This window comes from Phascolarctos cinereus, unplaced genomic scaffold (genome assembly GCF_003287225.1).
Source record: "Phascolarctos cinereus isolate Bilbo 61053 unplaced genomic scaffold, phaCin_HiC Scaffold_2;HRSCAF=192, whole genome shotgun sequence".
In the NCBI taxonomy this organism is placed as follows: domain Eukaryota; kingdom Metazoa; phylum Chordata; class Mammalia; order Diprotodontia; family Phascolarctidae; genus Phascolarctos; species Phascolarctos cinereus.
The window spans coordinates 412,619,227-412,846,096 of NW_027555625.1; the positions used below are offsets into that span (position 1 = coordinate 412,619,227).

The 226,870-nt window shown below is 42.0% G+C and overlaps 1 protein-coding gene across 1 annotated transcript; it reads right to left on the reverse strand.

The window, feature by feature from the left end:
• Positions 1-16,261: 16,261 nt before the first annotated feature.
• Positions 16,262-187,429, reverse strand: ABLIM3 (actin binding LIM protein family member 3). The gene is made up of 24 exons (XM_078150557.1): positions 186,827-187,429; positions 122,944-123,081; positions 108,052-108,235; positions 94,391-94,503; positions 89,376-89,502; positions 87,801-87,894; positions 70,503-70,590; positions 57,971-58,029; positions 52,099-52,170; positions 50,644-50,799; positions 45,486-45,515; positions 44,779-44,908; positions 42,118-42,123; positions 41,683-41,775; positions 40,065-40,115; positions 34,537-34,671; positions 29,498-29,562; positions 27,137-27,284; positions 24,600-24,629; positions 23,591-23,649; positions 22,309-22,369; positions 21,027-21,034; positions 20,084-20,164; positions 16,262-18,512 (listed from the first exon to the last, which is right to left on the reverse strand). The coding sequence occupies exons 1-24, from the start codon at positions 186,837-186,839 to the stop codon at positions 18,399-18,401; spliced, it is 2,055 nt and encodes a 684-aa protein (XP_078006683.1). The 5' UTR covers positions 186,840-187,429; the 3' UTR covers positions 16,262-18,398.
• Positions 187,430-226,870: the final 39,441 nt, after the last annotated feature.

Below are 226,870 nucleotides of genomic sequence, written 5' to 3' on the forward strand. Positions count from 1 at the left end.
GCAATTTTTTGAAGTGTGGAATGAGAGAGAATGAAGCATCAAAGATGACACTGAGCTGGAGAATTTGTCTGGAAGCACTGTGATATGCTGGACAGGAAATAGGGAAGTTGGTTTGCCCTGAGGAATGTCTCTCCCTTCTACAACCTTCAGGGGTTCTTCACCGCCTACAGAGTAAAATACAAACTTCTTAATCTGGCATTCAAGGCCCTCCATAATAGCTCACACAATGATAAATTGTCACGTCTACAGGAAATTATCAAGCAATTACCACGTGCCAGGCACTGTGCTAGTGCTAAGTACTTGGGACATAAAGAAGAGCAAAACACCAAGACACACAAACAGTCCGTGCCTTTAAGAAGCTCAAGATTGAACAGCGGGAGATAACATGCAAACAATTACATGTAAACAAGATACAGCCGGAATAAAAGGGAGATAATCAACAAAGGCGAGATAGTCACAGTGAGGAGGATTGGGAAAGGCTTGATGCAGAAGATGAGATTTTAGTTGAAACTGTAAGGAAGGAAAGCAGGAAAGCTAAGAGAGAGCAGTGAGAAGGTATAGAATTACAGATATGGGGGACAGCCAGAAAGAGATGCATGGAATTGGAAGGGGGAGTGTCATGTCTGAGGAACAGTTAGAAGGCCAGGGTGAATGGATGGAAGTATTTGGAGGGGAAGAAGGTGTAAGGATACTGGAAAGGTAGGAAGAGATCTCAGATTTATATAACACTTTTCTCCAATAAAGTACTTCTCTGGTGCTCTATTGTGGCAGGGAGCTGGGTTCTCATTAAGCCTGAAGAGCACAAGGTCTGGCAAACGCTGCTAAGCTGGGCAGGCTTCCAGTACAGACTGGTAATGGACTTTCTATCTGCTGGCCAAAGAATAGCTAGGATTTGAAAGCTGTCACGAGGTCTGGCCACAGAGGGGATGGCTTTTTCATCTAGAACAACCCTCAATGGCAGAGTTTGACCTGCGCCAGTGGAGCTGAAGTGATAAATCCTTCAGACATTGGAGTATATAGCAGAGGGTCTGGAAGGTACCTTACAACAGGTTGAGAGGGAGTTAGTGAAAGTTTTATTATCCTTCTTTTACAGATGGGGAAAGTGAGGATCAGAGAATTTGTGACTTACCTAGGGTCACAGAGTTTAGGACACACTCATGCTAGGACTTGAATACAAATAAATCTACTACCTCCAGGATCAAAGGTAGACTTGCTACTGTACTATTAGTGACCTCACAAGCTTCAGTTTGCTGATAGATTAGAACAATGATAATGATGATAATGATGCTACTAGCAATGATGATGATGATGACGATGATGATGACGATGATGATGATGATGACGATGATGATGATGTTGATGAGCCTGAGTACTGAGCTGCCCAAATAAGCAGAGGATAGCAACTTTAGGTAGATCCTCTTTAGAAGATTTACTGAAGTACCTGAACCAGAATTGACCATGATAGGAAGTAGAGGAAACGCTTTTGTTTGTTGCTGGTTGGTTATTTTTCAATCTGTCTGACTCTTCGTGATCCCATTTTGGGTGTTCTTGGCAAAGATACTGGAATAGCTTACCGTTTCCTTATCTATCTCATTTTACAGATGAGGAAACTGAGGCAAACAGGGTTAAGTGACTTGCCCAGGATCACACAGATAATAAGTGTCTGAGACCAGATTTGAACTCCGGAAGATGAGTCTTCTTGGTTCCAGGCCCAATGTGCTATCCACTGTGCCATCTAGCTGCCCTAGAGGAAACACCTACATTAATGTGATCATATCAATCTAAGTACTCAAGAATCCATTAATTCTAACATAGGGTTTTAGGGTTTACAAAAAAAAATCCTTTGCTATGACCCTGTCAAAGAGAGAGTGTAAGTTTTATTATTTACATTTTACAATGAAGAAAAGTTAGGTCCAGAGAGGAAAAATAACTTGCCCAGGGTCACATAGCTGGTAAGTGTCACAAATAGGACTCGACTTGCTTGGTGCTTCTAAACTGTTCTCTTAGTTGAGTGAATGAGATGATCGTTCCCTTGCTCAAAAACCCGTGAGAGTCCCCCATTGCCTATAGATATACAAACTCTTTGGTTGGACACTCAAAAGCCCTCCCTCCATGATCCAGATATACCCTGCTTCTCTAGTTATGTCTGTCACTGCTCCTTTTCATGTACTCCATGGTCATGAAGCTGGCCTGCACTCCAGTGCTGTGCTGGAACCAGGTGGAATAGGCTCACAAGAGGAGACTGTTAGATTCTCAGTGTGAACATTTACACCCTGGGAATCAGCAACTGCTGCAAATACGTTTATTACTTTGACGTGTGATTTTGTTGATTGTCTAGATTTCAAAAAGCAATGGAAAAAATGTCCGTCCAGATCAAACTTAACAGTGTGTTATGCCTACATTTTCTCCCCTGACATCTGGTTACTAAACATTTACTACCACAATCTTACCTACACCATCAATCTCATGCCCTATTGCAACTCCAAGTAGTTATGTAGGTCATCCCCCATGCCTAGAATTCATTCTTGCCACATTTCTATCTTGAAACTTTTCTCTTCCTTAAAACCCCAGCTTACCTGCCATCTCCTCCAGGAAGTCTTCCCTGATCCTCCTCAGGTGTCTCAGAGCACTTTGTCAATATATTGCTATAGTCACATTCTCCTGTATCTACTTCACTTGTATACATATCTTATCTCTCTATTAGATCTCCTTCAGATCAGGGTTTCAGGCAGCTAGGTGGTGAAATAGTTAGAGTTCCAGGCCTGGAGTCAGGAAGACTCATCTTCCTGAGGTCAAATCTAGTCTCAGATACTTTCTAGCTGTGTGACCCTGGGCAAGTCACTTAACCCTGTTTGCCTCAGTTTCCTCATCTGTAAAATGAGCTGGAGAAGGAAATGGCAGACCACTGCAGCATCTTTGCCAAGAAAACCCCAAATTGGGCCACAGAAGGCGTGAACAACAAAGATCAAGGTTATGCTGCTCTTCATCTTTATGTCTCGAGCTCCTTCAACATGAGCTGTTGCTGTTGCTCCTCCTTCATTCTCACAGAGGACCAGTGCAGTCAGGAGGTGATGCCGTGACATGTGGGCGGATTGGATTTAAGTTACTGAGCGCTGTGCAAAGTCAGGCAGCTTCCCGCTCTCCTCTGAAGCTGGGTCCAGAGGTGAGGTATAAATCAGGACAACTGGACATGGCACTGCATGCAGTGGGAGACCTTGGCCTTTTTAAGTTAAGGTCTTTAACCAGTCTCAGTTTGATTGAGGAGACACCTATTCTCTAATTAGGTAAGAAATAAGGCAGAGAATGGCTTCTTAACCCAGCCCCCCCCCCCAAGAAATAAATCTGGGAGAAGAAGACCCTCAGGGCTTCTGGCCAAAACAGAAACAATTGCTATTTACATTCCCTCTGAGCCAATCAGAGCCCAAACAATGACAAGTATGATAGCCTATGTGGACAGAGGAGAGAGACAGAGAGCGAGAGTGAGAGCGAGAGCGAGAGAGAGAGAGAGAGAGAGAGAGAGAGAGAGAGAGAGAGAGACAGAGAGAGAGAGCGAGAGAGAGAGAGAGTGCACGCACAAGTGAGCTTGTGTGTACAGTGTATTGCCCAACTGGCCAGTTCCAGTTGGGTTCCTTCAACATAATAAGTGTTTAATAAGGATTTGTTGAATTGATCCTGTTTTATTCATAGACACATTCTCTCACCTATCAGTCCTAGAATCACAGCCTCCTAGAGTTAGAATCAAGTCAAAGGTTGTCTATGGGAAACAGGAATCCCCTCCAGTACATTCCCATCAGGCAGTCATGCAGCCTTCACCTGATGACTTTGGACAATGGAGAAATCACTACCTCTCAAGGAACCCGTTCCATTTGCAGATCGCCTCACATCATGATGAAGAATCTCTTCATAGCAAGAGAAAGGTGGATAGTTTGCACATTGAGTAGTAGAGTATTGGGCTTGGAGTCAAGAAGACCTAAGTTCAAATTGAGCCTCAGATGCTTAATACTTGTGTGATCCTGGGCAAGTTACTCAAGTACTCTGTGCCTCAATTTCCCCATCTGTGGAAATTTTGCCCAATGTTATATGCCTACAATTCCCATGCCTACAATCAGCCCCCTCCCCACACACACTATACTTGGAAAGTGAAATAATGAATGTAAATCTTAAAGTATACATGTCAGCTTCTACTGCTGCTGTTGCTGTCAATGTCATTTCAACAGTCTTTCTTTTTTGTGCCTTATTACAGAATTCCTCAATCTCAGACCTGGACGGGAGCTCCGAGTCTATTTAGGCCAATGCACGCAGCAGCAGAAATCCTTTCTGCATCATCCAGGTTATACTCTAATGTTTGGGTCTCTAATCCAGCAGCTGACACAGTGCATAGAGCATACTCAGTGCTTAATACATGCTTACTGACTGATGGATTGATAAATCAGTTGAATGACTGGGAGTTTGGAGGTAGCCTGTGTTATTGTTTGAACAGCTTTCATTTTTTTCATCTGCCTTTTTTTCCCCGGCTAAATATTTCTAATTATTTTCATGATGTAGTTTCTCACCTTGGGATAGAAAAGTTGCTTTACCAACAGATGAAGCCTTGTTCTATCTTTTGTGCTCAGAGCCAGAGTTCCCATTTCTCATTGCTGCTATTTATTTTGTTTTGTTCTCATTGTACCACTCTGCTCTTGTCCTGAGTGACTTTTAGGATGTTTGGTTTTTGCCTCTTTGCAGTTGGTAAAGGTTAGTTTACATTAAAATGCAATTAACCTCAAAATTCAAGTTGTTGTATTCTCCCAAGTTCATTATTTGTAACTTTAAATAGCATTTTCCCATGGAAACAATGGTATGTGTATAATGGGGGTATTAGTACAATCCCTCAGGTGGAAGAGGCTGGGGAACCTGCCTCTGGAAAAGCATGATGGTGTGTGATGAAAGGACCATGGGGTGAGAGGGTACAATGTCTCTCCCCATCCAGAAGTCATCAACAGCTAGTCCTCCCTCTCCTGTACCAGCAAATCCAGAAAGAGCTCAAGCCAAGAGAATTGGCTCTGACTGATTATTTCCTTTTTGAATGCATCCCAATTTTGGCTCCATGGCCAAAGGGCTGAAAAGGCTTCTCTTCACCATGTGGTTGGCAGACCAGAACCAGTCACACAATGTCTTCACACATTTCATTATACATTGTCAGGCCTTTCTAGAAGCAAGTTTCCTAGCCTCTTCCATGTGGGGGACTGCATCAGTACCTCCATTCCATGAGATAGGCAAGTTCCCTTCACAGTATCTGGAAACCTCAAAACCCCCCACAATTAGCTTCCCAGCTATAGGATGGAAAAGATGTTGCTAGACTATTGCTCATGTTAAAGAAATTTAGAGGTCTTAGTGGACCACAGACCTAGAAGAGGTCAACATTAACTGCTCCTGAAACTAATGTGAGCTTAGTCTGCATTGAAAAAGGCATAGAGGGAGATGGTAGTCCCATTGCACTGTGGTCGGGCTCTCTCTGCAGTACTAGGTTCAATTCTGGGTACCGTATTTTAGGAAGAATGTTAACAAGCAGGAGGACTAAAGGTCACTAAAATAGTGATGGCACCGGAAACAATGCCATATTGTGGTAGTCCCAAAATATTTCTGTTTTTTCAGGCCTACTTTTCTTTTTTTATGTATTTATTTGTTTTTATATGTATTGATAATCTAGACTTTTCGTCACCCTCCCACTAAATTGTTCAGTAATAAAAAGCAGAAAACCCACATCATAAACATGCATAATCCAGCAAAACAAATCCCCACATTGGCCATGCCCAAAATGTGTGTCTCTCTGCATTGTGTTCTTCACCTTTCTGACTGGAAGTGAGTGGAGTGTTCCATCTTCATTCTTTTGGACTCCTGGTTTATCTTTTCAGTGATCAGAGTTCTCGAGTCTTTCAAAGTTGTTTTTCTTGACTGCATCGTCACTGCGTAGATTGTTCTTCTTTCTGCATCAGTTCATTGAGATCTTCTCAGTTTCCTCTGAAACTCCCCATTTCATCATTCTTATGGCACAGTAATATTCCATTCTATTGATGTACCATTATTTGTTTAGTCATTCCCAATGGGAACATAGCTCCTTAACTTCCCATTTTTGTCTACTACAAAAAGAATTGCTGTAAGTATTTTTGCACATGTGGTCCTTTTTTACTTTCTCAGTTTGGGAGTGGAGGGAGAGATGGACACAGTAGTGGTACAGCTGGATCAAAGGGCATGCACAATTTAGTAAAATTTTGGAAATCGTTTTCCAAAACAGCTGCACTAATTCACAGTGCCACCCACAGTACACCAGTGTATCTATTTCCCCACAGCTCCTCTGATATTTCTCATTCTCCTCTTTTGTTACCCCTGTCAGGCCTACTTTTTCTTGAGATAGGCTATCTCTACTCTAGACACTCCACCTTCTCTTCCCTGGAACCATTCCCCTTTTCTGACTTTGGCTGGGAGTCTTCTTTGATACAACTTTTTGACCTCAGTGTATTTCTATCTATGATATCCAAATGAGCCTGAATAAGCTCCCAGACTTTCCCCAAAATCCCTATCCTCTGTGGTTTAGCTATTGCTCCAGGAAATCAGCTGCCCAAGGCTGCCCTGGTATGTAGACTGTAGCTGTACAGGCACTGAGTGGGGCACCCGTTTTCCTGGACCCAATGTAGCAAGCTTAGTGTGCTTTTCTGGTGGAGGAGATTAAACCTCGGCTGTAACCCTCAGCAGTTAAGAGGAGTGATGGCCGCATTGAATCTAGGAGCACAAAGACCCAGAAACAACCTCTTTTTTGAACCATCAACAAACCATTCTGTCTCAAACCATACTGAAATCCCAGGTCTTTCTGTGTATCCTGGCCCCTTCTATATTCTGGTTGAATCCCTTCTCCCACTTCCTCAGGCCCTTGGCTGTCCTTTCTGAGTTAAATCTGGTTAAACAAAGAAGCCCTTGTCTTGCATTCCTGCCCCATCCATTCCTTCTTCTCCACCTAAAATGTAAGCCTGGAATTGAACACATTTATCTATGTGAGGCCTTTCCTCAGTGTGGGTACTCTCCATACTGATGTAGATTGTAACCCCTCTGTAACTTAGCGGATCAAAGTTTGGGCTTCACTAGGGGTCCCTGGATGGACTTTAGGGAGAGTGTGAACTAACTTGTTTTTTTTTTTGAGTAATTCATAGCCATATTTCAATATAATTGTTTTACTCTGCAAAGTGTAGTTTATGCACTTAAAAACATTACCCTATCCTAAGAAGGCATCCACTTCACCAGACCATCCAAGGAGTCCATGACATACAAAAATTTTTAAGAGCCCTTGCAGTAGATGGTCTTCAAGAGTTTCTTGTAGACTAAAAGCCAAAAATTTCATTACCCTGTGAACAACCTAATGACGATTCTCTACAAAATTAGCTATACCTGGATCCCACATGCAAGCCCACCCCAGGCCCATCTTAAGAGAACCTGGCAGAAATGGTACCCAGCTGGCATAGTCATCAACAGACTAGAGTCAATGCTAGGCCATGAGGAGACACCAGAAAAGGCATTCAGTAGTGATGCTTTTATAATTGCAGCCTAAGATCTCTGAGGTAACTTTCTTCAAAGAATCCTTTCATTTTCACTTCACCAGCCACCTCCTCTTCCTTGATTAAAATTTAGTCTACCTCCTTACTTCCTTTTGGACATCTTCCATGTTTTCAAAAGGCTAGCCAAGATGATCAGAGGTCAACCTGTTTCTCCTTCTGTTTTAATTGTTCATTCTGTTTTTTTCGCTAATGAAATCTTCTTCCTTCGAATGTCCATAGCACTTTATGCCTCTTATGGAGTTATTTCATATTCTAGCATGTAAGTCAATCAATCATAAACAAACATTTATTAAGTCTTTACCATGTGCAGAGTGTTGGGGGACATACAAAATATAGAAAATACAGGGTTCTTACCCCCAAGGAGTTCACTAGCAAGTACAGGGATAAAACATACAGAAATAATTATAATATACAATATCATTTGATAAGTATATTAGAAAGTTATAAAACAAAGTGCTATGTGATTTGTGGAATTAGAAAGGGGTTCCTGAAGGAATTATTGATGTTTATATCTTATCCTTTCCCACTAAACTATGAGCTCAAGACATTCTCTACACGTTTATTGAATGAACGAATAAATGATACCCAGTGAGGCAGATCCACCAGGTATGCTCAAATGGACAAGATAGATCTGAAATGAAAACCTATGCCAACATCTTCAATCACTCCAAAACCCCCTCTCATCTTTGGGAACAAACAAAGAAGGTTTGTATCAAATGTTAGTAAATATCAGTGCTACAGTAATGGCCAGGGCAGGGATTATAATGCCTAAATCTTACAGTTGGGGACACTGAGGTCAGAAAGAAATTACAAGGTAACACAGCTGGTAATTTTGGCAGATTTGGGGTTAGAGAGAGAAGTATAAACCTTAGGATCTCAGAGTTAAAAGGGAACTTAGAGGTTACCTGGTACAATTGTCATCCACTGTGGACTATAACTTCTGGATGGCAGCCTCTTTCTTTCTTTCTTTCTTTCTTTCTTTCTTTCTTTCTTTCTTTCTTTCTTTCTTTCTTTCTTTCTTTCTTTCTCTCTCTTTCTTCTTTTCCTTCCTTCCCCTCCCTCCCTTCCTTCCTTTCTTCCTCCCTCCCTCCCTCCCTCCTTCCTTCCTTCCTTCCTTCCTTCCTTCCTTCCTTCCTTCCTTTCTTCTTTTCTTCCTTTCTCTCTTTCTTTCTCATATACCCTGTGCCTAGAATAGTGCCTTGCACTTTCCAATGATAATAACTAACTTTTATATAGTATTTACTATGTGCCGAGCACTGTGCTAGGCACTTCATAATTATCTCATCTGATTTTCACAACAACCCTGGGAGGTAGGTGCTGTTATTATCCTCATTTTACAGATGAGGAAACTAAGGCAAACAGAGTTCAGTGAGTTGCCCAGGGTCACATAGCTAGTAAGTGTCTGAGGCCTGGCATGAATTTAGGTCTTCCTTCCTCAAGGCTCAGAGCTCAATCCACTGCCCCACCTATTTATAGGAGTAGGAGCTTAACTAGTGTTTCTTCAGTTGAGTTAAACCCGTACTTGAGCCTGAATCACCTCTACAAATCTGACAAAATGGGGATGAGAACAAGGTCTTGCCACCTTTAGGACTGTCTTCTTGAGTTCAGAAGAGCCTGAAGGTCGTGAGAAAGGGTGTCTCAAAGTATCTTATCCTTATAGTGTGAGACCCCAGGATGGTGTGAGAAACACTCTGGGCTGTGAATCAGGGGATCTGAGTTCTAGTCCTGGTTGTACCCCTGATTCACTGGGTGGCCTTAAGCAAGTCAGCTCCCTTCTCTGAACCCCAGTTGTCCTCTCTATAAAAGGAATAGGTTGTGAAGATGTGATCTCCAAGGATTCTTACTTTTCAACGTTCTTTGAGGTTGATTTCTGCTTGATATAGGTAAAAACCTCCTAAGATTCAGAGCTGTCCAAAAGCAGAAAGGGCTGCCTCACAAGGTGGTGAGTTCCCCCATCACAAAGGTGATCTTTGGTCGGGTGATCCTTGATAGGAGTTGATGCAGTGAAGATTCTAGCTTAGAGAGGCATTGGTCCAGATGTCCTCTGGAGGTTTTTTCTAGCTCCAAAGTTCTGGGATTCTACAACTTAATAACTAGTCCCAACTCCCATTTATCAGCTTTGGGCCTTTTGGGGGGAAAATTCACTTCTCTCTGACCTCAGTTTCCGTATCTGTAAAATGTGGATAATGACCTTGTCCTGGCTCACCTTACATTTACTGGAGCAAATGAGATAAAAGATGAACCTGGTAAAGTACACAAATAAAGGATGGCGATGGTGATGGTGATAGCTTCCATTTCTTTAAGGCTTTTAAGGTTAACAAAATGCTTTCCTTTGTGACCCAGAGATTCCATTATCCCCAGGAGGGCATTGGTAAAAAACAAGTCCCCATATATACCAAAATATTTATAGCAGCACTTTTTGAGATAGCAAAGAACTAGAAACAAAACAGATGCTCATCAGTTAGGGAATGGCTAAACAAAATGAGGTTCACTATATGAATTTAATGGAATATATCTGTGCTGGAAAAAATGATGAAGGCAATGAATACAGAGAAGCTTGGAAAGATCTACATGAACAGATGTAAAGTAAGCAGAGCTAAAAAACAATATACACAAGGACTATAACAATGCAAATGGGAAGAATAACTGCTCCAAAAAATCAAAAGGAAATGTTGCAAAATAATAAAAGATAAGCATGGCTGGAAAGAAGAGATGAGGATACTCTCACCCCATCCCTTTATAGAGGCTGGAAGTTCACAAATGTTCCACATTGCATATATTTTCAGACTTTTTCTATGTATTGATCATTTATGCTATTTTTTCCTTTTCCTTTCCTTTCTTTTTTTCTTCTTAAAAATATTTATGTGGGATGGCTTTCGGGGTTGGGGGGATGGAGAAGTTCCTGGGGGAAACTGGTGGTGTAAATAAATAAAACACATTAAAAACTTATTTAAGGAAAAAAACCCAACAAAGTACTTCCTTCAAAATTCTTGGAGTCACGTAGTACAAAGAGTATTGTCCCCACTTTATGCATAAGAAAACTTTGTAGCAAAAAGGGGGAAAGGGTTTTCTCGAGGTCCTTCAGCTAGTTAAATATCTGAATTTATGCTACAACTTCTACTGGGTTCTCATTGCTGCTAAGCAATCCTATACCTGCCTCATCAACTTACTATCCCACTCTCCACAGTGGTTCTTCCAAATCTTTTTATCCAAACCTCCTCAAATCTTCCATGACTACCCTTCCTCCTTAGCTGAGGGACCCTTGCCTAGTATTTTATGGAAAATATTGAAGTCATTCACTATGAGCTCTTTCTTTCCCCCTTCTTTATCTTATATCACTCAGAAGCCTTCTAGCACTAATTCCTCCTTCACACACACACACACACACACACACACACACACACACACACACACACACACACACTCTATCTCGTACGATGAAATGCTTTACTCTTTACTAAGGCTAAATCCTCTACCTGCTCAAGTGATCTTATCCCACTCCATCTCCTCCAACAGATTATCCCCTCTGTCATCCTCGTTTTATCTCTTATTTTCAATCTCTCCTTGTCTATTAGCTTTTTCCATATCACCTGCAAACATGTCTATATCTCACTTATTCTAAAAACAAAAACAAAAACAAAAAATCCTCACTTGATCCGTCCATCCCGGCTAACTATATTTTTGTATTTCTTCTGCTTTTTTGTGGCTAAATTCAAAATGGCCAAGTGCTTCCATTTTCCTCTCATTTTCTTTTTAACTGTTACAGTCTGGTTTCTGACTTTATCACTCCATTAAAACTGCTGTCTCCAAAGTTACTAGTGATCTTTTAGTTGCCAAATCCAATGACTTTTTCTCAATACTCATTCTCCTTGACCTCTGAAGCCTTTGACACAGTTGATAACTCTCTCCTCCTTCATACACTCTTCTCTTTAGGTTTTCAGGACATCACTCTCTCTTGGTTTTCCTTCTACGTATCTGACCAGTCCTTGTCTGTCTCCTTTGCTGGATCTTCGTCCAGATCACCATAGGTGTCCCTATATCAGGGCTCTGTCCTGAAACCTCTTCTTTTCTCTCTCTATACTACTTCACTTAGTGGTCTCCAGCTCCCATGGATTTAATTGTCATTTCTATTCTGATGATTCTCAAATCTACCCATCCTGCCCCAGCTTCTTTGCTGACTTCCAAGCTCACATCTCCATCTGTCTTTCCTCTCAAACAGGATTTTCAGTAGATATCTTAAACTCAACATGTCCAAAATGGAACTCATTATTTTCCCCCCTAAGACCTTCCCCACCCTTCTTCCCTAGTATTGTAGAGAGCAGTGCCATCATTCCAGTCCCTCAGCCATCCTCAACTCCTCAGTATCTTTCATCCCCCATTTCCAACCCATTGTCAAAGCCTGCCAGTTTCACCTTTGCAATGCATCTCAAATATGTCCCCTTTTCTCCTCTGACACTGGTTCCACTTTAGTACAGACTCTCAAAACCTGTTGGTGGGTCTTCCTGCTTCAAGTCTCTCCTTACTCCAATTTATCTTCCATTCGGTACCAAACTGATTTTCCTAAAGCACACCCATGTCACCTCCTCTCTTCCCCCTCTCCCCACTCAATAAACTCCAATGGTTCCCTATCACCTCCAGAATCAAATACAAAATCCTCTGCCTGGTGCTCAAAGTCCATCAAAAGTTAATATTTTCCTACTGTTTCACTCTTTTTACACCTTATTCTCCACCGTATACTCCTTGAGCCACTGTATACTCTTTACTGTTCTATGAACAAGACATTTCATCTTTAAACTCTAGGCATTTTCTCTGACTCTCCCCCATGCCTAGAATGCTCTCCCCACCTACTGACTTCCCTGACTTCCTTCAAGTTCCAACTAAAATCCCATGTGTTATAGGAAGCTTTTTCCAACTCTTAATTCTAGAGCCTTCTCTCTGCTTTGTATATGTCTGTTTGCATGTTATCTCCCTGTTAGATTGCAAGGTCCTTGAGGGCAGGGCCTGTCTTTTGCTTCTTTTTGTGTCTCTGATATTTACCACAGTGCCCAGAATATAGCAGGTGCTTAAGAAATGCTTATTGATTGATTGAGCTGGGATTGAACCCAAGTCTACTAGGTTAACCCTGAGGTTAGAACTCTTTCCACTACTCTCTCCTAAATAAGAGAAAGTAGTTTGTCATGAGGATTTTAGCTAAAGATCCCTGTGGACTTCTCAGCTTCCCCTCCAGCCTACACTTTGCTCTATGACTGGGGCCTGCCCAGTAGAGTGCTCCTTATTGGCCAGTTGCCCTGCCTCTTGACTCTTCTGTTCCTTTCAGAACTCAGCCCCCAAGCATCTTACCACTGTGCCAGCCTGATGTTGGCATCTGGATGAAAGCCTCCCTTGTTTGGCTCAGCACAATGTTGCTTCTGTCCCTGCTCTCTAGGGAAGTAACACACACACTCACTCTGCTTGGCTGAGGCCACAGAAAGCAGATCTCTGAGGGGCATCTACTAGGATTGAAAAAGGGGAGGAAGCTTCCCTTAGTCTTCCTTCAGAATTCTGCTCTGGGTTCCAAATGGTTCACAGCTCCTCCTCAACCAGAGCACAGTCTAAGTGCCCATTTGACATATCTGTGTTCTGAGCTCAGGTCTACCGAATTCCTTATCCTTGCTTTATTTTTTTCCCCATATCTCTGATCGGTGACTGTGGGAGTTCAGAAAAAGACTTGACTTCTCTATCCAACTGTCTTCTCTATATTTGTTCTATCCATCTATGCCCCAGCCACACCATCTCTTCCTGCCTGACATTATATCCCCCTCTAATTCCATTCCTTTCCTAGAACTCTCTATGTCTGGTATCTTCTCTGTTTAAAACCTTCCAAGCTAGAAATATTCAATTGTTTAGGTGATTGGCACTCCCTTGCCTGTGATCTCAGGCCAATCGGCCTCCCTTGAGTAAGATCCCTCCCTTCCCTATGAATCACCTGAGTTATCCTAAAGCATGATATGAAGACGGATAAAGGTTCCTCAAAGAAAGCTTATGATCATCTTTTCTTGGGACTACATACCTCTGATTCCTCCTGCCATGGCTTGAAGACCACTGCACTTTGTGGTGATGTCCCCGATTTTGTCTCTTCCCAGTTTCACTTGAGGTATGTCAGTCTTTTCCATAATGTTTCAGTGGCCACCACCGTTTGGGGGCATTGGTGCTGTCTTGGTGGCCCTTTCGGTGTCTTAAGTTAAACTACATGGCCATCCCTAGACCTATGCTTCTAACATTGATAGCCTCCTCCAAGTTTTCTGTGAAATCCCTTTAACCTTGGCAATGGACCTGATGAATGATCTCCTAGCATTCTTTCTCACAAAGCCCTGCTCGGGCCAAAAGTGCAAAGGAAGTTAATACCACATTAATATTAATAATATCTAACATTTATTATTTATTAGCAAATAGTGCTTACTATGAGCCAGGTACTGAGCTAAACATTTTACAATTATCTCATTTAATCCTCACTGCAACCCTGGGAAATAGGTGCTATTATTATCACCATTTTACAGATGAGGGAACTGAGGCAGAGGTTAAGTGATTTGGCCAGGGTCGCACAACTGGTAAGTATCTGAAGCTGAATTTGAACTCAAGTCTTCCTGACTCCAGGCCCAACACTCCATCCACTGGGCTACCTAGCTGCTCCATTAGGCTGCATTAATAAAAGCATAGTATCAAGAAACAGGGAGATGATGGTCTTGTTATACTCATCATTGTTCAGTCATTTCAGTTGTGTCTAATCTAGAGTTGAGGAAATTTGATTACCATCTTCAGATATTCTGTGGAACTCAAGGATTCTCTAACCCTTGAATCCTTTGTAGCTCAGGTTTTGACAAATGGAAGCCCTGGGTCATGCTCACCATCTGTCTTCACTGTTTCTACCTGAATGCTCCTGAAGAAGGAAGCTGCATACCATGCTACGTCTACTTCAAATTTGCCATTATCTAGGTAAACCTTTTGCTTCAAGTCTTCTCCCCCTCCTCAAGCCACCTACAACTACTTCCTGACCCAGTACTTCCCCACAGAGGACCTCACTTCATACTTAACAAGGGAAATAAACACTTTACTTCAATTCCACACCTCAAATGAATCTCTATTCTCTCTCTCTCTCTCTCTCTCTCTCTCTCTCTCTCTCTCTCTCTCTCTCTCTCTCTCTCTCTCTCTGTCTTTGTGTCTGTCTCTTTCTTTCTAGTCTGAGGAAAAAGCGGCCCATCTTGTTAAGGCCCACCCCTCTACCTGTACCCTTAATCTTATCCCCTCCAGCTTCCTCCTAGAGTTTGCCTCTTGACCCCTCTTCTGATCACATTTAAGCTTAAATCTTTCTCTATTCATTAGCTCCTACAAACATACCCAGATGGTCCCCATCCTTAAAATACCTTTATTTGACCCTGCTATCCCCTCAAGCTATTTACCTAATGTCTTCCCCCTTTTCACAACCAAACTCCTAAAAAGTCTACACTCTACATCTACATCTACACTCATTGCCTCCACTTCCTCACCTCCCAGTAAGTGCCAATGCCAAGATTCAAACCCAGGTTCTCCAGCTTTAAGTTCCAATTCTCTTTTGATTACATCATTCTAACATTCAGATGACTACCTAAATGGAAGGTGGAAGGAAAAAAACACAGATACCTCCAAAAATGAGTTGGCTGACCCCTTTCAGGTGGATTGGCGAACTGGAAGACTGAGTGAATTTTGCATGGACATACCTCCTGCTTCTCCTCCCTTTCCAGATTCCTCTTTGTTGGGGGGGAGCAGTGGATCAACCATTTTCCCTCATAAATGTCCTGAATTCCATTAAGAATGATGAACCTTTACATATTTGAGCAACTATTCCAAGAACTTATAAGTAAACTTGGTTAAACTAGACAGGTAACATAGTTCAACAGTTAAAGAACATTCTACATTAATATCCAGTCAGAAGGACCTTGGTTCAAATCCTGCCTCTTGCCTAACAAGTCACTCAACTTATCTGAGGCACAGTTTCCTTCTCTGTAAAATGGGGCTAATAATGCCAGTATTACCTACTTCAGAAGGTTGTGTGCAGCTCAAATGAGATTAATGTATGTAAAAGTGCTTTGCAAACTCTCAAGTGCCATAAAAATTCCCATTATCACTACCTCCATAGAGGTACCCATTTCATAGATCATCAGAGCTGGAAGGGGCCAGACAGCACAGAATGTCGAAAATGGAAGGAGATGGAGAGAGCCTCACATTTAATCCTTTCCATTATTCAGTTGAGAAATGGGCTCAGAGATGGGAAGATCACATGTTCAAGGTCACACAGAGTGTGCTAAGTAGGGAAAGGCTCCAGATCTCTTGATTCCCAGTTGACGTTTTATTTTTCAACGTGCCAAGCTGTGTGTTGTGATGAAGGTGACAGCCACACCCTAAGTATATTATGCCTAGGTTTAAAAGCAAGAACTAGTGGGTAGAAGGTAGATGAATGTCCCATTGTCTCATATCACTGGGAAGCCCACACCAGCCTACACTGCCTCCTACAGACCTATCCACTGTGCCCCGAGGAGCATAAATGGGAAGAGATTGACCAATGGAGGCCTAGGTTCTTTGGCTATGAGAAGTCTGTTCTGTATTTTCCCTGTTGATTCTAATTCCACCCAGACCAGAAAAAATACAGGAGGGCATAAGGCTTAGTTGAAAGTATGTGTTTTATGGAGAGGGAAAAAGCCAACGACAATAACCAAAATTTTTTAAAAAATCTTCCTAAATTATCAGAGATAAGTGATGAGATCTCAGCTCCCAAGGCAGCTTCTGGCCTGGACCATGCAAGCCAAGAAGGTCTCAAAAGGAAGTGAGGGTGTAATACAGGTTAGAATTTCAAATGATAGCATTGAATGTTAGTCTTTAGGTTTCTCGTCACAAGACTCTGCAGGGCACAGCCTCCTCCCCAGTTAACACAGGCTTTGACAAACTCTTATCAAATGGAAGAACCATCATCATTCCACCAACAGGCTCATCTTTCATCAGTCCTATGTGACCTATGGACATAGTTTATGCTCTGTGTCTCCTTGGAGGAGCCATCCACCATTGCAGGGCAGTTAAGGGAGAAAGCAAAGGCAAGGGGCTTCCAGGCATATAAGCCATGATATATCTCTGGCTCCTCAGGGCATCACTCTCTCAAGAAAGAAGGCAAATATGAGAGTGAGAGGCATCTGCTCTAAAGGGTAGAGGGACCAGTTAAATGAGAAAGCAGAAGCAGGGGGACTCCCAGGAATATTAACCATTATATTCCACTCAGCAGCTGCTTCTCCAGGGCCAGCCCAGTGAACCCCACCCATATTTAAGGAATGGAGCCAGAGGGCCCAAGAAAAGATAGTGCTTACTCAAGAGGAGCAGGTGTCAGGCTATAAATCTTCCTTGGAATGACACAGACTTTCTTAGAATCAAGAAGAGGAATGATAAGATCATCCCTCTGGTGTGTTTCAGACACGAGGCACATTGAATATAGAGTTTAGAATTCATAGGAGTTTAGGGAATCAGTCTGCCCTGCAGAGGGGAAAGGGTCAGGCAGTCTGGAGCAAGAGAGAAAGGTTAAGTGCTCCTTACCGTGGTTTCTAGGCAAAGGAAAGACCATGATTGAGGAAATAAATCTGGAGGGAAACAAGGTGAAGTCATTCCTTCTAGGGCATCACTACTCACTGATGTAACTAGTTGATGTGCAAAGGGATAGAATAAAAATTTCAGACCAGAGGAAGAGAATCCTAGAATCTTAAATCTGGAAGGGAGCTTAGAATCCAACTAGTTCCCCCTCCCCCCCACCTTACCCAGTGCAGAAATCCTGTCTCCACTCTTTCTGGAAGTTGTTCATCCAGTCTCTGCTTGAATACCTCCACTGATGGGGAACTCACTAACTCATGAGGCAATTTACTCCGTTGTTGGACAGCTCTAGTCATTAGGAAGATCTTCCTTAGAGAATAATAGAGTATCAGAGCTGAGAGGGACCCCATAGTTTATTTGGTTCAACCTGTGCCTGAGCAGGAATCCCCTCTACTCGTTCACTTCACTCGAAGATTTGCAGTGATGGGGGACTTAGTCTATAGAGTCTACTTAGGCCACCTCCCCTTTCCTTCCAAAATTTCCTAATTACTAACTAAACAGCGAAAAAGTCTTCTCTCTACTCAGTCAGCTCCCAGAGGGACTCACTGACGCTGGAGAGCCCTGTGGATCACTCCGTGGGAGTACCCAATCAGGGGTCTGAACCACAGCTAGAAGGCACCTCGGATATGATCTAGTCCAGCCCCTCATTTTGTGGAAGAGAAAACTGAGGCCCAGAAGAGTTAAAATGGTTTACCCAAGGTGACACATGTAGTAAGCAGCAGAGCCAGGATTTGAACCCAGGACCTCTGACTAGAAATCCAGTGCTCTTTCCACTTCACCATGTGAGGCACACAGTGGAAGCTTGGGAAAGAAACAGGGGATCAAACAGAGGAGAGATTCCCATAGCCTCTCTTGGTAGAGAGGATTGGGACTGTGGTGGGGGTTGGGGGAGCCCAAGTTACCACAAACTAGATGTTTCTGTATAAAAAAGGCCCTAGTGAAAGGGCTAGAGCTCCCTGAAAATCCTTCCCCGGATCTCAGTGCACTTAGAAAAGAGGAAATGAAGAAGTTAAAAACTTTTGAATAACTTAGAAATCGCCTGACAGTCCAGAAAAGTAAATATCCCTGCAGGCAGCATCTCCTTCTGTATGAGAGTGGGTTATACTGAGCTCCAATATAGAGACTTATACATATATCTTTATATAAATGTCTATTTATAGGTTTGTGATCTCAGAAAAGCCGAGCTTGTTTCTTCAGTTCGTTCCTCTTCCAGAGGGCCAGTCGGTCAAATTCAGTGATGGTCATGCCAAAGATCTGATAGAACTCTTCTTGGGACAGGTGACGCTGGAAATAGAGGGATAGAGAAAGGGAGAACAGCATGAGTGGGGGAGGGCAGCTTGGGGACTGGATGGGGAACCAGAGGCATGTACTCCCTGGAAAGAGCATTGCATTTGATGTCAGAAGACCTGAATTCAAATCCCAGTTGTTACTTACTATCCGTATGACCCTGGGTATATTACTTTTCATGTGGCCCTTTGTTTTTTCGTTTGTAAAATTAGAGTGTTGAATGAAACAAGGGAGTTGCATTAAATGATGTCTGAGGTCCTTTCCAGCTCCAAATCCTATGGTCTTGGGAATTTACATTTTAGCTGGCTTCTGTCTGCCTGGCAATGCCCGGTGGTCTTCTTATAACAGAATCAAAGGATCACAGAATATTAGAGCTAGAAAGGCCTTCAGATCATAGTGCATAGAATGTTAGAGTTGGAAGGGATCTTAGAAAAAAAGGACATAAATGACAGAGAAGACCACAGGTCACAGAATCTTAAAACCAAAATGGACCTTAGAGATAGAATGTTGGTCCTGAAAAGGAGCTTATAATATAGGATGTCAGTTCTGTAAATGCCTTTAGAACATAATAAGACGGAAGAGCCAGAAGGGCTTGCAGAATATAGAATATAAAATGTTAAAGATGCTAAAGACCTCAGGACATAGAACATAATATCTAGAGAGAATCCTAGAAATAGACTGTAAGCTGTAAAATTGGAAGGGATCGTAGACTATTCATTATCACTGCTGGTAAAGACCTCAGAGCATCATTTTCCACTTCTGCCTTTTATAGATAAGGAAACAGGGACCCAGAGAAGTGAAGTAACTTACTCATCATTACAAGGTTAGTGAGTAGTAGAGTTAGGATTTGAATTCAGGTTTCTGGTTCTAAGTTCAGTAGTCTTTACCCTCTCGTTATAACCTTCACCAAAGCTGCCCTTCATTGTGCTGAACCCCCTCACTTCCCTCTGCTCACCATTCTATTCCTTCACCGCACTGCTTGAAACTCTCCTCCTCCACCTCCCTCCAATCTACCCCTTCTCCTTCAGCAGTTTTGTAATTATTAATGTATTATTTTTTCCCTTTTTAGGTTGTAAGATCTTTTGTAGCCTCAGTGCCAACCATGGTATGCAGTAGGCACTTAACAAAGGTATATCGGAATGAATTGAATACATGACGATGAAAACCATCCACTTCTATAGCATGCTTTTTAACATTATCTTATTTGATATGTATAATGGGCATGTTAATGCACTACATACAAGGGTAGGATTGTTATGAGGAGATTTGTCATGGCCAACATTTGTAATACCCTTCGAGGTTTATAAAACGCTTTCCTCATAATAGCACGATGATGTAGGTAGTACAAGCATTGTTATCTCCAAACTGAGGGCCAAGGGTCCTGAGGAGCAGGGCTGGACCTCGAAATCCTGGTCTCCAGCTTCCTGCTTCAGTATTCTTTCCACTATACTACAAACTCTTTTAAATCTTGCACTCAATGTGTATCTCCGACACAGAACGGTTACTAGAAATAATAGGTTACTTTTGGAATTGACTTGGAATTAGGATTGAATCAACTCTCCACTCACTTCTAAACGTGTCCTGTCCACATCTTTGGGTAGTCGGTTTCTCCCCCTGGTGGTCACCAGAAGCAGTTCATACGGATAGATCTAACGAGCAAGGGAGGAGACAGATAGCTTATCATGGAGGATTAGGTGAGCTCTGTTGCAAGGGAGGAGGTATAAGGAATCTCCAGCTTCCTCAGCTGGTTAAGCAGCTAGAGCACCCCTCCAACCAAGCTCTGAGCTCAGGGGCTTACCTCTCTGCAGAAGGACCAGAGGTTCAACTCTTACCAATGGAACAAGGATGGCTTAGGAAACCTTGGGGGAACTGCTGTGAATTTGTAGTCCTACGAGCCCCGGTACTGGTCCTAGAACTAGGCTGCTCGTGGATCTGAATGGTGGCTATTAGAGTTCAGAGTCTCTGAATTCCAAGTTCAGAATGCTGATCCTGGAGTCAGAGCACCTGGGTTCTACCTCTGGCATTTATTATTTGTATAAGCTTGGGCAGATTACTTTGTCTCTCTGTGCCTCAGTTTCTTCATCTGTAAATGAGGGAAGGGGGTTAGATGAAAGATTCCTTACAACTTTAGGCCAACGATCCTATGATCTAATATTCTGTGGTCCCCTAGGGAGCCCTGAAGTATCAGAATCAGAACACCTAGTTCAACTTTCTAATTTTACTAAAGAGGGAACTGGGGCCCTTAGAGAGATGGTCACTTGCCAATGGTCACACAGCTGATGAGTGACAAGTTCAGGCTATGGAACATCTCCATGCTGTCTTTCCCATTTAATTTTCAAAGGCAGGATCCAGGGAACACATGGCGAGTTCTGAGGGTGGGGGATAGAGGTGAAAAGAAAGGCCATCTTTGGAAGGCCCCTAGGAATTCAGTATTGACACCACTGTGATGACTTGCTAGCCCAGCTATTCATTGGGTAGGAGAGAGCCCTGGCAATGTGGGGTGGTTCTTACCTTGTATTCTGCAGAGAGAAAAGAGAGAAACAAACAGATCAGTGTGCATTCCCCAACTCACTCTCACATCGGTGCCTCGCCCCTCCCTACCTTTGGCAGGCTTTGCACTGGGATGCTGTATCTGCTTTCTGAAAGACTTTCCCCCCTGTACCCCTCAGCCTCCATTCTCCACTCCTGAGAGGCATTTAGGAGGTAACTCTCAGTGCAAGGTACATCTTTACACCCTGACACACCTCATGGGAGCCTGAGGAAGAGGCTGGATGGTACTCTTGGCAGCTGACTCAGTCCACTGGGCTCCTGGCTTCAGAAGAAGGGAATACATATGGACCCGGTGCTTCTCCATGTAGGAGAGGTTGGCAGGCGTCTGCCGCCTGGGAACTCGCTGTGCCACATTTGCCTTCAGGCAGTAGTCAGACTCTTGTTTGTGGGTTGTCTGGAAATCATTCAAAGGGGAAGAGCTGCTGGTGAGGGGAAGACCTGAGGTTGGAGGGGTCTGGGACCAAGGGGCTGACCACCTGAGGGCAAATGAGACTCAGATGATTCAGAACTAGAGAGAATCCCAAGGACCATAGGAAACAAGTAATCTGAGGCCAGAAGGGCCCTTGGAGATTTCTTAGTTCAGTCTCCAGAGCCCAAAGATGTTCAATGACTTGCCTAAGGTTGCAGAGATAGTCACAATCCTCTTAGTTCACACATATGGAAACTAAGATGTTAAATGACTTGTCCAAGGTCACACAAATAACATTAAAGCATCCATTTTATAGATGATAAAATTGAGACCCAAGGACATCAAGGGACTTGCCCAAGGTCACAGAACAAGTAAAGTGACAGAGTCAGTACTCACAGCTAGTAAATGTCTGAGGCAATTTTTAATCTCAGATTTTCTCAACTCGAAGTGAAGAGATCTATTCACTAGGCCTCCTAGCTTCTGTGTATACTTTGTATTTACTTTTTTTGTGCGCAAAGTGTATTCCCAAAGTAAAAGATAAGCAACTTGAAGATAAGATTTGGCCTATTTTTGTCTTTGCATCCCCAGGGCCTGGCACTTAGTAGCATCTTAATCCATGTTTGTAGAACAGAATTAAATTGAATTATAAGAAAACAGGAGCTAGATGATTGGATGGGACAGGACTGTGGGGGCAGGCAATCTCTCAGACTATTAGCAGGGATGGAGGCTGAGTTTCTGCTACGGAAGTACTATCCTTAATGGAAGCAGTGATGAAGCTCAATGAATGGGTGATGAGGGCATCTCCCTCTCAGAATCCAGCTCCACTTGACTCACCTCGCATCCCCCAATTGACGGCATTCATGCTGTCATAGTGAAAGAGATCTGCACTGGGTGTCTGCAGAGAAGAGAAACCACAAGATTGGCTTCCTGCAATCGGTCACCAGCCTCTTCCTGTGGTATTCCATGCCTTCCTCATTGCATGTATGCACTCATGCGTGCACACGCACACACAACACACACACACACACACACAGACACACACACACAGACACACACACACACAGCCTAGTGGGAGTTTTGACCCAATTTTGGGAGGTTTCTCTGCACAGTGATGCATTACCAATCATAGTCCCTCAGCTGTCCCTGTGATGACTGAAAGGGGCCTTAGAGGGCACTCAATTCAACCTGGGCCTGAGGTTAGTTTGGCCCCTAGAGATTACTCTCTCTACGATGCCTCTGACACAGGATAGCCTTCTGGTTTCCCCTGGAAGACCTCCAGGGGCAGGGTGTCCATTGCCTCCTGAGGGAGCCCATTCCACTTTGGGACAGCTCGTCAAGCAGTCTTTGCTGACATCAAACCCGTATCTGGCTCACTGTAATATCCACCTGTTGCTCCCAGTTTTGCTCCCTGGGGCCAAGCAGAACGTTTCTCATCCATTTCCCACATAACAGCGCTTCAGATATTTAAAGATAACTCATATTCCCTCTCCCATGTCTTTTCTTCTCCAGGATAAATATCCCTCGTTCCTGTGAACAGTCCTCATATGGCATGAATATGCCTTCTTAAGGCCCAGGGAAATCATGATGAGGGACTCATCTGCTGACAGGCCTCAGTTCCAGGGGACTCATTCCCACATAGCCCAATCTCCCAGCCAGAGGGGATGGTTTCACCCTAGGTCTCTAATTCCTTTACCATCCTTGCTGTTCTGTGCATGGCACTAACTTGTTACTGTGCTTCCCCAAATGTGGTAACCAGAACTGGACACAGTGCACCAGATGGTCTAACCGGGGCAGAAGACAGCAGGATTCTCACATCCCTTGCTCTAGACAGTACGAATCCATGCAACCTAAGCTCCCATTAATTCTTATATCTGCCATGTCATATTATTATTCACTAAATATTATCCTCCTTATTTAATCCTTTTTTCCCCCTCTGGGATTCAAATGGTCTTAACTGTAATACCAAACAAACAGAAAACCTCTCAGGTAAGTCTTCCCTGCCCACTAGCATCCCCATAGCTTTGTCAACATTTTACCCATAAAAAACCTAAATAACAAATAAGATTTGTGAGTAATATCAGCCCCTGGGACAGATGTGACCACCTGGCCTCCTTACCCTGTGAAGCCCATTTCTCCGGTAGGCAGGGAGTGATGCTGACTTGGAGATGAGGGGATCTGAAAAGAAAACATCAGGGCTATCACTTGTATCTTCACCCCGAAGACCCCCACTCCAGTCTAGGGAACACAGTGAGGATATACACTCTATTAAAAATCTTCCCTATATCCTTGAGTGTAGAACTATAAATAAGGTAGGAAAAGGCCTCAAAAACTAGGCTCTTTCTTCATGTTCATAGCATCTAGAGGTGAAAGGGACATTAGTGAACATTTCTCTAACTCCCTCCCCTCAACCTCCACTTACAGATGAGGAGATGGAGGCTCAGAGAAGGGAGATAAGTTAGTCAATTTCATAAAACCCACTAGAGGCAGAGTTAAGGTTCAAACCTGGGACCTCTAAATAGGATCATAGGATTCAGAACTGGAAGGCAGAGATTATTTACATTAGAGATTATCTAGTAAACTCCCTCATTTTACAAATGAAGAAAATGAGGCCCAGGGAGCTCAAGTGGCTTGCTTTAAGGCTGCACAAATAAGTATAATATAAATATAATACATAAGTAGCAGAGTTGGGATTCAAACCCAGGTCCTTTGACTCCAAATCCAGAACTTGCTTCTACCCACCTTGGCAGGGGTAAGGCCAGTAGGAGACTCTAAGATTCATGACCTTCTCTGTTTTAAGGGGGTCTAAGGCCCAAGCTAAAGACCAGTCAGCAGTACCTCCACATGCAAGTTGGCATTCTTGCCCCACCTCATTTATCTTCCTGCTTTAGGAATAGGCTCCCCCTTCCCCACCTCCACCTATTAGCTGTGAATGAGAACAAACAGTAACAGTGAATGGTGTCTTTTTAAGGCCCAGGGAAATTATGATAAGGGACTCAATTGTTACCAGAACCCAGTTCTAACTGACTCACCCCATATAAGCTAATCTCCTACCCAAAGGGGCTGATAAACCCTAAGATAGGATGGGAAGGTCTCTTGGTAGACTACGGGGCAGAAACTCTACGTACCACTGTCAGCCAGGTAATGGGACCGGGGAGCTGCAATCAGAGAAAGGTCAGGTCAGCACAGGGTAGCCTGCAGGGCAAGATCTATCCCACTAATAGATTTACCCCTTGGAGTTACACTGTGTGGCTTCCCTGTGGTACCCATATTCCCAATGACCAATTTCCAGCCACTTTACTTATTGCACTATTGCCAACGCAAAGTGGGTTCCCAGGCCAGCAGCTACTGCTGAGTGGCCAACCAGTGATCAAACTATAGAAATAGTAGAGTCTTCTCTTAAGCTGATTCCCTTTTGTGTCTACTCTCAGAACTATACAATATTAGGACACAGATTCTCAGAGTGAGAAGAGACTTAACACAGAACATAGACTGTCAGTATTGGAATGTGCCTTAAAATACAGAATATCAGAGATAAAAGGGATTGCTAACACAGAGTGCCAAAGCTGAAAGGGACCTTACAGCATAGGATGTCAGAGCCCAGAGGAGGGCCCTTAGAATTTGGAATGTTAGAGTTGGGAGGGACTTCAAGACACAAAATGTCTGAGCTGGAGGAGTCCTGAGAATTTGGAATATTTGAGCTGCCATGGGCCTTAGAACACAGAATGCCAGAGTTTGGAGAGATCGTAGAGCTTAGCTAGCCTAATCCCTTAATGTTATGATGGAGGAAACTGAGATCCAGAGCAGGGAAGGGACTTGTTCAAGGTCAAAACTGGGTTGAATGGCAGAGCTTGAAATCCAATCCAGGTTTTTTGACCCTTAGCCCAGAGTACTTTCCACTGCAAGACTTTATTCCTAGGTTACATTCATTCTGCTTCAAAAATCCCATTTCTCTTGCTTTTTGAACCTTTTGCCTCTCCCACTTTCTCTTTTTGAGTGAATTGAGGCTGAAGGGTTTTTGCCCATTCTGCTAGGGTTGTCTTTTGCAATCCCAGCAGTTTCTCAGTGTTTACTCCCCCTCTCCAATGGGTAAGATAAGGACTCAGTTTCTCATATGGGATGGAAGAAAATTACCAAGCTCTCCCCCTACAACCTTGCCGACCAGATGCTTCTTAGTGGTGGTCTTCCTAGCTCCCTCTGGTGTGTTTCTAAGACTCACATGATGAATCGTGTGGAAAGAAGTCTATGCAAGGTTTCATTGTATTGCAAAGATCTGTGATTTCATCAGTGTAAATCTTCCTTTCACTAATGTAGTTCCCAAATCCTTCATACCACAGCAGATTATCATCATTAGTCACTGTGGCCAAAAATATTCATCGCAGTGTGGTCAGCCCTCTAGTTATGGGGCCTCACCAAAGATAGCTACTCTGATCTTCAGTTGACAGACACAGAGATCATTGCTGAGCTTCTAGCACTCCACTAAAGTCTTTTTTGAATGCTCTATTATGGCTTGGAGATGCTTTGGGTTCTCTAAGATTATGCCAGAAAAATACAAGCCCTGATAAACTGGAAAAGGCCCTGAAAATAGGCTCATCTATAATTTTGTATAATCCAGGTCACTGACATAATACCCACTCAGGGGATCATCAGATCATAGATTCTAGAATTAGAGCTAGAAGGTACCTTGGGGGTCATCTAATATAACCTCCTCATTTTACAGAAAGGGAAACTGAGACTCAGGGAGGTGAAGTGACTTGCCCAGAGTCACACAGGTGGTAAGTGGTAGAAATGGGATTCAAACCCAGGTACTTGGACTCCACATCCAGTAGTCTTTTCCCCCAAACCACACTGTCTCCTCTTAGAGTTAGGTGGTTCTAAAGGCTCTATTCTAATGCCTTCATTTTATAAATGAGGAAACCAAGACACTTATACAGCTAGGTGCTACCGAAGTGGATAGAGTGTTGGCCTTGGAGTTAGGAAGACCTAACTTCAAATCTGCCTCAGATCTTTACCAGCTGTGTGATGATGGCCAAGTCACTTAGCCTTTTTCAGCCTCAGTTTTGTCATCTGTAAAACAGGGATGATAATGACACCTACTTCACAGGGTTATTGTAAGATACCATACATAAAGAACTTCGCAAACCTTAAAGTGCTATGATGATGATGATGATGCAATTTGCCCATGGTTATCATATAGTTAGGGAGCCAAATTCAGGTCTCCTGACTCCACATCAGTGGGGGTGACTTTCCGGGCTGAGAGGCAAGGAGTAAGTAAGGTTATGCAAAATAAATGTGAGAAGCACATGGCTAGAGGGAGAAGTTAGAGAGCATCACTCAAAGCCAGAGGCTTATAAGATCACTAAGGGAACTTTGGACGGACTGAGGATGAACCTTGTATCAATGTTCAGAAAGAGGGAATGACATTCTTCACTAAGGAAGACACACTGGAGTCTTGGACTAGGTGCTCAAGATAGAAGAAAGTGGCAGACATAATACTGCACTCTTAGAGGTAATTTGCTAACTCAGGATGAAAGGTTCATGGTGTTACTGTATTTCTTTTCCTAGCTCCTAAGTCTCTCCTAACTTTTGAGTGGGCTTTGGGACATCCAACTGAGAGGGATTAAGAGAGCAGGAACCCCTTAACCACCACCCCTCTTTCCCTTACAGCCATTGAGGGAAGTCTCATAGCCAGCAGTGTGCAAGGCTTCTCTGCTGCTGGTTGAGCTCCGGGGAGGGGTCCAGGGATCTGCATAGGAGCTGGAGCGAGCCTTCATCTCCTCCTTCAGAATGAGCCTTCCAATCCCACTCTGGATCTGGGAGGGAGCAAGGGGATAAGAAGGAAGAGGGAGGAGGATAAGAGAAAGGTATGGGGGGGAGAGAGGTAGAAAAGAAACAAGAGGGAAAGAGAGAAGGGGAGAGAGTAGGGAAGGAAGAGAGAGAGAGAAGTAGGGAAGAGGGAGTAGGAAAGCAATAGAGAAAGAGTGAATTGGGAATCAGTAAAGAGAAAAGGGGAGAAGAGAAGAGAGAGTAGGGAAAGACAGGGAGAAGAGAAGAGGTAGTAGGGAAGCAAGAGAGACAGAGAAATGTTGAAAAGAGGGAGAGGAGGAAGAGGAAAGAGAAAAGGAAGAAAGAGGGAAAGAATAAAGGATAAGAGGGCATATATTTTACACTGGAATGGGGCATGGATGCCACTTCCTGCTTGGGAACTATTGCTGGCTATCTTTTCCATTAAGATATCCAAGAACTGCAGTCTGAAACTCACACTTCCAGACCAAAGGCCCAAATTAGAATTTACACTTTATTTTGTACAAATCTTCAGGTTGAGTTTCAAAATAAAGACAAATGAATCATAGAAACTGACTACAATAATGTCTTCCTTCCATTCCCAATCCACCTCTTTCTTTGAAGAATAGTTTTAAATCTAGAAAAACTCAAGTCCCACTATTCAGGAAGTCATTCCAAGTTACCAAAACTTGGTTCCCACAAGGGTATGCTCAGGAAGGAGGGAATGAACCCCAGGCCGGAATCCTTAACCAGTCAAGAGCCTTGTGAATAAAGTATTTTGGACAAAATAAAATGTAATTTCTTCTTATTAACACTTACAAATTAATAGTGAAAAATGATGGATTTTGAGTAAAATGACTAAGGTTTCATGGTTTTTATTTCTTACCTAATTGTGAGATCTAGGGCAAATCATTTTCCATCTCAAAGCTTCACTTTTCTCCTTTCTAAAATAGGGACAATGGGGGCAGGTGGCGTAGTGGATAGAGCACCGGCCTTGGATTCAGGAGGAGCTGAGTTCAAATCTGGCCTCAGACACATAACACTTACTAGCTGTGTGACCCTGGGCAAGTCACTTAACCCCATTGTCTAGCCAAAAAAAAAAATAGGGGCAATAACACTTCACATTATCCATCTTACAGGGATGGACCTGAACAACATTTGAAATGTAAAGTGCTCACTAATGACCACATAAAGGTCCTGTATACCAGATTCTCGGGAGTCTAAAAGAAATTCATGCCATCTATATCATACATAGAAACCTGAAGCCTAATGATTTAGCTGTGAATGAAGACTGTTAGCTTAAGATTCAAGATTTTGGACTGACCTGACACAAGATGATGAAAAATAGGCTTTAATTTAACCAGTGGTATTATGTGACATCTATATGGTAGAACTAATTACAGCCAATATTCTGGGTTACAAAAGGGGAAAATTAGCACAGAGAAAGAAAGAAGGCTTTCTCTTATGTGAGTGAAGGGCATCAATCAGTCTTACTTCCCAACTGAAGGTCCAAGGCTGCTTCTTCTCACTCTCAGAGAGACAAAAGCACCTGGCATACAGAATCTCTTGTTCAGGTTTGGGCTTTTTGAATCCAGAGTTTCTTTATAGAAGTGTTTTCCAGGTGGTAGAAGCCCTTGGTGGGTCATGGGGAGCTGGGGTCTTTTCATGGGGTCTCTCATGCCCTTGAGTCTTCCCCTCTTACCTGATGACTAGCCAAGCTGCCAAGCTCCCCCTTACCCCCCACTTGGAGACCTAAGGGAGGTAGGGGCCACAGCAGCTCAGAGGGTATCTAAGTTTGTCTAAGAGAACTGTCCCTCTTCGTGAGTGTTTGAAGCTCACAACCCTGTGGTCTAAACTTGAAGGAAGTTTGCGAAGTGATTTGCTCAAGGTCACACAGGTAGTTAAGTAGGAGACCAAGAATCTGAACACAAGTGCTCTGGTTCTAATTCCAGTACTGCTTCCACCACCCCATGCTGCTTCTCAGCTGATGAGGGGATACCAGCAAAGATTAAGAACTATAGAACCAAGGATATAATAGGATATCGATCAGACTGTCTCAGCTGATTGGAGGACAAGGAATGAGGTAAGGTCAGATGTCCAGCTCCATCCTTCCTCAGTTCTCCAGGGCTTGAGATTCTCTACCTAAGGGAAACATTGACCTATGGTCATGCAGGGCCAATGGAAGTTCTCCACAATGGTGTTACAGCGTGCTCATAGACAGACAAGGTAAAGTGCTGCTCACCTTATGTAGACCACGGTCAAAATCATCCTCTTCTCCTCCTGCTGAGAACCTCCGGGCTCGGGGCACTGGCAGGGGAAAGAGGCAAGGAAAGTGCCATGAGTGTCTCTACCAGGGGACACTCAGCCTTCCAGGGCCCATCTGAATAAGGTTGCCCAACCACAGCCATTTCCTATCTCCACATTGAAAAGGGCCAACATGGGTTCGAGAATTGAGAGGGATCATCTGGAATGCTTCAAGAGACAATTCCTCCTTCGAGGAGGGAGGGAAAAGGTGGCTCACGAGGCAAAGCATTCTGGCCAAGGCCTGTCTGAATGTCACTGGCTTTCCAATGGCTACTCTCTGTTGTACAAACTCTCTGTGTTGTCCTACTGCCACGTGGCTAGAATGACTTTCTTACCTTTCTTTACCTGGTGAATTTCTACCCATCTTTTAAAATCCAACTAACATGCCACCCTACACTGCTATCTTGGGCCCTGGTTAAGTACCATAAAATGCATGAGGTGTCAGGAGAAATAGAGAGCCCAGGACATGGAGGTCACTGCCAAGAAAGAGAGTTAGACAAAACTGGAGCTCACCTAGGATATAGCTGCAGGACAAGAGGAAGCAAATCATCAGGTAATTTCCTATTTAAACTTTTTTCTTGCTCTCTAAGTGCTAAGCTTAGGTGCTTCTACCTGTCGAAGGAGGGCAGCACTGTCAGCCCTCTAAATTTCAGCACCTCAGAGTGCTGCCTAGTACAAAGTACAAATCCATCTACCCTAGTTATGTCTCTGCTTCCCTATTCCCTTTCCAACCTGCCCCCAATCTCTCAACAACCTTTCTCTGCCTTAAGCCTCACCCTAGTATTTTGTCCAACTTCCCCAATACACATCCTATGAAGAAGTAGCCCTTCTCATCACCAATGCCAACCTCTCTCCATATGCCAGTAGATTCCATTCCAGTTCTTCTTCTCCTGCAGATTGTCCCCATAATCATCCCTACTCTTGCACTCTTCTCTAATCTCTTCCTATTTACTGGCTGTTTCTCTACTGCCTATAAACATATGGAGGAGAATGTCCTCTATCCTCAAAAAACTTTAACTTGGTTCGTCTGACAGCTATCATCCCATATTTCTTCTCTTTTGTGGCTAAATACCTTTTGAAGCTATCTACAATTGATGCTCCATTTCCTTTTCTTTTACTTTTTTCTTTCTATAATCTGGCTTCCAACCTCATCATTCAACTGAAACTGCTCTCTCCAAAGTGACTAATGATCTCTTAGTTGTCAGATACACCAGCTTTTTCTCATCTTCATCCCTCTTGAGTTCTCTGCAGCCATCAATGCTGTCAATCATACACTTCTCCTTGATACTCTTTGCTTTCTAAGTTTCTGTTTGATGTTCAAAGCTCTTCATAACCTACTCCTCCTCCCACACCCCACACCAATTTTTCCAGTCTTCTTACCCTATACACCCTTGCTCTGGCCCCCATATATTATGCAACCCAGTGACACTGGCTTTCTCGCTGTTCCTCAAGCAAGATACTCTATCTCCTGGCTCTGGATCTATCTTCTCTTTCACTTCTATGGCCTAAGAAGAATGTATAAGATTGCTCTATATAAATGGGCATTTTTACTGGTGGTCCCTCATACCTGGCATGCTCTCCTCCCTCATCTCTGCCTCCTGGCTCCTCTGGCTTCCTTCAAGTCTCAGTTAAAATTTCATCTTTTATAAAAAGCCTTTCCTGATCCCCCCTTATTTCTAATGCCTTCCTTCTTTTAATGATCTTTAATTTATCCTGTCTGTGTCTTGTTTGTACATAATTTGCATGTTGTTTCCCCCATTAGATTGTGAGCTCCTTGAGGGCAAGGAGCTTTTGTTTTTCTTTGTATTTCTAGTGTTTATCACAGTGCCTGGCACGTGGTAGCTTTATAAATCCTCATTTACTGGTTGACTGACTGACTAGAGTTATGGGAGAAATAGCTCCTCTTTGAGTTTGCGTGGTGGGTAGCGGCTTCCAAATACTTATAAACTATTTGCTACAATGCAGAAAACATGGAGGTAAAAACCTAGGTTCTATTATTATGTTCAAGCATAGGTTCAGGCCTCAGAGAAAACCTGAACCACTATGAGAATTCTGACAAGGCTTTTTAAAGAAAAATTGCAACAGAGTGACAGAGAAATAATTCATTTTTATATTGCAATCTTGTACACTCTTCTCAGTCCATAAAAGTTCAAGAGAAGATAGATCCATAATCCTATACTTTCTTCAATGTCATAAAAGATGAAAAAACTCAGTTAAACAGTCATGATTTCATACATCCCTTAAGAAAACAAAACTTGTCAAACAAACTGTATAAGTAAACTAAGTCAGATTACAGATTAAACTACATTTAGAGGATTCACAAATAGGCTGATCAAGGAAGAAGATTTCCATGTCACCAAGGAGTCAGGGATGGGTGAGATTCTTCCTCTGACTTCTTACATAAGGATGTTTAAGGCTGTAAGTAAATTTTCACATGCCATGGGATATGTTTTGGTGAGATGAGGTTAATATTAACCAAAAGTTGCAGGCGGAATAAAAGGAAGTAAAAAAATTCCCATTACACTAATGTTTTTGCATTATAGTTATCCGTGTTTTTGTTTTACCTCCCTCCTAAACCGTAAGCTTCCCAAGGACAAGGATCAAGCATTATTTAAATTTTCTATCTCCCCCAGTGTCCAGCCCAGTTATCTGAACATAGCAAACATTTAAGAGTATTTCTTATTGTTAGACTGCTCCCCCACCTGCCTTTAGGTGACTATGGAAAGTTTTGAGCTTTGATGGTGGTGCTTCTGTGTTACTGTTGAATTAATACTCCCCCCTTTGCCTTGGATGAGTCAGTGACCAGTTTCATGGAGACTGAGAAGTACGGAGCTACAGCCATAGCCAGCCATCATCCAGCTAAAATGAGGAGGGGGGTTGAAAAGAAGTGAAATGTCCATCCCTAAGCTCTCACTATAGGACTTAGAGGGTCTGTAGGACTGAGTGGAAGAAAAGGTAGGAGAAAGAAATGGACAGAGATAAGGTTGGGTCAATTATACATATATACAATGAACATTTATTAAGTACTTTGTGTTTAGAACATTGTGCTGGGCACTAGGAAAGGTACAAAGTTAAGATTAGACAGTCCCTACCTTCATAGGGTTTACCATCTGGTGGAAGACAGGGTGAGACATAAGTATAATGAAAAATGTATCTAAGCCCTGAACACTATCTTGCTTTTCGATTTTCATTTATTTGATGAGATTTTTGTTTATTTTCTCTACATCTGTCACTTCCTTCTCCACTCCCAAGAGTCCAAGTTTTCACCTCTTCCTGACTAGTTTGTTTTATTAGCATCCTAATTGGTATCCCTGCCTCCAACTTCTCCCTTCTCCAATCTGTCCCCTGTCTCACTATAAACTTCCTAATTCATAGCTCTGATAATGTCATCCCCCTGCTCAAGAACTTTCAGCGGTTCCCAGTTCCCTGCCTACTATTGCCTAAAGTCCAATAACCTTAGTTTGCAATCTAAGGACCTTCACAATCTTATTGTAACTTACATTTTCAGATTTATTAGAGCTGGAAAAATTTTAGCATTCATTTGGTCCACTCTCTTCATTTTACTTATATGGTTACTGAGGCCCATAGAAGGTCAGGAACTCATCTCAGCCCACACAGGTAAGAAGTAGCTGAGCTGGGCTTCCACTATTCACCTTCATACATTCTATGTTTCATAGGATAACTGACTGTTTCCTGAGCTTGTCTTGCCCTCTCTTGTATAGTGTGTATATTAGAATGCTTTGCTTCCCTTATTTCTCTCATGGCCCAGCTAAAATCCCATCTTTGCAAGAAGGTTTTTCTCATCTCCCTTACTGTTAGTGCCTTAATTATCTCCAGTATATACTGTCTATATCTGGTTTGTACCTAATTGTTTTCATGTTGTCTTCTCCATTAGACTGTGAGCTCCTCGAGGGCAGGGACAGTGGGTTTTTTGCTTTTCTTTGTATCCCCAGTGTCTGGCACATATTAAGCACTTAATAAATGCTCGTTGACTTCACTTAGAATGCACTCGCTCTTCATCTTCACCTTTCGAATTTTTAAAAAAATTTTTCTTTTTTTCCAGGGCCAGTTGAGGTGTCACTGTCTTCATGAAGACTTCACTGATCTCTGGAGGCTGAAAGTTATTTCTTCCTTCTCAAATTTCTTGTAGCCCTTTGCTGGATCTTTCTTGTTCTTATCCCCATTCTTCCTGGGATCATGCCTATTTATGTACAGGTCAGTGTCCCTTAGATTATTAACTGCTTGAGGGCAGGGATTGTCGTAGTTTTTCATTCATTTGTTTGAGTTTTTGCATTCCTGGCAAAGAATGCGCCCATAGGGCCCTAGCCCATAGTACTTGCTTAATAAATAGTTATCGAATTGAATTATCTGATTTCCCCCAAGAGGAAGGAACCTCTCCCTCACAGCACTTTGTACTCACTTTCTGCTTTGTATTGCTGGTGTATATGTTACCTCTTCTCTAAAATTGTCATCTCCCTAAGGATAGAGACTAAATTTTAGCTAAATTTTATGTTTGCTCAGTACAGAGAAATTGCCTAAGAAATGTTTGTTGAAACAGTTCCTGATCTGGAGGCTTCCCTGATGTCCAAGAGCAGACTGGAACAGTTCTTTTTTTCTTGGCTTGGGGGGAGCCTGCTGCGGGCAGCCTGGGGCCCTTGTCTCCCTTTTCCTCTCCTCCCACGTGTGCACTGGACCACCTAGCATAGAGCACCTGCATCAAAGAAGGCCTATGAGCAAAGCAGAATTTCAGTAGTTCTAAAGAAACGTGAGATTCTGCAAATTTAGAGACATCTCCTTCCCAAATGTTCATCCAGATGATTTGTGCCCCACCTGTGGCGCAACCTTCTGAGCTCATATTGTTCTGATCAGCCACAGTTAGACACATTGTGTTTGGACCCCAACATAGCAAGGCCATTTTGGTCTTCCTCAAGTTAGAACCAACCTCTCCTCCTCTCCCTTCCAGGCTGAGCCACCTACCTTTGGGGGAGCTGTGGTAGGTCCAGAATTCAGATTCTGAGCCATAGTAGAAGTCTGGGGAGTAGGCCGGAGCATACTTGGAGGACTGGGTGATGTCTTCACTGGTTTTGCTTTTTGTTGCTGCCAATGATTTGCCTGTAGAGGTGCCCACAGGATAGGAAGCTCAGGAGGGTTGTGGGGGAGGGGGTGGTTTGTCTTATCAAAGGCTAGAGGAAATCTTCTTGACATAAAACAAATGAAGGCCTCAAATAGTCTGTAGCTATTCAAGCATTGCCCCCTCAAAATCCCCCACCCCAGCCCCGTACAATGACACCAGGGCCACAGGGACAAGAGAAGAAGGAATATGGTGAGGGACAGTTACTCTGAGTTTGGCCTCTGACTAGGGCTAAAAATGATCTCCATGTGTCAGCTTGGTGACTGAGTCACGTTTTGTTTTTTCTCTAAAATATATTCACAGTTATGTTCCAGCTCTGACATCCTATGTTCTGGGTCTTTCTACCTTTGACATTCTATGATTTAGGTCCCTGCTAGCTCTGACACTCGATGCTATAAGGTCCTTTCCAACTCTGCCAATTCTACTTTCTAAAGTCCCTTCTAGCCCCATATTCTAAGGTCCCTCCTATTTCTATGATCCTAACTAGTTTCTAGATAAAGACTAAGATATGGATAAAACCATGGAATTGATGATGGGTGTAGTTACTTACAACATAAGTGGTGCAGTAGAGGTCGGAAGGGATGGTATCATACAACCCAGGGCAGATCAAAGCCAATGGAAAAACAAAACAAAGCAAAACAAATACAAAAGATATCATTACCATTACAGGACAGAGCATGCTATAGTCAAAGACATTGAGACTGCTTAGACCAGGAGCCACCAACGTGCTCACGCACTGATCTTTGCATGCTCTTCTCTCTTCCACCCCAGGGCTCCAGATAAACCTCCTGTCTCAGTTTCTAGCCCAAAATCTTCACCTTCATCATATTTTTCCTCTTCAGTCTTAAGGTCATTCTATCAACCTATTCTATGACCTTTAACTTTATTCTAAAGCTGGATTGAGTATCTTTTGTTTAACTGGTTCTGTTCCTCAGTGTGGGGGCTGATACAGTCTGGGTTCCTCTCTTCGGAGGATGGGTAGGGATGGTGGAGACGTGTAGACAGAAATAGCTAAAATGACTGATGAGTCATTAATTATAGCCAGAAGTATCTGACCTACTTCTGATTGGTATACTCAAAGGTGGTCTGGGTCTACTTAAATAGGCTTGGTGCATTTGTGAAATGCTCATTCTTTCTGTCTATCTCAATGAAAAACTTCACAGACGCTGCCTGCTCTGTACTACACAGAAGCAGCATGCATAATTCTGTGCAGGGCTGGTCGCCTGTGTTTACATGTATAGCTTCATTTCCTTGAACTAGAAACAACCTTGGGATCTGGGTGGTTGTGACTTGGTCAGAATCTATGTTTCTTCAATATTTTTTAACCACAAGATTGATTTGTATATTATCAAGAAACCCTATGAGACTACTATACAGATGGCTTTGTGAATTGCTGTGGCCAAAAAAAAAATCATCACCTAGAGTCTCTCTACACTTATCTGGGCTGGTACTCAAATAGCAGACACACAATCCATCACCTTACTTATGTATCCCTGCACTGTATTAGTAAGAATGTTATATTTATTATGCAGCATGTCCCAAGAGTCTTGCTGCACTATTAAGCTTTAACAATTTCAAGAGTCAAAATGCCAGAAACCTATGAAAATATAACTTGAAAGTTTATTTAAATTTCTTTAATACTAATTTAGTTTTGCAAATTTTGAATAATACATTTTTAATTTTAACCAGGTGGGCATGCTGTCCTTCTGCAGGGTGTATATTTTACTATGGGACACTTTTTGGATAACAGTTTCACAGACTGGTGTATCAGTAGATGAGGTCCCTTTGCCTGACCACTTCAGTCACCTGATTTATCTCCATTAGTCTTTTTATTGTAGGGTCATGTCAAAACTGTCATGTATACATCAAAACTTCATTCTTTGGATGATCTTAAGGCTAGGGTTACAAGTGCAATGCTTTCAGTCACTAAACAGTAGCTGATGAAAGTTTTTAGAAAGTCTGAAAACTGATTAAAGCACAATATGATGGTTATGCTGAATTTTTTGTTTGTTTGTTTTTTAGGCAATTGGGGTTAAGTGACCTGCCCACAGTCACATAGCTAGTAAGTATCAAGTGTTTGGTCTGAGGCCAGATTTGAACTCAGGTCCTCCTGACTTCAGGGCCGGTACTCTATCTGCTGTGCCACCTAGCTGTCCCTATGTTGAATTTTAATAAGAAATATTTCAATATTTAAAAAAGTAATTAACCTTTCAAGCACTGTGTTTTTCTAAGTTTGCAGCATTCATACTTTTGAAGTTATTAAAACTTAAAACTGTACTAAGGCTTTTGGGGTACCTCATATATTTAGAGATGATATTATTGTTGTTATTATTATTAATAACTCACATTCATATAGCACTTGACCCATACTTGATTCTTATGATAACTCAAAGCAGGTAAATACAAATACTTTAAATCCTCATTTTATGGGCTAGAAGACTGAGGCTCACTGAGAGAAGAGAGACTTACCTGAGGTCACACAGAATAACAGAATCTCAGAGCTGAAAGTGACCTCGGTGTCATCTAATTCAACCCTAACCTGAAGAGAATATCTTTTACAACCTCCCTGACAACTTGACAAAAAAAAAAGATGTTGATATTTGTATATATAGTGTTTTAGAGTTTACAAAGTGCTCCCTTCACAACAACTCTAGTGAATTAGTTCCTGAAAGCACAATTATTATTATTATAGCTTTATGGAATGGGACATTGAGGCACAGAGTAGTTGATTTGCACTACAGTGACAGGATTTGACTCAGTGTTTTGAATCCTGGAATGATGCTTTTCTTATTCTACCTGACTACTTCCTACAAGGTGCCTTTTAAAGAACTCTAGTGCCCAGGAGCCCATTATTTCTGATGACTTTAGACACCTTCTATCCATCATACAGGGACAGGCTGCAGTGCACATCGTCTCATGTTCCATCTTAAAAGTTTTCTGCCAACCATGCCCTGACATACGGCTATGCTGCCCAGCCTTCCTAAATGAAAGACTCTGGACAGGCCATGGCTCGCACAGAGGTGTGCCTTTTCACAGAGAAAGACAGAATTTTAGGCTTCAAACCAAAGCTGGTGACTTTAGAGGAATCTTCTTGGCTCTCCTGAAGTTACACACTATTTCCCCTATTGTTCCCAAATGTCATCTGAGAAATGGGCCACAAGGAAGAACCATATAGGGCTAAGTGGGACCTTAAAGATCATCTGGGCAAGGGGTTCTTAACCTTTTTTGCATGTGTCATGGACCCCTTTGGCTGTCTATTGAAGTCTGTGGGTCCTCAGAATAATATTTTTAAATAATTGAAAGAAATGACTTTGTTAGAGGTTAGTGCAAATAAAGGTGTAATTTTTTCCCCCCATATCCACGTTTACGGCCCCTTAAAATCTACCTGTGGATTCCAGGTAGCGAATACTTGATCTAGTCCAACCTGCTCATCTTACAGATGAGAAAACTGAGGCCCAGAAAAGCAAAGCGATTGACAGAAAAGTGATATCATATAGGCAATAATAGCAGAGCAGGGATTCCCGCCCCGCACTCCTGCTTCAGGGACTATCCCCTGAGCTGCCTTTGAGCTCATTCCCTTTCTTGGGCTGTAGCCATTCTAAGCATTCTGGCAGCTGCTTGAGCTCTACCAGATGTTCATCGCTCCCTGGTGCACACAAGAAGTCGAATAGAACACAAGCCTCCAGAAGCCAGGAACCTGCTTTGTCTTTGCCTTTCTGCCTATAGCACCCGGTGCCATGCCGGGCACATGAGAGGCACTTATCAACACTTGTTGATTGATTCCAGTCATGAAGTGTCAGAATTTGAACTCTAATCCAGACCTCCCGGCTCCAAGTCCAGTACTCATTTCACTAAAGCACATCAAACTAATTCACCAGTAACAACATTTGTAAATTATTAAATGTCTCAGAGCTTCCCTGGCTCTATGTACGTGACATATTCCAGTCCTCCATGACTATTTCTGTGGGTCGTTTCACCTGCCTCAGCTCCACTCACAAAGCCGCCACCCTAGTTTAGGCCTTCAGTGCAGCTCATCTGGATAAGCTGAATAGCCTCCTGATTGGTATCCCAGCTTCCAACCTCTCCCTTCTCTAAGCCATTCTCCACACACCTGCCAAATTTATATTCCTAAAACACAGGTCTATTGCTCTCTCTCCCCTATTGCAAAAAAGCTTCAGTGGCTTCCTACTGATAAAAACTGTTGTTTAGTCGTGTCTGACTCTTCATGACCCCATTTCTTTTTTTTGGCAAAGATACTGGAGTAGTTTGCCATTTCCTTCTTCAGTTCATTTTACAGATGAAGAAACTGAGGTAAATAGAGTTCAGTGACTAGTGCAGAGTCACACTGCTAGTAAGTGTCTGAGGCCAGATTTGAACTCAGGAAAATGAATCTTCCTGACTCCAGGCCCTGAGCTCTATCCACTGTACCACCTAGCTGCATCACTAATGAGAATCCGAACTCCTTAGCCTAGTATTTAAAATACTTCACAATCTGGTTCCCAACTAGCCTTTTCTGCCTTATTTCACAACTCCCCTTCATATTAGCTATTTTCCACTCAAACTGACCTGCCATCTCTCAGAAACCTTAGCTTCCTTCGAGATTAGCAATTAAATGGTACGATGGATAGGGCACTGACTGGACTTGAGTTCAAATACTGCTTCAGGTTCATACTAGCTATCCAAGTCACGTGATCTCTTGGCTTTATCTTCCTCATTTATAATATTGGGGATAATAACAGCAGCTACTTCAGAGAGTTGTTGTGAGAATCAAATGAGATGACATTTCCTTTGCAAACCTTAAAGTACTATAGAAATGCTTGTTAGTATTATTATGAAGGTTTAGTTCAAGGAATAACTCCTATAAGGCCTTTCCTTTCTCTCCCAGTGATTAGTGCTACCCCTTTATATATTTGTCAGTCTATCTATCCATCCATCCATCCATCTATCTATCTATCTATCTATCTATCTATCTATCTATCTATCTATCTATCTATCTATCTATCTGTCTGTCTGTCTGTCTGTCTATCTATCTATCTATCTATCTGTCTATCTAATGTTGTGTCCTCTCCTCCACCAATGTTAGCTGCCCTAGGGCAGGGACTCAGATTTGGTTTTGTTTTTTGGTTTCTATATACCCATTACTGTAACACTTCACCTTACACACAGTAAGCACTTAATGTGTTTGCATTGAATTGAATTTAAAGTATTTTATAAACCTTAAAGCAATCTATAAATATGCATGCTTTTTTATTTGGAGGGAGGGGCATTAGTGCAAATTTCTTTGCCCCATTTTCCCAAACCACAGCTTAATCCAGTATCCTTTAGCTGCCCCTCCAGAAACCTCTCTAGTCCACTGGCTTCCCAAAGACCGTACCATGCCTTTTGTAGATGGGGGGTTTCCGGTAGATGTTGCTTTCTCCAGCAGCTGCCCATTGATGGAAGTAGAGGTGATGAGAAAGAAGAAAAGGAGGAAAAGGACAAAGGAAGAAGCACAAGTCAATTTGTCTGAACAGAGAGATCTACTTGATCACCTGAACTAAGGGTCCACCATCTCCTCCTCTTGGGGAGACTTCTTCTAAAATCAAATTCCCAACCTTGTTTCAAGTAGCAATCAAATGAGGAGGAAGACCATGGGGGTGTAGGGCAGGGAGGGGAGAGGAGGAGTGATGGGTTCATTGCAGTATGTCAGATGGTGGTGGAACATACCTTAGGCCCTGGAGGGTGGAGATGGAGGCCCCAGGTGTGGAGTGAGCATGCATAGCATGAACCCCATGCAGAATGAATGCATCAATTAAGATACCCACTGCCCTTTCCCCACATCTACAGCTCATTCTGCTCTAGGACCCTGTATTCTGAGTTTATCACTAACATTTCATTCCTACTCCACCCCATGCTATCATCCACTGTTGGTTTTGGAGTAGTGGAGAGGTATGGATTTGGTGGGGTTAAGAAGGGTCCCAGGGAGAATACGGAGGGATAGGCCCAGTGGTGTGCTGGCATAGTTAACAATTGGCTCTGAAAATGTGACTCACTTTTAAGTTTGATCATCATTATTAACATATTGTCCATCCCTTTCTTAAGTCTGATCTCTAGCCAATCAACAGAACAGTGAGTCAAGCCCTGATGTAAAGTGTTTGCCAATTCCTGAGTGTTAAATGCTCACACTGAAAATTTAACAACAGGTTCTTGTGAGCTGGTAAAAGCTGGCTCTAGCACACCCCTAGATAGGCTCATCCCAAGTTCTGAGATGGAGAAGGGGAGGTGTGGTTAGTGAGTGAGGTTACTCGAGCTATTAGTGGAGCTGTCCAAGCTGAACTAAGAAGCTAATTCAAGGCGACTGGGTGCCAAGCTTCATGGAGATGTTGACCTGGAGAAGGATGGCGGCCAGTGGGAGGCCAAGCTTCTTAGAGCTAGAAAGGACTTCAGAGGGCTCCGAGTCCAACCTCTCTCCTAGGCATCTCTCTGTGGCATCCATGACAATGTGTCATCCACCCTCAGCTTAAGTTCTTCCTGTCTCAGGTTACTGCCTCCTAGTATATCTGTTCTATGATCCAACAGCTCTTCTTTCATATTGAGCTGAAAACTCCTGCCCTAAAAGTAATACCCATTGTTGCTCTCTCTGCCCTCTAGGACCCCACAGTATGCTTCTTTCATAGGACATCCCTTCAGATAGTCAGTGATCTCTGTCCTCTAAGTCTTCTCTTCTCTTGGCTAGACATTCCTGATTGCTTTAGCTATTCTTCTAGTGATATTGTTTGTAGTGCCCTTCCTGTCCTGATGAAGTTAGCTGGGCTAAGGGTGAACACTGAGACTGAGTATCTGTCACATATGAGTTTAAAGAGAAAGACTAGGGGAGGGTATGGGTAATCCTAAGCCTGATTAAGGGAAGGAGGGCTTCCTTGGCTTGGCAGGGCTACTGTCAGGTAAATACGGAATCTCATGAAGACCCCACAGAGCATGCACACAGGCCAGGGCTTCCACAGCCCGCCTACCTGGAACATGAAAGTGCTTGGGAGCTTGGTAAGAGGTTGGAGTGGAGGACCTCACGTCTAACTGGCTATGGTAGGGTGAGCTCCGCCCACTCTCTGCACCGGGAGGGCAGAGGCCCAGGAGAGCCACAGGGGTCACAGAAGAAAAGAGAGGCACAGAGAGAACGGAATAGGCATTAAGTCAGCAGGTGGTTAGATAAGCCGTGAACTGGTAGGGGGAGGTGTGGGCATGGTGACACAGAAATGGTGAGGACATTCCTTGGGGAACAAACGAAGGCATTTCTATTCCCCAAGTCCAGCTGCCGAGCAAAAAAGCATGATTTCTCTCCCATGCATGTTGTCCAGGGAAACAGGTCTGACTCTGTTTCCACGTACAGGCCGATGACCCTAGTCATGCTTACCATGGAACAGTCATCAACTGTGAGAGGTGGTTAAGACTTGGGGCTCCCTCCTTTTGATCCCCACCCCCGTCATCCCTAGGATCTTTCACACCAAGCGTATGTAGGTCTGTGACCAGGATGGCTTTGTAATTTATTGGAATAATAATAGTATTATAGATGACAAGCTGCATCAATCCCTGAATGAAGGACCCAGGCAATGAGGCAGTCAGGATCCCAAGAAACCTGAAAGTGGGGTGTGTACTCAAATAGATGAAACTGTACTGTAGACTCTAAAACAGATCAATAGATTAAGGCCCAGGAAGCAGGAGTCTGGATATAGTCAGAGGCTGTGAGGGATCTGGGAAAGTGAGTGAATAGGGATCAGGGAAAGAGAACAGGGGTCTTGAAAAAAAGAACAAGGGGAAAAAAAATTAAAAAATTAAAAAACAAAAATGAAACAAACAAGCAAATGAAAAAAGAACAGGGACCAGGTAAAGAGAACAGGGTCCAGGGAAAGAAAACTTGTCTTTCAAATCAAAAGGAATGTTGGTCTGAGGTTCTGGGCCCACGACCTCTGATCATGCCCCTAAAGTTCTGACCAGAGTCCCATGGCAAGTCTGGAGGGACTTTTAGCTTAGGTCTAGACAGATTTTTTATTTTATTTTTTTTGTGAACTGTCTTGTGAACCATTCAATTGATGCACTTGGCAGATTAATTTTTTGTAGCACTGAGTATGCTTATCCCCAGGTATACAGACTCTACTAAATAGGCTTGGCTTCCCCCTCAAATCCAGTTTGTATTAAACTTGAATATAGTCTATTAATCATTGAATCTCTTAATCAGAAAAGACCTCAGAAGATACTCAGTTGAGCCCCAAACTCAAGAGGGATCCCCTCCAACATGATTATCAAGGGGTCATCTAATTTTTACCTAAAGACCTTCAGGGAACTCATTACCTTGGGAGGCAGCCCATTCCACTGTGGGGAAATTTTGATTGTTAGGAGATTTTCCTAATGTTGACTCACAATATTCTTCCCTTTAAATTATCCCACAATTCTCCCAGTTTTTTGTCTTTTTGGATCTAATAGAAAAAAACAATTCCTCCTTACATGAAAGCCCTTCAGATATTTGAAGACAGTAATCATGTATTCGTTTATAGTTCTCTTCTTCAGGATAAAAGTTCTTTTTAGGGTGTACCTAAGCATTTTTTTCTTTCTCAATAGGTGTAATTTTATGCCTATATCCTATATATTGGGGGTGAGCTGCACTTCAAGACAAGTTTTGTAAAGATCTGTGATTTCATCCACACGGGCAAGGCAAGTTGGCAGCCCCCTCCACACTTAAGGAGATTTATTAGGAACGAATTCATCCCCAGGTGACCAAGCTTTTGATGATGAGACATTCTGCACTTAGCTAGGCTGGTTCTAGGCAAAGAGACAAACAGTCCATTGCCAGGCCCATCCTCGGAGCCTCTTCAGCTTAGTGAGATAGCCCAGAGCTTAGGATGCACTTCCCTGGCTTTTGAGAGCCTTGAGACTCCTCCATGACTTTGTGGAGAAGGACCTTAGTGGTGGACCCAGACCAAAACAGTGTAGAAAGTATAACAAGTCCACAGTTCATAACTCTAGAGATGAAAGAGACCTTCTTGGCAGGTCATTTAGTCTAACCTCTTCATTTTATAAATGAGGAAACTGAGGCCCAAAGAACTTAAGTGACTTGTCCAACATCACACAGTAGGTGGTGGAGCTAGCATTCAAACTCAGGTGCTATGATTCCAAGCTCAACATTCCAACCAAGTTCAGTGCTCTGTCCACTGTGCCCAACGCCTACCTACATTTTTTCCTTTTATTGATAAACCCTTTTGCAAAGCATGTTTAGGCCAGAAAATGTGTCTTGGAGGAAATGGCAAGGCCAAATGGCAGATACTAGCATCAGGATATCTGGTCATGGTGGCAGAGTTTTTGGGGGTCAGGGCCAATGAGCAGAATGTGAGGCTTCCAACTGCCTAGAGCTCAAGTGAGGAATGAAAGTATCAATCTGGGAGTGAGAATACAGTGAAAGAAAACATGTTTAGTGAAAAGAGCACTGGATTTATAATTGGAGCCCTTGCTACATACTAGCTGTGTGACCTTGGGCAATTCATTGCTTCTCTGGGTCTCAATTTCTACCTCTATAAAAAAAAAAGGGGTTGGATTAGATGAGTTGAAGGTTCCTTTAATTTCTATACTTCATGACCAAGAAATTCAAGCCAATTTTTTCATAATTTCCTAATTCCCAATGCCATCCAAGCCTTTCTAGGGATCTCAGTTTTCAACAGGTCCTCCTTGGGTTTAGGAAGACTCACAGGATTGACTCTGAATAATGGACCAAATCCATTGATCATTTAGCCCTACCACCTCATTTTACAGCTAGGAAAACTGAGAGCCAGAGAGTATTATTAACTTCCCCTAGGTCATCTAGCAAGTCTTATGTGATTCAAACCTACATGCTCTGACTTTCAGGGCAAAGATCTTTCCATTCAGTGAGGTTAGGTTTAAACTGCCAAGTTACTTTAAACATAGAGGCATCCTTCCTTCCAACTACCAAGAACTCAAAAGACAAAGCTGTGAAGGGGATTAGCAGAAGCCCAGGAAGAAATCAATTGTAGACAGCCTGTCTAGCCCTGTGTAGGCACATTCTGAAGCTCACCACTTCTGCCTTCGGGCCTTATGCATCTTACCTGAGCGGTAATAATGGTGGGGTGAGCGGGGAAAGGTAGGAGACATGCCCTGGCGGCCGTAAGTTGGAGAATCAATGTAGCCTGGGCTGGAGGCTCGCCGCTGCCGGAGGTCTAGACTCTCAAAGATGTCCTACAGAGAGGAGAAGAGTCATTACCTGGAAGTATGAATGAAAAAGGGAACACCAACACTCATGGAGAGTGGGTGCTTCGCCCAAGGATCTAACAGAGATGGGAAATACAGATGGACAGAAGAACTTCCCATATCCAAGCTCTTCTTGAGGATCCCAATCAGGAGGGAAGTTGCCCACAGTTTATTACCTGCAGGGTGATGGCACAAGGTCTTCTTGGCTCACTCATGGGCAGCTGTGAGGGTATGAAATGGGACCCTGGTGGCCTTCTTTCTAAAATAACTGCTGGTGTCTTTAGTCAGTGACCATAGAAAAATGGGATTATGCTAATGAGTCCCGAAGTTGAAGCAGCCTATATTCATCTGGTGAGAATGGGAATGTTAGGGAACCCATAAGTCATTGACCTTCTCCACCCTGCCCCCACCCCAGCTTGGGGGAGGTAGGGAAGAAGAGCAGAAGATCTTTGATGTAGGTAGGAGTCACAGCTCTATTTTTTGGCAGGGGAGGAATGATGGAGCTGTTCACCACTTAAGAGTTTTATGTAAAGGGTCAAGTCTTTCCTTTGGGTTATGGAATTACCTGGGAATATGGAGATAAAGTTCCCATTGACTTAGGAGAAGTGCAGTAATGTATATCCAGGCAGCAAAGAAAAGAGGAAAGAGAGACATAGAGAATGGGGTGCAATGTGATTATATGACTCAGAGAAGAAAGTGTCTTATTCTTTCCCCAGAGTTCATCTATCCTTCCTAGGCAGAAGCTTGGGAGGTTAGGTTCTAAGCCTCAGAGCAATCTCTTTTGCATGACATTCAAGGCCTTTTATAAACTGGCTTCCAGCCAAACCATCTAACTGTTATTTCACATGGCTTCCCTTCACATCCTACATTCCTGCCAAGATCGATTATTTTTTTTATTCTCCAGTATCTTTTTCTCTTCTGCCACTGTATACCTACCCAAACCCTTCCTCATGCCCAGAATGTACCTACCCTTTCTTCATACGCTACTGAAATCTTTCTCTTCCTTCAAGGCCCATCTTATGCATTACCTCTTCTATAAAGCCTTTCCTGATTCCCCCAACTGAAAGTATTCTCTCCTTCCTTAATTTTTTCAAGATTATTTTGTCTGGATCTTTCCTTTTCCCAGATATCACATTCTACTTTGAATTACACACATTTGTGTGCATGTGCTATTCTCTGTAGTAGACGGTATGCTCCTGAGGGCAGGCACTACTCTACATCACTTTTTCATCTTTGTAATCCCTTTGTAAATGAACAGAGAACTCTGTACATAATAGGTAATAACACATTTATTGGATTGGAGCAAGTCAAATCAGATTATATTTATTGTACACATGTGTCTCACCTCTTCAGATGGTAAGCTCTGTGAATGGCACAGAGGCTGTGCCAATGTTTTTCCCTTTGTATCTCCAGCTTAGCCTAGCACAAAACCTTGCACATACTTCAAACACATCAGCAGTGAGTTGGCCTGTCACACCACTGGTAATTAATATTTGGGGAACTGAATTGAAATGACTGAGGGGAACCTCTGTGAATGGCTCAGGAGTCTTATTAGGTTCTAACTAGTGCAGTATAGTCGATATGGTGCTGGACCTGGATTTAGAGATGACAGAGACCTTTGAGATCTGAAGTCAACCTGGTCATTTTACAGAGGAAGACAGGGAGGCCTGAAGAAGGTTAGCTGCCTGATATGCTTCAAGGGTGTGTTTGTTTGTCTTAGAGCCAGGATTTAAGCTCAGATCTTTTAATTTCAGACTCAGTTTTCTTGCCACTGTGTTATGCTGATTTGTTCCTTGGGTTTGTTAATTAAGTTAATGCTTCATTTGGGGAGACAAACATCAATCCTTTCCTGGATGTCCCTTCCGACTGACCATCACATCTCCCCTAGCCTGCACTTCAATCACAGACCACTCACAGGGTAGTTGGAAAGTTCCTGAGAGGACACATGGCCTCTTCTGTGACACACAGGCCTTTTCAGCATAGAGATGATACTCTGGGATTCCTTTACATGTAAAATTTCCCCGCATGTTCTAGGAGTCACTGTTCAGGGAATGGGACATCAAGTCTGGGTCCAAAAACAAACTGCCCCTAAGCTGCCAAGCCTGACCCTTTTGGTTTCGTAGTTATGGAAATGGAAATTAATCAGCCTTGGGTGGGTCATCTTGGGCTAGGTACTGCTTGCTTTAGCCAATCTGCTCTGGGTACTTTCTAAGACCTCAGACTGATGGCCTACCATCTCCCTTGATATACAGTGGCCCTATCTGTTCAAATAAAGAGTCTTAATAGGTTGGGGATCTTCGAATTTTTTTTCTATGTCATGCAGATCTGTTTTACATACTCTATATTTTTCGCAGGCCACCTGAAAACCTTTTGTGAACTACAAGTGGTGTGTGGGTCATAATTGGCCCGCAGGTCGAATACTGTGTAGGCCTGCTATGTGGGATCACTTTAGACTAATCAACCAAGCTCCCAACTCCAAGGGGTGCACAGACTCCTTACAGAGGCCACCCAGCTCAGGATGGAATGGTAATTACGGGATCATAGGATCTTCGGATGCAGAGCTGGAAGACATCTTAGAGATCATAAAGTCCTGCTCATTTTACAAATGAAGAAACTGAGGTCCAAGGTTAAGTGATTTGCCCACAATTCCACAGGTAGGAAGTAGAAGAACCAACAGGTATGTGTGTATGTATATAACAGACATATATACACATGTGCAATTATGTATATATGCATATATATATATATATATATGTATATATGCATATATACATTCTTTACCTCTAATACCAGTACTCATTTCATGGTATCTATGACAGGTGGCCATCTGGTCTTTACTTGAATACCTCCAGTGCCAGGGAACTCACTTCCATTTTTAGATAGCTTTAATTGATAAGAAGAGGCATCACAGCGTACTGAACAGAATGTTGGACTTGGCATCAGGAAGATCCAAGTTTGAGTTTTGCCTTAGACATTGCTATTGGAGTATCTCTAATCAGATCACTTAACCTCTTTGGGTCTTGGTTTCCTCATCTGTAAAATGAATGGAATGGATTTGACCTCTGAAGTCTTCCAGCTCTAAATCTATAATTCTATGACCCTTCTATTGGCTCCCTGAAAATTCCACCCAAGCTTACAAGTTTTGTGCTTTAGGGCCCAACAGAGTGCTAATCCTTCTACCTAACACCTCAAAGAGGGACCAAGAGTCTGACTTAACTTGGTTACCAGGTTATCTCTGTGGGAGGGATAATTGATCCACTTTCTCATCCTTCGAGGCCTAAGGATCATCTCTGCCAAGGAGGGACATTGTGTATCCTGCCATCACAGGCATTCTAGCCATGTCTGTAGTGAGAGAGAGCCTCTAGTCTGAGAAATCCTTGCCTCTTTTCCCTTTCTCTCTTTCTCATCCTGATTTCACTCCACCTAATCCCTCCACTTAGTTGCCTTTGCTTACATGAAGTAAAATTTGCTCATAGCAAAAGTCCTGTTACATCACTGGCTGGTTTGCTTCTTCTGGGGAAACCTCCAGGTCCCCCCAAAGCAGCTGCAATGTACTGAGACAGGAAGAAATGTGAAAAGTCTAGGAAGGCAGCCTGGAGCCATATTGTAAAAGGGCTTTAAATGCCAAGCTGAGAAATGTGTATTGTACCTAAGCTACTTGTGATCTCTTAATTGCCATATCTAATGCTTCTTCCCCCCCCACACCCTAATACTGATCCTTCTTGACCTCTTTGCAGCATTTGACACCGTTGACCTCTTTCTCCTCTGGAGAGGTTTTATTTTCAATTTTGTGACCTTTCAGGTCTTTCAGACACTTTTTTCCCCTCCTTATCTTAGATCTTTCTCAGTTGCCCTGGCTGACTGTTTATCTATCTTACCTGAACCAAAGGTGGATATCCTGCAAAGCTCCATCTTGGGTTCTGTCTTCTCTTTTTGCTCTATGCTAAGTTACTTGGTGATCTCATCAGCTCTGATGGATTAAATTATCATCTTGATGCAGATGATTCCAAGATCTATTTATACAGTCCTAATTTCTCTGCTCAGTTACAGTCATGACATCCTGAATGGGATATCACAGAGACATCTCAGACTCAAAAGTCCAAAAGAGAACTTATCCTTTTCCTCAAACTCTCCTCGCTTGTGCATTTTCATAACATTGTTAAGGGTGCCCCCAGTGTTCTCCTCAACTCGTCACTTTCATCCTATATATGGAATCAGTTAGCAAGCATCGTGTTTCTACCGTCATAACACCTTGTACATACATCCCCTTCTCTCTCCTTACATAGCCACACTAGTTCAGGCCAGGCCCTTACCACCTCCTGCTGGAACATTGCAATAGCCTTCTAATTGGTCCCCCTTTCTCTCTGCCCACTCCAGTCCATTCTCATTCAGCTGCCAAGGTGATTTTTCTAGTGCATAGCTCTGACCATGTCACCTTCACCCCTGCTCCCATGATAACCAGTGGCTTCCTATGACCTTCAAGGTCAAACACAAACTTCTCTGTTCAGCATTTAAAATTCTTCATAATCTAGCCCCTTCTTATGTTTTCAATCTTCATCCACTTTGCTTTCTTCCATGCACTCAGAGCCAGCTACACTGGCCTATTTACAGTTCCTCTAACATGATCTTTCATCTCTCATCTCCGTGCCTTTGCCCTGGCTGTGCATGAAATATTCTCCCTGCTTACCTCCACCTCTTAGTTTCCCTGACTTCCTTCAAGACTTAGCTCAAGGACCACCTTCTGCAGGAGGCTTTACCTGGTTCCCACAGTACTAGTTCACCTCAAAGATCCCCAAAAGAATATTTTCTCTTATTTATTAAATTATTTTTATTTATTTTTACAAATTATGGCTATATTATAAAATAATATACATTCATTCATTCATTTATGAGGCACCAGTCTTACTACATCACTTCCCTGTTAAAAAAAAATCTCCATTGGTTCCCCATTGCCTCTAGAGTGAAATATAAATTTAGCCTGACATTTAAACTTCTCCTCAATCAGGCTCTTACTATTTTATTTTCCATCCTGACATTACCCTTCATGAATTCTATGATCCAGACAAACTGGGCTACTAGCTATTTCCTAAATTCACTATTCATTCTGTTCTCTGTGTGTGGTCTGTCTCGTAGGCTGTCTCATGCTGTCTCTCATGTCGGAGGGCATCCGTTGCTCATCTCTGCTTCTCACAACCCTCGTCTTCCTTCTAGGCTCAGTTCAGGTGGGTGTAATATTCTATGAAAAGTTGTTTCTGATCCCCCCCAGTCATTAATGCTTTCTCCCTCCTAAAATTATCTTTTATTTATTTGTCCATTTACCTATTGTGTGTCTCCCCACCCCACTTAGGAGAACGTAAACTCACTGAGAGTAGAAATTATTTTGCAATTGTTACTGTCACTGTGCTTAGCAGATGACTGATAATATTAGTTGAGTTATTATTTTTGAATTAAAATGACTTGTCCAAGGTCACACTCACATAGACTGTGGGAGAAGGAGAACTCAAACCTAGGTTTCCTGGTTCCCTGCCTCTTATACTTTCTGGTGTGCATTGCTGTCCCACTTCAGATCATAGAAGCATAAGAGTTAACATTATAAGGTATTGTACAGTAGCAGAGTTGGGATTTGAGCCTACACCCTTGGTCTCCACATCCAATGTGCTTTACTACACCAGCAGATCTTAATGATCCCTCCCCACCCCCTTAGAATAGGTGAGATATAGTACCTCCCCATAGCTATATCTCTCCAGCATCTCATCGGAGGTGTATCTGTGATAGGGTTCATAGGAAATGAGGTCTGGGCGCTGGACCTCATAGATAGCCTTAATCTTGGGAAGAGCTGCCAGATCTTTGTAATTAAGGATCTCATTATCCACTTTGGCCTGGAGAGAGGGAGAGACAGAGACAGGCAAAGAGAAGGAAGGTAAAAGGAAAGGCAAATGCTTACAACAGAGAGGAGGTGAGGGCTGGGGCTCACGCTGAAGTCCTAAAAGAGAAAGGCAGGGCATATTTCCAACCACACACTCCTCAGAGGTAGAAGAGGAGGCTTGAGCAGAATCTCAGAATTACAAAGCTAGACATGTAGACATGACTTTAGGACACGGAACGTCAGAGCTGGAAGGGACTTTGGGACAGAGAACAAGGAATGGCAAATGAGGAAACTAAGTCTTAACACTGAAGATGAAGTACACTTCCCTCCTCTTAGCAGAGAGGTGGTGGACCCTCTAGATGCAAAATGAGGCACACATTTTCAGATATGTCTGAAGTGTTGATTTGTTTGTATTGTTCACATTTATCATAGGGGAGGCTTCTTTGCTGGGAAGAAGGGGATGGGTCATTGGAAAGTGACAGTGATATTAAAAAAAAGTTATAAATAAAAATTTTAAAAAAGAATCTAAGGCTTAAGAGGGTAATTGTACATAAAGTGCCCCTGGGAAAGGGAGCAGGCAAATATATATTTGGATATAGAGGGATGCTCATATTCTAGAAATGTAGAAAAATTGAAACTCAGACATTCCCTTAGGGCCTCTTAGAGTTTATTACTCTACTGGAGTATTTATTGGCTTGGTCCCTTTCTCCTATCTGTCATAAGTTTGGACTTTGATAGCCCAAAGAATAAAAGATGACAGATACATCTGCTTGGGATGACTTTGTAGTGATACCTTTACTCTACCTTGTGTCATCTTATTCCCTGCCTTGGCCCCCACATCTGTAGCCTACCCCAAAACTTCATTTTTTCTTCTCCCAAATGTTCTTAACCAAAGAATCACGGTTTAGAGCTAAAATGGACTTTAAGGATTACATAGCCCAACTCCTCATTTTACAGGTCAAAACACTGAGGCCCAGAGATGGGATGTGATTTACCCAACATCAGACTTACAAGCTTCTTGAAAGTAGGAGCTCTGTATTTGGATGCCCAGGGCAGAGCACACAGCAAGCACTTAATAAATGCCTTTTGGTCAGTGCATTTGTTGACAGTAAGTTTATCTCTTCCTGGTCTTTGTGGGGTGTATGAGTTTGTCTGCCCTCTTGCCAATGATACCGTTATTGTCCTCAGCCCACCCCCAGCTGGCATCTTTGCAGTCCTTTTTATCTCCATTCCCTTTCTTTTAAGCACTTAGAAAAAAGCCCTGGGGGACACAGAGGGGTTGGTGGAAGTCACATCTAGAAGGGATACATACGCAGATGATTCTGTTGGGGGACCCAATGCTGGAGCCAGGTGGGGAAATGGAAGTCTCAGATGTCCTCCTGTGCTGTGTAGAGAAGAGAGAAAGGTGAGGACTTTTGAATTCATGGCACAGACATGCTAGATCAATGGTCTTCAACGTGGGACACCATGATATGATCCCAAGAGGGGCATGATCAATCAGCTGGAGGGTGGGAAGACGGGTTGGACCCCACTGCACAGCCACATTCCTGCGGTCTTCCAGGAGTGTGCTGGTCACTGTTTAACAAATGACTCTCTGAAAACAGGATACGCTTTTGGGTTTCCTCTGCACTATTAACATTCCTCCATCACCTTCTTGACTCTGGACGGTCAAGAAGACAATAAATCAAGCCCTCATTTGTAGCATTTGCCAATGTCCAAGGTGTGAATGTTCACGTGGAAATTTTAAAAGCTGGCTCTCACTAGCCAATGCGAGCCTTGCTCTCCCCCTCACAGTGCAAGCTTGCATCCTTTCCCTTTCTGCCTTTGTGGGTCCCTCAGGACAGTGACATCCCAACCTACACCCAGGCACCTGCAATAGCATCTGCACTGCTGGGAAAATCATCTCTTGCCTCCCACCCCTCAAGCAACACACATATCCTTTCCCCCAGATCATCTCAGCAGCTGCAGCAGGCGTCCCCTGGCTCTCTCTGTACTTTGGGGCAGAGGCTGGTGAGCAAGAGCCTCTTCTCCACCCCTTTTCATATTTTGTGGGACAGAGCTGCCTATGCATCACAGATCTCACTACATTATCTCTGCCCTCAAACCCGTGTCTCTCGTTAACTTCCCTATCACTATTCAGGGCACCACTATCTTTCCAGTCACCCAGGTTCAAAATCTCAGTGTCACTATGGAGACCTCACTCTCACTCACTCTGCATATCTAATCATTTGCCAAATTGTATTGTTTCTTTTAAAGTTTGTTGCTCAGTAGTATCTGACTTTTCATGACCCCATTTGTGTTTTGTTTTGGCAAAGATACTGGAGCAGTTTGTCATTTCCTTCTCCAGCCCATTTTACAGGTGAGGAAACTGAAGCAAACAGGGTTAAATGCCTTGTCCAAGGTCACACAGCTAGTAAGTGTCTGAGTCTGAATTTGAACTCAGATATTCCCCACTCTAGGCCTGGTGCTCTATCCACTATGCCACCTACATCCACAAAATTTCTGCCATCTTTCCTCTTCTGTCTACTCACAAAGTAACCACTTGAGCTCAAATCTTGCATCACCTCTAACCTGAACTATTGCAATAGCCTCTAAATTGGTCTCTTTGACTCATCTTTTCCCACTGCAATCATTCTCCACACAGTGGTGGAAATGACTTTTCTAAAGCCTAGATATTTTCATATCACTTACTCAATAAACTTCAGTGGCTCCCATTGACTCTAGGTTCAAATATTATTTAATCTCTATTGAATTCTTTTTAGATATCTGTTTTTGTGTTTTATAATGTATATAATTATTAGTATAGTAATATATCCATATAACTTATAAATAAATAAATTTACATAATTAGGAGTATACTCAAGACTACTTGGAGACTATTACTCTAGATTCCTAGCCACCTGAAGGTCCTGGCTTGTCCAGGCTGAAATCCTTCAAAAAATCTGAGATATTACTAAAAATCCTATGGAGCCAGTTTTATATTTTTCTTGCATTTTCCAACCAATTAACAACTAGTTATCAATATCTGATCCCTATCCTTATCAATATCTGAATATGAATGAGTCAAAATGAAAGGATCTAAATTCTGTTGAGCAGAATTTAGATTTGTTTATGTTCTTAATCTATCACTGGACCCTTAATGAGGCCTTCCTTATGTTAATAAAAATGTCAAATGACTTGCTCATTGGGAGTTAACCTTCTGATCTCTGATCAATTAATGGTACATTAATTCTGCCCAGCAGCAGAAAGAGCTCAAGACTGGTAACCTTGAAATCTGGTTTTGGATCCTAGATCTGCAATGTATTCATTGTAGAATCTTGGCCAAGTCCCTTCCCCTCCTTGAGTTTCAATTTACTCATTTCTGAAACGCGGATAATAACACTAGCCTTACCTACCTCACAAGGTTGATTGGAGAATAAAAGGAGAGAATGAACAGTGCTTTGTAAATTCTAAAACACCAGCAAGAGTCTTCATTTTCATCATCATCATCATCACCACCACCACCACCACCACCATTCGCACCACCACCTTTACTAATTAGTTAACATTTATTTCCCAGATGCAATACAATGAACATATATAATTTGATTAAATCTGATGGTAATTCTACACTTTACTCATTCCTCATGATATATTTAATATTTTTAAAAGCCTGGAATCAGTAAGGGTGCTCTCTATAGATCATAATCCCTTCACACATTAGTGAATGACTTCAAAAGGTACTGTGAGCCTAAGAATTTACCCTTAGGTTGCCAACCCTTTGGTGGTGAGCCAGGTAGCAGAATTAGCTAGCCTCTACCTCAGATAAGACACATGGTTCATGGCTAGAACATTGGTAGAACCTCCCAGAGTCTGAGTGCTGTTGGCACAGATACTTCAAGAGCTTAGGAGGGTTACCTCCATATCATGATGGGACATTGGAAGAGTTTTGCTTTGTTTTTTTAAATTTTTTGTTTTTTAGTGGAGATCTTTTTTTGAAAATACTTCAATGCTTCTAGGATTTGTGGTTTTACCAATATGGGTATCCCCTCCATTGATATGAACAGCAGCCTTCCCTATGCCTTAATGAGTGCCTTGATGAGTTTTTGTGGCTCAAAGACTTCATTTCCTGTTGGATTAGCTCCAGATGATGGGCTTCTCTGGGTCTAGATAGTCTGGTCATTGAATAAAAGACACATGGTTGTCACTGGGTCTCTGCAGCTTGGAATCAGCTACATACTAGAATTTATTCTCTACTTGTTAAGCCTTCATGACCCTAGTTCTATATCATGATGAGGCACCAGAAGGTAACTAGTGGATATCTGACTGAGAGTCAGGAAAACTCAGGTTTGAATACTGCCCCCATCACTTACTAGCTGCATAAATCTGGATACGTCACTTGACCACTCAGCCTCAGTTTCTCCTTAAAGAAAATGGGCATAATTTTACTATCTATCACATGGAATTGTTGTAAAGGGCACATAAGAATATGTGGAAAGAGCTTTGCAAATCTTAAAGCATTATGTAATATTAGCTGTTATTATTACTGTGTGACCCTGGACAAATCTCTTAACAACTTGGCTTCAGTTTCCCTATCTATAAAATGTGGATAATAATATGACTTAGCCCACAGGGTAAGTAGTGAGGAGCAAATGGGATAATATGTGTGTGCGTATGTAAGTATATATGTATGTATATATGCATATATAATACATATGTGTGTGTTATAAAGTATTTTGCAAAACTCGGAACATTACATAAATATTAATTATTATTAAATACTAGCCATGTTGACCTATAAAAATCAATTGACCTTTCAGTCTGAGTTTCCTCATCTATAAAATGAGGATAATAATAGCATCTAACTCACAGAGTTGTTGGGGAATCAAATGGGTTACTGTCTATAAAATGCTTTGCAAACTTTAAAGTGCTATATAATCATTATATAATTGTGTATAACATATGCCATCATATATAAAATCATTTTTATTTAGTGAGGGACTTTATAATATAAAAATCCAAAGATCTCCTTGGGTTATGTCATCTATGTAACGACATATAATATCATTACCATTTAGTGGACGATTTTATGATATAAAACCTTGAAACATCTGCTTGGAAACAACTGTAAGTATGGCTCATGAGCTGGCAATAGTTTGACAGTTTCCAAGGAACACTGTGGATCTGGCAGCTGCTCCTCCAAGCAGAGAAATTGAGAGGGAAGGATGGGCTCTGACTGGGTAGGCACTGGGTAGATAGTGGCACAAGTGGTCCCCCAACAGGACAGCATAGCGAGTGGCAGTAGGGACTTCCACTGCTGTGGCTCTTCCATAAAGAAGAGGAACTCAGAGGAGCTTGCCTGGGGAGCTCAGAGAATGCATGCCATAGGATTACAGGATTTGAGGCTTGCAGGGACCTTTGGAATCATCTAGGTCCATCCCCTCATTTTAGAAGAGGAAAAAGATCCAAAGAGGAGAAACATCATAAGGGAAGCAGAACTAGGGATCAAAGAAAAGTCCCCTATCTCTGGATTCAGTTGTCTTCCTTGTCTCAAATTGTAAACCTCCTCTGATTTGCAGAACTGTGGTTGATTCTGAGATTAGCTACCCCTAACCCCATTCCGCAAGCTAAGTAGTATAGTGGGTGGGAGACTGCATAAACCAGCAATGTTGGGCCAATGCTGATGATTCTCAGTGGTTTTTCTGGGGAGTTGCTGAGGAGGGGGTACTCTGTGTATGTATAGAGTAAAAGAACTTAAATGATACTTGGAACCCTGAGAAAGTCTGCTACCATGGTACTTAATGGCGGTCCCAACGCTCTCCTTACCCATGAATGAGTATGCTGGGGGTCAGTACCTCAGGCCTCAGCCTCAAGCAGATGAATCTTATTTTCTGTATTCCTGGGACAGCCAGGATCCCTAGTAGCCAATTTCTTTTGGTTAATGTGTGTCGAGGGAGGCACGTTGATGGGGGTGGCAGTAGGGAATCAGGGGCTGTTCTAGGTTGCTTAAGGGCCGCAAACGAGAAACTGCCCGAAGTCAGTCTGGCTAGATTTATTTTGAGGACATGACATGCAGATGTCCTTTAGGGAGTGCTAATTCCCTCAAACACACTGGAAACTGCACTGGAGCCTAGCTCCAGCACAAAACAAAGAAACAAACAAACAAACCAAACATAACCCTTTGAACTGCTTTACAAGGCTATGGTGAGGATCAAATGAAACACTGAGTAAGATGAAACTTCTTAAGCTAGAAAGTGTTCTGCACAGGCAATAGATTGCTATTGTCAGATTCCCCTGTGCTGAGGAAGGGATAGGTCAATGGCTCAGCTGGGCTACTAAATAATAGAGAGACAGGAAGGGTAGGAAAGCTTATATCTACTTCAGCTCTCCTGTATCCAGAAGGGTTTAATAAGATTTAAATTTGGAAGAGATCTTAAAGAGTTTACTTTCAGATGAGAATAATGATAATAATAATAATTGCTAAGATTTATAGAATGCCTTAAGGTTTGCAAAGCACTTTATATGTTTTATTTCTTTTAATCTTCACAATAACTCTGGAGGTAAGGTCTATTTAATCCCCATTTTGCAGATAAGAAAACTGAGGCTGGCAACAATTAAGAGACTTGCTCAGGATCACATAGCTACTAAGTATCTGAAGTAGGATTTGAACTCAGGTTCTCCAAATCCATAAAAATCTCTAAATCAAATCAAATGATCTCATAAAATCTGTCCATATCTCTAATCCACTATGTTACCTGTGTAAGTAAACAGATCCAGAATGGGGAAGTGACTTGACATTGGTAATGAAGTAACAGAACCAGGATACAATTACTGATACTTTGACTCCCATGTTGTTTCCACTAAATCATATGTACTGCGCAAAATGGAGGTGAGTACTAAATTCAGAATCCTAATCCAAGGATGTAAGGCTCCTTTGGGTACACACAGTCATAGTTTTAGCCTTGAAACGGACTTAGGCTTCCCAGTCCATTTCCTTTACTTTACAGATGAGAGAACAGAAAATAGAGAGAGGCAAAATACTTTGTCGCAGCTCACAGATTTAATAAGTAGAATTGGGTTTCTGTCTCCTCACCTGTGTCAGGTACCAAGCAGGCTGTATCCATTCACATGGATTCAGACAGTGGTTGGGTGAACCAGGAATACATCTAGGTCCCCATCACTTGTCATTACCTATATTTGCTTACCTTTAATTTCTTCTCTGCTCGGGCTGCCTGTTTACAGATAGGGTGCCATACCTCAGAACCTAGCAACCCAGGAGAACAACACACATTTAGAGATGTCCAAATTCATCCTTATTCTGTGCTGCATCCCAATTCATTCATCATTGATTCACTCACTCATTTATTCATTCAACAAACTAATTGAGCTCATGTGATCTGAGGCTGAAGGAATTGAAGCCTAGCTCCACTGTGGAGGTAGAGGGGTGGTGACACTCCTGTTGTTCTCTCCCCTAGTGAGACCACAGTTGGACTGTTGTGAGCAATTCAGAGTGCCCAAACAGAAGAAATACATTAATGAGGCAGAGCTTGTTCAGAGAAAGGTGACCAGGATGCTAGGGGTCCTAGAAACCATACCGTACCAGGGTTAGGTGACCAGGATGCTAGGGGTCCTAGAAACCATGCCGTACCAGGGTTGACTAAAGGAAAAGGGGGATGTTTAGCTTTAAAAAAAAGTCTACTGGGGAAATGTGATCAATGTCTTAAGATTTTGAAAGGTTGTCATATGGAAGAGGGATTAGGCTTGTTTTGTTTGACACTACAGGGCAGAACTAGGGGAGCAGTGTCTGTGTGAGGGGTGCTGGTGGGAGTGCCATAGAGAGACAAATCTTTGCCCAGTAGGAGGAAACATTTTACAATTAGGGCTGATCCAAGTGCAATGGCCTGCCTCAGGAGGTAGTGAGCTCCCTGTGACTAGAGGTCTTGAATGAGCACTGGATATTGCAGAAGGAATTTCTGCTCAGATACAAGTTGGGTAACATGACTTCTGGGGTTCTTCCCTCCTCTGATATTCTTTGAGTCATAGGCTCATAGCATCAGATTTAGAGGCAGAAGAGACTGTGAAGATAATTAGCTCAAGACAGGATCCACTATATGTAGCCAGCCCCAGGCCCCAGACTGTGTTTCACGTATCACTGATCATCCTCCTTGGCTATCTTCTTGCTACCTTCCCTACTGCTGCACATATGCTGTGCTCCCTCCTGATTTTCCCTGCTTCTTTATGGAAAGTCATTATATAATACTACCATTGCTTCTGGAAAGGATATGGCCATTGAATCTGCTATGGTTCCACTCACCCCCAAGTCTTGTGATTTCTCAAACCAAACACTGTTCATTCCCTAATTTTCTGGCCACTACTTTCATATGTGCATTGTTTTCCCTAACTAAAATGTAATCTCCTTGAGGGCTGGGAATTTTTTGCTTTTTGTATATGTATCCCCAGTGCTGACACACACCAAGTGCTTAATTATGATTTCTTAAAATTTTTTGTTTTTTGGTGAGGTGATAGGGGTTAAGTGACTTGCCCAGGGTCACACAGCTAGTAAGTATTAAGTGTCTGAGGCTGGATTTGAACTCAGGTCCTCCTGACTCCAAGGCCAGATCTCTATTCACTGTGCCACCTAGCTGCCCCCCTTTAATTATGATTTTTTCCATTCATTAATGAGGAAACTGAAGTCCAGGTCAGGGAAGTGATTTTCCCAAGGTCACAGTGCAATAAATAATAGAGCTAAGATTTGAGTCCAAGTCCACTGATTATAACCCCAGGCTTCAAACCAGGATAAAAAGGTAAATTAGATGTGGTCTTGGCTCTCAGAGTTCTCACTTCCAAAGGGAAAATAAAATAAAGGTTCATATGTCTAAAATAAAAGCCAGCACATATATAGATACAAACAAGATAACTACGTAGCAATGTGAAGGTTCATATGAAAGAGCAGTCACATCTAATTGGGAAGATCAAAGAAGGCTTCACATAGGAAGTGGCATCTGAGAGGGCTTAGAAGGAAAGAAGGATTTTGCAAAGAAAAAAAGTTGTGTTAGGAGTGGGGAGAAGAACATTTAAGGGAGATGGAACAGTTTGAGCAAAGACATAGATGCTGGAAATATAAGGTGTTTTTAGGAATAGTTAGTAGCCAGTTTGGCTGCAGATTAATGTTAAGGAAAAGAGGTGGACTTGGGTACTGAAGTCCTGATTTCAAATATCAGTTCTATTACTTTCTAGCTGTGTGACCCTTGACACATGACTTTAGCTCTTTGGGTCTCAGTAAACTTATCATAAATGGTCATAATAGTACTTACACTACCTACCCCCATACAATTGTGGGAAAACAGTGATTTGTATGTCTTATGTTCCCAAAGAAATGTAAGTCATTAATATTGTTGTTATTGTTTTAATTACTGATGTTCTAGGAATAGTTATTTGAAAGATCTATAGTTTTATCAGCATGAGTAGGCAGTCTCTCCATACTCTAGCAATCCTTTTCATTAAAACCCTGGGGAGGAATTGGCAGTTACTACAGACAGAATCTCCCACTCTCTCCATAGAAACAACCAGAAATCCCTCTGACAATAGTCTGGTATTAGCCATCACTCTCTATATATCCCTCTTCCTTCAGGCCTTAATGTCTCTGGGATTTTTTTTTTCCAGGGTAGGATTCTATGCTTTTGTATTGTCCTTTCAGATGATACTAGGGAATTCTATGTCAGAGCTGGGAGGGCACTTAGAACATAGAATGTCATTGCTGGAAGGGAGCTTAGAACATAAACCATAGCGCGTCATAGAGTGGAAGGGACCTTCAAACATAAAGTGTTAGAATATAGAAAGCATACTATGAAAGCTATAAAAGACCTTTGAACATGAAACACTTAATTTTAGAGCTGAAAGTTATCTTAGAATTCAATTTAAGACTTTCTTTGATTTGTTTGCTTCAGTGATCTTTTAAGCAGCTATGTGGTATATTTGAAAGAGCCCTGATCTGGGTATCAGTAGACCTTACAATTAAGTCCCTAATATGCCAGTAATCTTCTGTATTGCATTGGGCAAATTATTTCCTCTCACTAGGCCTCAGTTTCCTTATCTACAAAATGAAGAGGTTGGGCTCTAAGGTCCCAGAACTACGGCTCCATTCTTCTAGGAGCAGGGACTTCTTAAATGAACAATAATCGCTGCTTTGAACTCTTCCCATGACTTGTTTTCCTTGTCCATAAATGGGGGAAATGAATACTGATGACCTCTTAGGGAGGTCATGTGGGTGACAAGCAGGAAAAAAAAAGGAACTTTGGCTACACCAGAAATAAAAGCCAAGGACCCCGCCTGTCTCTTCTCTTCCTGGCATCTTCCCCCTTCTGAAGGCATAACAAAGTAGAGACTGTTCCAGCCTGGTTCTGAAGGAGCTTGTCCCCTTCCTGGCCCTTTTACAATAGACTCTGGGGTTGGGAGTGGTGTGGCTAGTGAGGAAGTCACTCTCCATTACCCAGGGACAGCAGGCATATGCAGAATATCCTGGAATCTTCTGGATTTAGAATCAGACTTGGATTATAGAATGTCTGAGTTTCAAGGGACTGTGCAGATGATGGAATGTTAGGGCTGAAAAAGACCTAATTTCAGAGGCCAAAGGAAAGGCTCAAAGCAGCTCAGTTAGATGTATTAAAAAGCCCTCTACTGACATTCTCCCTCCTGAATAATGGGCTCCTTCAAAGTCATTTGCAAAAGATGTAGGCCTACCTTGCAAGCCATGATGAGAGAGTGACTACCACCCCACCCCGTTCTCCTTCCAAATGCACAGAGCTTACCTAGTGGTAGTCTAAGTAATTAATTGTTAAGAAAAACTATGATTTCCATACTTGTAAACCTATATAGGAGAGACACTGGGGTGTAGTGAATAGATATCCAACCTCTGAATCAAGAAGACCTGGGTTTGACCCCTACCTCTGACACATACTGGCTTTGTGACCCTGGGCAAATCATTCAACCCCTCAATGCCCTGGGAAACATTATAAGATTACAAATTACAGACTAGATGTCATTTACATTGACAGCAGAGCTTTCTCGGCAGGTGTTTCCTATGACAAAGAAACCATAGGTCTGGTACTCCCCCCCTGTAAAAAAAATCATATAAAGCAGGGGTTTCTTAACCTTTTTGGTGTCATAGACTTCTCTGGGAATCTGAGGGAGCCTATGGACCCATTCTCAGAATCATGGTTTTAAATGCATAAAAATAAAATAATAGCTAGTTCACATTTATATATAGCTCTTGGAAGTTTATTTTTTACATAAATTACCTCACTGGATCCTCACAACAAGTCCCCAAAGTAGGGACTATTACTATTATCCCCCTTTTATGGATGAGAAAACTGAAGCCAAAAGAGGTTAAGTGATTTGCATAAGGTCACACAGCTAGTAAGTATCTAAGTGTCTGAGGCAGGATTTGAATTCAGATCTTTCTGACTGTAATGTCAACACTATTTATCATGCCACCTACATAGGATTACCAAGGAAATCAATTATATATATTGAAATACTGTTATCAAAATTTTTTTTAATTTTTAATTTTTTTGTTTTGGCAAGGCAATTGGGGTTAAGTGACTTGCTTAGGGTCACACAGCTAGCACATGTCAAGTGTCTGGTCTGAGGCCAGATTTGAACTCAGGTCCTCCTGACTCCAGAGCCAGTGCTCTATCCACTGCACCACCTAGCTGCCCCATCACAATATCTTTTTTAAAAGTTCATGGACCCCAGATCACATGTCCTTGACAGGCAAAAATAAAGCTTCCACCTGCTAGCTGCGGGATTTCTTGAAGTGATGCATGTGATGCAAGTGATATCTTGCAGCACGAAGTGAAAAGAGTCCTAGATTAGGACTTCTAGGTCCTGCGACTACCTCTGCCACTCACTGGCTGTAAGACCTCAGACAAGTCATTTCATCTCCATGGGCCTCAGATTATTCAACTGCAAAATGATGTACTAAATGAATGACATGGAGGAGTGGATAGATGGTTGGATTTGGATTCAAGAAGATCTGAGTTCAAATCTTGTCTCAGATGCTCACTAGCTATGTATCCCTTGTCAAGTAATTTCTTTGTGATCTAATTTTCACATCTGTAAAATGGGCATCATAATATCAGATAATAACAGCACCTATCTCCCAGGATTATTGTGAGGATCCAAGGAGATAATGTAAGTAAAGTACTTGCCAACCTTCAATATGAGTTATTTTAATTATCATTATGGTGCTCTCTGCGGTGTCTTCCAACTCTTTACAGTCTACGGTTCAGTGTGCCTTCTACTTCCAGACTACCTGCTATACAAATCGATAAATATATTTCTCTGATTGTATTTATGGTTATTGACGATACATACAGTTGGGTCCTAAATGAAGTAATGTGTGTGGTTAAATGTCAGCTTTAAACAGAACAACAAAAAGAGAATGTTGAGTATTAAAGTTGAGAAAGACCTCAGAGATCAGGCTGTAACCTCATTTTCCAGATGAAGAAACTAAGGTCGTGAGAGGCTAAGCAATTTTTCACAGGTGCCATTGTGAGTTATTGGCAGAAATGGGGATCAAACCTTGTCTCCTCGGTTCTTTCCCCCATTGCCTTGGATGGCATAATTTTCTTTCCATTGTTGGGAGTTGCTGTGTGGGCCCCAGTGCACTGGCAGTGAGAGGTGCCAGTGATAGTCACATGTACTGCTGCTGGCAAGGACGATCCTCCCTGCCACCCACACAGCACCCGGAGTTGGCATGGTACTGACAGATAGCCAGGCGAACAGAGCCCCCATCCTCTGGGAGTCACTCTAATTCCCCTCAGGCAGAGAGAGCCTGCGACAGATGAACTCTCTACGTGTGGGGGAGGGATAGAGCCCTGTAATTATAGCCCCTCTCCCAAAAGTGAGAATGGCTGGGCTCCTTAGGTGACAAACCCTTTGTAAATGCAGGGAAGAAAATACTTCCCACCCCCCGAAGCTGCTCTGGGTTAGGTTTGACACTGGAATCTTGCACCCTGTTATAAAGCCAGTCAGCTATATTGCATAGCTTAACTCTTTCAGCATCTGACGCCATCAGGAGTCAGCATCGTGCCATGTTTCTTTGGCACCGAGGACTCAGAAAGTAACAGGATGAAGAAGACTAGGAAAGCTTGGGATCTGGAATCAAACTCCAGCGTCATGCCCAGGCTAGATGCAAGAATATGACAAAAAAAAAAAGGCCAAAAGTCAGTTGGAGGGACAGGAATTAGGGGGTGTGAACTAAAGAGAAATTAAAACCTAGGACTTGATTTATTTGGGAAAAGACAGGAATTAGCCCTAAAGATGGGGAGTGATTATATTACAGGGTCTAGAACTGGAAGAGTGCTTCTAAATTGTCTAATCTAATGCCCAATTTTATGGATAAGGAAACTGAGGCCCAGAATGGGGATGCTTGTCCAAAGTCATGAATGTAATATATAGTAGAACTGAGATACAAACCCAAGATCTCTGGTGCCTCCCCTCCCCCAATCTAGCGCTCTTTCCATTATAAATTATATGCTGCCTCTAAGGCCGGGTACATTTAAAAGTTTGCTGGAAAATAGCAAGTAAACCAAATCTTCCAGCTCGAGTGACCTTAGCCAGATTTGTGTCCTGGACTGACTGACTTTCCCTTCTCTCCTGAATTTTGCCCAGGTTTCCCCTACAAGTAATAACAGCTAACATTTATATTGCATTTTAAGGTTTGCAAAGGATCCTTCTAACAACTCTGTGAAAGGGGCTAATATTCCCATTTTACAGATGAGGAAACTGTGACTGAGAGAGGTTAAATGACCTTCCCAGGGCACACAGCTAGGAAGAATGCCAGAGACAATATTCAAACTCAGGTCTTCCTGACTCCAACCAAGTCCGGCCCTCTGTCTCTAGCTACTGTACCAATAACTCGTTAAATAATTTGGTTTCATCCTCCTCAGCGCCTTTGTACCAACTTCCTCATCCTCAGTGACTCTAGACTGACCTCCATGGCAGAGCAAGGCTTGGAGCTCAACCACATCACTGCTCCAGTAGCGTCCAAAGTTCAGTCATTTATGTGACGGGCCATGAAGTTCAGGGACCGAGGGAAAAACAGTCATGATGTTAACACATTCAGGGAGACGTGAAAGTTAAATGTAAGAGTAAGAAGGCAGCACTTCGTCAGTTGCTGCCAATGGTCCCAACATGGGCATCCATCTCTCCTGTGCTAAGGCTTCCTATAGAGACTTTGTAAAAGCAGGAAAAACCTAGACCTAGTATGCTCTAAAATGTCTCTTTATTGGCAGAACTGAATGTTTTATTTTTCGTTTGGTTCTGGTTTTTTTTTTTTTTCGGCAATTGGGGTTAAGTGACTTGCCCAGGGTCACACAGCCAGTGTTATGTGTCTGAGGCCGGATTTGAACTCAGGTCCTCCAGACTCCAGGGCCAATGCTCTATCCACTGCGGCAGAACTGAATGTTTTGATAGGAGGTAGAGTGAGAGAACTCGGTGAGGCCTCCTGGTGGCAGAGCGCGCTATTCTAGTTCCTCAGGCGGCTTTCATTGGGTGGTTGCCTGATGTTACCCCTTGCTCTATAAAGCTGGGAAAGTCTTGTGCATTTTGTACTGAGAACTGCCTGAGGCCTTAGGTGTGTTGTAGACACAATGACTAGTTGACAATGATTTTTTTTTAGGCAACTGGGTTTAAGTGACTTGCCCAGGGTCACACAGCTAGTAAGTGTCTGAGGCCACATTAGAACTCAGGTCCTCCTGACTCCAGGGCTGGTGCTCTATTCACTGTGCCACCTAGCTGCTCTGATGATGATGACTCTTTGACCCAAGGTCAGTGACACCTATATCCTTGCAGAATATTCTCTTGTCAGAGAGGATAGAGTGCTGGACTTCAACTCAGGAAGACCAAAGTTCAAATCACACCTCAGTTACAGTAAGCAATTTCTCTCAGCCTTGATTCCTACGGGAATAATAATACCACCTACCTTTCAGGGTTATTGTGAGGATCAAATGAAGTTATATTTCATATCTATCTATTTATCTAATTATCTATCTATCTATTTCTCTGTCTGTCCATCTATCCACACGTACACATTTATAAAGGGCTTTATGAACCATAAAACAATATAAACGTGGGTTATTATTATTATTATTATTTGGACACAAGTTAGAAGTGACAGGAACTCAGCACTCAGTGGCTGAGATATATTAACATAAGGTAGGACCACCCCAGCACAAGGTAGAGCAGCCATCATCTTCTGCCTCTTGGAATCCCTCTCTCCCTTCAAGATAGCTGAAGACATACCTTCTTCAGGAAGCTTTTCTTAATCCTCCCAGTAGCTAATGCCTTCCCTCCCACACTCCTTTGCATTATTTATAATTTATTCTGTATATATTTACATATATCCGTGTCATCTCCCTTGTTAGAAAATAAAGTCCTTCAGAGGAGGGACAGTCTTTTTCTTTCTCTTCGTATCCCTAGATACTCGTACAATGGCTGGCACAGAGCAGACTCTTGGTAAATGCTTACTGACTGATTGAGACAGATTCAATTGACTCTTCGAGAGACATGTATTCAAAAGACTCTCTCAGGAAAGAGGGGTTCAGCACATTCTGCTTGGTGCCGGAGATGATACCTAAGACAAAGAAGCTTGCCAACCAATTGGATGCATATATGTTGGAAGGAAAGACCGCTTGTATGCAGAGCTGGGTGCAGACATGGCTCCCACAGTGATCGGAACTGCTCCTCCTCTTACAGACTATTTGTTCTGGAAGTTCATAACATTTGTGTAGAGCCAGGGTGGAGAATCTGCGGCCTCAAGGCCACATGTGGCCCTCTAGGTCCTCAGGTGAGGCCCTTTGACTGAATCCAAATTTCACAGAATAAATCCCCTTAAAAGGATTTGTTCTGTAAATCTTGGACTCAGTCAAAAGGCTGTACCCAAGGACCTAGAAGGACATGTGTGGCCTCGAGGCCACAGGCTCCCCACCCCTGGTATAAACCCTCAGCTAAGAGATGAGAAGACCTGATTGATGCAAGGCTGAACCTTTGGTCAGGGAGATCTAAGTTAGAATCCAGCCTTAGACAGTGACAAGCTATGTGACCCTGGGCAAGTCATTTAACCTCTCTGTGCCTTAGTTTCTTCATCTGTAAAATGGAGATCCTAATATCACCTACCTCACAAGGATGCTGTGAGAGTTAAATGAGACAATATTTGTAAAGTGCTATGTAAATGCTTTTATTATGATTACACTGAAGGAACCTAACATATAGGTCATGTACTTTATTAGAGTACCAGCTTATGCATTTGGTATGTTCATTTTATTTTTTGATACTGTGATATATGAAACTTTTTTTTGCTTTTGAATTGGCTTTATAGTGGAAGGAGTGGAAGTAGCAGTGAGATAGATTTTTATTCCATGTAAAGAAAGCAATTAGAACTCTTCAATGGTAGTGAAGTTGTGTCAGTAGGTAGTGAAGCTTTTTTTTTTCCTTTTTGGTGAGGCAATTGGGGTTAAGTGACTTGCCCAGGGTCACACAGCTAGGAGGTTCATATTTTCAAGGAGAGGCTGAATGAGTACTTGTCAGGCCTGTTGTAATGGGGATTCTTCTTCAGGCAGAAGACAGTCTAGAACATTGCTGTATTGACTTAGAAAACCACAAATTAACATTATCTAAGTTCTATTGTGTTTTTACTTATTTTGTTAGATATTTCTCAATCACATTTTAATCTGGTTTGGGTTGCAGTATGGAGTGTTCCGGGTCGTTGGTCTAGATGACTTCTGAGGTCCTTTCTGGGGCTGAGAGGTTCTGATTCCTAGATTATTCAGTCTCATCTCCCATGTAGTACAATTTAAAAAAAAGGCAGCTAGGTGACACATTGGATAGAGCCACCAGCCCTGGAGTCAGGAGGACCCGAGTTCAAATCCAGCCTCAGGTACTTACTAGATAAGTTACTTAATCCCAATTGCCTAGAAAAAAAAAAAAGAAGAAAAGAAAAAGCAAACCAAAGCTGAGGAAGATGAAGTGACTTGCCTGTCAGCACTGGGACTTGAATCAGAACACCAGAGCTAAAATAGATCTTACAGACTATCTAATTCAACCCCCTCATTTTATAGAGACCTCTCTGGCTAGTGGTATGCTGGTAGATGTTTAACAACTGGCTCCCCAGGGAAAAAAGTGCTCATAACACTCATAAGTTTCACACTAAAAATTTAATAATCAGCTCCATCAACCTAGTTTGAGCTGGCTGTAGCACACTTCTGTCTCTTGGTCTCTGTTTTGTTAAAGTGATTTGTCCAACATCACGCAGCAAGACTTTGAGTGATTCCAGTGTTTGGAAGCTTCTGAGACTCTAATCATTAAAATTCTTATGTCCACCGCCAATCTGTCTGTCACAGAATGATGCAATGTCAGTGTCTGAACAAACCTCAACAGTCGGCTAGTCCAACCCCTAAACAGGAGTCCCCTCTGTGACACACCTGACCAAGTGTTCATCCATCCTTTCTCTGGATACCTCTTCCTAAGGCAGACTATCCTACTTTGGGATAGCTTCATTGTTAGAAGAAAGACACTGTGGTGCAGTAGATAGAGGGCCAGCCTTGGCATCAGGAAGAGCTAAATGCAAATCCTACCTCTTGCTCATACTGTGTGGCTCTATGACCCTCTAATCTCTGGGTGCCTGAGACAACTCTCTAAGGCTACGAATTAGAGCTGAGTTGCCAGTATGTATTGGTAGAGAGAGTTTCTAGACCAAGAATTCTTTTTTTTTTCTTTTTAGGCAATTGAGGTTAAGTGACTTGCCCAGGGTCACACAGCTAGTAAGTGTCAAGGGTTTGGTCTGAGGTCAGATTTGAACTCAGGTTCTCCTGACTTCAGGGCCGGTGCTCTATCCACTGTGCCACCTAGCTGTCCCTAGACCAGGAATTCTTTACACAGATGAAATTCCAGATTGGATTCCTTCCTTTACTACCCCCCTCCCACCCCCTCCCTAACTCCCCCCCACACACACAAACCAATGGTATGAAATTTTTCTTCTATTAAGCTAAATCTACCTTTTTGTAACATTTGCTTATTGCTTCCAGTTCTGCCTTTTAGGGCAAAATGGAAAAAAAAGTCTAATCCTTCATCATCCATGTGACAGTCCTTCAAATATTTGGAGAAAGCTATCATTGTCCATCGAGCAAGCAACAGGCATGTATGAAGGGCCTACTAAGCACTGGGCACTGAGATAAAGAGGTAACAATTAAACAGTCCCTGCCCTCAAGTAGCTTACCTTCTCTTAGGGGATATGACATTGACATATATAAGTATTGTGATAGGGAAAAGGACTGGACCGAGGATATTCTATGGTACAGGAAACTTCAAGGTAAGGGAACTCCTTTTACCAGTACATATCTGTACCTTTTCTTCCAAATAGATCCATATATATGATACTCCCTACCTCCATTTTCCTATGTTCTTTGCTTTTAATAAAGTATATCTTTCCAGTGCCAGATTATAGTCCCAGGTCTTATCTCACTAAGACTCAGTGAGCCCTTTGAACCTCAGTTTGCTCCTGTATATTAAGCTCTTGCTGTCTACCTGCTTGTTAACTTCAACAGAGAGAAGTCTAATTCTTCTTTTTCCATGATGGCCTTTCAGACATTTGGAGATAAGGATAGTGATCCTCCTCAGAGATGTACTAGGCACTAGACGAAATACAAAGAGGAGCAAGACTCAGTCCCTGCCCTCAGAGAGCTCACCGTATAGTAAGGAGGAGGAGACATAGGCACAAATAACTCATACAAGGCAGAATATGATTGGAACCAAGAGAGGTTCCTCCCATGTAGGTCCACAGGAGGAAGTGGTGGCCATCACAATAGCCAGCTGAGAAATGATTGCATTTTGGAGGCAAAGACAAGGACAGGGACAAATAGGGCATCTGGGAGATAGATTCTCCCTATCAGCTGGCCATTTCGCTTACTGCTGCCCATTGCTGCTCCATCCTCTAGAGACCATGCTTGGGAAGAGCTAAGCCACTTGGAACTGTCTTAGGCCATGCAACCACCTCTCCTCCAGAGCATTTTCTGCCCAGTGGCGCTGCAAGAGCTCCCTCCCTTCTTAGATTTCTTGCTCTGATAATTTTATTAAATCACTAATTTACCTCTGGGGTAAAAATGTGTCAGTGGACTATTACATCATTCTACTCACCGTCTTTCTGACTTCCCTTACTATAATTACCTTCTCTCACCACCAGTCCAGATATCTGTCAATCTAGCTATCCTTCAACACAAATAGTTTCATATTGAAAATTGACTATGGTTGGTTTCTCATTTCTAGAATTTTTCAGTGAGGACACTGTATAAAACCCCATGACATATTACCTAGTTAATAAGGACACATGTTTTTCTTAATTAAAAAAATATCATATCTAATAGAAAATTACTGAATTTGGCTCTTTACCTGGGTCTTTCTCTTATAAGTTATCTATCCATCTATTTATCTATCTATCTATCTATCTATCTATCTATCTATCCATCCATCAACGTTGCTTCCCTCATTAGAATATAAGCTCCCTGAGGGCAGGGACTTTTCTGCTATTATATTTGTATCTCAGAGCTTAGTACAGGTCTTGGCACAGAGTGAACACTTAATAAATGCTTTTCTTTCATTCATTCAGACACACACACACACACACACACACACAGAGCTTCTGTGTCCCCTCCCTTCTTCTGCCCCCCCAGATGTACATACCTGTAAGGTACATCTCCTCTCCTTCTGTGAACATCTGCTGGCAGCGAACACATCTGGCACAGGCTGGGTGGTAATGTTTTCCTCCTGCCTATGGATATAGGAAGATAAAAGTAGGCTTCAGAATGGTGCAGGGTAGCTGATGAAAAGGGCAGCTGGACCCTCTTGTGTGACCTTCATATGTGAGCTGCTAAATATCTCAAGCCTTCTTGGTCCTGTCTTTAAATAAACAGGAGCTATCCAGGATTACCTCACTAGCCTATGGACCTGCAACAAACCCAGGGCTGTTCTCCACAGCGGGCTCTTGTGTTAGACTCATCTCCTTTACGCCAGCCCTGGCAGAAGAGCTCAATTCAGAGGAACAATGGCTAGAGAATTCTGAGCTGGGTTGGACCTTCAATCATCTAGTCTGACCACCTCATTATACAAAGGAAGAAACTAAAGTCCATTTAAAGGAAGTGACTGGTTAAAGGTCACAAAGCTAGTCTACTACAGAACTGGGACCAGAACCCAGGCGTCCAAATGCCTAGCTCAATATCCTTCTGCTGTACTGTTTTGGAGGCACTCCCACACCCACCTTGCCACACCTCTTTACTACACACACACACACACACACACACACACACACACACAGAGTTCATCCTAATTCTTACCATCCTTCCATCCCCAACACTATTTTAGAGAAGAAGATGAAGATCCCCAAGATAAGAGTAAGCCCCCATTATACTTCTTGAAGTTCCTGGTAGGGCAATTTCTCAGATGGTCAGGATTGCCCAGGGAGTAAAAAGCCCCAGAGAAAAACCAAGGAGCTCAACAGGAACACCTAGTACTATTAAATCATTTCCCTTTTCCCATGGGACACAAGCTATAAGTCTGCTTTAATTGACTATCACATCCATCGTCATGAATTTAGAGCAGTTGTTCTTAAAGTTTTTGGTCTTAGGAAACCTTTACACTATTAAAAATTATTGGAGACTCCCCTACCCCCTAAAGAACTTTTGTTTATGTGGATTATTTTACTATGTTATAAATGAAAATGTCTTAATATCATGAAAATAGTTTTGATGTCACAGACCCACTGAAATGGTCTCACAGACCCCCCTAAGAGTTCCTGGACCACACCCATTGAGAACCACTGCTCTAGAGAATCCTATAGCCAGGCATCATTCCCCTGCAGTAAGACTACATTAAAGCAGTTGAAACGGAATATGCTTCTAAATATCTCCATTCAGTTTGGAACTGAATATGCCTACTAACAACTGTACACAATCATTGCCCCCCCCCCGACATTAGCCACAGGGATTCAATTCATGAGGTCATAGATCTGGAGCCAGAAGAGACCTTAGAAGTAACTTAGTCAAATTCTCTCATTTTAGTGATGAGCAAACTGAGGCCCAGTGAGGTTAGGTCACTTGCCCAGGTCACAAAGGTATTGAGTGCTACAGCTAACAGAGCACATGAACCCATGCACTCTAGTCCCAAATCCAGTATTCTTTTCATGCTGTTGTGATTTTATACACACACACACACATATACACATACACACTCAGAGTTGCAACTTACAACTTTTGAGAGTGCCCTATCTGTATGTACTTGACTGTGCAACAAATTACTTTGAAGATTGTTTTTAAAGAATTTCACCACGTCTTGAAATAACTGAAGCCATTCTGGTTAGGAACGTCCCATTGTGGAGCACAGCCAATCCTTGGTTTATTTTCATCTGCCCAGAAGAAACTTTTCTAAAATGAATTATCTTTTAGGAGCTCTGGTTCAGTTATTGTTATTCAGTCGTTTTCAGTCATGTCTGACTCTTTGTGAATCCATTAGGAGTTTTCTAGGCAAAGATATTGGAGTGGTTTGTCATTTCCTTCCCCAGTTCATTTTACAGATAAGGAAACTGAGGCAAACAGGGTTAAGTGACTTGCCCAGGGTCACAGCTAGTAAGTATCTGAGACCAGATTTGAGCTCAGGAAGATGAGTCTTCTTGACTCTAGGTCTGGCACTTTAACCACTGTACCACCTCGCTGCCCTAGGAGCTCTGGTATCTGGTGTCAAATCCCATTTGTGTCAGTCACTAGCTTCAAAACTACAACCACATTTTAAAAGAATGTTTTGTGGAAATATCATAAAAGCCCACCAGATGGAAATGCTACTTTGAGGGCCCTTTTCATTGTGGGTAAATCATGAAGCAAAAATGAGCACAGTATTGATGGCTCAGCCAGATGGAGAATATGGATGATGCTTTTCTAATGAAAATCACAAAACTTGACAGGAAATTCTAAACCTGAAATTCCAGCTACATGTCATATGTTAAAGCTCTCATCTCATGTTTCAGTTGTGATGCGAATGTGACTGTGAGTTCTAAGAGGTTATGCTAGTAAAGTAGAATTTGCAGCAGGCCCTACCAAGTGGAAAAGTTTTGAGTATAGGTCTAGTGATGGACTGCAGTCATTCATGGAGCAGACAATAAATGCAGAAAGGTTCGTAACTAGATGTATGGTGATCTGGTGATGATATTTTTTTTAAACCTCATTAGAGCTCAGTTTTTAAAGAACTTATTAAACCAGAGGTTCTTAAACTTTTTTTTTTTTGTATCACATACCCTTATATCAGTCTGGTGAAACCTTGGAGCCCTTCTCAGAATAATGTTTTTAAATAATGGAAGGAAATACTATATTTTAATTAGAAGTTAGTGGGGGGGAAAAAGATGTAAATTTTTTTCCATTCCACTTCACAGACCCTTCCTAAAATCTGTCTTTGGACCCTGACTCTAGATTAAGAACCCCAAAATTAAATAATCTATTAAAGTGGGAAGGCATTGTGATTTGTGTCAGTAAAAGAAATGCTTGTATCATGGAAATTATGAATCCTTGAAGTCTAATTTTCTTCTGCTACTTACTATCTGTGTGATCTGGACAAGTTAGTTAGATTCTATAATCTAAAGTCTCCTCATCAGTACAATGAGGGGGCTGGGTTAAATGACCACTAAGCTCCCTTCCATCCATCCATCCATCCATCATCTATCTATTCATCCACAATATATTTATAAGCTTCAAATGCATATAAATGCATATGCTACAGTGCATTAAAGCTACAAATACAATGTATACATTATACTTGCATATGCTATGTATATATGTATATGCATGTATATATACTATATACAGTGTATATATAATATATAATATATACATTTTGTATTTGTAACTAATACACTGCAGCATATACACATATATATTTGTAGCTTATATATACTATATATCTTATACAAAGTATATATATATAGCATATATAAATAGTATATATACATTATATTTGTAGCTTTAATACACTGTAGCATATACACATATACATTTATAGCTTATATATACTATATATTATATACATAATGTATATATAGTATACATATAGTATATATATGCTGTTTTTGTTAGCTTTATATCGACATAAAACTTCATATATATTACCTCATTATATATACAATCACAGAAAACACAGAGATCATAGATTTAGAGCGGGAAGGAACCTTAGAGGTCTAACCCCCTCATTTTACAGATGAGGAAACTGAAGACTAGAGAGGTTAGATGACTTGTCTAAGGTCAATAACCCTTTTAATCTTGTTATCCTTGTCAGTGCCTTACTCCCTTCATCCTGGATGACTCTCCCCTTCTGTCTGTCTTTCCTGGTCCTGGCTATCTCCTATTCCCTTAATCAGTTGTAATGTGGAACAAATAATTAAAAAAATATGCCACTTGCATTTTTGAGTAAAGCCTCGTGTTTTCCATTCTTAATTTAAAAAGTAGGTGAGCCAAACCTTTCATATTTCTCTCCATCTGTAGATACTCTAGCATTCACAACAACCTCAAAACTAATTGGCTGATACTTGTGCTTTGAGTCTTGTCATAAAAGAGCTGTGTGATCTTGGACCAGACAGTCTCTTGACTCTGAGCTACTTTACTCTCATCCTTAAAATGGGTGTAATATTCATGACCTGAAACAACACAGGAGTGTTGTGAAGACTAAACAGATAACAAATGTGAATGCTATATAAAGGTGAGTTACATTATCAGGGTTATGCAGGGACCTGATTAAGTGCATAGATGGATCAGTGGCCCATAGGATAAAGGCTCTTCTCTCTCCTCTCACCTTCCCTTCCCCTGCCTGTAACTGACACGTCTACTGTATCTTAAAGGTTCAGAAAATGCTTTCCTCATAAAGAAGCAGAGGAAGTAGGAAGGGCAGGGATTATTATCTCCATTTTAAAGACAAGGAACAAGACGGTGGGAAAAATTAAGTGGCTTGGCCAGGGTATTTTTGTTGATTAATGGCAGGGCTAAAATTTGAAAGCAGATCTCCAGTGTGCTATCTACGACATGTATACCCAGTGAGTTGGAGGAATAATGGCTACACAAGGAGGTCAGAAAAGACGGAGAGACAGAATTTTCTTATCTAGCAAGGACTCAGGGAGACCAAATGGGCAGAACTACAGAGATGAGACAGTGCAAGGCCTATCTGGGGAACTGTGAGACCATCTGGGCTAGAAGGGAAGGTTCATATAGTGCTTAGGTAGGGCAACAGGGTGAGGAGGCAAGCCTGACAATGTAGTTCACAATCATACTTGAGGACTCTGAATGACAGGGTCAGGAAGGAGTTTAGTATAGTAGGGAAAGCAGCATGGTATAACAGAAACAACAACAACCACAACAAAGTGGTGGGGGGTGTTACCAAATAGCATTAGCATAGACTTTGAAGTTGGAAGAATTGGATTGAAATGCAGGTACCTCTTATCTGTATGAATGGAACGGAGCACGCATTTATGAAGCACCTACTATGTGCCAAGGGCCGTGTTAGGCATTTTACTAATATCTTATGACCTTAGACAGGTCATTGCCTCTGTTTCTTCATCAATAAGAGAGGGATTCAGATTAGATGAGTTCTAAAATTCCTTCCATTTCTAAGTCCTATGAGACTTATAGCTTTGAGCTATAGGCATGATATATAAACTGGTTTCAGAAGGCTAATGTGGCAATGGGCTTTATTTTGTTAGGATACCCTTACAAGGGATGCTGAGCACATCAACCAGAGTATATTAATTTTACTACATTGAAAAACTCCCAAATTTTAAATCCTAACCCAGTTCTCTATCCTATTGAATAAAGCTGGTTTTTGAGAAATTGACAATGAAGCAATCAACAGGCATTTATTGATGGGAAGCCAGGTAGCCAAGTCGGGATCAGATGGTGAAGGGCAGGAAGGTGTGGGAGGGTGGCGGGGTCTGAATTCTGTTCTGTTACGGCATAATGTGAACCCCAGATCTCTGGCATCAATCTTACTTCTCAACATGAGTCTAGGAAGTGCAAATTTACATGCACCCAGTCATACTGTGGGAGAAAATAGAAGCTGTTTGTGCTAGCATTATACATTTATTAATTATTGCAGCATTTCAAATGATCTTTGATTTCATCAGAGTGGAATTACCCAGCCCCCAGCCTCTCCATAACTTAGCAGATAATATTAATTGCAACTGACATTTATCGATAGCTTTCAGGTTTGTAGAATACATTCTGCACATTATTGCATTCTGTCCTCATCACAGTAGCCCTGTCAGGTTAAGTGCTCCAATTGCTATTAGCCCTCCTTTATAGGGGAAGGAAGGGAGGTGAAGAGAACTTAAATGACCTGCCTGGGACCACACAGCTGGTAAACATCCAGGCTTGTAGGGCCAGCAGTCTATGGGCCACACCACGCTACTTCTCTAAATAGTTCTTTGTGAATTGTTGCGTCCAAAAATGTCACCAGCTGGAGGCCAGTCCTTAGGTGATGAGCCTGTTTATCCTGCCAAGGCCCGAGGGTCCAGAGAGCACAGCTCACCTGTCGCTCAGGCACCATGAGCTGAGCCAGCAGGAGGGGAGAGATATCCTTCCTCTGCTCTCCCTCTTACTGCCTTGGCTCTGACGTTTCTTTTGGCCTGGGGGAGTTTGTTTCTGCTCTGGGTCATCTGTCCTTCTAGGTTTCACAAACAAGAGGTAATCCCCACCATACTGCGAATCCAGTCCATGACAACCTTGGAGCTAAGAGTCCAGGCAGGATGTCACAGCTAACCAGCCCATCAGGGAGGCCCGGAGAAGCCAAGGTGCTTGGGACTGGAGTCTGAGGGGGTGTTTTGGACTTGAAGCTTGGGACTGTTCTCCACAAGAAGCAAGCTAAACTGTGAATTAATCCCCTTCCCCTCTCCACAGCTGAGGTGGTGAAAGGGGGAAGGAGTAAGCTCCACATATTAGAGCAGTAATCTGGTATATTTGTGAAGACACTTTTTGAAGTAAATATTCCTTTTTAAAAGCAAATAGCTGGTGCAGTGTAGAGAGCACTGACCCTGAAGGTAGCAATGCTTGAACTCAAATCCTATCTCAGATGCCTACACATTGTGTGACCCAGGGCAAGTTAACCTCAGTGTTTTCAACTGTAAAATGGAGCTAATAATCGTGCCTGCTTCCCAGAGGTTAGATCTGTCAATCATTTAGCACAGCACTAGCATGAAGTATTTGTTGTCGCTCAGTTGTTTTCAGTTGTATCCAGCTCTTTGTGACCCCACTGGGGGTCTTCTTGGCAGAGATACTGGAGGGGTCTGACATTTCCTTCTCCAGCTCATTTTACAGATGAGGAAACTGAGGCAAACAGGGTAAAGTGATTTGCCCAGGGTCACACAGCTACTAAGAGTCTGAGGATAGAGTTGAACCTAGGAAGAAGAGCCTTCCTGACTCCAGGTCCAGTACTGCATCTATAAAGCACTGGGCCTGGGGAGAGGAAGACCTGAGTTCAAATCCCTGCCTCAGATGCTCACAAGCTATGTGACCCTGGGCAAGTTAACCTCAGTTTCCTAAACAATGGGGATAATAAAAGTATCTACCTCCCAAGGGTGTTGTGAGGATCCAGTGAGATGCGAGTTGCAAATCACTTACTGTGGCTCCTGGCACATAGTAAGTGATTAATAGATGCTTATTCCCTTCCCTTTCCTTAGTCTTATTGGACCACAGACACAAAATACCTAACTGTGAAAAGCCTGGTAGGCCCTTTTGGTGCTTTAGCTTTGGAGGCATTCCATTTAGGGACTCAGGTTGCTGGCACATCACAGTGAGGCCCAGGCCCCAGCAATCAATTGATCAAAAAGCATTTATTAAGCACTGACTATGTAGCTGGCACTATACTGTTTGTTGGGGAGACCCAAAATGAAAGAGTTACTGACCTCACAGGGGGAGAAAACATGTAGACATCCAAACATATAAAAGTATATGCAAAATGAACACTGGATTATTTAGGGGAGAGGGAAGCATTTATTTACATCAGTGATCCTATGAATCCTAGTCTGGGAATCAGGAGCCATGTGTTCCAATACCAGATCCACCACTGGGCCACCTTCAACAAATCAGGTCCACTTTCCAAGCCTTAATTTTCTCCTCTGTAAAATCAAGGGCCTGGACTAGATAGCAGCTAATGTTTCTGCTAGCTCCGATACTCCGGGGTCCCTGAGAGATCAATTATATGATTCCTCTGTTCTTTTACAAGTGACAGAATATCTTAATCTGGTATATTTTTAGGACCTTATGCTTCCATATGTGATCTTATTTGATCTGCCTATCAGCCCCATTTTACAGTGGAAAACACTGAGGCTCAGAGAAGTTATGCGGCTTGTTCAAGGTCACAAAGCAAGTAATCTGCCCCTCAGTCAGCTCTTCCCTGGGATGGAAGTTTTTTATTTTATTTTTTTATTAGAATTTTTTTTTTTTTAGCAAATACTGAAACTGAATCTGGAACAGGGCGATAAGAAAATCTTTTGAGAAGGTGCTGCTCAATTAGAGGTTCATTTCTGAGGAGGCATTTGGGGCTGGCTTACCATGTGGGGCTGCATGAGCCAGATGCTAAAATGTTTTATTTTGCTGAGTTTTAAAAAGCTTGTTAAAAATGCAGAGCCTTCCAAAAGGATAATGTGGATTATTACAAAATGACGAGAATGTAGATTCAGAGACTCTCAAAATTAAAGGAGGTCTCAGAAGTCTCTAGACCAACTCATTCCTAATTGGGAATCTCCCTCTACAATGCCCCTGACAAGTACTCCACCTTAAGACCTCCAGGGAGGGGAAATCCACTTCTCCCCAAGCCAGCCTATTCCACTTTTGGACAACTTCTTTGTATGAAACCGAAAATCTGCCTCCTCAGAGCAGCCATTCATTGGTCCCAGGAACTGCCCTCTGGGCTTGAGAGTCTATTTCCCCATGAGAGCCCTTCAGATATTTGAAAGTAGGGGTCATGCCCCGAGTGAGTCATCTTTTCTCCTGCTTAAACAACTCCCTTTGTTTTGAACTAGGATCTCAGAGGTTCTGGATTTTTTTAAGCACTACTTGTTTCTAGGGTTCTGTGCCCCCATCCCTGAGAAATCCCACTCATCATCAAGGAAGGCAATGGAGCCCAAGCCTTGGAGGTGGCATGCTGTTTTCCTAAACTGGGACCCTGCAGGCTGGATATTCCATCCCCCTGACAGAAATAATCAGTCTAATTGGTACCTTGTTCCCACGTTGTGTCTTCCCATCATCTCAATTACAGGCTCTAGGACAGTCGCAGCCGATGACAAAATGGAAACCTGGTCCCTTCCTGAGTCTCATCCCTCCCCCCACCCCCAACCACCAAATGTTTCCTCCTCCTTCCCCAAGAAAAGGGTCCCTGGAGGAGGAAAAGGCTGAAATGCATTTAGAGCAGCTGAGATTCAAAGAGGAAATCTTATACATCAGGAAATAAGGAGAAATGTTTTAGGAAGTCAAGGTCAACTGATCAATAAAAAATCAGAAAAATAGGTCCAGATGGAGACCCATAGGTGGAGTTAAGGGATTGAAGACCCATTTTAAGGGATTCAGTATAGGGCCTTTGCTGTGGACCTTTTTGGTGAGAACATGGTAGGGGAAGGGAGGAAGGACTGTTATAATCAGTACGATCTCCTAGCAGCAACAAGTAAGATCACTTATGTTGGCAGTGGGGGCAGAAAAGAAGAAGGGCTTCAGGGACAACTAAAAGTCATGGGATGGAGAGGTGGAAGAAAAAGAATCCACAGCAATGTGAGAGTGAACATGAGTAATAGGTGGTCCTATGGTATGGTAGAAACAGAAACAGAGTGGGACCCGGAAGACCTCTGTTGTAGCTCTGGCCCTACCACTCACTTTGCTGGGTGACCTTGGCATAGTTACTCCACCTCCTTAGTCTTCCATAAAATAAGGACTTGAGTGCCTCAGTTTCTTTATTTTTTAAATGGGGGTGGGCAGGTGGGATGGACTCAATGATCTCTAAACTTCATAGAAACCGTATGATCCCTCCTACCTTGCAGGGTCAGACTGAGGTAGCATGGTGTAGTGGAAAGAATATAGGAATATTTAGAATAGTTAAAAGACCTGGGTTCGAGTCCCAGCAGCTCTGCCTCTTGCTAACTGTATTATCTTGGACAAATTACCTGACCTCTCTGGAATTAAGTTTCTTGGTTGATGAAGTTAAGGGATCAGATTGAATAATCTCTGTGTTCTCTTACAGCTTGAACATTCTTTGGAATAAAATGATAAAGTGTATATAATATGTTCTATAGCCATGAGGCATAGCACCTCAGATTTCAAAGGGACCTTAAAGGTCATCTAGTCCAATTGGCTGCTGATGGATAAATCCCTTTTACAATATCCCTGACTAATGATCTTCTAGCCTCTGCTTGAACATTTTCAGTAATTCTAAGAGCCTACAATTATATAATGCTTTAAGATTTACGAAGGGTAGCTAGATGGCTCAGTGGATAGAATGCTAGGCCTAAAGTCAGGAAGACCTGAGTTAAAATTTGGCCTCAGACACTTACTAGTTGTGTGATCCCGGGCAAGTCACTTAACTCTGTTTTCCTCACCTGTAAAAATGAGCGGGAGAAGGAAATGGCAAACTACTCCAGTTTCTTTGCCAAAGAAACTCCAAATGAGGCTATGAAGTCCCAGAATTAAATATCTAAAAAATGTTAAGATTTAGAAAGCACTTTACCTACATGATTTCATTTGAGCCTCGCAACAATCTCATGAGAAAGGTCCAACAGGTATTATTATTGTTATTATTCCCATTTGACAGATGAGTAAGTTATAGTTCAGAGAATAAAGTGTCTATGGTCACAGAGTTAGTGTCAGATGCAGGATTGAAACCTAGATCTCTTTTGGCCCCAAGTATGCCATTCTCCCTATTATGCCCCATGATCCCATGACATGGATTAAAATTCTCTCCACCTCCTGATTGTTCTCCTCTGAAATGTTTCAACTTGCTAATATCATTTCTAAAATGCATTGTCCAGAATAGAACAAAATACTCCCAGTGTGATCTGACCAGGGAAAAAGGCCACAGCACCATCACTCCCCTTATTCACTGTCTATTGATTAATATGCTCTAAGATCACACTTGCCTTTTTGGTCACCACATCAAATTAGTGACACATTTGGAGCTTGCATATCACTTAGACAGCTAAATCTTTTTTACACGTCCTCTTGTTTACCTAGGTGATCACCATCCTGAATCTTTGTCTATGGTTACCCTCTGCCCTAGCCTGAATCATCAAATATTACTTTTATCCCATCATTCTCCTGTTCAGAAGTTTACAGGAATTCTCTCAGATTCAGTGTACCAAATCTGAGCCAGTGAACCTTGGAGTCATGAGCTGGCATCCACTACTTCCCTGTTGATCTGTATTCAGTCCTCATAACAACCCTATTATTATTATTATCATTATCCTAATTTTATAGAAGAGGAAACTGAGGCCAAGAGAAGGCAAATGACTTGCTCAGGGTCACACAGCTAATAAGTATCCTAAACAAGATGTGAACTCGGATCTTTCTGACTCAAGGTTCCATTCTCCATCTACTGCCCCACCTAGTTGCCTCTCTTTCATTGACCTTCTCTAGTCAGATAAATGCCACTCAAAGACTCAGCATTGTGCCTGGCACACAGCAGGTGCTCAATAAATGCTTCTTGATTAATTGATTGGACTCATGTATGTGGTTTGCCTTATCCTGACTGGATACCACTGCATGAACTACACTGTACTCTCAGAAGGCCCTTTCTTCATTGCCTAGCCACATCTCTTAGAGGTAATGTTAGAGTTATGTATTTGGAATAAGAAGACCTACATTCAAATCTTGTCTATACTACTTACTACCTGGGTGATACTAGATAAGTCAATCAACTTCTCTGGGACTCAGTTTACCATAAAATAAGGGGATTTGACTAAATAGCCATTCAAGTCCCTTTCAGTTCTAATCTCTGATTTTCTGATCCTGTGTTCTCCAACTACCTCAAAGCTTAGCTCAAGATTCACATCAAGTGGACATCTTGTCATAGTTGACATCACTTTATTGACCCTCCACTCCTTTACTGGGCACCTTCCCAGAACTGAGGGGTTCCCTTTGTGCCAAATGAATATGGACTTGATAAATTAATTGGGAAAAGTGTTCCTTTATTCTCTGCATATGTGTGCATTTCTCTTAATTCCCTAACTAGAATAATAGAATCTTAGAGTTAGAAGAGACATTAGAGGCAGCACTATTAGTTTGTTGGACAGATAGAGATAGAGATAGTAATAAAGATAGAGACGACCAAAATAATGGTAGAGATAGAGATAGAAGTAAAGGTCAAGATAGAGATAGAGGTAGAGATGATAGAAATAGTGGTAAAAGTAGACATAGGTATGTATGGATATCAATGGAGGTGTGGATATAGACAGAGACAAAGACAGACAGAGAGAGAGAGATAAGAGACGTAGATACAGATGATGTAGATATACCTATCTATAAATCTAGATAGATATTTATGTCTATATAATATCTATTTACTTATATATAAAATAAAAATAAATACATATTTTATAGATAGATAGATAGATAGATAGATGTCTATATCTGTCTGTCTATCTAGCTAGTTATATTGAATTCCCTGGACTTAGTTTTGTTCCCTGGGGCCAAGTGGAACAAATCCAATCCCTCTTCCTCACTACAAGTAGTGATTATATCTTTCTCCTCCAAGTCTTATCTATATTAAATTTCCAATTCCTCCCATTGTTTCATTTACATTGTGTTCTTGTCCCTCCAAAGAGCCTTTATGCTATCTTCTCGACATGTTCCAACTTATCAATGTTCTTTCTCAAATGTTGTAGATCTGGTCTGATGAGGTTAAAAGATGGTAGGACCATTACTTCCCTTTTCCTGGATATTACATACCAGGCCAAGACCACTGTTTTATATTATTATTATTATTATTATTATTATTATTATTATTATTATTATTATTATTATTATTATTTTGTCTGAGCCCAAGGTTCTATCAGTGTAAAGAGCTACCTGGTAAGGAGATTCCATTTATCAATGAAGAGTATCAGCTATTCTACAATTTATAGTCTTAGAGAATTAAAAAAGAATTATAGTCTTAGGGAAAAAAGAGAATAGCTTGGGCAACTGAGAAATTAAATGATTTTCCTAAGAGTTACAGAGCCAGTATGCATCAGATGGAGGGCTTGGACCCAGGTCATTCTGACCCTGAAGTAGGCTCTCTAACCACTAAGACAAGCTATTTCTCCATCGTTATCATCATTATAGTTAATTATTGATGTTGACATTAAAAATGCATGCACATTTTGATTTATTATTTTCTCCTTTATGTGTGTTAGTTATCTCCCTAGCTAGACTGTAATAACTCACACTTAATAGCTTTTTATGCTTACAAAGTGCTTGCTATATTACTGATAATAGTTCAAATTCACATAGTGCTATCCTTGCAACCTTATGAGATAGTACAAGTGAGAAATTCCCCCTTTTACAAATGATGAAACTGAGGTTCAGAGATGGAAGTGACTTGCTGAAGGTCATTCAAGTGGTTAAGCCAGGACTTACTCAGTCCTGGACTCTAGTCCATTATTCTTTCCATAGTACATCAGGTCGGTTGCTTACCTTTTTGTGGTACCAACATAAGTGCTGAACAGTCAGTCAGCAACAAACACTTATTTAAGTACTCACTAAATAAGTAATTGTGCTAAGTGCTGGGGGCACAAAGAAGGTAAAAACAAATCCTGTGCTCAAGGACCTTAATTTCTAATGAGAGAGATAACTTATTAATAAATAGGTACATCAAAGGTACATACAGGAAGGTAATCTTAGAAGGGAAGCCTCTAGCAGCTGAGGGGATAGGGAAAGGCCTCCTGTAGAAAGTAGAATTTGAGCTGATTCCTGAAGGAAGCTAGGGATTCTAAGAGGTAGAAGTAAGGAGGAAGAATATTCTAGGCATGGGGGCACAACTGTACAAGAGTAGAGTAGTACAGAGAGAAGATGGAGCGAGGTGTTACAGGACACAGCAAGAAGGCCAATGAGCTAGCTCATAGAGTATGGAGAAGAGGAAAGTAAAGGATGACCGCAAAGGTGGGAAGAGGCCAGGCTGTGAAGAGCTTCATATGCCAAGTGGAGAACTTAACATCCGGGCCTGGAAGTAACAGGGAGCCACTGGAGTTTTAAAAATGGGGGTGTGTGTGACATGGTCAGACTGGCACTTTAAGAAAATTACTTTAGCAGCTGAATAGAGGATGGATTGGAGCAGGGAGAGGCTTGAGGCAGGACGACCAGTCAGAAGACAAACGGAGATCAGTGAGACGGCTAACATTGAGGAAGAAGTAGTACAGCTGCTCCTCACATAGGATTTGGGAGAGTTGTATGAACAAAGGAATAAGGGAAGAAATGAATCTGTATTGTATGGGAACAGGAAGGCCTTCCTGGTGCAAAAAGGAAATGAATGTTGTACATCTGAGGATGGTGGGACTGGAGAGCAAATAGCGTTAGAAACCTGTAATTTAGAATTCAAGAACTGGAAGGGGGAGCTTAGGGATCACTAAATCCAATGCCTTCCTTTTAAAAGGAGAGGGATTGAGGTGTAGAGAGCTTAAGTATACGACCAATACTTGATGCAGACACTTAGGAGGTCATCTCTTCTTACTTTCTTGTTCTATAGAAGAGGAAACTGAGGACCAGAAGAACACACTTGTCCAATGTCTCATGGTGAGTCACGTAGTGACAATCAAGACTTGAACCTGGCACCCCTGATTTCTAGAGGAGGGCTCTTTCAATTGCATTAAAGTCATGGGCTATTATAGAGATTGCTATTATAGTAATTTTAATAATTAAAATTGTTAAAAATAACAATAGTGATTATCATAGAAATAATATATAAATTACTATAATAATAATAGCTACCATTCATATGCCACTGTAACATTTGCAAAGCACTTTACCGAAATTGAATGTTTACAGAAACAATGACTTTTTGAGGTAAGTACTATTATTATCCCCATTTTACAAATTAGGAAACAGGTTGAGAGTGGTCGGAGTGACTTGTCTAGGGTCCCACCACTAGTAAATAGCATCTCAGCATGAATTTGAACTCATTTCTTCCTGACTACAAATCCAGCACCCAATCTGCTATATCTTCAAGGATGTGTGAAGGCCTAAAAAGCTGGTGAGGCAAGTTAGGCCTTACAAAAGATTTGGCAAACTCAATGCTGTAGACAGCAGCTGGCTATGGCTGCTGCCCCTGCGGAGAAACCTAAAAAGAAAATGCAGCGGAGTCATTGCCATGGTGACGGACCAGCACAGAAATGGGTAAGGGTCAAGTGTGTAGAGAAGCCCATTTTGGAATAAGTACATTATATCAGTGCCTAAAAAAAAGAACTTACACTTCGCCTTTAATGCTCAGGTCCTGCTGCACTTGCATCTGGGAGAAGGAATGTCAATTTCCCCTTGAACCTACTCTGGCTGGCACTAGCTAGAGGTGGGCAGGGTGACTGTGGTCGTGAGTGTGTGGGGGGGTGGTGGCCATGATAATCTATGGAGAGAGAAGGAGGAAGATTTCAAGAATCAAGTAGAAAGAGGATCATATCTGGAGTCAAATAACCTGGGTCCAAATTCTGCTGCTCACTAGCTACGGAACTTTAAGCGTGTCCCTTCATGGCGCTGGGTCATCATTTTTTCCAATGCAAAACAAGGGGGTTAGAGTATCTGATCTCCAAGAATCCTGTAATATATCCTACCTGCTGCCAAGAAAGTCCTGATTACAGAATTTCAGAGCTGGAAGGGACCTCAGCAATCATACCCAAATCTTGGCTAATTCCAGCTCCATTTGTTACCTCTGTGACCTTAGGCAAGCCAATTACCCTCTGAGCTTCCAGTAGCCTCATCTGTAAAATGGAGGGTTTGGATTAGAATCTACTCACTAGATGATTTTGAAGGCCCCTTCCAACTGTAAATCTGTGGACCTATGATATTCCATATATTATTCCTGCAAGCAAATAGACATCTAACATCTAAGTGAAGACCTAAAGATACGTGCAACTCTCGAGCTCCCAAGAACAGCCCTGTGGCTCTAATGCTTTCCCTCATATTGTGTCCAAGTCTGTCAGCTGCAGCTATTTATTACTCCTAGCTTTGTCTTCAGAGGCCGAGCCGAACAAGTCAATTCCTTTTCCACACGATAATTCTCCTGGTATGCAGGTCGGTGGCTCTCATGTCTTCCCCCTAATGCATACCTCTTCCAGGCCTCACATTCCACATTCCATCCAGCCATCCTCAAACAACATGGTTTTGAGGGTCCTCCTGTAGCTGCTGTTGTCATTCAGTCATTTTAACAGTGTCTGACTCTTCATGGCCCCATGTGGGGTTTTCTTGGCAAAGATACTGGAGTGGTTTGCCATTTCCTTCTCTGGCTCATTTTACAGATGAGAAACTGAGGCAAACAGGGTTAAGTGACTTGCCCAGGGTCACACAGCTACTAAGTGTCCAAGGTCATATTTGAGTTCAGGACTTCCTGACTCTAGGCCCAGCTTTCTATCCATTGCACCATACTCTTTAGCTTATCACTGACCTTCCTAAAATATGGCACCCAGAACTGGGCATATATTCCAGATGTTGCTGACCATGGCAGAGAACAGCGGGAACACCACCTCCCTTATTTATTAGAGATAACAATAGGATGGCCTTTCCTGTGAAGTAGAGTAAGATCCTTCTCGCTAAATGCATGCAAGTAAAGGCTGGAATTTTAGAACTGGTATTACATTTTAGGAAGGACAGAGACTGTTTCATTTCTGTCTTTGTATATCTAGTGGTTAGTGCCGCCACTAGTATGTAGAAAAGACTTAATGAGTGCTCATCGATCAACTAATTAATTAAAAGGTCCAAAAGACCATTCCAGGATGGGAAAGGAATGATGGCATGTGAGAATTCATTGATAGAAATGGGGCTGTTCTCTCTGGAAAAGAAAATACATGATCTTGTTCTTCAGACATTTACACAGATGTCATATGGAAGGGGGATTTGGCTTGCTCTCCTTTGTCCTAGAGGGCAGAACTAAGACCAACATGTGAAAGTAGCCATGACAAGTATCTTGGCTCTAAGACAGAACTGACTAACCCTTGGAGTGATCCAAAAGGAGACAAGACTACCCCGGTGGACAGCAAGTTCCCCATCACTCGAGATAGTCAAGCAGAGCCTGGTTGGGGGAAACAGGGCATTTCTGCTCAGGCACAGATTAGATTAAATATACTTAGGGTATCTTCTAGCTCTAGGACTCTGGAATTCCATGGCTGACCACTTTGGGGAGAATCTGCTGGGCAATGTTTCCCAGAAATTTTCAAGTATAAAGTAGCGAGGCAAAAGGCATTTATTAATCTCTTACTATGTGTCAGGCACTGTGCTAAATATAAGGACCTCTATGAAACAACAAAAATTGTCACGAATCCCCCACATGACAGCAGTAGCGCCATCAGTATTCATTGATTGAGAAAATCTTTGACACCAACATGATGCTTGGTGCACAAATGATTTTATGGATCCCTTGCAATAACTCTGTAAATGCTCAATGGACTGAGCCTCAAAAATTGGGTATCCCTGATATAGAAATGCTCCCTGCACAAGTGAGGGGTGGGACTAGATAATTCTAAGGTCTCTTCTAGTTCTGAGATTCTGTGATTATAATTATCACCCAAAGCGACCTAGTTCAACCTTCTACCCGGTGCAGGGACTGCCTATATATGCCTCCTGATGGGAGGCAATCCATCCTCAGATGAACTCCTTTTATTCTGGACAATGTGATGAACAGTCACTGGCATCTAGGGGCACTGAGTCCCAGCCTTTTGGGTCTATTCCACTTTGGCAGGAATAGAGTGGGTATAAAAAGAGAATTCTTTCCTGTTCCTCTGGACCGCTGGTGCCAACTTACCTCTAAGACCCTGCCACTGATATACCGGTCACACGTCTCACACTTAATGCCGAACTGGGAATGGTAATCAGTTTCACAGTAGGGGACTCCATCCCTGTTGGAAGAATTCATGTGAGAAGAGAGAATGAGAGGAAAAATCAAAAGAAAACAACATACATGGAGTAGTAGCTTTGGTCTTTGTTTCAATTTCAGTCCTTCCTTCTACCCCAATGTGTTTACAGATGCCCACCTGTCCCTTTGTAGGCTTTTCATTGCCTATAAGATTTTCAATTAACCAGGAGTTCTTTTAATGTCCTTTAAGGAGAAGCAGCTAGCTGAAGGCCCCAGAAACAAGGGCTGAAGGGGGAGAGAGATATTCGCTTTCTCCTTATAATTTCCAAATTTTTTCCCATTCTTTGGTCCTTTATTCCCTCACCCTGTCCTCAGGCATTCTTCCACTTCCAGGCTTGGTCTGTCCTAATTTTTCCTACTGCCTGAACAGAGGCCAAGGCCAAGAGAGCTGGTGGTCACCCTGGAGGCTTCTTGTTAAATAACATAGACTGGAGGAGAAGAAGGCAGAGACACTGGCAAGTGACGGCCCAGGGAGATCCAGTGGGGACAGAGTAGCTCCCCTATGCTGCGGTTCTACATCTAATCCCGATTTCTTGGTTTTCATAGTTGGCATAGCTTCTTATTTGGAGATAAGCTGGCACCAGCAGTCAAGAAGAACAGGATTTAACTTAACCGGATTCTGGACTTAGGTTATTTCAAAATGGGCACTGTTGTTAGATCCTTTTTAATATGGTTCTGGCTAATATTGTAGTATATAAGGATGGTTTAATTGGGAGATTAGGATAATGAAAAGGAGTCTGAATTAGGGAATCAGGAGACCTGGGCTGGAGACCCGACTCTACCACCAGCCTTCTCTGAGATGCTAGGTGAGCCCTTTCCCCTTCTCTGGGCTTCGGTTTCCTCCTTCATAAAGTGAGAGTTATGTTGGGTGATCTCAGATGATCCTTCCAGGTCTAATGCTCCATGGATTAGTTATTCTTGTTCCTGGATCCACCTATGGGTTTGAGAGGGGCTGCAAAGAGTAGTTCCATGCATCTCTTTTAGGTGCCTTGTAGCGACTGAGCACCTCAGTGGAGCCTGGAGCTTGGCCTGAGCATTGGACTGGACCAGACCCCTGGAGTGGATTCTCCCTCCACTGCCAAGTACCTTAGGGTAGAGTCCACAGAAGGTCAGAGCTAGAAGGGACTTGGCAACGTTAGACTGTCTGAACCAGGAGGGATTTGAGAGCACAGAATATCTTAGAACATAGACTGTTAGAGCTGGAAGATCTTTAGAGACCATTTAATCCAACACCTTCACTTTACAGAGGAGGAAACTGAGATTCAGAGGGTGAAAGTTCACAGCAAGTTAGTAACATAGCTAAGGCTCCAACCCAGGGCTTTAGGGAGTGCTACCTCCTTCACTACTAATCCCCAGCATCTTTCTAACCACCCAGATCAGCCTCTTAGCTCTGGAAAGACCCATCGACCTTGAGGGCCCCTTGGGATAGGCAGGTCACTTGGGGTGGGGCAGTCAGACACCCACTTGCTAATATACTCCCCAGTGAGGACAGCCCCGCAGGTTTGGCATTTGAAGCAGCTGACATGCCATTGCTTCTCCAGGGCCAAGAGAGACTGGCCATGTTTGATCTCCTCCTTGCAGCCAGCACAGTCTGGAAAGATAAGGAGACACCACTGAAAGAAACATTCGGGGTCCCTGCCTTCTTTTTTCCCATCAGATTACTACTGCATTGGTAATAATAAGAACATCTCATATCACATGCTGTTTACAGTGTTCAGCTCATTATGACGGGGACGGAGAAGAAGCATTTCTACAGCGCTATGTGCCAGGTGCTGTACTAAGCACATTACAAATATTATTTTATTTGATCCTTGCAAGAGCCGTGTGAGGTAAGTGTTATCATCCCCATTCTACAGTTGAGGAAACTAAGGCAAACAGAGATTAAATGACTTGCCCAGGGCTGCACAGGTGGTAAGTGCATGTCTGAGGCTAGTTTTGAACTTGATTTTCCTGACTCCAGGCCCAGGATTCTATCCACTGTTCCAGCTGACTGCCTCTGATAGAAGAACAATTCCTTGATTAGGAATCAGAAGCCTTGGCTTTCAATTCAACAAATATTTAAGCACATGTCAAAATCATAGAACTTGCCCAAGCTCAGAAAGGTGGTAGTAGGTGGCAAAGATCAAACTTAATCCCAGGTCCTCTGCCTTCAATCAGGGCTCTCTCTAGGGCACCATCTCTCTCTTAGCTTTGGCAGCTACCTGGTACAGTGGATAGAGTTCTGGGCCTCGAATCAGGAGGACCTGTGTTCAAATATGGCCTCAGACACTTATTTGCTGGTGAGAAAATCACTTAACATCTGCTGGCCTCAGTTTCCTTATCTGTAAAATTAGGGATAATAATAGCATCTAGCTCTCAGGGTTGTTGTGGAAATAAAAAGAGATAATATTATAAAGTGCTTTGCAAACCTTAAAGAACCTTATGATTATGATTAATTATTATTTTCCAAAACTGTGGGACTTACAGGTATAGAGGTGATCAGGATGTCACCCAGAGCCAGCTGTGTAGGGAAAGACCCCTGATTTTAGAGTCACATGATCTGGTTCAGGTTCTGGCTCTGATGCTTATTAGCTGGGTGGCCTTAGGGAAGTTAAATCGCCTTTCTGGGCCCCAGTTTCCTCATCTACAAAACTGAGGTTAGAACAGTTGTACTCCTTGCCTCAAAGGGTCATAGTGAGGATCAAATAAGATAATTTGCTGTTATAGTCTGTTATAGAGAAAAGGGCATTGGCTTTGGAGTCAGGGGCCAGAGCTCAAGCACTGGTCGTCATTCATTATTTCTGTGCCACCCCAAGAAAGTCATTTCTTTTACACCCTTAGTTTCATTATCTGTAAAATGAGGGGACTGGGCCAGAGATTCTCTAAGGTCATTTCCAACTTCGACAGCTATGACTCTAAGTACTGGTGACATTTGAGCCATTATTCTATCATGGTGAAGATGATGACAAAGTTTTTCATCAGTTCCTTAGCCAGTCACGTATGTGACTTTAGATTCTCAAAGGTTGTTCCAAGAGAGCCTCACCAAGCTAGACAGGGTTTGGATAAAGGTCTGGCTATGGATCGTGAATCTATTGCCCAAAATCCAACTCGACTCAGTGCAGAGAGGCCCCTCACTAGACAGTGATTGGTGATGAATTATTTTTTCCTCCACAGAGATTCCTGAGGACTTCTACTGAGTTATCCTTATCGGAATCCCTTCCTTCAGCTTCTATTCACTCTAACCCATCTTCCACAAAGCTGTCAAACTGATGTTTGTAAAGCCCAGGATAGAATAGGTCATTCCCTGCTCAAGAGGGGGCAGGGGCTCCCTTCTGCTTCTAGGAGGAAGTATAAACCCCTCAGCTTGGCATTGAAAGTCATTTACTCTTTGGGTGTGCTCTACTATTTTTCAAGGTTTACTGCATATTACTCCACTTCATGCATTTTACATTCCAGGCAAACTAGCCTCTGTTTGGTGCACCCCTCTGGTACAAACCATCCTACCCTTCTATCTCCTCATGCCTTTGAACAGGCTGTCCCTCATGTCTGCCCTCGCTCCTCATCTCCACTTTTCAGGATTCCTCGCTTCCTTCGAAGCTCAGCTCCTGCTGCACTCACTTCCTATGAGTGGCCATTTTGGACCTCTCCATTGTTAGTACCCACCCAACGTATTGCTTTGTATTTACTTTGCTGAGATTCTATGTTTACAGAATCTGTGAATGGGCTGTTCCCTGCCTCCAACAGAATGTAAGCTCATTGAAGGGAAGGACAGTTTTGTTTTTGTGCTCACATTCTCAGTGCCTAGCACAGTGCCTGGTTTAATAAATGTTTGTTGAATGAATGAATGAGTAAGTGAGTGAGTGAATGAATGAATAAGTGAAAGGTTTGGTATCTATATCAGAAAAAAAAGTGTCTCCTGGATGAAAGAATGGATTCTTGAAGTTTTAAAGAATATGATGCAGAGGAATGGAGATATGTCCAGCAAAAGATCAGGAAAAAAAGCAGTCAAACTAGCCACGTAGCCACTCAGCACATTCACTTCCAAAGCCTGGGCACGATAATATAGAAATCCCATTCCCAAAGGAGATGGCTCTCAAATCCATAAAGCCAGTCCTTCTCTTCTGAATACCAGCCTTATATGTCCTCCACCTGTCTAATGGTAATTTCTATTTGGATGACGCATCAGCATCTTAGTCTCAGCACATTCAAAATGTAACTCACTTCTCCCTTAGACCTACCTCTCCTAAATACCTTCTTTCTGTTGAGGGTTCTAGTGTGTCAGTCAGTCAGCCAACAAGCACTCTTTAAGTGTCTACCATGCAGACCAGGCACCATGCTAAGTGGTGAGGGCGCCAACAAGAGCAAAAGACAGCTTCTGCTCTCAAGGTGCGTTGAATTGGTTCAGTCATGCCTGACTCTCTGTGACTCCTTTTGGGGGTTTCTTGGTAGAGATATTGATGAGGTTTGCCATTTCTTTCTCCAGCTCACTTTACAGATGAGAAAACTGAGGCAAACAGAGTCAAGTGCCCAAGGTCACACAATTAATAAGGGTCTGAGGCAGGATTTGAACTCATCTTCACCTTCGTGCATTCGCGCATACCCTGAATAGACTTCCTCCTCATCTCTGAATCTTTGGCTTTAAGAATCATCTCCACTAGTTCTTAGGGATCTATCCTTCCTCCAATTATCATATTTCCTTATCAGTTTACATGTGGTAACCCCCAGTAGATTGTAAGCTCTTTGAAGGTGGGAACTATTTCATTTTTATCTCTAAAATTTGTTGTATGGTGCCTTTCAAGTAGTGTGTACTTAATAAATATTTGCTTGATTTTCATTTAAAAGTAGAATGGGGAGTGCCTCGAGAAGCAATGATCTCCTCATCCGCGGAATGCAAGTGAAGGTTGGCTCATTAGAGGGGACTCCAGAGTTGACTTAGATGACACCCCTAAGGTTCCTTCTATCTCTGAGATTCTACGATGCTAACACATTATAGTTCTGTAAGGACTCTCAGAATGATGGAGCTGGAAGAGACCATTGAGACCATCAGCCCTTCATCTGACCAGTTTAGAAATTGAGGCCCAGAGTCAGAAAGTGATGGGTGGTAAGTACGATCATCAAGCCAGCCAGCAGCAGACCCAGGTTTAGAACAAAGGTCCCCCAATTCTCAGGGAGGTAGAGAAGCATCCACGTCTTCTTAAACCAAAACTCTTTACTTTGTTTCACACACAAAACACACTCCCAGTTGTCCTACTTTGGCTGTTCTTCAGTTTGTCGAAATCCTTCCTAAAAGGTGTCAGTACAATTGGACAGATGTGACCTGACCAGGGCATAAGGGAGCTAGCAGGGCTGCCATTTCTCTTATTTCGCATGATGTGCTTCTCTTAATACAGCTTAAGACCACCTTGTTTTTTTCAGGTTGTTGGGTCCCAATGTGTATGCCTATTGAGATTGCTGTTGCTTTGTTCTATACTTGCACCTGTCATTTCTTGAGCCCACGTGCAGGACTTCATTCTTATTCTATTTCACCATGTTAGATTTGGGCCATTGTTCTAGTCCGCTGAAATCTTTTTGATTTAGATTCTTTCATTTGATGTGCTAGCTCTCCCTCACCGTTGTGTCATTAACAAATTTGTTAATTATGCCATTTAATCTGTAAAATGATATCAAATAAAATGAGCTTTAATAATACTGAATAGAACATGACTGAACAAGAGCCCTTTGATTGCCATTAAAAGCTTCCTTCAAAGGTGGCACCACGGGTCCCCCTCATTCTAGGGTCTTTCTTCTGCGGATTTTCTCCAATTTTATCCTGTATGTAGCTTGTTTGTACATACTTGTTTACATGCTGGTTCTCTCATTAGACTGTACTGTATTCTCAGCACTTAGTACAGTGGTACATAGTAGGCACTTACTGCGTGTTTATTGATTGACTGATCGATCACTTACTATTATCATTATTATTTTGTTTAAAAATAATGGTTTAAAATGGGTAAGGATTTTACAGGTTGAGGAGTTTTGATTAGTATCAAAGTACCCACATAATTTAGTCATGGATTCATCAACATATCATGGTCTTTATTTATTCAGTAATCAGTAGTTATTGTGCCTGAGGTGGGGTTTGGAGAGCACGCACATGGTCCATATACTCTAATTAAGCACATTAACCACACAAACATCAGGCCGCATTGAGAGAAATCCTTTGATTTTCAGGTTTCTAAGGGGCTGTTCCAGCTTTACCTGTTACTGGTTGACAAGAAAATTAGCCTCATTTTACAATTGTCCTGACTGAGTTACAAAGGAAGGTAACTGTTTGTATGATCTAATTCTGAGAAGAGCAGGGAAAATTCTGAGTTTTCCCCTACAAGTCCCTGATAACACATTTAAATGACATGCCCACTCTCTAGTGGGACCACACAGCAGTCAAGCACCCCACAAATGGGCAGTGTCCAGAGACAACAAAGTCTGGGCATGAGAGGGAACAGAAGTAGGCCCACACTTACGGCTTGGTCCATGAACCTTGATGGGCTTGGCACTGATCATAGAGTTCGAGCATGTCTGGCAAACACATTCTTTGCCACTGAATGTCACTTTGTCACCGATGGGGAAAGGTTTCCTGTAAATGGGAAGAATAAGAAATTTAGCACATCTTCTAATTATTCTCTGTCTAGCTGTCATGGAACTGAAATAACAACAACAATAACAGTAATAATAATAATGAATCACAGACAGAGCTGAAAGGAAACTTGGAACTCATTGAGTCTAATCCCTTCATTTTTATAGAAGAGAGTTAAAGTGACTTGCTCTAAAACACACGGACAATAAATGGCAAAGCTAGGATTCAATACCAGGACCTCTGGATTCTGAGATTTTTCTTCATGCTACATTTCCTAATGAGAACACATTTATATAGTGCTTTAAAGTGATCAGTTTACAGTATCTCATCTTAATCTTGCAAAATCTTATAAGGAAAGTGAGGCAAGCATCACTACCCCTATTTTGTAGATGAAGAAACTGAGGCCTAGAGACAGGAAATGGTTTGTTATGAAGCTAATCGAGGGAAGAGGAGAATTGAAACTTTGGTGTCCTTCTTCCCAGGCTGATGCTTTTACAATCACAGGATCTACAATTTGAAAGAGAGCTCAGAGGTGACAGAGTCCAATTCCCAACCATGTTCAGGAATCTCTTCTATAATAATCTTGATAAGTCATTATCTCTCTCTGCTTTAACAGCTTTAATTCAAGGGAAATTTGGAGAGTGAAAATGACTTGCCTAAATTTATACAGATGGTAAGTATATCACTCCCAAGTCATAAAGTCCATTGCTCTCCCCACTGTACCATACTGCCTCTTTAGAGCATTAGCATACACAAACCATATCAGGCATATTCTGAGTCCCGTTGACCAGGAATATTACAATATTCATACTAACAATGATCCTGAGAAAGGGGGTAGGGTTTGGGGAAGTATTTAAAGTATAGAAATATTGAGAATATTTTTGGCTAAGAGATTGGGAGGAAGTGGTAATCACGGCCTAATGAATAATCTGGAATTGGTTCTATTACCCATTAGGTGTGGGACTTTGGGCAAATTCACTTATTGTTTCTATGCCTCAGTTTCTCCACCTATAAAGTGAAAGGGTTGGACTAAGTTACAGAAATCTATAATCTCAGGTCTGAGAAAGACTAGAACCTTAAAACACAGAATTTAAGAGCTAGAAAGACTTTGGAGACAATCTTTTCCAACTCTACAAGGTAAATGTAGTTTCTATGGAGTGAAGCTTTTAACTTCACTTCTTTTAAGACAGAGATTTTGGCTCACCATAAGAGAATTTATTAACAATTATAGCTGTCCAGAAATGGAATGGATTGTCTCTAGAGGCAATGACCTCCCTCCCTGTCTCTCAAGGTCATCATGTTGATACTGGGTAACCAACCAGTTGCTGGTTGTGTTCTAGTGTGAGGGAACTCCTGCTTAATGACGAGGTCTCTATTATTCCTGATGTTCTAAGATTCAAGGCATTGAGACTTTTGAGAATATGTGGGAGCGAGATATCACAAAAGAAACTAGCTCCTCAATAACTCTATCAAAAATAGAAATGGAAATGTCATCAAGGGAAAAAAAACTACTAGAAATCTTCAAAATAAAGTTGGGTTTTAGAAAAAAGTACTGAAAGAAATAAACAAACAAGCGTTCTAATACAATGAAAAATATAACGGCTTAAAAGAAACAGAGAAAAACATGCCAGAAGAAAAAAATAAATTCAGATGATACCAAAACAAACACTAAAAGCAAAACTAAATTTTCTTAAGGCATTCATTAAAGGGATTAAAGAAGAATTAGTATAAATAAGGAATTTCTGGATAATTTGAAGCTGAAATGTAACATTTGAGAAACATCAGTGAAAATGTAAGCAAAGTCTATTTAATAGACAATAAAAACAAAATTATTTTACTAGAGAATAGAATGGTAGAAATGCCAGAAAAGCAGAAGTATACCATAAGACTATAGAACTAGAAAAAAATGTAGAATCTATGCAGATGAAAATGATGCATCAAGAGGATAGAATAAAAAGGAGAAAAATGATCTGGTTTTGGTTTCCTGAAAGAAAAGAGTTTGACTCCTTTGCTAAATTGTACCAAAAAAGTAGGAGAAATATTGAAAAAAAAAAGGAGACTATAAAAACCACAAATTACCAGTCATTGATGAAAACCAAAGGTAAACAAATTATTATCAAACTATAATGATAAGGAGATGATTTTACAAGCAGCCAAGAAGAAAGTTATCACAAACTTTAAAACCTGCTTAGATTATTCAAGATTTTTCTATAACATGAAAATAACTGAAGAACCTAGAATATCATACACAAAAAACAGAGCTTCCATTCAAAAGGCAAGCATTCTTTCTGAAGACAAAAGAGAGTCACTTAAGAATTCACAAGAGTTTGAACAATTTGTGGAGGGCAGAGCCAACCTTAAGGCTGGTTTTAATATGTACAACTAAAAAAATAAAATAAAAAAAGCATAGAGCCAGAGATAAGTAGGAAAATCCGTGGGCTCTTTACAGTTGTGATTAACTTGTCAAATTACCATCAGGGGATGAATAGAATAATAGAATAATAACAAGAATAATAACATGGCTTTGATCGGGGTGGGGAACGTGGGGCCTCAAGGCCACACGTGGCTTTCTAGGTCTTCAAGTGTGGCCCTTTGACTGAATCAGCCTCAAGAGTTACATGTGGCCTAGAGGCTGCAGGTTCCCCACTCCTGGATTTGATTGACAGACAAGTGAATTGCACAAATTTGTGAAAGGACAAAGGAGGAGAGGAAAAGAAAGGAAAAACATACTGACTTTGGGTGCTACAGATAAAGACTGAAAGAAGGAAAAGAGAACAAAATGAGTGATACTGGGCAGCTAGGTGGCACAGTGGCTAAAGGACCCAGCCTGGAGTCAGGAGATCTGTGTTCAAACTTGACCTCAGACACTTACTAGCTGTGTGACCCTGGACAACTCAGTTAACCCTGTTTGCCTCAGTTTCCTCATCTGTAAAATGAACTGCAGAAGGAAATGGCGAACCACTCCAGTACCTTTGCCAAGAAAACCCCAGATGTGTCACAAAGAGTCAGATACAACTGAAAAGGACTGAACAACAACAACAACAAAGAAAATGGAGAAAGAAATTCCGGAATGGTTTCCCATTTCAAACAAGGGAGTAGGTGAGGAAATAGAAGTTTTGCACAATTGTTGAGTTAACAGTATAAGACATAGAAATTATCTGTAGTGTAATGCATGATAGAAGTTGAGATAGGATCGAAATTATTGATGTAAGCAAGATTATAGCATTACTATATATAAAATTATTTTGTTTCACAAAACAAATAGTTTAATAAAGTAAAGTAAGATTATAGAATGCTATGTCTATCACAGTTATGAAGAGATGGGAAATGTTTGGCTATTCAACAAGTAAAAGAAATTATAGGAGACAAAATAAATGTATTTGATTATATCTAAATGGAGAGTTTGTGCAAAACAAAAAGCAAAACGTAGAATAAAAAAGAAAAAAATAGATCGAGAAAAAAATCTTATCTATAAACATTAGTGATAAAAGTCAAATAAAATTGACACGAATGTATAAGAATAACTCCTTAATGTGAGTTGCTTAAAGGATATAATTCTAGAAAAAAAAACAAATTGCTTAATACGTGAAAAAATGTTGAGAAATGAAAGGCTACCTTGCATCTGTTAAATTGTGAAGTACGGTTTAAAATGATAAGACGATGTTGGCTGGACTACTTAAAAATAGCCTCACCCATTTGTTATTGATTAAACTGAATTGGTGCAATATTAAAAAAAGAAGAAACATAACAGTATATTATAAGAATTTTTAAAACTTCTTATCTTTTGTTCTAATGATCCTTTCTCTTAGAATTATTCACCAAGGCTATTGGCAAGAAAAAAAAATACCTCTCAAAATACAAAAATATTCCTGGCAATATCACTCATAATAGCAAAATGCTAGAAAAAATCAATATACCAAAGGATGAGGAATAGCTGAAAAAATGATGGTAGACAAAGGTAATGGAATATCATCATGCCTTAAGAAACAAAAACTATTGAACTGTTTACATTCCTACATGGAAAGATGATATTTGTAACTCATGAGACCTTTCTCAGTATCAGGTAGTTGGAGGGAATACATACATACATACATACATATATACAGACAGAGGGCACAGGGTGAGTTGAATATAAAAGGATGATATCTAAAAAATAAAATTAAGGGGGTGAGAGGATTGCACTGGGAGAAGGAGAAAGGGAGAGGTAGAATGGGGTAAATTTTCTCACATAAAAGAGGCAAGAAAAAGCTTTTATCATGGAGCAGAAGTGGGGGCAGGTGAGAGGGAAGGAGAAAGTCTTACACTCATCAGATTTGGCTTAAGGAGGGAATACCATACATACTCAATTGGGTATGGAAATCTATTTTACCCCACAGGAAAATAGGGGGGAAGGGAATAAGAGGGGGAATGATTGAAGCAAGGGCATATTGGGGAAGGGGGCAATCAGAAGCAAGCACTTTTGAGGAGGCACAGGCTCAAAGGAGAGAACAGAATAAAAGGAGGGTGGGATAGGATGAAGGGAAATATAGTTAGTTTTTCACAACATGCTGTTACGGAGGTGTTTTGCATGACTACACATGTATAACCTGTATTGAGTTGCTTGCCTTCTCAGTGAGGGTGGGTGGGCAGGGAGGAAGTGAGAAAATTTGGAACCCAAAGTTTTAAAAACACATGTTTTAAAAAAATGTTTTCACATGCAACTGGGAAATGAGAAATACAGGAAATATAGTTAGTTTTTCACATGACTACTATGGAAGTCTTTTGCATTACTACTTATGTATAACCTGTATCAAGTTGCTTGCTTTTTCAATGAGGGTGGATGGGGAGGGAGGAAGGGAGAAAATTTGGAACCCAAATTTTAAAAGCAAATGTTTAAAATTGTTTTTACATGCAACTGGGAAATAAGATATATAGGCAATGGGGTATAGAAATTTATCCTGCCCTACAGGAAAATAGAAGGGGGAGGGGATAGAAGAGAGGGCAGATCAGAAGGGATATTCAGAATGCACATGATCTTGGGGTGGTGGGAGGGGAGAAGTGGGGAGAAAATTTGTAACTCAAAATCTGGTGGAAGTGAATGCTGAAAACTAAAAATAAATTAATTAAATTATTAAAAAAAAGAAGCGAGAACTATGAAAAATACAGTTAAACACAGGAAGTCACATCTAGTGATTCAGAATGTAGAAATCAGGACTAAAATAACTATATTTACTGTCTACAATTATATAACAGCAACACAGTCTGGAAAAAATATGCAAAAGAAAAAAATTCAGTAAGCAAACAAATGGGATGACTTGTTTCTTGTTAACATTAATATGCACTTTAATTTTTCTAAACAAACTACAAATGGGAAGTTTAGATTCATTTGTCTGCTCCTTTTTTGCCCCTATTGTGTACTTGAATTTTGCTTGTTTGTGTTAGTAGGTGGCTACCATCCTGTGGTGAGATCTAGTTCACAAATGACTGGTTGGTATTCAGTTTATGCCTGGGGCTGTGTGGCTTCAGTGGATGCACCGACGCCGGGTCTGAAGTCAAGAGGCAAAGGTTTCTAACCTGCTTCGGACACTTCCTGGCTGTGCGGCCCTGGGCACGCCATTTAACCCCTCAGTCAACTCTTCAGGACTTATTGATTGATTCATGGGTGGGTTGCTCCTTGTGCTGCTCTTCAGTCGCTTTAATTGTGTCTGAAGCTTTGTGATCCCATTTGGGATTCTCTTTGTGCAGATACTGAAGTTTGCCATTTCCTTCTCCAGCTCATTTTACAGGTGAGGAAACTGAGGCAAAGAGGGCCAAGTGACTTGCCCAGGGTCCTTGTTGTTCAGTTGTGTCTGACTCTTTGGAGTTTTCTTGGCAGAGATACAGAAGTGGTTTGCCACTTCCTTCTCCAGCTCATGTTTTAGATGTGGAAACCGAGGCAAACAGGGTTAAGTGACTTGCTCAGGGTCACACAGCTAGTAAGTGTCTGAGGTCAAGTTTGAACTCAGGAAGATGAATTTTTCTAAGTCCACACCCAGCACTCTGTCCACTGTGCCACCTGGTTGCTCTGTCATTTGTTTATTAGGTTTGTAATAAATTTTATTTTTCAAAACTCCTAGATTTCTAAGTTACACAGAAAATTAGGGGGCGGAGCTACAAGGCAGAGCCAGGTTTCCAAATGCCCAGGCCAGTGACATTTCCACTTGATCAAGCTGCATTGGTGGCTCACCTTTAAGGGAGTCTCTAAGCCCATTTGTGCCGGAGCCAGTCCGAGTCAGCTTTCTTCAAAGATAGCCGACTGTTCAATTTTCAGCTTAAGCATCCATACCTCAGAAATGGCTGATGCTATCAATAGGGCTTGATTGATTGTATCCCTGATTGGTAGACTTCAGAAAATGGCGGAGAAAATGTAAATGATGCAGAATAGACATAAAAGTGTGTCCTACTGTACAATCTCTTCAGAGGCTGTTAAACATTCACCAACACAACCATGTTTCCAGGCTTCTATTCTGTCTTCTAAGTTCTCTCTCAGCTCTGACAATTTATGTTTTAAGATTCCTCCTAATTTTTTTCTTCTAGCTCTGATATTCTCTGGTTTTTGTCCTAAGATTACTTCCAGCTCAAATACTCAATGTTAGATGTTCTAAGGCCCATTGCCCCTGTGATATTCTGTGATTCTCTTTCTGGGGGATGCCCAGTCTTGTGAGGTTACCTTGCTATAAATTGAATTAGAAGATAGACTGGCCATGATCTGACCAAGTATAGCCATCTTGTTACACTCTGTCTGTAAGGAGTGGCGGAAAGAAGAAGAGTTAGGACGGCTAAGTGGTACAGTGGATAGAACATCAGCCTTGGAGTCAGGAGGACCTGAGTTCAAATGTGGCCTCACATACTTATCAGCTGTGCGGCCCCTGGAAAGTCACTTAACCTTGATTGCCTTCTCTCCACCACCACCGGCCAAAATAAAAAGAGCAAGAGTCAAGACTCCTAGATTCAAGTTCTGCCTCAGACAAGTTCTAGCTATGTGATTCACTAGCTCAAGGCCTCAGTTTTCTCATCTGTAAAATGGGGGAGTTAATCAATCCTTGCACTGTCTGCCACCTCACAGGACTGTTGAGAATTTAATGTTTTACAAATACTAGAGTGCTCTATTAATGACAGTTATTTTCTCCCTGATCCCATAATCCAACCCACCCCTCCTTCAACCTTTCTAGATGCTGCCAGATTAGATGGCACAATAGATAGAACTCTAGACCTGGAGTTATGAAGACCAGAGTTCAAATACAGACTCAGATCCTTAATAGCCGTGTGACCCTAGGCCAGTCACAACCTCTGTCTGCCTCAGTGAAGTCCTAATGAGTCCTCAAGTCCCAACTCACCTCTTCTACGAGGCCTTCTCTCGTGACCCTGCTTTGTAGCAATAAAAATAATAGTGGATATTGATGTAGCACTTTAAGGCCTGTGGTGCACATTAGACTCAGTAAGGCTTCATAACAATCCCCTGAGGTACTTTGTAAAGAGTTCATCATCCCCATTTTATGAATGTAGGAATGTGGACTTGAGGAAGGACACAGACTGACTGGGCCATGGCTACGCGGCTATAAGTGGCACAGCTGGGCTCGAAACCCAGGACTGCTGAGACCATGTGGGTCTTTCCACCACACCTGGCCACCTACAATTCCGAAAGCAACGGCTCCTTCTCCAAACTCCCTCTTCTCAACAAATCCCTGATGCTCCGAGCCACACGCTTGCAATCAATCACATCCTGCTCTGTGACAGCTCTCCTAATGCGGCTGTGAACCGTGATTTATGTCTTTGACTGTTATTTCACTTTTCCCTTGTGTATGTCCCCTCTCTCCTATTAGATTCTCCCCTTGTGACAATTAGGAACAGTCACCGACACAATGATTAATGGGCTCACAAAGGATTATGACATCCAATAACACCCTCTGCCAATGCCTGTTGGTGTGGAAGTGACCCTGCATTCCCCCATGCCAGCCTACTGCAAGCTCAAGGAAGTCCCACCACGGGGGAGGAACTGAGAAGATGGCCCCGGGGGGGGGGGAGGACCGTTTGCCTGTTTTCTGAGGCGCCTTCTCCCCACTCAGTTTTTTCTCAGGTCATTGCCTCTGTCGTGCTATGACTTTGTCCCTTCTCAATCTTGACTCTGTGTCAACTCCATACTAAAATCTACTGTCAAAGCATGAGGCAGCCAGGTAGATAGAGCTCTGGCCCTGGAGTCAGGAAGACCCAAGTTCAAATCTAGCCTCAAATACTTACTAGCTGTGTGACCCTCAGCAAGTGACTTCACTTCTCTGACCTCAGTAAAATGGGGATAATAATACCACTTACCTCCTAGGGTTGTTGTGGGGATAAAATAAGATAATATGTATAAAATGTCTTCCAGACCTTTATGTACTTATACAAATGTTATTATTAGTATATTATTATTATTATTATTATTATTACTAATTATTACTTGCCTCCTTGTCTTATCACCACTCATGACTTGGCCAGACTTTTACCTTGAACGCATCTTGAACCTCTCACCATCTGCCTCCTGTGCTCCTGCTCATGTATTACTGAACAAAATTGGAGGAAGTCACTCACCAAAGTGTCTGAGTCTATCTCCCCACCTCCAACCCCTCAATATGTTACCTCTCCTCAAGTCGGCTCTCATTTCAACAAGGCAATCCTTTTGCTTCTCTCTAATTGGCTCTCTAACCCACTCCCCAACGAGAGTGTTCCAGATCTTTTCTTCTCAAATCTCCTAAATCTCTCCTTGGCCACCTTCTCAATTGGTAACCTCACCTTCATTGTACTTTACTGTGATGAAAACAAGCATTTATTAAGTGCTACTCTGTGCCAGGTACTGGGCTTAATGCTTTATATTATTTCCTTTGATCCTTACAACTACACGAAATAGGTGCTATTATTATTCCATTTTATAGTTGAGGAAATTGAGACAGAAGATAAAGTGACTTGCCCAAGGTCACATAGCTAGCAAGTATCTGAGGTTTTCCTGACTTCAGGCTCAGTGGTGTATCTCCTGCACCACTTACATGCCTATTTTACTAGTAGAGGCCATGCACTGTGAGTTCTCTCTTCTCTTCTTCTCTTCATCTCAAAATTCCTTAACATCATCTCTTCCTCCTTCCTCCTTTCCTCTAGTCTCTGAAGAAGAGATAGCCCTTCTTCTCACTAAGGTCAAGCCCTCTACAAGAGCCCTCATTCCCAGTTCCTCCTGTCTTCCTTAGCAGGTCATGTCAAAGTCTCCCATGTTCTTGAAAAAACCTTCGCTACACCTTCCTATCTCTTTAGGCTATGGTCCAATTTCTCTCCTCCTCTTCTCAAATTCGAGAGGCTATCCATTCTCGTTGCCTCCACTTATTCTCTTTCCACCATACCTTAGACCAAAATAATAATAATCACAGGCTATCCCTGTTCCTGAAATGTACTTCTTCCTCACCTCAATGAAGTTCTAATTTCCTTCAACACTCAGCAAAAATATCACCTCCTTCATAAGAGCTATCTTGACTCTCCTCCCAGTTGCTAGGGCTTTCTCTTCCCCCACTACCTTGTATTTATTTTTAAATACCTATGTGTGTATATATAGTCTCCCCAGTTGGAATGGAAGTCCCTTAAGGGCAAGGGACCATTTCAGTTATGGTCTTTGCATTCCTAACACTTAGCAAAGTGCTTGGCAAACAGCAGGTGCTTAAAAAATGCTTAATGATGGAAAATGATAATGGTAGCAGTAAGAACAGCTCATACAATGCTTCTGATGATGATGAGTGACATTTTCATAATGATATTTTATATCAATTTGTTTGCCAAGCATTTTACATAGATTATCTCATTTGAACCTCACAACCACCTTAGGAAGTAGGTGGATACTTCGTGTGAGTGTAATGAGGCTTATCACCAAGCCAGTAAGGAGTGACTCAGATCATTTCCAGAGCCCTTCCCTTTCCCTAAAGGCTCATTTGTGTCAGAGGCTGCTGGATGCTTGCAGTCCCACTGCCTGTGTCCCAGGGCTCTGGTTATCACAAGGTCTGGAAGGAGGAGCACCAGGAGCAGGTAGACAGCCATTATCTGAAGAGCATAGGTCAGGCTGGAGCCATCTAAGCATCAATCACCTAGTTTTGTAATCAAAGATACAGCTAAAGGCCAGGCTGAGTTGCTCTGGAAATATTAGCTTTTGTCTATTCAGGGCAGGCCCCCATAGATCTCCTGTCTCCTTTTTGTCAGGTTGAATTTCTGACTTTACAGAATGAGGAAAGGACAAAAACCCAGGTTCATAGGAAGAGGCTAATGTGGGATTTCCCTATAATCATCACTATCTTCGCCACTGCTCCCTGAGCAGAGTTGAATGAGGAAGAGCTATAGTTACTGTAGACACTCTCTCCTACCAGGGTTTTCATGATATCTCATTACAATAGTTCTCTTCCAAACTGTGCAACCAATCTTTCTTCATCTCCTTTGCAGGTCCAGAATCTATATTCTGTTCCCCATGCATGGGCTTACTCTCGGGCTCTGCTCTGGGGCCCTTACTTCTTTCCCTACCCCCCTATACTCTATCATCTCTTGAAAAGCTCTTCTGCTCTCATGACAGATGACTTCCAGATCTTCATACCCGACCTTCATTTCTCTCCTGAGCTACAGTCTTGCATCCCCAAATGCCTGCCATAAGATCTTTACCTGGATATCTCATAGGCTCCTCTAACTTAACTGTCCAAAAGAACTCTCTCATTTCCCCAACTCCTCCCCTTCACTTCCCTAATTCTACAAAGGACATTACTGTTCTGCAGTCACTCAGGTTCATGGTCTAAGATCTGTCCTCACCTCTTCACTCTCACTCACATACTCCCTCTGATCAGCTGCCAGATCTTATCAGTGTTACCGTCTTTATTTTTCCTGAATCTTTCCTTTTTTCTCTACTCTAGTCCAGAGCCTCTTCACTGGTTTTCCGAATTTTTTCTGTATCCAGTCCTTCCTCTCTCCCATTTGCACTCTACCAGCTGCCAAACTGATCTTCCTCAAACACAGTCTGACCATACCACCGAATTTCCGGAAACTTCAGTGGCTCCCCATTGACTTCACATCAAAATGCACACTGCTCTCGTGGCGAAAGCTTTGCACGCTCTGGTTCCAACCGATCTTTCCAGACTGATTATTGGTTATTCCTCTCCTGCGCTCCTTGGCCAAACTAGCCTTGCTTATTATTCCTTGTACAGAATTTCTGTGCACGTGACTTTGGCTTCTATCTCTCGCCTCCAGACTTTATCATGGGCTAGTCTTTAGGCTTGTAGTGGTCTCCCCTCTTCACCTCCCCCTCCTGGAACTCCAGTTCCCTTGAAAGCTGAGTCTCACTGCCACCTCCTGATTCCACCAGGTGTTAGCACTCCTCCCTCAATATTTTTTATAGATAGTCCATATTTATTTATCCATGAAGACACTGTCTCCCCTTTGTAGCATAGAAGTGCCTTGATGACAGACTGTCTCATTTTTGTATTTTTATCCCCAGCACCTAGTATGGTATATATGGGACGGGATAGGTGCTTTCTAAATGTTTGCTGATTGGCTGATTGTGGCCAACAGTCTTCCACCATAAAAAAATGCCCTCTTGGGAGGGAGGTGACATGAGACAAATCTTCACCCTGCTGATGCCACCTTTCCCCTGTGTTTTTGTGTGTTCCCCCCCCCCTTCATGCTGCTCTCCCTGAACCTCTGAGCTCTTTCCCCTCCTCCTGGCTGGCCCCTTTGATTTGGCTGCTCTGGGAGCTCTGGATTCTCCCAGTCCAGACTCCTCTTTACAGACTCACTGAATGGTAGACTTGGAAGGGGCTGTAGCGATTATCCAGTTCAACTTGCTCATTTTACTGAAAATTGGGGCCAAGAGAGGTCAAGGCTTGAATGCCTGGCAAAATTCAATAAGATAGAATTTAACAGGGCTAACCATGACATTTGGCTTCAAAAAAGCTACTGCACAAGCATAGCTTTAGGGGAGGCATGGGTAGAAAACAGCGAGGAAAATGAGCTAGAGGTTTTAGCGACCTGGAAGCTCAACATGAGTCAACAGGGTTATGGCAGCAACAACAAAAGACATTGGTTATCATGTGTCTTATACCAAACTAATAGAGGACTGTGGCAGTCCGGCTGCCTTGGCCAGACTCTCTTTGGAGTATTGTGTTCATTTCCCTGCGCCACATTTTAGGAAAGATAATGAGTGGGTCTAAAGGATGGCGATAGGGATGGTAAAGGGCCTGTGGTCAGTGCCTTACAGGGATCAGCTGAAGGAACTGTGACTTACAGCCTGGACAAGAGAGGACTTCAAGGGGACGTGATAGCTGTTTTCAAGTGTTTGAAGGATGGCAGACAGAAGAGTTCACACGCACTGCAATCAAGAGACGCTGGCTTTCTTTCTGCTCTCTGTGCATCACATTCTGTCTCCCGAGTTTGTTCACTGGCCGTCTCCCATTCCTGGAGACTCTCCTCCTCCCTCCCCTTTTGGATTCTCTGGTTTTAAGACTCAGCTCCAATCTCACCTTCTGTGAGAAGCCTTTCTGGCTTCCCTATCCAGCACCCTCCTGCCTCCAGCACCTTCCTTCTGGGATTACCTCCTATTCATACCATCTTCCCTCATTAGTATGTGGGCTTCTTGAACACAGGAGACCTCGTTTTTACTTTCCTTGTATCCTTAGTGCTTAGCACAGTCCCTAGCACATAGTAAGTGCTTAGTAATTGCTTATTGATCAATTGAGTTAGACTTGCTCTGAACTTGGGCCCAGAGGGCTGGAGAGAATTAGAATTAAGTTCAACATGTTGGAGAAATTGCCAATAACTAGAATAATTCAAAACTGGAATGGGCCACCTTAGAAGGCAGCAAGTTCTCCAGGCAGAGGATATATGACCATTAACTGGGGTTGTTATAGAGAAGGCTTCTGTGTAGGTCTAAATGGGACTAGATGACCTCTGAGGAACCTCCAGATTCTTGTCTGTGACTTGTCTGAAGTCACACAGCTAGTCTGTGACCAAGATCTCCAGGTCTGGCTCAAAACTCAGGCTTTCTAATTCCAAGATCAACATAATTTCTGTTGTACCATATTGTTCTCTAAGATTACGACTCAGATCTGACCTTCCGTCACCAGAAAAATTCATTCTCTCGGATTGTGTGAATTGCTCCTAATTTTCTACCTCAAGCACATCACTGCCTCAAATGAGGGCTAGTGATATAGCACGGGTTCAGAAAACTGAACTAGGCCCAAAGCAGGGGAATTTCCAAAACAAGAAACTAGCCCAATATGAGGATGAACTTCCTAACAATTAGATGTCCAACAGTGGAGTAGATTCCTTTCCACTGGAAGTCTCTGGACCAAAGCTGGATGATCTCTGTAACTGAGTGGGGGCTCTTGCACCTAGAGGGAAATTGGACTAGATGCCCTCTAAGATCTTTTCCAGCTCTGAGATGCTGAATGGGATGAAACCAATAAAGGATAAGATGGAAATAGCTTCTTTCCTTGATGGCCACCATAGGGCTTGCTCCCATCCCTCCCCACCCTGCTTACTCACCTACACAAGCTGCACACGAAACACTTGGGGTGATAGGTCCTGCCCAGGGCGGAGATGACCTCGCCTGTGATGAAGTCCCGGCAGCTGTGGCAGCGGGTGCCATAGAGCTGCTGGTAGTCTTGGGTGCAGATATACTCACGGTTCTTGAAGAAGAAGCCAGATTGGGCCAGGTCACAGCCACACACTTGGGGGGGGATGGAAGGAGGAGGTGAGGAAGGGAGACAGAAAACACAGGGTTGGGGAAAAGACAGGGTTAGCCCAGCAACAGATCCTCCTGATTCCTCACAGGGATACTTCAGAGTCAGTGCCTAGATCTGCCACTCACACATCAGAGTCATAGGGATCACGGGAGTGATGGAAAGGTCCTTTAAAATCAACGAGGCAGCCGTGTAGAGGAAAGGAGCGGTGTGCCTGGGTCAGGAGGCATAGCTTTGGGTCCCGGCTCTGGCACTTAGCTGTGTGACTCTGGACAATCACTGAACTTCTCTGAATTTCATTTTCTCTTTAAAGTGAGTCTAGTCATACGTGGACTGCCTTCTGTGTTTTCCCTTCTTCTCCTCTCCTTTGTCCTTTTCCCCCAGGGCTACCTTTCCCTTCAGTGCTGTAGCAAGGTGGGTGTAATTGTTGGGAAACTGAGCTCTTTTGTTGTTGTTCAGTCATCTCTGACTCTTTGTGACCACATTTGGAGTTTCCTTGGCAAAGAGTGGTTGGCCATTTCCTTCTCCAGCCCATTTGACAGTTGGGGAAACTGAGGCAAACAGGGTTAAGTGACTTGCCCAGGGTCACACAGATAGTAAGAGTTTGAGGCTGGAGTTGAACTCAGGTCTTTCTAACTCCAGGCCTAGCACTCCATCCACTGAACCACCTAGCTGCCCTCTAGGCTGAAGTCTAGAGAAGGGAAATTACTTGTCTAAGATTGTGCAAGGTTATTGACAGAACTCCAGGATTAGAACAATCATAGAGTCAGAAGGGCCTTGAGAGGTTATCTATGTCCAACCTTTTTTACAGAGGAAGAAATTGTGACCTAGAGAGGAAAGGGATTTGCCAAAAGTCACTTTTTAAGTCAGTAGCATCTTTAACTTAAAATTAGAATCATTCATTCAGCAAATAATTAAATATTTTCTTGCTGAAGGAAATACAGATATATGTATAATAGGACCCTTGCCCCTAGGGAGTACCCAGTCTTGTAGAAGAGATAAGTAACATAGATACAGATTGTGGAAAGAGGTCAAATGTCAGAAAATCTAGATTCTGCTGCCAGCTCTCATACTTAATAGCTATGTTACTGTGGGCAAGTCAGATTGTAAATAAATTTTTGCACTACCTACCTCACAGGACAGTCGTGAAGAAAGCATTTTATGTACCTTGAGGTACAACATAAATGTGAACTATTAATATTATAACACAAGGAGATGAGATAAGAGTCATAAGGAAAGTATCTACAAAGTACTATGGGGGTTCAGAGTAAGAAAGAACTTATCTGCTGGAGGCCTGGTGAAAGCTTCATGGAGGAAGTATTGAAAGTCAGTGATGACATTCCATATTCTACAGTCTATGGTCTGTCCCAGTTCTAGCATTCTCTACTTTCCATTTAGAGGTCTCTTCTGGCTATGAACATTTTATGTTCTACATTCAAATGATTGGTCTAACTCTGACATTCTTTGGTCTAAGGTTCCTACCAGCTCTGGCATTTTATGTTTTTATGTTCTAAGTCTCTATCTATTTCTAACATTCTTATAGTCCAAGGCCCTTTCTAGCTCGGAGATCCTATGCTCTAAGGTTGCTCCAGTTCAGACATTCTGCAAGTCTATGAGAGGAGAAAGAGGAGAGGCTGGCTTCAAGCCTCCCCACATTTGTATACAATTTTATCCAAGTGTGAGTGAGACTTGGATGTCTTAAACGCCCACTCCACAGAGAGTCAGTGGGTGTGGGGGGTGGGTAGTGCTATGTACGTATGTGTGTGAGGGAGTGTGGTGGTTGTGTCAGAGGGAGCTCTTTCTTTGATCAGACACTGTGAACGTGCACTAAGACCTAATAGTCCCTGGTCTTAGAGGAAGGCTGAAGTACAAAGTGTTCTTGTGTGGGCAGATGTCATATCAGTTGACATCATGATTATGGAATTCATTAGGTCATGGCCTCCAACCCTGTTGGAAGCCACTTCTGTTTTTTCCCTTCTTCTTCTCTCCTTTGTCCTTTTCCCCCAGGGCTACCTTTCCCTTCAGGGAAAATCAGGAAGCCAACAAGAAAGCTTGGAACGGTGTCCTTTCCTCAAGGGAATGGAAGTAGAGAGCTTTGGGTGGAAAGGATGAGGGGGCAGAACTGGTAAGCCTGAGGTCTAGTGGGGGTGTGAGGCAAACATTTCAATAGGGTCTGGGAAAGCCAAGGCCTCAGTCCTGATTAATGATGTGAAGAGGGTGATATGGGGGATGGAGGCTGAAGGAGAGTGGAAAGGTTCCCACTATAAAGCTAACAAATTGCTATGTTCCTTGCATAAACAATATTAGGAACATTCTAGCTAGGCAATCCAGAAACCAGTAGTCCCAGCTCGGCCACTGACCTGGTGTCTGACTTTGGAAAAGGTATTTTCCCTATCCTGGCCTCAGTCGCCTCCTCTGTAAAGAGAAGGGAGTTGATTATAGTGATTTAAGATTTACCAAGCACTCCCTCCACAGCAGAAGTGGGTAGCGGTCACTATGATTATGTCTGTTTTACAGAGAAGGAAACGGGTTCATTGTGTGGAAGTGATTTGCCCATGGTAACACAACTTGTAAGTGTCAGAGGCAGGATATGAATCCAAGTCCCCTGATGACAAGTCTCAGGCTTTTCCCATCGTAGCACATTCTCCTTCAAAATGACAGCTGATACAGAATCTTGCAGTTTAGAAAACACTTAACACATGTTATCTCATTTGATTCTAACAACCCTCTGAGGTAGATGGTATAAGAATTCATTATTCACTTTTTTCAGATGAAGAAATCATGGCTTCAGTAAGTTAAGTGACCTGCTCAAAATCATGCAATTAATAAGTAGAAAATCCAGGACTCAAACCCAGGGCTTTTGCTTCTGTATCTAGCATTCTTTTCACTATCCCATGTTGCTTCTATCTAGACAGGTAGCCATGTTATGATGTACAAACAGTGTTGGATTGGGAGTCAGGAAAATTGGGTTTAAATCTTGGCTCTAATACTAACTTACCACATAACTGTTAGCAGGTGGATTCCCCCTTCTGAAATTCGATTTCCTCATCTGCAAAGTGTACTAGTTGGCTTCTGAGGCCCCCTCCCACTCTAGGTCCATGATCTTGTGGTCTCTGAGGTCCCTACCAACCCTAGGATTCTACTCTTCTGAAAAAGGCATCCAAAAATATCTTTCTAATTCTAAATGAATTCTCAGAATGGTGGGGGAATTTTGTAGAATAATAGTCATCTAGTTAGAAGGAACTTTGCCTCTGGGAAACATTATATGAAAACTCCCATAAAAATAGGTTTCTACCCCTTTCACCACGTTAGGGTGAGACACTCTTCTTCTCATTGCAATTATTACTGTTTCTTATAATATCATCTCTACAAGATAAAACACTGTAGCCTTTTTCAGAAAACCTTCTTTCTACTAATTTCCTGGACTGGCAAGCTCCTTGAGAGTATCTGAATACCTAGACTTCTAGAGGGCCTCCTCAATGATACCTGTGATCACTCATAGGAAATTCAATACAGGACATTTGAATGGGTGACAGATTCCGATGTGCAGTTGGACAGACAGTCCGTGGAGTTGTATATCAGTATGTATGTCTTGTACCAGGCTCTGCAGAGGAACAAAAAACTTGTCCTGCAATTCAGTAGGAAGAGATTGGGATAGATTTCATTTGGGGCAATAGGAAGCTTCTTGCAAAGCTCATCTTTTTAATATCAGTATTCTCTCAGTGAAGCTTTATGGCTAAAGTCGTGGGATGGCACAATCACAGAAGAATCAGATTTTGGGGTGACTCAAAGAGAAACAGACTACAGAATGTTATCCACCACTCCCCCCCCTTGGAAAAGGAATCACAAATGTCGTCATCCAGGATGTGTTAAGATCAGAAAGGGAGATGGGCAAGTCATGCAGCAAAAAATGAGTGAAAACCAAGAGCCCCAAGGGTGTTGCTGGTAACCCCCAAATATTAAGAGACTTAGAGTAGGGCCTTAAATACATTGAGTAGATCTTCTATGGATGATTTATGGAAGGATAGGGACAAGAATCACTCAAGATGAGAGGGCATGGATAGGTTTTGATCTGTATGGGTCTCCAGGCTCCATGTCTGACTCTCCACACTTCCTCTGTCATGCCCCCTTCTTTGTACTTCTGCCTATTCCATACCTCACCCCATTTGTCAGTTTCCTTTAATAGATTATATTCACTCATTAGACTGTAAGCTCCTTGAGGACAGGGGTTGTCTTTCTTTTTACTTGTATTTGTATTTCTAGTGCTTGGCACAGTGACCGGTACGTAGCAATAGTTTCATAAATGCTTTCTGACTTAACAACTGGAGTACCACATTGTTGAGATGATAGACCTGCTTACTCCAGGGCCAAACACAGGGCCTTGCACACAGTAGACATACAATATATTTATTGGATGAATAAGTGAATGACAACTCTTACCCTTAGGAAAGTGCTCACATTGTGGTTTTTTTTCCCCCTCTCTTCTTGTCTACAGTGGACCACCTCACCATCACCTATATACTATTGCCTCCCAGAGAAGTCAACTTGAATACACATAGAATAATTTTGCTTTACAGGATCACAGAGGTAGAAGGGAGCTGAAGGAGCTGACTAACTGGGAGGGAGACTAGAGTGTTCAAAGTGGGCAGGATTTAGGGGGGAGAAGCCTAAGAAGAGGGAGAGTTCCCTGAGGGCCACGTGGGGATGTAGACAGAATGGAGAAGAGGAGAGATGGACAATGGGAGAAGGAACATCTGAAAGTGGTAGTGGGGAGCAAGGATCATAGACAGGGTCAATTGAATGATAGAACTAGAGTGGCATCTCTAGGAAGGAAAGAATGCTGACTCTGAAGCTGGAGGACCTGGGTTCAAATATTATCTCTGATACTTACTGATATGTGACCTTGGGAAATTCACTTAACCTTCCTAGTTTATTTGTAAAATGAAGGTTGAGATGAACCAGATGGTCTTTAAAGTCCCTTCCAACTCTAGATCATAGTTAGCTTATGGTTCTAAGGCACATCACAGACCACTAAAAACAACCCCGTTTTACAAGTGAGTGACTTGCCGAAGGTCACAAAAGTAGCAAAACTAAGAGATGGTATTTAAACGCGTCCAACTGCCTGCTGGCTCTGTGTATTTGGGAGTCTGAGATAAGGAGCAGCCAAGCCCATGCGGTACCAAGACAAGTGGTGTCTTCAGGAGGAAGCTATGTTCCCATGAGCACCAAAAGATGGTAGGGATGTGTGATGAAAAAAAAAGTAGGGTGAAGGGGAGTGTGTTAACAGGAGAGAAGGGGTCACAGGAGCAGGGGAGAGCAGAGGAGGCTGGGCACTAGGGAGGACTAAGGCAGAGCTGGATTCGGGATGAGAAGTAACCAAGGAAAGGCTCATGCCAGGGATTCATTGCCATCCCAGTGTCGCCTCTCAGCATCCTTCTCCTTCTTTGAGGTTCAGCTCAAGTATGATCTCCTATGTGAAGCCTTTTCCAATTTCTTCACTCATTAGTATTTCCTCCCTCCTCAAACTCCTTTACCCTTAACTTTTTTTCACCTGTATGATTCAATTCAGAGGCAACTGGTAGCATAGTGTTGGGCCTGGAGTCAGCAAAACCTGAGTTCAAATACAGCTGTGTGACACCAAGTAAGTTACTTCACCTGCATCTGCCTCACTTTCCTCACCTGTAAAATGAGGAAAATAATAATACCTTACTTCCTGGGGTTGTTGTGAGGTTGTGCGGATAAAATAAGATAACATTTGTAAAAGCGTTTTGCAAAGCTTAAAGTGTTATATAAAGCTAGCTAGCTATTATTAGGTATTAGTATTATTAAGCACTCACTATGTGTTGGGGATATAAAGAAAGGCAAAAGTCATCCCTGCCCTCAAGGAGCTTACATTCTATTGGAGGAGGGGGCTGTTTTGTTTTTCTCTATATGGGCAATCCCTGGCATAGCTCCTTGCACACAGCAAATAATCAAAGGCCTTTTTTTGTGTACTTGTGCTTCAACGTGTGTGCAAAAATCATGGAAGAATTATTGTCCATTTGCCTGACTTCCCTAACGAGAAGCTAGTTAGAAAATCTTAACATAAAATTGGAGGATATAAAACTAAATAAATGTAGTTTCCTTGGCTCAAAACCTTCAGAATTCTTAAGGCTCTCTTTACGCCCTCTTCCATTTGTCCACATTTTCTTCTCCTTGCAAGGCCCCTGAAGGGCACTGCAGTCCAATCAATGCTCACCACAGAGGAAGCAATACTTACTGAGGTTTATAGGCCTTGGTCCTACTGATGCAGGCTGGACCACGTTTTATTTTGCTTTTCAAACCTGATCACCGCTTTGATGAGCGATCCTCACCATTTTCAGAGTCTTGCTTTATTTGCTTGATTTATCTTATCTCACATTTGCCTTGATTGAACTTTATTTTGCCCTCTTTATATGTAAGCAATTACCTTAGGGCAAATAGGGATCATTTTTAAGAGAAAGAAGAAGAAAGTCTGTCAGGAATCTAAGACTATTAAAATTTCCAAGGGCTTTGGAACCCAGAAGCCAGAATGTCAGCACTGGAAGGAACCTTAGAACTTGGAACATGGCATGACAAATCAATTTCATTCAACAGACATTTATTTAGTAACTGTACTTGGTGCTGGGGACACAGTGATAAACATGGCATAGCTCCCATTCGCAAAGAGATTGCATTCTACCAGGTAGGATATGACACACACATTGACAAATATAATACAAAGTAGTAGTCATTGGGGCAAAAGAGAGATGCAGACAAGATGTTCTAGGAACTATGAGGAGAGAGAGAGAACACTTTTAGCTGGAGTCTGTTAGGGGGTAAAGAGAGCGTCAGGAAAGACTACACAGTGGTACCTGAGCTCAACTTTGAAGAGAGATATATATTCTGAAAGCAGAGAAGAAAAGAGGATGTATTCCGGTGCTGTCTCTGTGTGTGTGTGTGTGTGTGTGTGTGTGTGTGTGTGTGTGTGTGTGTGTGTGTGTGTGTGTGTCTTAGGTTATTGTACCCATGCAATGAGAGAGCAGGCAGCATGTCGAATTCCAGAAAAAAGTGAGAATTCCACTTTAGCTGGAGCATAGACTATGTGTTAGAGAGTGAGGTGCAGTAAGGCTGAAAAGGTATTTTAGAGCCAGACTGTAGGTAGTCTTAAATACTAAGCTAAAAAGTTTGCCTTTTGTCCTCAAGGCAACAGGGAGTTACTGAAGGTTTCTGAGTAGGAGTGGCATGGTTCTAAAGCTATGTCAGCAGTTATGTTAAAGATGGATCAGAGAGGCATACAATCATTGTTTTCAAGCAGGATGGGATTTTAGAGGTCATTTAGTCTAAGCCCTTGTTTTACGGATAAAGAAGCTAAGATCTAGAGAGGTTAAATAACTTGCCCAAGTACTGATTGGGAGAGTTCCCTAGCCAGCCTCATGAGTTTATAGAGTGACCAGCCTTGGTTTGGGACTTTTGATTCAGTCTTTTTTCGGGGGTTACAGACATGCTCCTTTGGCACCTCATGGGGGATGGGTCTCAGAACAGGGGGAGGGTTTGGTTGTTTCAGTTTGTTGATGATGGACTGTGATAGGAGAAGCCACTCCTTTGTGCTGGCCTATGAAAGTGAGTCTTTAATAACATAGTTAGCTTCTCCCTGCTCCACTTTGAGGCAATGTGGCATAGTGAATGAACACTGTATCTGGAGTGAGAAAACATAGATTCTAATTCCACTTGCCCCTTGCTTCCCATGTGAGCTCAGACAAGTCGCTTCATTCTTCTAGCCTCCTAATCTGTAAAATCGGTGGATAGGCCTAAGATACCTTCCAGCTCTAAACTCATGATGTAAGAATCCCCTAACTTTACAGGGGAGACTGATGCACAGAGTGCTTAAATGATATGCCTAAAGTCACCAAACTTGCAAGTGACATGCCCAGGACTAGAACCCAGACCTTCTGGGTTCAAAGCTTCTTCCACTGTATTCCTTGCCCAAATTGATGTCGACCACAAAGTAGCACTAACACTACTACTACCTTTTTTCCTTGTTTGCTAAGTTTTATTCCTTACTCATGGTTATTTAAACACTACTCATCTTTGCATACCCACCTCCAATACCTAATGTGCTACCTTACACGTGCCAAGGGCTCAATAAAAATTGGTTCAACTGAACATTAAAAATGGGGTCATGACCATTCTTGGACTTATTGGGAAAGGCAAGGCAATATAGTAGGGCACAATGCAGTCTCTCAACTCTTAGGAATCCAGCAAGCTGGATTTGAGGTCTGGCTGTGGTTCTAACTTCCTGGGTGACCTTGGGAAAGTCACTTCAACACTCTGGCCTCAGTTTCTCTGTCTGTAAAACAGGAATAACAACCCCTGCCTCCTTCAATCACTAGGTTTGTGTGAATATTAAATGAAGTAAAGGATATAAAAGGGCTTTGTAAGCTATGTGAAGCACTATAACAAAAATGTAATTATCCATAGAACTCCAGTTCAAGCCACTGGGCACAACTCTAAGAGAAAGACAACCCTTTAACGCCATGATTCCCAAATCTGGTCTTTATAGGAACCTCATGAGCTTTCATTTTTCTCAAAAAACAGTATAAAATCTCAAAACAAACTTAACTGGAAGTCACACCAAAAAATTACAAGCAGTTCCTAATCATGCTAAACCAGGATTAAACCACTAGGCCTCCCTGGGGCTTGGTTTCTCTAAATGTAACATGAGAGGATTGGACTAGATGATCTCTGATGTCCCTTCAATGACCTGTGGATGTTTTTAAGGTCTCTTGCAACTCTGATGTTTTGCCTGAGGTCTTAGACCCATAGAGCACCTCAAGGGTTAGGAAGTGTCAGCCCTGAGGCTCATAGTTGAGGATGGCTATATCCTTGACAACATCTTTCGAGCTTTTCTTGATTCTCGAGTCTGACTCAGCAGTCATGGTGCCTGGCATTCAGAGGCAAGACAGCCTGGTCACCATGAAACACAGCATCAGTGACTTGGAACTAGAGTGGGAGGAGGGTGATTCCACTGTTACTCTCCAGCAGGCAGAAGGTGGGAGAAAATAAAGGCAATTGGGCAATGCAGCCAGGAACACCTGAGTTCGAATCTTGGCTCAAACACTTACTAGGCAGGTGACCCTGGGCAAGCCCGCTAACCTCTTTTAGCCTCAGTTTCCTCATTTGAAAAATGGGACTAATAACAACACTTACTTTCCAGGGTTGTTGTGAGAATCAAATAAGTACAGGTGTGTGTGTGTGTGTACATGCTTGTATGTGCACACTCGTGTGTGTGTGTGTATTGCTTTGCAAACGTTAGCTATTATTATTATGCAGAAGGAAAATAAGCCAGAATTCTAAAAACACTGTCCTATAGGAACACTGCTGCTAATGGTAGTCAGGGACTATTGAGGCCCATTGATGGGACAGAAGTGCGATGTAGTGGGGAAAGTGCTGGAGACAGAATGTGTGGCTTTGAATTCCTGTCTTGCTGTTTGTCAGTGGTATGATCTTGGGCCTGCTACTCCCCCTCAGGTCCCTCCCCGTAACATAAGAAAGCCGGACCCTACAACCTCCCTGTGTGCCTCCTCCAGGTCTAAATCTGTGACCTTATGACTCCCTCTCCTTTTCCTTGTCTGCAAAATGAGGGCGTGGATTCTAGGACGATCCTTTGCACCTTAGAAACCCATGATCCCCTAGGACACTTTGGATTACACAGACTCTGTGGGCTGGGCCAGGAGCCCGGCTCCTACAGGCGATGTGGCTCCTACTGGGCAGATGAGCTCTGAGTTACAAACAATGGACTTATCCATGAAATCTGGGACATAAGTAATTCCTAAGTTCGGAGGATTGTTCCACGCCACATAGCATTTAGGGAGAAGAAAAAGAGATGGCTAACATTGTGAAAAGGTTGGGAAGTAATTGCACCATCAGGTAAGCATATGGTTCTCATAGTCTTAGAACAGACAGACCTTGGCTCTGTAGCACAGTGAAACAAAAGCTGGATTTGTAATCAAGGAGCCTGAGTTCAAACATTAAATTTTATTCTTGTGACCTGTGGACAAACTATTTCCCCTACTTGGCCCCATTTCCTTCTCTGTACAATGAAAGTATCAGGCCAGATGATCTCTATGGTCCCTTCCAGTCTAAATCCTGTACATAATTCTATGATCTTGTCCCAAACACCATCATTTCATAAGAATATGGTTAATGAATTACAGCCAAACCAACTCATAAAGTTGTAAAACTATAATAATATCACTTAACCAATTGCCCATTTATAACATTTTTATTGCTAATAAAAATAAAATATTTGTATAGCACTTTATAGCTTACAATGAGCTTTCCTCACAACAGCCCCATGAGGTTCACAGTATGAGTATTATTATTAGGTTTTCCAGATAAGGAAACTAAGGTCCAGAGACATTAAGCGTCTTGTCCAACATCACATAGCCAGGAAGTGTAAGGTTTGAGACACAAACCTGTGTCTCTTGACTTTAAGCCCAGCGCTCTTTTTCACTGCGCCATGATGTTTTGATGGAACCAATTATCACCACAATTTTAATCCCCCTAACGTTGACCAGAAATAACAGAAAGAAAGCTGGACCTGGAGTTGGCAGACTTGGGATGGAATTTTGGCTCCATTGCTAGCTGTCGGCTCTATGATTTCTTTGTGCTTGCTTTTCTTCTACCTCTATGAACCTCAGATTCCTAATTTTTAAATTGGGAATGTTAGAACTCACACTACTTCCCTTCCAAGCTTGGAAGCAGTTCCATGAACACTGGATCTGGTGTCAGAGGCCCTGGGTTCCACTCCTGGCCCTAAGACTCTCCATCTAAATGACCACAGGTCAATCACTTCACATTGCTCTGCCTCAGTTTCTTCATTTTTCTCAAAAGAAATGGTTGAGCTAGGTGGCCTCTAAGGTCCCTTCCATCTTTACATCGATGTTTCTATAAGAAAGCTCTTTGTAAAACTTAAAGTCCTATAGAAATGTGAGTTATTGTTTTCATTACTATTAATAATGACTTTAGACAGAGTGCCTGCGTAAACAAATGTAGAGGGAACCACAAATGAAGGTCATAAAAACAGAAAATTAATGTCTGTTGCACTCAATTTGAATTGTAAGATTTTTTCTGTGAGAGTTTAACTTTCTTAAAGGTATTCAACTAAGGCCAATCTGAACAAAATTTATGTGTATTCCCTAAACATCTACTGGCTGTCAAGGCTGAATGCGGTTGGGGGTGGGGGGTAGACATCAACCTTAGATGGAAGAGACCAGAACTGATAGTCATTCATGTGAAAAGACCCCAGGTTTTAGTTGACCACAAGCGCAGCAGCATCAGTGAGGTGATAGGGTTGCTATTTTTTTTAAGCTGATCATACCTTAGGTTGCTTTCATGGAAGTCTATTGTTTAGAACAAGAGAGACGGTAGTCCTAGTGTCCTCTGCCCTGCTGATAGAACTCTTAAAGCTTTGTGCTTCATTGTGAGCACCAGATCTTAGAAGGGAGATTTGCACAGCTTCAGCTTTCCAGAACAGAGTGACCAGGATCAAAGCTATGCCACGGGGAATGATTGACTAGCAGAAGGGAAGCCTTAGTAGGGGATATGACCAGTGTCTTCCAATACACAAAGGAATGTCATATGGAACAGTAATCAAATCAACATTACCACTCCTAGAAGGGCCATGTCACTGAATTTCCATATGACTCTATTCATCATCCCTGTGACTCTCCTAACCAAAATGCCCAGCTCAGCCACCACTTTCTTCTAGATGTCTTCTCCTGCTAGAAGGTTAGCTCCATGAAAGCAGCAACTGCCTTCCTTTTTGTATTTGTAGACCCCAGTCCTTATCACAGTAGCTAGCATATAGTAAGTGCTTAATAAATGCTTTTTCCATTTTTTTATTTGATTAGGTTTGTTCTGCCTGGCCCCAGAGGGAAGAACTAGAACAAGGTGACTGGCTCCAACTTTGTCTTTTCTGTGACCAAAAGTGTTTCTCTAGAGGTCATTGATTCAGGTAGTGGTTCAAGAGAAATGTATTTTTTCTTCCGCATTCCTAAGAAAATGGTGATCACTCCTGGGGAAGTTGCATGGTGCCATAGAAAAAGTGCTGCCATTTTCTACTGTGCTAAGAACATGGTACCTAAGTTCAAATCCAGACTCTACCACTATCTGTATGACTTGGAAAAGTCATTTAACCTCTCTGGGCCTCAGTTTCCTCATCTGTGAAACAAGGAGGTAGGACTTGGAGGTCACTTCCAGCCCTAGACCCAGCACTTTATGATTCTGCTTGTCTGTGTGGCTCTATAGAATCAAAGGAACTAGGAGGTCTGGGCCAGGCTGGCCAGGGGACTAGGGGCAGGAGCCGCTGATGAGAAATGGCCCCAGGAGGGCCTGCCTAGATGCCAGGCTGAGAATTGATCTCTGCATGTGATAGTTGAAGATGACAGAGAGAGAGAGATTTTAGCTCATTATAGAGAAGAATTTAAAAATTGGAACTGTCTGGAAATTCAATGGACTGCTTCATGAGTTGGTTCGAGTGGGCTCACCACTCTTTGGGTTTGCTGCAAAAGAAATTCTTGCAGCAAGTGGGAGGCTGGGCAGCTAACTCCCCTAGGTCTCTTTTGAATATGATTGTATGAATCCTAACATCAGCTACAAAGATTATGGATAATCCACAATTCATCTGCTCTGAATCAAAATACTTCATAGAATTAACACAGGGCATAGCTCTTGCTTATCCCTAACCTCCTAAGATTGTTACTCTCAGAGAAGGAAATCGAAATCACCCAGAAAACAGGTATTCTCAGAGACAGTCATATTTTTTTGCCCAGAAGCTGTGATCCCCCAGGTGTTATCAATTCAGTGTAACAGCATAAATGGTTCTTTTTTCCACAGATGTTAAATAACTCTCTTCCATTGACTCTCTATAGCGAGGAGGAGCCCCTGGGCTCTCAAAGGATATGTAGAAGGGCACAAGCTTGGCTAGGCTGTAACAATCTGGAAAAGCTTGGAGGCCGGCCTGTTGACAGATTTTGTGTCTGTTGAAGACTAGCACAGATCAAGGTCAACATGCATTATTAGAGAGATGACCACTAACGTCAATAGCGACTAGTGAATTCCATCTATATGTTGCTACAGTGTAGAGAGTTAAGCGCACACATCAATTAAATCATGTAGCATGGTTCAAAATCCAGTCCTGCCACTTGTTGTCACTTATCTGACCTTGGACAAGTCACTTAACTCTCTGGGTCTCCATTTCCCCATTGGTAAAACGAGATGGTTGGCCTCTATGTTATCTCCCGACTCTAAATCTATGGTTCTTTCAGCCTATAAAATGAATAAAATACTGGAGGGCAGAAATGATTTAGCCAAGTAGTGCCACAGGAAAAACTCTGCCCAGTTTTCTTAACAGTCTCCTGTTCAGTCAACATTGAACAAATATTTTAAGTGCCTAAGGTTTACAGAGAACTGTGCCAGGCCCTGGAGGAAGGAAGATACAAAGTTTAGATAAGACACTACATTTTCTAATGGAGTTTACAGTTTGGTAGAGGGGTAAGACACAGAGCTAAGCATAAAACAAGTGCATTAGACAAGGGTAAAATGAAATGTTACGTGAGATCTGAAATGAGAAAATATTATTGACTAGGAGACGTATAGGAAGTCTTTGTGGAGGCGACACCATTCCCAACCTCAAGGAAAAGAATCTGCCAAAGCAAAGACCTTTATCCAAAGTTTAGAACGTAATGGAAAGGCATTGTAATGTAAAGAGCACTGGTTCTCAAGTCAGAACATCTGGGTATGAATTCCAGTTCTGACACTTAATATTTGTATGGCTTTGGGTTAAGTCATTTAAGCTTTCTGGGATCTTGTTTCCTCATTCTTGAAATGAAGGGTTAGACAAGATGGACTCTGACATCCTTCCTTCACCTAAATCTATTGTCTTTTATTAAAGGTCATCTGATGGCTTGGGATGAAGGAGGATCCTGAATTTGAGGTTGACCATTAATTGATGAACGGAGTCCCATTACCTCATGAAGAGCCCCTTGCTAAAGTGCCAGCTGCATGATGAAAGTAGCACCTACCCTGATGCAATCATGGAACCCTGGAACATTGAAGTAAGTCAGACAATCTGAACTTTCAGGATGGTCAGTCTCCCTGTGGCCTAGGTCCTGACACCTGATACTTAGAAATTCCTTCCCACCTTCCTTTGTGTTTGGAAACAGACCTCTGTAAGAAAATACCATGAGACAAAGAACAGAGACCCCTTTCTTATCTCCATTTTCTATCTCCACCAGCACCCAGGACAGGGCTCTACACGAAATAGGAAGCGTAATATAGTGGAAAGAACACTAGACTTGAGATGAAGAGGCCTGAGTTCAAATCCGGTCTTGACTACTTACTAGTTATGAGAGCCTGAGCAACTTATATGAGCCTCAGTTTCCTTTTCTGTAAAAGCTGGATGATAAAACCTGCTTCATATGGTCATAATGGAGAAAATACAGTACTTTATAAACCTCAAAGTGATAAAGAAATGTGAGCAATTATTCCCATTTGTTGGGATTGGATAATTTTTTGGGAAAATGTAGGGGGAGGACCTCATGTATTTGGGGAGTGGTATTTGCTTCAGCTCCTTTGGCCTCTCAAGGGGTCTCATCATGCTTGGGATTCTGGGCAGTGGAACTGGGCCTCCTACCTTGACAGGTGAAACACCTGATGTGGAAATGGTTATTCTGCACACGGACCACTTCTCCTTTGCAAGTGTCCCCACAGCGATAGCACTGGATAACATTGGTGCCTCCCCCAGGGCTGTAGGGGTTCTGCTGATAGGGAACTGTGAAGAAGAAAAAAGAAAACAGGTCATTATCAAGCAAGGCCAACTCTCTTGGTAAAGGATTTATACACTACCATCCAGGACCTCGGAAACTGGCCACGGTGACTCCCGAGAGGAAAACCCCAGAGCACCATGATCAAACTTGAAATCCCTCTTCCCTTGGTCAGTCACACTTTGGATTATCTATTATTTACAGAAAGCAGTCATGTGACTGCATAAGCAAATATTGGGAATCTTCACCCCGCACCAGCAACCTGACCTGTCCTTTCCCAGCCTGGGGACAGGCAGTGAAATGTTTTCTGTAATACTCTGCTTCGTGGACTCTCTGGTCCAGCCAACCTGGCTTTCTTACTATTCTTCCCACACAGCACTCCATCTTCTATCCCCATGGACTCTCTTCTCACCTCCATCTCCTAGAATCCCTAGTTTGCTTTCAAGATCGAACTCGAGAACCGCTTTCTACACAAAACCTTTCTTGACCCCCACATCTACTAAAGCCTTCACTCTTCTAAATTGCCTTGTATTTATTTTGTCTACACAGACATATATATGTACATGTTGTTTCTTCTGATAGAATAGAAGCTTCTTGAGGGTGGAGACTGTTTCAAGAGTGCCTGGAACATATTAGGTGCTTAATAAATGCTTATTGAGGGGGCAGCTAGGTGGCGCAGTGGATAGAGCACCGGCCCTGAAGTCAGGGGGACCTGAGTTCAAATCTGGCCTCAGACCAAACACTTGACACTTACTAGCTGTGTGACCCTGGGCAAGTCACTTAACCCCAATTACCTAAAAACAAACAAACAAATAAATAAATAAATGCTTATTGATTGATTGAGTATAGTAGCAGAAAGAGCTATTTATGGGAAATACACATTTTTTTCAAATATACAGTAGAGGGAGAGAGTACAGCACAAAAGCTAAGGGATTTTTATTACTTTCAGTCAGTGAAATAGCATTTATTAAGTGTCTACTATGTGCCAGCCACTGCACCATGTATTAGAGGATATAGGGGAAGGAAACAAGAATTTATATAGCACTTACTACGAGCCAGCCACTACACTAAATGCTAGCAGATACAGGGGAAGGGAAAGAGCATTTATAGAGCACCTATTGTTTTCCTACTACTGTACTATGTACTAGCAGACACAAGGGAAGGGAAAGAGCATTTATGTAGCACCTACTGTTTTCCCACTGCTGTACTACACACTGGCAGATGTAGGGGAAGGGAATAAGCACTCATATATCGTTTACTATGTTCAAGACACTGTGCTCAGTGCTTTTTAACAAATATTATCTCATTTGACATCCGTAAAGGTCAGAGGTCTTCAGTTTAGAAGCTGAATGACCACCAGTCTTGTATACTACACTGGGGACTCCTTTAGCATGTGAGTTTAATCCTAAACCTGATAAATTTCTGTGATTCTATGTAAATGGGCCGGTGGGTTGGAGGGAGGTGGTCTTGCCACTTTCTTTAGTTTTTATCCCTGTTTTCTGCTCAGATTGATTTGTGTTGCAAAGAGGATCTTAGGAGTGAACTACCTACTTACCTACACACACATACACACATCTCCTTACTCTCTCTGTTTTGCTTTCACAGAATTTCTAGCATAATTTTTGGGGGGCAGAGGATACTTACAAGAAGTTAGATACGAATTAAGGGGAATTTTCTGAGGCAGTCATAATGGTTGTCTCAGACTTTGAATGAGCACAGACAAAGGCATTCAAAGTGACGGACTTAATCTGAGCTTAGAAGCACTCTGACTGGCTTTTTGTTTTGTGTTCTTTAGTTAGGTATCCTAGCCCACAGGCTTGGTTCTGGTCTAAAAGAGCACCCTTATCCTCAAAAAGTCCTTGCTTCATCTGGCCACCCCCAGTAGCTCTTGCCTCCTTGTTAGGGAGAAACTTTCTAGTCACTGCATGTTGAGAGTGATGAGCAGTGAGTCCAAGAGATTACAGTAGAGAGGAACTTAGTGACCATGAGCCCAGAGGAGATGCTCTGCAGAGACAATAAAGTGTCCAGCATTGTCAGAAAAGAAGACTCATCCATTAGAGACAACACGTCCAGCAGAGAGCAAAGATAGAACTCTCAATAAAGCATTGTGACGGCAATTCAAGATGACATCCCAAATACTACAGCATAAGTTGTGAATTGCCCTGGCCATGTGTGGTACCCTGGCCACAAAAGTTCCTGGCATATACCTCTTTCCCTGGCCACATATGTATATGTACACATATATACACATACATATATATATATGTATGTATATATATGCATATGTACATATGTGTGTATGTGTGTGCATATGTATGTATATATATTTACTTATTTCCCATATATGTGCCCTCCATGAATGGACTCCTAGTGTTGTAGGAGTGTGTAACCCAAGTGTGTGTGGAAGAAATTTTTCCCCTATCACATTGTTTATATTGTTTGATGAAATACCTTTTCTTGGTGGGGGGAGGAGGGACTGTCTCCTTTGGTTGGCTATAAATGGAAATATTTTCATGGGAGCTTACAAGCTATAGTTTTGAGTGGGTATTGTCTTACAAGGTCCCTCAAATCTATAGGCCCCCATATGAGAGAGAATGTCCCAATTTCTTTTCTTTTCTTTTTTTTTTGGTGAGGCTATTGAGGTTAAGTGACTTGCCCAGAGTCACACAGCTAGTGATTGCTATGTGTCTGAGGCCAGATTCGAACTCAGGTCCTCCTGAATCCAGGGCCAGTGATCTACCGTGAGAATGTCCCAATTTCAACAAATGGAACATTAACAAAAATTAATCACATTGTAAGATATGGAGATATTTAGATACTATGAAGATATTTGGAAACTACTTCCTTCCCTCCCTCCCCCTTCCTGTTATTCCCCTTAATTCAACACTTCAACATCCCACTCTAAAACTACCCATTCCTTCCCCTAGATGCTCTTGAATTCCTGCTCCATAGGTAACAAATCAGCTTTCATCTTCACTTTTTTTTCCTTTCTCACATTCTATCTTCTTACACTCACTGAGACCTGGTTCCCTCCTGATAATTAATAGGAATAAGAAAAATATGAATAATGAAAACTAGTATATATAGCGCTTTAAGATTTGAAAAGTATTTATATGTATTATCTCATTTTATCCTACAACTCTAGGAGTTAGGTGCTATTATTGTTCCCATTTTATGGAAAGAGGAAACTGAGGCAGACAGAGGCTAAGAGACTCTCCTAGAGTCACATAGCTAATAAGCGTCTGAGGTCGGTTTGGCCTCCGGTCTTTCTGACTCTAGCTCCAGTGTTCTATCTGCCCCCACTTAGCTGCCTTCTAATGACATGGCTTCCCTGGCCACCCTTTTCAGCACTGGCTAAACTTTCATTCAGATTCTTGATTTACAAGTTGTGGTAGAGGAGTTGGAATATGCTTTGCTTTTTATTGACATTTCTAGGGTCTCTACCACCATCACTCGGTAACCTCCCTCCTCTGAGGTTCATTCAATCCATATTTATCACTCAATCAAGATTCTTTTGGCTGTTGTTTACCAACCTCTGGGATACTCTTCTTCTTCTTCCCCTTAATAAGTTCAGTGCCTGGCTCACAGTCTCTCTCTCTTCTCCCCAACTCCTGCCCTAATATTAGGAACCTTTGTCATACACATAGATATTCCCTCAAACACCTCACCCTCCCAATTCTTCAATTAGTCATCGCAGATAAGCTATCTTTCACCATACTTGAGCAACACACAGAAATGTTCACATGCTTGCCCTTGCCATGACCTACAAATCTTCCACTTCCATGTTTATGAACTCTGAAGTTCCAATATTGGATCAGAATCAGCTGTGATTCGACTTTTCTCTCTTCGCTGAATTCCCTAACCCCATTTTTTATCTTCATTATAACCTTCAATACTCTACCTCTTAGCTATTTCCCAGAGCACCACTGCCTATGTTTTCTTCCTTTCCCCATCTTAACTTAACAACTTTATACTGCCTCTTCTCTTGAATTCCTTGTGTCTTTATCTTATCATCAATCTTGCCCTGCCAAGCCTCAGTCTTGGATTACTCCCACTGTCCACTGCCTTTACTCCTACTCATGTGCTGTTGATTGAAGGTGGAGAAAATCATGAAACCATGTTGACTGGGTCCACTACTGATTTATGTAGTCTCAACGAAGACCACGTGATGGCAAGGTAATCTTTTTACACCTCCCTAATCAATTCACTACCCCATTCACCACATCAATTTTTCCAAACCTTTTTATACTTCTTCAAGCCTGCTATGGCTTCCCCTCCTTCCACCCTCTTAGCTGAGAACCTTGCCTCATATTTTACTGAAAAAAATTAGGGCAAAAATTGAGGCAATAAACCAAGAGCCCTTTGTTTCTCCCTTCCTCCTCAACTCACATCATGCAGATGCCTTCTACCACTGCCCCTCCTCCTCTCATCTCAGATGCAGAGGTGCCTTTCTTCTTTCCAGGGTTAACCTCTCCACATGCATGAATGATTTTACAAATGATCTCATTCTATTTTCTCTGGTAGATTTCTCCCTCTATTCTTTCCATCTTCTGAGTCATTTTCCATCTCTCCTTGTCTATTGGATACTGATCTACTGCCTATAAGAATGCCCATGTCTGCTCATCCTCAAAAAACCCTCACTTGATATGCCCAAAGCTACCATCCTACATCTCTCCTCTCCTTGTGGCAAAACTTGAAAAGTCTATCTATAATGGTCTCTGTACTTCCTTTTCCCTCAGTCTCTTCTACATGCTCTACAGTCTTGCTTCCAACCTCATTGCTCATCTAAAACTGCTCTCTCCAAAGTTACCACTAATATCTTAATTGCCAGACTCAATGGTCTTTTTTTATTCCTTAGTCTTCTTGACCTCTTGGCAGCTTTTGTCACTGTCAATCATTCTTTTCTCCTTGATAACTCTCTTTTCTCTAGGTTTTTGTGATGCTATTCTCTCGTGATTCTCCTCCTACCTATGTGACCACTTCTTTTCAGTCCCCTTAGCTGTATTTTCATCCAGGTTATGCCCACTAACTGTGGGTGTCCTCCAAGGCTCCTTTTTGGGCCCTTTTCTCTTCTTCCTCTATACTTTTTCCCCGAGTTGATCTCATCAGCTCCCATGGTTCCAATTATCATCTTTATGCAAATGATTCTCAGATCTATTTATCTAACTCTAAACTCTTGCTTGACCTCCAGTTTTGCATTTCCAACTGTCTATTGGCTATTCTGAAGTGGCTATATCATAGCCATCTTAAACTCAACCTGTCCAAAACTGAGCTCACTATCTTTCCCCTAGACCTTCCCTCTTAAGTCCTCTGTTACTGTCAAGGGTGCCACTACCCTCCTAGTCAACTAGGCTCACAACCTAGGTGTCATCCTTTGCTCCTCATTCTCACACCCATATTCAATCAGCTTCCAAGTCTTCTTGTTTCTACCATTGTAACATCTCTCATATGCGTCCCCTTCTCTCACCTGATATTGCCACCATCTTATTCAGGGCTTCATCATCTTTCTAGGAATACTACAATATTCTTCCTGACCTCTCCACCTCAAGTCTCTCCTAACTCCAGTCCATCCTCCACTCAGATGCCAAACATCTTCCTAAAATGAAGATCTGACTACGTCACCCTCCTATTTAAATAAATACCCTATCACCTCCAGGAATCCTCTCTGATTGGGGTTCAAAGCTCTCCATCACCAGGTCCCCTTCCTACCTTTCCAGTCTTCTACCTTATTCCCTCCACATCCTCTATGACTCAGTGACACTAGCCTCTTTGCTGTACTTCACACAAGACACTCTGTTTCCTGACTCTTGGCACTTTTCCTAACTATCACCTGTTCCCTGAGTTCCTCCTTATTCTCCCTCCCAGTTCTTTGAAGCTTCAGCCAAAGTCTCACCTTCTACAACATTTCTTTTTTCCTATTCCTCCTTAATCTTCACGCCCCTTCTCAGACATATTTCCAATTTATCCTGTACTATCTTGTTTGTACATAACTGTGTGCATGTTGTCTCCCCAACTGGACTGTGAGCTCCTTAAGAGCAGGGACTTTTTTTTTGGCCTTTTTTATTCCCTAAAGCTTAGCTCAATGCCTGGCACATGTTAAGCATTTAATAAATGCTTGTTGACTTGATTTCTTACCTTTGTAGAATTCTCTCTCCTATCTTAGTCAAAAAGTAGGAAGGATCAAAATGATTAGCCATGTATGTATACAAGGATGGAAGTTTTATTTTCATTTACCACAAAACTTTGCTAATTCATTTGCAGTAGGAGCTCCAGGGTTTAATACTTATTTGCTCTGTTAATTATGAGCAAATTACTTCACCCTCCAAGCCTCAGTTTTATTATGTGTAAAATAGGATTAATCTAATGATAATTATACAACGTTGTTTATTAGAGTTGTCCTAAGGAAAATGCTTTACAAATTTTAAGGCACAAAAAAAAAAACACAACACATGAGTTGTTAATCATTATTATTAGAGCAAGAATCACCCTTAGGGGGGACTGGATGCCTCCTGAGGAACCCTGATGTGTTTGGTTGTCAGCTCCTCTGAGTATTCATCCAAGGGAATGGTGGTTTATCTTCCACGTTCGTGGAAAAGGAAGGACTACTTATGTCGTTGAATGACAGGAGGTGAGGAAAGGTTAATGCTGATCCAAGATGGTCAGGAAGAGTAGTGGACTTCACTGATAAGAATTGGCCCCAGGCTCGTCTGACTAGACAAGCCAGAGCCTGTGGTTCTGAAGCTGTTTATCTTGAAGAGCGAGTGAGAATTACTAGACAAAGGGCAGCCACCTCACATCAATATTCTACCTCCAACCAATAACGAGGATGGTGGATTTATTTAGTGATGAGGAAGTTAAAAGAAAATCAGGAGTAAAACAGTATCAGCGAAATGTGAGATGGAAAAAGAAGATGTGTGGGTCACATGGCGAGGGGAGAAGAGGATAAGCAGTACTCCACTGATTTTCTCATCATGATGTCATGAAAAAGCAAGGAAAGCCTCCAGTACATTGGGTGGATATCTTGTGGTTATCTTAGGAGAAGACATGGACAAGAGCCCCACAGGATGGGATCTTCATCATGAAGGAATGTCCAAATCAATGAGATTCCCAGATCTATTTGAGTGCTTGAGTGTTTGCATGGCAAAGTGTATGTATACACATACAATACACATGTACATGCATATATACATATAAATATTTCTATATATACACGTATGTTAACATATGTGTGACTTTATTCTTTCAGAATTGTGGAATTGCCCTCTGAATTAGTGAAAATACAATGGGAAATAACCTTTCGCATGTGTGAAAAGAATATTATTAGGAAAAATAGATTATATTGCTTTTATGTACTTAAAGTAATTAGAATTTGGCCAACCAAGATTTAGCCCAAAGAAGTCAAAGGAATCACTTCAATTCAGGGATTCTTAATGTGGGGTCCATGGGCTCCAAGGGAATCTGTTTCAGGAGGCCCTCTAACTTAAATTTAGCATTTCTTTCAATTATGAATGTAGGCAACCAAAACACCATTATTTTGATAAGGAGTTTTATAGGCTTCACCAGACTTCCAAAGGTGTCCACCCCGCCCCCCCCCACATACCCCACAGATCAATAGCCCTACTCTAGGGGATGAGGATAGGGATGGAGACTGGCACTGTGACTTCACTGATACAATGATGAGGAAACCCCTTGTACTAATGCAGGCCAATAGCAGAGTTGTCTAGGGCACTGGCAGAGCTAAAGAATCTGTCCCCAGGCGATACAGCAGTAGGTTTTAGAGGCCTGACTCAAACCCATGTCACTCTTACAAATTCTGAGGTCAACACTCTATCCCCTACAACAGGCTGCCTCTCATGGGTGAGACCAATTTATAATTAGCATATCAATTGCTTATAAATTGGCTCATCTAGAGTGCCTAAAAATAATTTGTTCATTTAAGTAGGTTAAATTTGCCCATAAGATTTCTTAACAAGATCATTTCTTTTAACTGACTCTTTCTTGATAGATAACGTAATGATACACTTCAAGCCAATCCCAACAGAATAATAATGATGCATATTTCATAAGACCCTTATGTTTACAAACTACTTTATCTCATCTGATCCCTGCAATGGTTGGGTGAGATGAGTAATGCAAATCTTATTGTCTTTTTTTGAGGATGAGGAAACTGAGGCTCAGAGAAGGGAAGGTATTTGCCCCCAGTCACATGGTTAGTAATGGAGGAAGAACTCAAATTCAGGTCAACTTCTTTTTAAGGTCCCGTCCAGATGTGATGCTCTATGTTCTTACTAGACTGATGTTCTGTGTGGTACGTATCCTTCCAGCTCCAACTTTCCTGTCCTAAGATCCCATCTTCTTATCTCATTTTTAGCTCTCTTATGTTCCCTTCCAGCTCTAACATTCTGTGTATGTTCTAAGATCCCCTCCCATTCTATGTTTTATGAACATCAGCATGGCATAATGGGGAGAGTGTTGGATATAGAGTTAGGGAGAACTGGGTTCAAAGTCTGTCTCTAATACTCATAGCTGTGTGACCCTGGACAACCTGCTTAAAGTCTCAGTGCCTCAGTTTCCTCAACTGCAAAATAAAAATAATAGCTACTGAACCTCTCACAGGGTCTGCTAGAGGGCTCAAGTGAGGTAACAAACATTAAACACTTTGCCAAGATTAAAGCAATATATAAAATGTCAGCTATGATAATTAGGTTCTAAGGCCCTCGAGCTCTGATATTCTATGATCTATGTTTAAACCAATTTGACAAGCATCTATAAACACCTACTAAACGAAAGGCGTTATGCTAAGTGCTAGGGACACAAAGACAGAAACAAAGATGTCCCTGGGGCCTGAAATTGCACTAAACACACACCCACACCCACACCCACACCCCATATGTATGTATATGTATATATGGTGCATTTATATCGTGTCTATATGAATATATACACATATACATACATATATGTATACAGCAATACATACTACATGTGTATAGAAATATACACACATTATATAGTGTGCATGTATATAATGCATATACATGCATACATATATACACTGCATGTTTGCACATATCTATATATGCACATAGACACAATCATATATGTTACTATATGCATATATGCGAATATATACAAGCACATATACCTATATATACATGCATATCTGTACATATGATAGATTTATATTTCTGTAGCACATATATGTATACATGTGTAAATATTTATACAGCTACACATTATGTATATATACATTTATATATTGACACACCATATGTGCACATATGGTGTGTGAATATATGCATGCATATATATATACATATATATATATATATACATACATGCAGCATAAATATAATTTGAGGAAGGGTGAGAGCATTAATAACTGAAAGCACCAGGAAAGGTTGAGCCTTAAAAGAATTCAAGGGATCTCAGAAGTGAGATGAGGAAAGAGTATACTCCAGGAATGGTCATTACCCTGTACGGTTCAAGGAGCAGTCAATAATCCAATTTAGCTAAACAAGAGTTTGTGAGAGGCAGTAGCATGAAATCCAGCTGACAACACCATACTGTGGAGTAAGAACCCTTAACTTTTGTTCCATAGACACCCCTCCCCTCCACCCAAGGGATCTGGGGAGGGATTTGAGGGGGCTCCATAAGGGAAAAATAATTTCATCTTTATTTTCACTGACCTCAAACTGAAATTTAGCATTTTCCTTCCATTGCCTATAAACATTGCTCTGAGAAGAGGTCCATAGGCTTCACAGACTGCCCAAGGGAATCCAAAGACAAAAGGTTACGAACTCCTACTGCAGAGGACCTCAGATGGCTGGCTGAGGAGTCTGTCTTTCATCCTGGAGGCGAAGTGTTCATGCTGAAGATTTTCTAGCAGGGCAATGACATGAGCAGACCTATGTCTTAGGCAAATGATTTTGGCAGCTATGTGAAGGGTGGATTAGAAAGGGGAGAGTCTGGAGCAGGAGATCATTTAAAAGGTTGTTATGGCAGTCCAGGTGGGAGGTGTGAGGGCTTGAACTAAGGCTGTCACTGAACGAGAAGAGAGAGGCAGAAAACTTGACAGGGAGGGAGAAGGAAGACTTAAGAATAGCTTTGAAGTTACTGATTGGAAGGAGAATGATGTCCAGTTCTTAGGACAGCGCCTGATACATAGTAAGCATTTAATGAGTGCTAGTTGATAGGCTGACAGACATAGGGGAAATGTGGAAAAGAGATGGGTTTATATAGGAAGGATGAGTTCCATTATGAACATCTTTGTTCCTGTATTTGGAGCTAGCAGTGACCTTAGAGGTCACTGAGCCCAACTCCTTCACTTTACAAATAAAGTGAAATACAAAAAAAGTAAGTGACTTCTTAGAGTGACAGAGCTAAGAAGCGTCTGAGGTGGGATTTGAACTCAGGTTTTCCTGACTCCAAGTCCAGGGCCTTATTCACTGCTCCAACAGCTTACGGGGCTGTGGTGCAAGGGTGGCAAGGAATTCATGCCAGAGTTTTGACTCCTCAATATTTGGGGATCTGTTTCTCAGGGACCCAGTTGAATTTTTACATCACATTAGCTCTGTGGTTTCATCTCAACTTATCTCTATATTTTCAACTCTGAAATCTCCCTCCCTTATCCTAATGTCCAGAATTAGGCCCCCATTGAAGACGTCAGTAAGACAGAGCATGCGTTGCGTTCTATGGCAGGCCTTGGTGTTTGAGGTCCCAGCATGCTCAGCATTCAGCCTCTCAGACACTCTGGTCCCTTAGACTCTATGCATGTTATCTGAGTTTTCAATCTGTTTGGTACAAGATGTGATATGTGAAGTCTTCCTTTTAGGTCCCCTCCAGTTTTTTTTTTTGGCTAAGTATTGGGGTTAAGTGACTTGCCCAAGGTCACACAGCTAGTAAGTGTTATGTATCTGAGGCTGGATTTGAACTCAGGTCCTCCTGAATCCAGGTCCAGTGCTCTATCCACTGTGCCACCTAGCTGCCCCTTCCTCCAGTTTTAGTAATTTATTTTCTAGATTTTAAGTTCTCCTCCAGTACTGTCATTCCGTGTTTTGAGTTCTAAGCTCTTCTCTAGCTCAGGCCTTCTATGTTCTAAGGAAGAATACTAAACAGAAAAGTAAAGGCAGAAGATAGCCTTCTACGTACTATGAAGTTTTCCTGGCTACACAATATATTTGCAAATTAAAAGTTTCAGCTTCCTAAAAAATAGGGCTTTCGTAAAGGTAACACCACCCCTTCACCCTCCCACCCCTCCATACTTGGATTGACTGATTGATTTTACTTTCTCATTTCTCCATCTCAGAATCCTTAGCTTCCTTCCAAATTTATCTCGTGTTACCCTCTTTGAAAAACATACTCTCTCCTTCCTCAAATTATTTTGTATTTTCTCATCTATTTACATGCAGTAATACATAAGCTCCTTAAGCACTGGGACTTTTTAAAATTGTCTTTGTGTCTCTGGCACCTAGTACAGGACCTAATCTGTAATGGGTTCTTAATAGATGTTTGTCAAATTAAATCCAGAGGCATTTCCAGCTCTGGCAGCCTGTGCTCTTATGTTCTAAGGGCTCTTCGATTTGTCTTGATCCTTCCATCTCTCACATTCTGTAATCTAAGGCCCTGACGCTCTGTGGTTTATGCCATTAGGGGCCTTTCTAGCTCTGGCCCAGGATGCTAATAGCACCACAGACTTGGAGCTGTGAGGAAGGGGTGGGAAGTCTATTGTTCTGTATGAAACCCACACTGGAGGGTTGGAACACCTGTGATTTCAATAACAGACACATTGACTTGGAGATGTGATGGAAGCTGTGACTCGAGAGTGTGATATAAACAGAGAAGCTCTTAGCTGAAAGGTGAAATACCAGACAGTGAGACTGACTGCGGAAACATGGCTGCACTCACTCACCTCCGAGAGCTCACAGGCTGGGGATAGGGAGGGAGATGCACACAGAGGATGGGCACTGTGGACTTCACTTCTCTCAGGACTCTGGGGGATACTCATGGCCCTGTGAGTGAAGGGAATATGAAATCTAAATCCCCATGGGTCTGAATCCACAGCCTAAGTGGTGAGGGGAGAGATGACGTCAGAGAGGAGTTATGGCGGATCCAGACAGCGACCACATATCATTGTGCCCATAAAAGCCGGAAGCCCTACCAACATTCATCTCACTTACATCCTACCTTCTGATCCTGAATAAATATTTTTGGCATAGAATGCCTACCTTCCCACTTAGGGCTCTCCCTGTTCTCAGCGCCTTGGCTTTTAGTACTTTCAAGAAAGCCAGACTCTCCACAAAGACACATAGTTAGGTTTGTGCTCCCTTGGTTCCTAGGATTACATATCTCATGAAGCATGATATCATGCTTCCTGGTCTGAACTTCACTATTACTTTGGAGTGAAGCAACATCCTTCCAGTCATCCACGTGTGAAATGTTGGTGTTATCCTCAATTCTTAGATCTAGCTTACTTCAAATATTCAATTAGATGCTACTCCACATATTCAAATACCAAATCTTAAAACTTCTTTCTCTGTAACAGCTCTCAAGTATGTACCCTGCCCTCCACTCATAGCCACTACCTTCATCACCTTTCACCTGGATTATTTCAGTAACCTTCTAATTGGTCTCCCTGCCTCAAGCCTCTTCTCACCCCAATCCATCTTCCAGTCAGCTTCCAGAGTGATTTTCATAAAGCACAGGCCTGACCTCCCAGCCCTCAGTAAATTTCAGTGGATTCCTATTACCTTGAGGATTAAGTATAGATTTATTCATTGGGCATTTAAAGCCCTTCACAACGTTGTTCTCTCCTACCTTTCAACAGTTTTACATTCCACACCCTTTGAGCCAGCCATGCTGAAAAACTTGCTGCCTCATCTCCAGTCTCTTTGCCTTTGGATTGGTTGTTTCTCATATCTGGAATGTTCTGCTCCCAAACTCAACTCTTAGAACCATTGGTTTCCTTTTGGACCGGGCTCAACGGCCACCATCTTCTCCATGAGCCTCTTCCTGCCTCAGCCACTTTCCCAAGCTCTTAATGCCATCACCCTGGAGGCTATCTTTCATCTATTCGGTACTCTGATTTATATATGTTCTCTCCCCCATTAGAATATAAACTTCTTGAGGGCAGGGGTTGTTTTTCCTTTTTTTTTTCTTTGTATCTCCAGCGTGTTCCCAGTCTGTAGCATATAGGAAGCATTTAATAAATGCTTGTCAATGGCTTGATTAATAATGCAAAGAGCACTAGATGTAGAGTCAGACAACCTGTGTTGGAACTCCAGGTCCACTACTTACTACCAGTGTGACCTTGAGCAAGTCACTGAACCCCTCTGTGCCTCAGTTTCTTTATGTGTAACACAAGAAAGATGGACAGGATATCTTGAGTTTCAGGTTTAAGTATTCTTTTCACTAGGACATGTTGTCTCCAGTTTGACTTTGTGATTAAATAAATACCACCATGTTGCTTCTACGCCGCTGCAACAGAGGAGCTTTCTACTCTACCCCAACTTGTATCCATCTCAGAGTTGAAGGGCAAAGAGAAAGGGACAGCACACTCTTTGTATTCCATGGTAGCTTACTTTATTGCCTTCACCCAAGTACCCCTCTTTCCATGATGTTCATGTTATTGGATTACACCACACTCTCTCCCTGTCCTTGTCATCTCTCAACTCTCAGGAGACTCTCCCACCTTCCTCAGTGGCTTCAGTAGTACTAAGCCAGAGGTCTTCCTTTCTGCCTGATCCCCTGCTACTACATTTGGAGACTCTGCTATGGCCAAACAGGAGTAGCTGCTCCCCTCCCCCTTCCACACCCTGACTAGTGTGTGCCAGCCTCAGTGCCTTTATTCCCCACACCTAGAATGTTTTCTTCTCTGAAATCTCCAGAAACATTGCCCACTAAAATCCTTCCATCTTCCTTGGTGGCCTTCTCCAAGAAGCCTTCCTTCACTCTGACTTCCCCATTTCTGTCTGGGACACCACCATCACTCCCAGTGACCCAGGCACAACATTTGGAAGCATTCTTGACTCATCCCACAATCCAGTCACAAAATCCTGGAATCATAATAGGATTTTAGAGCTGAAAGGCACCTAAAGGGTCCTAGTATCATAGGCTCATTTTATAAATGAGGAAAGTGAGGCCTGGAGAAGAATAGTGGTTGGCTCCAGGTGACACAGGTGGTAAGTTGCAAAGCCAGGATTTGAAGCAGGTCTTCTGGCTGTAAACCCAGGGCCCCTTCCACAACACCATTCTGACTCTTCACTATGGAATGCTGCTCCCCCCTGGCTCCTCCACAAAAGTATGAATTTCATCTCTCTTTTCTCATTCCATCTCTAGTACCTCATACGGTACCTTAGTAGCTGTGTGACTCCAGGCAAGACAGTTAGCCCCTGTTGGCCTCATTCTCCTCATCTGCAAAATGGGGATAATAGCCCCTCCCTCCCCGAGTTGTGAAGATCAAATGAAATGATAATTGTGAAGTGCTTAGTACAGGGCCTGGCACCATAGCAGGTACCGTGTGTTGTTGTCCTTGCTGTCGTTCAGCTGTCCAGTCGTGTCCAGCTGTCCATGACCCCATGGACCGTACTGGCCATGAGGTTTTCTTGGCAAAGATCCTGCACAGGTTTGCCGTTCCTTCTCCAGTGGATTAGGTGCTCCATAGATGTTAGCTATTATCACTACACACAGTAGGCACTTAACAGATGGTTGTCGAATTTAATAGCATTTCCTCATATGTTGTTAACTCTCAGCATTTCCACCCCCTTCCAAATCTTTCCTTTAAGCCCTTTCTTTAAACCAAGAACCATCTTAAATGACGACTTCCTCTTTACATTCTCCATCGCCGGAGATTTTCCCCTCTCATACTGTTGTAGGAGTGGAGTTGACATGGGTTTGCTCCACGCCGCCATGGAATGCAGGAGGGAGGCGTTTCTTCTTCTTGTGGGCTTTGATGACAGGCTCGGATCTTTGTGTATTTAGGAATATTTGAAGTTTCCAAGGGATATGTCTGTGTACTTATGTGAATATACTTTATATAAACAAGAGACCTGTGTATTTGGTAAGGGTTTGAGAACTGCTACAAAGGATTAATTAATCTTTCACATCTGTTTCATATCATTGGGCATTGCCCCCATAGGAATCTCATTTATCTTCGGGATTATCAAGAATTCCTATCTCAGCACCAGTCATGAAGATGTCACAGCAGGCCATATGAATGATAACACAACTTATTGTTATAATCATAACTACCCAGTGAGGTAAATAAGGCAATGACGATACTCTTCATTTTGTGGTAGAACAAAGCGCAGTTCAACTGGGTTTGCCTCAGCTCACACAGCCAGGAAGTGGTAGAGCCCAGACTGGATCCTGGGTCTTCGGTTTTCAAGACCAGTGTTGGTTGTATTATACCACACTATCTTTACCACAGGCTTTTGCTACGACATCCTGGGACGAGACTATAACCTCCTCCAAGGCTGGCCTATGTTTCCATCCCTCTGTCTGTGGGTCTTCTCAGAAGGAGGTGCTCACTCATCGTTCAATTTGTTGTTCAGACATTTCAGTTGTGTCCAACTCTTCGTGACCCCATTTTTGAGGGGTTTTTTGGCAAACATTTTGGAGCGGTTTGCCATTTCCTTCTCCAGCTCATTTTATAGATGAAGAAACTGAGGCAAAGCAGGATTAAGTGACCTGCCCAAGTTCACACAACTAGTAAGTGTATGAGGCCAGATCTGAACTCAGGAAGATGAGTCTTTCTGACTTGAGGCTCGGTGCTCTGTCCACCGTGCCACCTAACTGCCCAGTTTGAAGTACGTGGCCTTAAATCGATGTTCTGAGGCCAAGTCTGGGCACCAGCCAACAGAGAATGGAGTTGGACCTGGGAACAACAGCCTCTCAGTATCTAGAATGAGTCATAGGCTCATTGGGTTCAGAACCGGGAGGAGTCTTCAAGATCCTCTAGTCCACGGTTCTTAACCTTTTCTGTGTCATGGACCTCTCCTTTGGCAGCCTGGTGAAGACTAGGGACTCTTCACAATAATGTTTTTAAATGCATGATACAATACATAAAATGGAAAAGGAAACTATCCCTATTGAAACACAGTTACCAAATTTAAAAATAAGTTTTAAAAAAAGTGCCCAGACCCTAGGTTAAGAACCACAGTGGGCAGAGCACTGGACCTGAGTTCAAATCTAGCTTCAGACTCCTTGTGTGTCCCTGGACAAGTCACTTAACCTGTCCACCTCAGTGTCCTCAACTGTAGAATGGGCATCATAACAGCACCTCCCTCCCAGGATGGTCACGAGGATCAAATGAGATGATAATTGTGAAATGTTTGGCACATGCCTGGCATTTGGTGAGGATTTAATACAGACCTGTTCCTTTCTTCTCCTCCCCCTGATCTAGTCTAAACTTCTCATTTTACAGCAGGGGAAGCAGGCACAAAGGGATTAGGTAACAGGTTGCAGAGGCTGTGAGGAACAGAGTGAGGATTCAGACCCAAGGCCTCTAACTTCTGCATGACGAGTCCCAGGGAGAAAAACGCTGAGAGACAGTTTCTAGGTGATTAGCATTCAGTTTATCAATTAGGCTGGCCAGCAATCAATAAATTGGTGGTCAGTGGTTTTTCTCAGCAACCGAAGACAAAACTGTGGCCATCCTGAGTCGTAAATACTTTTGTAAAGAGGAATGCCCCGAGAAGTGAAAATCCACCCTGACTGGTGGCCATTTAATGAGGCAGGCTAGGGGTCTTCAGCTCCTGCTGAGAATGTGGCTTGATCACGAGACTCAGCTGCCTCCAACAATCTGAGCAGGGGAATCTATCTGTGCCCAGATCACTCCGGTGGGTTTTCTCCTTCATGGCCTGGGTCACCCTAGACTCTAATGGAGGGGTTCTTTCCCCTGGGGTAAGAACTCCCCTAGACTGGATTCTATGTACATTCTAAACAGAAATCAGGACTCCTATCGGGTGGGATCCCGCCCAGAATCGAAAAGAATGTTCTTTGAGGGCTAGGACAATCTTTATCAATCAGTCATATCCTTCAGAGACTGAAGTTTTCAGAGGCTGGGCCTTAAATGAGGAAATAAAGTTGAAAAGCCTGGATCTTAATTTAATAATTGGTTATTAATATAATATAAAATAATTTCTCTCATTGTTCATGGTCACACAGGTAGAATAGAACTGACACTTACATAGCACCATGGAGTTCATAAAGCATTTTACATAATATCCCCTCTAAGGGGGGTAATCAGTATTACCATGGGTACTTTTTTCCCAGATCATTTATTTTGTTTTATTTTTTTCATTTTTAAAAAATTTATTTATTGAAAAATTTGTGAATTTTTCCCAGTTACATGTAAAAACAATTTTTAACATTCATTTTCAAAACTTTGAGTTCCAAATTCTTTTCCTTCTTCCCTCCCCACACTCCCCCACCCCCCACCCCCAATTGAGAAGGCAAGCAATTCAGTATAAGTTATATATTGTGGATATTTTTAAAGATGTGGAAGCTTAGTCTCAGAGAAGTTAAGCAATCTGCCCAAAGGCACACAGCTAATATACAACAGAGATGGAAGGTCCAGACCCAGGATTTCTGGCTCCAAATCCAGAGTTCCTTGCATGATCTCATGTTGTGAGCTGGTCACCCTAACAGAACATCCAAGGTATGGATGTTGTTCTCAGGCAGGCCCCAGCAGGAGGCTTTAAACAGTAGATGAGGATTAATTCTCAGGGCCAGGCCTGGCTCCATGGATGCTGGGGCTGTGCCAGAGGTCTGGGACTCGGTACCCCTGACAGTTTTAACAGATGGCCAGCATGTGACGCAATTCTCTCCTATTTGTATAGAGCAGGTTGGGGACACAGAATCTGTAATCCTAAGGGATTCTGTCAGGCCTTCCTCGCTAGAGAAATGCATATCCACTGCGCTTTGCCAGGTTCATCAGCATGTCCGCCTGGCCAGAGGGGGAATCTGGCAACCCTGCTAGTGTTTCCTGCCTTAGAAATGTGCTTTACATTTGTGATTTAGAACAGCCATGTGTCGCTGGAACACGTGGTCCTTCAGGAACAAACAAGAGGCATGACCTAAAGCTAAACCGGGAGAGATCTAAGGTAAACATAATGAAGAATTAGATTGTCTTTAAGAATATGGCCAATGTTTCATTGATTCAGGCATTCACTTAATGAATGATGAGCAAATGAAAAATGCACTTATTAAGTACTGATCATGTGCCAGGCACTGTGCTAAGGAAACACAAAAACCAAAACAGTTTCTGCCTTCAAATAGCTCATGTTCTAATACGGAAAGACAATACATATAACGGTGTACAATGTTTTGATCAAGGAAGTCAAAGGGATAATAACAGGAGCCAAAGAGTATTGGAATGACACATCCTTTCCCAGAATTATAGTATTGATTTAATGATTATTTATGGCATGAAGATGTCTAGGGAGCAGCAGCATGCTGGATCTGGGACAAGCTAGAAGAAATGGTGAAAACTCTCTAATTAAAACCTAGGAGTCCTGGGGTAGGAGATGGAGTGGCTAGAAGATACCTTATATGTGCACTGGACTGTGCCAGCTGCTGGGGACCAAGTTAATGTTGGGTAAAACATGGTCCCTGCCCTCATGGAATTTACAACCCAGTAATCTGGCAGTTGGTTATCTGTTCAAGGATAATTTAGGTGCACACAGGTAGGTAGATTGGATAGGAAGGTAAAACTGGTATCGAGAGTCAGGGCATTGGGGTTCTAGTCTCAGCTTTTCCTTGAACAAGCAGTGTGGCTTTGGATAAGCCACTTTTCATCTCTGGGCCTTAGTTTCCTAATGATAGGGACAACTGAGATGAACAAGATGCCCTCTTGTGATGGGGTGCTAATGATGAACCCCTAAAAGGCCCTGGACTTACCCATGTGGCCCAAGTCCCTGGCATTCGCCTAGGGCACCCAGCCCTTCCCAGTACCTTACATTGTGGCTTTGACCCTGCCCTAATCTCTGATTCTCTGTCTCTAACCTAGCTTAGCCCTTCATTGTCTGTTACCTCCGCATCACCCCTGGCCCCTTCCCACCCTTAATTCCATCTTAGACCCCTTCCACATGGCTCAGGTCCCTGGCATTCACCTGGGGCACCCAGCCCTTCTGGGTCCTTCGCTGTTACCTCTCAGTCATCTAAAGCTATTGGCCACACTGTAAAAAGTTCAGCCTTGTCTACCAACTTGCTCAGATTCCTTAAGAGTCTGGTCCATTTGTCAATGCAAGTGTGACAAATGCTCAGATTCTTAAAATCTGGACAATAAGGCAGATTCTTAAGATCTCGCCCACCTCAATTGGTGTTTTAATAAACATTGTCTCTGAGAGAAGGCTTGAGTCAAATTCATTGGAGGCAGGACCCACATCTTTAGCCTTTGAATTTTGGGGTTCCCAGCACCCCTACACCCCAACACTTGGACCTCAATAAGTGCTCCTGTTTCCACAGTACCTTAAAGTTTACCAGAAACTCTCTTTACAGCAATCCTGTGATTTAGGCAGTGCCGATATTTTTATGCCCATTTTAAAGATAAGGAAACTGAGGCTCAGAGAGTTTAAGTTATTTGCCCACGGTTGCACAGCTAGTAAGTGTCAAAGCTGGGAACTGAACCTAGGTCTTCTGATTTTAGGTCTAGTACTCTTTCCATTGTGCTATCTTGCTTTTTAAGGAATTTATAATTTAAGAAATAGATAAGCTACATACATAAATAACTGTAATACTATTTTGTATATATTTCTCTGCTATGAATTCTCAAAGAATTCTTTGAGAATTCATAGCAGAGAAAGATGATAGTAAAATCAGAGGAGGCATAATTGAAAAGGTAACATTTGAATTGGCCTTTCCATGATCCCTTAACGATTTTCTCTTCAGGGTAAGCTCAGTGAAATACAGTTAAGATGGTAGGGTCTTTCTGCAACCTTCTCACAATTTCACTGTTGCCTTTCCTCTACTAAAAGCTGGCCCACCTTGAGGCTTCTCAATCACTCAACTGTGGGGTCAATTCAAGTTGACAAGATCCCATGCTTGGGAAAGGGATATAAAGGTAAAAAATGATACTTCCCCTACCCTTAAGAGGCTTTTACAATCTATTTGAGGGAGCGGGGCAAGGTGGAAAGGAAACAGGGAGCAGGTATGGAAATACGACAGGAACACAAATGAAGATTATACAAGGTTGATTGTGATAGGGCAAAGGATAGCCAGTAAAATGCCATAAGTAGGTAGAGGAGGGTGTGGGGGGGGATAAATATTAATTGCATTTGTTTGAATTGAGGGACAGAGAACTTTCAGCTATGGGGAAGTCCTCATGAAGGAGGGAACATCTGAGTTTGGCTTTCAGGGACATACATTGGAGTGTATTCTATACTTGAGGAAAGGCATGAATGTTGATTGTGGGAGAGAAAAGAAGGGGTAACGAGAGACAAAGAATAGCTTAGTTTGGCAGGAACATAGAATATATTGGTAAGAAGATGGGGATATAATGGGAGATGAAGCCTTTCTTGTTTTTTTGTTTTGCTTAGGCAATCGGGGTTAAGTGACTTGCCCAAGGTCACACAGCTAGTAAGTGTCAAGTGTCTGAGGCAGGATTTGAACTCAGGTCCTCCTGACTCCAAGACTGGAGCTCTATCCACTGTGCCACCTAGCTGCCCCTGAAGCCTTTCTTTATAGAGGGCTCAGACCTCTCCAGGTAACTCTTCACTTTCCATCATTGGCTCTATTTGGTTTCAAATGTAGGCAGGTTGTGTCCCTCAGGGTATTCCATGGTGTCCCTACCCCTTTTCCTTTGGGGTATTGCCTTCCTTTATTATACTGTAAGATCCTTGAGGACAAGGACTGACTTTCTTTTTCTTATTTGTTCCTGCAGCACTTAACACAGTGCCTGGAACAAAGCAGGCACTTAATAAAGTTTTAAATTGAATGGAAAAGATAAGGCTGTAAAGCTAATTTGGATCCAGATGTTAGGGGTCTCTAAGTAACACTCTTACTATTCTTTATACTTTAGTGGGTAGGCAATGGGGAGCCATTAAAGGTTTTTGAGCACAGGAGTGACATTGTGAGAAGGGTTCATTAGGAAGATGACTCAGGAGATAACGTAGAGGATGGTTTGGAAAGGGAGAGATTAGAGATGGAAAATCAGGTAGAAGGAAATTGTGATAGTGTAGGAGAAAGAGTTCAAGGCCTGAGTTAGGAGGAGCATCAAGGGATGTAGAGACTTGCAGGATAGTCATTGCTCTGTCTTGGCCTGTTCCCAGTCTGGGATACTCCCCAGCAGAGAGGGTATTGGGGGCAGCTCTTTGGACTCCAAATTCAGAGCTCTTTTCTCTGCAACACGCTGCCTGCCTCAAACTTGAGAGCTGGAAGGGAACTTTGTACAAGGCAGTCCTGATCTCCTACATCCAAGAATTTTTCTGAGAATCACAATTCAATTTCACTGGGACTCCTGGAAATCATGTCTAAAATACAGCAACTGCAGGAAGCCAGCAATTGTCTTTGTGTTATGGGTAACACAGTCACTTGGCCTTATGGCCATAGGCTTTAATAGCTATAACGTGCTTACTTCCCCTGACTCTTTGGCACGCATAAAGTGCTAATATATTGCGGGGAAATCCAAGGGCCATGAGCTGCCAACTGGCTTCGGTCTGAGAGGTTCTGCCTCTCGTCCATTCAATGTGAAATCTCGAAGGGAGAAGAGGAGGGGCTCTTAGCACATAACTGTTAGCAAATAAAACATGAAACACAGACTGGTAGAGCTGGAAGAGACCTTAGAACATAAAACACAGAATGGCAAAGTCGGAAGGGATATTACAGATGATCTGGCTAAAGCTCCTTGTTTTACAGATGTGGAAACTTCTGTCCAGAGAAAGGAACCTACCTGCCCAAGGTCAAACAGTTAATTAGTACCAGATCTAGGATAAGGACCCAGGTTTCTCCAGGACTCCAATGACGCTGGTCTGGCTGTTCCATGAAGAAGACACTTCATCTCTCAGTTCTGGGAATTTTCTCTGGCTGTTGCCCATGCCTGGAATATCCTCCCTCCTCCTCTACCTCCTGGCTTCCTTTAAGTCTCAACTAAAATCCCACCTTGTATAAGAAGTTTTCCCCAACCCTTCTTAATTCTAGTGCCTACCCTCTCTTAGGCAGCTAAGTGGAGAAATGGATAGAGTGTCAGGCCAGGTCAGGAAGATTCATCTTCCTGAGTTTAAATCTGGCCTCAAACACTACTAGCTGTGTGACCCTGGGCAAGTCACTTAACCTTTCTGGCCTTAGTTTCCTCATATTGGAACTGGAGAAGGAAATGGCAAACTACTCTTGTATCCTTGCCAAGAAAACCCCCCAAATGGGGTCATGAAGAGTCAGACAAGACTGAACAACAACTTCCTCTCCTAATCATAACCAGTTTACCCTGTGCGTGGCTTATTTGTGCATATTTGTTTGCTTTCTGTCTCCCCCATTAGACTGTGAGCTCTTTGAGGGCAGGGACAGTCTTAGTGCTTAGCACAGTGCCTGACATATAATTTACTGACTGACTCTCTTCCCACCTTACCACTGATTGCTGAAGGTCATGGCTTTTCCCCTGATCTCGTATGGCCACATCAGGGACATAAAGTATCCACCAAATCGTCACATTTTGCAGGACAGGGTAATGCTATCCCGTACGACATCAGTACCTGAACCAAGAATGAGCCCTCCCACTTCACATGCTTCTTGGAGACATCTGAAGGTTACCGCACATCTTCCCAGTTCTGCAGGACATGCCCTTCTATAATTTCCCCATCCATCTTTAGTTCAGCAGGTAGGGAGCGGATTAGTTCCTCCTCCATTCACAACCTTCAGTGGCTCCCCACTGCTTGCTAAATAAAGCATAAGCTCTTGATCCTGGCATTTGAGACCCCATTTTAGGGTACCTCCCTACCTTTTAAACCTTATCTTTCCACCCCACCCTTTGAAACACACATATACTCTGAACTCCAGCCAAACTGAGTTATTCTCTCTTCTGCGGGTTTGTCCACACCAATACCCACACTTAGAATGGATTACTCACCATCTACTTTTTGAAGTCTATACTTTCTTTTAAGGCCCAGAGCAGGAATCTTCCCTGCCCCCACCTCATTCTCATTCCCATCTCCCTCAACTGAAATTGGTCTTTCCCTTCCCACAAGTCTCCTAGCACTTTGCCTGGACGTCTGCTTTGCCCTTAGCTCATTTTCTTATTCATATGCATGTATTGTCCTTCTCTTAGGAGTCTAAGCTCTTTGGGAACAGGCACCATGTCTGTTTTTATCTTTGTTTTCCTAGTGTCTAGCACAGAGTAGCCCTAATAATAGCAGGCTTGTTGATCAGTGGTTGAAGTGACTCTGTAGGACCCTCTTCCAGAGGCTGGAAGAGGATTCAGGGGGCTGCACTGTTAATTCAGCGTCTAGGTCTCCCAAACCACAAATGCTGAGGTGAAGATGCCAGTGATCAGTTCTCCAGGGTGTTTATATTTTCCGTGCCCAGATTCTCCCTGCCTGTCCGTAGAAGGTGGCCCTTGCTAGATAATGTAGCCAGTGAAAAAGTCCATTCAGAGCCCAGTGCCCGCTCTCCTCTGCTTCCCTCTCTCACTTGCTTCCCTCTCGGCTGCTACAGTACAGAGGGTCCAGAGAGCCCTGCCGTGGTAGCTTTTTCGTTCCAGGACCTCGTGTTTCCCTGAAGCCTCCGTTAGACTCAGACCCTTAGACTAAGCATTTCTCACTTCCTGACCCTCACTTTAGCCTGGTTTCCCAGTCACTCAGACAGGCATGAGCCTGGCCTGACCCTGATCTCGCTCCTCCTGCAGTGCTAAAGCCCTCCAGCCTCCGCTGCAAGACTATGACCCTTCTTTCAGCATGGCTGGCCTCCACCCCAGAAGCAACTAGTGCTGATTACAGCTAGGATGCCCCAAATCAAACGACAAACTCTCCCCCCAACTCCAGCCCCCCTCAGCAGCCACCCACAAACTCAGATGTCACGCAATGACTTAATGAGAAAAAGCTGGCCTCGACAGACACTTCCCCATGATTCCTTTGCCGAGGTGGGGGGTGTGGAGGGTGTTCTATAGGTATTGAGCATTGTACATGATTAAGAGCGTTCCAATGTATTGGTAGGTTTTGCTGATTGTTTTCTCATCTTCCTTTTTTTCTGTTAAAAAACTTCTTCAATAAAAAGGATGGTGCCCCAAAAGGGGGAGGAGGAGAAGACAGAGTGGCATCTAGGTGATATGAAAACAAAATATAACAATGAAAAAAAATCTATTAAGAAAAACAGGTTTCTTTAATAAATTTTCAGCCAAGAGAGTCAAAATGTTCAAGTGAGGACCTTAACGACAGCCCTTCTGCGAGAGTCTCAAATTTACATAGAGAAACTCATTCAAGGGACAGTTACATGCCATCTCTCCTAAACCTTATCATCCCCTCAGCAGAATTCTTTGAAAAAAAGTTTTTTATTTCATTAAATATTTCCCGATTATATGTAAAAATTTTTTAACATACATTTTTAAAAATTTTGAACTCCAGATTCTCTCCCTCCCTCCTGCCCCTCCCCCACCCCTTGAGAAGACTAGCAATCTGATAGCAATTATACATATGAAGTCATGCAAAACATATTTCCATATTAGTCATGTTTTAAACACCCCCCAAAAAAACCCTCACAAAACAGAAAAATAAAGAATGCAAAAAAAAACCATTCAGCAGTAATTCAGCAAACTGTGTATGGCTCCCTTACGCAGGGCATGCTCTAGAGGACAGAGCAGCCCAAGCATAATATGCCCCTTGGAATAAGGAGAGGCTAATTTTTCTCCCTTTCCTAACACTCATCTCCCACCTCTCTGAACCCTGGTCTCCCCTCAGGGTTTCCATAAGTCTATCTCCAGTTTGGGGTCTGGGAACACAAGATTGAGTTAGAATAAATCTTAGAGATTACGTAGGTCCAGCACCTCATTTAACAGATGAAGAAACTGGGCCTCAGACAAAGGTAGTGATGTGCCCAAGAGCACACAGGGGTGCAAGCTGAAGGGGTTGGGATGGGGGCAGGAGGGAGGGAGAGAATGTGGAACTCAAAATTTTTTAAAATGAATGTTAAAAAAATTTTACATATAATTGGGAAATATTTGATGAAATAAAGTGGCAGGGAAAGCACTTGAAAGTAGTTCTCCTGATTCTCACTCAGGGCCTTTTCCTCAGACTACACCATTATCCTGGAGACAACAAGCCAGTATCTCTTAGACCTACTTAGGTCAAAGACAGCAGCTACTTAAGTTAGGTGGGAGGGAGACCTGCAGACCTAAGACAATGGCTTCTTCACTTCTTTACCAAAAAATCAAACTTCCATGTGGCCAATACTGCTGGGACAGAAGCCATAGGAACTCAGGCCCAGCAGGCGAGGCCCAGAAGGCATCTTAATGAAAGTTGTCATTTTTAAAATAGTACTTTAAGGTTTGCAAAGTGCTTTGCATTCTTTATCTCCTAATTCTCTATTACTCACAGACTTTACATTCCACCCGGGCTGGCCTATTTGCTGTTCCCTGTACAGGACATTCCATCTCCTTTTATCTCATCTGCTACGTGCCTCCATGACTTTGACCTGGCTGTCTCCCATGCTTGGAATGCATTTCCTCCTCATCTCCACCTCCCAGAAGCCTTCAAAAATCAGTTCAAGTACACCCTCTTCCAGGAAACCCAAATTGACCTCACCCCCATGGTAAATTTACCTTGCATCTATTTTCCATTTACTTTTCTGCATACATATTGTTTCCCTCCATAGATTGTCAGCTACTGGTGGGCAAGGACTGTTTATTTTTGCCTTTGGAATCACAGGGCCTACTACATATAGTAGTAGGTGCTTTAAAAATACTTATTGAACAAATGAATGAATGAATGAATGAATGAATGATCCTGACCAAATCCCTGAGATATAGGCACTCTAGGTTCTCCTTCTATTTTAGAGAGAGAGAGAGAGTGAGCAGCTTGGCCCATGACAGCAAGTAAGGGTTCGGGTCAAGATTCTAATGCAAACCTTTTTTGACTCCAAATCCAGACCTAACTGTCATATACTACTCACCAGCCTCAGTGTATCTTCATCAGTAACTTTTCTGTACATAATGGCCCTCCAGTGTTCAAAGTACCTTCACATTCATTATCTCATTTTCTTCTCAGCAGTCCTGGGAAACGGGTACTTCAAACATTATTAAACCCATTTTAGAGGGAGAAATCTGAAGCCCAGTGAAGGGCAGTGACTCAAGGTCATAGAGGCTCAGTGAGGGTACAGGGACATCTTGGCTCTCTGTCCAAGGTTCTTAACACTACGCTGTGTACAATCCACAGTGCTTTTATGAGAATGTTGTAAGACATTGCATCTTTTAGCACTGCTTGTCAAAAGTTGTTATCTTTTAATAGGACAACGTGTGAATACCCTGCTGATTATTGGAAAGTTTCCCCAGAATTAATTCTACACAGCATTAATCTGTTTGCCAAACCTTCACAAATGTTTTTAATAGTCAATTGGTATTGAAATAACATCCTAATATAGTTAAATTAAATACACGTTTAATTCATGTAACTCTGGCAGATGGTTCTCCTTAAATTGCTGTTTGTTTTAGAGAGATGCTTACTTTCAAAGAAGCATAAGTTGTCAGGGCTGGAAAGGCCCTTAGAAGATAAAATATAGACCAGGAGCGGAGAACCTCCAGGCCTCAAGGCCACATGTGGCCTTCTAGGTCCTTGGGTGTGGCCTTTTGACTGAGTCCACGCTTTATAGAACAAATCCTTTTATTAAGGGGATTTGTTCTGTGAAGTTTGGATTCAGTCAAAGGGCCACACTTGGGGACCTAGAGGGCCACATGTGGCCTTCAGGCTCAGGTTCCCCACCCCGATATAGACTGCCAGACTTGGAAGTCATCTTACAACATAGCACATAGAATGCCAAAGCTGGAAGGGACCTTTAGAAATATGATGTTAGAGTCAGAAGGGATCTTAGATTATAAGATATAGGATTTCAGAGTTAAAAAGTACCTTAGAAAATAGAATGTCAGAGCTAGAAGTGACCATAGAGAGCATGGAGCCCAACTGCCTCATTTTACAGATGGGGAAACTGAGTCCCATAGCGGGGAAATAACTTGCTCTAGGTCATATAGCTAATAGGCAGAACCAGGACTCAAGACCAAGTCTTCTGATTCCAAGTCCAGTGCTCCTTCCACAATTCCATTCTGGGCAGAGCACCGAGTTACATTTTCTGAATGAGAGAGAGCCATTCTGAAGTCTGGGAGCAATCTGTGTAACCAATGTCGTCCCAATAAGTTGGCAGAATAGAAAAGTTAGGTAGTTAACTTAATTTGGGGGTAGCATCAAAAGTGCTTCCCTACAAATATTTCTCTCATTATGTCATTGTACCTGACATTTTATCACCAGAGATCGCCATCAGAGGGCAGCGCAATGGAGGGGAAAGAGTCCTAAGACCCTAGAGCCAGGAGACCTGGATCTTAAAGTTGAATATTCCACGAACTCCCTGTATATATTTGCCAAGTCACATCGCTCCTGTAAGGCACCATTCCTTCTTCTATGAAATAAGAGGGGTCGGACTAGATAAGATTCTTTGCAGCTGGAAATTCCAGAAGGCTATAACACTAATACGTCACCATATCAGGAAATGGATCTGAAGCAGGGAGTAAAGTAGATAGAGCCAAAGATCCAACAAAGGAGATTATTAGACTCCATTAAGGCAATTATACCTATTAGGTGGTAGTGTTTGATGGAAGAGATCTCAGTCACAGGACAGAGGAATGTGTGTTTGTGCCTCCTAGAAAGGTGTTTATTGTGGGACCCTAGGGAACTTTGGACTATGTCATCTCATTCCCTTAGCAAACATTTAATGCCTGTTGCATAACCTTTAATATTGGTTTTCTTTCTTTTTAACTAGAAATTTATTTTGATCCATTCTGGACAAAGTTTGGTGAGGTTTTTTGGCTTTACCCAAAATGTGTAGTTAATTGGTACTTTCGTGAAGTTTTCTTATTTGGGTTTCAGGCCAAAATGAAATGTCTGGAAATGGTGAGCTGGGCCTCCTATGTCAAAGACATCTCTGACACGCAAGTCATATGTCTGCCTAGTCTATGCCATCTCTCTCTATCTCTCTCTGACTCTGTCTCTGTCTCTCTCTGAAACCCAGGAAGTAGAAAGGACAATGGAATATGGAACATTATAGCATCAGGACTGGAACAGTCCTTAAAATGTAGAGGGTCAGAGTAGGAAGGGATTTGAGAACACAGATGCTGGAATGTTAGAGGACACAAAGGGTGTCAGAGCTGGAAGGTCCCTTAGAACATTAACTGCAGAATTTCAGAGCTAGAAGGGAAATTAGGTTATAGAATGTCAGAGCTATAAGGTACTTTGGAATATGGAGAGGCAGTATGGTGTAGTAGGGTATCTGAAATTACATTTGAATACTGTGGGAAAAGTAATATTTGCCCTATCTCATCAGTTGTGAGTAAAGAGCTTGGTAAACCCTGGAGTACTGTACTTATGTCAATTCTTGTCAGAGCATAAAATATAGAATGCTGGAGCTTAAAAGTACCTTAGAACACATAGAAAGTTAGAGCTGAGGGTGGTCCTTATAACACAGATCATCAAAAGTCAAAGTTGGAGTCTTAGAGATGATCCTGTCCAGATTTCAGATATTACAGATGGACGACCAGAGGCCCAGGGAGAGGTTGGGCAGGTGTTGGGAGAAAATTCTTGGATCTAAGTCTTTTAACTCCCAGCCCAAGACTTTTCCTCCTCTACCTCCCACAACTTCCTAGATGGTCTCTCTGCGTGTAGTCTTGTCTGTGCACAGCTGCTGGGGTAATTGTTTCTAAACAACATTTTTATCTTGTCATTCCCTCCCTCACTCCTTCAACCAAAAATATATTTTTAAAAAGACTCCCTATCACCCATTCAACCACCCAGGGAGATCTCCTTAAGCACTCTCTGCATGCATGATTCTGATTCCTACTTTTGTTCCTTTGGTTGGACTGCCTGACTGCCTGCTCTCGCCTGTAAGCTACTATGTTCTCTAGCCCCTTCTGTCCCTCCATTTCCTATTGCTATCCATATTTAAATACCTCCCTTCCTCCAGGAAGCCCATTCTTTTTTTTTTTAAATTTTATTTTTAAAAAAATTTTTTTTCTATATGCTTTTGAGTTGAAATTTTTTTCTCCCTTTTTCTCCCCCCCCCCTCCCCAAGACGGCGCACAATCTGACATAGGCTTTACATTTACATTTACATACCCATTAAACATATTTTCACATTAGTGAAGTTGTAAGTAAAAATTAAAACCAATAGGAGGAACCACCATAACGGTGAAATAAAACTCAACAGAAGGTAAAAATAAGTGAGAGCGATTCGACTTCCATAGTCTTTCTTTGGATGTGGACAGCATTTTCCATCCCGAGGCCTCTGGAGATGTCTTAGATCCTTGTAATGGTGAGAAGGGTTCAGTTTAACAATATTAGTTATCACATAACATGGCTGTTATTGTGTACAAAGTCCTCTGGGTTCTGCTCACTTCACTTAGCATCAGACCATACAAGTCTCAGGAAGCCCATTCTTGATTATTTGCCTAGTCTATGCCATCTGTCTGTCTCTGTATCTCTCTGTCTCTGTGTATCTCTCTCTCTCCTTATTTCTGTCTCTGTCTCTTTTCTCCCTCTTAACAATGCTGCAAGAGGTCAGGGCAGGAAATTTTTGTTGGGGTTGGTTAGGAAGGGCTTCATGGAAGAGGTATATATGCCTATGCATAGCCCTGAGGGAGGGATAGGATTTAGACAGATTGCTCTGCTTTGAAATTGTGGTGTCAGGGAGACAAAACTAGATTAGGAGCTGTTAGAACTGAGTTTGAATCTTGACTCTACTACTACTATTAGCTGTGTAACCATCAGCAAGTGGTCTCAACGTCTTAGTTTCCCTATCTCTAAAATGTGGTTAATAATATCTGCCCCGACAGTTTCAAAGCATTATTTTGAGGATCAAATAAGATAACTTACATAAAGAGTTTTGTAAACTATAAAACACCAACATAATTATTGGATATTAATAGCCTTATTATTGATTATTATTGATAGTAGTTATTCCCGAGTCAGCTGCCCATGCACGGTTAGACCACTGAAAAATCAGAGCTAAAATCAGAATTTATAATAAACAAGAAGAAAGAATAGAAATGAGAAAATGATATGGAATACAATTAAAGGATTTAACTCTGAATTATTTAAACAAGTTATTGAAAATCAGAAATGCTAAATGGATAGCAGAAATGATATTGACATTCAGTATAATAATTTTATCCAGAAGTTAAGCCAATGTAAATTAATTCCTACAATAAGGAGACAAAAAAGAGGCCAGAAAGCACCTTCAGCAGCAAACATTTGACTTTCCTAACAAAGGGAGAGAGGTGGCTGCCAAAGGCAACACAGAACTAGGATATAAACTCATCTGTAAAATCTTATGAAGAAGGATAATTGATGATTATCAGAAGTATTGTCTCACAAAGCAGAGAGATGCAGCTCAGGGTAAAACAAATTTGATGAAAGCTTGGCAAAATATCCATCTAAGCAAAGTCATTCCAAGGGCATTCAATCATGAAAATGGAAAAGAGGAGTACAAACAGAAGAAAAATGGAAAAGACCTGCAAAAATTATTACAGCAAACTTTATTCCATCAAGGATAGTAGAGTCATCACACTTAGACCCTGACTTCAAAGTCTTTGAGACACTTAAAGAGGAAGCAGATAGCACTAAAGGGAACAAAGATGAGGAAAGCCAGCAGACTCGATCAAATATATAGGAAGGAGATTCATGCTGGAGATGATACAGTTGTGGGGACATTGAAGGACCAATTTACAAGGTATCTAAAGGTAGGAAGATGTGAAAGACATGGACAAAATCTCAAACTTCACCAAAATCAAAAAAAAGTGACTGAAAAAACACCAGCAGCTACTGACTTTCATGCTTACTTTCCCCTGTACATAAAATCTTTGTGAGGGATATCTACATATGAATTGAGGGTGTCAGTAAAGAACTCAATGAGAGTGTTAGTAAAGAACAATCATGCTTTCAAAAATGATATTCAACATTGGACACCCTTATTACCTCACAGTTTATTAAAAGATGTAGAAAATATAAGATCTCCATGCATGACCTGAAAGAAGAAATATGAAAGGATACCCTCCCATCCCACTCCTTCATGAAGATGGCACTTTTACATAGGACTTTTACATGCACATGCTTTCAGACTTTTTCAATACACTGATCAATTGTGCTGATTACCCCTTCCCCCCTTTTGTGTTTAAAAAATACTATCTGTTATATGGCATGGTTCTCTGTAAAGAGGAGGAGGAAGGAAGTGGGGGAAAACTATGAGGCCATAAAAAAAGGCATCAATAAAAGCTTATTTAAATTTCTTCAATTTAAAAAAGAGAATACAAGATCCCATTTTTTTTTGGTTATTTTTTTTTTACAGCAGATTTTTTTTCTTTTTTTCTTTTTTCTTTTTGGTGAGGCAATTGGGATTAAGTGACTTGCCTAGGGTCGCACAGCTAGTTAAGTGTCAAGTGTCTGAGGCCATATTTGAACTCAGGTCTTCCTGACTCCAAGGCAGGAGCCCTCTGCGCTGTGCCACCTAGCTGCCCCTATTGGTTACTTTTTTAAAAAAGCATTCAACTCAATAGAACAAAATGCCACTTTGCAGGTTGTTTTGCAAAAAGGGTCTCCCATATCAAGATCATTCAATATTCCTTGAGAGATGTAAGATAAATAGCTGTTTTCAATGACCTTTTCATAATAAACATCAGGTGAAGCATAAAATGGAGAGATGTTTGCCCTTCAGAGGTATCCAATATTACAATGGAGAGATCCAGCATACATTTCAGGTGGAGAAGGGATTACCAGTAGATGGTAAGATCCTCCAGATAGTCCTGTTTATAGATGACGTGTGGTTGGCCAAAACATTGCAATGCCTCCTAGAAGAGATCAATCAGTAGCCACTCAAAGGATACTCTGCCCACCCACATAAGAAAGACAAAATGGATGAATAATGTCCATTGCCCAGATTTCAACATGCACTTGAATGTTCAACCCACAGAGCTTGTATAACAGTACGTCTATCTGGGACAGACAATACAGATAGACAATGAGTTGGCCCATAGTTGAAAAAGAGAGAAAGATGGAGGCTGGATTAATTTTGGGAAACCACAAAATACTTCTTCTGACCACAACCTTTCTTTAACAGTAAAAGTCCATCTTTGTAACACAAACATTCTACCATTGTGGCCAGGAATAGCTTTGCTTCTTAGAAACTAAGATGAATATCACACAGAGGATAATGGAGAGGTGCAAGGTGAGTAGGAGCAGACTGCAACATAAAACCAACAGGTAACACTGAAGAAGAACAGGGATAAAGGATGGTACGTCAAAGAATTCCATGACACGAAGAGAACATGGGCTGGTCATGTGGAGAGTGAGAGAAGGATGGCAGGTGGATGGCTACAGTACTCCCCTGGTACCCTTGTAATATCAGGAGAAAGTGAAAACGGCCTCTGGGGTGGACCCTCTGGATCAAACTTTTGGGAAGAGTTGAATAGGAGTTGTACAAGATGGATTTTAATTTTATTTTATTTTATTTAAATTATTGTCCGGAATTCCTGAATCAATAAGATTATAGATCTACTTGACTATTAATAGCAGGAGTGTCTTCACGTCACTGCTTTTACTTTCAAGATACAGAAAGAGTATCCTTCCTTGGTGTCTGCAGTGCCATGGGCTCACTATCTTTAGAGAGCCTCCTCCATTCTGGTATTGCTCTAATTAGGAAGTCCTTTAAATCAGGACAAAATCTGCCTGAGAGTTCCACCTTCACCCTTCCACATTACTCCCCCCACCCCCACCCCCAGCCTCTGCAGCCCAGCTGAACAAGGCCTGTTGCTGTTTCTTACACACAACATTCCACCTCCCAGCCTTTCACTGGCTGATCCCCAGGCCTAGGATGCTCTCTGTCATCACCTTAGCCTCTTAAGATCACTAGCTTCCTTCAAGCCTCAGCTCAAGCCCTCCCTTTTACATGTGAAACCTTTTCTGGTTCCTACCCACCCCACTCCTCCCCCCAACTCCTAACACTCGCCATCCCCAAATTACCTTATATTTATTCTCTCTGGAATATAAATTTCTTGGCCGAGACTATTGCTTTTTTGCCTTTGTGCCCTGAGTATCTTGGTCAATTTTTGACACATACATAGTAGGTGCTTAATGCTTATTGACTGATGGGTCAATTGCTTGAATATAAGTGTAGTTCTAGGTCTGCCTTTTGGGAGGGATAAATATCTTGTAAGAAATATGTGTGTAGTGGGAGGTGGGTGGCAATCCGTTGGCCTCTGTGCAATACCTCCACCCATCATCACAAAACAATACCCATATGGCTGAGAATCCAAACACCACCTCAACTGCTGATGTCCAAGTAAGCAGGCCCCTTGACCCAAGCTGAGTCTATTCAGCAATGGGGCTCTGCTTTATAATTTCTTTTTTTGTTTGTTTTTTGGGGGCTTTTTGGGGGGGGTGCTATTGGGGTTAAGTGACTTGCCCAGAGTGACACAGCTAGTGAGCGTTATGTGTCTGAGGCCGGGTTTGAACTCAAGTTCTCCTGACTCCAGTGCTGGTGCTCTATTTCTTCCTCTTCTCCATATAAAGCACAGTTCTTCATAACCCAGAAGTGTTCAGGCTTTTTACCCATTCAGGTATTCACCCTACCTTACATTCCAAATTAGTTATGCAACAACCCAGTGTTAAGTGAATCAACATCTCAGGGGACAGAAATTCTACTGTCTCCTTGATTTGGGTCCCAACATCCTCAATAGACCAAGCATGGATTCTGGCTTTTATTACTACTAATTACCACAACGAATTAAACAAGAGTTCATATTTATGTGCTGTTTTATGGTAACAGAACACTCATCCATTATCTCACCGGTGCCCCTGGGAGGCCAACATTAGGAGGACATTAAGGTTCATGGGAAGGCGTGCCCAAGGTCATAGAGCTAGTCATTGGCAGTCAGGCCTCAGACTCAGGACAGGTCTCCTAATTTCTAGCCCAGGTTCTTTCCATTAGAAATCATTCAGAAACAACAAAGCTTTTTGCACAACTCCCTTTGCCTTGTGTTTAAAAAAATCATTCAGAAGCATCCCTTCCATGCAAAATGACATCCTGTCCCCAGCGGAATCCAAGAGTCATCCTTGGTACAACAGTTAACATGTGGGTTAAAGGCCCACCTAAGACGCCCATTAGCAGAGTACAGACAGACTTCTCTGATGAGGAATGAGGGAAGCCAAAAGTTCCATTAACCTAAAAGCTTATTGACATTTATCTACTCAAGAATAAAAGTTTTAAGGGAAACTGCAAAGCATGAAGAAGGCAGAATTTTGATTTGGGAGGTGTTCAATCTAGGGGACTTCTTTTATTTTTTCTTTTTGATTCCCCTATGATCCTGAAAGTATTTTCTAATTCTGGTTAGCGTACAGTACCATAGAATGCCCAAGCTAGAAAGGACCCCAGAACACAGAACAGAGAATGACAGAGCTAGAAGGAACCTCAAAAACTTTAAGAAGCCCCAAATTCTCATTCTGGCTTTATCAATTATGTCTGTGTAACCATGGGCAAGTCACTTCTGTTTGCTGAGCCTCAGTTTCCTCATCTGTAAAAGGGGAGTCCTACCTGTGGCATAGGATATCTTTGAAGATCACATGCATATTAAACAGCACTACAGTGCTCCTTCTCTTCCAGATCCCCCAGCAAAAGATCCTTTGAAGCAAAAATCCTGGTTGAGTACAAGATAGTAACCTTGCTCTTATCCAGTGATAAGCTCAGAGAGTATCTGATCCACTTCATTTTATAGATTGGCTGGCCCAAGGTAACACAGGGAATCAATGGCAGAGACATACTGAAAGTACAGGATTCCTGGTTGGTCCTGGGGTTTCAGAGATCAAGAATTAGAAAAATGTGATCTCTCCATGCCATTGCAGAAGGCATATATAAATTACTAGAGCAAAAAAACCAATACCACTGTTGGTACAGTGGAAAGATTCATGCATCTAGAGCGAGAAGACCTGGTTCAAATCCCACCTATGCCACTGGTCACTTTCCAGTCTAATACTCTTTTTGACGCACTGAAGTCCTCTCCTGACTGGTCACTGGAATATGCAGGGAATTCTGGTTTTCAGAGGTTATATTAGTACAAGGTCTAGCTCACCCTACCAAGCTAGAAAGGCTCAGAGTACAAGCCAGGTGACAGGCTGTGGAACAGCCAACCAGCTAAGACTGCAGAGGCTCATCACTAGAGGGGCTGATTTTTATTTTAAATGGTGGTGATTTACAAATGGAGTGCTAGGTCACGCCATAGTGCACAGAGCACTAGGCCTGGAGTCAGAAGGACTTACTATCCTGAGTTCAAATTTGGCCTCAGACACACAAGCAGCGTGTGATGCTGGACGTGTCACTTAACCCTGTTTTCCTCAGTTTCCTCATCTATCAAATGATCTGGAGAAGGAAATGGCAAACCACTCCAGTGTCTTTGCCAAGAAAACCCCAAATGGGGTCATGGAAAGTTGGACATGACTGGAACCACTAAAGAACAACACAACTTACAAATACACTCTACTAAAGTATAGAGGGCTGGCGATCTGCACCAGCGGAGGGAGGACGCCAAGTGATGAGATCATGGATCCCTAGAGTACCGAAATATTTTATAAAAATACTTTACTAATCTTTGAAGAGAAGACTCAAGACTTTTCTTCCTTGTCATTCTTGAGTTTCTTTTTTGGAGGAGGATAATGCATCTTCTGCTAGTCTCTTAGCCTTTAGGGATGCAGGAAAGAATGATTTCCAGGTTCAACAAGAACCTTTAGGGAATAGTTTCTCAGATTTAAAAGAAATGATCTGGTAATGAAACATCTGGGTAGTTCAGTGGATAGAGTATTGGCTCTGTAGTCTGGAAGACCTGAGTTCAGATCCATCTTCAGATACCTTAGTAACTGTGTTACCCTAGGCAAATCACTTAACTTCCGTCTGCCTCAATTTCTTTAACCGTAAAATGGGAATAATAATAACACCTACTTCCCAAAGTTGTTGTAAGGATCAAATGAGATAATTTCTAAAACACAGTACAGTGCTTGAAACATTGTAGGAACTTAATAAACATTTCCTTATTTATTTCCTTCCTTCCTTATTTCTTTCCTTCCTTCCTGAAGGTCAATTAATTGGGCATAACTCCAAGATTCAGAGCAGAGCTTGGGTGGGTTAAGGGAACTGTCAGAAGCAAGATTATGATTCTCTTAAGAGAGAAGCTTTCTGGGCCTTGGGCTTCAGAGATCCACAAAAAAGGATCTCTTCATGCCTTTGTGGAAGGTGTACACAAACTGGTATAGCAAAACAAACCAAAAAAAACCCGATAGCCACTGTGGTACGGCAGAAAGATCAATGGATTTAGAGCTAGAAGACCTGGTTCAAACTTCCCTGTGCCACTGATTCCTTTGTCTGGCTGGAGGTTAGTCATTCAACCTCTCTGGGCCTCAGTTTCCTCATCTATGAAAAGAAGGGTTGGATTTGTTGTGCCAGCAGTGTCCAACTGTTCATGACCCCATGTGCGGTTTTCTTGGCAGAGATACTGGAGTGGTCTGCCATCTTTCTCCAGCTCATTCTACCAATAAGGAAACTGAGGCGAATAGGGATAAGTGACTTGCCTAGAGTCACACAGTAAGCATCTGAGACCAGATTTGAACCCACAAACATGAGTCTTCCCTCCTCCAAGCACAGCACTCTATCCAATGTGCCACCTAGCTGGATTATATTACCTCCAAGGCCCCTTTTCAGCTCTAACTCTGGGATCCTATGAAATCATGTTTTTGGAGCACATTGAAGTACATGATTTCCTTACAACTGGCAAAGTAGGGAGTAGAAGTATTATTCTTCTCACTTCATCAAAGAGGAAATTGAGGCCCTGAAAAGCTGAGTGATTTATCATAGGATCAAGAATTTAGAGATCATTCAGTTCAGTCCCTTCATTTCATACACGAGAAAACTGAGGCTCAGAGAGGTTAAATGACTTGGACCACAAACCAGCTCCTCAAAATCCAAATTCAGTGTGCTTTTCTACTGCAGCAGCCACATTGGAGCCCTCCGCTCTTCCTGAAGGGATAATATTATCAATTTCACATTTCTATAGTCACCAAGTCTTAATTATAATTAACGTCATTTCTTTTCTTCTCTTCAGTCAGTGGAACTAATATTTTCCTCTGAACTAGAAATGCTAAATTGCTAATTGTCTCCCTAGAGTTTCACTTCTTCCAAAGATAACTTCAGTGATTTCATCCTTGTTGAGCAGAATTAAAATGTCGCTCTTTATGCTGAGGTGCATGAAACTCCCTGAGGTCATGGTATGTAAGGGTGACACACATATAATCAGATTAGGCATTCCAATTTTACTGGAATGCAGGGTTGGAACTGTTTGGTTGGTCGATATCATACCTTGTGACAAAACCAATGGAAATTGTCCAAAGGGTCAGCCACCTTGCCTTACAGCCACCTTGGTGTGAGCTCTGTCTATATGTGCCTGTGAGTATGTGATAGTGGTTGGGGGTGGGGTGGAAGGCAGAGTCTTATCTGACCCTTTGAATTGGGAATGCATCACACATAAAATTACCATTATCAGTGTTGTAAGGACATTTGTGGGTCTCCTTGGTAGATTTTGGAGGCAATTTAAAATAGAAATTGTAGTAATTTAATAAGGCTATCATTCCTATTTTAAGCTCTGTTTTTAAAATGTCCCAGCAAGACACATAATGTGCTGATTTGGGAGATTAGTTGTGTGACCTAGGACAAGTCCCTTCTCTTCTCTGAGCTGTTAGGCTTCTTTATTTTTTAATCCACAAAATGGGGATAATAATGCCTGTGCTATCTCTCTCACAGAGGTGTTATAAACCTTAAAGCATCATAGAAATGTAAATGTGAATCATCGTCATCATCTCAATCATCATTATTATGATGATAGATATATGATAGAGTTTTGTTAAAGGATTATACAAATATTACACTTGGTTCTCTTTTTTTAGACTAATTTTCTTTTTTAAAGTTAAATTTACTTTTTTCAATTAAAAATCTATTTGCTCATCCTCTTACTTTTCCCCTCCTCATTGGAAAAAAGGAGAAAATCTTTATGATAAATATTCATGCTCAAGAAAGTTCATCAAGCAAAAATAATTTCCATACTGGTCATGTCCAAAAAAAGGGATCACTCTGCACCTTGAGTTTATCATCTCTCTGTCAGGAGGTGGGCAGCATATTTCATTACTGATTCTCTGAAATTGAGGTTGATTATCATACTAAACAGAGTCTTTAAAGTCTTTCAAAGTTGTTTATTTAGATTCATTCTCAAAGCCATATGAGAAAGGTACTGAGGAATAACAGAACACCTATCTGATTGATGCCACTGCCTGCCAATGAAAATATTAGAATGCATATGGAGGATGAGTCAGCCATCTGAACAGTATAAGAACTTAATAAAGTGAATAAAGAATTAATTCTACAGCTCCATAGTGAAGTCTCAACTATCCAACCTTTCCCCAGTCCTAGGAACGGTACCAAAAGACTGAAAGGGGAGAAAACGTTTAGATTTTCAAAAAGTGGAAAAAGGGGTAAATGCTGAAAATTATAGACAAATAAAGTTGACATTGATCCCTGTCAAAATTTTCAAATGGGTCAAACATTTTAGTATGTAATCACTGAAAAAAAAAAAAAGAATGTGGTGAGCTTTAGAAGCCAACTTGGGTTCACTAAAAATAAGTCAGACCAAATTAACCTCATTTCCTTTTTTTGATAGATTTAGGGAAATACGGTAGACATTATATCTTGATCTTAGTAAAACAATGGACAAATTTTCTCATGATATGTTTACAGCTAAAATGTTAAAGGTGTCATAGATGACAGCAAATTAAATGAATTTGCAAATGATTGAACAACAGTACTTAAAGAGTGGAGCTTTGTGTCAGCCTGGACTGGGTAATATCTCTTCTTCAGTAGTTCTCAAAGTGTGGTCCAAGGATCCTTGAGACCCTTTCAGGGGGTCTATGAAGTCTAAACCATTTATGTAAGAAGTCTTAATTTCTAATGCAATAAATATTATAGTTATATTGATAGTTATAACTCACATAAACAAAAGCTCTTGGGGAGGGGGTGTCCTTAATTTTTAAGAGTGTAAAGGCATCCTAAGACCACTAAATTTAAGAACTGCTGTCCTAATAGAATCCTACAGGGCTCTGTCCTTGGTCCTGTCCTGTCACCCCCCTCCCCCCATGACTTAAATAGATACAAGAGATATATAGATGAAATAAGACAGTTCTCACAATCAAACAACACAAAATCTAATGGAACATGGGTGAGAGGATAATAACTCAGATTTATGTGGTACTTTAAACATTTCACAAAGCAATTCTCTCAAAACTACTGGAGTAATGCAAGTATCATCTCCATTTGATAGAAGAAGAAACTAGGACTCAGAAAAGTGAAAGCACCTGGACAACATTGCACAGATAGTAGATGTTCCAAGATTGGCTCCAGATGTCTTGACCCCACGTCCTGACTTTCATGACACCACTTTTCATGCCCATATATACCTATGATAGATACACTGTGTACAGGAGACATCACTTCAAGTTAGTAATATTAGGGGAAATATCATGGAGGAAGTAGTAGCTGGATTCTAAAGGTTGTGTAAGATTGCAATAGGTGGAGCAGGTGGGGATGGAATGAGCAAAGGAATTAGTGGATGCAAGAATACTTTGTAGACTTAAAAAGTGTTCCATAAATGTCAGGTAGCATTCACCTATAAAGCTGAATGATTATTGGGAAGAGTATTTACAAGGAGAGGATTACTTAAGTCCTGACCCTGACATTTAACCTTGTGACTTTTTAAAAAAAATCTTAAAATGAGAATAATTAATCTCATTAGAGGGGGTTGTATTGGGCTAAATACGGTATTGAAACATTGCCTGGAAAGCAAATCTATAAAAATGTCATTTTATTACTTATTGCCAAATATATACAGATTCCCAAATATACACAATCAGATTTAATTTTCTCCTGAGTTCCAGTCCCACATTTTCAACTACCTGCTGGATATTTCTACCTGGAAGTCTCATGGCCACCTCAAACTCAACTTATTCCCCCCAAAATGAAGCCTTTTCCCTGAAACCTACCTCCCTTCTTAACTTTTCTGCTTCTGTTGAGGACACCACTATTTCTTTTTCAGTCACCTGGATTTGTACAATCAAAGCTATCCTCAACTCTTCACTCACCCTTCCTCCTATTCTCCCACATGTCCTCTTTTATCCATTCATATGGCAACCACTGTAAGTCAGGCACTCATGACTTCTCTTCTGGGCAATTGAAATATCCTCTTAATGGATTTCTGTAATCTCCCAGAATCTCAGTCTAGTCCACCCTCCACAGAGCTGCCAAACTGGCATTCCTAAAACATAGATCTGACCATGGCACTCCTTTGCTCAAAAGACTTTGTTGGTTCTCTCTTGCCTCTAGAATAAAATGTAAGAAGTTTTTGGTATATAAAGCCCTTTAGACTCTGCTTCCAATCTGTCTTTTTAGCCTGATTTCACATTATTCTTCCTCATATATGGTACATTTAAGAACCAACTAGCCTATTAATTGTTCCTCATACACAACATTCTGTTATGTCTTTGCACAAGTTATGATTAGAATTCTGTCCCTTCACACTTCTCCTTCTTGCGATCAAGGTTTAGGTCAAGTGCCACTTCCTGCATTGCTCTTCCCACTTACTGAAATTATTTTGTGTGTGCTTAGTATAAATATTTTCTATGTACTCATCTGTATCTATATGTATGTTGATTTCACCCCCCCCCCTCCATTTCTCATATAAGCTCCTTGAATTCAGGGATTATTTCATTTTTGTCTGTTATCTCTGGCACCTTGCACAATGCTTTGCACATAGTAGGTGCTTAATAAATGTTTGTTGTTGAATCAAAATTAATTAAATCAAATTGAGTTTCCTCATTGAGATTTCCTCATACAAATTAAATTTACAGGTCTGGTCCCCCTCACTGCAGCCCCCCCCCGAATTGAATTAAAACACCATGTAAATGGGAGTTGTTATTATGATTCATTAGCCTTACTCAAGTCTTGACCAGGAAATTACAGAGGAGACTAATGGGGCACTACAACCCTTGAAAAAGTGATTTCCACATGATCTTGGAATCAGAAGATCTAGGTTTGAATGGGAAACAGTGTGGTATAGATAGAATGTTGACCTTGGCTGAGGAAGAACTGGTTTCAGATAGTACTTCTCAGCTAGACAAGTTATTGAACCTCTGAACCTCAGTCTACTCATTTGTAAAATGAGGAATTTGAATCGGATGGCCTCTAAGGTTACTTCCATGTCCAGAGCTATTGATCTTATGGTCCTGACTCTGCCAGAATTTGTGTGACTTTGGTCAAATCACTCCAACTCTTTGGGCCTCAGTTTTGCCATCTGTGAAAAGAGGAGATTATACTACTTGATCACTAGGTCCCCTTCTGGCTCACTACTTATGATCGTATGACTTCTACGGGAGCTTTGCTGGGCATTTACTAAATGATGAACTTGAACTTGAATCCATTTCCTTCACACACACACTTTTTTTTTTCTGAGTGAATTTTGCAATTTGGATCTCTGTACCAGGATGAGGTTTGCACCAAACTGAACCATCACTTCAGCATACACAACCAGAATTCATCCCAAATATCCAACGGTTTATTCTTTCACATATCACCAATGAGGACACGTACCCAAGAAATGACATGAAAAGCATCTTTAAGGACATGTATAACTGGAAAAGGAGGGGGGTTGGTTTTGTCCTAAAAGTAAGAGATGGTAGATGGAATGCTCCAGAGCTGCCCTAGTATTTACAAAGTACTGACAAATCCAGAGAAAGGGTTCTAATGCATTGGGTTGATCTTCTATGCAGGATTTATGGAAAGACAAAGATAAGAATTATACAAAGTAAGAAGGCATGGAGGTGTTGTGGTCTGTACAGATATAGAGAATATCCACATTGGGGCAACCATGGATCCTTTCATCAAACTTAGAACCAGAAGAGACCCAAGAGATTATTTACTCTAGGGGTCAGCAAATTACCTGGTCAGTGGGCCAAATCCATACTTCTTATCCCCTTCTATCATTTTAGTATAGTCCAGTGAGCTAAGAATGGTTTCAACTTTTTAAAGTAAAGTTTCCTTGCATGACATCTGCAAAATGTATAGTCTCAAAGAGTTGCTCGGGCTCATTCAGAGATTCAGTGACTTGCCTAGGGTTATACAGACAGTATATATTGAAGGCAGAACTACAACTCAGAGTTTCCTTGTTCCAAGGCCTGATTACTAGCCATAACACCACACTGCCCTATATGAGTGTAAGGAATTATTTCTTCTCCCATTCCTTCTCTGATGCTTCATCTTGCCATGGAGGTGGCCTGGGTGGGAGTGGAGGTCCTACTGGGCTGGATGGGCTTTCAGTGTGTAACAAGCTTTCCACTATATGTGTCTTTAAATATTCGTCTTAGTTTCCCTAGGAGAGGCTCATTACCATAAAAGGAGGTGGGAGTGGTGGATGAGCAACTAGAGATTAATATTTTCAGCCACTGCCACTCATGAAGATAGTTTGCTGAGCCTTAGGAAGATTGGAGCGTGAGTCAATTCAAGGGGCACCTCCATTGTGAAAAAAAAAAATTCCTTTGAAGTACTGATGTGTAATTATTATTATTATCCCAGCAGGAAAAGGCCTTTGAAACCCAAACCCTGTTCCAAAGCAGGGTTAGGGGAAGGCAGCTCTGCATATCCTGGTATTTTTTAGCCACTTTTAGAGGAAACCTCTGTTCGCAGCTTAGACCAGGCTTCAGGAAGGGGGAGCAGCATGGGGACAGACCAAGGTGGGGTAGGGGATGGAGAGCTTCCCAGCTGCCCCTGAGAAGGTACTCCCAGTATGGCTGCCTAGCATCTGAAGCGAATTCTTGGCTCAGCCACACTCATGTTTCAATGTAAGGTACGTTCCAAAGTGAAATAGAAAGACTTTGGGTGCTAGATACCATTTCAGTCTGCTCACACCTTGAGTTTGTAAGATCATAGGATTCAGAGCAGGAAGAGAGCATTTAGTCCAAGTGGTTTGTATTTCAGATGGTTAGACCCCATTTGGTACATGAGATGATAGAATCATAGATTTAGAGCTAGGAGGGATGTGAAAGACCAGATAGCCCAACCTCCTCACTTAACTGATGAGGAAACTGAGGCCCAGGGAGATTAGGTCACACAGCTAGTAAGCATCAAAGGCAGGATTTGAACCCTGGTCTTCCATCTCTAGAGCCAGTGCTCTATTTACGATACCATGCTACTTCTCATATGTTCTGGGCACCACATTTTGGGAATGGCATTGACATACTGGAGCACAACCAAAGGAAGGCAACTGGAATTAAGAAGGGACTAGAGAATATGCCATAACAGGACTGTTGAAAAGAAGTGAGATTGAGAATTCAAAACCTTGGACGATATGAGTGTCATCTTCAGATAACTAAAGGGCTGCCATGTACCCAGAAGGATTAGGCTTGTTCTTCTTGGCCCCAGGAGGCAAAAATAGAAATAGTAGGTGGGAGGCAAAAAATTTCCTAAAGATACTGAGATTCTAGAATTCTGAGAAACTGAGTCCTAAAGAGGGTAGGGACTTGTCCAAATCACCCAACTGCTTAGAGAAAGAGGCAAAACTGAAACCCTACCCCTCCTGACTCCCCAGCCCAAGGCTATTTCCACTGCCTCTCACTGGCTCAGGCTGCTATTGTACAGAAGGAGGACACAGAGAGCTATCTGAACCTACAGGATTGTAAACAGGAAACCAGCAAAGTCAAGTCAATACCTCCCCCCCTTCCCTTCCCCCACTAGTCCCATCCAGTTAAGGAACAAATAAATAGGTAAGAGATAAGCCTGGGCTTAGGTCCCAGGTAAAATAAACAATTGCACTCCAGGTAGAAATTGTTCTACTAACCCTAGGAATTAAGCTAAAGGGTAATTGGCTCTGTCCTCTACACTAGCAGGCTCCCCGAACACAACAGAAAAGAATTGTCCAGACACATTGTTAAAAACTAGATAAGCCTATCATCAGTGCCTAGCCTGGCTGAATATTGGGGGGCAGCAGGGTATAGTAGAGAGAACACAAGATCTGGGCCTTTGTCACCTCCTAGTTGTGTAATCAAAGTTCAAAAAAGATAGATTTGGGAAAAATTCCTATGAATCCTTTCATCCAGAGATTTCACTCTAGACAAGGTCCACTGTGTACTTTAATATTCATGAAAGCCTTTTTTGTTTGTTTTTAATTATTTTTTCCCAAGTTATCAAGCATTTTTTCCCTTCTACCTCTTCTCATCTCAACCGGGTTCTGACCTCAGGGAATGATAGAAACTCATGGTTAAAAGGAACCTCAGAGATCATCTTGGCCAATTATCCCAACTTCCTGAAGACTGCCAGTTACGGACAGGTCACTGTCTCAGAAGGCAGACTATTCCACTGTGGGACACATCTAGGTTCTTTCCTTATAATGAACCCAAATCTGCCGACATGTAACTTCCACCCACTGGTAACTAACTCTACCCTTTGGGCCCACAGAATCTCAGAGTTAGAAGCACGCTTCTTGGCTACTTAGTTTCCACTCTGTACCTCAGCAAGAATCCCTTAACAATATTCCCAACAAGTGGTTATCCATCCTTTACCTGAAGACCTCCGATAAAGCAGAGCCTTTGACATCCTAGCCAACACAATGCCTCATTGAAGGCAAGTCCTATTCTGTTTTTGTTTATATCACCAACACTTAATTCAATGTCTGACAACCAACAGATACCCAATCTGTGCTTACTGAATTGGATGGAATTGAACTGAATCTCCTTAGGGGACCCATATCACTTCAGAACAATTCAAATTGTTAGGAAGGTTTTCCTTATATCAAGCCTAAGTCCACCTCTCTGCAACATCCACCCTGGATTCTGATTCTATTGGCTGGGGCCAAGCAGAAAATGGCTAAGCCCTCTTCCATGTGACAACTCTTCATATATTTGAAGGAAGCTATGTGTCTCTGCCATGTCTTTTATTTTCCAGACTAAACATCCCAGTTCCTTCAACCAAAAAAACAATCTTAATCCTTTCCTACTGAAGAATTTCAGATATCTCAAGTGAGGGATTATGCTACTAAGTCCTTCTCTGCTCTAAAAATTACTAGTTCATTCAGTTCAATTCAACAAATATTTTAAAGTGCTTACTGGGTGAAGAAGAGCTGTGCTCTGAGCTGAAGTAGATACAAAATTTAGATACTATATGATCCCTACCCTCCTGGGGTTTCCAGTCTAGTAGGGAGACTAGACACAGCTGATTATGAAACAGAGAAATATAAAGTACTATATAAGGTCAGTGGTGGTAAATGTTGATAATGCCTGGGCAGACCACGGAAAGATCCCTAGAAGAGGTAAGATTTGAGTTGTTTCTGAGAATGGGCAAGAATACACTGATGGGCAGGGACAACGTTCCAGGAATAGAAAGTGTATAAGCAGATACATGGAGGCAGGAAATATTAAGTACTACAGTTTGTTGGGATCACAGAGGAGAGTGAGGAAAGTCATAGTGGACAAGGCTGGAAAAGGTAGTATTGAATTATATTATAACAGATCTAGGATCATTCAATCAGTCAGTAATAAGGAGTCACTGAAGAATTCGGAATAGAGGAGTGATTTGACTAGATTTATGCATAAGGAAGATCACAAAGGATGGTTTGAAGGCAGAAGAGTCTGGAGGCAGAAAAGAGATTTTAGGAGTCTACTGAAATAGTCCAGGCAGGTGGTCATGAAGACAGGATATGGTTAACTGTAGGTGCATGTTGAGGGAAGAGTTAGTGATAACACCATGCTTTTGAAAATGGGAGACCAGATGAATGTCAGCACCTTGAGAGAAATGAAAAGGAGATACACATTTTCTAGAAAAGATAGTAAGACAACAAGCTTGGGATTGGAAATGCCAGGCTTGAGCTACCAGTGGGGTATCTAGGTGGTCTATAGGTGGTTGGAAATGGGGGTTTGGAGATCTGAGGGAGAAGTTAGAGATGGACATAGAGATTTGGGAGCCATAAGCATCAAAGTGGTAGTTAAAGCCATGAGAACCAATGAAATAATAATAATATAATTAATAATTAATACAAATGAATAATAAATTCTGACTAGGATTTATATAGGTAGCTAGGTGGCACAGTGGATAAAGCACTAAGCCTGGAGAGAGCAAAACTTTAATTTAAATTCAGCCTCAGACACTTACTAGCTGTGTGACCCTGAGTGAGTCACTTAACCCTATTTGGCTCAGTTTCCTCATCTGTAAAATGAGTTAGAGAAGGAAATGGCAAAACTACTCTAGTATCTTTGCCAAGAAAACCCCAAATAGGGTCATGGAGAGTCAGAAATGATGGAAAAGACTGAACAATATTGACAGCATTTATATATCCTAAGGTTTTCGAAGTACTTTATAAATAACATCTCATTTTATCTTCACAATAACCAGAGAAGTGGATAGCGCACCAGTCCTAGAGGTAGGAGGACCTTAGTTCATATCTGACTTCAGACACTTACTAGCTGTGTGACCCTGGGCAAGTCAATTAATTCCAATTGCCTCCCTCCCAAAACAAAACAAAACAATAACCATGGAAGGTAGGTGCTATCGTTATCTCCATTTTACAGATGAGAAAACAGAAGCAAACAGAGATTAAGTGACTTGGCTCAAGGACACATAGCTAATAAGTGTCTGAGGTCAGATCTGAACTCAGGTCTTCCTGACTCGAGGCCCAGAAGTAAAAACTGCATCCCTTGAGATAGGCTTACTTTAAGAGGGTGATAAAAAATAGTTCCTTTAAATGATGTTGCCCTGACACAGTTTTGAGTGGTCTGCTGATCTTGTTTTCTCGCCTCTGGGCAGACTCCAGTTTGGCAATTTCCTCACTAAAATGTGGTGCCCAGAATGGGCTCCTTCGGAAGAGATAATGACCAGCTGAGCTAGCACCTCCTCATCGTGGACGCTCTAATGAGGCCTAGAAGCCGAATAAGCATCAGACCCAATGTCTGTCATTAAGGGGCTTCTGATCACTCACATGGGACCCAGAAGTTCCTGCTGTGTGAGGGTTCTAAGAGCCTAGTTTTATGACCCAGACATGTTGGTTGGGTTGATGAGTTCATGATAATGTAAGGTTTGGGGATGAATGGGACCTTTGAATCCACCCAGTTCAACTCTCTAATTTCACAGATGAAAAAATTAAAACCCAGAGACCAATATTCCAAAACTCACGCACGCAGAAAATGAGGAACGAAAATTGTCCAAATTCTCTGACTTCAAGTGTAGCCTTCTCTCCACTGTACCCCCTGGACATATTCTACATTCTATGACATTTCTACATAGAGTTACATTTAGAAGTTCTACGTTCTGTGTTTCATGTATGATATCTATTCACATTTCTCTAAGAGATGAAATCTAGAGCCAGGAAACTTGGGTTCTAACCCCAACCTGATTTATTTACTAGATGTGCGACCCTGGGCCAGTCACTTAACCTCTGTCTTCCTCAGTTTCCTCATTTGCAAAATGGGGATAATACTAGCACCTACCTCTTAAGGTGGTCATGAGAATCAAATGAGATGATAATTTTAAAGCACTTAGAATAGTGTCTGACACAGTAAGTGCTATAGAAATGTTAGCTATTATAATGATTGCTATTATTCCTTTCCTCACAGAGTTTTAAGGTAAGTACTTGGTGAAGCCTTAAATGCTATCTGAATGCTAGTTACTATTGTTTTGATTTTCATCATCATGCTTTCAAGGAATCACACTGCTCACAAATTATTTTAAGCAGCCCTCATTTCCTCGGTGCAGGCAGAGTAAAGCCTTTCTACTCTATAAACTGGTGTGATGAAAAACATCGGTTATCTTCAAGTGAACCCTTTGGTAGTGCGCAGTCGTGAAGAAATTCGTAGTAAGAACTGAAGGCCTTTATCAGCCTCTTCTTTGTTGTTGTTCAATCATTTTTCAGTCATGTCTGACTCTGCATGACCCTGTTTGGGGTTTTCTTGGCAGAGATACTGGAGTGGTTTGCCATTTCCTTCTCCAGCTCATTTTATAGATGAGGAAACTAAGGCAAACAGGATTAAGTGACTTGCCCAAGGTAACTCAGCTAGTAAGTGTCTGAGGCCAGATTTGAACTCAGGAAGATGGGTTTTCCTGACTCCAAGCAAGGTATTCTATCCACTATGCCACCCAGCTGTGCTCTTCTTTGTTACCATGGTAATTTGAACACATCTTTGCCCCTTAACAATTTTATAAGCTCTAGGTGTGAGTCACTATCTGTAGGATCTTAAACACAGTAGGTGCTTAATAAATGTTGATAGAACTGAAGATAGAGTCTTTGCTGTTGTTTAGCTGTTACACGTGACATATAATGCTATAGGTCAGTGATTTTGAGCTCTGAGTGCATGGGTAGGATTTAGGGAACACAAGAGGAACATGGGGTCTGAGGATCTAAAGCTAAAAGGGCCCTTCGAGGTTCTCTGGGACATTCCATCCCACGTTCTGAAGATGAAGGAACTGAGGCCCAGAAATGGTGGACATCCCAGAGTGAACACAAGGAAGAGCCAGGGTGTGGACAAGGAAGCAGAAGGCTGGATTCAGTGGAAAGAGGGCTGGATTTGGAATTAGAAGATTGAGAATTGGAACTTGGACTCTAATGCAGCCATTTGCCAACTATGTGACTCTGGACAAGTAGCTTCAGCCACCTCCGTCCAGTTTCCTCCTCGGTCAAATATGGGAATTGAACTAGGTGATTTCCAAAGTCTCTTCCAGTTCTAAATCTATGATGATCCTATGATATCATTACCCCTGATTCAGGCCTCCTTCCACGCTGCCTTCCAATAACGGGGGTGAGAAAGCTTAGGGGCCTGGAAGAGCAGCTACACAGAACCCAGGATGGCCAGAGGGTTCTTGATGGACTCTCCCTGCAGGTGGTCCGAAGACAGCTGCTCACAACTGTGGTGGCCCTGACCTATTCCTTCCAGGACACCAGAGGAGAAGTGGCCTCTCAGCCTCAGAAAATTCACACTCATTTTCCCTCACCAAAATCTACTTCTTTCACTCTTCTTAGCTCAGCTAGATAAACACAAAAGTGATGGATACAGAAGAGGACTCAGGATCTGTTTGCTTGAACCCAGAAGTAACAGTGAGGGACAATGAATAGATGCTTCATGAAGGCAGAATTCTGCTAAATATAAGAAAGAATTTGATTTTCTAATAATTAGAGCTGTCCAAAAATGGAGGGAGGGAGTGTCTTGTCACTGGTAGCATTCAAACAAGGACTCAAAGACTTCTCAGGTATGCTATAGAGTAAATTGTGCTTCAGTTACAACCTGAACTGGATGACCTTTGACATTCTTTCCAGCTGCCTTGTATGGTAGTAAGTTCCCCATCAATGAGATATTAAAGTAGAGGCTGGATGACCGCATGTAAGGGACACGGTAGAAGGAGCTCTACCAGAGAGGTAATCTCTGTGGTCCCCTCTAGTTGCCATTGCGAGGTGGTAAGGCCTTCAGATGAAGGTAGAATGAGCACGTGTTAGGGATGTTATAGAGAGATTTTGTTTTGCTCAGATTTAAGGTATGATCAGGTGCCTATATCTTTTCTAGCTACTTCCAAAGGTGGTAAACTTCTCAACAGTGGAAGTCTTCAAGTCAGGTCTAGATGACCACTTGTAAGGCATGGATATAGTAGAGAGACTTTCTGCTTAGGTCTGAGTTGGGGTACTGAGCTTTGAGATCCTTTGCCCTTGAAATTCTCTGATTTCAGAGGAGTACATTTCTAAAGCACCTACATCAGGCTACCAAGTCAGCAGAGGAGGAAGCCCTTCCAGCTATCAACCCTTTGTGGGAATGAGTGTTTGTGTTCTGATTCAGGTTCTCATATTGAACTCTGATGAGCCCTAGGTTGAAGGTGTTCCCTATTCTACCAAATGGAACACCACTGCAGTTCCCCAGTAAGTCCTGTTGCTTCAGTTGCCCATTTTAGGTGGCCTTCTGTGTTTGCTTCACTGACCCACACCCCTTGTGATGTCCCATGTGTCAAAGTCTGTGGGGTATAAGGGAGAGAGCATTTGGCTTGGAGTTTCATTCCTGCCTCGGGTACCTGTGGGCTGTGTTACTGTTGGCAAGTAAGTTAACATTTCTTTTTTCTTTAAATTTCTTTTCTTTTCTTTTCCTTTCTCTTATTTTTGGTAATTTAACATTTCTGAATCTGGCTTTTCCTGAAGGAAATAATAATACCTGTTGTTATGAGGATAAAAATGAGAAGGGCAATACAAAATGTTTTGTCAACCTTAAAGCCCTCTATAATTGTCAGTTGTTATTAAAACCATCTTGAATGTGGTGCTTCCCAGAGGGGCCTTTGAATTGGGATGACCTGGGGCTGGCTCAAATTTCCCCAAAATATCCCCATTTGGATTTGTCTCTTGACCTCTCTTACCTCTCCTTCCCACCCCCTTCCAGTTGCCTTGGAAACAAAGCCAGCTTCCAGGATATAGGGACAGGATACTGCTTGCCCTAATTTTGGCCCCCACTGCAGGCAACAGGATGTGATGTCAACCTCCCCAGAGGGGGTCAACCAGCAAAGTAAGGATACACAACCAGGTCTATTTTGCTGAATCCATGACCATAAAATTTAGAACTAGTAGGAGCCTTTAAGATGATCCTTTTTAGCCTCCTCATTTTACAGATGGAGAAATGAAGGCTCAGAGAACCGCTGTGATTTGCCCAAGGTCACAGATATAATAAATGGCAGTGCTGAGATTTGAAACCAGGCCATCTGACTCAAAATTCATGATCTTTCCATTATGGTACACTGTCTGACAAGGAACACCCTATTGGGGTAACACAGCTAGGCCAGACTTAAAAGCTACTCTTCTCCACAGATCCAGTCACCTTCCCAGGAAGCAGGATGACACATCACTGTTAAGCAGGATTTTATGTGGTGTCTGGCAGGGTAGAACTATTGCTTGTCTCCTCTGTAAAATGGGGATAATAATATTTATACTACTTCTCTCACAAGGTGTGGAAAAAAAATGCCTGAGAAACTTTAAAGCACTGTATAAAAGGAAGTGAGGGCAATAAGATGAAAATCCCATGCCATAGAATGTGGGAAGGCACATTTCCAGCTGACTCTGCTAGCTATTGACCCAAAAGCATTAGCCAAAAAGAGGCTTGGGGAGAGACCATGCCTTGCCCTATTTGTTCCGATGAGCTAATCTGATTCTTCTGTGAGGAGGACACTCAAAAAGGACCAGATAGGTTCAGGGCTCGTCTTTATCACTGTAAGTGTTTGGTTGCACCTTTGAAAGTACTTAAATTATACATATCAGGAAAAATAAAACCCCACGCCTATTTTGAAACTGTGGTGACAATGCAGATGTTTCTAGCAGTTCCTGTTACTCTTAGGCCGTACTCACTATTTTTCCCCATTCTTAAGGACAATATGTATGAAACAACAGTTCAACAATGGATAAACTTCCAACAACACCCAGAAAGACTTACTAAATAAACCAAATTTCAACTCCATAGCAACTTGCCAAGCCCTGACTAGAATGCTGTGCCAGGGGCTGGGGCTGCAAAGATTAAAATAAAATAAAAAAAAAAGATTTCCTTCCCTGTCACAGGCAACTCACAGTCCATGAGGCCAGGGGTGGGGGGGGGAGAGCAGTGAATAATGGAAAAGTAAAAAGATACCTGTACCCCAGGTATACGTTGATAAGAATTCAAGAAGGCCAACTTGAGAGATTCAGGAGGGAAAGGTCACTTTTAGGAGTCAGGGTGGGTGAAGGTGGGGCAAGGCTTCATGGAGGTAGCATTTGAAAATAGGCCTAAAAGGAGCAGAAGGATGGACATGCCTGCCCCAGGCATGAAGGACTACGTGAAAAGGTATATGGAGGCAGGACATAGCAGGGCCCCCAAAAGCTACAAAGATGCTCTTCATCTACTAAGGTAACATTTAGCAGGGATAAATGTCCTTCCTGCCTTTGGGTTTAATAGCTCAATGACACAATAAAAGATGGAGAAGATGGGGCTAGACAATTCTGGGGTATGAAAAAGAACTGGGGGTTTTAACCGAATTTAAGATAGATAAGTCAGTAGAATAATATAAGGCAGCTATGTGGCACAGTGGATAGAGCCAGGAAGACTCATCTGCATGAGTTCAAATCTGGCCTCAGATTCTGGTTAGCTGTGTGACCCTGAGCAAGTCACTTAACCTTGCGTGCTTATTTCCTCATCTGTAAAATGAGCTGGAGAAGGACATGGCAAACCACTCCAGTGCCTTTGCCGCGGAAACTCCAGATAGAGTCATGAAGAGTCGGGCATGACTGAAAAATGACTGAACAATAATTACAACAGCAGCAGTGGCGGAAGAATAATGTGAAAGTAAAAAAAAAATCTATGACCTCTTTTTCTGTGAAAAATTGTGTTATATTATTATAAGGAACTCCTGCCTGGGACTCTTCCCTTTATCACGGCAGCTGGCATCTTAGTTCCTTCCGAAGTCTGGCTTCCTTGCTGTTCTTCAGTCAACACATTCTGAAACATCACACTCCATCCATTTCCACCGGCTATCCGTCATTCCCGGAATTCTCCTCCCTCCTCACCTTTGCCTCCTGGCCTCCCCGGCCTTGTTCGGCTCTCAGCCCAAACCCCACCTTTTTCAAGAAGGCTCTCCCAGACCTTCCCTCTGAAGTGTCTCCAGATTGTCCCGCACAGATCCTATTTGCACAAAGCTGCTTGTGCGCTCTCTCTTCCTACTAAATCGTGGGCTCCTTGAAGGCAGGCCCTGATTCTGCCGTCGCGTCTTAGTGCAATACTTCTCATTGTACTAAGTAGACACTACATTGCTTTCAATGTAAGTGTTTCACTGAACCTTTGAAAGAGCTTACGTTCTACAAACTCCTGGCGTGACTCTGCAATTTGATCATCTTACTGAGTTTCCTGGAACACTGAGAGGTTAAGTGCCTGGCCCAGGGTCACAAAACCAGTAGGTGTCAAAGGTAAGACTCCAACCCAGATCTTTCTGATTCTAGCACCAGCTCGATGGCCAGCAGGCCGCACTATCTCTCACAGTGATCTTGGGCTGCATCAACAGAGGTATTACTTACAGAGGGAGGAAGGTGATAGCCCTGTTGTCCTCCCACACTGGTCAGCCCAACCTAGAGGATCATATTCAGTTCTGGGCATTGTATTTTAGGAAGGGAATTAACACATTGGAGTGGGCTTAGAGGATAGTGAGAAGATTGGAAACATTAGTTAAAGGAAGATAAGAGAAAGCAAGAAGGGGATGTCAGCCTGAAGAAGAGAAGATTTGGAAGGGAAATGATAGCCATCTTCAAGTAGGTGGCAAAGTGGAGAGACTGCTGGGCCTAGAATAAGGAAGACACATCTTCCTGAATTCAAATCCGGCTTCAGAAACATAGCTGTGTGACCCTGGGCAAGTCACTTAACCATCTTTGCCTCAGTTTCCTCATCTGTAAGATGAGCTGAAGAAGGAAATGGCCAACCACTCCAGTATTTTTGCCAAAAAGAAACCCCAAATGGGGTCGCGAAGAGCTGGACACTACTGAAAACGACTGAATAACAACAATAATACACAGAAGAGGGACATTTGGCCCGGAGTGGAAGTTGCAGAGGCAGATTTCTGCCGAATGTGAATAAAAATTTCCTACCAATTAGAGCTGTCCCAAGAGAGTATATGTTAGGCCTTAGTAAGCAGCGAGATCCTTATCACTGGAAGTCTTCAGGTGATAGCTAGATTATCATTTATTGGGATGTGATAGGGGGAGTTCTTAAGTCAGGTATGGATTAGGCTGGGTGACTGCGGAGATGCTTGCCAATTTAGATTCTGTGAGGATGAGATTTGGGGGAAAGAGTGTCCTAGCTTGGCTGGAATGCAGAGTCGTGAAGGGGTGTTATTACAAGAAAAAGCTGGAAAGGAAGACTGGGGTCAGATTGTCAGTCAATCAACAAACATTTATTAAGCACCTTCCATGTGCCAGGCACTGTGCTGAGCCCTGGGATACACAGAATGGCAGATAGTTGACTAATTTGGCCTGCAGAGTGTGTGAAGGGGAGTTTTGTAAGTAAAAGCCAGAAAAGAAGGTTGGGACCACATTATGGAAATCTTTGCTTACCCCCCTCCCCAACACCTCAGCCCAGGTTCTCTTTAATTACTTACAAAATAAAAGCTCATATTCAATGGAAAAAAAGTCAAAACTGACCTTTAAGGTCCTCCATAATTTGACTACAACCTTTCATAAAAAAAAATTATACTCCTTTTAAAAAATCATGATCACTTCCCAATGATTCCCTCTCCCCCACACCATTTTGTAACAAATAAGAATAGTCAAGGAAAACAGATCAACACTTGCCATGTCTGAAAATGTATGCTTTATCCTGCACCTGTAGTCCACCACCTGTCTGATGACCACCAGCCATCTGAAGTTAAGATCGTTCCCTGCATTGAACAGAATTCATCTTTCATTGTTGTTTTCCTTTGAATTACTGTGATTATCATAGAGTGTTCTGCCACTCTCACTTTCCAGCCTCATCTCCAGTTACCTTCTTTCTTGCACCTTATGCTTTAGCCATTTACCATTGGCCATTTGCCAATAGGTCCCACATTTTTTTTCCAATTTTTTTCCCATTTTTTTCCAATTTCCTGGCATCTGCCCCCTCCCCACCAAGCCTGGTCCCCTGCCTGAGATGCTTTTCCTTCCCAGTTCTGCCTGTCTGACTCCTGTCTATCCTTCCAGCCTCAGCTCAAATGTCACCTCCTCCAAGAAAGCTTCTTCAACCTTCCTCTTCCTATCCCGTACAACTAGAATGGAATTTCCCTATCCTTTGCACTACTCTAGTTATTGAATCTCTTTTATTATTCTTTCACTCTATGGCTTATAGAATAGGTGTTTTGTGACCATGTTTACAAGATTTTGAGCTTAAAAAGACCTCTGAGATCGAGGCCAGCCCTGTCATTCTTTCACACAAGGAAACTGAGGACCTGAGAGAGGACATGATGTATCCAAGGCCACAGATAAGGCAAATAGTAGTGCTAGGATTAGAATCCAGATCTTTTGACTCCAAGTCAAAGCATTGGCTCTTTCCACTTTTCCATTTTTCCTACCAGACTGTGAGCTCTGTGGGATTAGAGGTTAAACAATTATTTGTCTTTGTCCCCTTTCCTTCCCCAATCCCCTCCCCCCCTTCCCCACAATCAGCATAGCAGAGCACTGATTCCTGCAGAAAGTCAGCCTGGGGAAGTGTTTTAGCAAATGAGTAAAAGAATAAAATAAACCTTTTTTTTTTTTATGTGGACCATCAAACATCATCCCACCAGTCAGGAAAGACAAGTCATAAGAATCGCAAAAAGCTCCCACACCTTAAGTGACTGTTTTTCTGCTGTCTGAGTTTACAATGGCCACCCAGAAAATGGTGGTCAGCAGCTCCTTGTGGAGGATTGGATTAGTTGTAATAGGCACACCTTGGGGAAAACCAGCTGAAGCCTCGAGGAGGGAGGACCGTTGGAGCACATCCTGCTGGAAGCAATCGATGTGCTCCCCAAACCTGGAGGGTAAATTGAGCATCTTTCCATTGACTCACACTGTCAATTTCAGAGTCACTTTATCTTCATTTCTGGTTATTCTTCAATTGCTCCTTTCATCCCATCTCTCCGCCTACTCTCCCCAGACTCCATCAGGAACTGAGCACAGGACGTGAGAGCTTGAAAGGACTGTTGAACATCAGAGCTAGAAGAGACCTTACAGAGGCCCAGAGAATTGTAGAATTGGAAAGGTCCTCAGATCATAGAACAAAGAATATCAGTGATGGAAGAGATTGAGTACTATTCCCTTGTTTTACAGAAAAGGAAAGTGAGGCTCAGAGAGGGTGCCCTGTGCCTGTCACAGAGTAGGTGCTTAATAAATGCTTGTTGCTTGGATGTTCAAGATGATAAGTTCCACTTCTAAAGTAGGATAAGGACTTAGGTCTCCTGGCTCCCAGTGCAGGGAGTACCACTCTGCTACATTACATTGTCTCTGATCTGCCTTGATGAGTGGTTTAAATGGAACTGTCTGGAAAACAAGAAATGTGCCTCACATTTGAAGAGTGCATGTACTAAACCTCTTACGTACATTAAAACCTTTGAACCTCACAATGAGGTAGGCAATACCATTATTGTTCCCATTCTACAGATAAGCAAATTGAAGTGCAGAGAGGGAAAGTGATTTTCCTAAGATCACACAGCTAGTAAGCAGCAAATCTAAGCCTCCAATCTAGGTCTTCCAATTCTAAGGTCAATGTCCTTAGCTCCAGGGCCTTTTCCCCCTATTCCACAATGATTGCCCCCATATAAATGGAGCCTAGTGTTGTAATCAACTAAAATTCACAGCAAAATTAATCTGACACCTATTTAATGACATGCATAATCATTTCTGTACTGCATGGTAATCAGGCATAAACAGTGAACACTTTTAGTAAATGAGTGTAATCAGTGTTACTTTTGCACAGCCAAACAAATTTCTAGAGGAGAAGAAACAGGGGAACAGAAGAGGGTCACAGATATGTAAAAAAAAAAAAATTGCCGTGAGTATGAAGAGACAGAGCTGGTCTCAGAAATAAGAACATCTGGATTCAACTTTTTGCTGCATGACCTTGATCAAATCACTTGACCGCTATGTGCCTCAGTTTCCCTATTTGTAACATGACGAAGTAGGACAAGATGATCCCTTAGGTTCCAAGTCCAATGTTCCTTCCACTATGCCATGCTGGCACAGAGCCAGAAGAGCCTGGGTTCAATTCCTGCCTCTAATACATACAGTCTGTATGACCTTGGGCAAGTCATCTAATCTCTAAATCCTCTTAAGAAACTCTCCAAGGCCATAAATTGAAGAAAAGTTCCCAACCTGTACTGGTAGAGGAAATTTCTCACTGGGGCTCCCTATATAAATGAAGCCATAAGTCTGGCCCCAAATCACCTCTACCCTCTGTTGTGAGTCTCTGTGATCTCTGACAGTCAGTTCAAAATAAAAGTCTGGAACTCAGAAGAGAGATGAAGGCTAGAGACAGAGATTTGGAATAATTCGTAGTAGTGACAGATGAAATGATGGGAATGAAGGTACTGTCCAGGGAGAAATTGTAGAGGGCAGGTGATGTCTTGGAAAGAACACTAGTTTTGAAGCTGGAAGATCTGGTTTTGAATTCCAATTCTGCTCCTTACTAGCTGTGTGACATTGGACAAGTCTCTTACCATTTCTTCATCTGTAAAGTAAGGAAGCTGGATCTCTAGGTCCTTTCCAGATCTAAATGCCATGATACCATTCCCTGAGGAAAAAAGATTAGCCTCAGTCTCCAGGCTAGAGAATGGTGACTTCAGAGAATCTAGGCTGAAACATGCTTCTCCGCTCTTGCTAGACTAATAGAGGAGCAGAGTGAAGTATACATTTTGTTTGACTGTGCTTATCTGTGTCAAGGAGAGTTTCATGGGGGTGGGGGTGGAAAATCATTGCAAAGGGACAGTGATATAAAAAAAAAAGAAAGGAGGGGGAAGCTAGGTGGTGCAGTGGATAGAGTACCGGCCCTGGAGTCGGGAGAACCTGAGTTCAAATCCGGCCTCAGAAACATAACACTCACTAGCTGTGTGACTCTGGGCAAGTCACTTAACCTTAATTGCCTCCGTGCCCCTCCCCCTCCAAAAAAAAGGAAGGAAAAGGCATCAATAAAACCTTTGCAAGTTAGCCAACTCAGCCCCCTACCTACTGGCTGGCCCCAGATACCAGACCAGGCTTCACTTTCATATTCCTTCCAGTCCTTCACCCAGGACATTTCTCACCATCTGCCTGACTCTGCTAGTATCATTCCCCCTCCCTCCTCTTTCCTTCTTCCCAGAACAAAACACCCTATCTGGTCACCACTCCCTTTATGAAGAGTCTTCCCTTATTAACATGTCGGTTCCTTCAGGGCTGGGACTGTCTTTTAAAACACTTGGATCCCCAGTGCTTAGCACAGGGTCTGGATCATTGCAAGTGTTTAATACTTTTTCACTCAAAAAAAAAAAAAAAAACAACAAGTAGTTGGGTGGGGGGGTCACAGATTTAGAACTAGACGGATCAGGGGCCGGTCCCTTCTCTTTCTGGGTCTGCGCTTCTCTGTAAGATGAGAGGTTGGCCTGGGTAGATGCCTGTAAAAGCCCAGTCATTACGGTCCGGGACCATGCCTGGCTGAAACGCCTGGAGGGAGAGGGAGCTTTGAAAGCTTGAGGGAGGGCAGATGAAGTAGAGGCTATGCAGGAACACACCACACTTCAAAGGAAACCAGGAAAGAAATTTGGGATGGAGCGCTCTTAATATGGGAGCAGGGGAAGAGGGGAGTAAAAACCTTAAGAAGGGAGAAGAGATATGAAGAATGGGAGGAAGCCGCCCAGACTGCCGTGCGCCCACCCACTCTTCTCCTCACAAAGCCCATCTCAGGCCCAAGCCGGGCATGACAAACACTTGATTTACCTTGTCACCCACCTTTTGGGATCCCGGTACCCTCCCTTTTCTCTTTCCTTTAGAGTTAGTGCTGTTGTTATTCGTCATTTTTCAATCTGTCCAACTCTTTGGGACCCCAGTTGCAGTTTTCTTGGCAGAGAGACTGGAGTGGTTTGCCATTTCCTTCTCCAGCGCATTTTACAGATGAGGAAACTGAAGCAAACAGTGCTAAGTGACTTGCCCAGGGCCACGCAGCTAGTAAGTGTCTGGTGCCAGATTTGAACTCATAAAGATGAATCTTCCTGACTCCAGGCCTGGCACTCTATCCACTGCGCCACCTAGCTGGCATCATCAAAGCTTTCTTCCTGTATCTGTCCAGTCTCTCCCTTGTCAGTGCCAGCCTTCACACTCTGCCTAACGCACAAATTTGACTATGTCACTCCTTTATTCATTTATTCATTTATTCATTCATTCACTTATTTATCTATCTATCTATCTATCTATCTATTTATCTATCTAGTTATTTGTTGGTTAGGCAATGGCATTAAGTGACTTGCCCAGGGTCACACAGCTAGTAAGTGTTCTGTGTCTGAGGCTGGATTTGAACTCAGGTCCTCCTGAATCCAGGGCCGGTGCTCTATCCACTGCACCACCTAGCTGCCCCTTTTGTTACTCCTTTATTCAAAATCCTTCAATGACTCCCCAGTGTTCAAAGACAAGAAAAAAAAATCTGACCTCGACCTGCCTTTTCAAACTTATTTCACTCTATTCCCTTCCATGAGAACAGTGTGGGATGTTGGGCAGAAACCTCAGCTTAGAGCCCGGTTGAACTGGGTTCAGGGTCTGTCTCTGACACTTATTGGCTGTGTGACCCTGGACAAGTTACTTAACCTCTCAGAGCTCTAGGCAACTCTAAAAGACTAAGTTTCAGGGAATGTAGTCTCCTCTATCAGTGCAATCACAGATCCAGTCCCTCTCCTCATCTCCTTTCTGCACCCCATATTCCAGAAAGATTGGAATTGTTCCCCAATCCTGTCCTGAATTTTCCTGTACATTTATGCAGAACTGCCCCAGAATGCATGTCTTTTCTTCAGATCCCAAAGGAATCCTTCCCTTCCTTCAAGGCTCAGCCCAGCTCAAATGCCTTCTCAATGGAGAAACCATCCTCTTCTTTGGTAACTGCCACCCCATCCCCTCCCCCAGCTGAAAGCTATCTTTTTTTGTGCATAATCTAGAGTCCTCCTTTGCCTTTATCATGTTCTATCTGGTGCCTTCTAGGGGCTATATGATTTCGAAAGGTCCTTCCAGCTATCTTGGCTGCATAGATGCTTATCTCTGTACTAATCCTGCCTACCACCCCCATTATACTGTAAATTCCTAGAGGGCCAGGGATTGCATTATTTTCAACTTTGTATTCCCGGGAACTTGTACGTAGTAGCTGCCAATTGAATTATTTGTTAAATTGAGTGGAGGGGATAGTAGGGGTGAGAAGTGGGATAGGACAGTGATGACAACCTTAGAAGATAATCATATCTTCCCTAAGTCTTCTCTGCCCCAGCTTAGATTCCTTCAATCAATCATTGTATGACAAAGATTCCAGTCTTCTCACCTGATTGCCCTTCTCTGTACATGCTTCAACACATCTCTAAAATGATTCACTGGAACTAAATACCCCTGTCTAGGTCTGGTGTGACCAAGGCAGAGGATTGTAGGGACCCCCGCCTTCCTCTTTCTGCTTCTTAGAGAGGCTTGTCCCTTGTACTCCAAGGCTGGCAGCCAAGTCTGTTTGGCATTCTGAACAGTGCAAACCTGCCAGCCGGACAGTCCTTAGCTGGAGGCCACACCTTTGTCTCTTCTTCCTCCAGTTTCACCAGCATCTGGACAGAGAGACCCAGAGGAGACTAGAACATGGCCCAACCCTGTCTGAGTCTAGACCAACTTCTCTAAAAAAGACTGTTCCCCAAAGATGTTAACAGAGGGCTTTGTGTATTCCGGATAATAGTAACAACGATTTTGCTGCTGCTGTAGTGCTTTAAGGTTTACAAAGGACTTTCTTAACACAATCAAGAATAAACCCATTTCAAAAATAAGGAAACTGAGGCTCATTCACCATCACAAAGCAAAGAAGTATGAGAGCTGGATTCAATCTCTGTCCTTTTAATTCCAAGCCTTTCCACTGTGTCACATTTCCTTTCAAGATGGTTTAAGTCTTCTATCATGGTGAGACAGGAACTATGGTCCAGGCAGAAGGTACTGCTGGAATTTGGTAATGAGTTCCCAGTCAGTGGAGGTATTCTATCAGAGGCTGGATGAGCTCTTTTCAAAGATACTATTACAGATTAGAACTGGAATAGATTCCTCGATGATTCTGCAAATCCGTATACACAGACTCACCTAGGACAGTTCAAATACAGAGAAAAGCTATTTATTTGTAGAACTAAGGAAAGAATCTGTTTTTCTTTCCTGGAGCTGCCTTTTCTCCAAAGCCTGGCTTTCTTCAGAATCACAGAATTTCAGAGACCATGTAATCTAACTCATACCTGAAGAGAAATTCCCTTTATGAAATTGCTCCCATTCAAGAGTAGCTGATTCTTTGATTTTGGTGGGAACCATCAGGAGATAGAAGGGAAATTAATGTAATCTAGGCAAGTTTTGAAAATTGCACAGCTCAATACCAACAATCCTCCTGTGTATTATTGCCCATGGTAGGCTCTGTGTCTTTATCATAATGTGCTACTTGACATCACAAAATAGCTGGATGAGACTAGGGATCATACACCCAATGACATGGTAGAAAGTGCATTGAACATAGAGTCAGAAGACTTGATTTGGCCACTTATTTGCTGTGCAACTTTAAGCAAATAAGGTTGTTTGTTTGTTTGTTTGTTTTTGGCTTAGTTTCCTATCTATAAAATAAGGCTCCTTCAGCTCAATTAATCTTCTCACTTTATACATGAAGAAACCAAGATTCAGGCAGGACTAATGACCTGCCCAAGACCATACAAGTGGAAAGCTGGGATTTGAATACAAGTCTACTTCCCCCCCCAGCATTAAAACATCTCCATTTTCAAAAATCCCTGTAAAATATACCCTTCGTTGTGCCCTCATACTTGCTGCACCCTAGGCTGATACTTACCTTACCTATCCCTAGTTTTGGCCATTAGACACAACTACCCTAGAAACTAGAAAAAGAGAATGGAACTCTTGGTCTTACTGGAGACAGAAAGCAAATGCCAGCCTTGCCCTGGGAGCCCTTTACAAAAGGGATTATCAACCACTTGTCCCTCTCTTCCCTGGATGAAAAAGATCCCTTCAGTCTTGTTTTTCCAAGGGTTTTCCATAAGCTCAACCATAATAAAGTATCACATCTTCTTACCACTTTACAAATCAATTTCCTCACAACTCAGTCAGGTCATCAGTTCAAATATTATCCCCATCACTCAGATGAGGAAACTGAAGCCCAGAGAGGTGAATGTAGTTGTCCAAAGTCGCAGCCACTAAGAGATGAAGGTGGGACTCAAATGCACATTCAGCTGTCTTTCTGTTAATCAAGCCTCTCATACATACACATTTCTGCTCTTCACATTCGATGAAAAGTCGCCAATCAAAAATAACTTCCAGAAAATACTGACTAGATGCTGATTAGAATCACTGGCCTAGGTGGAAATTCTAATTCCTCTTCCACTATATCATATTGCACTAATTATTAAAAACTGCAGGTACAAATCTCCGGCAAAGATCCCTCCTCAAACCTTTGATCTTGACCACCCCACAGCCAAGTCAATGGCCCAGACTGGCAAACCAGACACAAGCAGAATCCAATACCTGTGTCCGAGAAGGTCATAGGATTACACAGTCATTAAAGCTGGAAGGGAACTTCGAGGTCATAAAGAACCCTGAAGTTCTCACTCTCCTATGCACGCACTTGTGTATGTGCACACACACACACACACACACACAACACACACACACGCACACGGAAGGGGACAACACGAATTTAATGTCAGTCTCATGGACTTTTGCTCTATGACCAAAGCCTCAAAGTCCAGCTGGACAGAGAATAAGTTCCACAGGACACGACTTCATACCATGATTTTTTTTTTCTGGGCTTCATGAACTGAATGCTCAGCAGTCTACTCATAGATGGCCAGAGTGGAGAGGACCTCGGAAACCATCTAGTAGAAAGCACTCCTTTAACAGAAGAGGAATAGAGGGGGCCAGAGAGGACAAGGGTCTTGACCAAGGTCATGCCAAAAAGTCAGCAACAGAGTCAGCACTTGAACCCAGTTCTCTTGCCTCCTAGTTGGAAGTGTTTTCTACTATGCCCCAGCTGCTCATGCGCTTTCCAACAGCTGTAAACCAATTGGCAAAGATAGGTCCCACCCAATCCATCTGGCAGGAAGATGTCTGAGCCAGCTCCGGCAGACCATTTGTCGTCTGGGGTATGCAGGGACGATTCACAGACAGCGCCTGCTTCCCTTCTCACATTCCCATCGGTTTCTAAATACGGGCATTCCTCCCCACCCCCATCCAGCATTCGTCAACCTTAAACTACTATAGAAATGTGAGTTACTGCTATTCTTACTATTCAGCCCTGTAAGAGCCAGGCTGGCCTCTGGAGAGATCTGCCTGGGATACTGCACATTTGGCTACCGTTGCACACACCCACCAACCCGCTCTTGCCTATTTATATTACCCAGGCACGGGCCTGGGGATGGGGAAAGAGAGCACCCAGAGAGCTCTTTAAAGATACCCACATCTGGACAATAGCTTGCCCCAGGCACCACTGTCTCCTACCAGGCAGACCAAGTGCCCTCTAGGGCAGCTGTCAAAGATGGGTGGCAAGCTCCTGCCCCGAAAGGCCTGCCTTGAACCTCATCTCCCCCGTAGGAACAAAAGCAGGCAGCAGCCTGGGTGTGGATGGTTCCTGCAGATGCAGGGTTGCCTCTTCCTGCTCCTCAGTCAGAGCCAGCGCAGGCCCCCTCCACCTCCACCCCAACGCACTCGGTTCCCATAGAGAAGCAATAGGAAGAGATAGATGTACTTACTGCTGGTGTTCATGGTGACGCCCTGGCTCTGGATTTCTCATTCAACAAAGAGGCCCAGGCGGCTCTTTAAATGTAGTCTCTCCTTGCTCCAGTGCTCACCTGGGGGGGGGGGGAGGGCGCGGAGAGAGGGGGTAGAGGAGGGACTGGCAGGAGAGGGCTCAAGACGATCTCCAGGATTTCTTCCAGCTCTGAATGCTATGATCCCGTGGTCTTCTCTACCCCAGGCATGCCCTCTCTGCCCCGAGTCTGCCTCTCTCTGCCTCCTGACCGATCTCACTCCTGCGAAGGCAGAATCAATGAACGACAAGCAGACCGGCTGGCAGGCGGGGCACGCAGGCCCCCGGACGGACAGACCGACTGAGTGCCGCTGCCGGCGCCTCTCCTGCGCTCTCGCTGGCTCCGGGGTTCTCCCGTGCAATGCGGAGCAATTCCAGCTGGACTTTTCCTGCGAGCGCTCCAAGGGGGTGTGGACCACTGAGAGGGAGGGAAGAGCAGGGCGGGAGGGGGCGGAGGAGGGGGCCGGGCTGCAGCCCCGCTCCTGCCCAAGCGCAGCCGAGCCTCGGCTGCGGGGTGCCCGCCCAGCCCCGCCGCGCTGGGCGCCCCGAACGCCCGCTCCGCGCCCCGCCCCGGCCCGCCTGGCCGCTGGCCTGCACAGTCCGCAGGGGATGCTTTCGCGAGGTCTGGACTCCGCCGGGAGCAGGGACCAGAAGAGGAGGGGAAGGAGACCCGGGAAGAAGCCTCCCGCAGGGCTGGCTTGCTTTACCAGCGCCGGGGGAAGCGGGGGACGTCCGGCTGCCGCCCGCCACCTGCTGGATACAGGGAGATGCTCTCAGGCTCCCGGCATTTCGGGGGACCGGGAAGCGTAACAATAATGTGTCGTGTTTCTAAAGCGCTTCAGGTTTACAAAGCACTTAAGAGGACAACATCTGGACCCTCAGAGACCGCCTGGCCCGGCCCCTTCTTTTGGAAATGCAGAAAACTGGTCCAGAGATGGAGAAATGACTTATCCAGGGTCGTGCTGCTTATTAGTAACAAACTAGGGTTCCAAATATGCGCTTTCCATCTCACCACAAACCTCACAGCCGCTAGAGCTGGCAGGGACTTTAGCGATCACTCGGACTAACGGTCCAGGGGCGGGGAACCTGCAGCCTCCAGGCCACATGCGGCCCTCGAGGGCCTCGAGAGCGGCCATTTGGATTCAAATTGCATTCAATCAAATGGCCGAGCTTCAGGACCTAGAGGGCCACATGAGGCCTCGAGGCTGCAGGTTCCACCTCTTTATTATGTATTTGTGTAGACTGAGCCCCAGAGAAACAAAGTCACACACTTGGTAAATAATAGAGTTGTAATCTGCTCCCAAATCTTCAGATTCAAAATCCAGCGCTCATTCTAGCAGGCTGCTCTGTTTCTTCTCACCCCTCACAACAACCCTATGGCAGAAAGTCAAGGAGAGCAAAGTAATTCAGTCAGTAAGCTTTTATTAAGCGACTGTTATGTACTCAACGCTGTGCAGAGCTCTGGAGATCCAAAGAAAAATCAGATAGCTCCTTTTCCCAAGGAGCCCACAGTCTAATGAGCAGACAGCTTGAAAACAACTGGGTACAAACAAGATAAATACAGGATAAATTGGAATAAGTAACAGAGGGAAGGCATTAGAATTGAGGAGGATCAGGAAAGGCTTCCTTGGAAGGTGGCGTTTTAGCTGGGACTTGAAAGAAGTCGGGGGGCAAAGATGAGGCGGGAAAGAATTCCCAGCATGGGGGACAATAAGTGAAAATACCCGAGATCAGTAAATGGAGCCTCTTCTATGAGGAACAGCAAGGAGGCCAATGTCGTTGGATGGAAGAACACATGGGAATGAATCATGTATAAGATGTCTGCCTGACTTAGTTACAGATAGTAAGGAGGACTGTCAAGATTTGATTGAACTCAGGTTATGGATTGTAGATTTAGAGGTGGGCTAGACATCAGAAATTATCTGGTTCAAAGTCTTCATTTGGGTAAGGGGGGGGGAGGTGTTCAAAACTGAGGACCAGAGTAGGAATATGATTCTCTCAAGGATAAATAGCTAAAAGTAGCTAAGCTGGAAGAATTGATACTTAAAGCTTATGAGGAAAATATGTACTTTGTAAGACTAGGATGTGAGTTATTATTACCAGAGTGTCTCATTAGCCTTATTTTATATATGGGGAAACTGAGGTCCAGGGAGGGAGCATGACTTACCCAGTAACAGAACCATAATTTATACTCAGCATTTCCAACTTCTTTCCAATAGGTCACCCACCCTCTCTTTCCACTTTTCGTAAGAACCCTGTGAGGTAAGAAGAGCAAATCTTACTCTCTCCTTTTTACAGATGGAGAGCTGGAAGCTCAATCAGTCACTAGTCCAGAATTTATAAGGCCCTACTATGTGACTAGTAATTAGGCTCTGTAGTAAATGCAGGGGATACAAAGAAAGACAAAACACAAGCCTCCTTTCAACTTCAAGTCTAAAGAAAAATCAACATATAAACAGCTAAGTACAAAGAAGCAATATACAGGATAAATTGGGGGTAGTCTCAGAATTATGGGGAATTAAGAGAGGCTTCTTGTAGAAGGTGAAAGGTTATCTGGGGCTTGAAGGAAGCCAGGGAAGCCAGAAGACAGAGATGAGGAGGGAGAGCATTCTAGGTGACAGGGACAACCAGTGAAAATGATCAGGCAGGAGGTGGAGTCTCGTTTGGGGAACACTGGGGAGGCCAGAGTCACTGGATCACAGAATACATGAGAGTGGTGGCGGGGAGGACAGCAGCTGTATAAAGTATAAGAAGACTTGAATGCTGGGGGAGGGACAAGTTTTGAAGAGCTTTGAATGCCAAAGAGAATTCTCTACTTCCTCTGGAGTTGAAGTGAGCAGCTTGAGGTAATGTAACTAATGAGCAGCTGAGGTATTATTAAATAGCCAGGATTTAAAATTTATAAATCACTTTCCTCCCAAGTTTTACAGATGAGGAAACCGAGTTTCAGAGAAGGGTGACTAATGAATAGCCAAGGTGTTGTTAAACAACTGATATTAAAATTTCCTCCCAACTGTCCTGAACAAACACATAGGTAGTATGTGTTATTATCCTCCTTTTACAGATGAGGAAACCGAATCTCAAAGACAGATGATTGACCTAGGATCACACATGTAATTAGAAATGTCACAAGTAGGATTTGCCTCCAGGTCCAGCACCATGCCATAGAAGGCCAAAAAGTAAAAGAGGAATGTCATTGGATCTGAAGTGAGAGGGGTAGAAAAATATGGGAAGATAATGCTTTGGAAAAAATCTAGCACTAGATATGAGAAATGCTGGTTTCTATTCAGGAAGCAGTGAGGAAAAATCTCTGGAACTGGAGTCAGAAAATCTGAGACTCTTAAGATAATAACAACAACAATAATATTTATATAGTGCTTTAAAGTTTGTAAAGCACTTTCCAAATATTATCTCTTTTGATCTGCATAGTAACCCTGGAAAGTAGGTGTTATTATATTCATCTTACAAATAAGGAAACTGTAGCAGGCAGAGGTTAAAAGCCTTGTCTAGAATCACACAGATAGTACACATCTAAGAAAGGATTTGAACCCTGATCTTCCTGATTCTAGGTCTTATAATCTATCTACTGTACCATCTAGTCTATATTCATCTCTGGCATTCTATGTTCATAACATTCAGGATTCTAAGATTCCTGTCAGTCCTGAAATTCTATGATTTTCAGTAGCTGCAATAGTGGAAAAAGCATTGGACTAGAAGTTGAGAGATAAGGATACTTAGTTCAAATTCTTCAACAGACTTTTTGTGTTATCTTAGGCAAACCACTTCTGATCCCCAAGTTTCAGTTTTATCATTTACGAAATGAATGGCTAGGTTTGAAGACCTTCTACCCCTAACATTGTGTGGCTCTAAAAATAGTACATTATTTCTTTTACTTTCCCTAGGGGGGGAAAAAGTAATACTCTCTGCCCAAGGTGTCAAATAGGGCCCATACTCTCCAGTGCAACCCTAAACCAGATATAAATGTAATTGAGAAATATTCCAGAAAATAAATAAAATACAATAAAACACAGATAATGTTAATATATGGTTTTCTAAGTCAATATGCACTGGCAGGGATCATTATGTACAATTTAGTGGCCTTGTTTCTATTTGAGTTTGATACCCTTGCTTTGGGCTCTGGAGTCCTGAGAACATAGTTCCTTTACTTTCTTCTTCCACCCATCTACCTTCATTCTTCCTCTTACATTTTGTTCTACATTCTATTCTACATTCTATAAATAATCTGCCTCTATGTTCATAGCGTAAGCACTGAAACCAGATGAGAACTTAGTATCATTAGCCACATTCCTGAACACCAACCACATTCAAGAAAACCAAATAGGTCTCTTCAGGCAGGCTTTCCTGCCCAAGGAAAACAGCAAGGAAATCATTGTAGGACTCATTTTGGTTCTTGGCTAACTATCCTAGGTAATTCCAACTTTCATGTGGTCTACTATCACCCTAAAACACTGTGTGTGTGTGTGTGTGTGTGTGTGTGTGTGTGTGTGTGTGTGTGTGTGTGTGTGTGTGGAGAGAGAGAGAGAGAGAGAGAGAGAGAGAGAGAGAGAGAGAGAGAGAGAGAGAGAGAGAGAGAGAGAGAGAGAGAGAGAGAGAGAGAGAGAGAGAGAGAGAGAGAGAGAGAGAGAGAGAGATTGGATGGTGGAAATGTAAGAAGTACCACAGAATATTAGAAAAAATCAAGGCTTAGGAGTGAGGCCAAGGTCTTAGTCCCAGCTCTGCCACTAATTCACAATGCACCCTTGGCTTCCCACCTTAGGCCCTCAGTCTCCCTCCTTAGAAAATAATGTGAGATAGTAGAATCACTTGATTTCTAAAGCCTGTTATAATTCTAGCATTCCATTTTCTAAGATGCCTTCCAGCTCTGACAATCTGTGTTCTATATTCTAATGTTCCATACCCTCCACCCAGCCCCTAAGCCTCAGTGTTCTGTATTCTAAGGGATCCCTTCTAGCTCTAATGGTCTGTGTTCAGAAATTCTTATCCTGGTTTAGGGGGAATGAGCTGCACTCTCATAGGACTGAGACATAGAATTCTACTTGTCAATCTATAAAGATGATCCATCAGTCAATAGGCACTGCTTAGACATCTTCAATGTGTCAGGCATTGCGTTAAGCCCTAGGGATACAAAAAGAGGCAAAAGAATGGTGCTGATCTGAAGGTGCTCATGTGGGGACTAATAAAGGCATGAAGGCTAAGAAGAGAGTAGAGTCATAGAGTCTGAGATCAGATAGGTGTCTTAGAAATAATGTCTTAGACTGTATCAATAAAAACCAGAAGTGATTATCTTGCTGGTCTATGGGTTATATGGGGTCAGACGCCATCTGGAGTATTGTGTCCAGTTCTTTGCGTGACTTTTTTGGGAACACCGCTGACAAGCTTCAGTTAGTCTATGGGAGGATGAGCAGGATGGTGAGGGAACTGGAAACCATGTTATAGGATGATAATAATGATATTATTATTGCAACAACAATAATAATAATAGTTGGCATTGACATAAGCACATTAAAGTTTGCCAAGCACTTAACATATGTAGCTGCTATAAACTCTGAGGAGCCTTATCCCACCTCCCACTCTTACTGAATAGTCAGTTTCCTAGAACTAAGCCAGCTACATTTCACCCTCATGGTTCTAGGGGCGTGACTGAAGGATCAGGGGTGATTCTCTAGTACCTTGGCTCAAGCCCCCACTGGTGTGCTTTCCCCTAAGATTAACAGTTGGGAATTAATTTAGACAGCAAGCTTTAAGCTACTTAAAGGATATTTACTAGAGTATTACCATATACTAGTTGGTACAGAACATCTCCTCAAACATCTGTGGCATACTTGCCCCCAAAAGTATAGAGTCCAGAGGAAAGTGGGCTGATGATTAGAGATTGTGAGTTCTTTTCTCTTATTTTTGGGGTGCCTAAGAAGTTTCTCTGTATCCAGATGTTGTTGCCTCTCAGTGCCGATGCTGCTACCATCTGATCCAGGGAAGCTGCTAGATCACTGATTGGGAAGAAGGAAAGTCCAACATCTTCCAGACCCTTTGAAGTTAGTATGGTCCTCCTCTAGCCAAATAGGTTAGAGGGGCAGACCAGAGCAAAGCTAAAGCTTAGACCCCTCTTTCCCCTCTGTTGCAGATGGTTCCTTCTCAGACAAATGTTCCAGGTTCTAGAATTAACCCTTTTTCCACTTGCTTGATAATTTATAGCATGAGGTACAAGCAAGTTTCCTTGGCCTGTACAAACATGATTCTTGTGCAACTTTATTCTAGTACTATAGGCTTTTTAGCACTTAGTCTAAGGCTTATGAGTGATTGGTTGGTTGAAACATGTTCTCATTTAATTAAGGTATTAAGGTTAAAATTGGGTAGAGTAGTTTTAACCCCATCCGTATACATATATTTTCTCTTTTGAGCCTCCTTGTATGGTAGGTGCAACAGTTACTCTTATTCCTGTATTATAGATGAGGAAACTGAGGCTCATAGAAATTGATTTGTCCGTGGTCATATAGCTAGTAGGGATCAGTAACTGGGGATGTTTATCTGGGAGTAGGGAAGACAGGCTAAGTAGGATCAATAATGTCAAATATGTGAAGGGCTATCAGGAGGTGGGGACAAGGGTTTAGACTTGTTCTCTGTGGGCCCAGAGGCCAGAGCTAAGAGCAATGTGAGTTAATTGCAGGGAGGCACATTTTTGCTTGATATGAATAAGAATTTCTTGCCAATGGAATGGAGCTCCTGTTGACTGGAAACACTCAAGGAAAGGTGGAGTGGCCACTTAATAGGGGCATTGCAAGGGATTTCCACACCGGCTTTGGACTAGATGCCCTCTAATAACCTTCCTGAGCTATGATTCCATAACCTCAGGCAACCTTCTCATTTTGATGAAGAAGCTCAGAGAAGGGAAATGAATTAGCACAGTGCCTGGCACATAGTGGCTGCCAAATACACGTTATATTATTATTATTGCTGCTGTTGTTGTTATTTCCACAGGTCACAGATCAGATTAGGGGAACTGAGACAAGAATACAAATCTTCTCATGCTCAGTTCAACACGCTTGTGAACAAGGATATGCTTACACTAATAAAATTTGAGTCTCTCTCATCTAGATCTTAGAGATCTTAATATTATTCCATATTAGGACTGACTGAAGGAACTAAGGGTATTTAGCCTGGAGAAGGGAAGACTTAGGGGGACCTGCAGACTGTCTGCAAGTATTTGAAAGGTTGGGGTGGGGTGGGGAGGCAGGGTGGAGATGGAATAGATTTGTTCTGATTGGAATGAGTGAGAACAGGTGGAGTGATAAAGAAGAAAATTTAGTGTTGATATTAGGGGAAAAAATCCTAACAAACAGAGCTGTCCAAAATGGGCTGCCTTAAAGGTAGTGGGTTCCCTTTCACTTCCAGGATAACCTTTAAGCTAAATATAGAATCTGTTTTGCTTTCAAAGAACTTCATAACCTGACCCACTTCTACCTTTCCAGTCTTCCTAAACCTTACATACTCTGTGATCCAGTGACACTAGCCTCCTCTGTTCCTCTCATAGGACATGCCCTTTGCACTGGCAATCTTCCATGCCTGGGATTTTCCTTCTCCTCCCTGCCTCCTGACTTCCCTGGCTCCCTTCAAGACTCATCTGAAATCCTGCCTTCTATAAGAAGCCTTTCCTTATTCCTCTAATTCTAGTGCCTTCCCTCTGAAATTATCTCCAATCGGTCCTGTCTATATCCTGTTTGTACACCTGCTTTTAAGCTGTCTCTCCCATTAAACTGTGAAACACTCAAGATCAAAGACTTTGTTTTTGCCTTTCCCTTCATCCCTCTTGCTTAGCACAATACCTGGTATATCATAGGCTCTTAATAAATGCTTGTTGACTTGACTTGTCTTCACTTGAGATTGTCAAACAAAGGCCAAATGATTAGCCTTTGACCTTCTTGAGTATGTTGTAGGGGGAGATCCTTGTCCAGGTTGAGGTTGAATGAGAGAGCCTCTGAAGTCCTTTCCAACACAGCTTTTCTGTAATTTTGTGTAGGGGAATAAACCGAGGTTAATAAGTATATCAAACTCATCTGCCAAGAGGTAACATAGTGAATTTAATTGTGGAACAAGAAATGATGACTATGAGCAATTCAAAAAGGCTTGGGAAGATTTGCATGAACTAATGCAGAATGAAATAAGGAGAACCAAGAGATAGGTATACACAATGTATCATCACCAAAGCAAATGAAAGATCACTGAAAGAAAGTTCAATACAGAGTAACTAAAAAAAAAACACAACAAACCGAAACACTTACGGGCTCAGAGAATAGAGGTAGGTAGTGAAACATTCCTCTCCCCTTTACAGCTTTGGAGTGAGATCGCAGGGCGGGGCAGGAAGTCACTAGGACAGACTAGATTACTGTAAACTGGCAGAGACTGGTCACTGTTATGAGTTGTTTCTGCTGATCTGCTTTTTTTCTCTCTTTTTCGTAAAGGAAGCTTCCATGGGGGAGGGGAAAGAGCCAAATAACTGATGTAAAGACTGACAGCCTCAATAAAATACATAAAAAATAGAATTCAGTTCAAGATGCTTAGGCAAATTCATGGGTGCTAAAATGTGGTTAGTTAAATAAATAAAAATGTTTTGAAATTCATTCATAAGATGTGGGGACTAATGTCAAGCCTGATCATATTTTGGCATAGTATGAACACAAACTTTCAGCCAGCAGGCTGGGTGAGGAAGGGTCAAGCACACAGGGATAGGTGAGACAAGGGTCAGGCTAGTTGGGTGGATCAGCAGGAAGGCAGGCCTCAGGGCAAGGCAAGAAGCATTGATCCTTCAGCCAAAGAAAAGAAGCTCCTGTTCTTGGAGGCTGCCAGGCAACGTTAGGGCCTGGGTAGGAGGGCCTGTGCTTCCAACAGCACTGAGAGACACAGCAAAGACCAGAGTGGAGGCAGAGAAGGAAGGACAAACAGAGGAGAAACAAGGGGGAGGCGGAGAAAGGGAAGTGTTGCTCTACACAGCTGTTGGAGTCCTTCTGCTGCCTTTGTAGTTGGGTTCCTTAGGCCTTGTTGTCTTGTCCCTGGTGCCAGCCTGCCTTACTTTTCTGGATCTCTGAGAGGACTCCATCATGCTCTGTGACTCCCAAAAGGGGTGTCTTTAAGACTCCTACCTATCCTACTTTGATTGGAAAGAAGGAAATGAGCATTTATTAAGTACCTGCTGTGTATGTAGGAGGCACTGTTCTAATTTCTTTACAAATAATGTGTTATTTGAACCTCACAACAACCTTGGGAGGTAGGTGTTGTTATTGTCCCCATTTTACAGATGAGAAAACTGAGGCAAACAGCGGTTAAGTGACCTGCCCAGAGTGACACAACTAGTAAGTGTTTGAGGCTGAATTTGAACTTTTTTTTTCTGACTCCAGACCCAGGGTTCTATATACACTGTGCTTCCTAGAGGCCTCTGATTGACTGTCTACTCTCCTCACTTGCAAGGTCTGTAACCAGATAACATCTGGGTCAAAAATTTCTGGTAATTTCAATCGTCAATCTGCCTACTCCTATCTTTTCTTTTTGGCGGGGGACCTGTGATTTTATGGGTGTGGGGAAACCCCTGGTGAGGAAACTCCTTCTACCAAGGCAGATCTGCAACTGTTGCATAACTTCTGGTCTTTGAGAATGACCGGGGGGGGGGGCATTGAGGAATAAAGTGACTTAAGCAGGGTCATACCAGCCAGTGTATGTCAGAGAAAGGACTTGAACCCAGGTCATTCCGATGCTGAGGACTGCTTCCTATCCACCTTCTCACGCTTCATTGCTTCCTGTCACTCAGAAGGTGTATAATGAGCCAGAATGGCTGGGTCCAAATGCTTGCCAAGTCACTATCCCATCAACATCCCAAGGAAGATTTGGAGCAGCCCTGTTTTCCCATACTATAATTCCCTCTGCCCCATCTCTACAATGTCCCTCCAGTTTCCCTTTCTAGATTCTTCTTCCTAAATTCCCATTATCTACCATTACTGTTCTAGGTACAGACTCCTCCCACTCTCTACCTCATTTCCTTTTCCTATAATGATAATTATATTAAATGTGTAATTGTATAGCACTTGAAGATTTACGGAGGACTTTTTCCACAGAAACTCTGTGAAGTATGGAGTACAAGTTTTCTTATTCCCATTTTATAGATGTGGAAATTGAGGCTTGGAGAGATTGCCATTTGCCCATGGTGTTACAGCTAGTAAGGCTATGAAACCAGGACTTAAAATCCAGTTCTCAATCCTGATTTGAGGGCTCTTCCCACTGTGTTATGCTGCCTCTCATCCCCATTCAGCCAGGCCTTCTTTCTCTCTTGATTCCTAGAATCCCCATCTGCTCCTCTACTAATCAGATTCATCATGCCCCATTGAATGTTCATTCACAGAATTATAGAATTAGAGCTGGAAGGGATATAGGTCCCTTGGATCTGGAAGGGAAGTTAGGAGCCATCTAGTCCAATCCCTTCATTTTACAAATGAGGAAACTGAGGCCCAAGAGGTGAAGTAATTTGCCCAAAATTGAACAAGCATGGATAAGGTTCAAACCCAGATCTTTAGACTCCAAACCTGGTGTTCTTTCCATGGCATTAAGCTGCCTCCCAATTCTACCATGAGTAAACTTAACGGTGCTCAGAATACCGCTTTCTATTTCTTGAATTTCCTGAAACCTGGATTCTAAATCCTGTAAGATCCTGGGCCCTCAGGATGCAGTTCCTTGAACTTCTCAACTCTCTAGTTACTTTCATTTCTACTTTCCCTTAGCTACATACCAGTAAATACTGTGTTACCTAACGCCCAAGGTTGCTGTGAGGGCAGTGCTTTGTAAACCTTAAAGTACCATAGAAATATGAATTATTATTGAACACTTACAACACCAAGGCCCAGGGAAGAGCTAGACAATGAGAGGGTGGCTGAATTTTGATTGAGAGAGCCCTTCAGGACCAACCAGTCAGTCAAGCAGTCGACAAACATTTATTGCTTGCTGCTATGTGCCAGGCACTGTGCAAAGGAAGCAAAAAATAAACAGTCCCTGCTCTCAAGGAGCTCACATTCTAATGCGGGAGAATCTATACCCCAGAAACCACACCATCATTTAGAACTGCCCCACTTCCAAGGTCTCAAACTCTAAAATTCTTTTTTCTGACCACAGTGTGCTCTCTTTTTCACCTTTCCTATAACCTCTCTCCTGCAGAAACTGCTTTTCACTATCATCTGAACCTCTAATGCTTGACTTCACTCTTCTCCCAGTCCATCAACCCCCTGCTGGCTTCCATCAACCCCCTGCTGGCTTCCCTTACTACTCTAGCCAGCTTGGACCACCCATGATCCAGTTTCTCCCTTCCCATTCTCTGACTGCTAAGGACTATTGAAGGAAGTTAGGAAACCCAGCCAAACGGCAGCTCTACAGATTCACACTATGTAAAGCCAAGCAGGGGGTCAAGGGGTAGAGTGGGTGGTAATAAAATAGAGGCAGCCATGTATAGAACCCCCACTCCTTATCCTAGGAGTTTAATCACAAAAGGAGAAAGGGAGGATTGAAAGAGCCAACAGGGTAGAATAAAGGTTTTTCAACATTAGACATTCTTAAACATTTCTGAAAACTATAGGGAAGCCACCAAAGAGCCCAAGGAGAAGCAATATTAAAGGGACAGCTTGTGAGCATTTTAAAAGGAAAGCACTGATAATCAATATAATCCAGCATTAACTCATTAAGAATGAGTTATATTATGAACTGGTAGTTCTTAAGGGATGAAATGCAAAGCATCTAGAGTCATTTGAAAAAAATATTCCAAATGATTAATAACTAGAGAAACTTTAAGGTTCCTTTTCAGACTCATTGGATTAGCAAATTGACAAAAAGATGAATATGGTAAATGTTAGAGGAGTTGCAGGAAAACAGGTACACAAATGCAATGGAAAGCAATTGCTGACTCTGTCCAAAAAGTTACTGAACAATGGTTTGACCTGCAGTAGCACTACTAGGCCTATACCCCTAAGAGAACCAATAAAAAGGAAAAGGCCCTATTGTACAAAAGTATTTATGGCAGTGCTTTATTGTGGTGGTAAAGAAATGGAAACTAAATGGATACTCATCAGTTGGTGAATGGCTGAGCGAATTGTGGTGTATGAATATAGTGGAATATTCTCAATCTATAAGAAATGAAGAAATAGATAGTTTCAGAGAAATCTGGGAAAACTTGTATGAACTGATGCAAAATGAAATGAGCAGAACCAGGATAACAATTTACACTATAACATCAACATTGTAAAAACAAGGTTTTGAAAGACAGAACTCTGACCAAAGCAATGATCAGTCAAGATTTCAGGGGACCAGTTATGAAGAATGCTGCTCATTTCCTGACAGAGAGGAGACATGCTAATAGGCAGAGTGAGATGAACTTTTGAACAGGGCCAATAGGGGAATTTGTTTTGCTTAATTATGCTTAATTGTTAGCAAGGGTTTTTGTTTCTGTTTTTTGTTTTTTAGCTGGGGGGGGGTGCCATGAGGGAAGAAAAAATACTTGATAACTGAAAAAATGAAGAATAAGATAGAGGAAAACAGAATGCCATATCAGACTAAACTCATTTGCTTAATTGACAAAATTACTAAACTAATAGACAAATAATAGTAATTAAGTTAGTATTAATAATGAATAATATACCTAGATTTCAACGAGGCATTTTAAAAATGCTTTAGTATTTTTCCCCAATTACATGTAAAAACAATTTTAACATTCAGTTTTATAACTTTGAGTTCCAAATTCTCTCCCTTCCTCCCTTTTCACCCCCCTCTTTGAGAAGACAAACAATATAAGTTATACATGTGTAGTCATGCAAAACATATTTCCATATTAGTCATGTTGTGAAAGAAAACATAGACAAGAAAAAAAACTCAAGAAAAATAAAGAAAGCAAAAATGTATGCTTTAATATGTACTCAGATGACATCAGTTCTTTCTCTGGGAATGATAGCGCTTTTCATCATAAGGCCTTTTGAGTTGTCTTGGATTGTTGTATTGCTGAGAATAGCTAAGTCTTTCATAGCTAACCATCTTACAATATTGCTATTACTTTGTAGGCAATACATTTCACTTTGCATCAGCTGATGTAAATCTTTCCAGGTTTATCTGAGAGCATCCTGCTCATCATTTCTAGTAGCACAGTAGCATTCCATCACAATCACATAGCACAATTTGTTCAGTCATTCCCCAAATGATGGACATACCCTCAATTTCCAATTCCTTGCCCTCAGAAAGCAGCTGCTATAAATGTTTTTGTACATATAGGTCCTTTTCCTCTTTGTTTTTTATCTCTTTTTGGATACAGACCTAGTAGTGGTATTGCTAGGTCAAAGGGTATGCATGATTTTATAGCCCTTTGGGCATAGTTCCAAATTGCTCTAAAGAATGGTTGAATCAGTTCACAACCTTACCAACAATACATTAATGTTTCATTTTTCCCACATCCCCTCCAACACTGGTCATTTTCCCTTTCTGTCCTATTAGCTAATTTAATAGGTATGCATTAGTACCTCAGAATTGCTTTAATTTGCATTACTCCAATCAATAGTGATTTAGGACACTTTTATATGACTATAGATAGCTTTGATTACTTCATTTGAAAACTTCATATCTTTTGGTCATTTATCAATTGGGCAATGGCTCTTATTTTTATAAATTTGACTCAGTTCTTGCTTGAGAAATGAGGTCTTTATCAGGGAAACTTGATTCAAATTTTTTTTTCACAGTTATGATTGCTAAATGTATTTCCTTCCATCATATTGCCCCACCCAATTTATTCTGTTCTCTCTCTCCTTTTACCCTGTCCTTCCTCAAAAGTGTTTTGCTTTTGACTATCTCCTTCGCCAATATGCCCTCTCTTCTACCACACTTCCCTCTTCTCTTATCCCTTTCCCTGACTACTTTCCTGTAGGGTAAGAGAGATTTCTAATACCCAATTGAGTATGAATGCTATTCCCTCTTTGAGCCAATTCTGATGAGAATGAGTGAGGTTCACTCACTTCCGCTCTCACCTCCCCCATCTTACCCTCCACTGTAAAAGTTTTTTCTTGCCTCTTTTATCTGACATAATTTATGACATTCTACCTCTCCTTTTCCCTCTCTCCCAGTGCATTCTTTTTTCTCACCCCTTAATTTTAATTTTTTTTAGATACCATCCATTCATATCCACTCACATCTGTGCCCTGTATCTATATATACTCCTTCTAATTGCTCTAATAATGAGAAAGTTCTTATGAGTTACAAGCATCATCTTCCCATGTAGGAATATAAACAATTTAACCTTTTAAAGTACCTTATGATTTCCCTTTCCTGTTTGCCTTTTTATGCTTCTCTTGAGTCTTGTATTTGAAAACAAAATTTTCTATTCAGCTCTGGTGATTTTATCAGGAATGCTTGAAAGTCCTCTATTTCACTGAATGTCTATTTTTTCTCCTGAAGGATTATACTCAGTTTTGCTGGGTAGGTGATTCTTGGTTGTAATCCTAGCTCCTTTGCCCTCTGGAATATCATATTCCAAGCCTTCTGAACCTTTAATGTAGAAGCTGCTAAATCTTGTGTTATCCTGACTGTGGCTCCATGATACATGAATTTTTTTTTTTCTGGCTGCTTGCAATAGTTTCTCCTTGACCTAGGAACTCTGGAATTTGGCTATAATATTCCTGGGAGTTTTCATTTTCGGATCACTTTCAGGAGATGATTGGTGGACTCTTTCCATTTCTATTTTGCTATTTAATTCTAGAATATCAGGGCAGTTTTCCTTGATAATTTCTTAAAAGATGATGTCTAGGCTCTTTTTTTGATAATGACTTTCAGGTAATCCAATAATTTTTAAATTGTCTCCCATGGATCTATTTTCCAAATCAATTATTTTTCCAATAAGGTATTGCACATTGTATTCTATTTTTTATTCCTTTGATTTTGTTTTATTGTTTCTTTATTTCTCATAGTCATTAGCTTCCATTTGCTCAATTCTAATTCTTAAGGAATTATTTTCTTCAGTGAGCTTTTGTACCTCCTTTTCCATTTAGCCAATTCTACTTTTTAAGAAGCTTTTTCTTCAGTGAATTTTTGTGCCTCTTTTTCCATTTGGCCAGTTCTGCTTTTCACACCATTCTTCTCTTCAGTGGTCTTTTATACCCATTTTACCATTTGACCTAGTCTTTTTTTTTAAGGTGTTATTTTCTTCAGTATTTTTTTGTGTTTCCTTTAACAAGCTATTGACTCTTTTCCCATGACTGTCTTGCATCACTCTCATTTCTCTTCATAATTTTTCTTCTGCTTCTCTTACTTGATTTTCAGTATCCTTTTTGAGCTCTTCCATGGCCCGAGACCAATTCATATTTTTTCTTGGACGCTTTGGATGCTGGAACTTTGACCTTGTTATCATCTTCTGAGTGTGTGCTTTGAACTTCCTTGTCACCATAGTAACTTTCAATGGTCATTTCTGTTATTTGCTCATTTTCCAGCCTATTTCTTGACTTTCTGCTTCCACAGTGGAGGGTGCATTGTCCCAAGCTTCAGGGGGTTTTGTGCAGCTGTTTTCAGAGATGTTTCTAAGGAACTGTAAGTTGTCAGTTCTTCCAAGGTGGTATGATCTAATGAGAGGTGTATTTATTATTCTTCTTCCCTTTGCTCTGGTCTTAAGTGATCACAAGCACTCTTTTCTGCCCTGGAACTGTGACAAGGGTCCCTGTTCCACTGTGCTCACAAACTCTGGTGTGTTAGTGCTCCTCCTCTCCCTGGGACCGCTACCCAGGACCATGACCCAGATCTGAGAATGGGCAAAGCAACAGAGTTCTGTTTCCAGGACCAGCAAAGAGACCCCTGTAATCTCATTCTGATCAGTTATTCCATCCCCTTACTGTCGGCAGGCTGAGACCTCTGGAAGCAGCTACTGCTGCTGCTGATCCAGTGGCTCCCAAGCCCCGCTCCCAGTTTGCTGGGGTCTGGTCTACTCTGGTATGGTCTGAGCTGGATTGTGCTTCACTCTCACCCTAGTGTGACAGACCTTATCTGCCGACCTTCTAAGTTGTCTTTAGTTGGAAAATTTATTTTACCCCCTCCTTTTGTAGGTTCTGTCACTCCAAGAACTGTTTTATGGCATTATTTAAAGGCGTTTAGAGGGGTTTGGGGAAGAGCTCAGGTGAGTCCCTGCCTTTTCTCCTCCATCTTCAACAAGGCATTTGATAATAAATTAATCAACAAGAATTTTTATAGGCCTATTATGGAGCAGACATTGCTAGGTGGTGATAATGCAAGTACAAAGAATGAAACACTTACTATTCACAAGAAGCTTTCATTCTAATAGGGGAGACAACAAGTATATATATAAATATATACACACACGTATGTATACAGAATATACAGAAAATGGATAAAATGCTTAAATATTAGGTATTTTAGAACTGAAGGCACTAATCGTTGCGGGGATCAATAGAGTATGTGTAGAAGGTGGTGCCTGAGCGGAGTCTTGAAGTGAGGAAGGGATTCTATGAGGCAGAGGTGAGAAGGAAGTGGATTCCAGGCATGAGACATGGAACTGCAAAGATGGAAGATGGAGAGAGGGAGTGTTGGGTGTGATGAATTCAGGCAGTAAAGATTTGTTAAGCATCTAGTATGTGGTAGTCACTGTGCTTAGCACTGGGGATACAAAAAGGGTAAAAGTTAGTTTCTTTTCTCAAAGAGTTCACAGTCTAATGGGGGAGGCAACATACAAATAATTATGCACAAACAAGTTATATACAAGATAAATTGGAGATAATGCACAAAGGGAAGGCACTGGGAAATGAGAAGAGCTCTTGGGAAGGGCTTCCTATAAAAGGTGGGATTTTAGCTGAGACTTGAAAGAAACCAGGAAAGCCTGGAGACAGAAGATGAGGAGGGCGAGAATTCTAGACACAGGGGATAGCCTGAATGATGAATGGAGAGATGGTCAGTTAGTCTGGACTGCAGGGAAATATCTAATGAACCTGGAAAGATAAGTTGGGCTCAGGTTGTAAAGGGCTTTAAGAGCTAAACTCTAGCACAGAGTTTATATTTTATTCTAGAAGCAAGAGGGAGCCACTGGAATTTATTGAGCAGGGGACAGAAATCCCTTGTTAGTGAAATCCTTGGGGACAAGGTGGAGAGTTGCTTGATGATAAGACAATCAGGTAAATTCAAAACTGGCTAGATAACTAGGTCCAATGATTGTAGGAAAACTTTTTTTTTAATTAAAAAATTTAAATTATTTTTTTAACTTTAGTTTTTACAAATTTTAGTTTTGAATTCTCTCCCTCCCTCCCACCCCTTCCCTATCCATTGAGAAGGCAAGAAATGTGATATCAATTATACATGTGAAATCATGAAAAATATTGTCATATTAGTCATGTTACCAAAAAAACCCCCAAGAAAAATGAAGTTAAAAAATTATGTTTTAATGTATACTTAGACTCCATCAGTTCTCTCTCTGGAGGTGGGTAGTATTTTTCATCACAAGTCCTTCACAGCTGATCATCATCCAACATTGCTGTTCCTGTGATTCTTCTGGTTCTGCTCACTTCATTTTGCATCAGTTCCTATAACTCTTCCCAGGCTTTTCTGAAACCTTCCTGTGAATCATTTCTTATAGTACGATAGTATTCCATCACAATTATATACCACAATTTATTCAGCCATTACCTAATTGACGGACATCCCTTTGATTTCCAATTCTTTGCCGCTACAAAAAGAGCTGATATAAACATTTTTGTACGTCTAGGTCCTTTTCTTTTCTTTTCCATCTCTTTGGGGTGCAGACCCCATAGTGTGTTGCTGAGTCAAAGGTTATGCACAGTTTTATAGCCCTTTGGGCATAGTTGTAACCATCAGAGCTGTTTAAAAGTGGAATGAGATCCCTTGGCAAGTTACGTTCCACAAACAAGGGAGATTTTTAAGGAAGACCTGGATTATTATTGGGAGAGAATGTTAAAGAAAGGATTCTTGCTTAAATCAATGGTGGTTAGCAGGCCCCAGGCAGTTCAAAAAGCCCCTGTTCTCTAAACCAGATTAAAATGTAACTGGGAAATATTTAACAGAATCAATAAAAATACAATAAATCACAAATAATGCTAATATGTATTTTTAAGTCAAAATATGCACAAAGATCATTAGGTATGGTTTAGTGGGCCCATTTCTAGTTGAGTTTGATACCACTGTTCTAGATGACCTTTATTTTATTTATCAATTTTTTTTGATTTATCAACAATCACTTCCATATGCTTTTGAGTTTAAAATTTTTCTCTCCCTTCCTTCCCATCACGCTCCCCAAGATGGTGCATGATGTGATATAGGCTATACATTTACATTCCTATTAAACATATTTTTACATTAGTGAAGCTATAAGTAAAAATTAAAACCAATCGGAGGAACCATCAGAGAGAGGAAACAAAACTCAACAGAAGAGAAAAAAAAAGATAGTGATTCAACCTTCACAGTTATGATTACTATCTGTGTCTTTTTCTCCATCCTTTTTTCCTCTTTTATGCTTTTCTTTCTCCTTTCTCCCTCTCCCCCACCAGTACTTTGCTTTTGACCACCACCTCCTTCAGTCTCTCCTCCCTTCTATTATCCCCCTCTCCCTTCTTCCCCTTTGCCCCCACTGCTTCTTCCCTCGCTTCTATCCCCCTCCCTTTTCTTTCCCCTTGTCCCTCCTACTGCCCATAGGGCAAATTAGATTTCCATACCTAACTGATTGTTATTCCCTTTTTGAGCCAAATCTGATGAAAGCAAGATTCAAACAATGCTAACCCCCCTCCCTACTTTCCCTCTGCCGAATAGGATTTTCTGTCTTTTCCTGTAATGCAATTTAACCTTGTCTGCTCCTCCTTTCTCAGTATATTTTCTAAGATCAGACTAATCCACTTACTTGGATCTATTTAACCCACTTGATTAGATTTTTTTTTATCATTACATCAAAGTCAACTAATATCTACCCCCTTTATGTATACTCCTTTAACATGGTGTAATAACAATACAGTTGTCAAGAGTTGCAAGTGTCATTTTCCCTTGTAGGGATGTAAACAATCTGCCCTTATTAACAAAATTTTGTATCTTTCTCTCCTATTTACCTTTTTATGTCTTTCTCGAATCTTGTACTTGAAGATCAAATTTTTTGTTGAGCTCTGGTCTTTTTATGAGGAAGGTTTGGAAGTCTCCTATTTTGTTGAATATCCATCTCCTCCCTCGAAGAATCATGCCCATTTTTGCAGGGCAGTTGATCCTTGGCTGCAATCCAAACTCTTTTGCCTTACAGAATATCATGTTCCACCCTGGTCTTTTAATGTAGAAGCTGCAAGGTCCTGTGTTCCTGACTGTGGTTCCATGATATTTAAATTGTTTCTTTCTGACTGCTTGCAGTACCTTCTCCTTCATCTGGTAATTTTGGAATTTTGCTATTATATTCCTTGGCATTGTCGATTTGGGATCTCTTTCGGGTGGTGAGTGGTGTATTCTTTCTATGGTTATTTTACCTTCTTGTTCTAGGACTTCAGGGCAGTTTTCCTTTATGATTTCCTGAAAGATACTGTTCAGGCTCTTTTTTTCATCATGATTTTCAGGTAGTCCAATGATTTGTAAATTGTCTGTCCTGAATCCATTTTCCAGGTCGGTTGTCTTACTGATGAGGTATTTTATGTTTTTTTCCATTTTTTTTTCATTTTTTTGTTTCTGTTTGACTGATTCTTCTCTCTCATAGAGTCATTAGTTTCCATTGTCCAATTCTAGTTTTTAACAGATTGTTTTCTTCTGTTAGTTTTTGTACTTCCTTTCCATTGGCCAATTGTATTTTTAAGGGATTTGTTTTCTTCAGTGTACTTTTTTTCCAATTGGCCAATTGTATTTTTCAAGGACTCTTCTACCTCTCTCATTAGACTTTTAAAATCCTTCTTGAGCTCTTCTAAGAAGGCTTTTTGGGCTTCAGACCAGTTCATATTCCCTTTTGTTGTTGCAGATGTGGGTTCAATGACAACATTGTCCTCTTCAGAATTTCTGTCTTGATCTTCACTCTTCTCAAAATATGAATCTATGGTATGTTTCTTTTTACTCATGGTGTTTCTTTATTCCCTGGCCCTTAAAGAGATTGATCTCTCCTGCTGGGGAACAGAGGGCAGTGACCCAAGCTTCTTGTGTTGGGAGCCTAGGTCTTGGTCACTGGCTTTGTGTGCTGGGGCCTTTTATGTTGGCAATTGGAGGCTGTAGAGTTCTTCCAGCTTACCTCATGTTGGGCTGGAATCAGTAAGGCTGGAACTTTCAGGCAATTCTAGGTTGCCTGCTTTTCCTTTCCTTTGGCTTTCTTCAGCTCCTTTTAGATGGGTGCTGCAGGGTGTTTATCTGCCTGGGGCCCCTTGCAGTGCTGTTTCCCTCATTTCTGCTAACGCACTGGGAGATTCCTTTGTGGTAGAGTGCCGAGGCACCTGGTGGTTTTCTGAGGTGGTTTCCACCGGTCCCCCCCTCCCCGACCCGGCATGCCCCCCCCACCTCAATGAGGCACTCGGAGGTGCAGGTGTTGGTGTTTGCCTGCTCTATCACCTGGGCTTAAGAATCTCTTCCTGCTTGACAGTTGGAGGTTCTGACAGCTTATGTGGTGTTGGGCTGGAATCAGCCAGGCTTGGACTTTAGAAAGACTTTATGTTGCTTTCTTGAGCTCTTTTCAGATGAATGCTGCAGGGTACTTATCCACCTGGGGCCTTTTGTAGTGTTGCTTCCTTCATTTTTGCTGAGGCACTGGGAGACCCGTTTGCTGGGCTGCTGCACTGCTGCTCCCTGTCTTTCTTCTAGTTCAGGTGTTCCAGGGTTTTTTTTCTGGGGTGGTATTTTCTGGGTTTTCAGAGGTTGATAGGGGAGAGTGAGAGCACCTACCTTTTTACTCCACTATCTTGGCTACCAGAAGCAGAAGCTCTAGATGATCTTTGAGATCCTTTTTAACTATGAGATTCCATAATTCTATGTGAGCTAGGCAAGATAGGACAAGGGATTAATACGTCTAGTGATGATACAATTACAGTTAGAAAAAACAAGCAAGTTGAGTTATCCAAGATTGCACAGTGAGCTAATAGACGAGCCAAACTGCTGAACTCCTCATTCACTGACTCTTGCCACTACAGCATACTGTGTCTGAGTCATAAAGTCAGTCAGCCAATCAACAAACACTTATTAAGCACCTCCTGCTATGTGTCAGACATTTTGATGGGGATGTAAGTACAAAGACTCAAACAATTCCTAATTAGAAAGAGCTAATATATTGAATGTGGAAAGGACCCAAGAGCACATTATTGAAAAGCAGCATGACATAGAGGGAAGAGCATGGGACATAGAGTTAGGAGACATAGTTTTCATCACTGCTCCCGTTTTTCCTGGCTATGTGACCAGGAATAAATCACTTAAACTTTCTGAGCCTCACTTTCATCACTTACAAAATATGATGGATAAGGTATTACCTACTTAATTTTTTTCCATCTAATAGTATTTTATTTTTTTTCCAATAACATGTAAAGATAGTTTTCAACTTTCATTTTTGTAAGATTTTGAATTCCAGATTTTTTCTCCCTCCATTCCTCTTCTTCCTCTTTCCCAAGATGGCAAGCAATCTGATGTAGGTTATACATGTACAATCATATTAAACATTTCCACATTAGTCATGTTGTGAAAGAAAAATCAGAAGAAAAGAGAAAAACCATGAGAAAAAAAGAAAAAAACTTGAAAAAAATGAAAATAATATGCTTTGATCTGCATTCAGACTCCATAGTTCTTTCTCTGGATGCGGTTAGCATTTTTTATTACTAGTCTTTTGGAATTGTCTTGGATCATTGTATTGCTGAGAAGAGCTAAGTGTATCATAGTTGATCATTGCACAATATTTCTGTTACTGTGTACAATATTATGTTGGTTCTGCTCACTTCAACTCAACATCTGTTCATGTAAGTCTTTCCAGGCTTTTCTGAAATCTACCTGCTCATAATTTCTTATAACACAGTAGTATTATATCACATTCGTATACCACAACTTGTTCAGCCATTCCCCAACTGATGGGCATCCCCTCAATTTCCAGTTCTTGGCCACCACAAAAACAGCTGCTATAAATATTTTTGTACATATGGGTCCTTTCCCCTTTTTATGATTTCTTTGGGATACACACCTAGTGGTATTGCTGGATCAAAGGGTATGCACAATTTTATAGCCCTTTGGGCATAGTTCCAAATTGTTTTCCAGAATGGTTGAATCAGTTCACAACTCCACCAACAATGCATCAGTGTTTCAATTTTCCCACATCTTCTTTATCATTTATCATTTTCCTTTTCTGTATATTAGCCAATCTGACAGGTGTGAGGTGGTACCTCAGAGCTGTTTTAATTTGCATTTCTCTGCTCAATAGTGATTTAGAGCATTTTTTTATATGACTACAGATAGCTTTAATTTCTTCATCTGAAAACTCCCTGTTCATATCCTTTAACAATTTATCAATTGTGGAATGACTTGTATTCTTATAAATTTGACTCTGTTCTCTATATATTTAGAAATGAGGCCTTTATCAGAGACACTGGCTGTAAAAAGTGTTTTCCTTTCAAATTCAGTTTGAAAGTCCCCTAGTTCATTGAATATCTGTCTTTTCCCCTGAAAGGTTATGCTCAATTTTCCTGGGTAGTTGATTCTTGGTTGTAATCCAAGCTCCTTTGCCTTCTGGAATATCATATTCCTAGCCCTCCAATTCTTTAATGTAGAAGCTGCTAAGTCCTGTGTAATTCTGACTGTAGCTCTCTGATATTTGAATTGTTTCTTTCCAACTGCATATAGTATTTTTTCCTTGATCTGATAACTATGGAATTTGGTTACAATATTCCTTCGAGTTTTGGGGATCTCTTTCAAGAGGTGGGTGGTAGATTCTTTCAAATTTATTTTATTTTATTTATTTATTATGCCTTCTGTTTTTTATTTCATTATTATTTATATAATTTTAAAATATAATCATGTAATATTTGTCATATTATATTATTTATTTATTACACCTTCTGGTATATCAGGGCAGTTTTCCTTGATAATTTTTTGAAAGATGCTCTGCAGGCTCTTTTTTTGATCATGGCTTTCAGGTAGCCCAATAATTCTTAAATTATCCCTCCTGGATCTATTTTCCAGGTTGGTTGTTTTTCCAATGAGGTATGTTACTGTTTTTTCATTCTTTTGATTTTATTGGACTGATTCTTAATGTCTCATAGAGTCATTAGTTTCCACTTGCCCAATTCTAATTTTTAAGGACTTATTTTCTTCAGTTCGCTTTTGTACCTCATTTTCCATTTGGCCAATTCTACTTTTTAGGGAGTTGTTTTCTTTACTGGATTTTTTCCCCATTTGGTCAGTTGTATTTTTTAGGGAATTGTTTCTTCATTCAATGTTTGTCCTTTCTTTTCCAGGCTGTTGACTTTCTCTTGCACACCTATCATTTCTTTTACAAACTTTTCTTCTACCTCTCTCATTTGACTTTTGAAATCCTTTTTGAGCTCTTCTAATAAGGCTTTTTTAGCTTGAGATCAATCCATAGTCCCCTTTGAGGTTTCACATGTAGGCATGTTGACAATGTTATCCTCTTCTGAGTTTGTGTTTTGATCTTACCTGTCACCATAATTGCTTTCTATGGTCAAGGCTCTTTTTGTTTCTTGCTCATTTTTGCCTATTTCATGTCTTTTAAAGTTGAGCTCTGCTCCTGGGGCACAAGGGGCACTGTCCCAAGCTTCTTGTGCTGGGAATCAAGGGCCTGGTCAGTGGCTTTATGCAGTGGGGCCTCAGGTGCTGTGGACTTGCTTACTGTACTGGGGTGGCCTGGCCTGGTCGCAGCTGTTGCCGCCTAGGTTCTGGGGCTGGCAATTTGCCTTCTGCACTCAGGCTGGACACCTCACAGCTGGCCTGCGGTGCCCCTCATCTGCTGAGCCAGGACCAACGGGCCTTCATTGCTGGTCTGTGCTGTCACTAAAAGCCTCCCATTGGCTTTCCCAGACACAGTCTGTACTGGGCTGTACTCCCTTTTTCCCCAAGTGAGACCTTTCCTGAAGTTCTTCTAAGTTGTCTTAAGCTGGAAAATTGCTTCACTCCATCTCTTTGTAGGTTCTGTCACTCCAGAATCCATTTAGAGGCTTGATTTAATCTTGTTTCTGAGGGAAACTGGGAAGAGCTCAGGCAACTTCTCTCTTGTATTAACTACTTTAGAAAGTTGTTATGGAGAAAATGCTGCCTAAATCCTGAATCATAGGAACTGGGACTGGACCTATGATTTCATTAATAGAGAGAACTTCCAGGTAAGGAAACTCTAGCAATATGGATCGGAACCTTCTCTGCAGTTTATACTATCAGTGAGTTCTCTAGGGCACTGAGATGTCAGACAACCTGTTCAGGACAACATTGCTGATATAGGTCAAAGTAAGGACTCAAACCCAGGTCCTCCAAGCCAGTTTTCTACCACTCTGCCACACTGCTTTTCAAAGAATTACAGAGATGTAAATTATTATCAGACACCTAGGTGGTGCAGCGGAGAGAACGCTGGGTTTTGAACCAGGAAGACTCATCTCTCCAAGTTCAAATCTGGAGTCAGATACTTACTAGCTGCGTGACCCTGGGCAATTCACTTAACTCTGTTTACCTCAGTTTCTCATCTGTCAAATGAGCTGGAGAAGGAAATGGCCAAGCACTTCAGTATCTTTGCCAGGAAAACCCCAAAATAGGGTAATGAGCCATACATGACTGAAATGACAACAAAAACAAAATTATCATCATTTGCATGTCATATGATTTTATTAATCGCATTTGATTTTTGATGTTTGGCAACAACCCTGGGAGGTAGGTGCTATTATTATCATCCCTGTATTACAGATGCAGAAGCTGGAGCAAACAGGGTTACGTGACTTGCCCAGGGTCCCACAGCTCATACGTGCCTGAGGCCAGAGGCACAGAGACACATCATGCTGAGGCACAAAGAAGGGAGGCCATTGTCATGAGTTAGTAGCAAAGCATGGATGGATACTGATGGATACAGCCCTTGGCAGACAAGATGGAGTGCTAGAAACAACTTTGAAAGTCTCAAGTTATTCCTTTGGAGTTGTATTAAGTGACCAGTTTTATTTTCCATGAATAGAACTTGACATACTTTGGGATATAAAGCCAGGAAGAAGGAGGTTAAAAGAATTTAATGACCTGATGGCCTTGGAAATAGTGAGAAACATTCAGTGGTAGCTTGCAAAAAGGGCAGGAAGTTGTGGGTGGGATACTCTGTGGGGTTAGGCTGGGAAAGTCATCAGTAAAGAACAAATCTGGCTATCAGGCTGAGTTAGACAATGGGTTTCAGAACTGCAGAGCAGAAGACCCTTTTGTTCTGAATTCTATCTAAGCCACCTGGAACGGTGATTACTCAGGAAATACACAAGAGAGATCAATCTATCCTTATTCTTAGATTAGTTAGAAAACCATGTGGAGACATCATGGGTCATCTGTGGACAACCTGGATTCCTCCTTTGGGGAAGGTGAGATGTATTTGGTACAAGCCTACTATGGACCAGAATCAATAAGTCACAGAATGTCACAGCTAAGAGGGACCTTGGAACATAGAAAATTGGAACTGAAAGGAACCTTTAAGGTCATCTCTACTAATTCCATCATCTTATAGAAGAGAAATCTGAGACCTAGAGCAATGAAGTAAATTGGTCTCATAGTTAGTATGTGGGAGAGTGAGTGCTGAAATCCCAGTCTCTTGATTCTTTTATACCATGTTACTTTCATATTACCCCTGGCTGTCACTGAAGGCATTGACCATAAAGTAGCCCTCTCTTCTTGACTTGTGTGTTCTGGTTCTTTCACTTCTAAAAATCTTCTAGCTTATTGGTGTGGTTGCTTCCTCCATTAATGTAGATTAAAAATCCCTCACTCTTCAGCAATTTATTCAGAATGAGTTGCTTTGATTAAAAAATGCATGTCATCTGATGGCTAGCCCTTTATTAATGAGCCTCTACAAACTTAGTTGGGCTAGTTCTGATATCAACTTAAAATGAAATATGGGGATTACAGAGCTACCAATCTGAAGAGGCAGCATGACATAGTGAAAAAAAATATGGGACTGGAAGTCAGAAGATTCCCAGGTTTGAGTCTTATCCCTGCCATGGGTTCACTGCATGACCTTAGGGGACTCATTTACCTTCTTGGAATTTTAATCTACCCTTCTGTGAAGTAGAATATCATACATGATGATTTTTGTTATCGTTAGTCATGCCGTTGTGTCCAACTCTTCATGACCCTATGGACCTTAGCACACCAGGACCTTCTACCCTTTACCATCTCCTGAAGTCTGTCCAAACTCATGTTTGTTGCTTCCCTGGCTCTATCTATCCATCTCATCCTCTGCCACACCCTTCTGCTTTTGCCTTCAATCTGTCCCAACATCAAGGAGTCCTGGAAAAGGTTGAGTCCTAGAAACGACTTTGAAAGTCCCACGTTATTCTTCCCGAGTTGTATTAAGTAAACAGTTTTATTTTCCATGAGTCCTGACTTCTTGTTATGTGTCCAAAGTATTTAGCTTCAGTATTTGACCTTCTAGTGAATGGTCTGAATTGATTTCTGTAAGTGTTGACTGATTTGATCTCCTGGCTCTCCAAGAGACTCTCAAGATTACAGTAACATAAATTTTAAAAATACTAAAAGAAAGCAAAAAAAAAAATTGTAATGGCCCATCTCAGTCTTAGAGAACAGACAAATATGGCCCCCTCATCTTGTTAGAGAAGTGAGAGACAGCAAATGCAGTGTCTGCATATATAATTAGATGCGATCACTGTTATGTATTAGTCTTGCTTAACAGCAGGGGATGGTTCATTGAAATGGTGGTGGTGGCTTACATATACCTTAAAGTGAATGTGATGTGAAAAACAAAGACATTAATAAAATTTTTTAAAAGTAAAAGATGGGATTGGGCACTAATATGAGCATAACAGTCCATTCCAATTTGAGTCACTGAAGAACTTTTTTTTCCCAGGATTTTCATTCAGCTCTAGCTTCTCCATCACATTCAGCAACTCCACTACATTGACAGATCTGCCTGATAACAGGTTTCCTTTTCTTTGGGGGCAGGGGTATGTTTAAGTAGAGGCTAAGGGATTACTAGGGAGGTATGTCGTAGAGAGGATTTTTTTATCAGTTGAACTAGGTTCATTCTAATGCAGAGATTAGAGACAGTTGTATAGTTGAAAGTGTTCTGGACTTTAGTCAAGAGACCTAGGTTTTAGTATTATTTCCACTACTTCCTGTGTGACCTTAGGCAAGTCACTTCTCTCTGAGCCTCAGTGTCTTCTGTAAAATGGGATGATAATAAAATACATTTTAAATATCTTATTATAAACTTAATTTTTGACAAAAACAATAATATAAACATACAAATAAGTAATAAAATCTTATTCAGTAAACATTTGTTGAACTGAAGGAATGAACAAAAAGCACACTAAAACTTTTTTTGCATCTTTTCCAAGTTTATATGTACTTCTACTACTTTTAGCTTTCCTCCTTTTCACCATTCCTCTCTCTTTCCTTCCTCCCCTTTTCTTCTTTCCTTCTTTCTTTTTTCCTTCCTTCCTTCCTTCCTTCCTTCCTTCCTTCCTTCCTTCCTTCCTTCCTTCCTTCCTTCCTTCCTTCCTTCCTTCCTTCCTTCCTTCCTCTGTCTCTCTTCCTTCCTTCCTTTTTCCTTTCCTTTCTTCTACCTTGTCTTTAATTTTTCACATAATTTGTATACACATAAGTGTATATTCTGTACATACAAGGTCTGCAGTGACCAGGTACTTATATATGTACATGTTGTCTTCCTCATTAGAATGTGAGCTCCTTGAGGGTAGGCCTTGTTTCATTTTTATCTTTCTGTCTCCAATGCTTCACACAATGCCTCACACACAGTAAGTATTTAATAAATGCTTATAGACTTCATTCTTTCTTTGTTTTAGTAAAATTGCATGCAGTTCTGGTTCTGCTGACCTCATTTTGCATCACTTATTAGTGATATTTACAAATGTCCTCATATGTGCTATATTTATAATTTTATGGCTTTAAAATATTCCATTACAGACAAAATGCTATAATTTATTTAGTTGTTTTCCAGTTATTGGTCACATAGTTTGTTGTCAATATTTTTGCTATTACAAATAGAGTATAAAATTTTTTATGCAGATAGGTTTTTTTGAAGGATAAAACACACCAATGGGTTGAAAGGTATTGCCAATTTTGTGACTCATTGTATATTGCCATATGACTTACTAAAATATTTGCACAAATCTACATCCACTTACAATGTATTATAGTACTGGTTTCTTCACAGTGCAGCAGTGTTGAATTTTGTCCTTTTGACTATTAGCAAAGCCAGTCTAGAGGGTGTAAGGTGATATTTTAAGACTGTCTTGATTTGAGCTTCTCAGATAATTAGGGAATATGAGCACCTCTTTGTTTTCCTGATATTTTATGAAAATTGGCTGGCCATCAGAATGACTGGAAAGAGTAACAACAAGGATGACAACACCACCAACAAATGAAACAGAACAGTGTGTGGTTGTAATGACTAGGTTTGGTTCCAGAGAAAGATTGAGAACATATATTTCTATTCCTGCTTTACAGAGACGGATGACTTTGAGTGGGTAATTTTGCATATGTTATTGTGTTGGCTATTTTCACTAAACTGCTTTATCCCCCCCTCTACATTTTATTAATCTTCATTACAAGACAGATTTTTACTGAATGGTGATATATACTCAGAATTAAAGTTGATACAAAATAAAGGACAAAAAGAAAATGCAATTTCGAAAAAAAAAAGGTCTGTTTTTGGCTATTAATTGTTCCATTGTAAAGTATGAACGAGTAGTCTTTTAGATTTATATTTGTTCTTTATAAATTCTGAGTACTAGGTCATTTTCTGACTTATTTACTACATATATTATCCTAATCCCTTTTTTCTTTTCATTTGGGATATTCCTTTTTTGGGGGCAAAATCCTTTTGTTTTTGAAAATCAAACTTGTTAATTTTGTCTCCAATAATTTCTGTAGCTGAGACAATGTTCCAATTTTTCATGATTGAAGAATAATTAGACCACTCATCCAGTTTGCATTTATTGCAGTATGTGGCATGAAGTATGGTATGAATTCAATCCCATTTAAAAAAAATCCATACCACTATCCACTTTTCCCAGCAGTTTTTACTGAATAATTGTTTTATTCCCTAGAGTTTTTAAAGTGTTAGTTTATCAGACATTAAGCTTTTATCTACATGGTGTTCAATTTCTATCTCTTATAGTCTATTCCACTGAGCTATTCTTCATTTTTTTCCCACAACCAGACAATTTTAAAAAAATGATTATTACTTTGTAGTATATTTTGAGAGCTATCTAGTAGGGCTAGTTTCCTTCGGCTGGCTTTCTTTTATATAATTTTTTTGTTGATATTCTGACCTGTTTTTATATGAGTTTTCTTGTGATTATATGTAATTTTATATAATAACCTATTGGTATTTTGTGTGTATCATTAAATATGTAAATTAGTTTAGGAAACAATTGACATTTCTATCACATTTGCTAGGTTATCCTTCCATTTGTTCAATTTTTCCCTGTTATGTGTCTAGATCATTTTGAAGTTATTTTCATATAGGGCTCTGGGAAGTGTTTCCTAGTTCCCCAGTAATAGGATCATAGAACTACAGTTGGAAGGAAACTGAGACCCAAGCCCTGCAGCTCCAGGATTAGCACTCTGTACTATATCTCATTTGTTAGGGCTGTCTCTTGTTTCAAATTAAGTCTCTACTTAGAATTATAGAATGTAGAGATTGAAGGAACCTCACAGACCAGCTACTCTAACTCCTTTATTCTGCAGATAGGAAATTGAGGCCTAGAAAGGTTAAATGACTTCCTCACAATTTGAACTCAGAAAGATGAGTCTTCCTGACTCTGGACCCTGCTATACTACCTAGCTACCTCTTGGTACCTAGAAGATGTTCAACAAATACTTGTTGGATTGGAATAACGTGATGTGTTTTATTATAATTTTAAAAGATATTTGTCTACAGAATTCTTTCTTTTTAGTATGGATGGTTCTCACTTTATAAAAATTTCAACTCTACACAAAGAATTCTGAAGGAAATCCAAAAATCCAAAAAAACACCTATGTTACCTTTACCGTATAGTACTGTGCTCTTACTTTCTACTCCTTCCCCCCAGCTTGGGCTCCATGGCTTCATACCCCCTTACCAAAAAAAACCCAAACCAAAAAAAGTGAAAGCTGGAGAACTGAAATGTGGATACACCACTACCAAAGACTGGGGTCATGGCTTAAGATTTCCAACACCTGGAGAGGAGATCTTTGCCCCAGCTGGTGTATCCACCCCAAGTGCCTATATTCTCTCTGTGCTCAGGTACTGCCTGTTTGTCTCTGGCCCCCACTTGTCATCCACCCTCTCCTGTGTCCTTTGTCCATGTTTGGCTCCCACACGGCTGGCCCTTTGGCCTTCCCCACCCCCATCCCCCCATTCCTCCTCCTGCTCTTGCTTCTCTAGAACGGATCCCTCTAGGCCATTTATTGACTTAGAAAATTACAAATTAACATGATGTATATTGTATTGTGTTTTTATTTATTTTGTTGAACATTTCCCAATTACGTTTTCATGTGGCTCTACGTTTGGGACTCTTAGACACTTCGGACGGTGGCTTAAGTTTGACTTCTATGGTGTAGAGAAGGCAGATAATTTTTTCTTCCAGTGTATCTTGTATCCCAAATATTTACTAAAATCCTTTATTGCCCCATTAATTTTTTGTTGGCCATTTTAGATTTTCCAGGTATGTAATCACATCATTTGCAAATACATTTAAATTTCTTTATTACAGGTGTTTATTACCTTGTGGACTCACTTTTCTTACACTGCACTGTCAGGTGAGGCTTCTGAAGGGGAGAAAGTTACGTCTCCCGTCAGAGTCTAGGGGTCATCTGAAGAGCTTATGGCTTCCTGACACTCTTACGAACCCCAATCTGATGTGCACCCTGATATCAACCAACCAGGAAACTATCAGCATTTTACAAAAGTGTTATTTGTTAGGAAGAAAAACCAAGAACAGTAGTCAGCACACAACCCCCCTCCGTTAGGAAGCACACTCCCTCTTTGCATACATATGATCCTTGGGGAGCGAGGGCTCGGATGAAAAGTAGAAAAGCAGTGAGGTACATGCATAGAGAATACGTAAGACCAAGGAGCACCTCCTAACTCCTAGCCCTAGATTCCTTTCTCTCTGCAGAGTCCCCGCAAAGTTTTTTTCTGCTAAATGGTATCAGGGGTGGACAAGTCACTTCCTCGTTCAGTGGATCGGCTCCTTGCAGGACAGGTTGTCTTAGCCGATGCGTCAATCCACTTCTGCTGGGTCAAGCAGGCTGCTCAGCTGATGCACTGGCTTTAAACTGAACTTTGCTGTTGCTGCTCCTGGCTCTGGCTATTGGTAGGAATTTCTGAAGGCTTTTGTGGATTTCTTGGTCTTGCCGCTCACTTGGTGCTCCCTTTTCAGGATAATGGTTCAACTGAGATAGGGAAAGAATAAATACCTACAAATACAAAATTAAATCAAATATAATACCACCAGCACCACCAAACGCAAAGAAGCTGCATGATCACAGGCACATTGCACCCAGGTGAGATATAGGGCAAGCACTGATCCTCCTTACTTGCAGCGCAGAGCAGCTCTTTTCTTATTAGCTAAGAAGCAAAAGAACCAAAAGACCTAAAGAAGGAGTTTATGGGTCCTTTTGCATGTGAATTCAGTTCCTGCTCAGTACCTCTTGAGTCATCAGCAGCTCCAGCTCTATGGCCAACCCGAAGTCTCTTCATCACCATATAGCAATGGCCCCACCCCCTTCCCTCTTAGGGTCACTCATACCCAGAACATCTCCACACATATTTGGATTAGAGGTAGGCTGGAAAACATCTGTATATGCTCTGTATAACCCACCAGGAAGGGCAAATCCAAGTTTGTTCTGAGGATGTCACTGGCCATTCTTCTCCCTCCAAATACACATTTATTTGTGTTTTCATATTTGATTGCTATTTCTAAAATTTCCCAAACTGTGTTTAATCAGTGAGGTAAGAGCAGTCATCATTGTTTAACACTTTTTAAAAATGCAAATGTTTCTAATGTTTCACTATTGCATGTTATTTTAGCTAGTAGTTTCAAATATTTACTTTTACTATGTTATTTAAAATCCTATTCCTGTAATGCTTAATGTCTTCAACATAAATAAGAGCTCCTCTACATCTGATTATATGATTATGTCATTTTGTATTTTTTCTTTTGTTGACGTGGTTTGCTATATTGCTTGCTTGCTTGGTATTAAAGAATCCTGTAAGCCCACTTATCAGTCCTTTTTGGTCATAATAGAGAAATCCCTCTCCAACCCCCAATCTAATGCTGCATCCTATTGGTAGGTATTTTATTAGGTTTTTGCATGATATTCCTTAATAGTATTCGTCTGTAGTGCTCTTTCTCATCTTTACCTTTGTTCAGCGTAGTTTAAATGATTATGATGTTGTTATTGTTAACAGCACTTTGGGTATACCTCCCGTGATGAATGCGGGGAGGGCATGAGTGAGAATCAGACAAGATGTGTAGATATGGATGACATGTGTCATCTTAATGATTGGGTAGAATCTCCGAGTCCATGAGATCACAGATCCTTTTGAGTATTATAGGTCCTGGGTCTACTAATCAGAGGGATCCAAAAATGGATAAAGAATACCTTTTAAGTACATTTTTTCCCTTGTAAAGCGGTGATTTGACCAGCGCTGTGTGTCCTCTGGTAGAATATGGATGGCTCCTAGCCAATGAGATGTTTCGAAAAGGATTTTAGTTCAGCAATACTGAGAGTTTTGGTTTCTGCGGTTCTTAGTCTGTGAGAGCAGAAAAATCCTGAGCTGTTGCTGCCCCCTGCTGGTCATAGCCTTAAATACATGCTGGTTTTGAGAAGTGATTTAGAATCTCACAAACAAGCATAGTTCTACCTCTGCAGTCTATTGCCATGCTCAGAACAGAGCACACCTAAGTTTTCAGAAATGGAAAGAACTGGACTGCCCATTGTAAATAGGGGGCGGGGGACAGGGGTAGGACACTGTGTGTCAAGTTGATAAACTAACATTTATAGGAGCAGATGTGGTGCAACCTAAAGGTGTTGTATTTGGAATTATAGATCCTGTGTATTATACATACTGTATTATCTCTGCCACTTACCACCTTTTTGTACCTCATTTTTCTGCTCTGTAAAATGAGGGAATCACGGGGCAGCTAGGTGGTATAGTGGATAGAGCACCAGCCCTGAAGTCAGGAGGACCTGAGTTCAAATCCTGCCTCAGGCCAAACACTTGACACTTACTAGCTGTGTGGACCCTGGGCAAGTCACCCTAAACCCCAATTGCCTAGAAAAAATAAAAATAAATATTACAAAAAAAAAGGGAATCAGGCTCAATGGCCTCTAAGGACCCTTTTAGCTTTATGTCTAGGTCCTATGTATCCATATCGTGCTTTAAGGTTTGCAAAGTATTTGAAACACATGATCCCTTTAGCACTTCAAAACAGCCCTGTAAGGTAGAGAATAAAGGCATTATCATCTTCATTTTTCAAGTAAGGAAACAGAGATTCAGATAAGTTAAATGAGTTACTGTATGGTCTGTTTAAAGAGACGAAAAATTTAAACACTGGTTTTATGGACTTTGAGTACTGTATTCTATTTACTCTGTCATGTTTCCTTTCAAATGAAGAAGAATCAATAGATTTGGATTTAGAGAACCTTAATTATAAGCTCTAATAGTTTTCCTTCCTTCCTTTCTTTTTCTTCCTTCGTTCCTTTCTTTCTTTCTTTCTTTCTTTCTTTCTTTCTTTCTTTCTTTCTTTCTTTCTTTCTTTCTTTCTTCTTTCCTTTTCCTTTTCTTTCTTTTCCTTCCTTTCTTTCTCTCTCTATTTTTTCTTTCCTTCTTTCTTTCCTTCCTTCTTTCCTTCCTTCTTTCTTTCTTTCTTTCTTTCTTTCTTCTTTCTTTTCTTTCTTTCTTTCTTTCTTTCTTTCTTTCTTTCTTTCTTTCTTTCTTTCTTTCTTTCTTTCTTTCTTTCTTTCTTTCCCATCTTGCCTAGAAAATATAGCAGACATCCATGGCTGATTCCATTGCTGCTTGGCAATGAATCTTTTACCTCCTCTCTTTCCAAACTGGGCTACTTTGCCCCTCTTTAAGCAATCTGGTGATCCCTCACTAGGGGCCCCAAATTAGTGCCAGACTTAGTGAAGACACCCGATTGGCTGTAACCTCATTGCATCTCAGAAGTGATAAGTTCAAGAGAGATTCACCCGCCTCAGCTTCCCCAGTAGCAGGGACTGGAGGCATGTGCCATGAGAACCAGTTACTATTTATCATCTGTGTAACCTTGAGGGGAAAACCAACAATAATCACTTTCTGTAACTTTTCTGGGTCTCAGTTTCTCCTCCATAAAACAGAGACATTATTCCTTCCCTGTCTCAAAGGGTTGATATGATTCTCAAGTGACGTAACAGATAAAACAAAGCTTTGTAATAATGTAATTGTTTAGTCATTTCAGACTCTTCATGATCCCATTTGGTTTTTTTTTTTGACAAAGATACTGGAGTAGTTTGCCATTTCCTTCTCTAGCACATTTTACAGATGAGGAAACTGAGGCAGATGGGGTTAAGTGACTTGTCCAGAGTCATACAGCTAGTTAAGTGCCTGATGCCAGAATTAAACTCATAAAGCTGTGTCTTCCTGACTCTAGTCCAGGCACTCTATCCACTGGGCCACCTACCTGCCCTTAAGAATGTAAACAGCTGCATAAATGTGACCTGTTCAGTTGAATCAAGTTCAGCAAACATAGATTATAAACGAAATTAAAGGCTTGGACTAGATTATCTTCTAAGGGCCCTTCCGGTTCTGTGGCTTCCTAAGACCATTTTCCCCTCAGTCCCAGAAAGGGGATGGATATCACCAGGCCCACAGAGAATCATGAAGGTTAAGCTAGGCCCTGGAAACTATAGGTAGATAAAATAGCTTAACTGTTCTAGAAGCAAGTTCCTTCACCTCTCTAGGATTGCTTCCTCATCTGTAAAATGGGGAAAAACTAGGCTGGACTTTTTTGGGGTTTTTTTTCCATCTCTAAATCTACAGTTTTATGATTCAATGAAGTTTGGGTCATTTTCTGTTATTCTTCAGAACTTCAGTAGTTTTAAAATCTTCTGAGTTTGAGTATTTCCTCCATTGGCACACATCACAATCCATCTATACTTTCTCATTCTTCCATAGTCACTCCATTAAAGATGTCCCCAAACACTGAAGACCTTCACTGGGTCTATGATACTGGTGACCTGTGAAACTGTTTTCTTTTGTAAGTGCATTAAATAACCTTTCCCTGATGTATTATTTCTGAATTTGAAAATTCTATGTCCACTTGCAAAATGATTTTAGAATCATGCTCTGGTGGCCCTGGAGTGTGTGGAGATGTAGATAGAAGGCAAAGAAGTGTGAGGCCTGGAAATGGAAACCACGGTATGGTGGCAGCAGAAGAATGGGGGACAGGTATTTAGGGATGGAAGCAGATGATTTCCAGGGAACAAGGAACGTTCAAGGGCCGGGAAGGGCCAGGAGGCTTCATCCCTCCAAGTGGTGTCTGAGAGATCACAGAAGCTTATGAAGAAGTGAGAGCCCTGGGAGGGAAGGTGCATATTCCCTGCATCAGGCCCTAGGGGGAGTGAGCGACCCCCAGAGGCTGAAGATTGGGTAGGGTTCTGGCATGCACAGAGTAGGGCATGAGGAATGGTCAAGCCTCCTGCTCCTACCAAAACGCAGCTTGGAATGTCAGACCTGTAAAGGACCTCAGGGAATAGATTTCTCCAGTGCCCTCATTCTGTAGAGACTCAGAGAAGGGGCAGCGGTCACTCATGGTCACACTGCTAATTATGCTAGCTGTTGTTCAGTGGTGTCTGACTCTCTGTGACCCCATTCGGGGTTTTCTTGGCAAAGATGCTGGAATGGTTTGCCCTTTCCTTCTCCAACTCACTTTACAGATGAGGAAACCGAGGCATACAGGGTGAAGTGACTTGCCCAGGGTCACATAGCTAGTAAATGTCTGAGGCCAGATTTGAACTCAGGAAGAGGAGTCTTCCCAGATCTCTATCCACTGTATCCCCTAGCTGCCCAAATTAGTGCTGGACCCTCTCCCAATTTAAAGCCTTGCCTCCCCGATCTGCCTTCGATGACCTAAGAGAATTGAGTGTCATCCCGCACTTGCCTCTTGTGGAGTCAGCCCAGTGTGCTAGTTCAAGGTTTCCACGCAGAACGAGACTCATTCTTGACTTCTCAACTCTTTAATTAGGATGCCGGTAGCTTAGCAGAGCAGACAATGAATCCAGATTGGAGATGGCAAACCTGAATTCAGGTTCTTCCTCCTGCACGTGGTGACTGTGCAATTGTGGGTGCATCACTGCAGCATTGTGAGCCTCAGTTTCTCCCTCCGTAAATTAAGAGAGTTGGACTGGGGATTCAATAAGGTCCTTAAATCCTGTGGCTCTGGCTGAGGATAAGATTTTTTTCGGCATTTGGCAAGTGTTAATTCTTTCAGCACACAGTCACTAGTCATGTGAGGTCAGGCAGATGGAGTCCAATGAAGTTGAAGGACCTCTGGGTTAGAAGAAAAGGACAGTTAATCATAGCACTTAGTAGCTATGTGACTGTGGACAAGTCAGTTCCCCATTCCGGGCTTCAGTTTTCTCTGCTGTGATAACAGCTCACATTGATATCACCCTTATGACGTGCCAGGCGCTGGGCTAAGTGCTTTACAGTTATGATCTATGATCCTCGCAACAACCCTGGGAAGTAGGTACTATCATTGTCTCCATTTTACAGATAAGAAAACTGAGGTCAACACAGGTTAAATGACTTGCCATGGGTCACACAGTTAGTAAACATCTGAGGCTGGATTTGAACTCAGGTCTTCCTGACTTCCGGTTTAACGCTCTAAAGAACAAATCTTTGTTCTGTGAAGTTTGGATTCAGTCGCAGGGCCACACTTGAGGACCTAGAGGGCCACATGTGTCCTCAAGGCCAAAGGTCTCCACCCCTAGGTCAGGCTCTTCAAGGTGCTTCACCGTGCAGTGCAAAGCCTCCACTACTCCACCCTAGTTATAGCTCTGTTAATATCTGTACTCTCTATTACACAAGGCTGTTTAGAGGAAAGTATTTTATAAACTATAAAGTAAAGCAGAAATGTGAGCTAGTCATATTACCACTATTATTATTATCTTCAATCTCTCCATGAGGTTAGGCTCTTAAAAAACTGAGCTTCCCTAAAAGATATACTGTAGGGAGGATAAATTCCTTTTCCTCTGTGTATGTGAGGGAGTGTCAGTGCCGAGCCTCCTTAAAGTACTTGGTGAACACTAACTCCTCTTCACACGTACACACACACGCACACGCACATACACACACGCACACACACACACACATACACACACACACATTCTTTTCTTGTATCTTTCGTATGAGAAAACGACTTCCTCACCAGCCACCTGATTGAGGATGGGGGTGGCAATGAACGAAGGCTGGGGCAAAACACAGACATGGCACTGACTGCGTGACCTTAAGGAGGTCTTTTCCCCTCTCATGACCCAAGTTTCTTCATCTGGCAAATGAACAAATTGGACTAGAATCAGGGATTCTTCACCTAGGATCCATGAACTTAAACCCCCCCCCCCAACTCTGTTAGCTCTATTTCAAACATCATTTGCTTTCTCGGTAATCTTGTGCATTTTATTTCATGCACATAGAAAGATTTTTCTGAGAAGGGGTCATTAGGTTTCAGCAGCCAGTCGAGGGCTCTGGGACACATCAAAGATTAAGGACCCCTAGGTGAGGGGATCTCTCAGGTCCTCCTTCCTCTCAGACCTGGGCTTTTGAGATCCTGGTGATTTTACTTGTCTGTTTCCACGATTTCCTCAGGTAGGAAGCACATGGCTCCTGTTGTGCTGTGGGAGCCAAGATACGGGGAAATGATGTTTTGGAAAAGGTGGGGAGGGGCCCTGGATGAGGTCAGCACAGGCAGCCTTTATGACCCCTGCTCTGGGAAGTGCCCTGCCCTTCCCTTTCCTGGCTGGGACTGCATTTGGCTCTGCTTGTCCTTGGCAAGCTTGTGTTTTCACAGGAGTGAAAGTTACTGCAGGCAGGGTTTGGAATGAGGTACAGCTCAGGGCTACAAGTTTGCTCTGTTGTACCTTCAGCTTGCTTGGCCAGGTTACAGCACCAGGAAAGAATATTAAATCAAGTCACTTCTTTCTAAGCCTTGGTTTCCTCCTCTTTAAAATGGGGACAACAATTCATTCCTTGTGTCCCTAGAGGAAGCTAGGTGGCACAGTGGAGAGAGTGCTGGGCCAGAAGTCAGGAAGACCCAAGTTCAAATCCTGCCTCACACACTGACTAGCTGTGTGACACTGGGCAAGTCATTAATGGCTGCCTGCCTTAGTTTCCTCAACTGTAAAACAGGGATAAAAATAGCACATGCCCCTCAGGGCTGTTACAAGGATCTAAAGGGATATTTGTAAAGTGCCTAGTCTGGCACATTTAGTTGCTGTGATTCTTAAATGAGATAATAGCTAAAATAAATCTCTGTAAAGATATGAAGAATCTAATAAATGGGAGCTGTTTGATTGAATATAACTCAACAAACACAAATTAAGTATCTACTATGCATCAAACTCTGTACTAGGCACTGGGGATTCAAAGTTAAAAAAAGGCAAAAAACTCCCAAAAGCACAAAATAAAAAAGAAAAAACCTATTTCCTGCCCTCAAGAAGCTTTCTTTCATTATTAGGAAGAGGCAGGTAGAGGGAGCCCTAGATTGGAACCTAGTAGCAGAGATGTCTTTATTCACTGCCCAGTATCACAGCCACAGCCACACAGGACCCCTCATTCTTCCTACATCATGCTTCGCACTCCTCTACCTCCACCCTTTTGCACAATCTATCTCCTCTGCCATGATTGTTCCACTGCACACTGTGCTCCCCTCAGTGCCCCCTTCCTGGTCCCCCCCCCCTTCTCCCCCTCCCCCCAGTCCTCTGCTGATTGGAGACCCTACTTAGGAAACTTCCTTGATCCCTTTCAAAAGTATCTAAGACATACACTCATGTTCAATTATTAGCTGTGTGACCTTGTGCACCAGTCTCTCCTGGCTTTGGTTTCCTTCTGTGTAAAGTGAAGGAGTGTGATGCATCTGCTCTAAGTATGTTATTAACCTTGGCGTTCTGTGCTGTATATTGCAAGATATAGAAGCAGATAAGAGATAACATGAACACAGTATAGTGGGAATGGCCTGGAATTCAGAGGTTACTACAACCACATCCCTTCTCTGGCATTTCCCAGCTATATGACTGTGAGTAAATCACTTAATCTCTTACAGCCTCAGTTTCCTTATCTGTATCCTTATCCTTAACAGTGCCAAGTAGTCCTTCCCTCACAGGGCTGCTATAAGGACCAAATGAGATAATGTATGAAGAGTATTTTGTACACTTTAAAGGACTTCATAAATGTTTAGTTTTAAGTATTAAGTCCCCTTCGAGTCCTAACATGCTTATTTCTGTGACTTATGAAGGAATGTAACTAGGTAGCTTGTTTTAGCTGCCCTGGCCTGGGGTGGGGAGTTGAGCTGTGCCCAAAGATTCTCTTCCCTCTCTCCCCTCACCCCCTCACCCCGAATTCTGGGCCTGTTGTCAGGGTGCAGGTTAGGTAACAGGCGTTTGTAGAGAGAGAGAAATTAGGATTTGGGACCTCTTTCGGGGAACCATAAAAAACTTTCCTTAAATAACAACAACAACAACACTTAATTTAGGGAGTGAGAGTGGGAGGAAAAACAGGAGCAGGAAA

Bases quoted from the DNA above. Each gene is read 5' to 3' on its own strand.
- ABLIM3 (XM_078150557.1), bottom strand. The intron at 70,591-87,800 runs GTAAGTTGGCAC...CTATATCCATAG, and splicing joins TCAGTGGCAGGGTCTTAGAG to GCAGGAGGAAAACATTACCA. The intron at 18,513-20,083 runs GTGAGTGGAGAG...CTCTATTTCCAG, and splicing joins TGGACAGGACACGTTTAGAA to CGTCACCTGTCCCAAGAAGA.